Here is a 266,271-nt window from a genome sequence, read left to right on the forward strand (position 1 = left end):
TTGTAGCACCCACTGAGAGGTTGACGGGAGGATCACGGGAGATTAGTGGAAGTGGAGCACAGTCCGGCACCCAAGCGGTGGCTGCCGTTACGAATCCCGTCCACCCACTCACCAGATGGGAGAACTGAGCCTCGTGCAAGGTCACACGGCAAGCCACCGAGGACACCAGCTTCCCTGACTTGCAGGCCGTCAGTGTGGCAGGAGAAACGCTTTGGAGTCTGGTAGATGAGGCTGAGATCCGTTACGTGGCTTCCCGCGTCCGTCAGGAGGGAAAGGAGTCCACCTCCTGGGGCCGGGGTGGGGATTTATTCCATGGGATCATGCGTGTCTAAGAGATGGGCCCGGCGCCAGATTCACTGGAGAGGCCTGAAAATGGAGCCTCTGGTGACTCTTTCATACCAGCCATTTGGTGCCTAAGGCCAACTTTCCATGTGCTTCCGGGCCTCTCTGTGCCCTGGTTTTCTGTTTGGAGAGCCGGCACCGTGGACAGGGCACTAGTCTGACATTCGGGGACTGGGTGACATTCAGGGACTGGGTCCCTTTGCCTCCTTGGGCCAGGCCTGCCCTATCATTCCACGGTTGGGTCCAGCCCTGGCAAAAACATTTCTGGCCTAGACAAGCGGGGGAGCTGGGTCCTGTCTCCCGGCTTGCCTCATGGAGCGGTCCAGGCCGCCGGGAGGAAACGGAGCTGAAGGGGCTCGGAAAACACAAAAGGAGGCACAAACGTGAGGGATTATTATTATTCAAACAGATGCCAGGGGCCAGAGGAGGGACTGGGGCCTCCAGTTCGGGGAGGCGGGGAAAGAGTTTCGTAGGAAGGGAGAGGAGGGTTTCGGTTGGGATTTTCTCACAACCTCTTAAGCCCCCAGGCTTGGGTCTCTCTCAGGTGTGAGCTGGGTGGGAGCTGCATTAGGGCTGAGTTGGCTGAGGGGGAGGTATGTCAGGCATGCGCCCGCCCGGGGGCCTGGCCCCCCACAGCCGAGGAAAGAAGGGGATCTGCTCAGGCACCGCACCCCACCCCTACCTGTGCAGGTCAGGACCACTTCCGAGGGAAATGTCCCAGAGAACAGCGGCCAGTCTGGAGTGGGGTCTGGCCCTGGCGCCCCACGGAGGAGTCGGTCAGGCAGACAGTCGTCAGGCGAGCTTGGCAGGGAGTGCCCAGCTGAGACTCACCCCAGACTGCCGTCAGAGTCGGGCGGAGGCTTTGGGTTGAGACCCCAGCCGTCCCACTCCCCATGACAGGCCACTGCGTGCCAGGCCCACTAGGTGCTCCGTGCACCCCCTGTGTCCCCTGGGGAAAGCTGGCACGCCGCCCTGGGCACAAGTCTGTCCATCTGTAAAAGAGGTGGTGACAGGTGCCTTCCAGGGGCGCCGTTTCCCAGGCTCGATATGCAGGGCGGTTGTGGGACGGCAGGGCTGGCCGCCGGCGCAGGCTGTTTATCCAGCTCCCCTGTGTGTCCCCAGGTGTTCATCGGCGTCAACTGCCTCAGCACAGACTTCTCCTCGCAGAAGGGGGTGAAGGGCGTCCCCCTGAACCTGCAGATCGACACCTACGACTGTGGCTCGGGTGCTGAGCGCCTGGTGCACCGCGCCGTCTGCCAGATCAAGATCTTCTGTGACAAGGTGGCTGGGGTGGACGGGCCCTCTGCTGGGCCCCGGCAGGGCGGAGGGCCAGCCCCCACCCTCGCGTCCTCCCCAGCCGCGCGGGGTGTGTCGGTCTGTCTCTGCTTCTTGCTCTCCAAACACCTCTCTCCTCTGTGTGCTCGTCACTGTCTGCCTTGGCCCCTGTGTGCATTTTCCCCGGTCTCTCTGCGCTTCTGTCTCTCATCTCTGTCTCTTTCTGAAGATCTCTTTCTAGACCTCAGCATCTCTCCGTGTCTCTTTCTGTGTCTGTCTCTCTCATGTTTCTCTTTCTTCTTCGCATCCCTCTCTGACTCCACTTCCCTCTTCTCTGTTTCTCTCTCTGTTCCTCTCTCTCCACATCTGTTTCTCTCTTGTGGCCCATACTGGCCTCAGACAAGGCTGGGCTGGGCCGCATAGGCTGGGAGCTGGTGCTTTCCCATCTCCCGGTCTCACTTTGGAAAGAAAGCAGCACTGGATGGCTGGTCCAGATTTAAAATGCAAAGCAGCCAGCCCCTCCCAAGGCCCTGGGTGACCCCCTTTGCCCTCTTCCCGGCAGGGAGCAGAAAGGAAAATGCGGGATGATGAACGAAAGCAGTTCCGGAGGAAGGTCAAGTGCCCCGACTCCAGCAACAGTGGTCAGTGGGGATGAGTCAGGGGCTGGGCTGGCCTGGGGTGAAGGGGAGAAGGAGACTGGAGGGCAGAGGCTTGGGACGTGAACAGAGGGGCCTCGGACGCAGTGCCTTCCTTTTCCCAGCAGGTATGAAGGGCTGCCTGCTGTCTGGCTTCAGGGGCAATGAGACCACCTACTTGCGGCCTGAGGCTGACCTGGAGACCCCACCGGTGCTGTTCATCCCTAATGTGCACTTCTCCAGCCTGCAGCGTCCCGGAGGGGTGAGGGTCTTGGGCCAGAGAGGGTCTCGCCCCCTGGGTGGGGTCTGATCAGCACAGACCAGTGAGGAGAAACCTACCACTCAGCCACTACAGACCAATTTAGATCTTTATAGGCCCCAATGTATATATATTTTTAAGTTAATGAATTTATTTTGAGAGAGAAAGTGAGTGGGGGAGGGGCAGACAGAGAGGGAAAGAGAGAGAGTCCCAAGCTGATGCAGGGCTTGAACTCTCGAACCGTGAGATCGTGACCTGAGCCGAGATCGAGAATCAGACTCTTAACCGACTGAAGCACCCAGGCGTGTTCCGCCCCCCCCCCACCCCGCCTTTTTTTTTTAACATCAAGATGCAAATACTTGTATCGAATCCCAGGGGATTAAAAACATGGACATACATCCATATGTAACATTAGTGAAACTTTTCTACTGGGGAGAAGAAGGTTAACGGAGAAATGGATTTCATAACCACCAAAGCGTTCACACCTGGGGCACACACAGAGGTTCCGAATTTCTGAGCCCCAAATTAGATTGCAGCTGACTCAAAGCTGTGTGGATCACGATGGTCGCGGCAATGCCCGCGAGCGCTCACTGTGCACCAGGTGCCGCTGTCGGCACGGTCCACGTGCCGGCTGCGTTAACCTTCACTACCTCCCCGGGAGGTCGATACCACGACTCTCCCTGCACTTGTGGGCTGGACGTTGAGGCGGAGACCAAAACCACACGGTACGTGGCAGAGCCAGAGTGTGGACGCAGGCACCTCGGCTTTAGAAGCCACGCCCGGGAATTCTAGCTGTACCACCTCTCAGGCCAGTGAGCCATCCTTTGAGGGAGACACTGCTGTCCTCTCCACTTTCCAGATAAGGCCACACCATAGCTCAGTGGCAGAATCGAGACTCCAGAGCCTATCTAGTAGTTTGCTTCCATATTAAACAGTCTGACTATTTCCTGCCATTGAGGTCCCTCCGTGGAGGTGGGACTGTTTGCAGAAACAACCCTTGCCCTCCAAGATGCGTTCAGTGCCTTGACCTCGAACAATAGGAGATTCTGGAACTGAAAGAGCAGGCAGTTCTTTTTTTCTTTTTCAAGTTGATTTACTTATTTTGAGAGAGAGAGAGAATAGGAATAGGGGTCAGAGAGAGAGAGAGGGAGAGAGAGAGAATTCCCCACATGGAACTCGACACGGGGCTCGAAGCCACGAACTGGGAGATCGTGACCTGAGCCGAAACCAACAGCCAGCTGCTTAACCGACTAAGCCACCCAGGTGCCCCGAGAGCAGCTAGTTCGGATGCGGCCCGTGGTCCACACTTAAAGGCCTCCTGCGTCCACCATCCTCCCTTCACTGCCCCGCCCCGGAAGCAGCTCTGTGGCCCCACAGTCAGGTGGCCGCATCACCCTAGTGTCTCTCCCCAGCCAGAGGCCCCGAGTTGGGAGATGACCGCTCTCGGGATTGAAGGCCCTGTGGCCAGGCTGACGGCTGCTCTGTGGGGAAGAGGGAGGCACCCTCGCACCTATGAGCCTGGGGACCCGCCCAGTCCCGACTCTGCCTTCTGCTGGGTGCGTTCCTTCCGGAGGCACTCACCAGGCCTGGGTGCCTCTCCTCACGGAACCGGTGATGACTGCCGCAGACAGTCTCTGGAACCCTCCGGAGAGTGCCCTTCCCCCCACCCCCCTTTCCCCTGTGCCTCAGCTTCCACTGCCCTGCATGATGGTGTGCAGTCCCGACCCTTCTGGGCGAGCTGGGGCTCAGGTGGGGCTCATGGAGTTGGCCGCGTCCCTTTAGCACCTCCAGGCTCAGTCCCCGACCCTTCCACTTGGGCTGGATGTTCCCTTTCCGCTCAAGATCTCAGCTCACCTAGGAGGACTAACTCTGAGCAGAATGGGCTGGAAAGCCATCACAACCGCATTCCCCACCTCACCCCCTCAAAGATTGTGCCCCCTCCCCCCGGAAGGCCACCAGCAGCAGAAGGCCCCTCTCATCTTCCCGCCTGCATGTGATGGAGAATGTCTTCTCTCTTCATTGCAGGCAGTGCCCTCGGCAGGTCAGAGCAGCTCCAACAGGTAAGGGCCTCACCACCCCCCCCCCCCCCCCGGCCCCCTGCTGCTTGTGCTGCCCCCCAAGCCAGGGCCTGGGCACAGAGGAAGCAGCCATGGGACTCTGCTCCCAACCCCCAAGCTACATTCACGCTCCTTTCTCACTGAAACTGCCTGCGTTTTTATGGGTTTGTTTTATGTGAAAAGCTGGCGAATCTCTGGCGAGACACCTGCTTGTAAAAAGGGAAAGAAAAGGCCTCTGAGATGGTAGCACAGATTTGGAGAGTTAGGAGGGGCCACAGTGCTGGAGGACCAACTGAGGGGTCCACACACACACCCCCTCCCTGACTTGAGGAGGGAGGGAGGCGCCCCGAAGGGCCCCATCCTCCCCTGTGTCGGCCTAGAGATCTGTCCGAGGGAAAAAATGGAAAAATGGCCTCGTGGGCTTGAGGCAGGGATGGGGGGCCATGTGAGAGGAAAAGAGCACATAAGAAAGCACCTTAGTGTCGATATCAGTCTCTTCCCCCATAGACAAGGGGTACTTTTCCTCTGGTGCTTTCACACCGAACCACAGTGCCAGCCAGCCAGGCGAGCAGGGGTTATTGCCCGGCTTTATGGATGAGGAAATGGAGACTCAGAGAAGTGAAGTGACGTGGCCAGGCTCACACAGCTCTTAAGTAGCAGAGGTGGGCTGGAACCTAAGCCTGTCTTCCTCCAAATCCCACAACGCTTCCCCCTCTCCCCGCCTCACATCCGAGTGGATTCTCCCGAAAAAAGAACAACACGCTGATGATGAAACAAGAGTCCGTATTTACTGAGACCCAACTGTGTGTCACACGCTGTTCTGAAAGCAGTTTGCATGACGTCCTTCAGCCTCACAACTTTATGAAGTATTCTTGTCCTTACCTAATTGTCACCCCATTTGATAGAAGGGGACACTGAGGGACTAAGAGACTCATCCCGAGTCACCCAGCTAGTGAGTGGGATTCGAACCCAGGCAGTCCCACCTCCAGAACCTGCTGCTTTCGCCGCCATCCTCCTGCGCTGTGCCTGCCCTCATGGGGTTTTCTGCACATCTGGGGCCCCTTCCAACTCTGGGATCCCCCAGATTCCTCACGAGCCCCTCCCTGTCACCCCCCAGGCTGCCTCTGAAGCGCTCCTGCTCACCCTTCGCTGAGGAGTTTGAGTCTCTGCCCTCCAAAAAGGCCAAGGAAGACGATCTTCAGAGAGGTACCCTCACTCCCGGCCCATCTGTTCTCTGAGCCCACCGCGTGGCCCCCAGCCCCCTACGGGGCCTTCCCCAAAGCCTCGAATGCCAATCCTGGCCCGGCAGCCGGGGCGGCACCCACCCAGCAGAGAGGGCGCAAGGAGCTCTTTGGAGCTGGATTTGGGCCATGACTTGAGGGTGGAGTGGGGATAAGGGTGACACGCAGGGTGCTTGGAGAGTTGACCGTGGAGCCGGAGGTCTTCTGCCTCCGCTGGCCTCGTGGGCATGTCCCTTGTTGGGCATCCCACAGCAGCTGGGCCGAGGCAACAGGTCCATTATGTTGGGCAACACCCCCCTTCTCTTCTGGGGTGGGAACAGCATTGGGTTTCCATACCTGGCTTTCTGGCTCTGACAGCCTAAATCTGTAACTTCCTGGGAGAGGGGGATGTGCCCACACCTCGGGGGGCTATAGCTGATCATCAGGAAGAAACCAGCCAGCAGCCAAGATCAAAAGCTCCTGGCAACCTTGCATGGAGCCTCGTACCGCACTTGGTGTTTAAAATGTCATGTCATTAATTCCCCAACACCCCTGTGAAATAGGGGGTGGAGCCACCTCCATTTCCCATTTGGATAAAGTGAGGCTCAGTGATGTAACAATATCTTCTTCAAGGTTACCTGGCTGGCAGGTGATAGAGCAGGGATTCCAACCTGCCCAGATCAGCACAGTCTGAGGGGGGCCTGCAGAGCCCGTGGGATTTCCCATCTGGGTACAGACCCTCAGCGAGGATTTGCCTTTCCTGCAGAATTCAATCGAATGCCCGAAATGATACTTTTGAAGATTCCCCCATTCCATGAGGTATTCCCCGGCTCATTGACCCTCACCTCACCACTAAAGCCACCCTTTTGCCTCTCAGTTCTGTTGTATGTGCGGAGGGAGACGGAGGAGGTGTTTGATGCCCTCATGTTGAAGACGCCAGACCTGAAGGGGCTGAGGAATGCGGTAAGAGGCCCTGTGACCCCGCCCAGCCTGGGCCAGACCCCACTCTGAGTTCCTGTCCCCACTCTTCACCACACAGTTCTGATTTCCCACAGGAAGCCTCTGAGAAGGAATATGCTGGAACCCTGGCTTTCTGATGGTCCACCTGTCCCACCCCATTTCAGGGGGGCCTGCGGGCCTGGCTGGTGGGGGCGTGCCTCTGTGATGTTATCTCGAAGCCAGAACCCTGGCCCCACCCTGGGAGGCACACACACCATAAATCCTCCCTAATCTGATGGCTGCTGTCTGACAGGCCAGAGCTTTTTGTTGGCTTTGCAAACCTGTTTCTGTTTTAATGGGAATGAAACCCAAAAAGGCCAGGCCCCAGAGACTCTCTTTTTTCTTTTCCAGGGGGCCTCATTCCTCTCGCCTGTGGTTGGCTGGGGGGCACTGGCGGGGGCAGCCAAAGGTGGTGTCTGGGCAAGGAGACCTTCCCCAACCCCCCAGATTGCCAGAGCGGGCAAAAGAGCTTTGAACAAAACCCACAGCAGCTTTGTGCCTCAGCTTAAAACCGAGCAAACACAAGCCTCCACCAGGGCCGGCTGTGCTTAAAGGTCCAACCGCAGAGTAAAGCCAGACAGGTCCAAGATGCCAGGCGGGGGGGCGGTAGGGGTGGGGGAATGAATCTAATAATAGCACCAGCTTCCTTTTACTGAAGACCCACTATGTGCCAGGCATCGTGTCAAGCGAGCTGCATTTGCTAGCTCACCATATTCTCTTAACCCTGAAAAGTGGGTACCATCATTATCTATCTCTTCATTTCCCACAAGGAAACGGCCTTCCAGTGGTCGGGCGACTTGCCGAAGTGACAGAGCTACCATCCAGCCCAAGCTCTCTCCACTCGGCTATCCCCTCCTGGTCACTTCACATACCGTCCACCCTGCTTGGTCGGCACCAGCCCCAGAAGTTGGGCTCACAAAAGGCCACTAACGTCACTTGAATATTGACTCAGAATCTTTGGGCCGGACAGTACCTAAAAGGGTCCCCATCTGGTATCTGAGCTCTCTCCCCAGGCGGGTACCCGCTCTTGACTCGTGTCCTTCCAGGAATGGGGAGCTCACCGCCACACGGGGCAGCCTACGCCGTCTTTGTACAATTTATGGTTAGAAAATACCTAAGTCCTTTCGAGTGAATGGAGATCTTCCTCCTGGAAGCTTCTAGCCATATAGCCATTAAAACAAATAGCCTAAGAACTTTTCTGGACTGGAGGGATCTCCGGCAGGGCGGAGAATAACTGAGGAGCCAAACCTGACCCTCTTCCTAAAAGGCCCAGAGAGAACGTCCGTCTGAAGCCCTTGGTCTGAGGCTCGCTGCAGCCAGTAACGCCAGACTGCAGAGTAACCTCTGCCCGAGCCTCTCACCAGGGCACAGGCCCAGCGCTGGGCCCTTCGTGTAATCTTCTCGGTCCCTGCGCAGGACCACGCTGTGTGTTTACCCCGTTATTGTGCCCGTTTTGCAAACGAGGAAGCCGAGGCTGGTGACCGGCTCAGAGTCTGCCCTCCGGGTGGTGGAGCTGGGACCAGACCAGACCCATCTGGCCCGGAGGAAACTTCCGGTGGTCTGGGAGAAGCGGGCTGGCTCTCACGGCCACACTCACGGGCCTCGGAGCTGCAGGTTCTTCGTCTGCAGAAGGAGCACCCGTGATTTGGGTCGTGACGGTTGGGATGGGGCAGGAGGACCAGGGATCCAGCTGGGCCTTGGTTGAGCCCAGCATCCTCCCCCATCCAATGGGGTTAGTAATTCCTGCCTAGAAGGGGGCAATATTTCGATAATCCCCCTCGCGACAGGGTGGGAGCGTCCCCACCACTCCCCTTCTAAAAGGACAACAGTGGGCATTTATGGAGGCCTTCCACCGCCAGGAACCGACCCAGGTGTTTTACACGGGCCAGATCGGTCACGTGAGCACCCCTGTGAGGTAGGCGCTTCGACCGGCTTCCCCAGCTAGTTTGCCCAAAGTCGGCAGCTGGTGAGCGGAACCCGCTGGAACAGTGTGGTTCTGACTGCAGGCGAAGGTTGGGGACCTGGTGGCTGCTCTTTGGGGTATTTTACAGCCACTAAACATGCAGTTTTTCAGGAGCTTGTTGTGATGCGGGAAGGCTTATAACATACAGTGTTAACTAAAAACAGTTCTATAAAGCTGTGTGGAACATAAAAGATCTGTACACATGGCCAAAAGATGGGAAAGGGCACACCCAGATGTCAGTAGCGTTTATCTCCGAGAAACAGGATTAGGGACTATTGAAATTGTCCTCTCTGGATTTTTCCACAGTGTGGATGTATGTTACATTCATAATCAGGAAATAAAAAGTCCTAGTATAAGAGGCTGGAATGGATCCAGTCTGGGCAGCAGACAATACATCCCCTACTGTTTTCTTCCAGATCTCTGAGAAGTATGGGTTCCCTGAAGAGAACATTTACAAAGTCTACAAGAAATGTAAGCGGGGGTAAGTGCTCATAACGGCTCTCCCTCCCCTTTCCCCCTGTGCTGCCCCTTTCCCTCTATTTTATTTTTTTTATTCTAATTTTTAATATTTACTTATTTTTGAGAGAGAGAATTCACGTGAGCAGGGGAGGGGCAGACAGAAAGTGGGGAGAGAATCGCAAGCAGGCTCTGCACTATGAGCGCAGGCCCTGACTCGAGGCTCAAACCCACGAACTGTGAAATCATGACCTGAGCCGAAACCAAGAGTCAGATGCTCAACCGACTGAGCCACCCAGGCGCCCCTTCCCCTTTCCCTCTAAAAGTGTTGGCTCTGGGAGCTCCCAGCAGGTGTGCTCTGCCTGGCCCATGCCAAGCAGCATTTGTACTTGGCTTCGTGGAAAGGATGAGGGGTGTGGGGTTGGGTGGAAAGCCCCCAGTCAGGCAAGGCCGCCCGCAGAGACCGGACATTGAACACCACCAGGAAGGAAAGGAGTGGCAGGCTGATGGAAGGGTCTTTGTAGAGACCACAGGTGGAGGGGCAGCACAGGTTCAAAGATCAGAAGACCCAGGTCCAAGTTCCGAGGCCGCTGGATAGCCAAGTCATTTGATTATAACGATGATGATAGTGACCACCATTCACTCGACTGTGTGCCAGATACTGGGCTATGGGTAGCTCACTTGACTCTCACAGCCACACTATGAAGTAGACACCCATTACCCATGCTTCCCAGGTGGGGAAATTGAGGCTTGGAGGTGATAAGGAATATCCAGGAGTGGGAGCAGCAGAGTAACGGCGTGGAGGCAGAAGGGCCCAGCAATGTGGCCACAGGCTGAGTCAGGGGGGCCAAGAAGGGCAAAGCTGCTGATGAGTCTGGAAAGGGGGCAGTGATTGATGTGGTTTTGAGGGAGCCCCCCGGGGATGCTCCCCAGGCCTCCCGCTCAGGTCTGGATGAGGCAGCAGAGGATAAAGCTTTACCTTGCAGAGGGTCCAGCCGTGCGGGACCTTCCATATGTTCCTGGGGATTAGTGCTAAACACCACAGCACCCTTTGCTATCTGCCCGGGAGATCCCTTGGCAAGGGGAGACGGAGGGCCATGTGGTGACTGCCTTCCCAGGTTTGGGTCCCGTGGTCAGAGCCAGTGAGCCGGACCTTCACGGCCCTTGTGAACTGAGTCCCTGCACCTGCCCAGCCTGGGGCCTCGGGTTAGCGAGGAATTGCCAGCGCCATTCCCTGCCCAGAGGACCCACCCCCAGCCCTCTGCCCACAGCGCAGACCCCATCCTCTTGCTCCAGATGGTGTAGCTCCAGCTGCACTTACTAGCGGCCCCCGGAAGGTGCTTGGGCATCGCCCCGTGGCTACTGACTACGGGCTTTCCTTTTTAGAAGGCTTTGCAAAGCCAGGCAGGTTTCGTTCCCAGGCTGAGGCCCCGTCCAGTCAGGCCCGGGGGTTGGCCTCTAGCCCTCCCTCCTCTTTGGTTCCCAGCAGCCTCCCCCAGAAGGGCAGGGGGGGGGGGGGGGGTGTGCGGTCCTGTAGCCCCTGGAGAAGGATCCGTTGGGTTTTGGTTGTATGAGCGCCTAGGGTTTTTTGTGGGCTTTTTTCTTCCAAGTTTCGGTTTCAGATTGGGGCTCACATGTTCTCTGGGACGGAATCCACCTCATAGCAGAGGGCAGGCCCTGCTTTGCCCAGACAAGCCCAGCCCTACTTCCCCTTGGTGCCAGTGCCCACGCCCCCCAGCTGCAGCGGCACCTGGGCCACCAGCCTCCCTGACGGATGCCACTGCAGGCTGCGCTGAGGGGCTAGGAAACGTGTCGGTGTGATTTGGGGGTGGGGGTACGCACGCAAGGATGCCCCAGCCCCCTTGCGTGGATGTGGATGATAGCGTCCACGTGTGGAGCACGTCCTATGTGCCAGGTGCTGGGCTAAATGAGTCCCAGGCATAGTTCGGTGTGATTATCTGTAATTCTACAGATGAGGAAACTGAGGTTCAGAGTAGTTAGTAACCAGCAGAAGGAATGCCGGCCTGTCTCCAGCCTGTGCATGCACCCATTTTTTACCTCGCCTCCTGCTTGTTCCTCTAACTGCTAAGTGATGTGCAAACAAAGACCGTGGCCAGGTCTCGTATTTGCCTAACCCCGTAGCCCAGGGCATCACTCAGCGGCCCTTCAGAAGCACCCTACACCCCCCACACTCGCAATCATGAAAACTTCAGATCTAGCATCCTCTGAGATGCTTAAATGAGAAGAGTCCACAAAAACGCTTTGGGGAGAGGAGATGCCGGGCCCATTTGCCACCGCCCTCAGCGTCAGACTCACCTCCTCTGAGGAAGAGAGAAAATTCCAATCGATGGCCTAGTTTCTTTGCACAGAACCCTCCTGAGAGTCCCCTGGACAAAGGTAGATACAATCAGCTTTACAAGCACCACTGAGTGATTGAAAGATTAACAAATACATTGTTTTCCCGGCAGCTGGCCAAGCGTTTCAGGGGAACCAGGACAGAAGACAGCTAGTAGCTGGCAAGTGACAAGAGGCCCACATTCTGGGACAGTGGTTCCCAACAAGCCCTGCCCCTAGGGCCCGGTTGTCACTGACCTCTGAAGGGAAGGGGTCGGAGGGCTTGTCTGGGATCCCTTGTGTGTAGGTGTGCGCTCGGGGCCCGCGGGGAGCCCGGCAGGGGAGTGGGAGGGAGGCAGCCTTCAAGTTCATGCACGTAAGGCACACAGGGCCTGGCATCTAGAAGCCCCCAGTAAATACCACTATCCGAATCACACACCCGGCTGCCAGCAAAGCGCTCACCCCTCTGGCCCAGGCCCGGCCTCCTCCGGTCTGTTCCCAGCCCGCAGCCCCCGGACGAGGATCCCTCTGTGAAAGGAAGGAACGGCTGACAGGACCTAAGGAAGTGGGGCGCCGTAATGAGACACTGACAGTCAGCACCCCACCCTGGGCAGCCTGCGCCCAGACCTCCTTGCTGGAAGCAGCAGCGTCTGCAGAGACGGCCCGACACAGGCCATAGGCTTAGGCTCGCTGCTTCTGTAAGGTCTCCATCCTCCAGACCCGGGGACGATGGGGACAAGGCTACCGCCTCCCCGGAGCTTCCCCTGGAAAGCCAACAGCTACTTGCCGGAAGCAGGGAGCAGTAACGTGAGATCCTCGGCCCCCCGACTCCCGCCCCACTTGAAATAACCTTGCGGCCATCTAAACTCTTTCCCAGCCCTGGATTTTGCCTTCCTTGCATATGCCACTTCCTAACTTACATTCATAGGGTTTTTGTTTTTCTTTCTAAAAAACTGGTACAGCAGAAAGAAACCGAAGTCTGGATTCAAGTCCAGTTCTGCCATCTATTAGCTGTGTGACCCCTGTGCTTCTTTGAGCCTCAGCTTCCCCATCTACCCACTGGAGTAACAGGGTTACAAAGAGTCATTTTCTCGGGCCCTACTAGATTCTGAATTCCTGGAGGGCAGGCTCTAGGATCTCTGTGTGGCCCTTGTTCTTGCTGGGCGCAGGGCCCTGCACATGGAACGGCCTTGGCAAACGCTAGTGGGGTGGATGGATGAGTGGCTGCAGACACTCAACTCCGTTACAAAGGGAAGCTGGTGTGGTCAGGTCAGGTCACATCTTGCTGGGCTCTTCATCGGGGAGGCAGCAGCCAGAGGGGTGTCCTCTGGCTAACACCGTGGCCTTGACCCTCTGCGGAGGCCCACGGCGTGGAGGCTTGGTCCCGCTCAGGTTGGCCCAGGTCCCTGCCTGGAGGGTGTGGGGAGAGAGGACGGAGCCCCTCAAGTCTCTTGTACCATCTGTGAGATTGCAGCTTCGTGGGGGTGGAACTGAGAGGGCACTCGTGTGGCACCTGCCTCTGGCTCAGGCGGGCACATCTGAGTGACACAGTGCAGCCTCCCATTGAACCCAAACCACACTGGTCCACCCACCACACCTCTTGTGCTTGAACTCTCGCTTTGTGCCCGAGTCCTCGGTCCGGCCTGGTGACCAAGGAACACCGCATCTTCCACACATCTCACGTCAGCCGCTCGAAGTGTCCACACTCGTGTGTATTAGGAGAGGTGGTCTGGCGCAGCGGTGGCCGTGGTTGGAGGTGTGGCTCGGCCACTTGGGGATCGTGGCCTCTGCCGTAATGGGGGACAGTGAATACCCGTCTCTGTTGTCCTGACGGTCAGAGGGAAAGTCCAGGAGGTGCCCGAAATGTTGGCACCCAAGAGGTGGTAACCGTTACTGTCATCCTTGTCACCCAGCAGCCCTGAAACAAGGGGCCTGCCACATTCTAGACACATCTCTTCTCTTCCAGAATCTTGGTCAACATGGACAACAACATCATCCAGCACTACAGCAACCACGTCGCCTTCCTGCTGGACATGGGGGAGCTTGATGGCAAGATTCAGATCATCCTGAAGGAGCTGTGAGGCCCAAGCATCCACACCCTCAGACCCCGTGGGGTGGCTCCAGGCAAGGAGCCCCCTGGGGAGTGGCCCATGCCGCACACAACCTCTCCTCATGCCCCAGTGCTGTTACTTGAATGCCCTCCCTGAGAAAAACACATCACAGACCCACAGATGTCAAGGTCAGGAAGGGACCCAGGAGGTGTCCTGACCTGAACCCCATCTCATGCTTGAATCTACCCTGGACTTCCTGCCAGCCCCCGCCCAGCCAGAAAGAGTGTCGTCCTGCTTAACGTTCCCATAGCCTGTCTCCTTCTCGGAAGACCCTGCTTTCAGTCCATCGCCTGGTTGGCCGTTCAGATGGTGCCAGTGGACCCTCTGACTCCCAAAGCTGACTCGACTCCTGTCCGGCCTGCATTCTTGATTCTTCCATCAACTTCAGACTGAGGATCCCTTACCCTTTGGTCAATTAACTTGAAAACTCTTTTGATTTTCAATGCAAACAACTTTTAAATGTTACCATGGTGGAAACACTCTCTTTCTCCCGGATTTCCTTGATACAAGTTGTAAATAATAGAGCTGATTCATTGGAGTGGCTGCTGTATAAAATAACTTCCATGCCTGTTCACTGATGTACACATTTCTTATTTACAATTTTCATTTATGTTATATATATATATAAGTATATATTGTATATATATGCAACATTTTATATTTTTCATGGATGCATTTTTATCATTTCAAAAAATGTGTATTTCACATTCTTGGACTATTTTTTTTAGCTGTTATTCAATTATGCATTTTGTATACTCACGTGGTATTTAGTAATAAAATTCTACCTATGTATTACTTCAAACGCTACACTTGTTCCTTCTGTGGAAGTCTTCCCGGAAGAGAGGGCGAAAGCAGATTGGGCCCGCCTCCTCCTCTGTCCTGAGGGTGCTTTACCTGGGCTCGAAGGCTGGTGGTGAGAGCTGGGCACGGGCGAAGCAGAGGTGCCCCCGGGAAGGGAGTGGGATCGTGATGTCGAGATCTGTGTCTCACGCCGCCCCACAGGTTGAAGGTCAAGACCATAGGACCACTGACTGGAGATGAAGAAGTCCTGGGAAGGACCTCACCCCGGGCGGAGCCCCAGGCTGGGAGCCACGTGACCGGAGTTCTCTGCCAGCTCCGCCCCCACGCTCTGGGCCTCACCTTTCTCCCCGCAGCTGACTCAGCCGCTCACAGAAGCTGGTGCTCCCGTCTCTTCCCAGCTTCGCGGTCAGTGACATCATGCTGGGACGTTGCCCGGGGAGCATTTACACCACAGACATTGACAACGGCTACAAATCAAGGCCTTTATTCCCTTTAGGGAACAGACGACAAACCTGCCCTTCCTTCCTCCTTCGCCCGCTTCCTAGCGCGCGACCACCTCTGGGCCTCAGTTTCTTTGGCTCTGAAATGAGGGGCGTGTCATCTGTAACTATCATCTTTAGAGCCCCAGAGCTCACCGCTGGGTCTCAGAGGCCACCTCGAGGTGGGGGAGGGGAGAGCGGCAGCTTCTGAGGACCCTCCAGACTTCAGACCCGCTTTTCCCCTTTTACACGTAAGGGTTTCCCATAAACTTCTGTCTGAACAAAACTTTTTAAAAGGTTTGTAAACCGCAGATGCCTCCAACTCTCAGCTCTGACAGCCAGAGCCTGTGGTCCTAATTCCCACCGCCCTGCCTGGAGTCCGCACCAGGACTAGGGTCCCGCCAGTGAGCCAAAGAGCTCAGTAATCAAGAGAAATCAACACAGTGTGTTGCTTTTTTTTTTTTTTTTTTTAATAAAGGCAAAAAAAAAAAATCCATGATGAACAAGATACCAAAATTTTGAAGCCAGGATCAGCATCACTGATGTTTCCTTCGGCCTCAGCCACCAATATGGCCTGCACGGCACCGCTCAGGGGACCCGGAGATGCCGTGTCCACTCCCACCCTCGCCGCTGCTCTGACACCTCCCGAGAAGTGAGAGCAGGATGACGTGTGAGGATGGAAGGACAGAGTGTGTGCGGAGTGCCGGCACATCCGCGCGCCAGAGGTGCTCAGCATCTGTTCGTGTCCTTCCTTCAGAGCTTCCTGCCGGCTCCCCGCCCCCCTCCCAGAAGCAGGCTGGGAAGCAGGCAGGTGGTGCTTCTCGACCTTGGTTGGCACCCTGGAATCACCTGGGCGGCTTTTATCCCTCTCCCCACCGGCCAGACCCCACCCTGGAGCACTTAAATCAGAATTTCTGGGGGTGGGCCCAGACCTCAGAACTCGTTAAAGCACCACTCCACCCACCCCCGTGATTACAATGTGCAGTCAAGGTCCAGAACCACTGCTCTAGAGAGGCCATAATTATACAGGCCTTGAACTCGAAGCCTTTGTCATCCGGCAGTGTCTGGCCGAATTAGCACCCACAAGGAATCGGTACCCATGCATGGCCTGCTGCAACGTTCGGGAAGGGAGCCGGGCAGCTCCATACCCGCACGTGGCCAGCAGCCACCAGGGCTCAGTTCTCCTCAGCAAAGCCACCACGTGAGGAGACCAGGGCCGCTGGTGCCTAGAAAGGCCGTGGGGACCTCAAAGAGAGCCCTGCAGGGCTTGAGGAAATTCAGCCCTGCCCTCAGAGAAGTCAGGGGGCAAGGGCAGCCCCTGAGCCTGACAGCTGCCATTCTAGGACTGTCTCTTGCTCCAAAGAGTAAAAGGGGGAAAAGGAGTGAAGGAAAGTCCTTTGCAAACAGCAGTCACTTTGGAAAGGTGGCTGTCAGCGGTGGGGAGGGCATCCCCTGCCTGGTAGCTCTCCCCTAGATGGCAAGTTGCCAGTGATGGGGGGAAAGGGAATGAATGACTAAGTGACGGAATGAGAAGAAAGGAGGGAGGGAGGGCGCAGGGAGGGAGGAGGGAAAATAGGCAAACAGCGGACGGGCCAACAAATGGCCAGAGTTAAGCAATTAAGTGTATTTACGAGACCCTCGCTACCCTAAGTGTGGTCCACGGGCCAGCAACATCGGCATTGCCCGACAGCTTGTTAGAAATGTTTACACCTAAAACGAATACAGTGTGATAAGGTCAATTATATCGCAATTAAAAAAAAAAAGAAAATGAAATGCAGGCTCTCAGGCCCCACCGCAGACCTACAGAATCTGCCCTTTAACGAGATATCCAAATGATATGCGTGCCCACTAAAATTTGGAAAATACTTTATTCAGCTATCAGTGTATCCTAGCCCGAACTACACACATTATAATCACGCTGAGAACTTTAAGATTTTAATAATCCCTACACACAATGTGGGGCTCGAACATGCAACCCTGAGATCAAGAGTTGCATGCTCTACCGACTGAGCTGGCCAGGTGCCCCTACTAAGAACTTGAATAAAGATACCAATGCTCAGGGGGCGCCTGGGTGGCTCAGTCGGTTGAGCCTCTGACTTTGACTCAGGTCACGATCTTGCAGTCGATGAATTCGAGCCCCGCGTCGGGCTCTGTGCCGACAGCCTAGAGCCTGAAGCCTGCTTCAGATTCTGTGTCTCCCTCTCTCTCTGCCCCTCCCCTGCTTGTTCGCACACTCTCTCTCTCTCTCACTCTCTCTCAAAAATTATTAAACATTAAACATTAAAACAGAAAAAAAAGATACCAATGCCCAGGCCCAGACCCTACCTCAGATCAGTTAAATCAGAGCTCTGAGGGTTGGGGCCTGGGCAAGGCTATCTCTGTAACAGCTCCCAAGTGATCATAACAGCCAGGGTTTGAGAATCCCTGGGCTGGATGGAGCTGTGAGCAGCAAATGACACCTTTAGAGAGACTAGACATGGTCAGGACAGACCCTCTGAGCTCAGGGCCTCACTTCCAATTGTGTCTTCGACAGAACACAGATTGTTCAGTTCAGAACACTGGCCACGAGCAGCCCTGCCACTCTTTTTCCCAGAGTCCCCTCTTCCCTGACCCCACTTGGAGGGGTCTCCTCTGGAGAGGCAGTATTCACCTGCCGGTGCTCGGCCCAGCTGCCCAGAGGGAGGAGAGGCCTGTCTCGTTTTCCCATACATGTCCCCACGGAGACCCCCGGGGCCACAGAGACCAGACCCCAAGGCCGGCTGCCTCTAGCCCAACGGTCTGCTAAAAACCAAGGCGCGGGGATCTGGCCCCGTTGTCAAGAGTCTGGGGTCAAAGAAAGGTACGACTTTGAAAGGGTCTTCCAGAACTTCTAGCACCCAAGTGGGCAACTGACGGCCTGCAGAAGTCTCCTTTAGCCCCGGCAAGCAATTCGAAGTTGTCAGTGTGGTTGTCCGTGTCTCAAATCAGGAGATCTGGCATTTTAAATATTTCCCAGACTGTGTCGAAAGTGGGCCGATCTGGCACCAGTGACCTGGAGCCGTGTTGGACGCCCCTTCAGCCCAGCAGCCTCGGCTCCCACACCCCATCCCTGCCCCTCACTGTTTTGCCCCATGGGCCACTTGCCCGGCCCCCGCAAGTGTCGACCTTGAGCCCCGGAATTCGAACCTGACTCTTTACCTTCGAGAAGGAGCTCCGGACCTGACAGGATGGGAGCACGGGGCGTCCCGCCTCGAGGTCCAGGTGGCGTCGCTCTAAACGAGGTGCCCCAGGCCACCTCCCGCCCGTCCCGACGCAGCGGGCACTTGAGGGAATCTGGGGTTCACAAAAAGGCCAGCTTTGGCGAGACGCAAGAAGTCGGTTTAATTGGATATGGTATTCCATCCTTCTCCCTCCCTCTTCCTCACCCACCCCTCCCCACGGGGGGGGGGGAGCCAGTCAGCGGCCATTCTGACGGGAAGGCCACTCACCCTCTGGTCACAGAGCAAAGTCAGGGGAGGGGCCCCGGGAGTGAGGGGCCTGGACTCCGTGGGGAGCGGGGAGGGGGCTGCATCAGTGCCTTCCGCTTGCAGAAGTGAACGACAACATCAATATTTGGGAAAGGAGGGGATGTGTGGTTTCTTCTATTCCCCCTTGGTTCTTTGGGAATCTCTCCCTCTTGCCGGGGGAAACGGACGTGGCAGGCCAGAAAAGATTCATCAAAGGCTGTGTCAAACTTGAGCAGAAGGCCTGGGAGGAGACGGAGGCCAGGCCCGGGGATAGGAAAGTCCCAGTAAAAGAAAGAACCCGCAGGCACCAAGCGGTGCCTCCCTGCCCCCTTGCTCCCTCAGAATGCTGTTTCCAGGCCTCTGGCTCCAGCAGCGACCTGCCCACGTGTGCTGTTGAATGCCGGGCCACTCAACGGATGTGGTGGCCTTCTCCTGAAGGTGGGTACCGAGCACAAGTGACCACGGTGACTGGGGCCATGCTCTTCCTGAAGGTGAGGTGCGTAGGCTTAGCTGGGGGCCCGGGCCCAGGCAACCCCCTTGAGTCTGTCACAAGCACCTCTGGGCCTTCCCGGCTCCTGGAAGTCAAGGGTGAAGGATGGGAGTTGTGCCCGGGCCGCAGTCCTGTGCGGTCCACCCAGCAGGTACAGTCTGGACCTCGAGCCCTGGCCCAGCGTCAGGCTTCTAGATGGGGAATCTGCCAATGGCAGCCTTCTCCCTCGAGCCTGAGCTTCAGGAACCTCTTACATCTGCGGGGGGGGGCTGCACGTCCCAGCACGGGCAGGTGCATGGCAGGTAACCAAGGAGGGCTCTGTCCACCCCTCATTTCTGCTCAGGGAGCCACTGGAGTCAGTGGAGGCGGGTGTCCAATCTCCAGGAGGCAGTCCAAGACAAGGACAAACGCAGCCTCCCAGCTCCACGCCAGCCACGGGGGACGGGGGGCAGGGGCAGATCTGCCCTCCAAGTCGTCGTCTGTCACACACGAGATGGGCATTCTCTGAACGAACGTCCTGGGGAGCCTGGGTGAGGCAGCTGGTGGCCAGGGTTCTCCCCGAGCTTGTGTGGGGTCCCTACAACACTGGGATCCATTTGTTGTCCTCGTTGTAGAGAAAGGACTGTTTTCCAGGGAATTCTGGCTTGTACGTGGCTGTGAGGGGAGAGAGAGAAGAAGACGGTATTAAGAGGGAAGAGGTTGCCCAAGCCCCTGGCATTCTACATCAGAGCTGGCGATGTTGGGGCACCCCTGCCCTGGTCCCTGCAACTTACAAGTGGGGAGGCAGAGAGGGGAAGGGATTGGCCCAGCCGAGGCAGGACTTGAACCCCGGCTTCCAGCCTTTAACTCCCTAACAGGAGAACATTTACAAAAGAGTTTTCGATCAGATTTGATTAAAAAAAAAAAAAATGAGTAAAACAATACTCTTAAAGAAGCAAGGTATCAGCTTGATAGGGTTTTGTTTTTCTTTAGTCCAGAAATTTCCAGAAGGGCGCCTGGCTGGCTCAGTTGGTAGAGCATGTGACTCTTGGTCTCAGGGTTGTGAGTTCAAGCCCCACACTGGGTGTGGAGCCTAGTTTTAAAAAGGAAAGAAAAAGAAATTTCCAGAAAAGTGAAAGCCCTGACAACTGCAAGCACTTTCCGTAGGAGACCAGCTGCCAGGACCACACAGGGGTGACTGGAAACTCTCATACTGATGCCGATTGGGCCGACGAGGGTCCAGGCAGATCCGCACCCACGGGAGGCCAAGCAGGCATGTGGCTCACTCCCAGGCCAGTCCTCCGGGGAAACCCACCTAGATGCAGGTGGTCACAGCAGCAGGAAGTGGCCTGCACCTGTGTGCCAGGTGCCCCACACCATGTGCAGCAGACACTCAGAAAAAGCTCCTAGATGCCTGGACCAAACAGGGTCAGACAAGGCTCCTCACCGGTCCCCAGGCCTTCTGGAGCCCGCTGCTTGATTGGAGCGTGAGTACATTTGCCCCACCCTGCTGGGTCCTGCCTGGACTGACCAGGTGACCCCAAGGTCAAACCGCTGCAGTCTTCTTGACTTGGTTATCGTTCCATTTCCAAGGCTGAGCCATAAGGATGACTCTCCCTGTCCCGTCCACCTTACGATTTACTCACCGGTATGTTTGGAGGGGAAGGTGTCTCCCCTACCAGACTGACACCTCCGGGGGTAACACCAGGCTAAGTCACCGTTGTCCCCCAGGGGAGGAGCGTCATCAGCGCTCCCTGGACGACTGATTTGGACAGACCTAGCAGCCACCCCGGCTCTGCCTTCCTCCTCCCCCACCGCCTGCCCACCAGCACACGCTGTCCAGTCCCCAGCGCCACCAGCTCCGGCCAATGTCAGGGAGGGGCAAAGAGCTAAGGGGCTGTGAGAGAGCTACAAAGAGGTCAGGGAGTCTAGAGACCACACGCTGCAACAGGTCCCTCGGGCTATTAGCTCTCACGAAGGTCCCAGAGGCGACAGGGTCCCACGGCTTCAGCCATCTGCAAAGAGGGCTCGGAACCCGACAGCTCACGGGAGAAGCTCCAGTGAACAGTCCCCGGCTTGTTTCACGACAACAGGGCACAGAGGGGAAACGGCGTGGCGCTCTGCCCTGCCGCTCTCTCACTGTGGCTCAGTGCACAACGTGCTCTCCAGGTCTTCCCCAGCTACAAGGTGACTCTGCCAGATCAGGCCAGTGATTTAAGTACTTTCAAGAATGGTGAAATTGTTGACCCATCTGACAAAGTGCTATGGCCCCTTTCTCCAAAATAATAGTAATAATGACAATAACAATAATGTCTTCATGCTCCAAATCTGCAGGCAGTCTCAGGGTCACAGACCCCTCTGGGGGTCCGGATCCCATCTCCGAGCCTCTCGGACATTCACGGTCATTGGTTGTGAACCCCTGGACGGGATTAACTCCAAGAGTCCTTTCACCTTAAAGAAAATCCTTTCATACTCCAAAAGCGCAGGCCTAAAAGTCTTCCGGATCGACTCTAACCTCTGTAACCTTCTTGGCAAACATCCCATAAATCAGTGACATTTGATGGCCCAGGAATGACAAACACTTCCAGATTTGGTTTTTACAATCATTTAAAACAATCCTCTGACCTGGGCCGGGCAGGCCTGGCTGGGACGGGGCTGCTGTCCACCGGCTGGTGTTGGACGCAAACGATGCGCTGGAGGTGAAGTGTCTGGGGGGCCCCTCGTAGTCCACGATCTCGTACTGACCGGGGCCCGGAAGAGGCGGCTTCGGGGGCAGGGGCGAAGGCTGGGCAGAGAAGTTCAGGAGGGGGTTTCTCCTTCAAAAAGAGACAAAATGTGAAGACGGTGCTCAGGCAGTCTGCTGGGGAAACGGTTGTTTTTAGACGTGGCCAAGACCTGCCCAGCACCGAGTCGTCGGGGCGGCTGGGCAGGGCCGTGGCTCCACTGCCGGGGAGCCGGGGGCCCCCGGACCTCAGTGTTCTCTTCTGCACAGTGGCGGTTCTCACAGCACTTTCCTCATAGGCTTACCGCCAGGGTTCAATGGGATGAGGCATCTGTAACACAGAAGTCGGGGCAGCGCCCAGCACAGTGAGAGCGTGGCACGCGGTGTTGCAGATGATGTCGTTGAACTAACCAGAGAGGGCAGACACGTGCCAATTCTGATCACCTGGTGGCGCCCGGCTGGGGCTCCGTGTAGAGAACTCCGGCCTCGCGTGGGCTCTAAGGAAAGAGCATGGGTGATCCACTTGTGATATCTGCCATGGCCGGGAAGTGGGACGAGGCATCCTGAGTTCCAAGGATTTGCCATCCCAAGACTAGTAGATCTCAAGAGACCATTCCAGCACGGGCATGCCGAATCCTACTATCTTCCTGGCAAGGCAGGACGTGGGAGTGGAAATCAAGAGACCTCTGCACAACACTTACCTTTTGCTGACACCTTTGGAAGCAAGGGCATTTAAAAAAAAAAAAAAAAAAAAGGTTTTTTTTTTAATGTTTGTTCTTGAGAGAGAGACACACACACAGAGCGTGAGTGGGGGAGGGTCAGAGAGAGAGAAAGAGAGAGACGCAGAAATCAAAGCAGGCTCCAGGCTCTGAGCTGTCAGCACAGAGCCCGACTCGGAGCTCGAACTCACAAGTTGCGAGATCACGGCCTGAGCCGAAGCCGGACGCTTGACCGACTGAGCCACCCAGGCGCCCTGGAAGCAAGGGCATTTTAAAACTTGGAGAGTAGGGGCGCCTGGGTGGCTCAGTCGGTTAAGCGTCCGACTTCAGCTCAGGTCACGATCTCTTGGTCCGTGAGTTCGAGCCCCGCGTCGGGCTCTGGGCTGATGGCTCAGAGCCTGGAGCCTGCTTCCGATTCTGTGTCTCCCTCTCTCTCTGCCCCTCCCCCGTTCATGCTCTGTCTCTCTCTGTCTCAAAAATAAATTAAAAAAAAACGTTAAAAAAAATTAAAAAAAAAACAAACTTGGAGAGCTAGAGGGGACCTAGAGATGTCTTATCCACCCTCCTTATTGTGCTAAAGAAACTGGCACTCAGAGAGAGAAAGTATGTCACCCAAAGTCACCGAGCAAATGAGCGGTAACGACAACACCAGAACTTGAGTCTCTGGGGCCTAGCAATTTGGGGAAGGCATCGTGGCAGAGGGGACTCTTTGAGTTTTAGAGTCACGCAGACCTGCGTCTGAATTCCTGTCATCCCACTTACTGGCTGTGGGACCTCAGACAAGCCCCTGGACCTCTCTATGCCTGCAGGAGGGAGAAATCGCACCCTCTCTTTATAAGGGAGGTCAAGAATGGAGGAAAGGTATGGAAGGACCGAGCAGAGCCCACAGTAAGTGCTCAATAAAAGTGGCCACTGTTATCATGATGCTCCTGGAAGCCACTGCCTCCTGCTTGGTCTTAGAGGACGAACCAGCCTCAGGAAAGAGACACCAGGGTCCCCCCCCACCCCCACCCCCCACAGACTCACCTGAGGCAGGCCAGCCGGCCAGGGGAGGCCCCTGAAAGTCATGGTAAATCTGCCGGAGGCTCACATCTAATAATGGAGGAACAGCTGGCGTGGATACTTATATTTAGAACAAAGGTGCCCACAGAAAAAGGAGAGAAAACATTGCCTCTTTCTTCCCCTCCAGCTGACATGGGCGAACTGGTTATAGTGTGTGATCAACCACTTCTCCCCTCGGAGATAAAAGCTGGCTTCTCCTTGTTCTGGCTTCTGTCGCCCCTTCAAAGCACCCCCAGAAATTGGATGAGTGTGTCACTGGCATCCCTGAGAGACAGGCTGGATTCCTCACCGCCGCAGCTGGAACGAGCCAACCATTGCATGAGGTCACCCCATCGGTCTGGCTCACGCCCTCGCCCTGATCTTCGAGAAGGCCATGAGGTATGTACGTTCCTAACCAGGAACAGCCTGTAGGAGGCTGGGCCCGTGTCTCATCAGGATTCTTGGCCAGAGGGGTTAGAGCGGTCCCGTGCCCTCCACTCCGTCAGCGTGCCCAGGAGAGGCTCAGCTGTGACAGCTCAGCTGCCCGGACCTTTAAAGAGTGCCAGGGGCACCTGGGTGGCTCAGTCGGTTAAGTGTCCGACTCTTGGTTTCACCTCTGGTCATGATCTCACAGTTCGTGGGTTCGAGCCCCGCCTCGGGCTCTGTGCTGGCAGCATGGAGCCCACTTGGTTTTCTCTCTGTCTCCCTGTCTCTCTCTGCCCCTCCCATACTCTCTCTCTCTCTCCCTCTGTCTCAAAGTACATCAATAAACTTAAAAAATAAATAAAGAGTGCCAGCCACGTGTGCAGCTCTGTGCCAGGCACTCTGTGCTAAGACACAGACCCTGAATGCTCCCAAGGGATTGACAATTCACGGCTAGCGACAGTCGTGACTGGTGACAACTTAAGGAAGTACAGGCTTTGCACCCAAACTTGGGTTTGAATCTGCACTTCCCCACTCACCAGCTGTGTGTCCTTAGAGACGTCTCCTAGCCTCCCTGAGGCTCAGTTTCTTCATCTGTAAAGTGGGGGATAATAATACCTTCCATCCAGGATTGTTATGAAGTTTAACTGGTGCTTCCTTTACTTGTATTAGTATGTGGTTTTTTTTAAGCATGAAATGTTAGAATAGAGGTAAAAACACTGCACTGAGAGAGAGATTCCCACTAAGTGAACCCAGAAATCTACCCTAGAAGAGATAACCTTTGCCCTGAAAAGTAAGCAGGGAATTCTTCAGGTAGAAGAGGTGGGGGAGGGGGCATTTCTAGCAGAGGAAACAGGAGGGGCAAAGGCACGGACAAGGCACGAGCTGTGGCTGCACGTGGCAGGAATTGGGACAGGGAGGCAGAGGCCGAGCCTCCCAGACTGCCTTCAGCCCTCAACTCACCCAGGACTTCTAGGCTGTTCACCTGCTTCTGGCCATCCACCCTCAGAGACCCCGAGAGAAGCCGAAGGAAAAACTCCTAATCCAGCCTAATCCCTTAGGCCCCTTGCTCCCATTTGACCTTCCAGAAACACCCAACACAGATTCAGTCTTCAGCCACTCCACGCCTTGGCCCGTGCTATTCCTTCTGCCAGGAGCACCTACTGTCCCTGCAAACTCTGATCATTCTTCCCTTCTCATGTCCTTCTGGGAAACTTCTGTGGCCACTGCCCTCCCCCTCCCCCTCCCCCTCCCCCACCTCTCTTCCTGTGGCTCCACAGAGGAGCACGGGATCTGGAGGCAGCATGCCACTCCCTGCCCCACCAGCTTCATCTGTATTCTACGTGACAGTAGTTAGCGCCCTGCAGGGGCGCCGGGATGGCACTAAGGGACATCCGTCAATGCTCTTAGCTCGGTGTGGCTGAGCCCTCGCGATGTTCTAGCCATTCTTCTTTTCTCCGCACAGAACGTGCTGGGTTTCCTACGCTCCTTATGTGCCCAGCTCTTTATGGCAGGGGACTGCGTGTGACTCATCTCTGAGGCCCCCTCCCTACTCCCAGGACATTTGCTGAACTGTAGGGAAAACAGAGAGGTTGCACCAAGTAGAGGAGCCCAGACATCTGAGCCCCACCTGACAGTTTTATCATCGTCCAGGGCTGCTCCCTCCATGGCGAGGTGGGGCTGGGCAGATCACAAAGGTCCGGCTGGATCAAACCCAGGCCAGCCCTCAGTGCATTGTGACCGGAGCTTTTATGAGCCTCATTGCTCAGTTATAAAAGCCAACTGGGTCCTGCCCCATAGAAAGAAAACATCTATCAAAGGCTCTGAGTTGGCCACAACTGGATTAAGTATGTTTGCAGCTTCCAATGTGAGCTGTTTGCAAATCGCCCGAGAATAATGAATGTCGCAGAGGACTCAGCAGGTCACTGGGGGAAGGCATCCGAGACCCCTCGGGACACTCCCAGGCACCGGCACGATTCACTCTGCCTCGGGGATTCCCAGGGTCGGGGAGGGATAAAGGGGCAATTTTTTCTCATCATTAAAGGGCAGCTGGTTGCCTCTGGGGTGGAATGCACTCTCTGTTTAACAGGGTAGAGGGTGACAGATTACAGCCGCTTGGGAAGAAGCATCCCATACCTAATTGAAAATCCCAGGGGAACGTTAGGTGGGTCATCGTAATTACCCAGATTGGAGCGGGGCCAACAGGGTTTGATTCTTCAGCTCTGGCTGTGGCAGGACAGCGTGTCTGTGCAAAACCAGTGGCTTAAAAATTCCAGGAAGTAGATCAAGGGTTAGGAAGATGTCAGTGGGCGTTTCCCCTCGTTGCTGACGACAGCACCCGGGAGGGACCGTTTTGATCTCCAAAATAGCCCTTCTCCTGACTCACCCTGATTCACCGAGCCATCACTGTGACACTTCTCTTCTCTCCTAAAGACCCCCCCCCCCCCGGGAGCTGATAAATGCCCTTAGCTTTGAGTCGGCAAGGTGGCCACGGCAAAGAGACACCTGTGCCCTGTTCTTCAGCTAGGGAGCCCAGAAACGGTCATCCTAACACCCTGCCAGCCCTTAGCACAGCATCTGTCCTCCGAGGGCCACCCAAGAAGCACCAGGTGAGCGCAGAGGACCCGCTCACAGACCTCAATAAAAACGCAAGTTACATGTATGGAAAGCTTACCGTGTGCCAGACCCAGTGAGTTATGTGAGTTATTTTAGCCTTGCAAGCACATTATATTCATTTCACGATCTGCAGGGTTGAATTTGAATTCCTGGGAGTGAGGTGACCCCCTCCCCGCCCCCAGGCCCCCAGAGCTGGCAAGTCGGGAGGCTCGGCGCTGGCCTGACTTGGAGCCTGTGCTCTCCACCAGGCCACATTGCCTCCGCAGCCCATTCTCAGCTCTGCAGGCCGGGCCAGGGGAGTGGAGACAAGACAGGCCCATGCCTCGCCCCCTGCCGGGCTCCCGACCATTCCCAGGACATCACCCAACCCTCCCCTCCCTGGGCTTCGCTTTTGTTGGTGGGGAACACGGGACTAACAACTGTAGGGATAAGTAACATCTCCCGATTCTGCGTCCTCAAGAAAGCACAGCCGACCCTCCCCTCCAGATAGGGAGCCAAGTGTTCGCAATCGTAGACAAATAAGGACAGGCCTCACATCACGTCACATGGGTGTGACGCCTGTGTTTGCCCAAAAGAAACATGCGAGGTTTCTCAGATGCCCCACGCAGCCCCGGAGAGCTAAATGTGCTCAGGCTTAGCGCGGATAAAGTCCCAACGAAGTCACACAGAGATGGGGAGGAAGCAACGCAGACCTTCTCAGGGCCCTGAGGATCCCAGCAGGTGGGCCCCAGCTCCTGTCCCTCTCTTCCCTCCAGGGACACAGGAGAGGAAGCAGAACACCAGTTTGAGAGACAGGAGTCTGGATTCATACCACGACATCCAGCTGTATCTTTTCCTTATATTAACCCGTTTCTTCATTATTCAACACAAGCAGATGGATGTTTATTTAGGCTAACCCAAAGCACACTTGAGTTGTATCTTTTTTTTTTTTTTTTTTAACGTTTATTTATTTTTGAGACAGAGACAGAGCATGAATGGGGGAGGGTCAGAGAGAGAGGGAGACACAGAATCCGAAACAGGCTCCAGGCTCCGAGCTGTCAGCCCAGAGCCCGACGCGGGGCTCGAACTCACGGACCGCGAGATCGTGACCTGAGCTGAAGCCGGTGCTCAACCGACTGAGCCACCCAGGTGCCCCATCTTTTTGTTTTTTAAATACAATTACAGATTGTCAGCTTCATCCTTTCCATGTCAATTAAAAATTTATATATTTTGGGGGTGCCTGGGTGGCTCAGGTGGGTAAGCATCCAACTTCGGCTCAGGTCACGATCTCGTGGTTCATGAGTTCGAGTCCTGCCTCGTGCTCTGTGCTGACAGCTCAGAGCCTGGAGCCGCTTCGGATTCTGTGTCTCCCTCTCTACCTCTCTGCCCCACCCCCACTTGCACACACTCTCTCTCTCTCTCTCTCTCTGTCAAAAATAAACAAACATTAAAAAATTTCATTTTTTAATGTTTATATATTTTGGGCCTCCTTTGGGAGTCCAGGCTGGTTCTACGTTCACTGCCCCCAATATGCTCTCCTAAATGCCATGGTGAGCAAGCACAGGGTCATGGAGTGTTGGAAATGAAGAGACTTCCCCTCTTTTCCCGCATGATGAAACGAAGGCCGAGGGAGGTGCTGAGAGCCACCTAGACCATAGGGGCTGTTAACCAAATGTCCTGCCCAGGGCACCATCCACTCACCAGGGTGAACCCAAGTGGGGGGTCTATCTACTCACCAGGGTGAACCCAAGTTTAAGAGACACTGGGTTTAGTAGGGTTTTTGGGTTTTTTTTTTTGTTGTTGTTGTTGTTGTTTTACGTCGGGACATCTCAGAGCCTTTAATTAGGCCATGCACACAGTGATGCTCCCAGAGGTACAGGGTTCATATGCAGTGCTTCCTAGACTTATTAACCAAAGATCTGTCACTCGCAAAGCCCCACAGAGAGCCAGTGATCCCCAGACACCCCCAGACACACCAGCACCACCGCACTGCACCTGCTGGAAAGACTGCTCTCGGGATCTGTGTGGCCACACAACCTTGGGGCCATATGCTCCAGCATTCTGCTACCCCTCCTCTGCCTTGCTCTGGAGTTGTTCCCAGGTGAGCCTAGCTAAAGGCGTGTACAGTGCCCTGTTCACCCGAGCACCCCCACGGCCTCCGGCACAGACCCAGAAACCTACAGGGCCTGTTGACTAACAGACGCAAATGCCGTGAGATGGGAATTATCCCGAACCGCTCGTTCAAACTTCAGCAAAGGCCACGCGGCACTTCTCTGGGGCAAGCGGTTCAACGCTGAGTATTCTCCACTCTCCTTCTCACCATTTCCTCAAAGAAGCTTCCAGATTCGAGCTAGGAGCCTGAGCGGCTCGCGCCAAGCAACAGCCGTCCCCTGTACGCTCATATGCCTATAGGATACGGAACAGCAGCAGCTCTAACGATAACATTTCTCGTCTAACTCTCACAGAAGCCCTACGAGACGAGACTCTTATCCCCGCTTCATAACAGGGAGACAGGCTCGGAGAGAAGAAAGGGACAGAGCCGTGACTCACGCCCAGGTCTGCTGACTCCGAAGCCTGTCCTCTTACCCACTCTCTTCGTCGGGACAGTAAGGGAAGGTGTGCAGGGGTGCCCTGAGCCAGCCCGGAGGCGGTAAGTCCCTGGTGTTCAGAGAAAGCGTGTTCCTGGAGACTATCCTGCCCCGGTTTTGAGCCCTGGAGCCTGTGAAGGGTCAACCTGCAGAACCCAAGAACCGAAGGGCAGAAGGGACTTCTCTAGTGGATTCCATCTGAGGTCTGGATCCCTTCTCCAGATCCTAAGTCCGGCACGGAAGGTTCATCTCCTGCTCCTCTCCCCCCACCCCATCTCCTTGTCCTGGACTGATGATCAGAGTATATGCCCAATGTTGTCAGTCTCCCGGGTTGCCTGGACGTCTGACCCACTGTGGGTATGAGCCTGACCACCTGCCTGACCTCTTTGGAGGGGTCTTCTGCAGGTCAGCCCACCCAGTGGCCAATCCTGCCTGCATAGCACTATACCCGGGTGAGGCCTCAGATGGCGACAGGCAGACTGACCTGGCAGTTAGTTCCAGAAGTTCTAGAACCATCTGAGGAATAAGTAAGCCCTGTGAGCCTTTGAACCTGTTAGGTGAAAGTAATATTAAATGCACCGGATATTAAACATGTTAACACAAATCCTGGTCTTCACTTTTTAAATTTGTGTGAATATTGTCACCTTCTGCACCTGCTACATGCCAAACATATATTATAAAATCTGAAAGCGACACTATGAGGCATGGACTGTCCCCACTTTGCTTCACAGATGAGGCCTTGGAGGTTCAGAGGGCTTAGTACCATGGCCAAGGTCACGCAGCATGAAAACAGCATAGCTGAAGTTCAAATCCAGCAGGTCTGACCAACTCCAAAGTCCGGACTTTCAGCTTATCAGTGCAAAACTCGAACGGCCCCGTGCTGCTGTATATCCTGCTACCCCAGTAGAGATTTTATGTTATAAAAGTAGAATCATGTCGGGGCACCTGGGTGGCTCAGTTGGATGAGCGTCCAACTTTGGCTCAGGTCATGATCTCGTGGTTCGTGAGTTCGAGCCCCGCGTCAGGCTCTGTGCTGACAGCTCAGAGCCTGGATCCTACTTCCAATTCTGTGTATCCCCCTCTCTGTCTCTCTGCCCCTCTCCCGCTCATACTTTGTCTCTCTCTCTCTCAAAAATAAATAAGCATCAAAAATTTTTTTAAAAAAATATAGAATAATGTCAGCACCAGGATAAACACAACATCATGAGGAATGCGGAAAGATCCAGACAGTCCTGAGCCTGATTCCTAGCGGCATTTCAAGTTAGCTGTGTGGACTTGGGCAGCTCCTTAGCTGCCCTGAAGCCTAGCTATGAAGTAAGAATAATAATTCTTGTAACCGGGGTACTACGATGGTTGAATAGGATGCTAAGTTCCTGGTGCATAGTAGTTGCTCAATAAATATCATGCATTCAGCAAGTATTTCCTGAGCACCTACTATGTCACAAGGGCCCCTGGAGAGTGAGTGACCTGGCGCCATGTTCTGCCAAGCAGTGACACCCCTTCCTTTTCTGCTCCTGTTGGGTCCTTTCCCAGAACCGCCTTTCAAAAGAAAGATCAGAATAATCAGGACTCACGGGAAAGGAGCCTTTTTCAGAATTTTGATGTGGTCATTGGGGTTGTAATAAGCAGGTCCCGGGCCCGTTGATGTCAGTTTTAATCCACGTCCAGTTTTTGATTTAAAACAAGACGTCAATACCTTTGGTGACTGCTTCACGAGGGATTCGTTGATATTATAATGCCCTAAGAAGAAAGACATTTTAAAACAGAGTAAGGAACTCGTCCCACATAAATAAAAAGCAGTACGTTACACCTAAAAATACATTTAATGACTATAAGGTGGTATCACTCCAAGATGGTCAAATGGGAGGGCTGCCTGAAAAATAATACCCTTTATTTTTTATTTATTTTAAATGTTTTCATTTATTTTTGAGACAGAGAGAGACAGAGCTTGAGCGGGGGAGGGGCAGAGAGAGGAAGACACAGAATCTGAAGCAGGCTCCAGGCTCCGAGCTGTCAGCACAGAGCCTGATGCGGGGCTCGAACTCACGGAGCGTGAGATTGTGACCTGAGCTGAAGTCGGATGCTTAACATACTGAGCCACCCAGGCGCCCCAAAAAATAATACCCTTTGGAGAACATGGGCCATGTGCATCACATACTTAGCTCATTGAATCCTCACAGAAGCCCAGCTACATGGGTAATTGTCACCTCCATTCCAAAAAGGAGGAAATGAAGACTCAGAGATAGTGAATAATTTGCCCCCCACATTTCATCTAACTAGGAAGTAGGCCCAGTTTCCTCTGCTATAAGGTAAGAATAATTCTTCCAACAACAGTAATATTTTAGTTCCAGGAGTATAGTCGTTGTTTAGTAACTATTATGCAATCAACAAATATTTATTGAGCACCTACTACGTGGGCCCAGAGCCACCTGTCTCCAAAGTCCGTGCTTTCCCACTATGCCCTGCTTCAAGAGAGAATAAAATTAACTTGCTTCAAGGAGGAAGAGAATGACCCGGGCCAGGGGGAAGTAAAGGCAGTCTCCCCTAAATTGTCAGAAGCTCTGCCGGTGGGTGCAGGTGTTTTTCAAATGCAAAGCAGCGGTGCAGAACGAAAGCCTTGAGGACATCTGGACCCACTACTCAGAAATTAAGGGAATTATTCAACATGCAGGAAAAGCTCTAAGTGTAGAGACTCACGTAACAGCAGTAACTGCAGTGTGAGAAGAGCTAAGTGGCCTGAATGTCCAAGGCCAGGGGTACTGTCGTGGGAACAGCAGCCCGACCCGGTAGAATGTGAGCCTGGACATAACAAATAGGGAGACCAGAAGCCACACGGCAATGTTTTGGAAAAATAAAGGTGAGTGAAAAAAAGCAAAATAATGCCTAAAATTTCCCATACTATGATGATGTCTAGGTACAAATGGATACATCTGGATAAAAATAGGTGGGGGACACCTGGGTGGCTCAGTCAGTCGAGTGTCGTGTCGGAATTCAACTCAGGTCATGATCTCACGGTTCATGGGTTCGAGCCCTGCGTCGGGCTCGCTGCCGTAAGCAAGGAGCCTGCTTCAGGGATCCTCTCTCTCTGCCTCTGCTCTCTCTCTCTCTCAAAAATAAACCTTAAAAAAAAAACAGATGGGAACCCAGAAAAGTGGAAGCGATTACATTAGTGTAATTAGCAATTACAATTACACTATGGGCGGGAAAAATATTTCAAATTTTCTAAACATGGTGAAGTTGACTTTGTTTTCAATAAAAATGTACTTTTCCATTGCAAAAGTACTGAAAACAATATGGTACGTATTAGAAAGATTTTATTTAAATGATAATACCCAGTGGTGGCAAAGGTGAGGAAAAACAGTTACCTCACAGCAGCAGGAGGAAACTAATCCTTCTGCTGAAGAACAATTTGGCCACCAATGTATAAAAAAAAAAAAAAACCTTAACTATTCTACATGCTTCTGACTTAGCAATTCCACTTTAAGTAATTAATATAAGGAAATACTCTTGATTTTACACAAGCTGTGAGCTACAAGGATGTTTGCTGCCTCTCTACTTATATTGGTGATCGGTTTAAAACAACCGAAATTTCCAGTAAGAGGCCATTTGTTCCTTAACTTATGGTACGCCATGGGATGGAATACCAAACAGCCATTTCAAAAAATGATATTCTTAGAAGGTGTTTTTAATAGTGTGAAAAGATGTTCCCAATATATGCTAAAGTTTTAAAAAAGTTGCTTCAGATTCTGTCTCCCTCACTCTCTCTGGCCCTCCCCTGTTCTCTCTCTCTCTCTCTCTCTCTCTCTCTCTCTCTCTCAAAATAAACATTAGGGGCGCCTGGGTGGCTCAGTCAGTTGAGCGTCCGGCTTCGGCTCAGGTCATGATCTCACAGTTCATGAGTTCAAGCCCCGCGGTGGGCTCTGTGCTGACCGCTCAGAGCCTGGAGCCTGCTTCACATTCTGTGTCTCCTCTATCTGCCCTGCCCAACTTGAACTTGCTCTCTCTCTCTCTCTCAAAAAATAAACATTAAAAGTTGAACCATCAGGGCGCCTGAGTGGCTCAGTGGGTTGAGCGTCCAACTTCAACTCAGGTCATGATCTCACAGTTTGTGAGTTCAAGCCCCGCGTCGGGCTCTGTGCTGACAGCTCGGAGCCTGAAGCCTGTTTCAGATTCTGTGCGTGTCTCTCTCTGCCCCTGCCCCGCTAATGCTCTGTCTCTGTCTCTCTCTCAAGAATAAACAAACATTAAAAAAAATTTTTTTAAGTAAATGTCCAGTTTGCAGCCTTTATAATATTGGGATATATCTCTCGTATTAGGTTTATTTTTCTCTCATTCATGTGTAAATATGTATACATTTGTATATATGTTGTATAAAATATGTTTTCCCCTCCCACAGAAAGGTTAAAGCAACGCTTGATTATCAAATGCTGAAAAGCAGAAGCAAGAAAAAAACAGGCGCCCGTGATCTTACGGCCCAGAGAGAACCCAGTATAAGCTCTGGTGCATTTCCTTGTGGTCTTTTCCGGAGTGTGGTTGGAAAACCACGTGCTGCTGAGCCCACTGTGCAGATTCGATTCTGCAACCCCCGTTTTTCAAGTGACACTTTAACACAGGTGTTTCCCTTAACTGTAAGAAGCTTCTTCTATTTTGAGGAAAAAGAGAGAGGAGGACATTCCTGATGAGCTTGGCAGATGTAAACTTTAGAAAACCCAAGCAGCAAACGTGTGGAGGTGAGCATTTGGCTCAGAATTGAAGGCGGGCGGGTCCTGGCCCTCCGCCCCTGAGGTAGGGGCCCTCAGAGCTGCTGGGACAGGGGCCCGGCCGGGCCGGGCCGCCAGTCACAGCTCCGCATCTGTTTTCCCCCAGCGGGGGAAGAAGAAACAACCAGAGTTATTTCTGAGAGGTCAGGGCTGATTGTTTCTCCCAGGAGGGCAGCTCCCCCCAGCAGGTTTCTGAGGCAGCAGGTGTCAATCGGGATGGGCCTGGATTCAGATCACCGATGGGCCCCTGGGCCTGCTTTCGAGGTGTCGTTTTTTGTCTATAAAACGGGGGTCGATGATCGCAGTGGCTCACACCTTCTGAGCACGTGACGGCATGCTGGCCGAACACCCCGCGGCATCTGGACATCATCGGCTGAGAAATGGAGAACCTGTGGCACCCGGTAGGAGCTTCACAGACATTGGTGCCCACCTCTCCCTCTCCTGCTGGGTTGTGGGCTCATGCGGCTGCCTGAGAAGGTGCCCACCTGGGGGGGGGGGGCGCGATTCGCTGGCAGGGCCTCTGGCCAAACTCCAGGGCTGCCCGGCTTTGTTCTGTATAAACAAACAAGGTGGGGCTTTGCCTGTGATGATGCAAGGCCGGGAGCTTTAGCGGGGCTTAGCCTCCTAATTAGGGCTGGTTTTGTTATTCAGCTTCGGACTGATCTTCTCAGCTTTAATCTGGATTTGGTGAAATCTGAAGTGTGCTGCAACTTTATCCACACCCCCCTCCTCCCTGTTCCTCCCCTCAGCTCTGGGGCTCACGGCTCCCTCGGGGCGGGGCGGGGGGGGGGGGCGTCTTCAGGACCCAGCGGGCAGGTGACAAGGGCTCCCGGAATACCAGTGGCAGCATCACCAGACCTCTCTCTGGAAACCTCTGGCTGAGGCTGGAAGTGGGGAGCGGGTCTGAGCGAACAGACCTCTCCCAGCCCAGGGAGGAAGACGCCTGCAGGCCCCTTCTTGGGGCAGTTCCAGAAGTCACGAGGGGCTCACAGGGGCAGCAGCCTCCTCAGTCAGACACCTCTGGACTTAGGCCTGCCATGTGTTAGCTGCGTGACACCAAGCAGGTCACGTCCACTCTCGGAGCCCCCTCTCCTCACCTGAAATGCGGGCCCACGAGGAAGACAGGTGTGTGAGGGCTGCACAGAAAATACTTAGCACCGAGTAGGTGCTCAGTAAACGGAGCTACTGTCCATCGGTCAGTGACTAGTTGATGAAGTCAGCTCTGGGCTCAGGAGGAAAGGAAGGATCTGGACACTCAGTGCATTGAGGGCCCATTGGCCCGGGATGGCACCTGGGGGATGTGAGCGTGCACACTTCTGAGGCGAGAAGCCGCTTCCCCAGTTGGCTGCCCAGGGAAGCTGCGCCCGGTCCTGAAAGGGGAGGCCAGCGAAGCTGCTCTGGGGGTCATTTCCGGAGCAGCCCTTCTCCCCGGAAGGGGGAGACCCCGCCTTCTCCCCAGCCTGCTCCTTTTTGTTCAACACCTGCTCAACATCCCCTTTCCCCCAAAGCCTAACTCCTTCCGAAGAGACTCCCTCCGGAGCAGTGGTGCCCTGCGGAGCAGATCTGGTCCATTAACCCTTAGGTCAAGGCCAGTGCAAGGTGACTGCTTACCTGGGGCAGGTCCTGTGTCAGTGATAGTGAAAAATCCTCTCTGGGTTTTGGACATAAACCCGGCTCGGGCACAGACGTTGTTTCTTTGCTTGCAGCAAGAGACAGAGGCCTGGGGACAGGGGAGAAAACAAGCATGGTGTGCCCAATGCCTTCCCTTTCTTTCTCTTTGTCATCAAGCCCAGACAAGGGGCACACTGGGGTAAAAAAAAAAAAAAAAAAAAAAAGAAAGAAAAAGAAAAAAAAAAACTGATTTAAGCCTGTCCTCACAAAATGAACTGACGTGAATGGAAAAGGTCCCAGTGCCTTTTCCGTCGCCTCAGCTAGAGCGGTCCGCGAGTTTGTGACCACCCTCAGATGTCTGGTCACCCAACATGGTGCAGAGGACCGTGCCTGGAAGAGAACCCGAAGACCTGGCTGCCAGGCCCGCGTCTGCCCCACACGGGGCATGATTCTGCACGAGGTGTTCAATTTCTCTGAACTTGGGTTTTCTCACCTGTAAAGCAGCCCCGATAATCCCTGCTCTACTCGATGGAGTTTATGCTGGTGACAGACTTCGTCTATAGGACGGGGATTTTTCTGTAAGTCTGTGACACCACACATGCACGTTATTTTCATAATTTTTTCTGTGCCTTTCGTTCCTTTCAATACACTTAGTCCTACATATCTCCACCCTGATTCCGTACTGTTCAAACAGCCCTTCTATAAACGCAGGATTTGGGGCACACCAGGGCGTCATGTAATTTAAGATTACGATCAGATTTACAACGCTCCCTTGTCCTGACTTTTCTGGACCGACCAGAAATCAAGCATTTTGACTGACCCATGCAATATACAGTGTGCACAGCACTCTAAAAATAACGGGGGGGGGGGGGGGGAAGAACACTGAGATCATTCTTCTGTGATACGTGAATCATAAATATTTTAAATGCCAATTGGCAGTCAGTCCCCTGTATTCATTAGATAAAGGTGCAATAAAAATCGGATATGCCATGACCGGGCCTATTTACTGAACAAGTGAAACTATGTGCTGGGGCCCCGATGGTTTGATTTTCCGAGATACTCCTTTGCCAAAAAAATGTTTCACGAGAAATGCAGATGGCATTTTGATTTTGTGTTTACAAAGGCGGAGGAATTTAGCTTTTCCCGGGGTCCTAATGGCTAGAATGCATGCAGGGAGGACAAACAAAAACATCGGGTGGAGAGGCTAATTACTGGACAGAGGGCCAGGAGCCAGGCTGCCTGGAGAGGAAGTAATCACACGGTACCACGAAAAAGGAGCCGAATAGAGAGGTGGGGGTATCGTGGTAAGCAGAGGGGAAGAGAGGCCCCGACAGACCTCACTGCACCGTGTGGCTAACAGGATTAGCGCATTTCTGCCTCTAGCCAGTTGACTCAACCATTGTTCTCCGGGTCTGAAAAAAGCCTCCTGTAGACAAAACACGATCTCGGCCTTATTCCTCACCCAGACAGAAAAACAACTGAAAAAGGGAGCATTTTTGTCTACCCTGAGTGTGTGTCACTGGAAGATTTCACCATTAGACGAGGAAAACAGTCCACTCCACTAGCAGGTTGGGGGGAAAAGAAAAAATGAAACAGGTTTATTGTATTACCAGGGGGCAAAAAATCCAAGATACAGTGGAGTAGAAAATGCACGTGTACTGTGGATAACGTAATCCTAATGCTGGAAGTAGGGATGGGGGAGGAAGAGAATATGAACGAAACTGCACCTGTTTTGAATGGCGGTTTGCTTCAGAGAGCGGAATCACAAGAGACTTCTACTTTCCTAGCTCAAGCATTTCTATAATGCTCGAATATGTTTTATGAGGAGCATGGATGCTTTTCATAGTCACATTAAAACCATAATCAACAAAAAAACATGCACTTGAAATGGATCCATTGGCAGAAGGTCCGAGCTCTGTCTTGGGAAGCGGTCTTTTCTAGATGAGCAGCTCTACGCTACTGGGGGTAATTCCTTCAATGTCATAAACACTTATCGCCAAGTGCTTGGCATGCCAGGCCCTGCACGGGGCACCGGAGATGTGAAGTGAAGGAGCACCCAGTGGGCTGGGGAGGCAGGTGTGTGAAACACTAAGTACCTGTCTCAGGAATGGCAAAGGCATTTTGCGGTGGCCAAGAACCTTTATTACCACTTTCTTGGACCGGGCCTTGACCTCTCTCCTGTTAGTATAAGAGCCTTCTAACTGGTTTTTCAAAAGCCACTCCTCGCCCACACCATGGTCCCTTCTCCATATGACTGCTGGAGGGAGCTTTTTAAAAAAGTACATCAGATGATGTCATCTCACACCCCCTCACCGCCCCCCCTCCAAAGTCTTCCCACAGAGAATAAAATTAAAGATCCCTCCCAAGGTCTTTAGGGTCCTGAGTGAACTGGCCCCTGCCTATCTGTCTGGCTTCCCCTTCTACTCTAGCCACCTTCTTGTAGTTCCCAGAGCTAAGCTGCTTGCTGTCTCAGGACCTTTGCACATGCTGTTCCCTCAACTCTGCCTCTCCCTTCGGTCCTCGGGTCAGCCTCAGAGCCTTCTCTGACCACCCAATCTAACCCAATCTGAAGTACATGATACTGCCAACCCCTTATGTTCTCTACATATTCTCTCCCTCAGGCTCTGTTTGTCTTTCTCAAAGCTGGCCACAATGTGTAATTATTTTGCTTCCCTGTTTCCTAGTTTTGTCTCGAGTTCCCCCACCAGAATCTGAGCTGGATCACTGGTCTGGCACGGAGGAGCCACAGAACCCATGAAGGGAGACCCAGCAGGGCTGACTGATCACCCTCCAGCTGTATACCTCAGTCCTCTCCCTGTGCTCACTGATGTGCAAATGGTCCCTTCGAGTGGGGTGACTTTGGGCAAATCCCTTCCCCTCTCCGAGCACCAGCTTCCTCTTCTGTGAATTGAAGATAACCCACTTCATGGATTCTTGTGAATATTAAATAAGAATGAATCCATAATGCTTAGAATGGCACAGGGGCCTTGAAAAGGATTGCATCATCATCATCATCATCATCATCATCATTTTCAGGCTCTGATTAACCCAAGGGAAGACTGTCCAGAGCTATACCACCCAACTGGGTAGCCACTGGCTATCAGCACCAAAAACATGGCTGGTCTGGATTAAGATGTGCTGAAAATATAAAATACACACTGAATTATAAAGACTTAGATGGAAAGAATGTAAAACATTAATTATTTTTACTTATAATTATATGTAATTATAATAAAATTTATAATCAGGGATGCCTGGGTGGCTCGTCGGTTAAGCGTCCGACTTCAGCTCAGGTCATGATCTCGCGGTCCGTGAGTTCGAGCCCCGCGTCGGGCTCTGTGCTGACCGCTCAGAGCCTGGAGCCTGTTTCAGATTCTATGTCTCCCTCTCTCTCTGCCCCTCCCCAATTCATGCTCTGTCTCTCTCTGTCTCAAAAATAAATAAACATTAAAAAAATTTTTTTAATATTTATAAAAAATAAAAATAAAACTTAAAATCAATAATTTTATATTGATTTGATGTTGAAATAATGTTTTGAATATACTGAGTTAAATAGAATATGCTATTAAAATTTTTTCACCTATGCCTTTTTACTTTTCAATGCGGCTACTGGGAAAATTTAAATGATGTATGTGGCTCCCATTATATTTCTATTGAACAGTGCTGGCCTCACAGGCATATATTGCTTTGAGCACATTACAATTGATTTGACCACTCACAGAAGGTGGGCAGGGGCCTTGTAGTCAGAAAAACAAGTACTACTTGAAAGTGTCATAAAAGAAAAAGGAGGGGCGCCTGGGTGGCTCAGTCGGTTAAGCATCGGGCTCTCGATTTCCGCTGAGGTCATGATCTCACCATTTGTGAGACGGAGCCCCTTGGTCAGGCTCTGTGCTGACAGTGGAGAGGAATTCTCTCTCCCTCTCTTTCTGCCCCTCCCTTGCTCTCACTCTCTCTCTCTCTCTCTCTCAAAATAAATAAATATTTTAAAAAGGACATTAAAGATGAAGTATTCTAAGACCAAAACATTTTGCAGCATGGCATAGTGATATTAATACCTTATGTACAATTCACGTCTTATGTTCTCACACTTGATGTCTCATTTGCTTTTTATAATAACCCCGTAGGGCAAGTATAATTGATTCCATTTTACAGCTGAGGCTCAAGAAGTGACGTGACTTCCCCAGAGACAGTTCTGCTGATCTCCATGTATAGTGGAACCCTGTGCGCCCAGGGCTGTGCCAAGCACTCAGCATCCATGACCTAATTTAACATTTGCATTAATACTACGAAGTGGACATGTGTCCCCATTTTACAGATCAACAAACTGAGTCCCGAGAGCTGAAGGGACTTGCCCAGAGCCACACAGAAAGTGGCAGAGGGGACATTTGAACCTGGCTCCATCTCTGAACCATTAATCATACCGTTCTGCCTCCGTGACTACATAGTAGGGCATTACTGTTAAAAAAAAAAACAACAATTTCTGATATGGAAATATCAGGTGGAAAGTAAGGTGGTAAATACCTATTGTCACAGATGAGAAAACTGCCCCAGAAAGATTCTAGGGCAGGAGTGATGACCGTGTTTTCCAGGGACTGGTTGCTCACATCTTTCTCCAGGTTCTGCAAATTCTCTCTAAAGGCCTTGCCCAGCTTCATGTACCCACTGGGCAGTCAACAAATACTAACTGATTTACTAATTGCATTAAAATGATATTTCCCAAAGCGTCGTCCCCCGAAGCATCGTCCCCCCCCCTTCATTTATTTTAGTAAAGCATTCATTCGATACATATTTAACAAGCATACCCAACATCTTACATTGTAATGGTTTGGTGCAGGAGTTTCAGATTTGAGGGCTTTCGCAAAACTTGGCAACTGAAACATGCTGGAACAGGAATTACTGAAGTCTTTCTTCGAAACAAAATGTGATGGGATAGTGTACGCGTTAGCTGCAGGGTATTTAGAAATGATGGTGTCCAGTCGGGCACGCTGTAAGGGGAAAGCCAAAGGCATCAGCAGTCTTACATAATCTGGGGGCCCCAAAGGACAGACGTCAAGGGGACGATGCCCAGCATTACGTCTAAAAGCAGTTTGTAAAAGCTGAAACTCTAGCCGGTAACAACGATAAACTGACCTCAGGCTTTGAGGATTTGCTCTTGGAGGATGCGAGTTCTGGCCTGTTTTAACTTCTGTAAACTAACTCAAGTTATTCATCTTATATTTGGGACTTGGCAAAAATAATGTTGCCATAAATGCATTGCCACCCAATCCCATTTCAGGCCACTTATACTTGACTCATCAGCTGTTGGGTAATTTATATGATGGGAAGCTTTCGACTTTCTTCCTCCAGCCAAGGCTTTCCTTCTGAGTAAAACCCCACGTCTTACTTCTAAGATTAAGTAATCTGAATTGCTCAAATAACAAGTTTGCTTCTAATGTCTTAAAGGCACAAGGGTCCATGGGGCTTGCTGTCCACCTGTGCCTCCGATCCCTCACCTAATGGCTGATTTCAAAAAACCCTACAATATCTTTCTGTTTCAGTAGAACTGATCCTACTCCTTCCAGGAAGCCACAATAAACTATTCTCAGTTAAAAAAAAACAAACCACAAAAACAAACAGAATCAATGTTTGCCAAATGAAAAGGGGCAAAAGCCATAGAAACTAGGTGATAACATCACTTTACCCTAGGATGCTATGGCAAGTATTGGAGTCTGATAAAACAAACGAAAAAATTCTCATTATTTTATGGTTAAAAGCTTGAGAACACTGCTCTGGGTTTTCCTCAGCGGGATAGGGGTCACTACCTATACAAGCACAGCGAGTGGGTGAGGCTGTGGGAAGGCACGAACCCCCACCCCCACCAACTTCTCACCCTTGCTCGGTTGCAGTGGGTCCCAACATTCAGTCTATGGACCACCGATGGTACGTGGGTGGATGTGCTCCCAGGGGCAAGAATGTTCTTGTCCAGAGTCCCAGCTGTTCAGAGTCGAGCCTGGGTTCAAGTCCCAAGTCGGCCTCCCCCTGTATCCGGATTCACTGATGTTCCCAGAAGGAAGGTCACCCCAGCCCTGTATGCACTTTGCCTTTGAGTTTTGGGCAATAGTTAACTGAGTACTTTCCACGGGTTGTTGCATTTAATCCTCATGAAAAACCTGGGGAGTGGTTATTGTGATTATCCCGAATCTACAGATGAGGAGACTGGACTTTCTCCATCAGATGAGGAGTGGAACCAACATTATCACCCAGGCAGTCTGCCCCTACTATATGGTATGGATTAGATACCTCATTCTTTTTTTTTTTTTTAATGTTTATTTTTTTTATTTTTATTATTTTTTTTAATGTTTATTTTTGAGACAGAGAGACACAGAGCATGAACGGGGGAGGGGCAGAGAGAGAGGGAGACACAGAATCGGAAGCAGGCTCCAGGCTCCGAGCCATCAGCCCAGAGCCCGACGCGGGGCTCGAACCCACGGACCGCGAGATCGTGACCTGGCTGAAGTCGGACGCTTAACCGACTGAGCCACCCAGGCGCCCCAATGTTTATTTATTTTTGAGAAAGAGCAAGTGGGGGAGGGGCAGAGAGAGAGGGAGACAGAGGATCCAAAGTGGACTCTGCGCTGACAGCAAGTCCTACGTGGGGCTCGAGCTCACAAACCGTGAGGTCATGACCTGCACCAAAGTCGGACGCTCAACCGACAGAGCCACCCAGGTGCCCCTAGATGTCTCATTTTAAAGAGGAATGGGTCACAAGGAATAAAGCAATACACGTTTTCATTTACAAGCTGGCCAGCCGATAAATGACTGTGGAAGGTTCTAGTTCAAGAAGAATCGCTATGCTCTCTCTCCTCTGCCCACTAGGCTAGGCACATCTTTCCTCTTTCCTCTTCACTCCAAAGGAAGAGGGTGGGAAGGTGAAACCCTCCCTGGTGGTACTGTCTGTAGCATTTCCATCCTGTGTCACTCAACAGATTAGGCAAGAGCGTTTTTCTAAAGCACTGTTTCCCAAAGTGTTTCTTGGCACACGAGGTGCATAAGGTAAGTGAGTGTTGGCGGTCGCAGCAGCAGGGGGAGAGTCCCAGAGCCAAATAAACTTGAGAGGGTCTCACAGCATCTTCTCATTTTGAAGATTCATAATACCCGCCGCCATATTAAGTGCCCTGAGAAGTCCTACAATAAAGAAGCCTAACTATATTTAAGTAGGCCTTCCAGAACCACTCCTGCCACCATGCAAATACAGAAAGGCCATGGAAGTCTCCTCCCACCAGACTGACTGCTGTGTCATGAATAATTCTGGAACAAAGATTTAGAATATGCTAACGAAGCTCTTTAAATTACTTGGACTTAGAGAGAGCACAGGTCCCCTCCAAAGGTTGGGTGTAGTGGTTCCAACAACCATCAGGAAGTTTCTAGAATTTATAGATCCACAGAGTGTTTTGGTCAGCCTCACCTACAATCTCGCTCCTCCTGGCCAGACCGGGGTCAGTCAGGCAGATCTTTCTCTGACAAGGGCTGCTTTTAATTCCTTCAGAGTCTTCAGATCCGGAAAAGGAGGAGGTAACTAACAGATGTGAAAGTTACCAAGTGGGGGGCAGAGGCAGGAAATTCGTATCCGTGCAGAAAGCTAGGTGAGACGTGGGATCTCCTAATAGATCTCCCCCAGCCACTGCCGGCTGCTTCCAGGAACCCAAATGTCTATAAAAAGAAATTCCCATATCCATCAAATCGGGGAGGGGAAGCCGGCACCACTCAACAGCCTGCGTTCTTTTTGGGTTTGGTCTGAATGTTTTAAAGACCCGACAGGCGTGATTCGATTCTGTAACACTCCGACCTTCCCTTGGGCCTCTTCTCCTCCAGACGGCCCAGCCTCGTCGTTTGGAAAGTTACCGCACGCAAAGCCTAGTCAGGAGGAATTGACCGGCCACGAATGTCTCAGAGAAAACCTAGGTGTTGCAGGAGCTATTGTTTGTGACTCAGGTGGTAACACTCATGATATTTAGCATGTTTACAATGCTCCCAGTTTCAAAGAGTATTTTGCTCATTGCAATTTGCCCAGAGCCTCCAGGGAGTCTCCACTTTTATGAGGCAACTGGGACACAGAAGGGTGACGTGCTTGAGGCCACGTCGAGCATCCACAGCTGAGTCAGGATCAGGTCTTCAGTCTTGTCTCCGGTGCCAGAGCCTCGTGAGGTGGCATTTCTGTTGCAGATTACTTTCAGGTCTCTTTGTTTGCAGGGCGTGGTTCCTCTGTAAGCTCACTGGGGGCATGTGTGACTTCAAGGGCTTTGCTGATGGGGAGCTAGCTCCAAAGTCAACTCGCTCCTTGAGTACTCACCTCTGCCAAACTCAAATTCCAGTAAGTGGCTGCATTCAGTGTGTCTTAAATGGACCCTTTGTGTGGTGTTTTCTTTGTTTTTTTTTTTTTTAAATCCATTCCAGTGTCAGGCATTATAATACATCTTTTCAAGAGATAATTAAAAAAAAATTTTTTTTAATGTTTATTTTTGAGAGAGAGAGAGAGGGGGAGAGACAGAGCACAAGCAGGGGAGGGGCAGAGAGAGAGGGAGACATAGAATCCGAAGCAGGCTCCGGGCTCTGAGCTGTCAGCACAGAGCCCGACACGGGGCTCAAACCCTCGAACCACGAGATGGTGACCTGAGCTGAAGTCGGATGCTCAACCGACTGGGCCACCCAAGTGCTCCTTGAGGTATTTTAATATTTAAAGGGACAGATGGCATACATGTTTTGTTGATGCAAGTTTGGGTTTGCTTTCTTTTTCACTTTCCTACCTCAGCCGGTCTTACCCTAGTTTGGCCCTTTTCCCTTGCTATATCTATTCTTCTTGCCAATTTACAAAGATTCGAATAAAGAACAAGAGAATCCTGCCCAAGTCTGTTCAGGGACATTGGCCCTTCATAGAGTTCCTTGATTCTTAGAGCCATCCACCAACATAAAGACCCTCATTGCACAAAGAAGGGAAATAGGGAGGGGAGGACGATCGCTGCATTTCAGGCCTGCTGCCTGCTTTCTTTCTGCCCCCATCAGATTTCTCAATATCTTGAATAACCCAATGAGATCAAGCGGTGTAAAACCTCATATTAGAGTGAGATCTTTTCCCCGGAACCTAAAAATCTCAGGAAAACATCTGCTTAGTCCACTCCGTGATGACAGAATTGATGGTGGATGATCAGGTCCTGAATCTCCCTCTGGCCTCTCTTCCCACTCTGGCAACGTCTAGCAGGGGAGGGGAATTACTTAAAGACACAGGCTCTAATTTACTTGCGTGACACGTGAGGTGGCAGTTATGCTCCTAATTAGAACCACGGCATTTGGAGAGAAGGGACCAGATGACCAACACATGTTTATGCAAGGAGCAAAGGAAATTACTGATCCCACTAGTGGCCTCACTCAAGGAGGGGGTTCTCACCATAGAGGGAAAAGTGCACGTCCCTTTCTTAGACAGCGAGACACTGTTGAACACCGGAGATTGGTGAATGACATCATAGAAGCCAGGACCCGGGATATTATCCTGAAAGGGAGAGAACGTGGTGTCACTGGGATCCACTCATTTCCACTGTGCTCTTCTGCGAGCTTTACATCCATTACATCCACGCTAAGCCTCAGTGTAACCCTCCAGGATGGCACCACCACTTTCCCGGTGACGGCTCGGCTCTACCGTTTCCTAGCCTGCCCAGTCACTGTCTCAGTGACCAAGCGCTGGGGTTGGAATTCCAGCCCAGTTCTGGGACCCCCAAAGCCCCGACTCTCTCCCTCCACCATGCTGCCCTGCGTTCCAGAAGAAGGCTATTGTTTTGTCACGCCATTAGAGAAGTGAGCACAAGACGGGATGCTAAGTATGGCTGGTGCGTGAGTCAGCGTGTGCTGATTGGGTCCGCCAAACCCAAGGTGAGGGACTGATGACCGCTGTCACGTTAACCGCACCCACCTGACTCAGCTTCCTCCTCAGCCTTTCAGAGGAGAAAGCAGGGAGCGTTTCTGTTTACAGAGCAAAACGAAACAAAAACAACCTTCCTCCCAAACAAGTCCCTTTCTAATTCTCAAACAAAAGGAGGCAGGCTCACGAGGCTCAAATGCTAAACGACGGAGGTATGAGAGAGAGGAATAAACAAACGCTTGATTTCTAAGCTCATTTCTGCTTTTGCAGCTAATTGGACTTTCGGCTCATTTCCCAGGCAAGTTACCAGGGGGAAGTATATGCTGACGGAAGTTGGCCAAGCAAGTGGCATGAAATGAAAAGGATGTTCCGTTGTCTTGAGAGTTTACCGGGTGCCTACTCGATGCCACAAGCTTTTCAAAGGTTGCTTCATTTAATCCTCTGACAAGGAAGGGGCTACTGTCCCCATTTTACAGGTGGAGACACCGAGGCACGTGGGGATGCATTTATCCAACACCCCACTGCTACTAACGGCCGTACCTGAATTCAATGCTAAGGGCACGATGAACGCAAACCCTTTGCAGTGGGGGTGTTAGCAGGCCCATTTTAACGAAAGGAAGGCCCAGAGGCATTGGGTCCACATTTAGTAAATGGTGAAGCCCAGATTTAAATCCGGGCAGCCTGACTGCAGACTTGCTGTCCCCAACCTCTGTCACCCAGGCTCGTTGTCTCCACCATCCCTACCACTCTCCTCGGGGCAGAAAGAAAGCTTAAGGGGCCACCAGGGCTTTCCAGTCTGGCCTGAGAAGTGTGTGATTAAGGTTTAATATTTGGGATAGGGCCATCAGTCAGTGAGATTAATAGGTTCTTCTGTGCTGAATTTTAAACGCAGGGAATCCTTTGAGCCTCGCTTAAAGCAGGTGGGTGAAGGGGCACTGATTCCCACTTTGTAGGTGATGGTGATCTTGGGTGCAGAGTGGGGGCTGATCACCAGGGAGAATGGGGCAGGCCATGAGACGTGCAGCAGAATCAGGTGCACCAGCACCCTAGGCCGAGTCCTGCACATGGGAGAAGATTCGAGGAGCTACCGAAAACAAGGAAGAGATTTTTCTAGGGGGCTGTTTGTAGGGCTAGCATTTATTTATTGAGTGGCCACTCACTGTGTGCCAGGCACTGTTCTGAGCACTTTATTTATTTTTTTTAAGTGTATGAGAGAGAGTGAGAGAGAGAGAGAGAGAGAGCAAGTGGGGGGAGAGAGAGAATCCCAAGCAGGCTCTACACCATAGAGTCCAACAAGGGGATCAATCTCAAGACTGTGACATCATGACCTGAGCAGAAATCAAGAGTCAGACACTTAACCAACTGAGCCACCCAGGTGCCCCTGAGTACTTTATGATTTTTTTTAAGTAGGCTCCACCGAGCGTGGAGCCCAATGCAGGGTTTGAACTCACGACCCTGAGATCGAGACTCGGATGCTTAACCGCCTGAGTCACCCAGTTACCCGCAGTAACTCATTTAATCCCCATTTTATTTTTTTTTTTTTAATTTTTTTTTTTTCAACGTTTATTTATTTTTGGGACAGAGAGAGACAGAGCATGAACGGGGGAGGGGCAGAGAGAGAGGGAGACACAGAATCGGAAACAGGCTCCAGGCTCTGAGCCATCAGCCCAGAGCCCGACGCGGGGCTCGAACTCACGGACCGCGAGATCGTGACCTGGCTGAAGTCGGGCGCTTAACCGACTGCGCCACCCAGGCGCCCCTAATCCCCATTTTAAAGACAGAAGGACAGGACCAAAAGAGATAAGGCCCAAGGTCACATGGCTAGTAACTGTCAGAGCCCAAATTTTGAACCCAGGGGGTCTTAGTACAAAGTCAACTCTTTTTTTATAGATTGAGGGATAACTGACACATAACATTCTATTAGTTTCATGTATACGGTGTAATGATTCAATATTTTTATACATTGGACAGTGATCACCCGGTAAGTCCAATAAACAGCTGTCACCATACAGTTACAGGATTTTTTTCCTGTGATCAGAGCTTTTAAGATCTACTCTCTTAGCAACTTCCCAATATGCAATACAGTGTTATTAATGGTAGTTGCCATGCTGTATGATACATCCCCGTGACTTTTTTATTTTGTGATTGGAATTTTGTGCCTTTTCATTCCCTTCACCCATTTTTCCCATCTCCACCAAACATACAGAATCCACTACTCTTTTTTTTTTTAATTTTTTTTAACGTTTATTTATTTTTGAGACAGAGGGAGACAGAGTGCGAGTGGGGGAGGGGCAGAGAGAGAGGGAGACACAGAATCTGAAACAGGCTCCAGGCTCTGAGCCATCAGCACAGAGCCCGATGCAGGGCTCGAACCCACGGACCGCGAGATCGTGACCTGAGCTGAAGTCGGACACTCGACCAGGTGCCCCCAGAATCCACTACTCTTAAGCATTAAACCAAACTAATGTTCAAATGAGAAGGTCTAGGATAGAAGAAAAACAAAAATCCCCCTGAGTTTTGAATCTGCAAATTCCCGTCTCGGTGCTGCTACACGTACCAAGTGACTTTTAGCAAGTCGCCCCTCTGGGCCTCAGTTTCCTTATTTGCAAATCAGAGACATGGGCCACACGCCTTTCTTTGGGTGCCTCTTAGCTTGGAGAGTCCCTAAGTCCAGGGAAAGCTGAAGCAGGACATGTACTCGCGACTTTTCCAGGTTTAAACAGTGAACGAGGAAGACGCACCCCCCTCGCCCCTAGTTTACCGCTACGCTCGACGCCCGCCATCAGTTTCCCACCAATTTTCTGGGCACCTACGTGTCTGAGGAGCTAGAGTTGCCCAGTAAAAGCTACTCCGTCCCACCCTGCCCAGGTGAGTTTGAATTTCAGACAACTACAAACGATCTTAGTGTAAGTACGTCCCCCGCAGTTTGGGGGGACATAGTGATACTAAAATAGTTGTTCGCCATTGATCTGAAATTCTACATTAACTAGAAATCCTGCGTTTTTCTTTGCTCGACCTGGCAACCCCACTGGACGGACCTAGCTCATGCTTTCATTCTGCTGTGTTGCAAACTGGTTGGAGGCCAGGCCAAATATGAAGAGGGCTGTCACCTCTTAGCCTGGAGGGACAGAGTGCTGCCTGTTTGCTCTGAAGGAATGTCTGAGAAGAGCTGTCCAGGCAGCAGTCTGCTGGAGCTGGCCCGTGGCAGCTCCAGAGGGGGACTGTTAGAATGTCGGAGGTTTTGCTAGCGGCCCCGGGTGGGGGTATTTACACCACAGAAATTGGCAAATGCTATCAATCGGAACTTCCCCCCTTCGCGGAGGGGACAGCTGGTCTACCAGCCCACCGCTACCTTCACATGACTCCCAGCTAGGTTTCTAAGCTCCTCGGAGGGAAATGTCCAAATGCAGAGCCTTCAGGCCCTCTCCCGCAACTGCTAGAAGTGGTGAATGGCTCTCTGGGCGGGCAATAAAAAGTCAGACCTTTCACCTCTGGGATGACAGTTCACATGACTAACCTTTCGTGGCTTCGGTGAGTTGAGGCCTCTCAGAGCAGATCCCAGAAATAAGAATCCAGACTGCAACTGGGGTGAACTTAGCCGCCTTGGTTTCTTGGCCAAGACCACCCCCAGAGGGCAAAAATAAGCAAAGCAAAAATGGGTGTGGGGAGGGAGAAGGGAAGACAACTATCGATCTCAGCCCTACCAGCTGCCTATCGAGCACTGAGAGAACTATGTGGATGTCATACCTGTGGTCTCCCCGGCCTGCCCCAAAGTGTGAGGATTAAATGAGTCAATACACGCAGAGGGGTGAGAGCCGGTGCGTGGCCACCCTCGTCCTCGTTTCTACCTCTGCATTGCCCACGCCAGCCGCAATGGAGCCGAACCTTCCCGTGGAGGTTAAAGACCTGGAGAGTAGGATTAAGCAAGAGAGGACTGGCTCAGGTGCTCCCATCCCTCCACCCAACACACACCTGGGTGACGTTTGGCTGAAACGCACTTTGAGAGCCCTTCTGAAGGATTAAAGTCCCGGAAGGCAGCCTGTGCAGGTGCCAAGGGTGGGACAAAGATCTCCACTCGCTTGACCCTCGGATAGGGTAGGGAGGTCATGAGGAGCAGGGCACAGAGCTCCTCACCCCAGACATGTCCACGGGTTATAGGAAGCTTGGAGTCCCACAGCTTGCAGCCAGCTACGCAGCCTGAGCTTTCGAGTCCTGATTTCATAAATTCTGTCCGATTAATACTTTCAAATCAACGGTTCGTCAAACTGCTTCTTGGCCTACAAAACATAGTCTCTGTTGGATCATTGGCTAAAGGCCACACAAGAGGAATGAAAACTGCTGAGGGGTCTGCTGAGGGGCTTAAAAGGATCTAATGGGGAGGGGGGGGCGCCTGGGTGGCTCAGTCAGTTGAGCCTCCGACTCTTGGTTTCAGCTCAGGTCATGATCTCGCGGTTCGTGAGTTCGAGCCCTGCACCGAACTTGGGATTCTCTCTCTCCCTCTTTTTCTGTCCCTCCCTTGCTCGTGCTCTCTCTCTCAAAATAAATAAACTTAAAAAAAAAAAAAAAGTATCTAACAGGAGGAGGACGTGCCTGAGGTAGAACCAGAATCCTGTGCTGTGGTTAAGCCCCCGGCAAAATCACACAGAGATGTTAGGCTCCTGGGGAAACAATTTTTCCCCACAAATGCCTCTGGTCTTCAGATCTCAGGACAACGTGTCCAACGACCCTGCTGACTTCATCGAAGCGAGAAAGCTTTTAGTCGGGTTGAGGTGGCCAGAGTGAAGAGGACAGCACCGCCTGGACGGCGGGAGAGTCGGCCTCTGTCCCCAGGGCGCGGCACCGGCCCTCAGGCCCCTCATCTGTGGGGGCGTCAAGATCTGTGGTTTTCCGGCCACATGCCAGGCGTCCACAGGGAGCCAGGGAGGCTGGCAGCAGCTTGGAGGAGCAGTCTGCCCGTACCTGGCCCACCAGTGGGCTTCAGGACGAGACACTGTCACAGGAAGGGCTGTTCTGCTGAGCCCGGGGTTCAAGGTCACGGAAGCTCTTTCTGGTTCAAACTGTCTCTGACTCTGAGATTTGCCCCTTGGAAGACACCTTCCTCCTTTCTGCCCTCTGTCCCTCCCTCCCCCTCCCCCACCCCACACATATGTTTCTGTCTGGCACCAAAGTTTCCACACCTCTGATCACAGCTGCAAAGGGAGAGAGGCCGCGAGCGTACTTCATGCAAGAGAACACTGTTTTGTTCAGAATGGGGGAGGATGGCAGAATGAAGGGACCCTGGAAGCTCTGGGGGAGCAACCAGGAAAGGGGATGAGGTCTCTTGAGGAGATTGTTTATCTTTGCGGGGGGGGGGGGGGGGGTGGCAGGAGGGGCAGAGAGAGAATCCCAAGCAGGCTCCGTGCTCATTGTGGAGCCTGACACGGGGCTCGAACTCACTACTGTGAGATCACTACCTGAGCTGAAATCAAGAGTTGGATGTTGGGGCGCCTGGGTGGCTCAGTCAGTTAGGCGGCCGGCTTCGGCTCAGGTCATGATCTCGCAGTCTGTGGGTTTGAGTCCCGCGTCGGGCTCTGTGCTGACAGCTCAGAGCCTGGAGGCTGCTTCAGATTCTGTCTCTGACTCTCTCTCTCTCTCTCTCTGCCCCTTCCCCGCTTGCACTCTATTTCTGTCTCTCAAAAAATAAATAAACGTTAAAAAAATTAAAAGAAAAAATAAGAAAACTACTGTGGACCAGGGCTTGTGCTAAGGTGCAAGGAAGGATACAGCACGATCTGTTAGCAGTTCACACACTCTAGGAATGGGATGGAGGGGCCGCAGCAAAACAGTGCAAAATGGACAGGGGGTGTTCCGTGACTCAGTGAGGGATGCATAGACTGGAGTCGGGCTCATTCATTCCATGCACTTTTGAGGGGTGTTGGGGTCAGGAAAGGACAGCGATGACCCCAGGAGTTTCCGGACAGGTGAAGGTGAGACGGGCATACCCCCTACCATCAGGTGAAGCAGAAGGTGGACAGGGGCACAAGAGTGGCTGTCCAGAGCTCAGAGGAGGGTGTCCCTGCTTCCATCCTGGGGTGACATGGGAAGCAGCGTCTGGGAACCAGGAGCTGCCACCTGCATGCATCCTTGCCCCGCCTGACCCTGGCCGTGCAAGTTACTCAACCCCCTTTGTGTCTCAGGGTCATTATCTGAAAAGCAGAGACAACGATGAGACTCAGCTCAGAGGGTGATTATGGGAACTAAACGGGTAAATAAATGCAAAAGTCTTCGAGGGGTGCCTGGCATGCGGTCAGTGCCAGCCAAGCGTTTGTTATGTCCGGGAACATATACTGCAGACCCCGTGGGGAGGCGTGCCGCTGACCCTACTGTGGTTCAGACATGCAGCCGAGTGCACACTTGGGGTAATTATCCCCTTGAACACGGTGGCCCCTGCGAACTGAACTTCCTTTCGTTTCAATATCCCTGACATGTGGGGCGCCTGGGTGGCTCAGCCGGTTGAGCGTCTGACTCTTGATTTCGGCTCAGGTCACGATCCCGGGGTTGTGGGATCGAGCCCTGTGTGGGGCTCTGCACTGAGTGTGGAGCCTGGTTGACCTTCTCTTTCTCTCCCTTTGCCCCTCTCCCCAGGTTGCTCGCTCACTCTCTTTCTAATTGAATGAATGAATGAATGAATGAATAAATAAATAACTCGACATGTAAAACATCCCTGATCCAGTGCCTCATCAAGTTAATCAATGAAATGATATTAGCTTTCTACAATTTCACACAAATTAAATACAGGCCTGCTTTCCAACTGGGACGGAGGATTTACTGTCAGGCTCTCTATCAAATTAACATGTATGTTTAAATTGAGCCCTTCTAGAGGATACAGTATACGCATGCTACTGGCATTCATTGATTAGAGCCTGGAAGGGATAAGCTGGCTTTAGAATCATGGGCCTAGCAATTATAACGTCCTTGCTTTTTTTTTTTTTTTTTTAATTTTTTAACGTTTATTTATTTCTGACAGAGAGAGACAGCATGAGCGGGGGAGGGGCAGAGAGAGAGGGAGACACAGAATGCGAAGCAGGCTCCAGGCTCGGAGCTGTCAGCACAGAGCCCGACGCGGGGCTCGAACTCACGGACCGCGAGATCATGACCTGAGCCGAAGTCGGACGCTCCACCGACTGAGCCACCCAGGCGCCCCACATCCTTGCTTTTAAGATGATACAAAGATATTATTAGTGTTACACAGCCTGGAAGGCAGTGACCACCGTCCAGAGGGAAATTGAGACAGAAACAGGGAGGTGGAGGAAGAAAATGTCCATCAGCCTCCTGGGCTACGTTCTGCCCCAGATTAGGCATGTCTCTTCATGCACACGGAGTCACCAGCACATTTGTAAATAATCGTAAAAATGTGCAGGGAAGCAGACTTCATTTTTAGCAGCCTAAATTGCCAGTCCCGACACCAAGCTCCGTGAAGGATTGATTACAGGGCATATGAGCTGGGCAGTGTTTCCCCACAAAGTTAGACGGACAAGGTGAGTGCACATTTCACAAGGCACCGATTCTCTGTGTCAAAGACGTGCTAAATGGGTCACAGAACTAATGTGAGGATACAACCGAGTTATGAGATCAGGCTCAGGGTATGGATGATTCATGTCCTAAGAAGGGTGGTGAACATCAGAGTTTTAAAATCTGTTTTTAATTTGTATTGCCTCACGAAATTATTGGGTGATGTTACACAAGATCTTTCACTTCTCAATGTCCATTTCCCTCAAGAGAAGTGAGAATAATGAGCATGGAACAAGAAAAGTTTTTTTCCAGTTTTTATAGCTTGAAGAAGCTAAAAGATTATATAGTCCAAATTGTTTGTGTTTCAGATGAGGAAACCGAAGCCCAGAGAAGTCAAGTGACTTGTCTAAAGGCACACAGCCTCTTAACAGGGCAGAACACAGGGAACCTGATTTACGGATCCCGTCCGTGCTCTTGCCACAGAATTGCGTACTTTTTTACAGACGGCTTTCAAATACCTAGATGAAAGTTCCCACGTTGTCAAACCAACGTGACTACATCTGAAAAGTATGAATCAAATTTCTGAGCGATTTCTTTCCATATCTGATGCTGCTTACAGCTTTGGCTGGCTGCCCCCTTGGTTCCTTGAGCAGAAATGTTTCTGAAAAGTAGTAGTTTGAATGCTAACTCGAAATGCCGGCCTCTTCAGTTTCTGGAAGCGAGTCTGGAGAACCGGATCACATAGAAGGGCGCCTACACTCATTGCCTGACATCCTTCCCTACCTTGTGCTGGGGCTGTTCTGGCGAAGGCCTTTTCAGAAACATACCTGCTGACTTTCATAAATCAAATGCATGGCTCTGGAGGCCACAAAAGGTGTGGTAGTGTGTGGAAACAACATGAGGCTTTGGAGTGAGCTAGACCTGGGTTTGAGGTCTAATTCTTTCCAGGTTGATTCAGCAAATATTTATGTAGGGCCTCTTATGTGCCGAGCCCTGTGCTGAATGACCTTGGGTGGGTCATTTAACTCCCCTAAGCCTCGATTTCCTCTCCTGTTAAATTAAGACAATGAACCCTTCCTTTTAGCATTGTTCTGAGGATTAGGGACGTGGTCTAAAAATGATTTCACACCTAGAAGGGACCAGTAAAATGGTGGCTGCTACTATTTTTATTGGAGGCTGGACTGCAAGTATTCTAGAGATGGGCAACATATTATTACTGTCTTGACAAACAGGACCCCAAACAGAAGGTACAGAGACCGGTGGACAGTTAAAACACAGACACAGAAACTAGAGGGAGAAGAGAGAAAAGTCCTGAGCAAATATCTTCTTTATCATCTCTGAGGTAAACCTTCAAGTAATTAAAAATGTGCGTGTGGGTGTGCACGCATACGCGAGCCTATACACACACCCTATATTCTTTATTATTTGCTTTCTTAGAATCCTAAAATGTTAGAAGTGAAAGGAATTTAAACGTCTTCTCATTCAGCGTTCTTGTTTACAAAGGAGGAACAGGCTGAGGGGCAAAGGGGCCTGACGAGGCCCCCCACGTGGCCAAAGGTAACTGAGATGTTGACTCCTTCAAAAGAATGTTATTCTACAGATCTTGGTTAAATGAGGAAAGGAATGAAGATTTTAAAGACTAAGATCTGTGAGGTGCTTCGGCCCTCTGCTGGTGAGAGAGGAGACCGTCAGACCCTTGAACCTTTAGCCAATGCAATCCCAAGCTACTTGAGGACCCACGAGGAGCCCGGGGAGCCATGCAGAATCTTCCAGATCAACGAGGAAAAGAGACACAAATATGTGGAGAAACGGGGCGGGAGGGGATACAGCAACAGAAACAACACACTGTTAAAGGAAGTTTGAAAAAAGGGGGGGCCTTTATCACAAAGGTGGTTTTAAGTTTATTCGACCCTTTTATTTTTCCTTTTATGTTATTTGAAGAAAGGTTTGTTATTTCCTCTCCTGTCATAAAGAGTGAACGGGACCAGAGGGAGAGAAAAGGATTTTTACCTTTTACTTCATACACCTGGGATTCTTGAATTTTATACTTTTATAATAAATTTTAAAATACATTTCTTCTTGGGAACGCAAGCTGGTGCAGCCACTCTGGAAGAGAGTATGGAGGTTCCTCAAAAAACTCAAAATAGAACTACCCTACGACCCAGCAATTGCACTACTAGGCATTGATCCACGGGATACGGGTGTGCTGTTTCAGAGGGACACATGCACCCCCGTGTTTACAGCCGCACTATCAACAATAGCCAAAGTATGGAAAGAGCCCAAATGTCCATCGACGGATGAATGGATAAAGAAGATGTGGGATATATATACAATGGAGTATTACTCGGCAATCAAAAAGAATGAAATCTTGCCTTTGCAGCTATGTGGATGGAACTGGAGGGTATTATGCTAAGTGAAATTAGTCAGAGAAAGACAAAAATCATATGGCTTCACTCATATGAGGACTTTAAGAGACAAAACAGATGAACATAAGGGAAGGGAAACAAAAATAATGTAAAAACAGGGAGGGGGACAAAACAGAAGAGACTTTTAAATATAGAGAACAAACAGAAGATTGCTGGAGGGGTTGTGGGAGGGGGGATGGGCTAAATGGCTAAGGGGCACTAAGGAATCTACTCCTGAAATCATTGTTGCACTATGTGCTAACTAATTTGGATGTAAATAAAAATAAATAAATAAATGAAACAAGTTAAAAAAAATAAATAATGAAAATAAAATAAAATACATTTCTTCTTTAAAAAAACGTTCGGGGTACAATATGGCACCATGAGTCCAGACGCCATCGTTCTCCCTGAAGCTAATAACTTCCCAACTCATTCTTAACCTTCCCGCACGCTGGGAGAGAAGGCTATTGGCTCCTTGGGTGACACTGCCCTCTATTGGTCATAGGGACAACTGCACCAGCCTGGCTCACACACAACCGTCCCAAGGCTCAAACCCAGATTAAATGCAGAGTTTCTAAGACGATGTTATTACCTTTTTATAATAAAATCTTTTGGCTTGACTATTGAATCCCTTTTTTTCTGATTCTGGAATTGTTGAAGTCTGGTTCTTAAAAGGAATGGAGGAGGATTGTGCTGGATGTGCAGCAGCAAAACCTGAACAACAAAAGCGAAGTAAAAATTAGCACGAAGAATTGACAAAGGCAGAAAACGAAGAGCATTTTAAAGTGTTATTTTATTTTCAATATTTTCACTTTTATTTTTTGGGGGGGCTACAGAGAGAGAGCACGCGAGCAAGGGAGGGGGACAGAGGGAGGGAGAGGGTCTCAAGCGGGCTCCATGCTCAGCAAAGAGCCTGACGCTGGGCTCGATCCCATGACCCTGGGATCATGCATGACCTGAGCCTAAATCAAGAATGGGACGCTCAACTGACTGAGCCACCCAGGCACCCCGAGATTTTATTTTCTTTCTTTATTTTTTAAATGTTTATTTTTGAGAGAGAGCACAAGCAGGGGAGGGACGGGCGGGGTGTGGGGGGACAGAGGATGTGAAGTAGGCTCTGTGCCTACCAGCAGCAAGCCTGGTGCGGGGCTCGAACTCACGAACCGTGAGATCATGACCTGAGCTGAAGTTGGAGGCTCAACCCTCTGAGCCGTCCCGGTGCCCAACACCGCCCCCCCCCCACTCCAAGATTTTATTTTTAGGTAATCTCCACACTCAATGTGGGGCTCAGACTCACAACCCTGAGATCAACAGTCTCATCCTCCACCAACTGAGCCAGCCAGGCACTCCTTAAAGTTTTATTTTATTTTTAAATTTTTTTTTTAACATTTATTTATTTTTGAGACAGAGAGGGACAGAGCATGAACAGGGGAGGGTCAGAGAGAGAGGGAGACACAGAATCTGAAACAGGCTCCAGGCTCTGAGCGGTCAGCACAGAGCCCGACGTGGGGCCGAACCCACCGACCGCGAGATCATGACCTGAGCCGAAGTCGGACGCTTAACCGACTGAGCCACCCAGGCGCCCCCTTAAAGTTTTATCTTAAATGGAATAGGAGAGAAACTTGCCTTTTGATAGGAGGTAAACATGAAACTTTTTTTTTTTTTAATATTCTCTTTACTTTTTTTCCCTCTTGGTAATCTGGCATTTCCCCACCCCGGGGCAACTAAACTAGTGAGATTTGGTCACATTGCTGAAGCATCATTTATAGAAAATCAACTTGAAATTGTGGATGTCTGGGTTGTGACATACAAATGATATACAAATTCCCCACTCGCCTCCGCCCGGCCCCACATGTGGGAGAATGTCTCACATGAGAGACAACTGTTAAGGCTCCACGAGGGGCATCTCTCTGCACGGCAGACCAATTCCAAACTCCAACCTGTGAGGGTGATAGAATCTGACTCCGTTTTCAATGTGGGGCTGACTGCTCACAGCTTGTAAGCCTCAGCCCCCAGCTTCCCCTTCTGAGCCACATTGGGTAAACTGAGGAGAAGGTCTGGAGGCTCTCCCCTTTGGTGCCGGCCAGAAGTTCAAACCATACCAACACTTGCCCTCACTCCAGCCCTACCAACTAACCACAACAAAACCCCAAACGTGTCTCTCTCCTCTGGTTCTCTCGAGCCGTTTTGGGGCCAGATTAGGAAGCCGACCCTGCTCTCCCCAGAAAACCTCACGATATGAGGAATACTCCTCTTCGTGTCCCCTTGGTGCGGCATCACCAATCTTGACTTTCAAGCCAAATTTTGGATGGGGGTCCACCCTGACTCTGCAGGATGTGCACAACATATCTCAACATCCAAGTCCGAACCCTCGTAGAGGAAATGTGTGCCAGAGTCGGAAAAAGCCAGGAGACGAAGGGAGGAGGGATGCGTTAAGAGTGGGGGTGCGGTTGCACAGGAGCTGGCTTTAAGGCCCGTTTCTTAGTCTCCAAATTTTTGAAAACACAAAACTGCTTTTCAGACTCAGACACCCAATGCCAACAGGGACCCCTCAGGAGGTGCTGTGACAGATGAGGAAACTGAGGCTTAGACAGATGACGTCACTCGCCCTTAAGTGAAACACCCGGCTGGGGTTTGAACACAGTTGGTCTAATGAGCCGAGGCTCTTAAGGTCCAAGCTGCACCTCCTCGTTCTGAGTCTGGCCCATAGTCAGCTCCCCACACACCAGTGGGTGGAATAATGGGGGGCGATCTAGCCCAATGTGCTCGGCTTGAGGGTGAAGCAAATAAAAGAAGCAGAAGAAAGGTCTGGTTAGAAAACACTTGAGAGAAATCTACGATGTATTTATGATTTTCTTCCCTTCTCTCCCCACCCCCATTTAGCAGGTGGATGGCTATGTAATTTTCTTTTAGCGAACTAGACAGCAAATCAGAAAACAGCAGACGCAAGGCTTCCTAGCTTTTGTTTCTAAAAGTCCATGGAGCGATTTAAAGAGTTTGCAGAGAAGGCAGCAAAGAAAGGGGGATTCTTTTCTTTTCTTTCCTTTTCTTTTCTCCTTCCTTCCTTCCTCCCTCCCTCCCTCTCTCTCTCTCTCTCTCTCTTTCTTTCTTGGTAAAAGGAAGGACATTTCCCCCAGGGGAAGGAAAAAACCTTCCTGCCTAAAAAAAAGATCACTTTCAGGGTGCCCGGGTGGCTCAGTCGGTTAACTGTTGACTTTGGATTTGGGCTCGGGTCATGATCTCACGGTTCATGGGATCAAGCCCCACAGCGGGCTCTGTGCTGACAAGCATGGAACCTGCTTGGGATTCTCTCTCCCTCTCTCTGCCCCTCCCTGCCCCCTCAAAATAAATAAACAAACGTTAAAAAATAAAATAAAAAGATCACTTTCACTTCTGGCTGTGGTAGAACCTCCTGCATGAAAACAACCCTCTTGAGAAGAACCAGAAAAATGAGATTTTTATTTTTATTTATTTATTTTTGAGCGAGAGAGAGATGGAGGAAGAACAAATGGGGGAAGGGCAGAGAGAAAGGGGGGACAGAGGATTTGAAGCAGGTTCCATGGGGACAGCACAGAGCCTGAGGTGGGGCTCGAACCCACAAACCGCGAAATTGTGATTTGAGCCAAAGGCAGCTGCTTAACTGACTGAGCCGTCCAGGTGCCCCGAAAAATAAAGTTTTTAAAAAAACACTCTGGATAATTTGACCTTCCATTTCCAACCAAGATGGGGCTGGCTTTGCCCTCTGAGCTAGGGAAACAAAAGTTAAACATGGACAAAATATATCAAACGATGGTTTTCAAGACACTGGACACGAAGCAACAAAGGATGGGGCTGCCCCGAGAAATGGGAAGCAAATGAGAGAGCAGTGGGATTGCCCCCAGCTTACTGCCTGGAGAACTTTCCAGGCCACAGCACAGGATGGAGGAATCCAGGGAGAGCCTGGCTGCCTTCTTGAGTTGAGGAAATGAATCCGAAAGCCCAGAAAGACCAGGTGGCTAGAGCCGACAGAGCAGAGAATCCAAGAAGAGAGCTCCCCAGATAAAGAACTCTGGAGCCCAGCCCTGGGTTTCCCCTCAGGTACCTTTCTGAGTATTGCTCAGAATACACATGCGAGAAAACTACCCAAGGCTGGGGAAAGAATCAGCCGAAAGATGAATTCCTGAACAGCGGTACAGGAATAGCTTACACCAAACCAGGAAGACCCTCCCGTTCCCACGCATCAGAGGGAAAAGCTTTATAATACGGAGGACATAGAGTATGCAGAGTTTTGCCTCCGAAATAGAGCAAAATTACCCCTAGGCTTAAGGCCGCTCGGGTCCCAGCTAACACTCAACAGCAAGACTTGAAAAACTCCAACTGTTTCCAAGTAATTTAACTGTATCCCAGAACAAAGCATAAGAATTTATAGGACTGGAAAAGGATCCAGCACCCAACAGGTACAATGAAAAATATACAGTGTTCAGTTAAGAATTAATAGGCATGTAAAGAAAAAAAATATGCAATTCATCATGAGAAGATATACAATCAATTAAAACCAAAATTTAATTTATAAAAACAGGCAGCAGATCAGATTTGGCCAAGGGCCAAAGTTTGCCAACCTTGCTCTAAAGCAGCCATTAAGAAAACACAGTAGGGGCGCCTGGGTGGCTCGGTCGGTTAAGCGTCCAACTTCGGCTCAGGTCATGATCTCACGGTCCGTGAGTTCGAGCCCCACGTCGGGCTCTGTGCTGACTGCTCAGAGCCTGGAGCCTGTTTCAGATTCTGTGTCTCCCTCTCTCTCTGCCCCTCCCCTGTTCACGCTCTGTCTCAAAAATAAACGTTAAAAAAAAATTTTTTTTTTAAAAAAGAAAACACGGTAAAGAGTTATTCCTTTTTTTTTAAGATTTTATTTTTATTTAAAAAAAAATTTTTTTAATGTTTATTTATTTTTGAGAAAGAGAGAGACAGAGCATGAGCAGGGGAGGAGCAGAGAGAGGGAGACACAGAATCCGAAGCAGGCTCCAGGCTCTGAGCTGTCCGCACAGAGCCCGGTGTGGGGCTCGAACTCACAAACTGCGAGATCATGACCTGAACCAAAGCCAGAGGCTTAACTGACTGAGCCACCCAAGCGCCCCATAAGATTTTGTTTTTAAAAATTTTTTTTCAACGTTTTTATTTATTTTTGGGACAGAGAGAGACAGAGCATGAACGGGGGAGGGGCAGAGAGAGAGGGAGACACAGAATCGGAAACAGGCTCCAGGCTCTGAGCCATCAGCCCAGAGCCGGACGCGGGGCTCGAACTCCCGGACCGCGAGATCGTGACCTGGCTGAAGTCGGACGCTTAACCGACTGCGCCACCCAGGCGCCCCAAGATTTTGTTTTTAAAGTAATCTCTACTCCAATTCAGGGCTCAAACCCAAAACCCAGAGGTCAAGAGTCATATGCTCCACCAACTGAGCCAGCCAGGTGCCCCAAGAGTTATTCCAAATAAGCCAACAAAGGAGATAAAATAGAAACAAAAATATACTCAATGCAGAAGATGACAGAAAAAGTAAATAAGGCATAGATACGACAAATAGCAAGCAAATCACAAGATGGTAAACTTAAACCCACACACCAATGTTCACATTAAATTTCAATAGTCTAAATAGTCCAATCAAAAGACAGAGCTGGTCAACTTGGATAAGAAAGACCTAACTATATGCTGCCTGCAAGAAATATACTTTAAAGGTAATCCCAGAAATAGGTTAAAAATAAAAGAATGGGAAAAGATACACTATGCTAACATTAAAAACAATGCTAGATATTAGTATCAGACAAAGCAGATTTCAGAGAAAAAATATTCCCTGCAATAAAGAGGGTCATTTCATAACCATATAGAGGTCAATTCCTTAAGAGAACATTACAAGCCTAAATACCAATATATCTGATAACAAGAAACTCAAAATACACGAAGCAAAAGCTCATAGTACTGTAAGAAGAAATAGAATATTCCACAATTACAGTTAGATTTAAAAGTTCCTCCCTCTGTACCCCAATGTTTATAGCAGCACTTTCAACAATAGCCAAATTATGGAAAGAGCCTAAATGTCCATCAACTGATGAGTGGATAAAGAAGTTGTGGTTTATATACACAATGGAGTACTATGTGGCAATGAGAAAGAATGAAATATGGCCCTTTGTAGCAATGTGGATGGAACTGGAGAGTGTTATGCTAAGTGAAATAAGTCATAGAGAGAAAGACAGATACCATATGTTTTCACTCTTATGTGGATCCTGAGAAACTTAACAGAAGACCATGGGGGAGGGGAAGGGGGAAAAAAAAGTTAGAGAGGCAAACCATAAGAGATTCTTAAAAACTGAGAATAAACTGAAGGTTGATGGGGGGTGGGAGGGAAGGGAAAGTGGGGGATGGGCATTGAGGGCACGTGTTGGGATGAGCACTGGGTGTTGTATGGAAACCAATTTGACAATAAATTTCATACGTAAAAAAAAAAGTTCCTCCCTCACTAATTTAAACAAGTAGATAGAATATCAGTAAAGATATATAAGACTTGGGGGCGTCTGGCAGGGTCAGTTGGTAGAGCATGGGACTCTTGATCTTGGGGTTGTGAGTTCAAGCTGCATGTCGGATATAGATATTACTTAAAAATAAAATCTTAAATATATATACATATTATATATTATATTTATATATATTATATACTATATAAATATATTATATAGTATATATTTTATATTCTATATTATGTATATTTATATATCATATATTATATATTTATATATTATATATTTATATGGATTATATATTTATATAGATTATATACTTATATATAATAAATATATATTTATATATAAATATATATATTTATATAATATATGTTATATAAATATATAAGTAATATATAATATATATAAATATATATGACGTGAATAATACTATTACCTAACTTGACCTAACTAACATTTATAGAACACTGCACCTATCAATTCTATATAATCTATCCCAGAAAATTGAAGAGGAAAAGACATTTCCCAATCTATTCTAGGTGGTCAGCATCACCCTAATATCAAAATGAGACAGCGTCATGGTGGGGTGGGAGGGGAACCACTACAAATCAATAATCCTTATAAACCTACACACAGAAATTGTTAGAAAATTTGGGGGCCCCTGGGTGGCTCAGTTGATGAAGTGTCTGACTTCCGCTCAGGTCATGATCTCACAACTAGTGAGTTCAAGCTCCGTGTCAGGCCTGGAGCCTGCTTAGGATTCTGTGTCTCCCTCTCTCTGCCCCTCCCCCACTCATGCGCGCGCACGCGCGCGCGCTCTCTCTCTCTCTGTCAAAAATAAATAAACATTAAAAAAATTTTTTAATGAAAATTTTTAGTAAATTAAATCCAACAGTATATAAACAAAGACAATACATCATGACCAAGTGGAGTTTATCTCAGTAATGCAAAGACAGGTTAACATTTGAAAGTCAATGTCATTCACCATACTGACCAACTAAAGAGAAAAACCATATGATCATCTCAGTAGATGCGGAACAGAATCATAGAGTGTGTATTCTTTTTTGCCTGTCTTCGTTCATTTAGCATAATTATTTTGAGATTCATCCATGTTGTTGAAATATCAATGGTTCATTGATTTTATTGCTGAGTAGCATTTCATTATATAGAAATGTGACAATTATTAATACCTTGCAGATGGAAATTTGAGGTGCTGACAGTTTGGGAGTACTACACATAAACTCTTCTCTCCATTCCACTACAAGTCCTCATACAAATGAAAGAGTGGGCATACATTGTCATTTCTCTTGGGTAAATACTCAGGAGTGGAATGGCTGGATAAGATGTTGAACTTTCAAAGAAACTGCCAGGGGCACTTGGGTGGCCCAGTTGGTTGAGCCTCTGACCTCGGCTCAGGTTATGATCTCACGGTTTGGGAGTTCGAGCCCCATATCCAGCTCGCTGCTGTCAGTCCAGAGCCTCTGTCCCCCCCCCCCCACCCCTCCCCTGTTCACGCTCTCTCTCTCAAAAATAAATAAATATTAAAAATAATAAAAATAAACTGCCGAACTCGTTCCCAAAGTTGTGCTTTCGTAAGTCTCCACTATTAATGTATGAGAGTGATTGTGCCTTCACGTCCTCAACAACAATGGGCAATCTTTTTAATTTCTGCCATCCTGTGGGATGTGTAGTATCTCACTGTGGTCTTCATTTGCATATTTGTAATGACTAATGATGCTGAGCATCTCTTTATATGCTATTTGCCATCTGCGTATCTTTTTTTGGTGGTTATCTGTTGAGTACATAGAGAAAGCATTTCATAAAATCTAGCATCCTTTTAGGATAAAAAAAAAAAAAAAACAACCTAGCCAACTAGGCCTAGAAGCAAATTTCCTTAATCGGATAAAAGCTATCTATCACAAAAGCCTATAGTAAACGTGATACTGAATAATGAAATATTAAAAGCTTTCTCCTGAGACAATGAAGCCAGGTGACTGCTGTCATAGGTCTCTTCAACACTGTCCTGAAGGACTCTCATCAGCATAAGAGCCAAGAGAAATAAATAGATATGGATCAGAAAGGAAGAAATAAACATGTCATTATCTATAGATGACTAGATTATATGTGGGAAAATTTGAGAAGAATCTATAGATAACCTATAAGGGGTAATCACTGAATTTAGTAAGGTCACTAGAATCAAGGTCAATATACAAAAGTCAATTTGTTTTATTTCTACACAAGGATACAATTAGAAAATGAAATCAAAATATTACCATTTATAACAGTATAAATATCAAATGCCTAAGGGAAACCAAAGCAAAAATGAACTATTGGGATCTCATCAAAATAAAAAGCTGCACAGCGAAGGAAACAATCAGCAAAATTAAAAGGCAACCAATGGAATGAGAGAAGACATTTGCAAATGACATATCAGATAAAGGGTTACTATCCAAAATCTATAAAGAACTTACCAAACTCAACACCCAAAAAAACAAAATAATCCAGTGAAGAAATGGGCCAAAGACATGAATAGACACTTCTCCAAAGAAGACATCCAGATGGCCAACTGACACATGAAAAAATGCTCAACATCACTCATCATCAGGGGAATACAAATCAAAAACACAGTGAGATACCACCTCACACCTGTCAGAATGGCAAACATTAACAACTCAGGCAACAACAGATGTTGGCGAGGATGCAGAGAAAGAGGATGTCTTTCGCATTGTTGGTGGGAATGCAAACTGGTGCAGCCACTCTGGAAAACAGTATGGAGGTTCCTCAAAACACTAAAAATAGAACTACCCTACGACCCAGCAATTGCACTACTAGGCGTTTATCCACGGGATACAGGTATGATGTTTTGAAGGGGCGCATGCAACCCCATGTTTATAGCAGCACTATCAACAATAGCCAAAGTATGGAAAGAGCCCAAATGTTCATCCATGGATGAATGGATAAAGAAGATGTGGGATATATATACAATGGAGTACTACTCGGCAATCAAAAAGAATGAAATTTTGCCATTCACAACTACGTGGATGGAACTAGAGGGTATTATGCTAAGCAAAATTAGTCAGTCAGAGACAGACAAATATCATAGAACTTCACTCATATGAGGACTTTAAGACACAGAACAGACGAACATAGGGAAGGGAGGCAAAAATAATATAAACAGGGAGGGAGACAAAATATAAGAGACTCTTAAATATGGAGAACAAACAAAAGGTTACTGGAAGGGGTGTGGGAGGGGTGATGGGCTAAATGGGTAAGGGGCATTAAGGAATCTACTCCTGAAATCACTGTTGCACTATATGCTAACTTAGATGTAAATTATAAAATAAATTAAATAAAAATTTAAAAAAAAACATCAAATGCCTAGAAGGCATAAAGGAGATACACATGACCTCTACACAGAGAGCCGTGAAACGCTTTAAGATTTTATTTTTAAGTAATATCCGCACCCAATGTGGGGCTCAAACTCACAGCCCCACATTCAAGAGTCTCATGCTCTACCAGCTGAGCCAGCAAGGTGCCCCTCTGTAAAACATTTTTGAAAAAAATTTAAGAAGACCTAAAAGAAATGCACATGGATGGGAGAAATCAACATTATAGACATGTAAGTTATCCCTAAATTGATTGCTAGAATCAGTGCAATCCAAACCAAAATGGCACTAAGGATTTTTATTCTTAGGACATTAATGAGTTGATTCTAAAATTAATATGGAAATGCAATGGGGCCAAGAGTCACCAAGATAAAATACAAGGTTGAAAGATTTATACTACTACATTAAAGACTTATAGGGGCCCCTAGGTGGCTCAGTCGTCTAACCATCTGACTCTTGATTTTGGCTCAGGTCATGATCTCACGGTTTGTGGGAAGGAACCCCACGTGAGGCTCTGTGCATAGAGTCTGCTTGAGATCCAACCCCCCGCCCCTCTCCCACTCATGCTCCTTCTCTCTCTCTCTCTCTCTTAAAATAAACAAACATTTAGGAAAAAAGACTTGTGTGGGTGCCTGGGCGGCTCAGTCAGTTAAGCTCAGGTCATGATCTCGCAGTCTGTGAGTTCAAGCCCTGCATCGAACTCCGTGCTAAAAGCTCAGAGCCTGGAGCCTGCTTTGGAGTCTGTGTCTCCCTCTCTCTCTCTTCCCCTCCCCTGCTCATGCTTTCTCAAAAAATGAATAAATGTTAAAAAAAAATTTTAAGAATATATATATAAAAATGTTATAAAGTTACAATAATTAAGACTGTGTTGAATAATTGACCAGAATAAAGAATCTAGAAGTAGACCTGCATATACATGGACATCTGATTTATAGCAAAGATAGAGCAGCAGAGTAGTAGAAAAAGAATGGCCTTTCTTTTTTTTTTTAAGTGTATTTATTCATTTTTGAGAGAGAGAGAGAGAGCGTGCACCCGTGCGCAAGCAGGGAAGGAGCAGAGAAAAGAGGGAGAGAATCCCAAGCAGGCTCCGCAGTGCCGGCACAGAGCCAGAGATGGGACTCAAACTCATGAACCATGAGAACATAACCTGAGCCGAAATCAAGAGTCAGAGGCTCAACTGACTGAGCAACCCAGGTACCCCGAGAATGGCCTTTCAATAAATGGTCCTGGTTCACTTGGATATGGATATTGAAAACACCAAACTTGTACATCCACCTCATACCATACACAAAAACAATTCCACTGAATTGTAGGTCTAGACACGAAAAGTAAAATCATACAATTTCTAGAAGAAATTATTTGGCGCTAGGCAAAGATTTCCCAAGTAGGACAGATTATACACAGTAACTAAAAAGGAAAGGATTGATAAATTGGGCTATATTAAAATTAAGAGCGGAAAGGAAAATCACAGACGGAAAGATATTTACTCCACCTGTAGGTGACAAATCGACTCATTTCTAGAATGGTTTAAAGACCTCTTAAAAATAAGAAGAATCCAGGGGCTCCTGGGTGGCTCAGTCGGTTGAGCATCTGACCTTGGCTCATAGTTCATGGGTTTGAGCTCCGCATCAGGCTCTGTGTTGACAGCTTGGAGCCTGGAGCCTGCTTGGGATTCTGTGTTTCCCTCTCTCTCTGCCCCTCCCTCACTCCTGCTCTGTCTGTCGGTCTCTCTCCCAAAAATAAATAAACATTAAAAAAAAAATTTTTTTAAGAAGAAAACTCCAATAGAAAACAAATGGGCAAAAAACTTGAACACTCTTCCAAAAAGAATATTCTAAAGGTCAACCAACGTATGAAAAATTGCTCAATTTCATCAATCAAAGGGCAACGCAAATTAAAACCACTATGTGTGAAAGATGTTGGCGATGACGTAGAGCAACTGGAATTCTCATACGTTGCTTGTAAAGAAGTAAAACTGGCAAAACCGTTCTGGAAAAATGGCGATATTGACTAGGCTGATCATAAACACATCTTAGGACCCAGCAATTCTACTCCGAGGTAGAGACAACATATATACACATATGTCCCCAAAACATGTACAAGCATAGTTTAAGAATCTTATGTTCATAGTAGCCCCAAACTGGAAACGACCCAAATGTCCTTCAATGGTAGAATGGATAAATAAATTGTGGTGTATTCCAACCACGAAAAACTTTATAACAACGAAAATGAACTCATCACTGATACAGGAAACATGGAGTTAAATCCCTCAAACATGAGCGAGAAAAGCCTGAGAGCAAAAAGTTCACGTCGTATGATTCCAATTTATATAAAGTGCAAAAACAGGCTAAAGTAGTTAATGCCATTAGAAGTCAGGATAGCTGTAATGTTTACTTTTGCAGAGATGGGGGAAGAGACAAGATGGGACTTTTGGGTTACTTGTTGCGATTTCATGTCTTAGCCTGAAGAGCGATTCCATAGGCGGTGTTTTCATTATGAACATCCATTAAGCTGTATAACTATGACTGGTGTACTTTTTCTGAATATGTATTATGCTTCGATTTAAAGAAGTATTGAAGAAAGAGAGCACAAAGTCAAAGGATAGGAGGAAGAAAGAGAGGTCTGGCTGGGGTTGGAGAGCATCAGGGACTCTAGAAGCCCACCAGGGAGATGGAAATACCCCAAACAACCCAGCAGAAGGGGGGCTTGAATTAATTTTAGGAATATAGAAAGTAAGATCTCTTTATACATCTAAATGCGAGGACTGAGATTCTTACCAGATACATGGAAATAACAAGTGTGTTGAATAGACTTCCTCCTCCTTCCCCCCTCATCCTTTCTTTTCATAGTTTCTTCCCAGTCACCACATTAGAAAGCAGTGAGGAACCACCAACGCAATCTATCTGATGTCCCTTAAGCCTTGAGGGTATGACCCAGGATTTACTATATTCCTCTAGAATGTGTTCTTATGTGCCAAAAAGAACATATGTCAAGAGCTCTCTTGCCCCTCAAAGACATCTGTAATTAAATTCACAAGACCTTTCTGTACTTTGTTGGCCTTGCTGGAATGTTTTTTGACAGGGTGTTGGTCTTTGTGTGTTGAGTCATCCATCTTAGCAAAGTTCTGCGACATGTTCCATTTGTTTGATGAAAAACTCTACCACGTGTTCTTCTAAGCACCTGAAACAGCAAAATACAGCATGTGTAGGGATCATTTCACCTTCTTGTTAACCATGTTGATTGGGTTCTGGTCTATCTGCAGAAGACACTGGGGAATCTTGTGGGCAGAGGCTGAGATTTACCAAGTTCGAGGACCCTAACTCCCAAGCACATCGCACTGCCTATAACAGGAACTCCGAACGTGTTCACTGTTGACGTTGCTTACAGAGCTACCGATGGCTTGAACTTTATAAATTTATCCACGCTCAGGTAATTGACATGCAATCTAATTCATCAGTTCTAAGTGTACAGTTCAAAGTTTTGGCAAAGGTTTACAATTGTGTCAAATACATCACAACGAAGACATAAGTATACCCATCATCCCCAAATGTTTCCCGTGTTTCTTTGCCATCAGTTCCCTCCCAACCCTGCGTCCGGCAACCACTGCTCTGCTCTCTGTCACAAGAGTTGCCTTTTCTAGAATGTCATATATATGTAATCATGACTATCTTTTTTCACTAGTACAATGCTTTTAAGATTCTTCCATTTGTTGCCTGTACCAGTAAGTTGTTCCAATTGCTACACATTCTGACCATGGTCATCACGAATCAAATACTTGAGAAGAAACTTCTTCCTATTTCTTTTTTTCTTTAATTTTTTTTTAATGTTTATTTTGAGAGAGAGAGAGCACAAGCGGGTGAGGGACAGAGAGAGAGGGAGACACAGAATCTGAAGCAGGCCCCAGGCTCTGAACTGTCAGCACAGAGCCCGGCGTGGGGCTCGAACTCACCAACCGGGTGATATGACCTGAGCCGAAGTCGGACGCTCAACCGACAGAGCCACCCAGGCGCTCCCCTTCTTCCTGTTTCCGAACTTTACCTGTGCAGGTCCCCTCCTCTGTGGTATTCTACCCTATAAATTCCAGCCTCTCCGGTCTTCCTAAACTCTGATTTCTATCTCCCCAATCCAGAAAGCTGGGCTTTTTTGAGGGTACCCTCCTCCCCCCCACTAAACTGTGGCCCGGAAACTGCCCCCAGCACTAACCTTGGGCAATTGCAGGGCTCACCTTATTTCCCTTCTCTCAGGAATTGCCACACTAAGCTACCTCTTGTCTTACGTCTAAAACCAGTTGCCTCATGTCTGTCTTTATTTTAGTTGTTAACAGCAGAAGCATGACTCAATTTCCATTGCAGTTCATCTTTCGTGGACAGACTTCACTTCTATTTTGCTCATCTTTTTTTCCCCCAAAGAACTTAGACCATTTCCGAACAAATGGAGGACTGAATGAATGATGGCGTGCTCAACCAATCCTTTTCACCTTCAGTATTTGTTCCCCACTTGTCTCTTAGCAGCAATTCTCAATCTTTTTTGGTTGATAAGCTACACTGAAACTTTAATCTTTAATAGAGCTATTGGCAGTGCACTCCAAGAAATTAAGAGATTCAAAGCAACAGAAATCAATAATGCTCACAGCAAAACCACCTACTCCAGTATAAAAATGTCTTCTAGGATCTATACAAGCAGCCACCATTCACTCACCACCCCAGAGTGCTGTGTTGTCTTAGTCCTCCTACTGAGTACTTAGTACTTCTATCATATATTTCCCTAGCCACAAGAAAACTCTTATTTTTAAAATGCACTAATGGGAGGGGCGCCTGGATGACTCAGTCGGTTAAGTGTCCAACTTCAGCTCAGGTCATGATCTCGTAATTTGTGAGTTTGAGCCCTACACTGGGCTCTGTGCTGACAGCTGGGAGCCTGGAGCCTACTTTGGATTCTGTGTCTCCCTCTCTCTCTCTCTGCCCCTCCCCTGCTCGCGCTCTGTCCCTCTCTCCCAAAAATAAATATTTAAAAAAGATTTTTAAATAAAATAAAAATGCACTAATGGGGTGAGCACAGCATGATGGGATCCCTGGGGGATCCCTGTGTTGTACATCTGAAACTAATGAAACATTGTGTGTCAACTACACTCAAATATAAAGGTTAATTAAGAAATAAAGAAATGATAAAAAATAAAAATGCACTAATGTATAGAATTACAGGTGTTTAGAAAAAGAATTAAGCTTCCTATTATAATGGTGATATGGGCACCTTATCAAATTTTTGAAATATATAAAAAATTAAAGAGACTTTCTAAAACAATCCATAAAGTCACCTACAGTCAACACTGGCAATAATGCTTTCGAGCCTTGTCGCTGCATACCTGTGAAGCCAGGATGAGAGCAGGTGCAGCCCAGGTCTGAACGGAGCACTGTCCGGATGTACCTTACTGGTGCACGTCCTTGTATAACTGTTCATGACAGGATGTCATGGGCCTAGAATCTCAAAAAAGAGTAATGAAGATATACCACCTTCCTAATCGGTGGTACGTGTTTAAGCAAGTCCCAGGTGAGCGCCAGCACACTAATCGTGAGTATCCAGTCCTGGGTTCAAGGTTGTACTCTGCCGCTTACTAGTTCTGATTCTAGACAAGCCACTTAATCTTTTGAGCCCACTGCCCCCTCCGTAAACTGAGAATGATAATGGTACTTTCCTCTCAACGTGCTCGTGGATTAAATACAATGATCCACGTGATGAAAGAGATGATGCTGCCAGGCCTATGGCAGGCTTTTATTAATACTAGGTTTTGACCTATGCACAGGGATAATATATTAACAGCTTAAAATAAGAACTATCATTTATTGAGCCCTTACAGTCCTAAATACCTTGAATGGAATACTTCATGCTGTCCTTACAATAATCCAGTGAGGTATTATCCTCATTTTATAGATAAGAAAACAGCAGTTTAGAGAGAGGGGTTAGGTGACTTACTCAAGATCACACCACAGTAAGAGGTGGAATCAGGCTTTGAACCTAGAAAGTCTGACTTCTGCTAACTCTTAACCACTACAGCAACCTCTAAGGCAGAACCCACTGAATGTGAACCTGCTAAATTTTGACATTTAGCAGCCTTGAGTGGGTATGGTTGGATTTTTTAAAACGAGAATACTACAAATAGTTTTCAAAAGCAAACATCTGAGACCGTTGCCCTTTCGCAGAATGCTGGGCTCTCCCAGGACTCAGTTTGAGAATTCCCGAGGCAGTTCACTGTTAGGTAGTTCTAATTACTAGAAAGCTCCTCTGCCTTTGTCAAAGCTGATTCCTTTTTCTCCCCTTTCACTCATCCTCATTCCGCACCTTGGAATCAGCCTGGAATCAATCCCACTCTCTTTTCACGTCGGTGATTTTCAAAATGCAGGGCACAGCCTGCAGTTTTTCGTGAGCTTTTCGTTTGTCATGTGCATGTGTGAGTGCTGGATGGCAACATAAAATGCATTTCTAGCATGGATCACATTCCAAAAGTTTGAAAGCCACTGTTCTTTGGGACTATTCTTCAAGTATTTGAAGGCAGTTGTCATATCCCACTACCTAAAGGCATTGGACCTTTTCAGCCTCTGCAATACTTCCTTGTAGTATGGGGATTCCTCCCTTCCCTCTTCTGGGTATTGTCTTCCGGCCCGGTCACCAGATTCGTCTGGGTCTCTCCTCAAAGTTTCTTAAATTTTTTTTTCAACGTTTTTTATTTATTTTTGGGACAGAGAGAGACAGAGCATGAACGGGGGAGGGGCAGAGAGAGAGGGAGACACAGAATCGGAAACAGGCTCCAGGCTCCGAGCCATCAGCCCAGAGCCTGACGCGGGGCTCGAACTCACGGACCGCGAGATCGTGACCTGGCTGAAGTCGGACGCTTAACCGACTGCGCCACCCAGGCGCCCCTCTCCTCAAAGTTTCTTAGGGACGTCTTCCTTAATCACTCTCTCCTACAGAATACCACCCCTCTCTCTCCAGCCCGACACTGCCTTATGTTTCTCAATGCACTTTTCACCACCAAGCATCATATTTTATATGTATTTCTTTGTTTATGGTCTTCCCCAATAGAACGTTCATCACTGAATCCCCAGTGTGTTTCCTAGCACATAGTAGTTGCTCGATAATATTTGTGGGATGAATGGATACTAGGGGTAGACGTATTCTAGCCATAGTCCATATAGATGTATTCATAATACAACTCTTTCCTTTCGGAGCCACATTCTATAAGGTTTTAACTCACCTGACTATAAATACAGGCATATCTTCACTCAACTACATGTTAGAAAAAAAAACAAAAAACCTTTATCAGTTACGTTATAGTATTATCACATATTTTATACATCTATACATGCATATTAATGTGCGGCATGTATCAGTATATACTAAATCATATATACTGTTACTGTATGTGGAATACTGTATATACAGTAATACAGTATATACTGTATACTGTATAAATACTTTATAGTATTTGAGTGAGCAGTTTTGACTATATGAGATTTTTACCGATTCAGTCATATATAATGCTAAAGGCGCATCTTGAAAGTATTTTACACTTTTCAAAGCCCTCTCGGGGGAAATAATCCATTTAATATTTTTTCATGAACTGAGAAGGCATGTCAGAGAGCAGGCAGGAGCTTTAGCAGCCGGCTAGTGACTGCCAAATTCCAATCTCACCCTTTCACTTTACAGATGGATAAACTGAGGCCCAAAGGAAGGGAGACTTCGCTGAGGGACACCCAAGTTGCTGGGGAGGACCTGGGGTTAGAACTCAGCTCTTTGTCGTCCACCCACTGCCCAGCACGGAGCCCCCAACCGTTTGTACACTCCCAGAGGCAGAGGCAGGGGGCCAGAGGCCCACGCCCTTCATAGGACCTCCGTGGGGGAGGGTAGGCCGTGGTTATCATCACCGCTTTAGCTGGGGGCACACCATCAGGAGGGAGCACCTCCGACCTTGGCTTTTTCTCGCCCTGGGGCACCACCCAGCTCCGCAGAAGAATTCCGCACGCACCCAGAAGGCCGGGGATCTCAGTGGTGTCCCATGGGGTGCGCCAGGTCCTCCTCCCCACCACCCCGCGACCCGTTCCCGGACAAGAACTGCCTCCTACCTCGTCGGGTTCCCAGAGGCTGACTCTGGCCTGCGCAGCCTCCCCGTCGCTATGGCAACAAACCGCCTAACATTCTAGAGTCCTTCCTCAGCCCGCCTCCTGAGTAACTAGCCAATGGTTTCCTCTGTTTCTTTAAGGTGAAAAGTTGTTGGCCAATCGCCAGAGGCTTTTCAAAAAAAAAAAAAAAACCCCGCAGGGAGTTTGCCAGAATTTTAAGGGTTCAGGTTAATTAAGTCAGGAGGGGTTGGGAAATTTAATAGGGGATTATCTAAGTGATCCCTCAAATGTCTTGTGATAGACCAAGAGCCTTAGAATTTTACCTACCCAGAAATCTTAGTTAAAAGAATAAACCTAAGACAACATTCCTCCAAGCCCTATGTATAAAAGAAAAAAGATTGCTATGGACAACGATCCAATGGCAGACAGACATATAGTGTTCCTTGAGCCCCTCTTTACAAGCTTCAGAACAATCCCTGTGATCTTGTCACTCGCCAGCTCAGAACCCTCAATGGCCTCCCCTTAAATTTAGGATGAAATCCAAAGGTTTTATTAAGCCGTCCCTGGCCGGGTCCTCTGATTGCGGCTCCTACCGCCCACGCCCCAGAAAAATCTTGCACGCTTTCCTATGGGCAGTTCCTACGAAATGCCAACCTCGTTCTGCTCTCGGGTGTTCCCTCTGAGTCTCTCTGCCTCCAGATCTGAACCAAATCTGGCTACTTTCTCCTCCTTGGGGGTTTCTGCCCAAATGCCATTTCTTCATCTGTAAAATGGGCATGAGCTCCACGTCCCTCTCAGGGGGTTGTTGCGAGGATCTGAAATGAGATGCATGTATGAAGAAGTGTAAGCTCCATGCACGTGTTGATTACATTTATTGCCTACTGTACTTATGGTTGTACATTACAAGTGCTAGGCTCACTGGAGGACCTTAAGCATTGCGGAGCTGCGGACGCGCTGGGAGCGTTGGTATATAGCTCAGCCAACAGGTGTTAGGGGAGGGCCCGCAAAGGAAGATGTATATGGCCCCCAGTACTAAGGAAGGCTTTTGGGGTAGCCGGGTCTCGAGGGATGTGAAGGATTTGAATAGATGGTGAGAGCATAAAGTGCAGCAACAGCAGGAGCAAAGCCCAGGAGGCAGCGCTCCTGGCAGGCTGACCACCTGTCGGGCAGGGGGAGGTGAGCAGTCACCTGAGCTCTCCGGAGAGCGAGAGCGGGGTTTGTTCCAACGTTCTTGGTGCGGCCGCTAGAGGGGACCCCCTCCAGGTGAGCGCGAAGCTGGAGGAGGGCGCTGCCTCCCCAAGTCTCTCCCCCTACGCTTCAAGCAAGCTTTGAGGCACAGCCAATAGCCGGGGGCTGTCCCGCCCATCCCTTCCTCGCAGCCACTCGCCTGCACGAAGTCGCCGCCAGCCTCTGACTGGCAGGCGTCCTGGCAAATCACATCGCGGCCTTTGAAAGCAAAACACTGCAGCACCCTGGCCGCTCTTGAGTTGGGGAAGGAATTAAGGAGGCTGTGCCTCCGGGTTGCGCGAAGAGTCCAAGTCATTTCTCAGAAACCTCCGATAGGTGGTCCTTAGAGAAAACGCCGCCGGTGAGTAGTGATTAAGCCTGAGGGGGGGGGACTTGAAATCAGCCTTTGTTTTTTTCAGGAAAGGGAATGCATTTGGAATCATCTAACGCCCCCTAGTACAAATACCCTTCCTTCTTGCTGTCATCAGCCTTGCAGGTCTGGGTCTCGCTGCCTCGGAATGCTTTTTTCCCCCATTTTTGCAGGGGGCATGGGTTTGCCTTAATATAGATGATGGCAGGCTTTACCAAATCAGGAAGTGAAATGAGGTAACTTTGCCAAAATTATCCCTCTACACGCCGGCTCGGGCTTCCTGGCAGTAGCAGATGGTGGAGTTAGCAGGTGGAATGAGGGGAGGTATTCTTGATGTATACTGGCTGCTGGAAGTTGTAGTTTCCTGCTCAATGGGAGGGCAATGAAGAGTGTAACCCTTTAGTGAGCCAAAGCCCAGGAAAGGGAAAGGGCTTGGCGTAACTGGCACTCAACAAGCCGGAAGGCGAATCGTCAGGTGGTGGGAAAGAGCGTATTTTATTTATTTTTTTCAGATAAAGCCAAATCCTAATGCAAATTCTACTCTTAGCAGCCATGACCTATGGTCCTGTCATCTGTCTGACCTGCTCTGTGGGTTGGTGAAATAATTCATTGAGATAAGGGGGGGGGGGGGGGGGGGGAATGGAAGCAAGCACCTAGAATTATCTTTCCTTTCTTGAGTCAGTGACCCTGTGCTCACTGCTGGCTGTGACGGCCTCAAAATTAAGGGGTGGCTGGGAACACAGAGTTGGCCACTTGCCTCTTGGGCATATCATCCAGGCAAAGAATGTGCGCCTTACAAGGGAGGGCAACGGGCAAAGAGTTCCTCCAGAGCTTTTATTTTCTTTTTTGAATGTTTATTTATTTATGAGAGAGAGCATGTGAGCAGGGGAGGGGCAGAGAGAGAGGGAGACAGAATTCCAAGCAGGCTCCGCACTGTCCGTGCAGAGCCAGATTCAAGGCTGGAACCCTCGAACTGTGAGATCAAAACCTGAGCCAAAATCAAGTCAGATGCTGAGCCTATTGAGCTACTCAAGCAGCACCCCCCATCCGAGGCCTTTAGTCTAGACTCCTCCCGAGCTGAGGGAGAGTTTCCTGTCTTTGCAGGTGATGCCTCAGAGGCCTGAGCGTTTCTGAGGCAGAGAGAAGAGCTGCTTTTTAAAAGCGAATTAAACGACGGGTCACAACACCACCACAAACAAAAACAAACACAGAAACCCACCTGAACAAAGTAGCTCGTCCAAAGAAGGTTAGGAGGCCTAGGTTTCCATCACCCCATTGGCATGTCCCCGAGGCCTGTTTGCTTTCTCTGACATCCTGTGGGCGGGGCTGGAGTTGTATCTCTGGAGTTGTGGTTGTATCTCTGCAGCAGTTGTATCTCTGGAGTTGTGGTTGATGAGGCCTGAGTAAGCCATTCCATTCTTGATTGCAAACTGCATCAGGTGCTTAACAGGCCTGCCTTTAGCCAGTCAGGAGGTATAGATGGAGGTCACCATGCCAGGCCCTGGGCCGGATCTTGGCAAGGGATGAACAGGGGATTCAGCAAACGCCTTCCCAGAGTTTGTGCCCCAGTGCCTCTCCGGCTCCAGCTTGCAAGCCTCTAACGGTCTCTCGGAGGTCTGTCCCTGGGCCACTCTTCCTTCCTAAGGCTACTATATTCAAAACATTAAAATACATAAATTTAACCCAATAATGCTTTTCACCCACACATGAAAGTATCGTGAAGAATAATTATGCTTTTCACAAGATTGCAAATACTTTACAGTCAGGGAGGTTTGATTATGGGATGTGAGTTATAAAATTGATGAGTGTACCCTGTACGTATTGTATATATATGGCATGTATATCTATGTAATTAAGGTATTGACTATATACTGAATGTGTAACCTCATCTGGAGATAGCAACAAGATTTAATTTTGAGGCCCTTCAACAAAGTGAGACCTGGGCTAAATGGTCTTCGTGGCTGCCCCTGTGCCAAGCCCTGCGTCTCGTGTCTCCTAGATGCTGGACGCAGTGTTAGCCCTGTGACATATGACTCCTACCAGGAACTAGCATTCCTGGGGAGAGGGCTAGATAACAGAAGGAACTGGAAGTCACAGGACAAAGAGCAACTTTGTCCTCAAGCCTGAAGCCTTGAGGCATAGCAGAGGCTGTGTCTGTTTGGCATATAGTAAGCCCTCAATAAATGTAGCATGAATGCATGAAAGAAAGGAATATTTGTGGGTAAATTAAATAATTAAACTGATAAGAATAAAATTAATAACAGCTGCCATCCATTGGCCATTTGTTATGCATCGCATTTTACACGCATTATCTCATCAAATTCTCGCAACAGCCCTGTGGGGGTAGAAATGTTATTATCTGATTATCTGTATTTTCCAGCAGAGAAAACTGCCTGGAAAGTTAAATGCCTTGGCCAAGGCAAACAGGTAGCATATAACAGATCAAAAGCTATTTATAACATTTTTTAAATTGAAATGAGCATGTCGTATGCATACAAATTTGTATGGTTGATTTTTTTCTTTCTTTTCTACTATAAGAAGACTTCAAAGAACCCTTAGCGTTGTGGTAAGGTGTTTTTGGCCAGGCCTTCCAGAACCCTAGGAGCATACTTCATCTTTCTTCTCCATTTGGTAGAAAAGCTTGACACGCATTGAAAATATCAGTCCGATAAAGTCAACGGGAATGACTGTCATTGACGATCTTACTTGAAGCCACATTATTACCCCCACTTTACAGATGAGGCACCTGAGTCTCCCAGAGGTGGTATGATCCGGTCACACAGGTCTTCTCCCAGGGTCCAGTGTTACCTCACCTGTGCTAGGCTGACTTTCAGGTAGCAGCCCAGTTCTCCCACCATTCGTGAAGATAGCTTTTCTTCTCGTTCTTTCATTCCGATATCGAACACAGGTGGTTCCTTTATTATGACAGCAGGATATTTTTTGGAGGCCTGGAGAGGCAGACAAGACAATCTTTTACTTCTTATGTAGGGGAGCCTATGGAAAAGGTAGGATTTCAGTTAGGAGATGACGGGAAGAAGGAAGCCGGGGGGGGGGGTGGGGAGCAAAAAGGCGATTAGAAACAAAATTTTTTTAACTGTTTAATTAATTTTTTTAATGTTTATTTATTTTTGAGAGGTTAAGAGAGAGCGAGCACAAGTGGGGTTGGGGCAGAGAAAGAGGGGGACAGAGTATCCAAAGTGGGTTGTGCACTGACAACAGAGAGCCCCATGTGGGGCTCAAGCTCTTAAACTGTGAGATCATGACCTGAGCCGAAGTCAGACGCATAACTCACTGAGCCACCCAGATGCCCCTAATTATTTTTGAGAGAGAGAGAGAATCCCAAGCAGGCTCCATGCTGTCAGTGCAGAGCCTAACGTGGGGCTCGATCCCATGAACCTTGAGATCACGACCTGAGCCGAAGTCAAGAGTCAAACACTTGGGGAGCCTGGGTGGCTCAGTTGGCAAAGCGCCTGACTTCGGCTCAGGTCGTGATCTCATGGTCAGTGAGTTCGAGCCCCACATCGGGATCTGGGCTGACAGCTCAGCGCCTGGGCCTCCTTTGGATTCTGTGTCTCCCTCTCTCTCTCTGGTCCTCCCCTACTCACACTCTGTCTCTCTCTCAAAAATAAACATTAAAAAAAATATATTCTAAAAGAGTCAGATGCTTAACCAACTGAGCCACCAGGTGCCCTGAGGAAAGGTAATTTTTAAGGGCCAGGGAAAAAGGTTTTGAGGTAGATGAGCCATGTCTTTATTATTATTTATTTATTTTTATTACTTTTTTAATGTTTATTTTTTTAATTTTTTGTCTACCTTTTATTTATATTTGAGAGAGAGAGAGAGAGAGAGAGACAGAGCACAAGTGGGGGAGGGGCAGAGAGAGGGAGACACAGAATCTGAAGCAGGCTCCAGGCTCCCAGCTGTCAGCACAGAGCCTGATGCGGGACTTGAACCCAGGAACCGTGAGATCATGACCTGAGCTGAAGTCGGACGCTCAATGGACTGAGCCACCCAGGCGCCCCTTTAATGTTTATTTTTGAGAGAGAGAGAGACAGAGTGTGAGCAGGGGAGGCACAGAGAGAGAGGGAGACACAGAATCTGAAACAGTCTCCAGGCTCCAAGCTGTCAGCACAGAGCCCGGCCAGGGGCTGGAACTCACAAACCGTGAGACCCTGACCTGAGCTGAAGTCAGCTCCTTAATCCGCTGAGCCACCCAGGCATCCTGAGCCATGTCTTTATTAGGGGAGGCCAAAGGCATGATATAATTTTGTAAATGACTTCACTTCTCATGACGGCTTGCGTTTTGTCCTCAAAGTATATCTCCCCTTGGGTGATCAAGCTGGGCTCACTGTACTTGCATTGTTCATGTTCCTCCCCACCACCCTAGGGCGCCGCCAGGATAAGGAATCGCACCCTCGCCTGCCTGCTTGGGAGAGACAGAACCTGGCACTTCTCGGGGTGAAGGTGAGGGAGAGGCTGTAAATCAGCCAGAAGAGCCTCGAAGTCCTCCAACGGCCCCGTGAAAGGAGGTGACCCCCGCCAGGAGAGATGGTCTCCGGGTTCGGCCCCGCCTAGCGGCAGCTCCAGCTTCCCAGAGAATGTTCCACTAGCGCCATGGACCGAGCCCGCGGTGCGGCCCTGCAGCTGCGCCCGCTCCCGCCCACAAGCAGCGCAGACCCCGGCGGCAGCGAGGCTTCCTTCTCCTACAAGGCAAGAGCTTTCTTTCTGGTTTTGAAATGCGGTGTTTTTCTAACCCGAGAGTAACACAGCATAGCCCTGGCTAACACGTATTTCCGGGGTCTGCGTGCCTGTTAGCGGCAGAAACAGGCACAAATGTAGGAGAACGGGTAATCCAGAAGAAAGAAACGCTCATTGAAGTACATAAAGACAGGGGGTTAGAGAAAAACATAAAAAGAGAAAGAGAAATATTTTTAAAAAATTTTTAAGGTTTACTTATTTTTGAGAGAGAGAGAGACAGAGCATCAGTGGGGGAGGGGCAGAGAGAGAGGAAGACACAGAATCCGAAGCAGGCTCCAGGCTCCGAGCTGTCAGCACAGAGCCAGACGCGGGGCTCGAACTCACAGACCGTGAGATCGTGACCTGAGCCAAAGTCAGGGACTGAGCCACCCAGGCGCCCCGAGAAATATTTTTAAAGGGAGGTATTCCCACTTAGAAGATTTGTTTGTTTGTTTTAAATCACCTACTCTATTACTCAGAGACAAGCCTTGTTCATATTTCTCCTTCCGGTCTTTTTTTGGTGTTACGCTTTTGGGATCAGACTACACAGAAAGTTTCGTGTCTCGGTTGTTTCACGTAGCCCTATTTGTGGGTTATTTCCCCGTGTCATTGAGTCCTGATTTAACGCATACTTTTTCAACGTTTATTTATTTTTGGGACAGAGAGAGACAGAGCATGAACAGGGGAGGGGCAGAGAGAGAGGGAGACACAGAATCGGAAACAGGCTCCAGGCTCTGAGCCATCAGCCCAGAGCCTGACGCGGGGCTCAAACTCACGGACCGCGAGATCGTGACCTGGCTGAAGTCGGACGCTTAACCGACTGCGCCACCCAGGCGCCCCATAACGCATACTTTTTGAACGGATTGCCCAGTAATCTGTTGAGCTGCTCTATCAAAACTTTTTGGACACATCCCCTACTGTTAGATGTTCAGGTTGTTTTTACCGCGGGGTGTGTGTAAACAGGGCTGCAGTGAGCATCCCAGAGTGCTGCTTGCGTCCCTGCTGTCTCTAAGAATTGGCTAGCCCTGGGAGAGGTGGTCTCTGCCGGGTGAGTGAGGCCACAAATGCCAGAGGATCAAGAACAGAGAACACAAGAAAATACAGTTAATGCAGTTGGCTGTGATGAATGTGTGCCAAACAAACAGATACAGAATCTAAGAAAACACAGAACACTCTCCCAGGTGAGATTTCTAGTAAGTTTCCATTTCAATTACAAATTATCTCTGTTACTTACTGTAGAAGTACCTTCCGGGTGCCGGAGCAAAGGTAAATCAATCATGGTGACTCTACCAACAAGCTTAGGAGTTGAGTTGAGGTGGGAGACACGGACATGCATAGTTATGAGCGAACTGAAGTTCCAGGGGGGATCAAGGGAAAGAAGACGCGTCCTCGAATCCCTATTCTGCTCCTTCCCAGCTAAGTGCCCTTGGACATATGGCTTAGCCCCTCAGAGCTTCTCTTATGGGTAGAATGGTGGTAGTGATCCCTCCCTCCATCCCTCCTCCCTCCAGCCATGTGGATCAATGAAAAAGCACCTAGCCCACGCAGGAGGCACGCGGGAGGTGCTTGACTCACGAGTGCCTGGGGTTTACAAAGAGGAACAGAGGCAGGTGCCCAAAGCGGAGGAGCGTGTAGTTAATTGTGCCTAGGGAGAGAGACAAAAGGGAAAACTATTATAATAAGACTACAAGGTAGCTCCTGCCACCAGAGATAAGAAGGGCAAGAAGGAGATTAGAACAAATTGGAACTCCTCCCCCGCCTTTGACAGAGGGAAGACCCGATTGGCCAGTTTGGGTCAGGTGTCTACCCTGGTCCAATCTGTGGTGGGCAGGTGGGTGGAGTCTCACACAGCAGACAGGTTTCTGGGGCTCCGTCCTTGTACGCGGCTCTCAGAGAAAAGTGGTTATGTGGGCTGGGCAGGCTGCCCCCAAATCATCTCTTATATTTGGGGCAAAGAAAACGTTAAGAGGGCCCAAGTGCAACTTTATCAATGAGATGAAGTTAGGAGCACGCCGTTTGAATTGCAGCGCTGCTCTCTGCCCTAGTTGTTGGGGCGGGGGGGGGGGGGGGTCTGTGAAAGGGAGCCCAAGAGGCCAGCTGCCCAGAAGGCAGCATCGCAAGGGGTTGCCGGCACTGGAGGCTTGGCCTCAGCCTGGAAGAGTCAGGCCTCAGTTTCTTGTGTTTAGCGAATAGGCATTTCAGCTGAGCACCTGCTCTCCCTGCCTGTGTGGGGTGGGCGGGGCTGTGTAAACCATTGAGCTCTCTCTTCCCTGAAGGAGTTTGCAGTCTGGGAGGGAGGTGGGGGAAGCTATTTTTATCAGTGCCTTAGCCTTCAGGACATTTTTGATACAAAAGTAGAGCTAGGAGGGGTGTTACCAGCATGGCCTTTAGACTCAGAGAGACCTGTCTTCAAGGCCCAGCTCTCTCACTGTCTGTCATTGTAACTTGGGGGAAAGGCATGCAACTTCTCTGCAGGTCAGTTTTAAATCCACCCTACATGGCGGTTGCGACCAAGACCTGAACTTACAGATGTAGGAAACTGAAGCTGCCTGCATCCTCCCCTGTCTCTACTGATAGAAATCCTACGTATTCTTCCAGCTCCAGCTCAGGTATCACCTTTGGCAGTTTTCCTGGCAGGAAAATATAGGTCCTTTATCACACTTCCATAGCCCGTTCCCAGTTCCTGTAGTAATCATCACGATCATAGCAGCAGCTAACTTGTGTTGACTGTTTACTATATGACAGGGACTGTGCTAATCCTTACAGGGCCCCTCAAGGTAGGTATTATTATTATCCCCTTTTACGTATTAGGAAACTGGCACAGAACGGTTAATTAACTTGCCCAAGGACACACAGTCAGTAGGTAGTAAAGCTGGGATTCAAATTGAGTGTGTGCATTGCCAAGGCCCTTGCTTTTATCCATGGCTCCCTGCTGCCTGCATTGGGCCCACCACTCTGCCAGGCCCCTTCTCTCCCTGACACTGGTTAGTAAGTATTGAAATGGCAATCCTGGGGAAGATAATGCCTCCCCTGCTGGAGAAGGTAAGCATCAGGGAGCTGGCCTGAAGCCAGGTTACAGAAGTAGCAGAGCCTGGAGAGCCAGGCAGCTGCCTCTCTTGTATTTGAATATGAGTAACCCTCAGAGCAAGCCAGAATGCAATTCATACTGAATTGTTGGCAGTTTTAAGCCCAAGGGATTGTGGGAGGTGAGTTTAAATAGCAAGTAATGACTGGTCTTGTCACCGTGATATTTAAATAGAGGCTCTTGTTGGCAGATGTAAAGCAGATGTTAGAACGGGAGATCTGAGCTGAGGTTTCACTCGGCAAGGTTTCCTACCTCTGGGACCTTTGGCTGCTTTTCTGGAAACCGTTCGCTTTTTTTCCAGAGTCGTAGCTGGCAACAAAAAGGTCCTTAGAGCTATTGCTAAGAATAGTGATAATAAAAAAAAAAAAGATGACAAAAAATAATGATAGTAACAAGCTAGAATTGTTTTAGTACTTTTTTATGTGCCAGGTGATGTTTCAACATGTATGTTATTTCCTGTAACATGACATTCCCAACATGTATGTTATTTCATGTAACATGACAATCCCATGAGGGTTTACAGTCCTCCATTTTTCAGAGGGGAAGCCAAAGCTCAGAGAGTTAAGGTAATTCCCCTGAAGTCATACAGCAGTAAGTGGCACAGGCAGGACCCCAGCCCAGGACTTCTGGTCTTCAAAATCCACACAGGGAAGCCGAAGCAGAGAGAGAAGTGACCTTGATTTTGCTGCCCCACCCTTGACATTGAGGTCTGTTGAAGCCACGCCAAGAAAGCAGCTGAGTTTGAAACCTTGCTGCCTGCTTGTAGTGTGGCCCTCACCCTCCTTCCCTCTCCAGCAGCCCTTCCCATTCAGAGGCTGCACTGTGAGTACAGGGACCAAAAGTCCTGGCTTGTGCCTCACAGCCACGTATATTAGTAGAGCCCCCTTTCGTTTTCAAAGTGTCCCAGTTGGGTCGACCTGTGTCCTCAATATAAGGTTCCTGATAGTTGGGAGGCCTCACTACTTCCTCACCTGTATATGTGGGACCAAAGTGCTGGGGACACCTGTTAAGGTCCGGCCCTGCCACTTGCTCACTCTGACTTTGGCCATGTCTTGGTCTTTCTCGGGCAGTTGAAATTCTCCACTGGCAGGAGCCCCCATGGAGGTATTTGCCTCCAAATGAGGCTGGCCCTTGCCTCTTTCCTCCCTTCTCTTCCACCTCAGTGGACTCTGCCCAATGAAGTCGAGAGCCAGTTGGGAGCCAATTAGGTGTTGCCTCAGCGGCATCGTCCCCATCTGACATCGTGTGCGGAGGAACTCAGGATCCAAAGATATGGCAGGTGAAGATGCTGGCCTGAGGCCACCACCAGGCAGTTCTCCCAACCTGCCCCTCAGTGGGGCAGGAATCTGTTTTAGTCTTGAGACAGAGTCATTGAGTCCAAGGTCAAATCCCTGTTCTGGGTTAGCCATCCACGTGGACTTGTTGAACACTTCCCCCTGTAAATAACTTCTGTGAACACACCTGGTGTGGTTCCTCTGCAAAAAGAGGAAGTCGGTGACGCCACCCAGGCCCCACCCCTCGTTCCCTCCCTACCAGCAGACCCAGACACCCCCATTTTGCAGTTTTCCAGCTCTGAGGTTTGGAGGCGGAGCTTAACATCAGGAGTTCTGCCGGTTGTCACCTCGACTCTGAATCGCCTCTCGCCACACACTTGAGGGCTGCTAATAGGTGTACGTTCAAACTGTGTAACCCCTGGGCCGGTGGCATCGCCTTTGCCTGACTTTCAATGCTCACAAAATTGAATCAAGCACCACTTCACAAGGGCTTGGGGCATAATTAACGTTGATGAAGCCCTTTGAAATGCCTGGATGAAAGGGCATTTAATTATATTGCGCTGTTACTAACCAGGTCTGTCTGTAGCCAGTTATTATGCGTGGAGATTGATATACTTGTGGAAATGGCTTTTAAAAGAAACCCCAGCTGCCTGTGTCACAAGTGGGAATGTAGCACTCCCGAGGCAGGGTTGTCTTTTTTTCCTAATTTACCTGGGCCGCCTTTGAAGGGCACCTCAGAGAACACAGTGGGAGACAGCCCGGAGGAATAGTGACCGTCGGGAGACTGGAAGTCAGACCTGGAGCGACGCAGAGCCTCCCGTCCCCACCTCTGCCAAGTTGTTACATTTCTTTGGGCCTTACTTTGTTCACGTGTAAAGTCCTTCCAACCCGTGTGCCGAACCTAGGACTCCTGACAGTACACACTTCGTAGGTGGGTTATGGCCCAAAGGCAACGCATGGAAAGGGTTTCACGCCACACCTAATGTGTATATATAAAAACACTCCGTAAATACCGTCCTTGATTATCATAGTAACCTTTTAACCTTGTTTTTCTGCTGCTTAGCCTGCTTATAATTTTTTTTTAAGTTTATTTATTTATTCTGAGAGAGAGAGAGGGAGAGGGAGACAGAATCCCAAGCAGGCTCCACACTCAGAGCCTGACATGGGGCTCAAACCCGCAAACCCACGACATCACGACCTGAGCCGAGATCAAGAGTCGGAGCCACCCAGGAGCCCCTACAGTTTTTATTTCTAGGTTTGGGCCCTCACCATCCTCCTCCCCGAAATAGTATTGACTTGTCTACATGGCCACAGGGGCTCATTTCCCTTCTTGATCTCTTTACTTCCACCTGGCGAGTTGTTAGCACATTCTCGGGCAGCCTTGTGGACCTCATCGGCATTGCGTCTGAGGACAGCTTAGTCTCTTGCAGTAAAAATAAAATAGCTACCAGTTGTAGGTTGAACCATATGAAACTACCATTTTGTATGGGTCCAAGTGGCAAAATAGTGGCAGTTTCCTCCAGCTCACCCTAGTTCTAAGTTACCGAGGTAAGTGCTTTCTCCCAACTATCTCAGGAAGTCCACGCACCAGCTCTGAGAGAGGGGCACTGCTGACCCAGCTAGCGAGGAGGTGAAGCAAATCCCCCAGCCCGCCCTTGAACCTGCAGCCGCGTGATCCCCACGTGCCCTCTGAAAAGCCCTCACTGTGGTCTCCGCTTTCTGCACAACTCCCAGAGCCTGGTTCCAGCTCCCCTTTGTCCCCCATAAAGGAAATAAGGCAGCTGTGAGGTGTTGTGGGAGCCAGAACCAGGGTCCTTCTGTCTCCTCTCTGCCCAAAGCAGTCGCTGTAGAATCACTGCCAGTTAACTCTTTGAACCATTAATCATTAGCGTAGATAAACTGACTTTCTGCGCCGAGTGCCTGCCTGGCCCCCAGATCTCTGCCTCCTTGAGGATGAGTTCCTTGCTCTGTAGCCTTAATGAGCTACACTTAATGAAGGGCTTCCTTTGGGGTCCTCAGACTTGACCCTCTAAAGAAACACCTTGTGTTTCCTCATTCATTCCTTTGGTTGACATCTAAGACATAAAACTTGTGTCACAAGTTTATATTTGCAAAGTATGTCGTTTCTAGCACATTTTAATGCGAGTATTTTTTTTATAGCCCCTGAGATATAAAGCCCATGTGATATCTACCATCAGCCTTCGGAACAAACTCTTCTTTTTATTTTATTTTTTTATTTTGAGAGAGAAAGAGAGAGAGTGCGTGCGCACATGAGTGGGGGGGGGGGGGGGGGGGGAGAGGGAGGGAGGGTGGGAATCTTAAGCAGGCTCCACGCTCAGTGTGGAGCCTAACAGACTCCATCCCCTGACTCTGGGATCGTGACCTGAGCCAAAACCAAGAGTCAGGCACTCAACCAACTGAGCCCCCCCAGGAGCCCCTGAAAAAGCTCTTCCTTAGCAGTCGGAAATTTTTACGTCATTCCTGTTTCTCCCTAACTTTGTATTTTCCCGACCTTTCCCCCACAGAATTTTGTCCCCAAACAGTATCTGTGTTTTAACACTTAAAAATTATATGGACGCATATCATACTTGTGTACAAGAAGGGATGTAAAATAGGCGATCGAATTTCACTTTGTTAATATTTCCTTTGGCATAAGGTTTGTGAAATAACAAAAATTCAACCAAGTAAATTTTGTAGATCTAATTGGCTTTTTTTTTTTTTAATTTTTTTTTCAACATTTATTTATTTTTGGGACAGAGAGAGACAGAGCATGAACGGGGGAGGGGCAGAGAGAGAGGGAGACACAGAATCGGAAACAGGCTCCAGGCTCTGAGCCATCAGCCCAGAGCCCGACGCGGGGCTCGAACTCCCGGACCGCGAGATCGTGACCTGGCTGAAGTCGGACGCTTAACCGACTGCGCCACCCAGACGCCCCAGGGAAGGGGTTTTAAAAGCAAGACAAGAAAGTTATAAACAGAAAAAAGGACTATTTCAGGTGAGATGACCTTTGGGGACAAACGGGTCTTATTAGGTGGATTGTGTCATCTTCCTTTGGGGGATAGAGAGAGTCCATGTGACAGAGTACTTTACTGGTGTTGACCAGAAGCTTCCTGACTGACCAGTTAAGACTACATTTCTGGGGGAGGTTAGAACTTCAGTTAGGGGAGGTATTAAGCCCCAGTTTGGTGAGTTGGCCTAAGTGAGGCCATTTTGGGCCTCTGGCTTTCTTTTTAACATGTTCAGAAATAACTGATTCAACCCAGAAGCTTTTTATTGATACAATTGAATAAAAGCAATTGATTAATGTAATATAAAGTTTTATAATAATTATCAAGCATAAAATAACATATGAAGAATGAATATCTGGGGGTACCTGGGTGGCTCAGTCAGTTAAGCGTCCGACTTCAGCTCAGGTCATAAATTCACAGACCATAAGTTTGAGCCCTGCATCAGGCTCTGTGCTGACAGCTCAGAGCCTGGAGCCTGCTTTAATTTCTGTGTTTCCCTCTCTCTCTGCCCCTCCTGCCCCTCACTTTCTCTCTCTCTTTTGCTCTTTCTCATAAATAAATAAACAATTCAAAAAAATTAAAAAAAAATTTTTTTGGGGGCGCCTGGGTGGCGCAGTCGGTTAAGCGTCCGACTTCAGCCAGGTCACGATCTCGCGGTCCGGGAGTTCAAGCCCCGCGTCGGGCTCTGGGCTGATGGCTCAGAGCCTGGAGCCTGTTTCCGATTCTGTGTCTCCCTCTCTCTCTGCCCCTCCCCCGTTCATGCTCTGTCTCTCTCTGTCCCAAAAATAAATAAACGTTGAAAAAAAAATTTTTTTAAAAAAAAAATTTTTTTTAATGAATATCTGAATGAGAATGGGACTTTGTTTTTAATATTCAAGACAAATATTACTGATGGCTAGAATGGGACAGATTTTAGCATCAGTTCTGTTGCAGGTTTGGGGTTTTATAGCTAGAGGTGCTGAGAACGTGTTCACAGAAGTACCTGGAATGGAAGGAATGTTGTTACGGCAGCATCCCTAAATTCTTTCAATTCCTCCTAAGTTTCGTGCTAAAAATCACATAGTGATAAACTATTTTTATTGACTTATCAGCTAACGATATGAGGAGAGCCTCTTTCAGCCTCATTCAAAACAAAGTACTATATACATTTCATTTACCACAGTATTTGTTTGGCTTTCACAGTGTAGGTTCCCTCTCCTTGTAGATTCTTTGGCTGGTCTAATAATTAAATTGACATAAGATAGATTCCACAAGAGAAAAATTTAATGTCATACATATGGAGGCCCCAAAGAAGTAACCAAAGCTGGTAACTTTCATACCTTTTAGACAATAAATTTGCGAAGAATTGATAAGACAAAAGGGGTTGGGCTTTGGGTAGTAAATTAGTGAAGTAGTAGCAAGTTTTGTTTATACAGGCTTCTTGGCCTTAAATTTCCTATCTCTGGTGATAAGAATGTCTCTCTTCCTTCTGGTACATACTGGAAAGGTACCTTTCACATGGAGACTTATTTCCCACTTTCAGGGGGACAAATGGGGCCTCAGAGTATCCTTCTTGTACTGGCTGTTTCTTAAGTAACTTTAATTCAAAATAATCAGTATGCCAAAGTGACATATTTTGGGGTGACCTATTTTGTTCCTCCTCAATAAGTTCTGTGACATTGACCAAAAAGGCATTATCAATTATGCTGATAAGTTTTCACTTAGAGGCACATTGGGTTAACCTGATGTATCCAGAAAGGGTTGGGGAAATTGAAATCTTGTTAATTTTACTACATCTTTGCCTATACTGTATTTCAATACATGTATTTTAATTATAGTATGTGATATAAATATTTACTATTTACTAAATACTAAATTTACTGTTATATGTACTATAATATTTGTACATATAATTGCAATTATAAATGCCTTATCACATGCTTGAATATGGCAATTATAATCCCTAACACAATCACTAAGAAGATAACTCAAAAATAGTCAAAGAAATTATAAGGGAATTAAAATGGTACACTAAGAAATATATCTCTTTAACACAAAAGAAGGCAGTAATGGAGAAACTGAGGAACAAAAAAAAAAAGAGACATGACATATAGAAAACAAAACAGTAGAAATCCTTCTTTATCGGTAATCACATTAAATGTAAATGAATTAAACTCTCCAATTAAAGGGGACAGATTGGCAGAATAGATTTTTAAAAAAACACAATCCAAGTATATGCTAGTTACAAGGTACTCACTTTAGATTCAAAGACAAAAAAAGATTGAAAATAAAAAAGTGGGAGAAGATAGTCCATGCAAACAATAACCAAAAGAGAGCTGAACTAGCTAAACTAACATCAGACAAAATAGACTTTAAGATGAAAATTATTACGAGTGACAAAGAACATTACATAATGGTAAAAGAGTCAATCTATCAAGAAGATATAACAATAATAAAATATATACACCAAAATACATGAAGCAAAAATTGACAGAATGGAAAGAAGAAACAGGTAGTCCAGCAGTTATCATTGGATACTTCAGGGCCTCACTAGCAGTACCTCACTGTCAAGAAAATGGAAGACTTGGGGGCGCCTGGGTGGCTCAGTCGGTTGAGCGAACGACTTCAGCTCAGGTCACGATCTCGCAGTCCATGAGTTCGAGCCCCGCGTCGGGCTCTGTGCTGACGGCTCAGAGCCTGGAGCCTGTTTCAGATTCTGTGTCTCCCTCTCTCTGACCCTCCCCCGTTCATGCTCTGTCTCTCTCTGTCTCAAAAATAAATAAACGTTAAAAAAAAATTTTTTTAATAATAAAAAATAATAATAAAATAAAATAAAAAAAGAAAATGGAAGACTTGAACAACAACCAACTAGACTCAACCAACATCTATAGAACATCTCACTCAGTTGTAACAAAATATCCATTATTCTCAAGTGCATATGGAACATATGGCATAGAGCATATATTCTCTGGGATAGAGCATATATTAAGCCATAGAACAAATGTCAATAAACGTAAAAGACTGAAATCATATAAAGTATGTTCTCTGATCACAATGGAATAAAGTGAGAAATCAATAGCAAAAGGAAATTCATAACAATAAAGTAGGAAGTTCACATATGTGGAATTTAAACAACACATTCCTAAGTAACCAGTGAGTTAGTGAAGACATTACAGGGGAAATTAGAAAATACCTTGAGGGGCCCCTGGGTGACTCAGTCGGTTAAGCATCCAGCTTCGATTCAAGTCATGATTTCACGGTTCATGAGTTCAAGCCTCGCATCAGGCTCTGTGCTGACAGCTCAGAGCTTGGAGCCTGCTTCAGAGTCTGTGTCTCCCTCTCCCTCTGCCCATCCCCTGCTCGTGCTCTGTCTCTCTCTCAAAAATAAATAAACATTTTTTTTAATTTTAAATAAAAAAATACCTTGAGGCAATCTCATCCTAAAGTTCATATGCAGACATGAGGAACCCCAACTAGCCAAAACAGTCTTGGAAAAAGAAGAACAAAGTTGGAGGATTTCAACTTCTTGATTTCAGAATTTACTGCAAAGCTACAGCAATCAAAACCATGTGATGGTGACCAAAGGATAGACTCACATATCGATACAGAGTCCAAATATAAACCGACACATCTATGGCCAACATACTTTCGACAAGGGTGCTAAGACTACTTCTGTGAGGAATGAATAGTGTTTTAAACAAATGAGACAGAGACAACTGGATATCCACATGTGAAAGAATGAAGTTGGATTCCTTCTTCCCATGATATACAAAAAATAACTCGAAATGGATCAAACACCTAAATGTAAGAGCTAGGACTATAAAACCCTTAGAAACATAGGTATAGGCACACATTGGAGACATTGAAAATTTGGTTCTAGACAACCTACACCAAAGTAAATATTGCAGTAAAGTGAGTCAAATGAATTTTTTGTTTCCTAGTGCATATAAAATTATGTTTACACTATACTTTAGTCTATTAAATGTGCAGTAGCGTTATGTCTAAAAAGCAATGTCGTGCCTTAATTTTAAAAGACTTTATTGCTTAAAAATGCTAATCATCATCTGAGCTTCAAGTCAGAATCTTTTTGCTGGTGGAGGCTCTTGCCTCCATATTGATGGCTGCTGACCGATCAGGGTGGTGGGTGTTGAAGGCTGGGGTGGCTGGGGCAATTTCTTAAAATAAGACAGTAGTGACATTTGCTGCTCTGATGGACTCTTTCTTTCACAGACAATTCCTCTATAGCCTGTGACGCTGTTTGATAGCATTTTACCCACAGTAGGACTTCTTTCAAAATTGGGGTCACTTCTCTCAAACCCTGCTGCTGCTTTATCAACTCAGTGTATGTAATATTGCAAATCCTTTGTTGTCATTTCAATAATCTTCACAGCATCTTCACCAGGAGTAGATTCTCCATCCACCATTCTCTTTCTTTGCTCGTCTATGGGAAACAACTCCTCATGCATTCAAGTGTATCATGAGATCGCAACAATTCCGGCACATCTTCAGGCTCCCCTCCTAGTTCTACTTCACTTGCTGTTGCCACCACATCCACAGTGACTTTGTCCACTGAAGTCTTGAACCCCTCACAGTCATCCATGATTGTGGGAATCAACTTCTTCCAAACTCCTGTTAATGTCGATATTCTGATCTCTTTGTATGAATCACAAATATTCTTAACAGCATCTAGAATGGTGAATCCTTTCTTGAAGGTTTTCAGTTTACTTTGCCCAGATCCATCAGAGAAATCACTCTCTGTGGCAGCTATAGCCTTAGGAAATGTATTTCTTGGGGGCGCCTGGGTGGCTTAGTTGGTTAAGCATCCAACTTCGGCTTGGATCGTGATCTCGTGGTTCACGAGTTCAAGCCCCGCATCAGGCTCTGTGCTGACAGCTTGGAGCCCGGATTGGATTCTGTGTCTCTCTTTCTTTCTGCCCCTTCCCTACTTGTTCATTCTCTCTCTCTCTCTCTCTCTCTCAAAAATAAACAAACGTCAAAAATTTTTTTTGAAAAAAAGAAATGTATTTCTTAGAAAATAAGACTTGAAAGTTGAAATTACTCTTTGATCCATGGGCTGAAGTCGGACTTGTCACCGACTGAACCACCCAGGCACCCCATCATCAACTTTTAAAAAAGAAAAATAACAAGTGTTGGCCAGGATGTGGAGAAATTGGAGTCCTCAGCCGGTGGGAATGTAAACAGGTGCAGCCACTATGGAAAACAGTTTGACCATTCGCCCAAAAGTTAAAATAGTCACCATAGATACCCAAGAGACTCGAAAATATACGTTGGTACAAAAACTTGTACAAGGATGTTAGTTATCTGTAATAGAAAGTGGCGATAACTCAGATGTGACTGGTGATTGGATAAACAAAACGTGTTATATCCACGTAATGGAATATTATTTGACCATAAAGGGGAATGAAGTATTGGTACGTGTTATAACCTACGAACCTTAAAACATTACGCTCGATGAAAGAAACCAGACACAAAAGACCACATACGATAGGATTCCATTTATATGAAATGTCCAGAATAGGACAGGTCCAGAAACAGGAAGTAGATTAGTGGTTGCCGGGGGCTGGGGTGACGGGGAACGGAGAGGGACTGCTGATGGGTTTGGGGTTTCTTTTGGGGGGAGATGGTGGAAATGCTTGGGATTTAGAGAGTCGCATGGTTGTACAACACTGATGAAAAGTGGACATTTCCAATATTGTGTTTCAACTGTAGAAATCAGATGTGCACCCCTCCCCCGTTTGCTGTCGTTGCTTGCTGTGGTTTGTCAGTGTTTGTTCGTTTTCGTGATTTTTCTAAATTCTTTTCATAAAGTGCATGTGACCGCTGTTGTATGCAGCCTGATGACGTCTGTTCCTGTTGGGTGGTCACCTTGTGTTTCGACAGTTTCGTTAACCACGTAGATCCAAAAAAGGGAAAAAAGAGGAAAAAAAAAAAAAACCCTCCCCCAATTCTCCCAGTCTAAGCACACTGGCTGTGTGTCGGGCCCTCCGATGCTTGGCCAGGCCATTTATACCCCCTGTGCCTCGGCCCTTGCTCCCTGCTTGCATCCAGCCTTCAGGCCAGCCAGAGGTGAAGGCTAGTGTCTAATCAGGCCTTTTTGGAGCATGCCTCCAGCCCTGGCTACATGCATGGCCCTTTTGATTCCCCGGTATACATGGAGACTTTAGAAAGCCCTTATCCTCTGTGTGTCTCCTTTCCCAGACTCTTCCTGCCAGGCTTTTCTTTCTGTCTGTTGCTCCTCCTGAGTGCTGTCCCTTGCCCCAAGCTGTTACACAGCCATCACTTGTACCTTTAAAGTCAGACAGAACAAAGACAAGCCCTGTGCCAACCCTTCAGGGATCACCAGACAGGTCAGAATCCACAACCACAGTTTTTAAAAAAAAAATAGGGTCCATGTGTCACTCTCTCTGTGTCTTCATGGCTGTCACAGATCTGGGGTGTAAGGGATGGGAGGCAGGCAGTTTAGAATGCCACAGTGCTCTCTTACCGTAAAGCAACAGCTTCTCTCTTCACCATGCCTTCCTCTGATCGTTACATGTTTTTGGCTAGACCCCAGGGTTGTATAAACAAAGTGATTCTGATAGGTTTTGTCAGCTCATTAGCTGTTTTTCTGGAGAGATGGGTCCCTGGAATTCTCTATTCCACCATTTTCAATGGTGTCACTCATAACATTGTGAATAGACCAAAAACCACTGTGTGGGGTACTTTTAAAAAGTCAAAATGGTGAATTTTATGATTTGTGAATTTTACCTCAATAAAAAAGGTAATGATGGGTTAAATAAAGATATGCTAGGTCTATAGAATGGCCTTAAAGAGCATCTCAAGTCAGGCCTTACAATGGGAAGACATTAGCTGGGCAAAGAAAGGGGGTGGGGAAATCAAGCAGGAGAATCATACACACTCAAGTCGGATGAAAGATGAAAGCTACCTGTTAGTGAATATCTGGGATAGAGTCAGATCTTGAGTCCCAGACAGAAACTGCTGGATCGTTCATCAGCCTTGGTTTACTAAGGAAGTGTATCAGTTAGCTACTACTGAGTAACAAACCACCTGGAAACCTAAATTTACAAACCACAACCATTTTACTGCTTGCAGTTCTACAGGTCAAGAATCTGAACAGGATCCAAAAGAGTTGAAGTCAGGATGTAAAAGAGATAATAGGACTTGAGTATTGATTGCAGTACTATTCACAATGGTCAAGGTGTGGAAATAACCTAAATGTCCATTGAAGATGAATGAAGAAAGAAAACGTGATGTATCCATACAATGGAATATTGTGAATATTATGCAGCCTTGAGAAAGAAAAACACCTTTCTGAAAAAGGAAAACAGTCTGTGTCAACAGAGATGAAACTTGAGGACAAAATGCGAAGTTAAATAAGTGCTACGGGCTACATGTTTGTCATCCTCCCACCCCCACCCCCCCCCGCCAAAATTTATATGTTAAAGCCCCAATCCCCAATGTGATGTTTTGGAGGTGAGACCTTTGGGAGATAATGAGGTCATGAATGTGGAGCCCTTATGAATGGGATTAGTGCCCCTGTAAGAAGAGACACAGAAGGATCATTTCTCTCTCTCTCTCTCTCTCTCTCTCTCTCTCTCTCTCTCTCTCTCTGACATGTGAGGATATAGCAAGAAGGTATCCATCTGCAAACCAGGAAGAGACCTCTAAGCAGGAACAGAATCAACCAAAATCTTGATCTTGGACTTGCTAGCCTTTAGAACTGTGAAAAATATTGTTGAAGCTACCCAGTCTGTGGTATTTGTTAGAGCTGTAGACATAGTCAAACTCACAGAATCAGAGAGTAGAATGGTGGTTGTGGGGTTGGCGGGGAGGGGAAATGGGAGTTGCTAATCAACAGGCATAGAGTCTCAATTATGGAAGATGAATAAATTCCAGAGATCTTTGTGCCTATATTTAACAGTACTGCATTATACACTTAAATTGTTCTTAAGAGGGCAAATTTGGGCTACAGTATCATCTGGAGTGCTGGACCGGGGCTGGAGAATCCAAAATGGCATCACTCGTGTCTGGAGCCTCAGCTGGGGTGGCTGACTCAGTTGGCAGTTGGCCAAGATGGCTGGGCCTTTCTCTTCTCTTGCTGTTGACTGGGCCCACTCGTATATCTATTTGGTCTTCCACATGACCCCTGTCTCTCCTTATGGATAGGCTGGACTTCTTTATAGGTGGTTGAATTCCCTCTGTACAAAAGTAGAAGGTATAAGGCCTGAGCCCAGAAGTCCCAGAGCCTCATTTCCACCTCATTCACAAGGCCTACCCAGATTCGAATGGTGGGGAGAAAAATTCCCACCTCTTGAGGGCATACAGAGATGAGAGAGATGTTTGGCAGGCATCATTCTCTTTTATTTACCAGAAATGGTAACCCCAACTCGGACAGTATAATTGTGAAAGTGTAATGGTAAAAGTCCTGCCTCTCCACTAGGCCTCCACTGACACCACCCAGTAGGAGAAGGGGACTTCACTGCTGCCAGCTGGGGTTAGAAGTCCACGCTCCCCATGTGGGCTCTTCTCACTCTGTGGGGTGGGGAGGTGCCTCATCACTGGACCCCAGATCTGTCCTGGGCCTTCTCTGATAATCCCAGCATGTGGGTTAAGGTGCCTTGTTATAACTGTGAAAGGTTGGAAATCTAGGCTCCCTCCTTGGCCTATACTGGTGTTGGGGATTGGGTCGGGGGGGGGAGCTATTTTTTTTTTTCCTGTGATATTTGGAATACAGCAGTTGTCTAAAAGTTTTCTGTCTTGGGGCGCCTGGGTGGCTCAGTTGGTTAGGCATCCGACTTCAGCTTGGGTCATGATCTCACAGTTAATGGGTTCAAGCCCCACATCGGGCTCTGTGTTGACGGCTCAGAGCCCGGAGCCTGCTTTGGATTCTGTGTCTCCCTCTCTCTCTCAGCCCTTCCCCCACTCACGCTCTGCCTCTCTCTCTCTCAAAAATAGATAAACATTAAAAAAAAAAATTTTTTTTTAATAAAAACAATAAAAGATTTCTGTCTTGCTTGACTGCTCATCTTCTGGTCTTTTGGCTAGAGAGCACGGGCTTTTCTTAGAGCTTTTTTGTCTATACCCATTATTATTCCCAGGTTGCCCGTTTCTTCAGCTTCGAGTCTGAGCGACGTGAGGTGAGGAGAAAACCCAGGGAACCCACTGCCGTGTCGTTCCTTGTGCCCCCAGCTCCCCAGCCTGTCTGCCTTCTCCTCTCCACCTTTCAGAGTTGTCTCATGTTTGCTTTGTATACAACATCCAGGGTTTCCTGTTGTACACAGCAGGAAGCATAGGAAAAAGTGAGTCTGCTCCATCTTGCTGGAAGCAGAAGTTCTGTCATTTGCTTTTTAAACTGGAAGGAATAACAGAATTTATTGTACGTAAATGGCATTGGAATATTTAAGACGTATGTTTGTTATATTCCTAAGTGCAGTTTATTAGACTTACAAGCATTTCTTAGTTCCTTGGTAAGATTTTATGTAAAAGAAACTAAATTTGTGAATCTGTTTTTTTATAGCAAATATAATTTTTTTAAGTTTATTTATCTTGAGAGAGAGAATGAGCACAGCAGGGGCAGAAAGAGAAGAGGACAGAGGACCTGAAGCAGGCTCTGTGCCGACAGCAGAGAGCCCAACACGGGGCTCAGACTCACGAACCAGGAGATCATGACTCAAGCCAAAGTCGGATATTTAACCAACTGAGCCACCCAGGCGTCCCTAGCAAATATAATTTGAAAAAAAAAAAAATCAATGTAATACAGATAGGCGCTTTTTTTTTTTTTTTTTTTTTTTTTTGGTCTGCAAAAGCCATCCTTCGAAGAAATGAACACTCAGGTTTACTAGGCATTGGACTCATTATAAACACGTACCCGAACTGCGTCCCATAAAGCATGGACTCAGGCTCTGTGGGGCAAACAATAGAAACCAACTCCAGCAAAAAAGACTGTGGGGCTGCTCCCAGAATGGAAGGAAGGGCTAGAGAAGGAGGTCTGGGGAAGTCCCAGGCACCAGGATGGCCCCTGGGGCCTGACTTGCCCAGGCCTGGCCTTGGGCAGCAGTGAGCCCAGCCTTCTTTCAGGCCTCCATGCCTCTCTGTTCAAGATTTATACCCCAGAGAGAGGTTCTGACCTGCCTGGTTGGCTCAAGCTTGAGTCTAGGCCCATCTTTGTCCAGGGAGGACAGAGCACTTGGAATAACAGTCCCAATGAGACTTTGCAAGGGGGAGAGGGGGCAAGAGGGAGCCTTCCACAGCAAAATCAGGGTGCTGTTACCAGACCAAAAGGAACGGGATTAAAATGGCAGGTGGGTGAGCATCACAGATGTCTGCAGACTACGAGTTCTAGAGCCAAGTAGGTTTGGGACACCTGGGATGGCCGAGGAGGAACTGCCCGTGAGACCCTCCGACCTGCCAGTGCACTGTGGCCTCCAAGCAGTGCACCCAGGATCCAGTGTTTCCCAAACTTACTTAACTATGTGGTGCTTTTTGCCTCAGAATCCCATTGACATCTCTAGGAGAAACCCTGGCCTGGTTGATCTCCAGTGACCCTGTTAGCACTGAGATCTTGTGATCCCACAGGAAGGACATGGTTTCTGCTTAAGTCTGTTTAAGAAGAGACAGACAGCAGGGGCACATGGGTGGCTCAGTCTGTTGAGCGTCCGACTTTGGCTCAGGTCATGATCTTGCAGTCCATGAGTTCTAGCCCCACGACGGGCTCTGTGCTGACAGCTCAGAGCCTGGAGCCTGCTTCGGATTCTGTGTCTCCCTCTCTCGCTGCCCCTCCCCCGCTCATGCTCTGTCTCTCTCTCTCTCTCTGTCAAAAATAAATAAACATTTAAAAAAAAAAGAGAGAGAGAGACAGCAAAAACACATCAACAGAGATGGAGAAGGACCAAGGAAGTGCAGCTCAAATGACCTTCTATTAAGGAGTTGTTTTCTAAAGTGAAATGGACGAAAGTCAGGTTCCTGTCTGGCCTGCTCATTCACTTGGTTTCTGTTGGCAGTCTGGCTTAGGTGACCAGAGGCTTAGGTGGGGGCTGGAAGGATCCTTAGAGGTTATCTGGGCTGGCGTTTACATTTTCCAGACGGGGACACACAAGCCTGATGAGGGGAAGGGACTCCCCCAAGGCCATGCAGTGACGAGGCAGCAGAGCTATAACCAGAACCCAGGTCTCCTGGCTCCCAGCTCAGCATCTTTCCTTTATTTTGCAATGCTGCACCTTGCTGGGGACAAAGTCAAGGACAGGCCATGGTGGTTTCTGTCAGTGAAAACACCCCCTCCCTCCTCCCATCCTCTTCCACAACCACCTTCTTAGCTGTCTAGGCCCTCAGCATTCCAGGAAAGAGGGGAGGAGAGAGGGACAGAGGCTTGACTTCCTGCCTTACCAAAACTTGCTAATTAGATCTTCCAGATGAATTGCAAGACCGTGTTTGTCTCCTTCACCACTGATTTCCTCGGGCCCGCCCATATTTCACAGGCGTATTTCACAGGGAGGTGGGCTGGGTGGGAGGAACCTCTTGAGCTTAGGGGGAGTTGGAAAAGGCCCATCCTGGGGAGGGAGGATGCATTTTTGGCTAAGATAGAACATTTCTTGGTGTTTAGTGGTGGAATAACCCCGGAGGGTGTGTTGGCAACATAGTATAGTGTGGTTTAAATGCTGAGGCAAGTACCCTTTGACCCAGCAGTCCCCCTTCTAAGAATTTATCCCAAGGAGGTAATCCTCATAAATGCACAAAAATGCATGTACTGGGATATTCAGTTAGAGCAGTGTTTTCAAAAAAGGAAACAGCCTCAATACCCAATAATGGAGAAGCAATGATAAAAAATACAGTACATCGAAATGACGAGTTATTTGATATTTATTAAAAATGATGAATTAAATATGCTTGACAGGGGAATGTGTTTATAATATCTTAAGTAAAAATGGGTTATAAAAAGATTATAGTCTTATTTTTATCAAATGAACTAACATTGTCATTCATATCTGAATTATGGACGGAAAAAAGTTTACAAGAACAAAATGTTTGCAGGAGTTGTCTCTGGGTTTTAGAATTACAGGTGGCTTTTCTATTATGTCATAATTGTTACTGTTCCTGTCATTTATTTGTATTTCCTGATTGTTCTACAATGAATATATATTTGGTAGTCATCTTTTAAGGTTAAAAGAAAATGCCACGCCAAGAAATCTGAACCTTATTCTTAAGGTGATAGAAATTAAATGTTTATAAATGAAATGATTAAAAATTAAGCACATTAGCCAGTTTAAAGAGTCTCACTGAGGGGCGCCTGGGTGGCTCAGTCGGTTAAGTGTTGGACTTCGACTTCGGCTCAGGCCTGATCTCATGGTTCGTGGGTTCGAGCCCCGTGTCGGGCTCTGTGCTGACAGCTCAGAGCCTGGACCCCACCTCAGATCCTGTGTCCCCCTCTCTCTCTGAACCTCCCCCACTCACACTCTTTGTGTCTCTCTCTCTGTCAAAAATAAATATTAAAAACTTAAGAAAAAAAGAGTCTCATTGAGACACCCCCCCCCCCCCGGCAACATGACGAATCCACTGATAAAATGGCAAATTGTATTCCTGCCTTTGTTTCGCTTGTAAATTCTGATTTCTGATGTTGCTTTCCTGCACAAGACTGCGGGGAGTCGACCCATTAAGGGAATAGCAGAGCAGATTCAGGCCTTACCAGGTCTTTATGACCGGTGGACAAAGGACGTTGCTTTCTGGAAGTATCCGGCTCAGGGCAATGTTTTGTAAACCAGCAAAGCAGCCGCGTTGACCATGAGTAGTAAAACTCCAATAGAAGGTCAGGGGTGTGGCTTTGTGGCAGATGTTTTCCTGGTTTTGTTTGGGGACAGCAAACAGTGGGACCTCAGATGTGCCCTGGGGCCCTTTAGCTTCGACCCAGCTCACATCTTCTCCTGTGAATTTTCCTTACAGGAAAACCTGATCGGCGCCCTTTTGGCAATTTTCGGGCACCTTGTGGTCAGCATCGCGCTTAACCTGCAGGTAAGTATCAGTCACCAGCACCGTCTACAGTGGAGACACAGCTCGGATCAGCCGGGGCGTCTGGTGCGGGCCCCGCTGCCTCCTCACCGTGGGACGCTGTCTACTCCATTCCTGGGCTGGGCCTACAATATCTTGTGGGCTGTTCCAGAATCTTCTTCGCCCCCATGTCATCCCCCCCATCACCCCTCCGCTCTGAGGACAGCACTCACCATTACTTAGAATCCCTGGGGGCCCTGGAGCAGCTGTTCTGGAAGCCGGCCCCCTTGGCCCATCCGAGCTGGCAAGCAGCTACCTGCTCCCAAGCCCTGCCTCGGAGGTTGCCTTGGGGACACCCGTGGACAGGATACGTCCCACAGCACACGGGCTGGCTCCGCTCTGCCAGTGCTTACTCAGCTTCTAGCTGCGGTGAACCCGGAGCAGGGACATGAACACACATGGGCACCGGGTGCATCTCGGCTCCCACGCACACGCGTGTGCGGGCGTGTTTCTGGGTGTTTTTGGTCTCGAAGCCACTTGTTTGGTTCAGGCTCTTCTTTCTACAGACCGGCATCCCTGCCTCCACATCTGCTTCTCTGGAGCCCGCCTCACGGTCCCTCCTGAGGAGCCCCGTGGTCCTCTAAGTCTGCCTGGCTGTCTTCAGTCACCACCCCACTTTCTCTGCCCCGAGTCTGCACTTCCAGAACAAAGGCTGTTGGCCATACTTGGGCCAAGTATCCACCCAAGGGCAGGCAGCGTCCACGGATACCCCCGGGGCTGCCCCAGTGCGTCTACAGAAGGGAGTGAGGGCCGAGCAGGCACCCCGAGGTGCCCATGAGGAGTCCTGGGCATTACAGTTAGAGGGAGACACTCAGGCCAAGGCCGGGCTAACATGGGGGTCCTAGACCACGGCTCCCACTCCAGACTGTGACGTGCATTAGAAACGCACCTTTCTTTGGGGCGCCTGGGTGGCTTGGTCGGTTGGGCGTCCGACTTCGGCTCAGGTCATGATCTCGCGGTCTGTGAGTTCGAGCCCCACGTCGGGCTCTGTGCTGGCAGCTCAGAGCCTGGAGCCTGTTTCGGATTCTGTGTCTCCCTCTCTCTCTGCTCCTCCCCTGTTCATGCTCTGTCCCTCTCTCTCTGTCTCAAAAATGAATAAATGTTAAAAAAAAATTAAAAAAAAAAAAAAAGAAATGCACCTTTCCAGGCCTCCCCACACCTCCCCTGAGGCCGAGATGTTTATATTTTCAGAACTTCCCCGGGAGTTTTTGAGGCTTTCCAGCCAGTTTGAGAACTTCTGTCTTAGAGTGACAGTCGGGTATTGAGAGCCCTACTGCTTGCCTCCCCTCTGAACAAGGACTCCAGCACCTGACAAACCTTCCTAAATGAAAAGGCGGGGCCGGGGGGGTTGGAGGGCGGGGGTAGACTTAGGATACATACATCGCAGCATCTTTCCCCAAACATCTGGGCAAGTCACATTCTTTCTCGGATTTCTAGAAGTACTGCCACATCCGCCTGGCAGGCTCCAAGGATCCCCGGGCCTACTTCAAGACCAAAACATGGTGGCTGGGCCTGTTCCTGATGCTGCTGGGCGAGCTGGGTGTGTTCGCCTCCTATGCCTTCGCTCCGCTGTCACTGATCGTGCCCCTCAGCGCCGTCTCCGTGATTGGTAAGCCCGGGCTCCCTGCACCACTCCCCTGGGACCCACCTGCCTGCGCCTGCACCGTCCTAGTGAAACAAAACACCGTTTTGCTTGGCCACATAGCTAACACTTACAAAGGGCTTCATACACACCGGTCCTGCATTTAGCACTTTACAGATACTAATCCTTCTAATCCTCCTCTTTGAGGTACTGTCATTATCCCCATTTTACAGAAACGGGGGCACTGAGCGGTGGAGTTCCTTCCTCCAAATCACAACAGCTAGTGAGTGGCGGGCCTGGGGTATAGATAGATGGGGGGCTGTCTGGCTCCCTAATCTGCTTAAAAATGATTCAGAAAGTGTATCAGAATTGCCTTTTATTTCCACTGAAGAAGGAAGGTAGAAACTTGGACCCTTTCATCAAGATAATCCAAGCTTTTATAGGGTGCAGGTGTCTCACACCTCTAAAAACTGCACATTCAACTTATTCTCTGATCTTTTTACATCAACTGATACCATCTTTAAAACATTGTTCACTTTCTCGGGGCGCCTGGGTGGCTCCGTCGGTTAAGCGTCCGACTCTTGATCTCGGCTCAGGTCATGATCTCCTGATGGTTCTCCTCCATGATCTCCTCATGGTTCATGAGTTTGAGGCCTGCGTCGGGCTCTGCTCTGACAACGTGGAGCCTGCTTGGGATTCTCTCTCTCCCTCTTTCTCTGCCCCTCTCCTGCTCGCATGCTCTCTCTCCCTCCCTCCCTCTCTCTTTCTCTCTCTCTCTCTCTCCCTCCCTCCCTTTCCCTCTTTCTCTCTCTCTCAAAATAAATAAATAAGCATTTAAAAAATAAAATATAATCTGAATGCCTTTAGTTGTGGCAGAGGTCACCCCAGTCCTTGCCTTTCCTTGTCGTCTAATCTGGCCCACTTTCTATGTTTATTTTATTACACAGCCCCTACGGGTATTGACGTTTGTCTTCTGCCCGTTGCTGATCTGAAAAGGACTTCAGAACCTTTACTCAGAATGAGACATAGGTGACCAAGTGCTTTAAATATTTGCCTTTGAATTTTAATAATTTAGTAATTCAATAATCAAATTCTTAACAATAAGAATCTGAATTGTAATGATGGGTTCTCAGGTATCAGCCACTAGAAAGTAAGGGGCTCTCAGAGCTTCTTAAGTCACCAAGTAAAAAATAATATTAAAAATAAATAAACATTAAAATAATAACTACAGTTTCTTGGGCACCTATTACTTAACAGTCACTATTCCAGGCACTTTAATAGTAATAATAGCTCAGTTATTGAGCATTTACTGTGTAACAAATTATCTACATGTATTATCTCATTTAATTGCCCTTATAACTCAGAGAAGTAGGTATTTTCATTGGTATGCTGATGAAGCAACATTCAGAGAGAGAAAATGAGAGAAGGAAAAGGAGGATGCGGAAGTGGGGGGAAGGAATTCCAATTTATATGGAGCAAACACCCCCACCATGGCTGATTTCACAGCCCACCATGGCTGAAACCACAGTGGTTTCCTGCATATTTAACAAGCAGCGAGCTGGTGTGAGCTGAATCCAGACTGAGACTCCCATGTAGTGACTTACCCACCGGTACACAGCCCAGAAGAGGCAGCGCTGAGAATGGCCACCCAGGTCTGTTCACGGTGAATGCCAGCCCCACCCTTCCGAGCAGTAACCTGCAAGTTGGAGAGGGAGAGAGAAGAACCAGGGGAAAGTGTCAGAGGTAGTCATGGCAGTGGAAGGAGCAGGAGCCCTGGCCTCCGACAGCCCTTCCCAGCTGCACGGTCCTGAGTGGGTCCTTCACCTCTCGTAGCCTCAGTGTCCCGTTTTTCAGATGGGAATAACAGCACCCACCTCGGAGGGTAGATGTGCCAGAAACGACTTGTGCAAATCACCTGTCACACTGCAGGTACTCAACACCGGCGCTCCTGGGCCTGTGGGAAATCCTCGGGAAGGCTCAGAGAGGAGCGTCCCTTTCCGAGATGGAATAACAGAGGAACCAGAAGGACTGAGTTTTGGGGAGGGGAGCATGAGAGAGAGGTACCAAGGGACTACCAAGTTCCAAGGCAAACGAGTCAACCCCAGGGCCTGGGCAAAGGGACTCCGTTGGGCTGATGGCAACCTCAATTTTCTTTTCCCTGTGCTTTTACTTATTTTTTTTTTTATAGCTAGCGCCATCATAGGAATCATATTCATCAAAGAAAAATGGAAACCTAAAGACTTCCTGAGTAAGTTCACTGATTTGAGTCCCCGTTCTTAATGTTACGCTTGTGCCGTTTGTTCATTATAAAGCCAGCTCACCCCAATTTAGAGATCATCTGTCTTCTGCTCCCTTCTCTGCTTCTGTATTCTACCCTCATCAGGCTCCTGAGAGCTGGGTTTTTTTAATCAGTGGTTCCCAAATCCGGCTGCACAACAAAATCATCTGCGAGACTTTTTAAAAAGGGCTTTCATTCATTCCACTCAATCTATATTTACTGAGCATCTATTGTTGGGATTTTAGGAGGCCTGATAAAAGGCACCCTCTTTCCCTAAATGAGTTCTAAAGCAATGGGAAACAAACATGGAGGTCAAAGACAAGAGGTCGCAAGTTATGCTTTATTGCTTCCACAAACTAGATTAGAGCGTGCAGCCAAATGAACTTGCTCACGTGGCCAAGTTTGGGAACAACTGTTCCGAATCGTTGGTGCCGGATAAGAGCAAGACAGGGCCAGAAGGCTTGAAAAAGAAAAGAATCTGACACGGCTCAGCAAACATACAATGCCCAAGAGTCTTTTGCTCAGACTGATCTGTGGTAGAGTCCCGATGACAGAGGAAGGGTGCAGGGGTAGCTGGACTGGTTCTGAGACCAGTGTAGAGTTTTATGTCCCTTCCAGGCTCACTCTAGGTGGTCCTGGTATAAGAGACACGCTAGTCCAGGCAGTGCCCTATGTAAATTGGAAAAAGATGGCCCCTCTGGACATCTGTAGGTCTATGGGTGCATGACCTGGTGCGCAGAGCATGGGCTAGATTTTAGCCCTCATCACCTCTTCAGCTAGGTGCTCTTAGGCAGTGAGCAACTTATACAACTGTACATGGCTGTCCTGCATAAAGTTCCATTAAATTCAGCAAACATTTGGGGCGCCTGGGTGGCGCAGTCGGTTGGGCGTCCGACTTCAGCCAGGTCACGATCTCGCGGTCCGTGAGTTCGAGCCCCGCGTCGGGCTCTGGGCTGATGGCTCAGAGCCTGGAGCCTGTTTCCGATTCTGTGTCTCCCTCTCTCTCTGCCCCTCCCCCGTTCATGCTCTGTCTCTCTGTGTCCCCAAAAAATAAATAAACGTTGGAAAAAAAAATTAAAAAAAAAAAAATACTTATAAAAAAAAAAAATTCAGCAAACATTCACCCAACGCTAGACCTGTGCTGTTCACCACAGGCATGGAGCTAAGTAAGACCTTTCCCTGCCTGAAGAAAACTTAAGACAACAGACTTGTATATCTTAGCACAGAACTCATTATTGAATTTAACCGTGGCTCATTCATTCATCGAACAAATGAACAACTGGTTTTTGAGCACCTTATGAGGCCTAGAATGAAAATTAAAGACATGTGATGTGGTATCACTTTTTTTGGGGAGACAATGGAATGAAATATATAGTTAGTTCCATCCCACAAAAATCCAGAGGCCTGTGGTAACCAGGCATAGGTCAGAACTCACAGCCCTTTTCAAAGCTTGCCTGGGTCTGGGCTGGACTTCCAGAGGTTTTTCACAAAATCCCCAGGGTGCAACTGGAGTGTGACAGGACCCAGGGGAAGAGACAGGAGACTCCCCACCCCTCTAACAACCTCTGACAGGTCTGTGGAATAGAATATTGACAGTATTTGGACCGATCTCTTGGGATTAGGTTAACCAGCCGACGGGAAAGGATAAGGTCATTTTCAAAAGGTACATGGTAGGCTCTGTAGGTTTGCTTGTGAGGTTTTGTTACGTTTGGTTTTTTATGTTGCCCATAAAGTGATCCGAGCTTTCAAATGTTCCCCCCTGTAACATGCACATTAAAACCACGGTGCATTATCAGAATGGCTACCAGGGAGGAAAAAAAAGAGGCAGTCTTACTCTAATACTCTCCCAGTGGGAGTGGCAATTGGTGCGACCAGTTTGGGAGACCGTTTGACAGTAACTACTGGGCTGACCGTCCGTGTATCCCCTGACCTGGGAATCGGCACTCCTCGTTTTACACCCAAGAAGAAATACGGACGATATGTTTTCCAAATGACACGCTCAAGGATGTTCCTAGCTGGTTATTTGTTATCACCCAACAACTGGAGAGCCCTCAAACACCCATCAGCCGCAGAATGGATACACCGTACAGCCCTACACCCCACACCAGGATACAGATGAATCTCACGAGCTCCCAAACCTTAATGTTGCACGAACCCAAACACAAGGAAACGTAGTGTGTGAGCCCGCGTAGATAGAGTACAAAACCAGGCAAACTGTCGGCACCTGTTAGAAGTCAAAGTTTTCTCCCGGGGCCGCGGTCTAGTGATTCAAAGGAGACACAAGGGAGGATGTTGGGGTCCTGCTAACGTTCCCTTTCTTGATCTGGGTGCTGGTTACGTGGGTGTGTTCACTTTGTGAGAATTCATCGAGCACTTTTTTGTATACATGCCCCACCTCACTAAAATGTTTTCAACATTACATGTTATTTTTTTTAATAACAATAAGGAAGGGGCGCCTGGGTGGCTCAGTCGGTTCAGTGTCCAACTTCAGCTCAGGTCATGATCTCGCGGTCCGTGAGTTCGAGCCCCGTGTCGGGCTCTGTGCGGACAGCTCAGAGCCCGGAGCCTGTTTCAGATTCTGTGTCTCCCTCTCTCTGACCCTCCCCCGTTCATGCTCTGTCTCTCTCTGTCTCAAAAATAAATTAACGTTAAAAAAAATTTTTTTTAAATAACAATAAGGAAGGTAAGAAAAACCAAAAACAACAGCAACGACAGCAGGTACCAGAAGCACATGCTGGCCTGAGGCCCAACCTGCAGCCAGCCCTGTGACAGCCTCCCTTTCTCTGCAGGGCGCTACGTCTTGTCCTTTGTTGGCTGCGGTTTGGCCATCGTGGGCACCTACTTGCTGGTGACATTCGCACCCAACAGTCACGAGAAGATGACAGGCGAGAACATCACCAGGCACCTCGTGAGCTGGCCTTTTCTCTTGTACATGGTAAGAGAAGCCATTGTGCCTTCCACCCAAGATGGCAGGAGGGAGCATCAAGTCCTAGACCCTGGGCACCTGAATATCCAGCAATAGGGGATTCAAGTGAATCATGACGTATTTCACAGCACCAAAGACCGTGCTTGTGGCAAGGATGTACTCCATGGGAAATGCCTTTTTCACTCATATCCTGGGTAATGTCTAAATCTGCACATATAATACGATCGTTTTAGTTTTTAGAGATAGTGTAGGTGTGTGTGTACAATGTATATGTGAAGGACTAGATGGAGAAACGGAAACTCTATCTATAATTGTCTCCGAGAGCTGGAATTATGATTGAGTGTTCACTTCACCTGTGTCTTTATGCGTCATCCAGAATTTCTCCAGTGATCATTTAAGACTTTTAAGGTAAGAAAAACACATAACATTTTAAACAGTCATAGAAATGTTACCTATTTATTTTTTCCCAGTATCACACAGCTGCTAGAAGCTGACAGAAACTCCAGAGACACTGGAAACTGTCTCTTAAACCCCTAGCCCCGATTACGTCCCACGTTAGGTCTACAAATAAACTGACTGAGGAAGCATGTAAGGTATTTAATAAGCTGCCGGTATATATTCCTGTTCTATGCCAGGCAGGCACTGAGCTAAACACTTTCTTGCGTATCATCTCAAATTCTCCCAGAACCCTATAAGGTTTTTCTCCCCATTTTATGGAGGAGAAAACTGAAGCGTCGGGAGGTTAGCTGACTGCTCAGAGTCCCACGAGGGCAGAGCTGGATTCGAAGTCGGGCCTGCCTGGCTTCACGGACCACCTTCCTTCGCCACGGCCCGCCGATGAAGGTGTTGACTGTTTTTCCTCTGACACGAGCAGCCTGGGACTGCTCTACAGGCCTGAAACGTCCTTTTTCCTTAGTTTGCTCCCAAGGCAGAGGATAGATGTCCCCCAGATTGGGACTGTCTCATCTCCCTACCGTCAGCCAGCCCCAGCGTGTAGCTGGTGGGCGTGGAGACTGCCACTTCTCCACACCCTGTCTCTGGCAGGACAGAGCCAAAGAACACCCCTCTTCAGGAAAAGCTTAACCCCAGAACACAGTTTTCTCTTAGGGAGTCCTGGGCTTGAATCTGTCATGCGCTGTGTGACCTTGGCCAGGTCACCTAACCGGAAGCTCTGCCTCCTTCTGTGTAAGCTTGGTGGGAGTCACTGGCCCGGGGCTGATGGTTGGGGGACGTGAGGTGGTGCGGCAATCACCCAGCCCTTGGCAGATGCCCAGTGACCTACTCTGTTTGTCTCCTTGTGTCTCCAAGCCATTGCCGCTGTAACCGAACTCAAGGGGTCGCTGCTTGGGGTGCATCCAATTGAACACAACCCGAGGAAGTGTTGAAAGCAAAGACCTTTTATTACTTGTCACAAGTAAGGAGACAGGGAGATAGCTCTCAAAGCACTGTCTCCCCGTGGGGTTTGGGCAGGAAGCTTTTATGCAGTGTGCTGGAGGGCAAGGGCAGGGAGCTGGGCACATTAAGGAACTGATGCATTTTCTGTTTCTTAGGCACTTTGGTTCAGCTGCACATGCTTATCAGCATGTCGACGTGCTAGTCCTTACATTGTATTCACAAAAAATGGCAGAAAACCCCACCCGTAGGAGATCTTAGCATTAGAATGAGTGAAAGGTAATGTTAGGGCAGCTCATAGGGCTTCTGTGCAGGCCCCGATCTCCAGCGTGGCTCGAACTGGCTCACTCAAGGGGTGTCTCTCTAGTGGGGTACCTGGCCTTGACCTCTCCTTGACGGGAGCTGTTTATTTCCCTGCCTTTGCCCCTGCCCCCTCTCCCTCCCGCTGATAGATTTCAGTCCCCTGACGTGAGTACGTCTCTGTTGTGACCTAACACTGCCAGCTAGAGAGATGTGGCCCGATTCGGTCAACATTCACGGAGTATCTGCTGTGTGCCAGACACGGTGCACGTGAGACTGACGGCAGGTGCACTTGTGAGCAGAGCATGATATACAGAGTTGATAGAGTTGTCCAGTCGCTGTGTGGTACGCCTGACACTAACGTGACATAGTGTGTCAACTATACTTCGGTAAAAAGAAAGGAAGAGAGGAGACATGCTCCCGGGACTCAAGGTCACGTACGCAGCAGCACCAAGCCTATGCCAGCACGCATTTAAGCCTCGTGAAGAATGGCTAGAAAACCGGGCCCCCTGAGAGCACGCACGATGGTTAGCAATGTTGATGAGCAACTGCATCTGCTTGATGGTGTATGTTGCGGCAATTAAAGATAATTATGACAACTTCAGAAAATACGAGAGTTGTTTTTGGTAACTAAAAACAGCCCAGGACAAAACTGCGCGGACTGTGATGACAAGTAGATAAAATATGTATTCACTGCAACAAAGGCAGGAAGAAACGGGAAAATGAAAACAGCTGGGGTTTTGTTTTTTTTTATGGTCTCCAATTATGAGGAATTTAAAAATTTTTCGAAATGCCCGTTAATGTTTCTGCATTGCTCTTTATGAGTGCCTTCTACACCCTAGGCCCTGGGCCTCTCGCATCCGGGCAGCGTAGCCTAGTGGGAAAGTGCACGGGCCCTGGAGCCAGACTGCCCAGGTTCGGATCCCGGCTCTGCTATTTCATTAGCTAGCACTGTGATAGTGCCTACTTCACAGAATTATTGTGCTGATTTAACGACCTTAGTCTAGACACAGTGTTTACAAGGTGCCTGGCGCCTTTATGAGTTCGTTACGCGTTAGCGATGATTATGGCCTTACAAAGTAAGAATCGTAATCCCTATTTCACAGATGAGGTAATCGAGGCTTAGAGATGTTAAGTGACTTGCCCACGGCCACACAACCATTTTAGAAGCAGATCCAATTTCAAACTTGGGCCTCGCTGACTCCAAATGTCCTTTCTTTCGACCCCACCAAGCCGCGCACATTGAAGGCTTGGTTAGGGGACAGGGGCACGTATACTTAAGCCAAAGGTTCTACTTCAACCAAAGAGCTCTTCTCCTCAGTGAACAGTGTCTCCCTCTTTTTTCTTTTTCATTAATTTTTTTAAATTTTTTTTATGTTTATTTATTTTTGAGAAAGAGAGTGCGAGACAGGGAGGGGCAGAGAGGGGGGAGGCACAGAATCTGAAGCAGGCTCTAGGCTCCGAGCTGTCAGCATAGAGCCTGATGCGGGGCTCGAACGTACAAACTGTGAGATCATGACCTGAGTCGAAGTCGGTTGCTTAACCAACTGAGCCACCCAGGCGTCCCTAGTGTCTCCCTCTTTGACCCACCTTCAGTTTTAATGGGGTTACCCACGGAGCAGTGAGGTGGGGAGAAACCTCAGCCTGATGAATCCCGGCCATGTAAGACAGGGCGTGTGTGAGGCCAGCGCACCCCCCTCAAAACCCTGAGCGAACTCCTCATCAGTGTTACCCAGAGGGTAGAGATTCACTCAGAGTTTACTCAGAGCCCCTCCCGTTTCCACGGGAGAGTTTGGGAAATGCTGGGTGCTTCAATTCCCTGTCAACTCTGAGGGACTTGAGTCCTTCCATGACTTTCAACTCTGTGACTTTAGTGACACCAGCAGCATCAACTCCAGCCCAGCCCAGCAGAGCCTCCCAGGCTTGCCCACACCCACGGCCACCACTAACCTCCCTGCCTGCTGACTTCCACAGCTTGTCGAGATCATTCTGTTCTGCTTGCTGCTGTACTTCTACAAGGAGAAGAACGCCAACAACATCGTCGTGATTCTTCTCCTCGTGGCCTTACTCGGTGAGTGGGGGTCTGGGTGGTTGAGTTTTGCCACCATCGGGCAGCACCACAAGGTCCCTGCCGAGTGGAGGTGGCTTCCGTCAGTTCTGTCACTCTGCTGACTGCGTTCAGTGTCCTTGCTCCAATACCAAGAGTCCCCTAAGCGCCAGGAACGGTGCCGGAGAGGGAGCCACAGAGGTGGACCAGACAGACAAACCCCTGCCCTAGGGAGGCCTCCATTCCAAAGGGAGGAAGTGTTAATAAACAAGCAGACAAATGCATAGATCCTGGAGAAGTTTGGGCCGTGGTGATTACAGTGAAGAAGAAGGCAGCAGGGTAAGGGCGAGGGGGGTAAGAGTTTATTTCAGAGAAGTCAGCGGTGGGGCAGGCTCCAACAACTGCCTCCTTAAGGCTTCATGGAAGCCTGTTGGGCTGGGAAGGAGTGCTGGATTCAAAAGCAGGAATCGATTTTGCTCTGTCACCTGCTTTTTCTTTCCTTTGGGAGGGACGGGCGCAATGTGGGAAATGGCCCCCGAATCAGACTGGGGCAAGGCCTGACCCCACATAGAGTGTGATATACTAATCGGGCTGTGAGATGTGCCCGGACTTCCGGGGGGGGGGGGGGGCCTCTGTAGCCTGGGGCAGGTGACTCCCTCCTGTTGAAGCCGCGCTGTCCTCTAAAAATAGGCCTGGGAGAACACCCAAATCTCAGGGGGGGTGAGCAGGGGTAAATGAGACCGGCACAAGTGCCCAAGGCGTGTTGCCGCCCTTCTGTCCTTCCCACACCGAGCCTCCACACCAGTCACAGGCCATCAGCCACACAGATAGGGGCCACAGGGGCCAAGGTTGCAGCATTTTGATTTTTTAAAAACAGCTTTATTGAGATAATAATTTACCCACCATAACATTCACCTGTTTGAAGTATACAATATAAACGGAATCCTCTAATAATGGGGCTTTTTGTGACTGGCGTCTTTCACTGAGCATATTTTAGAGTTTTGTCCGTGCAGTAACTTAATAGTGGCGGTCCCTTCCTTGGTGATCTTGTTTGCAAAGCAGTTTGGAAGGTTAGGGTCCCTCTGATGAGCAGGAAGGCCAGAAGGCCCTAAGGCACATTGGCTGCTCTCCCTGTGTCCCCTTCTCACCAGCAAGGACACCCTCACAAAAGTGCCTGTCTTCACTGGCTGCTGCTGTTTGACAACCGTCATCCAGGTAGCCGAGGGGCCCAGAAGCCACTGTGTGTGGTGGGTTGTTAGCAAGAGGGAAAAGGAGCAGAAGCCAAGAAAAATGGGAAAGGAGAGCACCTCAGCCAGCATAAAGGGCTTCATTTGTACCCATACTTGGCAGTGGTTTCTTTTCACTCCTCCTCCGGCAGGGGGATCGGACAGTTTAGGCTTAGCAGTCATTTCTGCACCACTGGATAAAGCAGTGGTCTCCACAGTGAGGTGAGCAATGATCTCTCCTGCAGCTGTTATATAATGTAAATACCATAGAAGCACAGTGGTACATGGGTATCACTTTAAAATACACAAACATGTATTATCGGAAAAGTATGTGCAGGCACATAGGGGTAGGATTCCAAAACATCCAGGGACCTCTAACAAAATGTTTTTTTTTTTTTTTTTAATACAAGTGAATAAGCATTAAAAAAAAAAAAAATAGAGCTCCTTGCACACCATGTTTCTTTTCCCTGTGATTGCCATGAGAATGATACTCAAAAGAAGTTCATTTATCCATTCAAAGGTCGTCTTGACCTCCTACCGCGTTCCAGGCACAACGCTGCCACTCGCGTTCAGACTTAGACTCAATGCCCTTTCTTGCTGGAGTCTGGAAATGACATTTGGAGACGTCTGTTGGTATTTTGCTTTCTTCTCTTCTTGGACGTAGCAGCACAGATAGGGCAGCTCATGAAAGGGGCGTAAGAGAGCCGAGGCAAACGGCTTCTTCTCGCCACGTCGGTCACTGGGTTGGCTCTGCCAGTGCTCTGTATTTTTCATCAAGTCCTTTGGGGTCATAAACTGACTTTCAGGGGGCGACTCCCTGCATCCGTCCCTCCTGTTCACCTTCTGCAGGCTCAATGACGGTGGTGACGGTGAAGGCCGTGGCTGGCATGCTGGTCCTGTCCATCCAGGGGAACCTGCAGCTCGACTACCCCATCTTCTACGTGATGTTCGTGTGCATGGTGGCCACCGCTGTCTACCAAGCCGCGTGAGTCGCAGACCCTTTTCCTGCCGGGCCTCTGCACGCAGGTCTCTTCCGGGCGCTGGGCCCGATCTGCTTTGTTTCGGAAGCTGTAGGGAAGGCAGAACGATCGCACCACACAGCCTGCAGCCAAGGTTAGGCAGCCGCTGTGGGGGGAGAGGGGTCGCTGATTGGCCGAGCTGTCACGTGGTGGGGCGGGGCTCTGTGCCCCCGGAAAGACGAAGCCCGGAAGGGACATTGTTTTTCCCGCCGCCTCAAAATGGGAGAAGTGTGTGATCACCGGCAGCCTCGCCTCCCGTCTCCTCCCAGGCAGGCGTCTGCTTCGTGGACTCTTGAAGCTGTGCGGCCCCCAGGAGCCACCTGTTAGGTGGAAAACAGAAAGTTGCCATTTCTTGCCCCCAAGAAATCTTCCCCGTAGAGCGAGGTGATCGTTTCTCTCCCGGAAGCGGTGGTCCTAAGGGTAGGCCTGGGCCTTGTCCACGTCTGAGACTCGGTGCTCGGCAGAGGGCCCCCGACGGCCTGGGACCGGATTGAGTGTTGGGCTCTAGAGCCTCTCCCCTCCAGGCCTTTCCCTCAGCTTCCCTGGGGTCAGATTCCTTGTCCGCAAGTGAGAACAACAACGGCCCCTACCTAAGAGAATCGCATAAAGCGCTCAGTACCGTCCCCAGAGTAATGTCCACAACATCTCAGCCTCTTTTATGATTATGATGACTATTATTATGGCGATTATTTTTTAAATGTTTATTTATTTATTTTGAGAGAGAGGGAGAGAGTGAACGAGCAGGGGGGAGAGAGAGAGAGAATCCCAAGTAGGCTCCACGCCGTCAGCACGGAGCCCAAAGTGGGGCTCGAACCCAGGGCACTATGAGATCATGACCTGAGCGCAAACCAAGAGTCAGATGCTTAACCCGCTGAGCCACCCAGGCACCCCTATTATGTGGATTATTACTGGCTTTAGTCCTACTACAGAGATTCTGGTCATCACCCCTGAGCCGACCCAGCGCCAGGCTCTGTGCTGAGCACCCCACGGTTCCAGAGATGAATCCGATGCCCACTCCCCCTTCTCACTCACCCAGTCAGCACACATCCACCGAGGGCCCGCTGTGTGCCGGGCCGGTCTGCACACACAGGCCTGAGCAATAGTCGCTGTCCCCAGGACACTCACAGCCCTGGGGTAGGGGGAAGGGCAGCCACACTAACGGAAGAGAACAACTGAGTGGGATGTATGTCATGGTGTAGGCAACTAGGTAGTAATGACTAAATGCTATGCAGAGAATGGACAAAGAATATATTCCGAGATGAGGGAGTGTTCATCCTAGATGGAGAGATTAGGAATGATTCTAATTTCTCTCTCTCTCTTTCCCGTACTTACTGCAGCGAGCACATTATTTTTGCATTAAGAAGAAAATTTGGGGGCGCCTGGGTGGCTCAGTCGGTTAAGTGGCCGACTTCGGCCCAGGTCATGATCTCGCCGTCCGTGAGTTCGAGCCCCGCGTCGGGCTCTGTGCTGACAGCTCAGAGCCTGGAGCCTGTTTCAGATTCTGTGTCTCCCTCTCTCTGACCCTCCCCTGTTCATGCTTTGTCTCTCTCTGTCTCAAAAATAAATAAACGCTAAAAAAAAAAAAAAAAAAAAAAAAAATTTTTAAAAAAAGAAGAAAATTTGTTTTAAAAAAATAATTTACAGGAGCACCTGAGTAACTCCGTCAGTTGAGCGGCCGACTTTGGCTCAGGTCATGATCTCGTGGCTTATGGATTCGAGCCCCATGTGGGGCTCTGTGCTGACAGCTCAGAGCCTGGAACCTGCTGCTGATTCTGTCTCCCTCTCTCTCTGCCCCTCCCCCCACTTGTGCACTGTTCCCCCCCCCCAAATATAAACATTAAAAAAAATTTTTTTTTTAATTTTTTTTTTCAACTTTTTTTTTTTTTTTTTTTGGGACAGAGAGAGACAGAGCATGAACAGGGGAGGGGCGGAGAGAGAGGGAGACACAGAATCGGAAACAGGCTCCAGGCTCTGAGCCATCAGCCCAGAGCCCGACGCGGGGCTCGAACTCACGGACCGCGAGATCGTGACCTGGCTGAAGTCGGACGCTTAACCGACTGCGCCACCCAGGCGCCCCAAAAAAAAATTTTTTTTAATAATCACAGCAATAGGCAGAATGTGCTAAGTGCTGTAAGTTTCTTGGACTATATACAAGGACAGAAGTGGCTCTTTTTAGTGGGGTGGGGATGCTGGCGACAGTGACGGGAGGAGCGTGAGAAGGGCGTTTCGGGTGACGAGGACCCTGTGGCCAGAGAGGTATGAGACCGGGAAGGCATGGCCCACGTGGGGAACAGGATTGTCCAGGCGACAAATGGGAACAAAAGCGTGGACCCCGGACCGAGAGAGGCACGGGTGGCATCTTTGTAAACCCAAGGGATGTTCCTTCATGCGCCATCTTCATTTTTCAAACCGAGCCTGCTGTCATCAGCTCTCACCTCAGCCTTCCTGACATGCCCACTGACCACAGTGCTCTTGTGTTTAAGGTTTTTAAGTCAAGCCTCACGGATGTACGACTCCTCTTTGATTGCCAGCGTGGGCTACATTCTGTCCACTACCATTGCTATCACAGCAGGTAAGGGTGGCGATCGCTAGATTCCTGTCTCCCACCTGCGCAGCAGGGACATTAGCCCAGTGTGGAGGGACGGGGCTCTGCCTCTCTCAAAAGGCCAGTTCTGCGGACTTGTTCTACCTCTCAGAGTCGTGTATGACGTCATAGAGAAAGTGCGGGATTTCGGGCCAGAGGGACCCGGGTTTGCACCCAAGCACAGACACAGAGCCGTGTGACCCTAGGAAAATCACTTAACCTCTCTGAGCCCCAGTTCCACATTCATAAAATGGGAATAACACTCACGTCCTAGAGTTGAAACACACACAAGATGTACTTTGTACGACTGGCACAAAGTTTCTCCAGCGATTTTTGCCATCATCTGCTAGCTCCACTAAGCGATCACAGATTTCTTCTCTATAATTTTTAGAGATTATGTCCGGATGAAGCATCTGTAATGTAATAGGTGCTGAGTAAGCCGTCATCAGTTAGGGGAGAGAGAGAATCCCAAGTAGGCTCCACGCCGTCACCGTGAAGAAACCCCTTTCTTCTACTCCACCCCTACTTTTTCTTCTGAGGTGGCTTCGGAGGCTGCAAGCATATCAGAGTGTGTTTGTTTTTAAGGGTCAATGAAGATGAAAATCTCCGAGGTAATAAGGCCAATAAGAACAGTGTGCCTCCCTTTGAGGAAGGCCCGGCCGTAAAGCCAGATGTTTTGCACTGCCCTTTAGACAAGCGTGCCAAATCCTGCTCACAGAGGTGGGAACAAGGTGGGCACACGTCCTGCCAGAGCCTGTGCTGAGAGCAGGACCCGGGATCCCGGGAGGCGTTGACCCAGAGCAACCAGAAAGTGAGCCCGCTGTACAGACTTAAGTCATGATCCAGAACTTGGGTCCAGTCAGGGTTGAAAGGAAGAGCCAACGGCATGATCAGAAGCTGGGCAGGAATCAGGAGCTCAGGGACACAACATGAAGCCCCGGGAGGTAGAATGAGTCCAGACAGACGCAGACTGCAAGGCGGGTGAGGGTGCAGGAGCGGGCCTGCAGGCCTGCCATCTGCTGGCCACGCGAGGTTAGAGAGCTCTGACAGCTTAACACCAAGCCTTGCCTTTCCCTCTTAGGAAAGACGGGGGAAGGGAGTATATAAAAACTGGCAAAGAAAGTCTGTCGTTTCGTTTATAGTGTGTTTAATTGGGGGAGGCTGGGTGCAGGGTCCGTGAGAACTCTATAGAAAAACAAGATGGAGATAAGAGGAGTGTAGGAGAAAGAGAAGACAGTCTGTCTCCCCCCCCGCCCCGAAATGGCTTTTATTCCACTCTTCTGACATTTGCCCTGCTGGTCATGATGTTTCTGATCACTTTGGTTTCCTACAGGGAAGAGAGTTTAGCCAAATGCTAGACAGACTGGCAAGAAGGTGATTTGAAAACAGCTCACCCATATTTCCTATTTTCTGCTGTTCCAGGCGCAGTATTTTACCTGGACTTCATCGGGGAGGATGCGCTACACATCTGTATGTTTGCACTGGGGTGAGTTACGTCCTGCTGTCTGGCCTGGGGCATTGCCTGGGGCCAGAGAACTCCAGGCAGTTTGCCTCTCTGGCCCCACTATTGCTTCTGCCTCTCAGGCAATCCTTTAGATCCCAGGGAGCAGCCAGGATTTGGAGCTTTGTCCTCCAGAGGGTGAGGCTTTTCCTCCCAAAGGGCTTTATCTCCTTCCCCCTTCTTCTCTTGTGGGCTCTAATCTCCTTGTCATTTTGAAAAGATCCCATTTTGACACATGAAAAGACTCTCAGCCTCACCCCAGATCACAAAAATGCATTTTTTTTAAGTTTATTTTTTGAGAGGAGGGGGAGGGGAGGAAACAGGGGGAGGGGAGGAGAGAGAGGGAGAGAGAGAGAGAATCCCAAGCAGGCTCCACTCAGTGCAGAGCCTGACACTGAGCTCGATCCCACAACCATGAGATCGTGACTTGAGCCTCTATCGAAACTCAGATGCTTAACTGACTGAGCCACCCAGGTCCCCCCCAGAAATGCATTTTGAAGCCAAATGAGATGCCATCATTTTGCAAAAAGTAACAGGATTAATAAGCCATGTTGGCAAGAGGAGAGGACGAGGAGACCAGCTCTCTGCCACACCGAGAGGATGTTTAATGCCAGAGACATTTGGCATGTCAATAAAAATTGTAAGTGAGCGATGTTCGATGCAACATTCCATTTCTAATCACTTATCTTGGAAAAATCATTGAAATGGGATGCAAAGACACACGTATGAGGCTGTTTTTTAGTTAAAAAGTTAATTGTACAGCAAAAATTGGAAGTAGCCTAAATACCCAGCAATAGAATACAGGCTAAATAGATTGTGGTATGTCCATATAATAAAGTACCCATGCTGCCATTTTGAAAAATTGAGGTCAGTCTATAGGTACTGGACATAGAACCATGTCTAGGATATATTTAATGGAAAAAAATACATTTTTTAAAAATGTATAGTCTACCCTATGATCTAGCAACTCCACATCTAGATATATACCCAAAACAAATAAGTACACATTGACAAAATGACTTGTACCTGAATATTTATAGTAGCTTTATTCATCATATGTCCAAATGGATACAACCCAAATGTCTATACACAGGAGAGTAGAAAGCAAATGATATAGTATATTAAGACAGTGGATTCAATATAACAAAACCAATGAACTACTAATATATACAATAAGGTGAATGAACCTTAAAAACATTTATCAAGTAGGGGCACCTAGGTGGCTCAGTCAGTTGAGCATCTGACTCTTGATTTTGGCTCAGGTCATGATCCAAGGGTCGTGGGATCAAGTCTCACTTCGAATTCCATGCTGAGCGTGAAGTGAAACCTACTTAACATCCTCTCTCCCTCTCTCCCTCTCTCCCTCTCTCCCTCTCTCCCTCTCCCTCTCTCCCCCCCACCCCACACCACCCCACCCCCTGCCTCTGCCCTGCTCACACTCTCTCTCTCTAAAATTAATTTAAAAAGCAGGGCGCCCAGGTAGCTTAGTCAGTTGAGCATCTGACTTTGGCTCAGGTCATGATCTCACAGTTTCTGGGCTCTAGCCCTGCGTCAGGCTTTGTGCTGACAGCTCAGAGCCTGGAGCCTGCTTCGTACTCTGTGTTTCCCTCTCTCTCTGCCCCTCCCTCCGGTGCTCTGTCTCTCCTTCTCTCAAAAACAAACAAACAAACAATAAAGAAATAAGTAAATAATGAAAAGTTTATTAAGTGGAAGAAACTAGACAGAGTATATACATGCTGTATGATTTCACTTATAAGAAGTTCAAGAACAGGCAAATCAAGTTTTGGGTGATAGAGGAGGTCAGAACAGTGGCTTCCTCTGGGGCAGGGTTAGCATGGATTGGAAGGGGCATGAGGAAACTTTCTGGGGTGGAGGGGATGCAAATGTCTCCTCTGTGGACCTGTGTGGCGATCACACGAGTGTCCACATGGACCAAATTCATCGAGCGCTACATTTAGGGTTTGTGCATTTTAACACCGGCATGTAAATCACACCTCGGATTTTAGAAGCGTGTTTATTTATCTAAACTCTAGGGGAAAAGGAAAAGACTCTAGAAGAATGTACACCTGCGGGGGGAGGGGGGTGGGATTAGGGGGAGATCAGGGGCTTTTTCACTTTTTCTTTCTCTCCTATACTGATTGAATTTAGGCCATAAAGAATTTTTTTGATTTAAACAAAATATTTTGGGGGGCACCTGAGTGGCTCAGTCAGCTAAGCATCCGAACTTCAGCTCAGGTCATGATCTCTCAGTTCGTGGGTTTGAGCCCCGCATCGGGCTCTGTGCTGACAGTTCAGAGCCTGGAGCCTGCTTTGGATTCTATGTCTCCCTCTCTCTCTGCCTCTCCCCCATTCATTTCTCTCTCTCTCTCTCTCTCTCTCTGTCTCAAAAATAAATAAACATTAAAAAAATATTTTTTAAGGGGAGGTTCTGAAGACACAGGCCAAATGGAAGGGAAGACATTTTGCCCAGGAAGAGTCTAATTTATCCTGATTAACGCAGTGCCGAGCGGAAGGGTGTGTGAGGCCGTGAGGCCGTCGTTTATCTCCAGTCTGCTCCCCGCCCATCTCAGGCCCCTCAGCCTCCCCGGGGCTGTTCAGCAGCAAACCCCCTCCCTGTGGCCTATGACCCTCTTTTCCCCCTCACCTGGGCTTGAAAGTAGCCCTCCCAACCTCACTCTGGCCTTTTTTCTCTCCCTCCCTTGCCCCTGTTCTCAGGTGCCTCATTGCATTCTTGGGTGTCTTCTTAATCACCCGTAACAGGAAGAAGGCCATTCCATTTGAGCCCTATATTTCCATGGATGCCATGCCAGGTAACGTTAAAGCCCCATGTGTCCAGCTGCCAGCCCATCCATATAGAATGGCTGCTACTTCCTGTTTAAAAAGAGATGGCTCTCTGCTGGGTTTGGTACAGGGAAGGTGTGCTGTGCCGTTATGGTGTGACTGTCTCTCTCTCTCTCTCTCTCTCTCTCCCTCTCTCTTTTTTAAATCTCACTGTGCCAGATAGGAGGCAATGGTTGAGGCACCTCAGTTGGTTTTGAGCCCATCTCGCCAGTTCCCGTGTGTATTTTGGGATCTCTTAAAGACAATCCTGATTCACAATGGATAGAATTATGATCTGTCCATCAGGCTTCGTACCTGTGAAAGGAAAACTCCACTCATCCAGTTGGAATAGAACGACCAGAAAGGGGAAAGAATATAGGATGAATGAAATTCAAATACTATAACCTCACTCCTTAGATTCCACGAGGGAGTGGATTGTTCTGGAAAGCCTAGTTTCCCAGGGAGCTGGGGGTTCACACTGAGCAGCACAGGCTCAGATGTGTTTCGTCCTTGACAGTCACAAATGCGTGAATCAGCAGAGCACTGCACAGAAGGGAGCCGTGAGGGCTGTGGAGAACTGGGGCGTGCCCGCCCAGCCTCTCCAGGGACCCAGATGAGAAAAGTTAAGACACTGGGCCAGCCCCATCCGGGTTTGCCCACCTAAGTTCTGTGGGTTGCCGGTGACCACCTGCTTTCACTTTTTAGCTCAAAATTAATTTTTATTTTAGATATAACGGCAGAACTCTCTCCAGATCATAATCCCCACCCCGCGTTAAGACAGCCTAATGAAGGGGCACCTGAGTGGCTCAGTCGGTTAAGCGTCCGACTCTTGATCTTGGCTCAGGTCGTGATCTCACGGTTCATAGGATCAAGCCCCAAGTTGGGTTCTGTGCTGACAGCTCGGAGCCTGTGTGAGACTCTCTCTCTCCCCTGGCTCGCACGCTCTCTCTCTTTCTCTCTCAAAATAAATAAGCATTAAAAAAAAAAACAACTTCTTAAAAAGACAGCCTAATGAACAAACTATAACCACACTGAAGGCATCCGGTAGTCCTTAATAAAGGACCTGGATACAGCTGTGTTCTCAGGGCTGACTGAGGTGCCGCTGCTTTAAATGGCCCTAGGGTTTGTGTGTCTTCTTTTATATTATTTCCTCATCTTGCTCTCAAGCTGTCGTCTGTCATCCGTGCTGTTACCAGCCTGCCTGTGTACAGCAACTCCAGGTCCAACTTCTCATTTGACCCAACGTGCTCGAATTGTATATAAAATTAAGATAAACAAGCTCTGAGTTGGGGCCTTACGGTTTCTCCTAGGAGTTAAGTGCATGAGCTTTAGTGCATGGACTTCGAGAACATCTAATCTGGCTGCTCAGATGCCTTTTTTGCTTACTTCCTTGTTTCTCGGCTGTGTCCCGGATAGATGAGGGCGCTGGATAGCTGAATTCCAGATAGGTGAGGTGTCAACTCTGTGTGTGTGCAAGTATGTGTATGTATATGTGTGTTTGTGTGTTCACAAACTGTGTATGTGTATATATATCTATATGAGTACTTGTAGATGCATATATACAGATGTATTTTCCAGTGGAAAATAGAAGGTAACCTAAGGTAATCTTAGATATCAGCACTCTGTGGTCTGTTTGTGGATGTGGCTCTGGGCTTCCTCTTTGTACCTTGTGACGGGGGGGGAAGTCAGAGGTTGATGAAAGGAGACCCTGCCCTGTTGCCGTGGCGCGTCAGACACTTCCGAGCGGACGTGTCCCGTGCCACGTGGGCTTGGAGTTCGGGTGCCCTGGATTCCGATCCCAGCTCTATGTCCACCCGCCCTGTGACCTTGGGCATGTCCTTGGACAGGCCAAGGCCTCTGACCTTGTAAATTGGGATTCCTTCTCTCAGGGTAGTGGGATAATATGTGAAAGGCTCCCTTGCACAGTGTCTGCGACTTGGTAGATGCCTGGTTCAGTTTGGTTTCACTTCCCTTTTGCTTTAAAAAAAAAAAAAATCTTTGAAAATTTCAAACACGTGTTCAACCTGATGCCAGGTAGAACACGAAAATTAAAAAAAATTTAAAAAAAAAGGAGGGGGACGCTGGGTGGCTCAGTTCGTGGAGCACAGCATTCTTGATCTCGGGGTCATGAGTTCAAGCCCCACATGGGGTGTAAGAATTACTTAAATTTTAAAAACTTTAAAAATAAATTAGTTAATTCATTAAATTAAAAAAAATAATAAAACTGTTTAAACCCAGTGCCTTTCCTACTACCTGTATTCCCTGGTCAGCATTAGAACCTTGCATTTGGCCTACCTAGATTGACCTTCACAACCGACCAGTAGCTACAGTTCAAGAGGCATTCAGTTTCTAAAAAAAAAGGAAAAAGCAGGGGCACCCGGGTGGCTCCGTCGGTTAAGCACCCGACTTCAGCTTAGGTCATAATCTCACAGTTCGTGGGTTCCCCACATCAGGCTCCGTGCTGACAGCCTGGAGCCTGCCTCAGATTCTGTGTCTCCCTCTCTCTCTCTCTCTCTCTCTCTCTCTCTCTCTCTCCCCTTCCCTCTGTCTCTCAAAAATGAAAAAACGTTAAAAGAAAAAAAAAAATTCTTTTTTAAAGGAAAAAGCAGCCCGATAGCCGGGAGCTGCCTTGGCAGCCACTGCTGGACCTTAGCACTCCCCGCCTGAAAATAAACAATTTCACAGCACATCAGCATCAGACAAGGTCCCTCCAAATCGGTAGATCAAGATACAGACAGGACCACTCCACTGTCATGTATGAACACAGACAAAACACGCACATTGTCCCATCCACAGAGGACTGACCATCCACCTAACACAAGTGACTGCTGCCTCCTTACCAATCACAACATTAGTCTCAGTACAGTCTTCTCCCCATCCAGATAAGAATTATTCAGATCCCCAAGTACAGAATTAGTTCCACTTCCCAACAGTATCGAATCCAAAGCAAAGCCCTGCTTCCTGAAAACTCCTCCCCCAAATCACCTAACACAAATCCAAATCTTGGAAGTCTTTTCTAACACCCTCTGACTGAGAGGTCTCACAGTCCCCCCCACGGTGCACATCGCCCTCATTTTCCATAAATCAGTTAACCCATAATTGTTAGACTGTGGGTGTGGTCCTGCTGCTTAAGAACTTTGAAAACATCCAACAGCTAAGCCGTGCCCGGTAAGCGCTCCTTTTTCCCGAAGGAACAGGCACCCCCCTCAGCTTTTGTAACTTCACCCCTTGGAATCTGTGTCCTCATCCGGATAATGAGGCTCGGATTGGGGGGCGGGGGGGGGGTATTAAGTGGAAGTGGGCAGGGTGGCCACACGGCATTCCTGTTAAGAGTGTGGGCTTCAGCGCTCAGACCACCCGAGTTTAAACTCTAACGCTGCCGCTTGCCGGCTTTGGGACCTCAAGCAAGTTCTATAACCTCTAACCGCCTCGTTCTCCTCCTCATCAGTAGTTGTGAGGATCAGGTGAGATCAAGCTTTTCAGCTGTCTGCCAGGAGCTCAACACTCAGTACCCGTTAGCTGTCCTCATGCTCCCTGTGGTTACCATTGTGATGTAGAGTGCTTAGCCCAGAGCCCAGGCGCAGTCGGGAGTCTGGCACCTGCTGTCATTGCCATCAGAGTTTCCTGGAGGACACTTTGAGTTCAGTTTCCTACGACAGCCTAGCGGCAAGAGAATTTGAAGTCTCAATTCCCAGGCCAGGAAGAGAGTTGCCCTCCAAGGTCAGGTCCTGCCTGATGGGGAAAGTGTAGAACAAGGCTAACGGAATTCAGGAGTAAAGTCCCTGTTCTCAACTGTAAGAAGAAATCCAACATCAATATGTGCCCAGGAGCGGTAGGCAGATTGGCACCTGCCCTCTATGCGGATCAGGGATGTTAAATGTTAAAGGTCAAAACTCGCCTTCTGAGTGTCCTGATGCGTCTGGCACCGCCGCGTGTCCATGACACGAAAGTTACCCTCCCTCTTCTCCCAGGGGGATAATGAAATGTGCTGGATCCTGATTTAATTCCGCAGGAAAGTATTGGCATCTACCACGCTCGAAGCACGGTGCTGGTTCTGCTCCCCCTGGGGCCCAAACACGCGTTCCCACCTCGTGCTAGGCCAACCCATGGTCTCTCTTGACAATGGCTGGTCTGTGTGCATTATTTCCTGAAGATTCGTCCCCGGTTGCTTAGCAACCGTAATATTTCTAGCACATATTTCTGGATGTTCTTTTTTCGATCGAAAGCATTCAGGAAATTGGCAATGCACGTGATCAGCGCCCCCAGCACTATAATTAGCCTGCGATGGGGTGGAGGAAGACGCAGTCTCCTGTGCCCCACCCCCACCCCTTACCACGTAATGATGTGGAGAAAATGGATTTCATTTCAGGTATGCAAAACATGCATGACAAGGGAATGACGGTTCAGCCCGACCTCAAAGCTTCTTTTTCCTATGGGGCCCTGGAAAACAACGACAACATTTCTGAGATCTGCGCTCCTGCCACGCTTCCGGTCATGCAAGAAGAACACAGCTCCGGGGCTGCCCCCGGGGTTCCCTACCGAGTCCTGGAACACACCAAGAAGGAATGAGCCCACCTTGCTCCCTTTATAACTGCTCAAGCCCTGCCGATAGTGATTCAACCCTGAATTCTGAAGTTTGCCTTTCGAGTCTTTTTTTTTTTTTAACCGAGAACTCTCCGGAAGGGGATCTGGAAGAGCCTTTGTCTCTGGCAAAGAATATATTATCTTGGCTTGGAGATTCCGGATGACCAGCTTGGTGGTGGGGTGGGGGAGGATGAAAGCAGTATTCCGGGGTGGGTGGGGCGAGTGCGGGATTCAGATCCCGCCCAGTTCCGCCCCCCCACCCCCACCCCCGTCCCCCAGGTTGGGAGAGCCCCCATCATCCCCGAGGATGGTAACTGAACATCCCCCGTTGGTGACCGCAAGCTGCCACATTCCTCGCAGCTGAAACAAGACAGATCCTGCCCTCTCCTTTCCACATCGAGGGAGAGGCTGGGGACCCCTGAATCCAGTCTTCCCCTTGCCTGATCCTCCCCATCTCGCTCGCGATTCCATATTTTCACGTAACGTTTGCGTTGTCTTCACATGGCATAGCGGGCCAGCCCCGGGACCCTTCTGTCATTCACCTGCAGAAAACGCACGTGTGCCCCTTCCGGTTGTCTGTGCCTTTCTAGCGAAAACGTGCTTGATGTGTTCATATTCCACCCGCGCTTGAAAGCTAATTTGTTTTTGGTTCTGTGAACTGTATGATTGCCTTTTTTTTTTTTTAGCCCCCCCCCCCCAAAAGGAACGGAGAAGTTAAGAGAAGGAGGGAAATAACTTTCAGGAGCATCGGTAATGATACGTTAGCCTGAAAAGGAAGAAACATCCCTTCCCATCTTGCAAAAGGCGGTCGCATCACTTACAAAAGGATAGACAGAAAATCTGGCTCTTTTATTACGGGTGTTTTCCTGCACACCAATGCCCTCTGGGAGGCCTGGGGGCTCTTATTTCAGAGACAGCCTCCATCATTCCCCCTCCATCCTCTCCTTTATAGATCAACAAACCAGACTTGAATTATTAGTTAATTAACTTGGAGCTGATAGAGACGCTGGGTCCTCCTTTCATACGGTCCCACATATGTCTGGAAAAGCAGGCATTCTCGGTAAGGGTTGCTGCTTTCTTTCAGGCTACTCACGTGATTGTCTTCCCCTAGACTGACTATACTTTTGAGAATGGCAAGAGTTTGCAAATCTCAGCATAAGGATCCCCTAAGGAGTTTATTTAAAATGCAGATTCCTACACCCCAAGCGCGGATATTCTAAGTGGGAATGGCCCAGAAACGGAGTCTGCGTTCTTAATTGGCAGTACAGGTCATTCTGATGCATGTAATCCAAGAATCCCACACCTCAAAAGCCTAATAATTGCGAGAGACGGTCTGCTACAACCCCCGGGGGGCCGACACACTCCTGCCTGGAAAGTCGGAATTAGCATTCCTTGTTTCCCGTCTAGGGTTCACTTGGCAGGTCAAATAATTCCCATAGGATCTGTGGCATTCATCCATCCAGTGATAACTACTTAGAACTACACTTGACGTTTCCCTAGGCAGTCTTTAACTAATAGGCAAGATAACAGTGTTAATAGACCAGTGTTGATAGATCATTAACCTTTATGGATTGTGCTTAATACCGATTTAGTACCTTGACTTCAAAACCCGGCATCTGTCGCCTGTGATAACCACTTCTGTATTGTGTCTTAACCACTTCTGTATTGCGTCTTCCATGCCTAACAAGGCAGCAGACGGTGACCTTTTTTCTTTAGGATAGGTGTCCACTCAGTTCAACAATATTTGTGAGGCATTACCTGTGTGTTAATAAGCATTTGGATGGTGAAGGCTACAAAGAATGACCATGGTTCCTGCCTCCCCAGACCAGCAGAGGAAGACACATACCCAGGAAACCGTGGCAGGGCAGGCCTGGAGAGGTGCACCTTGCAACAGTGGGCCACGGAAAAGGACAGGCGCTGCCAAAGGTCAGACCCCAAGCCTAGAACAGGGTACTCAGAATTGAAGGTGATTTGGGGGTGCCGGGTTGGCTCAGTAGAGCACGCAACTCTTGATCTCAGGGTTGTGAGTTCGAGCCTCATGTGTGCTGTAGAGTGTACTTAGAATAAAAATTAAAATTTCTGCAACTATTCAGTTTCAATTCATTTTATTTATTTTTTTAAGTTTATATTTTACAGAGAGAGAGAGAGAGAGCATGAGTGGGGGAGGGGCAGAGAGAGAGGGAGACACAGAATCTGAAACAGGCTCCAGGCTCTGAGCTGTCAGTACAGAGCCTGACGTGGGGCTCGAACCCACAGACCGCAAGATCATGACCTGAGCCAAAGTCGGACGCTCAACCAACTGAGCCACCCAGGCGCCCCATCAATTAATTTTAAAAATAAAAAGAATTGGAGATGTTTGGGGCCTCACTCATTGATGGGGGCAAATCTTACTAAGGTTTGAGCAAAGCATAGAAGTTAGGGCTGACCAGCAACACCCCCCCCCACACACACACACACACACACCCAGGTAGAGGGGCCAGCATTTGCAAAGGCACAGTGATAGGGAGTGGGTGTTGACAAAGAAAGGAGAGGCAGAGAAGGTGGTGGGAGAGGAACCTGGAAAGGTAACCAGTGGAGGGGCGCCTGGGTGGCTCAGTCGGTTAAGCGGCCGACTTCAGCTCAGGTCATGATCTCGTGGTCCGTGAGTTCGAGCCCCGTGTCGGGCTCTGTGCTGACAGCTCAGAGCCTGGAGCCTGTTTCAGATTCTGTGTCTCCCTCTCTCTGACCCTCCCCCGTTCATGCTCTGTCTCTCTCTGTCTCAAAAATAAATAAAGGTTAAAAAAAAAAAAAAAGATAACCAGTGGAGGCCAAATCATGGAGGCCTTGAATACCTGACAGAAGAGACCAAGGTGCATCTTAGTGGGCATGGGAGCCATTGATGATCCATGAGGAAGAGAACGGCAGGATCAACGCTGATTGGAAAGGAGGCCTTATGCAGAGTGTAAGAGAAAGAATCTGAAGGGATAATAAAAGTCACTTTTCAAGGTCAAGCTGCAAAGCCTGCAAGAACAAAACACAAAAGGGAATTAAAATCTGGTTTTGCTGCTATTCAGATTTTCCAAGTGATTTTTCTGAGGTGGGCAGGGATGAGGTGGGAGGGCAGAGCAGATAAATGGAAGGTGAGCAGGGAAGCCATTTATTTTTTAAAAAAAAATTTTTTTTTAACGTTTATTTATTTTTGAGACAGAGAGAGACAGAGCATGAACCGGGGGAGGGTCAGAGAGAGAGGGAGACACAGAATCCGAAGCAGGCTCCAGGCTCTGAGCCGTCAGCCCAGAGCCTGACGCGGGGCTCGAACTCACAGACCGCAAGATGGTGACCTGAGCTGAAGTCGGACGCCCAACCCACTGAGCCACCCAGGCGCCCCGCAGGGAAGCCATTTAAATGTGTCAAACCCAGGTGATCATTTTGGTGTGTTATGTGCTCCCAACCTTACTCTGCCCCTTCCCTGTTTGGGTTATGGGCCTTTTAGTCCCAATCCAGGCAAGAATGAGATGAGTGGGTAAAAGTGCATTATAGTTTCCGGTCAGCTGACGGTCATGGTTTCGGTGCCACTCAGGCATTGCCCCTGGGGCCTGGGCCTCCCCTGCCTTCAGGTTGGGGGTGATGGCATAGCTGAGCTCCAGGAAGGCTGAGCAGAGAGTGCGTGGCAGCTTCCTGAGGGGAAGCCAGGGGCAGGTAGGTACCTGGGTATTCTGGAAGAACAGCTGATGTGGGTCCAGAGTTCTGAATCTGCCTTGGACTATCGTCTCCCAGCCTTTCTCCCCAAGTGTCAACTGTTAGCTGGTGACACTTGCTGTTCCGGGACAGGGGTGGAGGGCAAGCAGACATCAACTTTCCGCTCACATATTCCCGATTCTTTATTTTTTTCTCTCGGCTCTGACATCCCCCAAGCCCTCTTGAATGCTCCAAGCAACGTTAAGTCTCCCACCTCTCTCTCCTTCTTAGCGGCCAGTGCCTACACCAGGGTCACCAGATCTGGGTTTAAACTGTCCGTTGTTCTCTGGTCTTCCCCTCTCCACTCCACTCTGCCCCCCTCTTCTCAAGGCTGGGACTCTGGGTTCTCTAACCAGACAGCTCAAACCCAGGTGCCTGTGGGCTTTGTCGAGAGCTCAGCCCCTCCCCGCACCCCTCCCTTGAAGCGATGATGCCGGGTCACCGGGGTTCCTGCACCGTGGAGCCGATTGCTGGGTAGGAAGGGAGGACTGATATGTCCATTGGCTTCCTGATGGAAACCAGCCACCTCGATGGTACTGTGCACACAAGACAGCCATCAGGATAGTTTGTGTTGGAGCAACTCCACCCTGCACGCGTATGAACTCCAAATCTGGTCCAGCAGTGGCCGGTAGGCAAAAAAATACACTGCGTGCTTCTCTGAGAAGCTGTGTAAGTGAAGTCGCCTTAGAATATATTCTGCGTGGATGCTTATATTTTGTGAACTTCATGACTGATACGACATGTCGTATGTCTCAAAAAAATAGGTGTGTTAGCTGCAAATAACATTACGAAGTGGTGTTTCGTTAAAAAAAAAAACACCACGTGATACCTGTTGAGTTTGAGTCTTATGTTTGGCTAGTACTTTCTAAAGTTATCTAGAACGGTGCTGCGCCATAGAACTTTCTGCGAGGGTGGGATTGTTCTATGTCTGTGCCGCGAGGTACAGCAGCCACTAACCAGATGTGGCTATTGAGCCCTTTAAATGTGGCAAGTGCAACCTAGGAACTAGGTTTTTAATTTTATTTAAACTTAATTAAAGTTAAATACCCACATATAGCTAGAGTATGGCTGCTGTAGTAACAGTGCAGTTCTAGAAAGGCCCGTGATGGCAGTTAAGGCTGAATTAAGCACCCCCCTGCCTTTTTTTTTTTTTTTTTTTTCCTGCAGTGGTTAAGAGTATAGACTCTGTGGCCAACTGCTTAGGTTTGATTCCTAGCTCCCCACTTAGTAGCTGTGTGACATCGACAAGTTACTTAAACTCTCTGAGCCCCATCTGTGAAACAGGCACAGTAACAGTGTCCACCTGAAGATTCTTATGAGGATCGGATAAGCTCATAGTTACAAAGTCTGGCAACTATGTCCAGCATTCCATCAGGATGTTATATTATATTGAAGCAATGGGGAAGCCCTGAGCGCAGAAGCTTCTGTCCCCAAGGAGTTCGGGCCCATGAACCTCCCTTTACGGATGTGTTTGCCCACTTCCCCTGTATCCTTGGGATTTTATGGAGGCTACCTGCGTAGGCCTGAGCAATGAGTAACTCTGTTTCCAACCCCTCTCTCCTCTCCAGGGGAGGGAGGGTAGGGCTGAGAATTCCCATCTTCCATTCAGGCTGACCAGCCCCCATCCAGGACCCCCCCCCGCCAGTGTCGCCTCGTTAGCATAGAAGATGCTCCTGGGGCCCCTGGGTGGGCAGTCCATTAGGGTCCGTCCTTGGCTCACGTCATGATCTCACAGTTTGCGGATTCGAGCCCGTGTCGGGCTCTGTGCTGACAGCCTGGAACCTGCTTCAGATCCTCTTTCTCGCTCTCTGCCCCTCCCCTGCTCGTGCTGTCTCTCTGTCTCTCAAAAATAAATAAACATTAAAAAAAGAAGAAGAATAAAAGAAGCTCCTAGTACTCTTTTTTTTTTTTAACGTTTATTTATTTTTGAGACAGAGAGAGACAGAGCATGAACGGGGGAGGGGCAGAGAGAGAGGGAGACACAGAATCGGAAGCAGGCTCCAGGCTCTGAGCCATCAGCCCAGAGCCCGACGCGGGGCTCGAACTCACGGACCGCGAGATCGTGACCTGAGCTGAAGTCAGGCGCTTAATCGACTGCGCCACCCAGGCGCCCCTCCTATAGTACTCTTATCACTCACAAATTTACAAGGTTTAGGAGCCCTGAGTCAGAGACAAGGTCAAAGACAAATATTAGAGCCAGAGATATTCTCGATGTTCTTACCACTGAGGAGACTACAAGGGTTTTAGGAGCTCTGTGCCAGGGACAAGGTGCAGAGACCAATATATATATTTTCTTTGATCTCATAGTGCCCTCGTTAAACAAGCTCCCTCGCCCCTTCTGCTCAAGTGAGGACACAGCGAGAAAGACTATATCTGCTGGCACCTTGGTCTTGGAAGTCCCGGCCTCCAGCACTTCAAGAAATAAATGCTTGTTTGTTTAAGCCACCCAGTCCACGGATGTTTTAGTTACAGGAGCCCGGATGCGCTAAGAGACCAGTGCGACGAGAGAAGATTCTCGCGGCAGGGCAAACGGTGCCTGCTGCCTTCTCACCTTGACACCGGAATGTGAATCTTCACCTTTGCTCCCTAGAAACGTTCGTGCACTTATTCGTCAGGATTGTTTTGTAAGTTAAAGAACAGCAACAGCAACAATCCACAAAGCCCACCTTTGACTCTCCAAAAGCCTGTTTGTCATGAAAACAACAGCCCCAGAAATACATCTTTGCAGATGTCAGTCACACTCTGATCCTTGTAAGCATCCCAGACGGATTCAGGAAATTAGATAGCTGTCGTATAATGTCTTCTACTTTTCCCAAAATGTCATCTTCTACCAAAACGTTCAAGTCACAGACATTTATTCCTCTTCACATGAATGACGCGGAGTATCTTAGCACGCGTTTATACGCATTTGTGTATCCTTGTCTGCCAACTGTCCAGTCTTTGCCCACATTCTCTGGCCTTATTGGTCTCATTGATTTGAACGTGCTATTTGTATTTTGCATCAATTAACCCTTTCTCTGTGATGTGAATTTCAAGTATTCCCCAGTGTATTTGCTTTTTGATTAGCTTATGTGGCTTTTTTTTTTTTTGCTATGAAAAAATCTTTTTGTTTTGTGTGTTTTGTTTTACATATAATCCAATTATTTCTATCAAATATATTTTTATACGTAAGTGTTTTATAAACATAATGGAATTGAGATGACATTTCTATAATACGCTAACTTTCTAAATTTTCTGGACTCTCTGCTCTCCCCCACTGATATGTCTGCCTATTCATTCACCATTAACATACTGTTTAAATTATCTTTATTTTTTTATTTTTTTAAAAAAATTTTAATGTTAATTCATTTTTGAAAGACAGAGAGAGACAGAGCACAAGCAGGGGTGGGGTGGAGAGAGAGGGGGACACAGAATCTGAAACAGACTCCAGGCTCCAAGCTGTCAGCACAGAGCCCGACACGGGGCTCAAACTCACAGACTGTGAGATCATGACCTGAGCTGAAGTCGGACACTTAACAGACTGAGCCACCCAGGCGCCCCTATACTATCATTTCAATAAACAGGACACTAATATCCAAATACTAAACAGGCAAAATCTCACCATAAAGGCTAGTCCTTTAAGCTGAATAATTTAGTGTTATGAAAAATGTAGGACAGTGTTATTATTTGCCTCATCTTGCCACAGACCCATAAGAAGACACCGGCATTCGGGAACCAAACTTGGCTTGATGTGACTCAAACATGGTGTTTCACATGTCAGGAGAGGGGGGCCCCGCAGAGGGGTCCATTGGCTAGTTACCTGCAGACCCAGGACTAGAACCCAGGTCTTGGGGTCTCCAGTCTTTTCCTCCCCCACTGCGCCAAGTCCTGCCACAGCCTATGTTCCACATCCACCACTAGCTTCTGAGCTCTTCTTCCTACTGTGTCATTTCCCTCCCTTCTCACAACAGCTCTGCAAGGAGGCTGCTCTGTCCTCGTTTTATAAGCACAGAAACTGAGGCTCAAAGAAGTTCAGTAATTTACTCAGGGCCACTTGGTGTGTAAGTTACAGAGCCTGGATTCAAACCCAGATATAACTGACTCCAAAGTTTCTCTCTCTCTCTCTCTATGTATGTACACATATACATGTGTGTATAGATATATGTATATACACATACATATGTGTATATACATATACATATGTGTATATACATATACATATGTATATGTGTATATATGTACATATATGTACGTATGTGTATATATATGTACATATATAACTTTTAAAGTTTATTTTTTAGTAATCTCTACACCCAACAAACTCACAACCCTGAGATCAAGAGTCACATGCCCCTCTGACTAAACCAGCCAGGTGCCCCCTCTATATATTTTAAATCCAGTCTTTTTTTTTTTTTTAACCTTTATTTATTTTTGAGACAGAGAGAGACAGAGCATGAATGGGGGAGGGGCAGAGAGAGAAGGAGACACAGAATCGGAAGCAGGCTCCAGGCTCCGAGCCATCAGCCCAGAGCCCGACGCGGGGACCTCGAGATCGTGACCTGAGCCGAAGTCGGACGCTTAACCGACTGCGCCACCCAGGCGCCCCTAAAAGTAAAAGAATTCTTGTCTACTGACATATCAAAGACTGGATTTAATGGGGCCCCTGGGTGGCGCAGTCGGTTAAGCGTCCGACTTCGGCTCAGGTCACGATCTCGAGGTCCGTGAGTTCGAGCCCCGCGTCGGGCTCTGGGCTGATGGCTCGGAGCCTGGAGCCTGCTTCCGATTCTGTGTCTCCTTCTCTCTCTGCCCCTCCCCCATTCATGCTCTGTCTCTCTCTGTCTCAAAAATAAATAAAGGTTAAAAAAAAAAAGAATTCTTTTACTTTTAAATTCTTTATTCATTTTTTTAGCACAGAATGTAACTTTCTCTGAGTCTGGAGTAGCCTAAGCGCGTAAGGTTTTTGTTTTTTTTTTTAAGTTTTTATTTATTTATTTATTTAGAAAGAGAGAGAGAGAGAGAGAGAACAAGCATGAGTGGAGGAGGGGCAGAGAGAATCCCAAGCAGGCTCTGCGCGGTCGGTCGGGGAGGAGCCGGAAAGCGGGGCTCGAACTCACGGTTTCATGAGATCATGACCTGAGCCGAAATCAAGAATCAGACGCTTAGGCGACTGAGCCGCCCAGGCGCCCTACTTAGAACATAATTTCTTAGGCAGCTATTGAGTCAATCAGGGTCCCGTCAGGAGACAGAAACCATACCAGTTACTGGAACAGAAAATGTAATATAAGGAATTGGTAACTAGGTAGAAAGCTGTTTACTGGGCAACTGAAAGGGTAGGAGACAATGCTGAAGTCTCATCGAGACAGCGGCGGTAAGAAGCAGCCCCCACCCGAGGGCTGGGGGAAGACAGGGAAGAAGCTGGATGTGGGGGGAAAGCTTAGGAATTCCCTGAGCCTGCACTGATGGGTTAACAAGGCAGACAGAATTAGAAAGACTTAGGAGGCTCACACCCCAGTCTGGCTAAACAAGATTAGGTAAATAGGTATAGAGAGAGAGAGAGGCAAAGGCCCCAGTCCAGATAGTTATGGGCAAAGCCCCAATATAAAACAAAGGCAGAAGAGGTAAACAAGATCAGGTATTCAGGGTGGAAACACCCCCAATTTAGTACAATAGGAACAACAGGAAGGAAGAACCAAATTAGGTAAACAGGGCTGCAAGGTGAAGTTGCCCAAAGCAGAGCGAATTAGCAAAAGGAAGGTTGTTTGAGCCTTGTGGACCCGGAGGTAGCACGCTCTTTCTTGTCCCCTAGACCAGTTCAGGTTAACAGAGGTGGTGCCTGAAGTCCTCTGTAAACAACCTTCCGCCTGGGTGTCAGGATTTTGTTTTGTATTAACCCAAACCCCTGAGCCCGCGTATTTTCAAAATGCCCTTTCCCTCACACCCGTGAGTTAATGTTCACAGCTTCACTGTCTCTTTGTGCACGTCCATGACCATGTTTGTAAGCCTTCTGATCCTAATAAACACGGAGCAAGGACCCTTAATCGGGGCTCTTGAGCTCTCCCGGACATTAGCCATCTCTAGCATTTTATTTTTTTTTTTTAATTTTTTTTTCAACGTTTTATTTTCTTTTTGGGACAGAGAGAGACAGAGCATGAACGGGGGAGGGGCAGAGAGAGAGGGAGACACAGAATCGGAAACAGGCTCCAGGCTCTGAGCCATCAGCCCAGAGCCTGATGCGGGGCTCGAACTCACGGACCGCGAGATCGTGACCTGGCTGAAGTTAGACGCTTAACCGACTGCGCCACCCAGGCGCCCCTCTAGCATTTTAATCCTGTGTCCTGCTTTCTTGCTGGACGAGAAATAACTCCAGACCCGGAGTCTACGACAGGTGGAATTATTAAAACTTGGATATTATGCCTAAAGGAGGGGCCCTGGGGAGCTGAAACTCAGAGATGCTACAGCTAAAGCTGGTGCTGTGTCTCTGAGTTGGAGGAGAGGCCTCACGGGATTGGGACCCAACCTATGAGGGTCTGTATGAGCCCTGGAGCCCACTGAGGAAGAAGACAGACTCCCTGAGCTTCAGTGGGAGAGGAAGAGTTCCTGGGTGGCTCAGTCTGTTAAGCGTCTGCCTCTTGGTTTCAGCTCAGGTCATGATCTCATGGTTCATGGGTTCGAGCCCCGTTTCAGCACGGGGCTGACAGCACGGAGCCTGCTGGGGATTCTCTCTCTCCCTCTCTCTCTCTTAAAATAAATGAATAATGTAAAAAAAAAAACAGGTGAAAGAGGGGAAAAAAGGTATTTCATCATGCCAAGAAGATACGTTAAAAGTTCCTGTCCAACATGGAGCCTAAGCGGCCACACTCACCTCCAATATGGAGCCTAAGCGGCCACACTCCCCTCTTCTCAGTGCCAGGGCTTAGTCAGTAGGTACCAAGAACAAGGGTGCTCTGGGCAGCAAAAGGACAGATTCACTGGAAAACCATAATAGACTCTACAGACGCAGGGCAGCATTTGCCCCAGATGGAGCCCTAACATTGGAGTATCTGGCGGTGGGGGCCCAATGGGAAGGATGCTGGGGCAGGGAGGGGGACAGGACGGAGCTGAAGAAACATGGCCCTCCACGAGGACAGGGAGGCAGGATGGGGAAAGGCATCTCAGCCCCTGGTGTGAAGTCCTGCTTGCTTTTGCCTACAGCACAAGGCGGCCTGCGGGCCCCTCACTTCCACACCTGAAGGGGAAGCCACAGACAGCCCAGCTCACCTCCTCAGGGACAAAAATCACCCCTCACACTCGGGGGACAGGAAGCCTTTGGGGAAACAGACTCACACAAGTGCAAAGGAAAATCCGTGCTTGCTCAAAGAGCAGGGAAAAGTATCATTAAGGGGACAATTTTTTGCCATTTTTCTTTCGTGCAATACCCATCTTAAATGCAAATAGAAGAGCCCTTCGCTTGTATGGGAACCACGGGTATTATACAATTTGTATTCCGCAGCTTGTACACAGATATGTACTTTGTTCTATCAAGGCGCTGGAAACCCTGCACAAAACTAACTCAACTGTTTGTATTTCACTGATTGATACACACACGTGCTCTGTGCCTTCGTGAATGGGATCAGTGTCCTTACAAGAGGTCAGAGAGCCGGCTCGCTCTCTCCCCACCATGTGAGGGGACAGAAGGAGGTGGCCATAACCAGAAAGAGGGCCTTCATCAGAACCCACCATGCCGGCTTCATGATCTGGGGCGTCTGGCCCCCAGAACTAAGAAATCAATGTCTGTTGTCGATAAGCCACACGGTTTATGCTCTTTTATTATAGCAACCAGAACAGATGAAGACAGCAAGTCATGAAGCTATTTTTCTGTCCGCTCCAAACCTGCCCTTCTAGGGGATGGCCGTGGGAGGCTGCAAACCACCTCTCTGCTGGGCTAGCTGCTTCCTGGGAGCAGGGGGTCGTGCTCAGGAAGGGGGTCGTGAGGCTGCAGGAGGAAGGGGCTCGCCCCTTCCTGTCTACTTCCTGTTCCTGTGCCCATCTTCTGGAGACACTTCCTCCCCTCAGTGAAGCATCAGTTGGGTCTAGTTTGCAGCTCTTTCCAACTCTCACGCGATCAGCTCCATGGCCCCCACCCCTCAGCGATATCTGCACACCCTCCTGGAGGCCTGGGGGTGTGGTTTATCCACGGGACCCCTCCTCCTACCTTTTTTTTAAACAGCCTTACTGACATAAATCACATACCATACAATGCACTCTCTAAAGTGTATGATTCGGGGTGCCTGGGCAGCTCAGTCAAACTTCTGACTCATGGTTTCGGCTCAGGTCACTATCTCAGGGTTCGTGAGTTCGAGTCCCCGCATCGGGCTCCGCGCTGACAGCACGGAGCCTGCTTGGGATTCTCCCTCTCCCTCTCCCTCTCTCTCTCTCCCTGTTCTTCCCCCTCTCGCTCTCCTTCCCTCACTCAAAATAAATAAGTAAACTTAAATGAAATAACTTACGTAATGCAACAGTTTTTAGTCTATCTACAAATATGTGTAACCGTCACCACAGTCCACTCTAGAACATTTTCACCCCCTCAAAAAGAAACACCGAAAAGAAGATAGCAAGCGTTGGCGAGGGCGTGGAGACCTTGGAACCTTGGTGCACTGGCAGTGGGGATGTAAAATGGCACAGCCACGCTGGCAAACGGTATGGTGATTTCTCAAAAGATTCAAAATAGATTACCCTGTGTTCCAGAAATGCCACTTCTGGCCACAGACACAAAAGAACTGAAAGCAGGGCCTCAGATATTTATACACCCGTGTTCAGAGCAGCGTTCTTCGTGATGGCCAAAAGATGGGAGCAACCCAAGCGCCTGTCAACTGATGCACACGAGGATTCGTCAGCCTTAAAGGGAAGGAAATATTGACACATGCTAGGACACGGCTGAACCTGAGGTCAGTATGCTAAGTGCATAGGCCAGACACAAGAGGACAAATACTGTGTGATTCCATTTATATAAGGAGTCGCCAACCCACTCTCTGTTTCTATAGATTTCCCGATTCTGGACTTCCACATGAACGGAATCGTGTAATATGTGGGCTTACATGCCTGGCTTCTTCCAGCCAGCATGTTTTCACGGTTCATTCCAAGTTCTAGCCCATGTCGGCATTTCTTTTCTTTTTATGGCTGAATAACCTCTTATCTTGTTAAGTTTTCATCATTACGACCTCTTACCTTGGTCCCCTTCACCCTCGGAATGGTCACCGCTTTCCGCAGTTGTTAACGCCATGATCCCTTAAAGTTCTTTCTGCCTGTTGGGTTTGAGAGCCCCTAGTTTGATAACCTCATGTCAGTAACAATTCTTTCCATTAAACTCTTTCGGTTCAAATCACCGTTGTGATTTCTGTTCCCCGATCAAACCCTGACTGATATTCAAGAAAAATTAAAATAATTTGAATCCCTGGTCCATGCAGGCAGCTGTTTTCCATGTTCCATTTTTCTCTTTATGTGCGTGCACACCCCCCCCCATACTTCCTTCCCTAATTATGGTCATCTAGCTGGTATCCTCCTCAACCCATCTGCAGCTCAAGTGAATCAGGAAATAATGTCTCCGCCTAACAAAGTCAAGGATCAAAACGCTTAGAGAGCCGCTCCTTCCTGTGTGGAGTGACATCTCGGCTCCTGAAGGCTCTTGAACCGATCTGCAGTTAATTCAGGAGCCTCTGGGTCTGCAGGCAAATGGAACTGATTCTTTGCAATTCAAAGCAACAGGGCAAGATGGAACCTTGTGAGGCATCCAGACTTCAGAGCGCACTGAGAGACGAATTTCCATACCCAAACCTCAAAACCATCCACATGTTCTTTTGTTTGTTTATTTTAAGTAGGCTCCACACGGAGCACGGTGCTTGAACTCACCACCCTGCTGAGATCAAGAGTCCCGGATGCAGCCAGGCACCCCGCACGTTTGTTTGTTTGTTTGTTTGTTTAAGACATGTTTCTCTTGGGGCGCCTGGGTGGCGCAGTCGGTTAAGCGTCCGACTTCAGCCAGGTCACGATCTCGCGGTCCGTGAGTTCGAGCCCTGCGTCGGGCTCTGGGCTGATGGCTCGGAGCCTGGAGCCTGTTTCCGATTCTGTGTCTCCCTCTCTCTTTGCCCCTCCCCCGTTCATGCTCTGTCTCTCTCTGTCCCAAAAATAAATAAACGTTGAAAAAAAAAAAAAAAAGACATGTTTCTCTTTACAAAAATGTAATCATTATCAATTGCCTCCATTTCTGTTAGGATTTTATAGTTCCCCAGCTTTCAATAAACCGTTCGTTTTGAACTCAAAACCATCTTAGGAGGGAGGTACCACTGTAATTTTCATTTAGCTGAAGAGGAACCAGGCTTAAAGCATGTGAGATGTTCTCAAGGTTCAACAACTGGTCAGTAGCACAACCAGGATGGGAGCCTACAGTTTTCTGAAGACTTTTTTTTTTTTTAAGTTTATTTGTTTATTTTTGAGAGAGAAAGAGTGAGCAGGAGAGAGGCAGAGAGAGAGAGAGAGAGAGGGAGAGAGAGAATCCCAAGCAGGCTCCACACTGTCAGTGCAGAGCCTGACGTGGGGCTCCATCTCACGAACCAAGAGATCATGACCTGAGCCGAAATTAAGAGTCGGATGCTTAACCGACGGAGCCACCCAGGTACCCCATTTTTTTGAAGACTTTTAAGTAAAGTGCCTGTAGCCCTGAGAATGTCTCTCTCATACACTGCTGAAGTTTGAGGGTAGGAAGGGGGAGACAGGAAGGAGGCATTATAAATTAATAAAACTTTTCTGGAAAATATTTGAAAATATGTGTACCCTGACTTTGCCTTCCAGATAATAAAACTACAATGATCAAAATAGTTTCTATTAACAGCTAGATCAATAAAACAGAAGAAATAACCAGAAATATATATCTACTGTGTTTTTATATATGCCAAATTGTATGTATACAAAACAGTGGGTTAAATGGATTCTTTAATAATTAACATTAGAACCACTGGAAAAAGAATTTAAGGGGTGCCCGGCTGGTTCATTAGGTAGAGCATGTGACTCTTGATCTTGGGGGTGTGAGTTCAAGCCCCACATTGGGTATAGAGATTACTTAAATTAAAAAAAAAAAAAAATCAAGATGCCTGAGTGGCTTCGTAAGTTGAGTGGCTGACTCTTGATTTTGGCTTAGGTTATGATCGCATGGTTTGTGAGATCGAGCCCCGGGTTGAGCTCTGCACTGGCAGCACAGAGCCTGCTTGGAATTCTCTCTCCCTCTCTCTCTGCTCCCCCCTTGCTTGCGGGCACACATATTCTCTCTCTCAAAATAAATGAACATGAAAAAAAAGGAAAAAAAATATAAAAATCTATCTAAAAAAAGAATTTAAGTTAGAGTCTTACCTATATTTTTAAATTTTTTTTTAACTTTTATTTATTTTTGAGACAGAGAGAGACAGAGCATGAACAGGGGAGGATCAGAGAGAGAGGGAGACACAGAATCTGAAACAGGCTCCAGGCTCTAAGCGGTCAGCACAGAGCCCGACGCGGGGCTCGAACTCACGGACCGCGAGATCGTGACCTGAGCCGAAGTCAGACGTTTAACTGACTGAGCCACCCAGGCGCCCCGTATATTTTTATACTAAAATAAATTTCATTCGAACTCAAGTGATAAATATAAAAAATACAAAATAAAAAAAAAAAAATGAGGGTCACTATTAACCAGGGGAAAGCAAACGAAGAAATTATGAAGCAAACTATAGATACATTTACCTTAAAATTTTTTTTAATGTTTTATTTATTTTTGACAGAGCACAAGCTGGGAGAGGAGCAGAGAGAGAGGGACAGGGGATCTGAAACAAGCTCTGTGTCGACAGCAGCAGGCCTGACATGAGGTTCAAACTCACAAACCATGAGATCATGACCTGAGCCCAAGTCAGATGCTCAACTGACTGAGCCATCCAGGTGCCTCTACCTTTAAACAAAAATTTTAGGGGTGCCTGGGTGGCTCAGACAGTTGAGAATCTGACTCTTGGTTTCAGCTCAGGTCGTGATCTCACGGTTTGTGGTTTGAGCCCCACGTCAAACTTGGGATTCTCTCTCTCCCTCTCCTTCTATCCCCTCCCCTCGTGCTCTCTCTCTCAAAAGAAATAAACTAGTTTTAAAAATTTTTAAACATCTGTCTATTAAAAAAAGAAAAAATTCAAAAGGGAAAACAAACTAAGGAAATTTTCAAAAAGTATAGTAATCACAGGGTTACTATCCACAGTATATAATGTGTTCTTACAATCAGTCAGACAATGTTGATAGCTCATAAATACACGTGAAAAAATGTTCATCCTCTCCGGTAATCGAGATGTCATGGGGTTGTTTCTGCCTACGAAACAGGAAAGGCTTTTAAAATAAATACAATACCCAATATTATTAAGGATGTGGTAAGGTGTACATTGAGGATGTGGGATTGTATGATGTGTACAACTGTTCTGAAATTCATTTTGTCAACTTCCAAGAAGAGTTTTAAAAACGTGTAAAGGTACCTGTTGTTTAGTTAATTATAGAAGACAAAATTCTAAAGAAACCTTGATTCTAACAATGGATGATTAGATGAATAACAGAATACAAACAATGCAATATTATGTAGCCATCAAAAAATATATTTTTATAAATAGTATTTTAAAACACAAAGAGTGGGGCGCCGGGGTGGCTCAGTAGGTTCAATGTCTGAATCTTGATTTTGGCTCAGGTCATAATCCCAGGGTCATGGGATCGAGCCCCAAGTTGGGCTCCCCACTGAGCATGGAGCCTGCTTAAGATTCTCTCTCTCTCTCTCTCTCTCTCTCTCTCTCTCTTTCTCTCTCCCTCTGCACCTCTCCCCTGCTTGCATGCTCTCTCTCTCTCTCTAAAATAAAAATAATAATAATAATAATAATAATAATTTAACAACACAAGGAAACACTTGCAATATAACGTGAAGCTAAATAAATGGGAGATCTGAATTGAATGAGTCCAGTAATATACTTAATCTTACCAAAAAGCCTGGAAAGAAATATACCAAATAGACCAATTCAAATATTGAATTGTGGCTATCTCTAGACCATGAGGTTGTAAATGATTTGAATTTTCTTATTTATCCTTTGTTTTCAAATGATCTGTACAGGGAAAGACTAATTTTTATAATGAGAACATGAAAAACATCAACAATGCACATCACTACATCTCCCAACCAACGCTGAATGTGATGCCGGTAAGAAGCTTCGCTCCTCCAACGTTGCAACTCTCCTGTTGGGGGAATGACTGATGTTCCAGGACAAATGAGGATGTCACCAGGGAGGCAGGTGAAATTAAAGGCTCTTCAGTCAAAGGCACCTGCGAGACAAATCCCACAGGAGATCTGGAGTGTGCGGCAGATTAGGAATTTAAATATCTAGTAAACCCAAATGCACATTAATAAGCCTGAGGGGTAGGAGGGAAGGTGGGGGGGAAGAGCGATTGAGGGAGAGGGAGAGAGAGACCAACTGAATTGGCAATCAGGCTTCTATCTTCGGCCTTCTTCCTTTCACATTATATGCTCTCCCGTGAGGTGACCTCTCTCACAATCAGAAACAGCTCTGTTTCCTCCCTCCCTTTCTCTTTTCCACATGTATTGAGCACTGTGTATCAGAACCGATATCGTTATAGGAGCTGAGGATTCATCGGTGAACAGTTTAGACTGTGGGAGGATTTGCTAGGCATATCAGTGGGGATTAGGTTTGGCTGCAACAGACACCTAACAATGTAAAATAATAATATTTGTCTCTCAAGTAAAGGCAGGCTAGATACAGGCAACCCAGGGCGGGCAGCTCCAGTCTCACAAGGGATTCAGGCCCCTCATCCTTTTGATCCGTCATTCCAGCGTTCAATCTTCAGGGTTACCTCCTGGTCCATAATGGCTGCTGGAGCTCCAGCCATCACATTCACACCTCGGGCTAGAAGAAAGAGAAACTGTAGAAGGGCAAAAGGGTACTTCTCCCAGCTGAGGAAGCTTCTTTTTGCTCATATCTCATTGGGCAAAATTAAGTCATACGTGGCTGCAAGGGAGGCAAAATATTGCTGCCTTGAATAAAGTTTACTTGTAAACCAGCTACTGTGTACTGAACATCTGTAACGTGTCTGGCACTTTATAAAACAACCCTACAAAGCGGGTGTCATTGATGCCATTTAACACATGAGAAAAGTAAGGTTCAGTAGGTTTAAAGAGTTTGCTCAACAGTCACACAGTGGTGGCTAATGGTGGAGCTGACCTCCTAAATCCCATGCTCTTTCCACTGTATTTTGTTACCTTCCCATCAGCAAATAAAGAATAAAATGAGAAGAAAGTTCCTCAGTCTTGTCATTACCTGTATTTAAAGACAGGTCACTGGGGCACCTGGGTGGCTCCATCGGTTAAGCGTCCGACTTCGGCTCAGGTCATGATCTCGTGGTCTGTGAGTTCAAGCCCCGTGTCAGGCTCTGTGCTGACAGCTCAGAGCCTGGCGCCTGTTTCAGATTCTGTGTCTCCCTCTCTCTCTCACCCTCCCCCGTTCATGCTCTGTCTCTCTCTGTCTCAAAAATAATGTCTCTCTCTGTCTCAAAAATAAATTAATGTTAAAAAAAAAAAAAAGGACAGGCCACTTTTTTTTTTTTTTTTCTATTTAAAAGGCATTGGAGATGACTTGGTGGCTCAGTTGGTTAAGCATCTGACTTCAGCTCAGGTCATGATCTCACAGCTCGTGGGTTCGAGCCCCATGTCAGGCTCCATGCTGACAGCTCAGAGCCTGGAGCTTGCTTTGGATTCTGCGTCTCCTTCTCTCTCTGCCCCTCCACCACTTATACTCTGTCTCTCTCTTAAAAATAAATAAACATTAAAAAGGTAAAAAATAATAATAATAATAAAATGCATTGATGCTATCTATGCAGCCAATGGAAAGAGCTGAAGTAGATCTGTATAAAAGCAGGGACTTGGTCTGTTTTGTTCACTGCTATTTTCCCAATATCTAGAACGGTGCTTGGCAAATAGCAGACATCCAAAAATATGTGTTGAATGTATAATGTGAAAAGAACATTCCCATGAACCCTTAATGTGCTCCTATACCCCTTTCTACTCAATCCTACCCCTCAGAAGCAGTCACTATTCTGATGTGAATCACCATAGATTAGTTTTGACTTCTCTTGGACTTCATATGAATGGGATAATGTCTACAACTCTTCAGTGTCTGGTTTCTTTAACTCCACATTTTTTGTTTTTGGAGATTTATTCTATTATGTGCATCATTAGTTCATTCCTTTTTATGACTGTGCACTATTCCATTGACCGAATATACCGTAGTTTGTTTATCCATTCTTCTGTTGACAGATATTTGGAATATTTCCATTTTGAGGACATTATGGGTAAAGATACTAAGAGCAGCATGTATGTACACATTTGCTTACATTTCTCTTGAGTGTGTAACTAGGGGAGCAATTTCTGGGTCTTGGGTAGGTATACATTTAGCTTGACTTAACTGGCCGTGTCCAAAAAATGGTTGTACCCTTTTTTCCGCCAGCAATGCATGAGTGTAAGAAAGAGATCTTTTACTACGTCTAACACTTCTGCAACGACTTTTTATTTTTTTTTTCCAACGTTTATTTATTTATTTTTTTTATTTAAAAAAAATTTTTTTTTCAACGTTTATTTATTTTTGGGACAGAGAGAGACAGAGCATGAACGGGGGAGGCGCAGAGAGAGAGGGAGATACAGAATCGGAAGCAGGCTCCAGGCTCTGAGCCATCAGCCCAGAGCCCGACGCGGGACTCGAACTCACGGACCGCGAGATCGTGACCTGGCTGAAGTCGGACGCTTAACCGACTGCGCCACCCAGGCGCCCCTCGTTTATTTATTTTTATGGGGACAGAGAGAGACCGAGCATGAACGGGGGAGGGGCAGAGAGAGAGGGAGACACAGAATCGGAAACAGGCTCCAGGCTCCGAGCCATCAGCCCAGAGCCTGACGCGGGGCTCGAACTCACGGACCGCGAGATGGTGACCTGGCTGAAGTCGGACGCTCAACCGACTGCGCCACCCAGGCGCCCCTGCAACGACTTTTTAAAGTATTGACTTTTCGATCTGATCAAATAAGAATAACAAAATCTGCAATGAAATCGCCTGTCTGGAAATTCTCCCGAAAGGCAGGCGATGAGCCGCTGAGGCTTTCTAGCATCATCTGACAGGTTCTACTTGAGTTTTCCAGGACAGCAAAATGCTTATCAGCCTTGGCACAGCTTTCAGTGGATTGAGCCACAAGAGATCGATTTCTCTTTCCCTTGTTTTTCTCTGCCTGTAACTCAAACCTCAGGAGGAGGGAGTGTTAGAAACGTGAAACCGTATAAAATTCATTCATAAGAAGCACTTATTATCCGTGTGTGCCCAACACCTTGCTGGGCGCAACGGTAAAGAAGAAAGATGGGCAGATTCCCTTCTTGTTCTCAAGCTGCTCGCAACCTAGCCTGATGGACACAAGATGGCAACCCTTCCCCTGCCCACTGTGTAAAAGACTGACGTTGTTCTGGATTCTGTCCTCTACTTTTCGTGCTCTATTTCACTTGCTCTCCCTGGCTCATCTCATCCGCACCCATGATTTCAACTACCCATCACACCTCCCTCCCAAATCACCACACCAGAGCTATTTCTTCCAACTGCTTTCCTCTCGAATGTTCATGCTTCCGTGTAACTCATCAGCAAATTTTGTTAGCTTTGCCTCTCGGATACAGGCAGGATCATACCGTTTTTCACCACATCCTTCCCTACGACCCTTGTTGAAGGCACTATCGTCCCTGGTCTGCATTACTGCAATAGGCCTAGCAAACCAGGCTCACTATCTGATTACCTTTGCCTGCTCCGTATTCATTTCCCTTTCTTTTGGTAATAGAAACTTGAGTTACCCTCGGTGAATGTGACCATCGGGGTTCCAGGAAAATGTTCATCTGAGATGCATTTGGCAACGGTTAATCACAAAGGTACGGGCAGGGTTGAGGGAGTCAAGAAGGAATGGAGGTATGGTACCCTGAGGAGAGCCATTACCACCCCGAGGCCAAGAGAAGAAAGATTTCAACATAACTAGAGCAGAGATCTGTATGAGACTGGACACAAGCCTCAGTAGATGTATATGCAGCCACGACGCAGCAACTTGGGAGGGAAGGGGCCTCTGGATTAATACCCTCACTTCATCTCCTTCCAAACCCTCTGATCTCCTACTCATGTCTTCTACTGGAAAAATTCACATGGAAGCCGGAGGATAAGGGACCCACTGAAGCACTCCATGCAGGTCGGCCTCCTGAGATCCAAATCAGGAAGAAAGGAGGCGAGACGTACATCATCTGAAGGCACCAACAGAAAATACCTCACACACGAAGCTACGTCTCCTCAATTCTCAGTCTGTGAGACTTGAGAGCCGCCCACCTCGCTGCAGCTCCAGAAGGGAGCATGTGACCCAGGCCTGTGACCCCAGGCCCCTTCTCAAGAGAGCGGTTTACTGGGGCGCCTGGGTGGCGCAGTCGGTTAAGCGTCCGACTTCAGCCAGGTCACGATCTCGCGGTCCGGGAGTTCGAGCCCCGCGTCGGGCTCTGGGCTGACGGCTCGGAGCCTGGAGCCTGTTTCCGATTCTGTGTCTCCCTCTCTCTCTGCCCCTCCCCCGTTCATGCTCTGTCTCTCTGTCCCAAAAATAAATAAACGTTGAAAAAAAAAAAAAAATTTAAAAAAAGAGAGCGGTTTACTGAGTTGCCAATAACCCGAGTGAGAACGACAAGAGGCAGTCCCAGAACTTTCGTGGACAGCCGCGAGGAAAAGAGACTCGTTCTGTTGGTGAGGGTGCGATTTGAAGTTGTCAGCAGCCAGCCATTCTGCCGTCTCATGGAGAAAGGCAGCCTGAGAATGAAAAGTCAACACAAAGGACAACAGTCAGGAAGTGGTCAATAGAAACTAAATCTGGGAGTGTCTGGCGGGCCCATTCAGTGGAACACGTGACTCTTGATCTTGGGGGTGTGAGTTCGAGCCTCCTGTTGGGTGTAGAGATTATCTAAAAAAAAAAAAAAAAAAAAAAAAGACTAAATCCTGATGTTATCATTTTAAGCCCCTGGATCCAGTCTGACTGGAGCCCATACTATTTCTGTTACATGAAACAATGAATTTCATTTGTTGCTTAGCCCAGTTTGATAGACTGCATGCAAAAAAAAAAAAAAAAAAAAAAAAAAAATTGAATACGGGGCACCTGCGTGGCTCAGTCAGTTAAGCTTCCAACTTCGGCTCAGGTCACGATCTCACGGTCTGTGAGTTCAAGCCCCGCGTCGGGCTCTGGGCTGACAGCTCAGAACCTGGAGCCTGCTTCGGATTCTGTGTCTCCCTCTCTCTCTGCCCCTCCCCCACTTGTGCCGTCTCTGTGTCTCAAAAATACATAAATGTAAAAACATTTTTTTAATTGAATAATATTTAATCCCAACCCCCAAAGACCAACACATACTCACATGTCTATAAATATGCTGTTGTTACTACGAGATGCCCTTTCCCATATTCTCCACCTAGAAAACTCCTAATCAAATACCGTCTTACCTGCGAATCTTTCCCTCCTTTTTCTCAGCAGAATTGCTCACTTCGGTCTGTTTTGTCAGCGCTTTGCAAATGCTCTATTAGCACATGTGTAAAATTGTATCACAATTAGTCCTTCACTTATCTGTCTCCTTAGCAGCCCCTTGCCTAGCCTGATACCTCACGGGGAACTCTGGGATAAACGAGGCTAAATGGGTCTTTTTACCTTAGGACCTCCCAGAAACATTTCTGTGTTAACATGCAGGTAGCTGTAGAGAATGCCGTAGTTCCCGAGCCCATTTGACCTAAAAACTCAATTTTTGGCCAAGCGGCTGGGTTGGTGGCATCTAGAGAAGAAAAATTACCGCGGGCGGTTCTTAGGGTGACTTTCATGAGAGAAGTGGCTCTCCATAAATATTTGTGAAATGAAGAAAAGGGAAAAACTCGGTTAGGTCAAGGCGGGGAGCAGGGGCAGCAGGGTTGTAAGCAGGAGAAACAACAGACGCAGTGAGCAGGAAGCAAGAGAGGTGATCTCTCTGACGGTGCAGGGTCAACTGTTGGGGTGATCGGACCATAATCCAACCCCATTTCCTTAGCGTAAATCTAACAGCCATTAGATGTATCCCAGGCACCTTAATCCTTTTTCTTCCCCCCATGCCCAGGGGGCTGAGTGTCTACAACACTGCCTGCAGGATTTTGACCTTCAGTTTGGTTTACCTTGCCTCTGAGGCAAAGGGGTGGGTGATCAGAACTGATTTTCTTCCAACGGCACACCCTTAAGACAAATTCCTTCCCTGTTCTATGGCTGTTTCCCTCTCCAGGAAGTAAGGGAATAGACACGAGCTCACTTCCAAGCTCGGCTCAGATGACTTATAAAAAAATAAATAAAAATAAAAAAATAAAAAATAAATAAATAAAATAAAATAAATAATAATAATAATAATATCTGCCAAAGAAAGCCCCAGGCCTGCCGTTATAACCGTGGACAACTCATTGAACAGCTTAGGTACTTGCTCTATTTGTAAACTAAGCGTAATTATGTCCCACTGTCTCCCTGGGCTTCTGAGTGCATCAAGCAAGACCGTGCGTGAGAAAAGTATTCTGTAAACGGGAAGTAAAGCACTAAAAATGTAAATGTTATTAACATTGTACATAAGGGAGGGAGGGGGAGGAGGCGGGAGGCGGGAGGCGGCAGGTGGCAGCGGAAGCCCGCCGCGGTTATAGCCCAGGATACGCAGGAGCCGCACACCCGGGGCTACCTAGAGTTCGGCTACCTACTAGCCGCCTCTCCTCGGGCAATTAAGCACGTGGAAGCCCTCTTCGTCTATAAGAGCTAATAATATCCGGTTCGTGAGGTTAAACGAGGTAAAGCTGGCCAAGCACGGGGCGCAGTGTACATAGTAACTGGCGCTCAGTAAACGTCCCCAATACTCCCACTGACTCCTCTTGTGACTGACACGTGCCGCTAGCGGGAGAGAAACTATTCCTGGCCACCGTGGGAGACGAGAAGGGCGCCAAAGGTCCTGCCATCGGGGTACCTAAAGCCCGCGGCCCCAGCGCAGCGGCCCCAGCGCTCCCGCGCCCCCTCCCAGCCTGGGAACGAGCAAACACCGCGAAGCCAGACCCCCACCCCGCCCCGCCCCCACGGCCGCGCGCGAGGGGCGGGGCCGCTTCCGGCGGGCTTCCGGACCCGGCGCGCCCCAGCCGGCCGCCGCCTTCGGGCGCCTGCGCCGCGCGCGCTCCGCCGTGGGAGGGGGCGGGGCGGGGACGCGCGGGCCAGCGCGCGCGCGCGCGCGACGCCGGCAGCCCGCCTGGGCCCTGACGCCGCTCGCGCCCCCGCCGAGGCCGCGGTTCCCGCGAGCATCAAGGGCGTGGCGGCGAGGCTGCGGGCGGCCCGAGCCGCGCCGACTGTGCCCCGGCTGCCGACCGCGGCGTCTCCCCAGGCCCGGCTCCTCGCGGCGGCCCGGCTCCCGCGTGGCCCGTCGGGCCGCTCCGGCCTCGCGCCTGCCCGCCTGCCTTCCTCCCTGCAGTGGCCAAGCGCGCAGGTGAGTCCCCCTCGCCGGGTGGGGCCGGCACCCGGCCTCTCCCAGCAGGTTGCAACCAGCCCCGGGGAGGATGGAGGGCGCGGGGTGCGGAAAGTTAAAGAAAGAAAGAGTCCGCAGATGCCCGATACAGGTGGCCGTTCCAGTGCCCGAGACCCCAGAGATGCTGCGCGTCCTGGGTCCAGCCCCTCGCGCCCCGAGCGTCTTCTCTGGCAGCTCCGGGCTGGTGTCTTGGAAAACAAAACCAAAAAAAAAAAAAAAAAAATTCTTTTGTTTTTTTGTTCTCTCCTGTCCACCAGGAATTTTTTCCCAGCACTTTGACTTTTTGAATAGCTGACAGGCCCATCCTGCTCCTGAAGGCCGGAAAGGTGCACTCGGGCACACAGGTACGGCGAGGAGTTCAGAGCCCCTCGCCTCCACCCCCCCTTGATGCACGAATAGCCGTCGTTTTACTTACTCGCTAACTTCTCGAAACTTGACTGTCTGCCTCCATCTGCTGTCTGGAGCGGTGGAGGGACAGTGGTCTGTTTCCAGGTTGCTTCCAGATTCCGTGCAAAATCCGATCCTCTCTTTCAGGGATTAGGAGTCCAGTGTAGGGAGCCGTTTTCAGATCCGTGTTTCAGTTACAAGCTACGATTCTTTTAAAGTGATGTTTTCGTGTGGCGCCCAAAGCCGGAAATATTCTCTCCCCGTGTTGAAAGTTCCCTAGCACACCACGTTTATCTGAACTTTGCGGAGAATTCTCTGCATTTTATGGAAGTCTCTGATGTACTATTTGGTAAGGGAAGCAACGGGTTTATTTGTAGCTGATATTGCATATGGTTTACAATAATTCAAGACTATTTCATTAGCTCTTTCAATTTATTAAATTATAAAAACACAACATTGAGATTCAGGGTATAGATTTTTGCACATCACGCAAATTTGTGCTTTTGGGCAGGGACTTGATGTTGGTATTGAAGACTTGTGATGGAGGAAGACAGTGAAAGGCTTGAAGACGACGCCCCTTCTTTAGCCATGCCATCAGCTTTCCATTTCACTGCTGTGACAAACCTTTTCCTTCCTAGCTTGGGAGGAGATTTCAGTACTTTTAGGGAAACCAAGATTTTTCCCATTATTGAATTGTACGTTTGTAAAGCTTTTAAACATGTGGATGTCAAGGGTTACAAATGAGAACACATTTTGTATGGTGCCCGGGGGATTTGTTGGTTGAAAGAGTTAAGCAGAACATCATGGAAAAAAAAAAAAAATACTGTGCTTTGGAAATCCATTAGGCTGAAGCCTGTGAAATAATGGAAGCTCTAAAGTTGAATGCCATTTGTTGTTTAGACCCCCCAAAACCCACAGAATGTGCAGGGCAGACAGTGGATCTGTCTGGAATGTAGAGGTTATATAGTGAGGGAAAATGCATTATATTCAGCAAAACAAATAGCATCCGTCTTTTATATCCCTACTTCAATAAGTCTTTAAAACCGATTATTTTCATATGTTCTGACTGTTGATATTTGTTGTTTATTTCTCTTCTCTCTCACACTAAGAAATCCCTCTATGCCTGGTGGAGCACTGAACCTCAATAATTGTAATAGGACTAACTCTAAATCTGTGAAGAGAGGGTATATAGGTCATTGAAACATAAAAAAATACAAAAATCTAATTTTCACCTACTTAATTTACTTCCCCAATTTTTTTTCTTCTGCCACAACTATTAAAGAGCAGTAAAAGTCTGCCTCTAAGTGGTAAATGAGCAGGAAATAGACGTTGGAGGCTTACATGATAGTTATTCAGAACCCCCATATCGACAATTCTGAGGGTTTGTTTTTTTTTTAAGAAATCTAGTCTGAATTCTAATTTCGAAGTTTTTAAAAAGGAATTTAGTAGTTCAGCAACATCTGTGAGTATTTTCCTTATTTTATGTATGAGACAACAAATAAAAAGCCAAGTGACTTCCTCCAAGGTTATTGAGCAGGGCATATGTAAAGCCGGAGAGGGAATAACTTGTTTGCTTCCAGTATTGTTTGGTAGCATTTTGAGTACATCAAAAAAATAATAAAAGCGAACCTGGCTAAGCTATTTTAAAGGTTCAACAAGTCGAGAAGCATACTGTTTTGAGAAATTGTTTTTTCAAAAAATCCTGGAAGAGGCTGGATTTGCCTTTTCCCAATCAAAACTTAAAATGCCAAGTCAAATGCACATGCCTGCCGTTTTGCCGTGATGGATTACTTTTGTCACAAGGCTGGTAGGAGAACAGATGGTCATGCTACTTGGAGTTTTCCACTCATTTGATGTTTCCATGAAGAAACAATTCGCCAGGAGCCAGCCACAGCTACAGTGGCGCTGAGATGATGCTAAACCCTGATTAGCGCAGACCTTTGCTTACAGAAGCGGGAGGATATTGGTTCAGCCCTGTTAAACCAGTCAGTGTTTCCCTGGTTTAGTAAACTTAGGGACAGCTTAATCGTGTAATAGTTGGAGTGGGCCAGAGTTAGCAACTGCTCCAGTAATAACAGCATAGAAACAATGTACTTTTGTAATTATTTTCTTTGTCTTAATGAAATCAAACTGCTCGTTGAGCTGAGATTACAGATGGTTTTACAGATGTGCGAAGATTGTCATTTCCACTATTTGATTTTGATCATCTCTTTCTGATCAAATCTAACTGCATTTTATGATATCAGAAAATTATGAAATGGTCGATGATGTTGACTTAAGCTATATGCGAAAAAAGCTCGTGGCTTGCCTTCAGCAAGAGAGGCATCATCTGAAAGATAGTATCTCTAATACCGTGTGCATTGAATTACAACATAAAATTCCATGAAGCTCTTAATAAAAGCACGATGGCCTTTTTTCTGGCCAACTGTTTTTAAATCTTTAATGGTTTTCTTCCTGGAGCCATAGTACTCCTTCCAGTGGTTGCTCTGAGCTGGTTTTACTGCTAGATCAGCCACTGAACAGTTTTCTTGAAATGATACAAAGTGTTTATTTCCTTTTTGTAGCCTTTTTATTGCTTGGAATTAGATTATTTGGACATGTATTTTTCTCATTTTATTGCTTGAATATCTGTTCCGTTGATGGTTCTGACATTATTGGCATCCTCAATCCAGCAATTCATTGATGTGGATTGTGCCTATGTAAAAATCATTGAGCACTAACTATATGCAAAGCATTGTTCTGAGCACTTAGCATTTAATCCTTCTGACATCCTTTTGGGTAAGGGTTATTATTTTATAATTCTATTTTACAGTTGAGGAAATGGAAAGGGAGGCAAAGTGATTTGCCTAATATAGAGTACTGGGGAGCCAGAGTTTAAATCTAGAAAATTGATTATGGAGACTGAATCTTCTTGGGATATACTTAAAGACTGTTCAAGCTTGTTTGCAGTACTGTGATATTTCCCCAGTCCATCCTTTTAAAGTGTATCAAATACCCAGTAATGTATAAGTGAAGAAAATGTAGCAGCACTATAAAGACTATTGAGATATCTTGGGACAAAAGGCAAATTATTTAACAATAACCTAAAACATTTGAAGAGAAAATAATCATAAGGACATTACTAGGAATACTGACAAAATTTGAAGGTAGACACTGATTTAGATAACAGTATTATGTCAATGTTAAATGTCCTGGTTTTGGGGCGCCTGGGTGGCGCAGTCGGTTAAGCGTCCGACTTCAGCCAGGTCACGATCTCGCGGTCCGTGAGTTCGAGCCCCGCGTCGGGCTCTGGGCTGATGGCTCAGAGCCTAGAGCCTGTTTCCGACTCTGTGTCTCCCTCTCTCTCTGCCCCTCCCCCATTCATGCTCTGTCTCTCTCTGTCCCAAAAATAAATAAACGTTGAAAAAAAAAATTTAAAAAAATAAAAAAATAAAAAAAAAATAAATGTCCTGGTTTTGGTCACTGTACTGTGGCTTATGTAGGAAACTGATCTTGTTCTTACACACTGAAGTATTTGGGAGTAAAGACAGCACACTTGTCTTACTCTCAGTGGTTCAGGGGGAAAAGTATGTGTGTGTGTATATATATATATATATATATATATATATATATATATAGAAACAATGATTTTAAAAATGGGCAAAAATGTAATTAATTGGTAACTCTGGGTAAAAAGTATTTAGGACTTCCTTCTAGTCTTACTTTTCTGTTTGAAATTACGGCACAAGAAAAAGTTACCCTAAAGTGAAGGAAGAAAACAGGAAATGAAGGTATAACCTTCTAAGAATTTTTTTTTTTAAGTCAAGTGAGGGATTGTTCCTGTGCTCTGATTTTTCTTTCTCCCTCCCCCTCCCCTTTCCTTTCCTTTCCTTTTTAGGGGTTGGAGGAAGGAACTTGAAACAAAAAATCTTATCAAAAATGGCTTGATTTTTCTCATATTTCAAAATCTGGTCATTCAGAGCTCCCCAACCTTCCATTCTCTAAAAAACCACGCACAGTATTTTCCTCACCTCTTTGTAATGGGTTGGGAGTCGGGTGAGATTAAAAACATTAGCTCCTCTAAGAGATAAGATATAAAGACAATCTACTTTTAGTGATATTGAAAGTTAAATTGGGTTAATATATCATTTCCCTGCCTAAAAAACCTTCAATGGCATGCTGATATTGACTCTGTTTTGTATCAGGACGCTGTAACCCACTTTTAAGGCAGCTTGGAGACCCATGCCTGCCTTTCTAACTTTGTCTCCTGCCACCCCACCAAAGACAGTACGTTCTGGCCTCATCAGATCTTTGTTCACGATGATCTGTCCTCCCTTTGTCCTTGAACTGTTCAGGCTTTGCCTGGAACGCACCCCCTCATTTTTCTGCTGAAATTGTTTATCTTTAAGTCTCTCCATAACATCCTTGGGGAAGCTGTCTCTAATCTCACATAGAATTAAATTTTCCTCTGTCTGTGCTGCCGTATTAGTGGGGTAAACACAGTGCTATCTGCTTTCATTCAGCAATCCTTATTAAGCCTATACTGTCAGCCAGAAACTGTGCCAGGGACAAGGGGTTCAAAGGCACTCACGGTCTGGTAACCGTGATTTGTAAACAAATAGTCATCAGGTAAGTATGTAACAGAGAAATAAACAAAGTGTTGTGAGAATTATGAACTCTGACAGCTTAGTCTTGAAGAAAAGGATTACAAAGAAAGCCTTAGCGAGATACCATTCCCCCGCCCCCCCCCCCAACCTGGCCCCTTTCCAGATTGGAGACTTACAGCACAATAATCTAATTAAAGGTATGAAGTTTAAAATAATTGTAGTACCTGTGGGCCACACAGGTAGATATGTGTAATAGGAAGCTAAAAATACAAGTCTGGAGCTCAGGACAGAGGTTGAGTCTGGGTGCATGAATCATACAGATTAGTGATTTTCAGGGTGTATAGGCAGGAAAGACCTAGAGACAGATTAGAACCTCTTGGGATCGTGTACTTTTTCCACCCAACCCACCCCCCCCCCCCCCCCCCCCCCATTGCCCAAGATTCTGCTCTTACTCTGGTGACATCCTTCCCAGCTTACAATTCGTTGCGGAAAATGAGAGGCAGTATTGATAGCCCCATGTTGTGTGTGTGAGCCACAGGGTGAGCAGGAAACAGAGCTGAGAAGCACTGGCAGTTCAGTGGTTAAAGGCTTGATGGATGAAACCACTCAAGAAGAAGAAGAGGAGGAGGAGGAGGGAAACCTCAAAGAGATGAACTTGTAGAGGGTGAGTGACGACAGAGGAGCCAGTGACAGACAGTTGGTTTAGGAAGGAGAGCCAGGAAGGACCGAAACCCTACCTGGAAGGCAGAGGCACACTGAATGACGAGTGACGGGTGGGCGGCAGTGTCTGGTGCTGCAGAGACAGGCACGTGAGGACGGTTTCAGCCGAAGGTAGTGGCAGAAGGCCAGTGGCACCGAGTTCTCGAGCACGTGCTGTTGGGGAACAGAACACAGCAGGACAGCTTACTTTTTGCAGGGAATTGGTAGGAGAGGCGAAGAAGCAGCGGAGAGGTAGCTGGAGGGGAAGACAGAACTCCAAAGGAAGATTTCTTTTTCTAAGATTGGGTGGGTGGGGGTGGGGAATCCCGAGTAGGTGTGTTTGCTGAAGAAAAGGGACCGATGGAGAAGCAGAAATTGAAAGCATAGGAACTCTTAGAACAAGATCCTTCAGGATTGGTTAGCATTGTTGAGAAGAAATTCTTGCTCTGGCGGGAGCTCCTTGAGGACAGGAACTGTTTCTTACCCGTCTAATATGCCTAATAAAACCTGGCATGTGATGGGCATTCAGAAGATGTTTATAAAAATGAGTAAGGACTTTACTTTTGGGAATTAGTCTTTCCTGATTGGTGTAGTAGAATAATGGAGGGGAAAAAACCCTCTACTGTTTTTAGCCTGTAATTGACATCTGTCATGTACTCTGTATGAGCAATATATTTGCAGCATTGTGTTCTTTGAAATAAAATGTAAAATCACAAATGAAGTCATAGTAAGCTAGTAACAGTCGTGATCGCATGATTTTTCTGTGCCTGACTGGTATTTTTAAAATTCCATTTTAGCATCTTGAAATTTGTTAGGGTCCAGGCAGTGTGCTCGGAGGGTGTGGGTACAGCTCATCAGAGGAGACCGACATGCAGAAAGTCCATAGAAGACAGACGCTCTTCCGTTATTTAACAGAGGGCCGCTATCGGCTCCAGGCCTTCAGGATTAAAATTATTAATTTATAAATGTTCAGAAAAAAGGTCATCTCTTCAGTTGTCGTCTGTGTCAGATTTTGCCTTTCATCCGTATTTCTGGTATTGACAATGACCTGCCTCATAGAGAACTTTCGGGTCTGTGCAACTGGATTCTTTGAGAGTATATTCAAAAAGAACAAATTGGTTAAGACAGGTGAAGTCATCTCGCAGCAGACCGTGTTTCACGGTGCAGATGGTGAATGAATCCGTGTGGGTTGTATTCAGCTGCTCCAGTTTCACTGTTGTAGACCTAAAACCCAAAACAAATATGTGAAGGCAGCTCCGGTTCACATTTTCCTTCCTACTGCTTGTAAACTAGCATACATATTGATACTGTCTCATTTCGCACTGCCCATTTTTCCCCCCGATGTCACTAGAAAACTTTTTGCCCTTTTTTTTTTTTGTAATATGTCATTGCCAGTGAAATGTATTACATTAACTATGCTAAGCAAATCAAATTAGAATATATAGAACTTACTTGTGAGGACTGTAATGAATTGATTTAGACTCTGATTTATCTTCCCTGAATAAAATTGCTTCCATTGATAAATTGCTGTCTTGAGAATTGACTGGAACAGTGTTTGGCCTTCAAAGTCTTATCTTTATGCTGTTTTCTCTTTTTTAACACCAGATGCCTGGTAGACACCTTAGAACTTTAAAAACGGAAAAGACCTGCTTTTAGGGGATAATGCTGAGGGACACTATGAAATCTTGGAATGACAGCCAGTCAGATCTCTGTAGCAGTGACCAAGAAGAGGAAGAAGAGATGGTTTTTGGTGAAAATGAAGATGATTTGGAAGAGATGATGGATTTCAGCGATCTGCCTACCTCGCTCTTTGCTTGCAGTGTCCATGAAGCAGTGTTTGAGGTGCGAGAGCAGAAGGTAGGCACGTATCCTACCTTCCCCTGCATTTGGTAGTGGGTTCAGTGGATGTGGATGTGGAGAAGCAGCGGATGCTGCCTGTTTGCACAGTCTGTTACTGGCCCGTGACGAGTACAAGAAGCACGCCTCAACCTTTAGACGTTGCCGCAGCATTTAATTGTATTGTACGACAGTAACTAACAGTCCACAACACGTAAGAAGTATTTCCAAACCAGCTCTTTCCCACACATATTTTGTGAAGCAGTGGTTTATAGCGCATTCTCAATCAGGTCTTACTAAGTCCTGATTCATTCATTCATTCCTTCATTCTTGGAGCCTGTGATTAAGGAACAGCTAGTGATTTTCACCCTGGCTTCCTATTACTTGAGAGTCAATTCACACAGGTCAGAAGTATTTGAAGCTTTTTTTTTCTGAGGCTGATTACATTTATGATTCCGTTGTAACAGACTTGTCAACGTTTCTTGTATTACTTTCTACAGCTTGGGGAAAAATGATTGAGTTTATTTTTTAAAGGCCACTCTCCTTTAGTTCATGTATTATTTACCTGGAAAGAGAGGTTTTATGTGTGGCTTTTTCCTCCCGTCATGACCTCACAAAAGCCTGTAGGTCTTAGTCACACGAAAGTAAAATATTTCTGCTGTTGGTATAAATTTTGCATGTTCTGAGACTTTCTCAACACATTACTATCACCCATCCCTTAGTTTTCCATCTGTGTCCTCAAAGTATTTTCCCTCCAGTGACTTTCTTGGAGAGAACTTGATAGAGTTTGACTCCCTACATACTTGAGCGTCTCCAGTGTGTAAGGCGTTGTGCTGCTTGCTTCAGGGGATAGAGTAGGAATTTAAACAGCTTCTGCCTCAGACAGTTGATAGTCCCGCAGTGGAGATGGTAAGTAATTTGGCGCAAGACGGAATACTAGTTCCTTTAGAGGCACTTGAAAGTACATCGAGGGGTCAGAGGACAGAGGATGACAGCCAGGTCCAGTAAAAGGTCTTACGGGGAGATGGCATTGGAGGAGGGCAGCGTGAGCTGGGTAGGAGGTTCGCAGGGAAGGGAAAGGGAATTCTGGCCAGAGGAAACAGAGCGAGCCAACGAGCTGACTCAGGATGAGTGTGGACACTTCAGGAAGCAGTTGTGTGGCTGGTACATAGGTGAGGGGCGGCCACAGGGAAGAAAAGTCAAGCTGGAAAGGTCAGCTTGGGGCATCCTGCAAAGTTCAAGGGGGTTGCGTCTCTCTGGCCAATAGTCTTCTGAGCAAAGGGGTGACCATCAGAATTACATACTAGGCAGGTCAGTGGACAACATGTGAAGGGCGGAGTGGTGGAAGGAGAGCCAGAAGCAAGGGGCCAGTTAGGACGCTCCTGCAGCAGACCTGCCTGGAGATGCTGAAACCCCCGAGGGAGCAAGGGAGAGGGACCACAGCCGCCAGTTTTGTATCTTTCAGGCTGGTTTTCATTCACAAGTGTTGTCTTCTTTCTCAAGTTCAGCCACGACATAGACATTCTGAAATCATTCTTCCTAGGTTTCTCAACTTTTTAAGAGCTCTGCGTTTTCATGTAACAATTACATTAACTCTGTTGTTTATTTGCGATACACGAAAATCACATGTGTTCCTAGTTTATCTTAAAATTCATAAGGATTGTTTCAAGAAACCTCACAATCTCTCTTCCAATTTTTTTTTTTTTTTTTTACGTGTAGCCTAGGAAGTTTTTTTTAACTTGCCAAAGTGGTGAGTTCTTGTTGGTTTTCATTTTAAAAAACCGTCTCGGGGGGGCGCCTGGGTGGCTCCATCGGTTAAGTGTGTGACTCTTGATTTCGGCTCAGGTCGTGATCTCACGGTCGTGACATTGAGCCCCGCATCGGGCTCTGCGTGGACAGCCGGAACCTGCTTGGAATTCTCTCTCGCACGTGCGCACTCTCTCTCTCAAAATAAATACATACATACATACATGCCATTTGGGATTATATCTAACCTAAATTAAGTTGGGAATCTTATCAGCAGAAATTCTAGTAGCAGTTCAGTAGACCTTGTGTTATATGCAATTCTCAGTCATGGTAAACTTTACATAAAAGCCTTAATGGTAATATCTGAGGCTGCAAAATACTTATTTTATATTGGAAGTTTGTACCTTTTGGCCACATTCTCCCATTTTGTCACCCCATTCCCCCTGCCTCTGGCAACCACCAATCTGTTCTCTGTGAGTTCATTTTGTTTGTTTTGTTTTGTTTTTTAAAATTCCCCATATGAGAGAGATTATATGGTTAATTGCCTTTTTCTGTCTGACTTACTGCACTTAACATAATGCCCTCAAGGTCCATCTGTGTTGTCCTAAATGGCAAGATTTCATTTTTTTTTAATGGCTGAATAACGTTCCATTGTGTATATATGTGTATATGTACGTATGTATGTAAATGCACATACAACATACACCACAATGTCTTTATCCATTCATCCATTGATAGACCGTCTGTTTCCATATCTTTCTTATTGTAAATAATGCTGCAATAAACATGGGATGCAGATATCTTTTCAAGTTAGTGTTTTTGTTTTCTTGGGATAAATACCCAGAAGGGGTATTGTTGGATCATATGGTACTTCTGTTTTTAATTTTTTTTCCTTTTTTTTAATATTGCAAGTTTTTATTTAAATTCTAATTAGTTAACATATATAGTGTAATATCAGTTTCAGGAGTAGAGCTTAGTGATTCATCACCTACATATAACACCCAGTGCTCATCACAAGTGCCCTCCTTAGTGCCCATCACCCATCTGGTCCATCCCCCACTCTCCTCCCCTCCATCAACCCTCTGTGTGTTCTCTATAGTTAAGAGTCTCTTAATGGTTTGCCCCCTTCTATTTTTTTTCTTTCTGGTTTTAATTTTTTGAGGACGCTCCACACTGTTTTCCATAGTGACTATACCAGTTACATTCCCACCAACAATGCACAAATGTTCCTTTTCTCCATACCTCACCAATACTGGTGTCTTCTCTTTCTGACAACAGCCATTCTAACAGGTCTGAGGGTGATAGCTTATTGTGGTTTCATCTGTATTTCCATGATGATTAACAATGTTGAACATCTTTTTGTGTACCTGTTGGCCATTTGTATGTCTTCTTTGGAGAAATGTCTGTTCAGATCATATGCCCATTTTTAAAATCAGATTGTGTGGGTTTTTTCTGTTGGGTTTATGAGTTCTTTATATATTTTGATATTAGCTCCTTACCAGATAAATGATTTGCAACTATTTTCTCCTGTTCAGTAGGTTGCCTCCCCCCGCGCCCCGCCCCCCCCCCCGACTTTGTTGATGGTTTCCTCTGCTGTGCAAAACTTTCTAGTTTGATGTAGTCGCACTGCTTTTTGCATTTCTTCCTTTTGGTTTTGGTGTCAGATTCAAAAAATCATTGCCAAGGGGTGCCTGGGTGGCACAGTAGGTTAAGCGTCTGACTTTGACTCAGGTCATGATCTCATGGTTTGTGATTTAGACCCCACATCGGGCTCTGTGCCAACAGCTCAGAGCCTAGAGCCTGCTTCGGATTCTGTGTCTCCCTCTCTCTCTCTCTGCCCCACCCCGACTTGTACTCTGTCTCTCAAAAATGACTATAAACATTAAAAAAATTTTTTTAATAAAAAAAATTCATTGCCAAGACCTATGCCAAAGGGCTTATCACCTATTTTTTTCTTCTAGGATTTTTTTATGGTTTCAAGTCTTACATTCAAGTCTTTAATCTATTTTGAATTAATTTTTGTGTATGGTGTAAGGTAATGATTGAGTTTCATTCTTTATTTGTAGCTGTCCAGCACCATTTATTGAAGAGACTGTCCTTTTCCCATTGTATATTCTTGGCTCCTTTATCGGAAATTGACCATGTATGTGTGGGTTTATCTCCCAGCTCTCTATTCTGTTTTCATTGATCTGTGCGTCTGGTCTTAGGCCAGTACCATAGTATTTTAATTACTGTGGCTTTGTGGGTTTTTGTCTTTTGTTTTTTAATGTTTATATTGTTGGGAGAGAGAAAGAGGGAGAGAATGAGCGGGGGAGGGCAGAGAGAGAGGTGGGGGGACAGAGGGTCTGAAGTGGGCTCTGTGCTGACAGCAGAGAGCCCGATGAGGGGCTCAAACTCACAAACTGTGAAGTTGTGACCTGAGCCAAAGTTGGACGCTTAACGGACTTAGCCACCCAGTCACCCCTAAATACTGTAGCTTTTGTAATATGGTTTGGAATCAGGGAGCATGATCCTCCAGCTTTGTTCTTTCTCAAGATTGCTTTGGCTACTCAGGGAGTTTTGTAGTTCTGTACAAGTTTTAGAATTCTTTGTTCTATTTCTTTGAAGTATGCCATTGGAATTCTAATGCAGATTGCATTGAATTTATAGATTGTTTTAGGTAGGATGGACATTTTAACAATAATGATTTTTCCAGTCCATGAGCTTGAAATATCTTTCCATTTATTTACTAATTCTTTATTTCTTTCATTAATGTCTTGTAATTTTTAGTATACAGGTCTTTTACTTGTTTGGTTAAATTTATTCCTAGGTATTTTATGCTTTTGATGCAATATAGATGGGATTGCCTTTCTTTCTTTCTTTCTTTCTTCTTTTCTTTCTTCTTTTCTTTCTTTCCTTCCTTCCTTCCTTCCTTCCTTCCTTCCTTCCTTCCTTCCTTCCTTCCTTCTTTCTTTTTTGATGGGATTGTTTCCTTAATTTCTTTTTCTGATAGTTATAAATGTAAGAGATGCAACATATTTTTGTGTATCAATTTTATATCCTACAACTGAATTTGTTTACTTATTTGTTTACTGAATTTGTTTATTAGTTTTAACAGGGTTTTTTTTTGTTGTTTTTTGGAGTCTTTAAGTTTTCTATGTATATCATGTCATCTGCAAATAGTGACAGTTTTACTTCTTTTCTAGTTTGGATGCCTTTCATTTATTTTTCTTGCCTAATTGCTCTGGCTAGGACTTCCAATACTTTGTTGAATAAAAGTAGGAAGAGTGGGCGTTTTTGTCTTGTTTTTGATATTAGAAGAAAGGCTTTCAGCTTCTCATCGTGGTGTATATAGGACAAGCTGTGGGCTTATCATATATGGCCTTTATTATGTTAAGATATGTTGCCTTGGGGCACCTGGGTGGCTCAGTCAGTTTAGTGTCGAACTTTGGCTCAGGTCATGATCTCACGACTCATGAGTTTGAGCCCCGCGTCGGGTTCTGTGCTGACAGTTCAGAGCCTGGAACCTGCTTCAGATTCTGTGTGTGTGTCTCTCTCTCCCTGCCCCTCCCCTGCTTGTGCCCTGTCTCTCTTTCTCTCAAAAAAAAAAAAATAAATAAATAAATAAATAACCATTAAGGAAAAAAAAAAGATACGTTCCCTTAATACAGAGCTACAGTAATAAAAATAGTGTGGTACTTACATGTCAACTATATCTCAATAAAATTTTTTTAAAAACCGGTGTGGTTCTGGCATACAGACAGACATTAACCAACATTAATGGAATAGAGAGCCCAGAAATGAACCCTTATATGTATGGTCAAATGATTTTCAACAAGGGTGCCAAGACCATTCAATGGGGAAAGGACAGTCTTTTCATCAAATGGTGCTGGGAAAAGTGGATATTCACAAGTAGAAGAATGAAGTTGGACCCTTATCATATACCTTATACAAAAATTAATTCAAAATGGATCAATGACCTAAATGTCAGAATTAAAACTATAAAACTCTTAGAAGAAAATAGAGGGAAATCTTCTTGACATTGGATTTGGCAATAATTTCTTGGATGTAACACCAAAAGCACAGGTAACAATAGAAAAAATATATAAGTTGGATTTTATCAAAATGTAAAATGTGTACATTAAGAAACACCCATCAATGAAAAGGCAACCTACAGAATGGCAGGAAATATTTTCAAATCATATTATCTGATAAACGATTAATATCTAGAATATGTAAAGAAATCCTGAAACCCAACCATAAAACTCAAAAACAAGCAACCCATTTGAAAAATAAGCAAAGGACTTGAATAGACGTCTCTCCAAGGAAGATATATAAACGGCCAACAAGCACATGAAAAGATGCTCAACATCATTAATATTAGGGAAATACAAATAACAATCACAACGAGCTAGGACTTCACACCCATTAGGATGGCTCCTGTCCTAAAAACAGAGAGCAAGTGACAAGGATGTGGAGAACTTGGCACCTTTGTGCACTGCTGGTGGGAGTGTGAAATGGTGCCACTGCTGTGGAAAACTGTGTGGTAGCTCCTCAAAAACTTATGCACAGAATTACCATATGATCCAACAATTCTGCTTCTGGATAGATACACAAAGAATTGAAAGCAGGGACTCGAACAGGTATTTGTACAACAGTGTTAATAGTGGCATTATGCACAATAGTCAAAAGGTAGAAACAACCCAAGTGTCCATCTACGGATAAATGAATAAATAAAATGCAGTGTAAGGGCACCTGGATGCCTCAGTCGGTTGAGCGTCTGACTCTTGGTTTCAGCTCAGGTCATGATTTCACTTGTGAGTTGGAGCCCCACTTTGGGCTCCATGCTGACAATGCAGAGCCTGCTTGGGATTCTCTCTCTCTCCCTCTCTCTCTGACCCTTCCCCTGCTCATGCTCTTTCTCTCTCTCAAAATAAATAAACTAAAAAAAAAATGCAGCGGAGGGGCGCCTGGGTGGCTCAGTTAAGCATCCGACTTCAGCTCAGGTCATGATCTGACAGTTCGTGGGTTTGAGCCCCGTGTCAGGCTCTGTGCTGACAGCTCAGAGCCTGGATCCCGCTTCGGATTCTGTTATCTCCCTGTCTCTCTGCCCCTTCCCTGTTCATGCCCTGTCTCTCTCTGTCTCTCAAGGATAAATAAATGTTAAAAAAATTTTTTTAAATGCAGTATATACTGACAATAGAATATTCTACAGCCTTAAAAGTAAATGAAATTCAGGGGCGCCTGGGTGGCGCAGTCGGTTAAGCGCCCGACTTCAACCAGGTCACGATCTCGCGGTCCGGGAGTTCGAGCCCCGCGTCAGGCTCTGGGCTGATGGCTCAGAGCCTGGAGCCTGTTTCCGATTCTGTGTCTCCCTCTCTCTCTGCCCCTCTCCCGTTCATGCTCTGTCTCTCTCTGTCCCAAAAATAAATAAACGTTGAAAAAAAAAAAAATTAAAAAAAAAAAAAAAAAAGTAAATGAAATTCTGATACTTGGTATAACTTGCACGACCCTTAAAAGACATACTGAGATAAGAGGCACAAGAGGACACATACTGTATGACTTCCTTACGTGAGCTAGCGAGCGTGGTCTGGCTCCCAGAGAGAGTAGAATAGCAGTTGCCAGGGCTGGAGGGATGGCGGTTGGGAGTTCTAGTTTAATGCATACATAGTTTTAATTTGAGCTCATGGGGAGTTCTGGAGATGGAGAATGGTGTTTCCCAACAGTATAAATATACTTAATGCCACTGAATTGTACACATTTTAAAAAATGGTTAAAATGGTAAATTCTGTGTTTTGTATATTTTACCACAATAAAAATGCGTTAAAAAAAAGTTAAAAAATAACCCATTGTTCTTGAGTTTAACATTCTTTGTAATATGCTTGTGCGTGTGTGTGTGTATATGTATATGTATGTATATATATATATACATATATACACACACACACGCACAAGCATATATATGTATCTACACACATAGATACGTGTGTGTAGTATGTATGCATATATGTACGGGACACCTCTTTTGTCCTACTTCACATCGTCTTGGCCCCCCGCTTTTCACTCCAGCTCTTGCTAGAGCACCTAGCTGTGCACAGGTGTAACCTCACTATAACACCGTAGGTACCTTGCATTCTGTCGCAGTGTTTCTCTGCTGCCTGTGTGAAGTTGCTCAGCAGTACCGATGCCTGGGCAGAAATGGAAGCGTGAGGGAGTTAACATCCCACAGGACAGCCCTTGACCAGGGGGAGACTAAAGCCAGTGAATAAGTCCCCCTTCCTCTGACGCTGAGAGGGTCTTCTCACTGCCCTCCCAGAGGGCTCCTGGCCACATCATACCCTGCTTGGCCACACAGGTGACCGGCTTGACGACACAGCCTGGACAGAAGGGAGACTGGCTTTCCGTGCTTCCCTGTTTCACTGTTCCCCCTCTGTCCTGTGCAGTCACTTCCCAAAACAGACTCTCTGTGTGCCCTTACCTTGGCCTCTGCTCTCCCGAGGAGTCCAGGTAAGACACAGGTGAATAACTTTCAGGTTTGGTTATTTATCTTGTGTGAAGGCACTAGCCCAAGCTCTTAAACAAAGGGTGATTTTTAGGCTTTACAAAGAGGATAAAGACTAACAGAAAGAAAATCTATGTGCCCACCCAATTTAGCTAATAAAATTTGATTAATATAATTGAACTCCTCGTGTCTCCTCCCACAGATAACCATTATCCTAAACTCAGTGTTTATGATTTCCCATGTAATTTCAACTGTTTATTAAGCCTAACCATATGAAATTGCTGTATTTGTAGGTCACGTGATCAAATATTGCTATTTCCTGTGGTTCAAAATACTGTGTATGTATGTATACTATGATTTACCCTTAAACGATGCTAGAGTTAAGAGCCCTGATCTTCCACGGAGTTAAAAATCATGTATAACTTCGGACTCCCCCAGAATTTAACTATAAGCCTTGCCAATAACAGAGTCAATTAACACATACATTGTATGTTATGTATTATATATTATAATAATGCAAGCTAGAAAAAAGAAATATGAAAATCATAAGAGAGAATACATATACTCTGTTATAGTATATCAACAAAAATATATATAAGTGGATCTATACATTCAAACCTGGGTTCTGTATTTTTAAATTGTACTGTTTGCAATTGACATGATTGTCCATTTAGAAAGGAATCACCTAGAAACCATTAGAACTAATAAGTGAGTTTAGGAAGATTGGAGGACACAGGGTCAATATATAAAATCAACTGTACGTCTATATGCTAGTCATAAACATTTGGAAACTGAAATTTAAAAAACATTACCATTAAAAAAATAAAAGAATAAAATAAAAAACTTTACCATTTACAGTAGTACCATGAAATATTGAAGTATAAATCTAAGGAAGTACGTGCAGGATCTGTGTGCTAAAAAACTGTAAAACACTAGTGAAATACATAGTATTTTACATTATTTTTAATTTTATATAAATAGCATATTGTAAAAGTTCTTTTTTCCCCCTCAACATTATATCTGGAGGATTAATCCACGTTGAAATATGTATTGTTTCACTTGCTATATAGTGTCCCGTTTTAGAAAATTACCACAACTTTTTTACCCCTTCTTATGTTGGACCTTTCGGTTATTTTTGATAGGTTGCCGTTGCAACAGCGGTGCTGAATGTTCTGTGTATGTGGGGGGTGCAGGGTGGGTTCCCCAGGGTGTCTAGCTGGGACTGATGTTGCTGGCTTGTAGGGTTGCGTTTCTTCAATCCTAGCAGATCCTGTCATGTCTCGAAAGTGCAGTACCTGTTTTCATTCCTGCCAGCCATGTAAAAGAGTTCCCGTGGCACCATAGCATTACCAATGCATTCTGTTTTCAGAATTTAACATTTTTGCCAGGCTGGTCATTAACATTTTTGTTACTTTTTAACGAATTTCTGGATAAGCTATAAATGAACGCTTCTCAAATTGATTGCTTAGTGGGGGACCAGGCTTTTCCTCCAAACTATCACAGACCTTCTTACTAGAAGGTCACAGCAATGTAAACTTGCTGAAGTGTTTCTAGACACTCCCTGGACTGGTAGCAAACTTCTTGGACTCACACTGGGTCCTCGGACCACACACCACAGTACGTTGTAACATTTCGGGATTTTCAAATGTGGTAGGAGCTTTTGAGATGAAAGAGCTGTCTCCAGTTACCTTTAAGTATATTTGTTGTTTCTACTGTGAATACATTGTCTCAAAACCAAGAGTTAAAAAGGATTTTGAGTCCCTTCATTAGGTCATTAGGTATCCTAACTATCGGCAATATTAAGATACCAGGGAGTAATGAGGTGGTTCTCATGAGGCTGTCATGTTCTTAGAGATCATTGGTTTACAGGTTCCACGTTCTCTGTTGCTTCACGTGTGCAGTAAGCATTGAGCATTGTGCCAGCCACAGTTACAGTTACAGGGTCTAGGGAGACCACAGTGAACAAGATGACGTGCCAGCCCTTGAGGAGCATAGGGAGAGAAAGATACTAACACGCAAACAAGTGAATAAGAAATTCGGGTAATAACAAGTACTATGAACAGAATAAAAAGTAGATAGGGAGTTGTTGGTGGTTGTTTTTAACTAGAGTGGTCAGGGAAGACCTATCTGAAGAAGTGACATTTGAGCTGAGACCTGAATAATGAGGAAGAACAGTGTGATAATGAGTCCGCCTTGGCTTCCTATAATTTAGTTGAAATCTCTCCTAACAATTTAACTAACTTCTCTCTAATGTGTACGTATAGACAGAGTGCCATATAGTTTACCTTTATCAAAAAAAAAAATTTTTTTAACGTTTATTTATTTTTAAGACAGAGACAGAGCATGAACGGGGGAGGGTCAGAGAGAGGGAGACACAGAATCGGAAACAGGCTCCAGGCTCTGAGCGGTCAGCACAGAGCCCGACACGGGGCTTGAACTCACGGACCACGAGATCATGACCTGAGCTGAAGTCGGCCGCTTAACCGACTGAGCCACCCAGGCGCCCCAGTTTACCCTTATCAAAATACACTGGCACCTATCCTGCATCAGAGGTTCCCCCCCCCCCCCCCCAATAATCTCATTTCAGTTGGGAAAGGTCTGCCATTCCCTAAGTCAAGGCAGGACTCAAGGCTGTTAGGTCCGAAGAAACAGCTGGGTTACCCATGTGAGTGTGTTCCCGATCTGTCTGAAGCAGGGCTCCCAGGGGTCGGGATGACTCAGGAATGAGCCTTGGGGAGGGTCACACGTGTCATCTCCACACTGCCTGGCACGGAGCCCAGCTTTCGAGCCTTACTGTCCATCAAATATGAGCTGAGTGAGCCTGGGAGGGTCACCTACAGGGTCAGGATACCAACACTCGCCAACATTTATGTCGAAGCCTCATAAATTGATTTTAAGAACCATGTCCTTTCTGTTTCTTTTATTTCCTCCTCTGATTTACATTCCATTTTTACAAATTTTATAGGTGATACAAGGGCAGCAGGACATGCCCGTAACATATGTGTGTATGTGTGCGTATAAATAAGCGGGTAAACAAGTTCAGCGTGTTTGAAGTGCGTAGCAAAGTATTTTTCCTGGTTTGGGAGTACAAAGAACTCTTTTTCTTCCTGAACTGTTTTGAGAGTAAGTTGCCAACAGTGATGCCCATCACCCCAGGACTAAGATACGTGCTTCCTGCAAGCAAGGGCCTTCTCATAGGAGAAAATACAACATTCAGGAAATTAACGTTGGTTTATTATACCCTTCTCATCCTCAGACTCCATTCACAATTCTCTGGCTGTTCCAATAATGTCCTTTACGTCAAAAACTTCAGCTCCTTTTGTCGCATTGCACTTACCGGTCTGGCCCCTTTAGTTTCCTTGAGTCTGGAAGAATTTCTAGTCTCTTCTGGTCTTTGTTGGTGTTCGCACTCAAAGATTCCAGGCTGGTTATTTTGTCTCATTTCGGTTCCTGAGATGTTTCTTTGGGATTAGATCCAGGTCGTGCATCTTCGGCCAGAATACCATGGAAGTGATGCTCTGTTCTCACTGCGTCCTGTCCGGGGGAGAGATTTCCATTTGTCCCATTACCGACAAAATTCACTTTGAGCCCTTGATTAAGGTCATCTCCCAGGTGTGTCCACTGTCAAGTAATTCTCTTTCTCCTTATAATTATTTTGTGGGACGTATTTGTAAGTGTTCTGTTTCCCTATCAGTGTTTTAAGATATTCATTTATTCATATCAGTACAATTCATAGTTTCCTATCTTTTTGTTGTTGTTGTTACATTTTTATTTATTTTTGAGAGGCAGAGAGAGACAGAGCGTGAGTGTTGGGGGTACAGAGAGAGACACACACACAATCCGAAGCAGGCCCCAGGCTCTGAGCTGTCAGCACAGAGCCCGACGCGGGGCTTGAACTCACAAACTGAGATCATGACCTGAGCCGAAGTCGGACGCTTAGCCGACCGAGTCACCCAGGCGCCCCATGCTTTCCTATCTTCTTCCTTGGTCTAATCTGTCAACTGCCATTACTTTGACTTGTCCCAAGTTTGGGCAGTGGTTGCCCCTTCAAGATGGCCTCTGTGTCTTTTTGACATGTGCCCACCATTCTTTGAGTACGTGCTTAAACTCTCTAGCACAAGATATTCCAAAATTATCTCATTGTACTTTGCCTGCCCCAGCCCTAGAATCCGCCATTTCTCCAAGGAGCCCTGACTCCTTCCAGTGGAGAACAGTGTTTAGAAACGAGGATATGTGAGTTAGCTGTCGCTGTTCCTGGGCTGCTTGCTGGACAGAGCTAGGAAATCCCTAGATGCATGCATATGTGTGTTTACAGTTCTACTTCCAACCCCAGTCCAGCACTAAAGAATTTGTTTCTAGTTTTCTCCCATTCCAAATTTGTAACTCTTCTTTGACAGAGAGAAAATTAGCTTCTGTTATCTTATTTTTACCTACTCAGTCACTCCCTCTGTACTTAACTGCCAGCGTCCACCCTCTTCCCCATGTGGACGCCCTCCTTACCCCCACTGTCCTAAAACACCTTGCACCCAGACCCACCATGTGAAAGTGCTCTTCACCCCATCCAGGTTCTGATGGTCCCACTACTCAGGATCCAGTATGCTGTGCTGGGCCACCTTCCCACACAGACACATCCTCACCGCACTTGGGCTCCGTGACCTTGCGCTGGAATACCTCCCTGCACAGACCTCCCTCCTCACCCTTCTCTCCCCGTTCTCCCCCCACTTGGGCTTTGACACCCTGTCAGTCTGCCCCTGTGCTGCGATAACTTTCCTCCTCCCCTGCTCTGGGCAGTCTTCCTGCGTGGATACCCTCCTCGGCCCCCTGAGCTTCCACACCCTGTGCTGGGCTGCCCCTCATGGGCATTCTTTCCGAACCCTGTTGAGTTCTGGCCCCCCATGCCAGGCTTGCCTCCCGGGTGACCACCTTCTTCACCCCACTGGAACTCTGACACCCTGCTCAGGGCTACTGTGGCTCCCGGCTTCCCATCAGCATGAACACACCAACTATACTTGGCTTTGCCTAAAAGCTTCTTGTCTAAATGTTCAGGTAGAAAGCTACATTTCTCTTTTTAAAGGACAAATAATACGTGTAAGTTTCTTCCCACTGTTGTTTGTGACATTCTTTCAAGCTCACATGTCTTTGGAAAGATGGGTCTCTAGCCTTAAAGATTCACCCTCTAATGTCCTTGAAGAAAACACCATGAGAAAACAAGCTTGTATCCTTGAATAAATCACACAATCAGTATGTGGTCCTTGTAGCCTCAGCACCTAGGGTAGGACTGGCCTTACTGAATGAGTGAGTGTGGATGAACAGTGAGGAAGATTTCAACACAGACAGACACACACACACACACACACCCCTAGATGGAGTCCACAGAAATAGATCCCGAAGTCACTGCCAACCACTGGGCACATGGGCTAGTTCATACTGTGTCACTGCTTGTGCGTTCACCTCCTTCTTGGGGAATCCGCGTCGTACAGAAGAGCAGCTGTTTTTTTGCGACCACAGAATAGCAAGTGGAATATTGTCAAAGCCCTACCCTGTTTGTGTTAATAACAGTAACAGTACTCTATTCTCGTTAGAGTACTTGTTAGAGAACTATTCCTGTTCTAAGAGCTTTAAGTATTCACTCTGTCCTCCATAATACCCCAGTGAAGTGAGTACTTTTATTATCCTCAATTAACAGGTAAGGAAAGTAGGCACAGCAAAGGTAAGCAAACTGCCTGTCAAATCCAGACAGTCTAGCTCTAGAGCTCTGTTACTTGAGGAGATAAATGCCTGGTAGAAGCCATCAGACCTTCCTGAAGTTGTCCCTCCAGGTTAGGGATTCCTCCTGAGGTCTTCCTTTTGTGGTCTCGTGTTTGGAGAAGTGACCAGTCTCTGTTAACCGGATGAAGAAGGAATATTTTATCCATGATAAAGGCCAGTGAGCAGAGAGCTTCAGTTCCTCAGGAATGGATATAGAGGAGGGTTTGGTACGTTCATCAGAGCTAGTGCTCCATCACCAAAGTCATAGGGAAGAGACCACAGTGTTGACTTCGATAGAAGCCTGAGACGAGATATGAAGTTCAAGCTGAACCTGGGCTTCCCTCATCTTTCCTACTTCATCAATGGGGAGAAGAGAAAAGAGGAAGTAGAGATTCAGCTGGACACCCTGGAGGGCAGAATCATGGATTTCCTTGTGCGTGAATATACGATACTGACCTTGCCAGCTGAAGCCTGGGTGCTTGGAACGGCAGTCTGGGTGACTGACGCTGTTTCCCTTGTGCCTGAGGAAATTCACCCGGTTTTCAGGGAAAGAACTCACTTTTGTGGTCTTTCTCACCTCTAGTGTCGGATCAAAAACTGTGTTTGAGCCCAAGGGCCTGGATGAGCTTACAAACCACGGGCCACCTTGACTCCTCACGTTGGGTAATGCCCACCTGTAACCTGACTGCCTGTTCAAGATGCCCACCAGCAGCACAGTAATGGTCAGGGTAGAAGACAGGCTGAGCAAGACAGCATTTTCTGCTTTTCTCCTTGTGTCTGCTCACTCCCCAAGTTGGTTGCATCTGCCCTTTTCCTCCAGGAGGCCTCACAGTCTGCTCCTCTGTCTCCTCTGCTCTTTTCAGTAAACAACCAGGCTTCAGGCTGAAAAGAAAAGGCCCTTGCTGCTGCCCAGGGACTGTCAGGAGCTGGGATCTCGCTGGAAGTTCTCACAGTGAGGGCTTCAAAGATTGCGCCTTTCCGATAAACATTCCCCAGAAAAGCCAAATAAAAAGTGCTTTTGTTTCCTGATGGGCTACAGGTATCATGTGAGTAGCACTGATTGAGGGCAGCACCTCTGGAACTCCAAAACTGAGTGAACGAGAGCGTGGCTGGGTCGCACCTCCTGGTAGACGCCCTGACTGCCACTCATCAGTTTAACTGTTCGTGTTCCAGTTGGCTGTGGTGGTGTGGTTGTGGATCTCATTCCCCTCCTTCAGTGGCAAACCGTTTTCTAGGTGTTTTCAGGGTGGTGATTGGCCACCAAACTGCTGAAAAATGGCCTCTGCATTGGGCACACATCTTCTGTAAAGGCACAGTCACACATCTTTTTCAACGAGCTGTGGAAGACAAAAGGAGAAGTTTTTATAACTGCACTTACTAGTGACGACTCAGGGTGTGTTGTCCCACGTGAAATAGTAGCCTTGCTGTGCTCCTGGCTGGGCAGAAGGCCACCACCCGTGTGCGAGGCTCTGGGCCCGACAGGCTGTGCTCAGCAGTGGTGAGGGCTCAGGTCCACCTCCACAGCTGGCCACAGTCGCCACCTCATCCCATCCCTCCTCTTGTTTTCCCTCTTCCTTTTTTCTCTTTTTTGTTAATTTGGCAAGACTTGCCTACAGTAAAACGTAGAGGTCTTAAGTGTGCGATTTGGTGAGTTTTGGCAGTATTTACCCACGTGATGGACACTCTCATCAAGGATATTTCTATCCCGACCCTATTACCAGTTTGCAGTTTGTTACCATCAGAAATGATTTATCAGTTGGTTTGACTACTTTTCGTGTACGTGGTATAGGAGATATTATGGATTTGGGCGGGAATCATAGCCACCTAAGAACTTACGTTCCAATAAAGGCAGTGGATGTATTTGTAAACTTCGTATGAACCATTAAAACCTAAAAACCAATACTGAACAGATAGTATCCCGTATCTTCTTGAATTTTAATTCAGTTTCATGCCTCTTTCTGATCTGGAAAGGTGTTGAAGGCAACATGCATGCCATAGGCCAAAAGTTACAGAAGGTTTTTAAGTTTTCTGTGTGTTCTGCTCCCCTCTAGCACTTCTGAATTTAGGGCCCAGAAGTATTACAAGTGCTCAGATTATCAAAGTTTTAAATTCACCATACCCAGGAGCATGCATGCTGTTTTTTTCCTGGTCCGTGAATTCCATCCCTCTGCCTGTTTGAGTCAGCAGTGATACTGACGAGCACCAAAGGCACTTGCCTTTCCCCGGGTGGACACAGAGGCCTTACCTCTGACATCCATGAACCTGCTGGAGAGACGGGATTTGCTATCTCGGATTTATAGACAGACATAGAACATGAGAAATTTCCTGCCGTAGGACTCCAAAGATAATTCCACAGCTGAATGGATTGAGCATCGCTTCTTCTCAACAGTGAAATTGTTCCTTCTCCTTCGTATAGAAGTGGTGGGGTCCTCGGGTTCTTTTAGTCCAAGGCAAAGGGGTCCGGCAAAATCATTTTCACAATGTATTTCTCAGTGAAATTGATGAACCCCACATTCTCTGCTTTGGGATGGGGAACAGAGGACTGGGCAGTGGTATTTCCGGTAAAAGGTCAAGAAATACACGCTTAGCTGCCACCCTCATCTGTCACTCCCTGAAACCTACCTTCGCACGAGACCTTTTCTGCTCTTCTCTCTTAATGGGTTTTGTGTGGCTCCTGCCCAGCTGCAAAGTACTCTTCTTGAGTTCCCAAGAAAGCTGTCAGTGACATGTTGTCCTCACATATTTTAGGTGCAAGGTATTTGTAGCCATTAAAAAACAAATTTTTTTTTTAATGTTTTGTTTATTTTTGAGACAGAGACAGAGCATGAGCAGGGGAGAGAGGTAGACACAGAATCTGAAGCAGCCTCCAGGCTTTGAGCCGTCAGCACAGAGCCCAACACGGGGCTCGAACTCATGAACTGTGAGATCATGACCTGAGCCGAAGTTGGACACTTAACCGACTGAGCCACACAGGCGCCCCTGTTTGTAGCCATTTTTTACTGCTGACTCATTGTGCCAGTGATTTCAGCGTATGAAGGCAGCGTCTGTATTTTGTGGAAAACTGCTATAGCAGGAAAAGCCTCAGGGATCGATTTTTAGGCACAATTATTTGTGTTACTCCTACAGATGTGGTACTGCCCGAGGGGACACGAAGAGACCACTGGAAAAATAGAATGGTCAATGGCGATTTGGATTTTATGGGATCTTCATTTGCTTATCAGAAGTAAATGTGCAAGACCACCCTTTAACAGGATGGTGTTAATTTTATTTGAGAATTCAGAAGGGTACAAAAGTGAATTATTTCTAAAACAATTCTAAGGAGAAAAGTAATAATTTTGTTTCTGAATAAATTCTACTTGTCACAAGTTATTTTTAGGCCGTGCTGATTCCGACCTCCTGTCTGCAGTCTTCTAAACCCCTTTTGTGCTAATACTAGGTTGTCAGGAATCTGCCTATTGGTACCTGTGGATTCACACAAGGGCGGAGCTACCAGCCAGGGGTGGAGCTACCAGCCAAGGGCGGAGCTATCAGCTAAGGGCGGAGCTACCAGCCAAGGGCTCTCACGTTGTTCCTCAAAAGGAAACAGTAATAGTTTCGCCTCCTTTTTTGTGTTCCCTACCGCACCTCATAGCTGGAGATCACACGTTTTTTGTTGTTGTTTTTTTTTTTAATTTTTTTAGATGTTTATTTTTGAGAGAGAGACAGAGCACAAGTGGGAGAAGGGCACAGAGAGAGACAGAGACAGAATCTGAGGTAGGCTTCAGGCTCTGAGCTGTCAGCACAGAGGTGGGACTCAAACCCATAAACCGCAAGATCATGACCTGAACCTAAGTCAGACGCCCAACTGGCTGAGCCACCCAGGTGCCCGGAAATCACACATTTCTTAAACTGTATTATGCTCCATGAAAATGAGAGGGAAAGAGAAAGAACTAACAAAACTTAGAAAAAGCATACTGATCAGCTCTTGCTTGGCTTTGTTTTTGTATAATTCTGAATCCATTCGCAGATCTTTGAAAATAGGAGAGATCCATAGAACCCACTGCTACCTTCCTGTTATATTCAGTTACAGTATATTTCTGGAGTGAAAAAATGTTTTGAAAGGAAACAGGAGGATCAGGGAGTAGCTGTTTTGTTTGCAAGATAGTGTTACTATAACTACAAAAAATTCATTGTTGTGGGAATTAGTAATAAATATATGGTCCTCTTACCCTTGGCAAGGGAAACTGTTCAATGTATAGAATTACAAAATACTAATATTTCATAAATCATGCTTAATTCTTCCTTGCTTTTCATTTCCACTGCCTTCAGTGTTGATATTTCTTAACTGTCTCACGTGGGAATTTTAATACTTGCTTAGAATTCAAAATGTGAGCATCTGCCAAGTATTAAATAGAATGTAATTTCACAAAATCTCAATTCTAATTTTTTAAAAAAGTGACAAAGCCAACCATCTTTAAAATGGATGCTGAGGGGGGCGCTCAGTCAGTTGGGTGTCCGACTTCAGCTCAGGTCATGACCTCACAGTGTGTGAGTTCGAGCCCCGCTTCGGGCTCTGTGCTGACAGCTCAGAGCCTGGAGCCTGTTTCAGATTCTGTGTCTCCCTCTCTCTCTGCCCCTCCCCTGCTCATGCTCTGTCTCTCTGTCTCAAAAATAAATAAAAACATTTAAAAAAATAAATAAAATGGATACTGAGGAAACTATAAAACATGTCTGTGTTTATAATTATTAGTATTTCATATACTTACATGTTCATATTTATTTTTAAGAGCCGATGTGCTGTTTAAAAATCCTAACTATATCTCTAATAATTTAGTTGCCCATATTACTTTAATATGTAGGAATATAATAATTATTTAATATCTCGTAAATATTTAATATTAATATATAGTAAATAATATATAATTTATTATAATTATATACTATATTCTATAATATATATATACTTATATATAACCTATCATATAATATATAATTATCTATAATATAAAATCTTATATTTATATAATTCTATATAATTTCTCTCCTCTCTTCTCTCCTTCTCTTCTTCTCCTCCTCTTCCTCTTTCCTCTCTCGTCCCTCTTTCCTCTCTCGTCCTCTTCCTCTCCCTCTCTCACTCTTCTCCGCCTCGCCCATAGAACAGTCTTAAAGTTCACCTCCCTTGAAGCCGCCTGTGGTCCTTGGAAATCTAGCACTCAGTGTAAGGTCTGACATACAATTGGTTGCTTAATATATGTAGATTTTTAAAGTTTATATATTTTGAAAGAGAGACAGTGCAAGTGGGGAAGGGATAGAGGGGGGGAACAGAGAATCCCAAGCAGGCTCCGCACTGCCAGTGCAGAGCCCAATGTAGGGCTTGAACCCATGAAACCACGAGATCATGACCTAAGCCAAAACCCAGAGTGGGTCACTTAACCAATTGAGCCACCCAGGCACCCCTTTAATTTTTTTTAAGTTTATTTATTTTTGAGAGAGAGAAAGAGGGGCAGAGAGACACACACACACACACACACACACACACACACACACACACACACAGAATCCGGAGCAGGCTCCAGGCTCTGAGCTGTCAGCACAGAGCCCGACTGGGGGCTCAAGCTCACAAACTGTGAGATCATGACCTGAGCCGAAGTCAGATGCTCAACCAACTGAGCCACCCAGGTGCCCCTTAATATCTGTATTTTTTAGATGAATGAGCAAAAATAATGTAATTTTTAAGTAAATTATGTTTTCTAAATCACAAAGGATATTTGAACATTAGAAGAATAAATATTTGATCACAAATCATTTCACATTTTCACATTGGAAAAATATTGCGAAGTGGTAGGAAAATATTCAAACTGAGAGAAGTTAACAAATGATTTTTAATTCAGTATCAACAACTAATTGAAGGTTCTCCACATAAACCAAAAACAAAGGTATTTTTCAGGTTCCTTTATTATGTTAACTTTGGCAAGCCTAAGGAATATTTCTTAAAGTATTGAGAATTTTCTTAGGTCTGTTGTGTTACATTTCACTTATTAAATTGCATAAAAGGAAAGTTAATGTTGCTGTTCCAGTAATTGAAGTTGGGTTTTTTTCATTATTGCCATTTATTAACAAATGGGAGTAGAACCATTTTTTTTTTCTCAGCCTTATAGAATAACTCGCTCTTTATTACTCTATTTCGTCTCAGATATTTAGGATATATATATATATATATATATATATATATATAGTTATTTTTTACCAAACAATGCTAATTTTGTAGAATTACATATTCCCAAATGAACCTTGAGAAAAAGATTTTGTTGTTTTGCTTTTGTAAAAGAGGGACTATGGCTGTAGGATATTATGTGTCTTTAAAGAAGATGCTAAATGCACATTACTAGCATCATTCATAGAAATTCTATCCAGGGGGGTAAATAGAAAGTGAAAAAAAAATTGAAAAGAAAGCCAAAGAGGAGAGAATATGAACATAGAAAATATGAGGAAAGTAGATAAAATAAGATGGTAGGCATCCAAAAATATCAGTAATCACAACAGTGGACTAATCCGTCCAATTAAAAGCTAATGACATCAAAAAGGTACATTCATAGGGGCGCCTGGGTGGCTCAGTCGATTGAGCTTCCGACTTTGCCTCAGGCCATGATCTCATAGTTCATGAGTTCAAGCCCCAGGTTGGGCTCTCTGCTGTCAGCAGAGCCTGCTTGGGATCTTCTGTCCTCCTCGCTCTCTGCCCTTCCCCCACTGCCTGCCCCCCCCAAATAAACTTAAAAGGTACATTTATATAAAATGTTCCCCTGAAGCTAGATCTCAGGGAATTCTGCCATTCCAGATACAACTGGGAAGTACCCTTCCCCTAAAAAAGTACATTTATATAAAACTCTAGAAAATACAATCTAATCTAGAGTGATAGAAAAATGATAGTCATTGCTGGTGGGGTGGGGCACCTCATACATAAAAGACATTTGTGCTGAGAAAAGACTTAAATTTCAAAGGTAAAACCATAATACTTTGAGAAATGATCTAGGAGAACATCAATCTGAATATAGAAGGATTCCTCTTTCTTTCTTTCTTTCTTTCTTTCTTTCTTTCTTTCTTTCTTTCTTTCTTTCGAGAGAGCATAAGCAGGGGAGGGGCAAAGAGAGAGAGGGAGAGAGAATTCCAAGCAGGTTCTGTGCTTGTAGCACAGAGCCTGATGTAGGGTTCAAACCCACGAACTGAGATCATGACCTGAGCTGAAGTCAAAAGCTGGACACTCAACTGACTGAGCCACCTAGGCACCCCTAGAAGGATTTCTTAAGACACAGAAAGCACAGAAGGAAGAAACTGATAAATTCAGTAATGTGCAGGTCTAAAACTTCTGTTTCTCAAACACACACACACACACACACACACACACACACACACACACACCAAAAAGAGCTGGGAAAAAAATATTTATGGCCCATTTAATTGACAAAGAATTAGTATTTGTGTGGAATTTCCATGACTCAATAAAAAAAGACAACCCAGGAGAAAAATGGGCAAAAGATATAAACAGGCATATGACATTAACAGGAGTCCCAAATAACCAATAAACAGGAAAAGAGGCTCAACCGCAATCTTCAGAGAAATGTGAATGATAACCAACATCAGAGCCCATTTGCAAGCCCCTACCTCCCATTAATAAAAAGTCCATATTAAGCAAAGATGCCTGCAAAGATGTGTTGACAAAGACATAACTATAGCACATGTCTGCTCTTAGAGAGTAAACTGGTACGAACACTTTGGGAAACTATTTGGCGGTCTCTACTGAAGTTAAAGATGTGCCAAGTGTAAGGCCCACGAATTCCACTTATAGGTGGGTCCACCAGGGAAACTCCTGCATTTAGGTACCAAGAGATGTGTGCAAGAATGTTCATGGCACCACTGTAGCAGACAATATGGGGCAGTCCAGATTCCACCAGCATTGGAGAAATCACCGTGTGGCTCTTGGGTGGAATACTCCGTAGCAGCAGAAAAAAAAATGACTTACAGCTACAAGGAAGACTCTTAGGAGCACAATGTAAGGGAAGAAGCTCACAAAAAGTTACAGAAGTGTACATGCAATGTGGTTATGTCTTTCAGGACACAAATAAATGTAAAACTATCAAGAAAAGCATGGGAATAATAAGCACAAAACCCAGAAATGGTTACTTTGAAGGAGGAAACAGATGAGCTGGAAAAAGCCAGTCTGGCTCAGTGGGGGCTTCAAACCAGTACAGTGTTCTTGTTCTGTGATTGCGTGTATTTAGATCTTTGTTTATACTTGACATTTGTTTATTTTATAATTCGAACCTATACAATATTTAATAAAGTTAATTACTTTTAAAATAGGTGCAAATTGCTGAATTTAGCCCATGGCAATGGGATACCTATGTACACCTGCAATAAAAGTACACGTTTTTGGAAAAATGGTAAATCATGAGTTCCATCCCATTACTTATGTTTAATTAAATTTCCTTTTGCTAAAGGTTTTCTTTCTTCTCCCCCCTCCCCATTTCCCCTGCCCTTCTGCTCCCCGATTTTTAGGAAAGATTTGAAGCACTTTTCACTGTCTATGATGACCAAGTGACATTTCAGTTGTTCAAAAGCTTTAGAAGAGTCAGAATAAATTTCAGCAAACCAGAAGCAGCAGCAAGAGCACGAATAGAACTCAACGAAACAGACTTCAACGGGAAGAAGCTGAAGCTGTATTTTGCACAGGTACAGGTGGACAGGGAGGGCACTGTTCTCTCAACCTCCTTTCCTCCCAAAGTACCGTCAGTTCTCCATTTTCTTGCTTATTGCATCAGAGGTCTTTGAATCCCAAGCAGCAAGTAATGTAAAAGTATTTTTCCTTTATTTTACAGATATATAAATATTTATTAAGCATATTTTCCCTCCTAACTCTGTTTTGCTTATACTGATAGTCAAAGGAATTCATTTTTCTGGGCACCATTTCTCAACTGGTGAAGCCCTGACACCCTAAGATCAGTGAATTAACTTTCCTCCCGTGCACTTGTGATGGTACTTGTGATGTGACATCCTTGGGAGAATTGAGAAAATCGTCTCTGAAACCGTTTCTATGTTGTGTGATTCATATGAGACCCCTCACTGAAAATAGCTGCCAGCCTAGGGATGACCAGGGGGGTGGCGAGGACCGTGCAAAAAAGGCTGTTTCTGGGAGCCTGTGGGTTACCAAGAACCATAAGTGCTTACTGTTCTAATCCCTACTGGTGGAATTCTCTGAAACTAATTTCTCCTCAGAAGAATTGATGACATAAAGGCTTTGACCTCTATTCATGTATTAAGTGGGCTGTTTTACTTTCAACTGATGCTTTTCCCCCTTGGTCTTAACTTTCAAATTAAAAAAAAAAGGAGCGGTGGGGGGGGAGGAAGTACCTGACTGGCTCAGTCGGTTAAGCGTCCGAGTCTTGATTTCAGTCCAGGTCATATCTCTGGGTTCGTGAGTTTGAGTCCCGCTTCAGGTGCCACGCTGACAATGTAGAGCCTGCTTGGGATTCTCTCTCTTCCTCTCTACCCCCCTCCCACTCGCTCGCTCTCTCTCTCTCTCTCTCTCTCAAAAATAATAAATAAACTTTAAAAAAGCAGAAGCTTGTTGTCTCACACTCCAAACGAAAACCTAGATGACAGTTGTCAGGATATTTCAGTGGAGCTGCTTGAGACGCAGCCGATGTGACCTAATCTCTTCTACAATCAGCATGTAGGTTTCCTACCATTCATTGTTCCTTCATCTGTTTGTCAGTTGCTTCTTCCAGGCAGGTGTCGAACACCTGGTGTGCGTGGGCTCTGTGCTGTGCACCGTGTGTGCCCCAGGGTAAACTAAACGGACCGGCTGCCGCTGGGAGGTGCGGGCTGTGGATGGGGGGCTTGGCTTTCGTGGTCTGCGAAGAGGTGTCACAGCCTGAAGAGGAAAAGGAAGAAACAGCCCCGTTGCAACCTGGTCTTGAGAACCTCCGTCCTTCCCCACAGGTACAGATGTCCAGTGAAACACGAGACAAGTCGTATTTACTGCCACCCCAGCCAGTCAAACAGTTCCTCATCTCCCCTCCCGCGTCGCCTCCGGTGGGGTGGAAGCAGGGGGAAGACGCGACACCTGTTATAAATTATGACTTACTCTGTGCAGTTTCCAAACTGGGACCAGGTAACAAACTTTCATCTTTCCTTTTTTTTTTTTTTTCCCCCAAGAAACTTTTTTGTTTTTGAGAGAGAGCAGAAGGGGAGGAGCAGAGGGGTGGGGAGGGGGACAGAGAGGGAATATCTCAGGCAGGTTCCACACTCAGCCCAGAGCCCGATATGGGTCTGGATCCCATGACCCTGGGATCATGACCTGAGCCAAAATCAAGAGTCTGATGCTCAACTAACTGAGCCCCGCAGACATGAGAAACCTGAGAAACTTTTGTGTTAAAGGCCCTATTCAGCGATTTGGGTTCTAGCCAACTGGTAGCAACACGATCAGAGTGGAGGATAAAGTCAAATAAACCCGGGTTCAAACTCTAGCGTTTGCTAACTTTGTGATTTTTTTTTTAAGATTTTAAAAAAATGTTTATTGATTTTTGAGGGGGAGAGAGGGGGACAGAAGATCTGAAGTGGGCTCTGTGCTGACAGCAGAGAGCCAGCTATGGAGCTTGAACTCAGGAACTGTGAGATCATGACCTGAGCCAAAGGCAGACGCTTAACCGACTGAGCCACCCAGCTGCCCCTTTAAGGTTTTATTTTTTAAATAATCTCCACACCCAATGTGAAGCTTGAACTCACAACCCCGAGACCAAAAGTCACATGCCGGTTGCCCTGCGAACTGTGATCTTCAGCAAGTTACTTAGCTCCAATTTCTGAACCTGTTTTCTCATCTAAAGTAGCGGTCGTGGGGCGCCTGGGTGGCGCAGTCGGTTAAGCGTCCGACTTCAGCCAGGTCACCATCTCGCGGTCCGTGAGTTCGAGCCCCGCGTCAGGCTCTGGGCTGATGGCTCAGAGCCTGGAGCCTGTTTCCGATTCTGTGTCTCCCTCTCTCTCTGCCCCTCCCCCGTTCATGCTCTGTCTCTCTCTGTCCCAAAAATAAATAAACGTTGAAAAAAAAAAAAATTAAAAAAAAAATAAATAAATAAAGTAGCGGTCGTAATAGCTCCCGTTCAGTGTGGACTCAGTATAAGGATTAAATGTTATATACATAATACTCATAAATGTAACCACAGTTTTAACTGCTGCAGATTCTACTAGTAATAACAGGCCATTAGTGAATGTTGGTTACCTTCTCTACACTGAAGACTTACTTCAAGGAATTGGTGGCAATACCAAACCATTCCTTCTAAATTCTTCTACTTATTTTCATTTCTTTTTCTTTGATTTCTCTCATCTCTTTAAAATAATATAAGAAATCAATGCCATTGCTGGGTGTCCACCTACAATAATATTATGCCTCTTATAAAGGGAAACAGGCTTTTTAGGGAGGTGGCTTACTGTTGTTTTTAGACATGATAGGCTATATCTTCGATGTATGAGGTCCTATAATAAAGGGCTTGCTTGGGGCATCTGGGTGGCTCGGTGGGTCAAGTGTCCGACTTCAACTCAGGTCATGATCTCACAGCTTAGGAGTTTGAGCCCCACGTCAGGCTCTGTGCTGACAGCTCATCCTGGAGCTTGCTTCGGATTCTGTGTCTCCCTCTCTCTCTGCCCCTCCTCCGCTCATGCTTGCTCGCTCTCTCTCTCCCTCCCTCCCTCCCTCCCTCCCTCAAAAAACATAAATAAACATTTAAGAATTAAAAAAAATAATAAAGGGCTTGCTGATGCTGCCTGGCACCTTACAAGTCTCTCCTGCAGGAAAACCAAAATCATTCTAAAGTTAAGCAGTTCACTCATACTGTTCATACAACAGTAATTAGCATTTCCATTTTAACTCCCAAGACCTCAGTACCCCTCACCAGCTAATTTCTTAAAAGGGCAAAACTGTCTAAGAACCTTCAAGTATCCTATCTCTCGTGCCAAAACTGAGTGGAACAAGAAGTTTTAAGACACAGACACCTGTTCTTGCTGTTTACCCCCACAGGAGAGAAATACGAGCTCCATGCAGGAACTGAGTCGACACCCAGCGTGGTGGTTCATGTCTGTGACAGTGAAACTGAAGAGGCAGAAGAAACAAAAAACCCCAAACAGAAAATTACCCAGACGAGGCGCCCCGAACCTCCAGCCGCAGCACTGGGTGAGCCCCAGACCTTCGATGGGGCGCTGTGAGGCCACTGGTTGTGGTGCCAGGCAGGTGCCCTTGTGGGCTCAGCACCGGAGCCCCGTGCCCCTCTGCAGCATTGCCGGTCATTGGCGCTGATCCTGTGTGTGGGGGAGGCTGGGAGTGAATGGGGCGCGGTGTGTTTTGCCACCACGCCTGTGCTGCAGACATCGCCCTATCAGGTCGCGGCGGATTTTACCTGGTCGCGATTTTAACAGATCTTCCGAACAGCACATGAAATGAAAGGATTGGCCCCCAACGTGTCGCAACTCTTGACCATTTTTTAAGTGGTAGCAAATTAGGAAATTTGGCTGATTTCTGGCTCCTTCCAGCAATGGTAACTTCCCTGATTCCATATCGCATGGGGTACCAAAAAACTAAAGCGGTAGTCACCGAGCTCAGTACCATTTTTATGAATTTAAAAATAGTCTTAAAATTTCAGTAATCTGCTGTGGGTGCTTTTGTAATGGTATAATAGCTTCCAGCTACTCTGTTGATCAAAGGTCAATTGTTCCTTCATATACGTGAAATTTTTTGCACAGAAAGAAATCTGAAATGTAGAGTAATTGATAGAGAATCATTTTTCTCAAGTAGTTTTTTCTTTAGCTTTGGGGAGGAAATGCCAAATTCACTTTGACTATGGGAATCACATAGTACAAATCCGTGTGGGTGTTACTCTCTTCCCTGTTACTGTTAAACTTCAAGAGGACGGTGACGCACAGACCACTGTTCCCAATGCACCGTCCCTCCCAGAGAAAGAACTGCTACTTTGGAAGTAGGACATACCACCAGAGAGTTTGACTGACGAGGACCTCAGGTGGCTCATGCGATCTGCCATGTGGGACCATGTGCTAGCCTGTAGCATACCCAACTGTCTTTAGCCACCTGTTGAGTTTTTCAATGGTAAACATATTGTGTGTGTCATTCATTGACTTTAAAGTTTTTTTTTTAATGTTTATTTTTGACAGACAGAGCATGAGTGGGGAGGGGCAGAGAGAGAGGGAGACACAGAATCCGAAGCAGGCTCCAGGCTCTGAGCTGTCAGCGCAGAGCCCGACGCGGGGCTCGAATTCACAGACCGTGAGATCATGACCTGAGCCGAAGTCGGACGCTCCACCGACTGAGCCACCCAGGCGCCCCTTCATTGACTTTAAATTAGAAAAGGTACCGATAAGGTTTTCCGAAGACCAATGTTTAATGGCCTATTTAAACATCTTCCAGTTTCCTTTGGAAGAAAAGACACACATATTCTTTTCTGCTGAGTTAGGGAAAGATGGGGGAAATCGAGATCATTCAGATAGTCAGACTTCTGTTCCTGGTGCAGTCTTTTATACCCTGGCTTACACTTGGCATTTTTCCCTAAAACAGAATCGTTTCTGACTTGTGTTTCAGGAGTGGATAGTGGAAGCCCCTAAAGCAGAAGCAAGCATCTTTTTAACTTTCTGTGGTCTGTTCAGACTTTGTAATCCTTTTATAGAAAAGTCTCATAACTAAGAAAACCTGGCTTTGGTCAGGTGGCTCTGCTGAGCTCTGTTCACTGTGCTGTTTCCTCCATGTGTCAGATGCCTGGAGCCCCCTGGCATGTGTGTGAGGGGCCGCACATGGGAGTTTGGACCAATAAACCAAGGAGGCTGTGCCCACACGGAGAGAAGAACACAAATTCATGCCAGGATGTCCGTACATTTTTGGTAGCATGTTTTTGTGGGTTAGAGGTTCTTATTATGGAGAGATTTATCTCTGAGGACTTAAACTGTATTGCCAAAAAAAAAAAAGTTTTCTATATTTTCCTTGCCCTCAAATTCTCTAAGATGATACACTCTCCTCTTTATAGATGTTCGCTGCTACTAAGCTTCAACATAAATTCAGTTGAAATTTGTGATCTCATAAGCAGTTTATTAAATTCAGATAATTGTTTGGCAGTTTAACTGACAGTCACTTGATACATTTGCTTTGCATTCTAAATTTCCCATTTTGCCAGTTTTCAATCTTACCTGGCTACACTAATCATTGCAGATTGGACCCCGTCAGGAAATGTGTGTATTTTCAACAGGTGGGAATTAAAATTTTTCCTTTTAGGTAATGTTTATTAGCTATAATTTTCTAAGTAATCAGAATCCATGATGTTTTATTATTTGGCATGGCTTTCATGGTCTTCCTTCCAATTAAAGAATAGTCTATCCCTAACTTACATAACCTGGTTTTAAAGTCAGGCAGTGCAAATTACCTGAATATTTTCTTTTTCTCTGTTCTTATTTTTTTGAGAGTATTGAATAAATTGAAAAGCTTAAATCAAAATAAATATATATTAAATATAAAATACTTAATATATATTAAACTTTTCTGAATGGAAAACATTAATATTTTCATTGCCTCTAATGTAGTTCCATAAGGTGAATGCTAAAAGAAAAACTACTAAATGCCCATAAACTTTTAATTATTGTGAAATTAACCAGTTTCTCAACAAGTATGATGGGCTCTGTCCTTTTTTTGGCCATTTTTATATCCAGCTCATGTAACCATCTTATAAGAGATGAGGCTCGTGTTCTTTTAAGTTCCTTTTAATACGTTTAGCTACATTTTTCTTCTCTGAAGTTGAGTTATTACTTAGATTGAACTGATAGTAGAGTAGCTATATGCTCTTTGGAAATCATAACTTCTTGGGAATCAAATTACTTAGAGCATTGTGAGGAAAGAAAATGATGCTTTGTGTTAGGAAAAAAACAGTCTGTGAGGGATAAGAAAATCATAGCACTTAATGAGAATAGTCAACAGAACCTGCAGTGCGTTGGCTCTTCCGTTCTAGGTTCTTGCAGCATACCCACCTGATAAAACCAGAAATCAGCCCATTTAAGAAGTGTGCTGGTGTGAGGATCGACTAGTTGAAGGTTCTAAGAGGCAGAAAGGGTATGAACAGTTCCCTTGCCCTTGGGAGCAGAGAGCAGGAGAGCAGACTAATCTTCTTACTGTCTGCTTCTTGAGACTTTATACACTAAACCTGTCCACATAACTGAGAGCTCAGTAAACGCTACCAGGAACTTTTAAGCTCAACAAAATGGTTCAAATAGAACATGGTGTGTTTGAATCAGAGCTGCCAGGAGATGGGGCAGGAACAGCACTGTCGTTCTTTTAGAAAATGGTCATTTTGTTTCCCACTCCCAGCGATTTCATCTCAAAAACTGTTGTGATCGAAAGTGAAGACTAGATTCTCTCAGAATCTGAGCCACTGTGCTGAAGGAGGCTTTGGAAAATGACGTACTCTACTCCTCCTGTGACACAGACGAGAAAACTGAGGTGATGCGACTTGTTTCAAAGCTCGCAGGGACTAGCTTGCCAATCCCAGCTCCCATGTTTGGGCCTTTTCTACTTTTTTCTTGCATAGGCCTCTTTAGAGGCCCTCAGAAGCAGTGAATCTCTGTCATAAGAACACAGACAAACAAAAAAAAGGGAAAAGAATTCTATCTCCCCCTGAAGGGATACAGTGAACAAGAAACATCAGATGAAGGTAGTGACTTAGTAATTTCATGAGTGAAGTTATGTTCCGTGTTTGTGTTTCTGTTGTCATCGTGCTGTTGGGATTGGAATCCCATTAAATAATGGCATTTTGGTAGCCAGCAATTATGTTGACATTTTGTGTGGGCTTTCCTAGATTTTAGTCGTAACGAGGTTAAAATATAAACAGTCATACTTGAGATGTGACTCTCAGGAAGCAGCGTGAGATCTCGTCGGATTTGGAAACAGTTTGCAGTGGAATGACACCATTACCCAGTGCTTGTAAAAGGTTGAAGACTGACCTGTGCTTCATGTTTTTAGATAGACTCTTTTACAGACCATAGCTTTATTTTTAAAAGGGAAGATCTCAAACATAATTAAGCAGTGGAAAATGTATGATTTTCTTTGGTGCATCAGAGTTCCTGTCTGCTGGTATCTGCCTTTTCTCTGAAGATGTGTACTTTAATACCTGTCACCCAGGTGAACGTGGTCAACCTTCCTTCCCCCCCCCCCCACTGTGCTCCTGTTTTCCACCTACATTTGCATCGTCCTGTATGAAAGGAAACAAATTACTTTATCGTGTGACAATATAAAGGAACAAAAGGTGAGGGGATTCATTCCTCCCAGCTGGAAGGTAAGTCCATTGTAATAGAAGCTCACTTTTTAACAAGTTAAATACATTTGAAGAAAAAGGTTTATGAACCTTGTTCAACAATATGACAAGTACTGGTTTGCTTTATAAACTCCCCTTGGGGTCCGGGCCAGCCAGATCATTTTCATTGGAACGCCATCGTTGTGTTTAACCATGAATCGGGAAAATGCCAATACCTTGAAGAGGGTTGTTTTTATTACCAAATACACAAGCCACAAAGCAACAGGAAGTTGCTACAACTGCTAGGTTTTACCGACCAAAAAGATCATAAAAACGGTCACGTTCAAAATAGAAGTTTCCAGCCAAGCTTAAGAAAAACGAACATTGAGCTGAGTCCAAGTGTCTCCATCCATTGAAACAGAAGTGTAAAGACCTTTTACTACATTAGACACGTGGTCTCTCTTGTAAACTGTGTTTCCTTTTGAAGCAAAATCAATTATGGGCTGCAGACCCTTGGAGTTTCCTGCACCGCTTCGACTGAATGTTCATTCTGTCATAACGGAAGATCTCTATGCAGATAATACGTGCTTTCCTGTATTGTTTCCTATTTAGTGCCCAGGTTGCCTCCCCCAGACTGGGGACTGCGGAGAGAGAAAGGTGGCTACTCATGTGGCTGCGCTATCCTCTTCCCACTGCTTGTCACCCCGAGGTGGGGGCCCCAGACAGGAGGGATCCACGTTTCTGCTGCCAGCGCACATGTCCTCCAACTTTATCTTCATCGAACCCAGGAGTTGGATTGCCATTTTATCTGAACATGTTTGTGATCTTGTGTTATCTTCATGGGCACGTTACTTTTCTGGTACTATAAATTATAGTGAATATTCATTGTACTTCCGAAAACTGGTCAGTAATTTATATACATGTATTCCGTATTTTAGTGTGCTTGAAGTGACAGTCCGTAATTTGTAGTAGTTCGTTACTTGTCAACTTTGGCTATCCTGTATTTTTAGGACATGTAAACGTTCCTTGTCCTATCAAAGTGACAAAAGCAGAATGTAATTTTTTTGGAATCCTTGTGATTACTTGTAACAAGTTTTGTTTTTAAAGCTAATAAAAATAAAATTAGGGTTGTTTTTTTTTAATCCATCTGTTGGATTGAGTTCTTGTACTATTTTTAATAACTGTCATTTACACTGGGACACCTGGCTGGCTCAGTTGGTAGAACAGGCAACTCTCGATCTCTCGGGGTTGTTAAGTTTGAGCCCCATGTCGGGTGTGGAACCTACTCTAACTAGTAGATTCCGGTTGAACATTAGTACTGTGCTGTGCCAGAGTTAAAGGTGTTAACTCACTGCAGACTCTGGAAATAACCACGATGGTTTGAGTTCTTTACCAAGAAAAGTTTTCCTACCTGGGTTTATCCTCAGTTAAAAATGATTCATTCCAGGTAAAGGCTTATTTTCTGTCTTGGTTTAAAAAACCAAAAACCCTCCAAATCCAAATGCTGAAGCTAAAAATGACTGTAAAGCTTATCTAGTGCAGTGATTGTTTCAATATATACTTAATTCTTCAGCCATAGAACTCTATTCTTTGTTCCAATGAAATCTTACATAAGTCTAATGTAAAACTGATTACCAAACAAAGGTGAACAGCTGCTCCCTTTGAAGGGATTGAGGGAGAAGTGAGGACCAGAAGGGTATCTAGCCCCTGGGAGAGCTCAGCAGAACAGTCCCAAACACCAGTCTGTCCAGCGGCTGCCACATCCCCACGCATGCATCTTTATGAGTAAATGCCCAAGAAGAATTGCCAAATTCATACATCTGGATGGTAGCCAACCTGGGTCTAGAACCATAGTTTCCTGCCTCCGTTCCAGGTGGACCATGCTCCACTACTCTGTTAAACTGAAATCTTTCGTTTTTGTTTTTTTTTTTTTGAAGAATTAGGATTCAAAGGCTCTTAAAATTGTTAAGTGTTTTGTTTGTTTCAGTAAAACTAAAAGCGGATTAGTCCCCAACGGTTCTCCTTTAAACAGATGTTCTTCCAAGCTGTGTTCCTCAGGGCTGCCTCCAGGGGGAGCCAGGCTCCCAAGTCAGTGGGACCTTGCACCCTGCTTCAGACCCACCTGCATTCCTTGTGCAGAATGGCGTTAGCATGAGATTGCACTTGAGCTAAGGATTCCTGGGCTGAAACAACAACTTGTAGAACCACTGCAAATAACCTGAGGATAAAATGATTATTTTAATGCAGAATAGAAAATAGAAGAATAAAGATTTAAGTAATTTACCTCATGAAAATAGACTTGACTTGGGGCACCTGGGTGGCTCAGTCCGGTAAGCATCCAACTTCAGCTCAGGTCATGATCTCATGGCTTGTGGGTTCAAGCTCCACATCAGGCTCTGTGCTGACAGCTCAGAGCCTGGAGCCTGCTTCGGATTCTGTGTCTCCCTTTCTCTCTGCCCCTCCCCTGCTCATGCTCTGTCTCTCTCTGTCTCTCAAAAATAAAACATTTAGAAAACAAAAATTTTTTAATTTTTTTTATTTATTTTTGAGACAGAGCATGAGCAGGGGAAGGGCAGAGAGAAAGGGAGACACAGAATCCGAAGCAGGCTCTAGGCTCTGAGCTGTCAGCACAGAGCCCGACGCAGGGCTCGAACTCACAGACTGTGAGATCATGACCTGAGCCGAAGTCGGATGCTTAACCCACTGAGCCACCCAGACACCCCTAGAAAAAAAATTTTTTATTTAAAAAAAATACACTGACTTAAAAGTGAAATTCAACAGTGTATGAAATTCAACAGAGTCCAATTATCACCAAGACACGTGTTAAACTAGATAGCAGGAGTGGGCAGAAATTCCCGCTGCCTTTTCTGAACACATCACAATATGGTTCTAATCTAGAAGGAGAAAGGATTAAAATTCTTACACGCATGAGCAACATCTCAAATCTTGCTAAACATCTCCCAGTCTTCTGAGACATAGAAGGTATAACTATAAATTAGTTGTAGATTAAGTATTTAGATAGTAATGTTATTTGTGAAAAGCTTATGGTCAAAATGCCTGGGAAAGTTGACTAGTTTCTGTATTGCCATGCTTCTAGGAACTTTTTAATTTTAATTTAATTTGAGAGAGTGCAAATTAATTTGAACTAGGATATAACGTGTTTATCAAATCTAATTAGCGACAGAGCCCTTTTGCCCAGAAGTGTTCCATTGCATTGCTGTCCGGGGAACATTTAGAGAAACATTCTACTAAAATCTTGACATGGAGTCTGATTAAAGGATAGTTTTGTGAATTAAAATTTCTTTATTAATTTCTCTAAGGAGGACAGAAGGGCCTTCCTGATTGAATAAATGGGAAAACCAAGTTGATAAAACTATTAGAATCTACAAAAGTTCAGAGAATACAAGAATAACTTAGAAAAATCAGTAGCATTCCCTTACACCATCAATGACCAATATATAAGCAATAACACTCATAATTGCAACAAAACATCAGCATAAACAAACTTTCGAACTCTAATAAGGACATGATAATTTAAGTACATGCTTTTAAGCGGGATAACTTCATATTTTAGGAATGTCAAATTTTTTCCAAATTCTAAATGCAATGGAATCTTTGTCAAAGTTCCAGCTATATATTTTTTTACACTACACTCATTAAACTTATTCTAAAAGAATAAAAAAAAAATAGTTAAGACAACCTTAAAAAGAAAAAAGGTGCAGGAGTTTCCCTAACAATATTAAGACAACCTACAAAGTCACATGAGATTGATACAAGAAAAGCCAAAGTTTTAAAAGAAGAATAGACACAGACCAGTGTCTACGTAAGATGTAAAAAATTTTTAAGTTTATTTATATTGAGAGAGAGAGTGCAAGTGGTGGAGGGGCAGAGAGAGAGAGAAAATCCCAAGCAGGCTCTGCACCACCAGCACAGAGCCCAACGCGGGGCTCGAACCCACAAACCATAAGATCATGACCTGAGCCGAAGTCGGACGCTTAACCGACTGAGCCACCCAGGCGCCCCTGCAGAAGATTTTAATATACAATAGAGAGGCATCATAAATAATCAGAGAAAGGCTACACTGCCTAGTCGATGGTACTGGGGAAAAAGGTTTAGTATAGGTAGGTCAATAAAACTTGGTTCCCTGTCAAACACTACATACAGAGATGGACTCCAGATGGGTTAAAGACCAGAATATAGAATGTAAAACTATGGAGTTAATAGAATGGGTTGTAGGAGAATGCCACTGTGACCTAGAGGAAGGGAAAGACTTGATCAAACTTTAAAAGCATAAGCTATAAGGTTAAAATTATTTGATTACATCAGAACTAATGATTTAGAGTCTGTGAAGAATGCCATGGACAATGTCGACAGATAATAGGGAGAAGATATTTGCAATCCAAATATGGGATAAATAAATATATGAGGTACTTTGGCAAATCCAAAGGAAAAGCATCCCAGTAGGAAAATGGGGTAAAGGATATGAACAGCAATTGACAGAAAAGTAAAGGGGGCCTGCAAGAGACCCTCAAACCCAATAATCAGGTATGTGTAAAGTAAAGCAACAAGATGCCACTTTATACCTACTGGATTTTCAAAAACGTAGAAAGTAAATAATGCCAAGTCTAGCCAAAGGGTGCGGATACAGGAAACCCAATGTAACACAGGTGGGAGTGTTGACTGGTTTAGTTATTCTGAGGAACGATGTGGCAGTACTTAGTCATTTCAATAAGAACAAAATCTTTGACTCAGCAGCTCTGCTCCAGGAATATCTCAAAGGTATTATTCTCAGATGGGTCCGGAAGGAGACACAATGAGAATGTTTATTGCACCATCATTTATGGAAGCAAGTTGGTGTCCCCTTCTGGGAAATCGACCCCACGGAGAAGCATATAACAACAGAGTAGCCATCTACCCAGCTGCATGGATGCTAGACCGTGTGACAAAAGTCATCAGTGAGATGTGTGTAACACTTGAGTTACGTAAATTAAAATACGAAGACAGTACTGTGTTGTGCAAGAATATATACAAATAAAAAGGTCTACGTTAACCACATACATACGTACTAATACAGAAGAGGCATCTTCTATGCATCAGTGATGATGATGTGCTGTGAACTAAGAAGTCTGATTTATTACTAGACTTTATATAACCTTTACATAGTCATTAAAAGACTATTAATACCTCTCTTTTTCCTCCTTTGATTCTACATCAGGGTTAGTTTAAATTTGTGTGCTATTTCTATTATTGCTCTAGAAGAAACTATTTTGCTGTGATTTGTTTAGGTAAAATGCAGCTTTCATTGGAGATGTTTATGCCTTTTAGGATAAATATTTCAGAAAAATATCAGGTACCACCTATTCTGTTGCTAGATGTGTACATGTAAATGCTTACTCCAACTAAGTTACGTAGATTCCTTATTAGATCTACTCCCAGGTGGTGGGAAAAAATACACCTATCATTCACTGTTTTCTGAGTTACAAATGAATAAGCGTTGCATGTGGTTTGACTCTAGATTCACCATTTCCTTTTGCTTCAAAGAAGTAATCAAGGTAATTCTTGGTCTGGTGCTATCCTCCTTCAATGTGTTTTGAATAATTGAGGTGTTTTGTTTTTTTTTTTACTTTAAAAAAGTATTTCAATGTTTTCTTTTTTTTCCACCTTTTAAAAATTTTCATTCATTCATTCATTCATTCATTCTCAAGTTAGTTAACATACAGTGTAGTCTTGGCTTCAGGAGTAGAACCCAGTGATTCATCTCTTACGTATGACACTCAGTTCTCCTCCAAAAAGTGCCCTCCTTAATGCTTGTCACCCATTTAACCTACCCCGACACCCCCCACCCCAGTCAACCCTCAGTTCATTCTCTGTATTCAAGAGTCTCTTATGGTTTGCCTCCGTTGCTGCTTTTATCTTCTTTTTCCTTTTATCTTCTTTTTCCTTCCCCTATGTTCATCTGTTAAGGGTTTCAAATTCCACATGAGTGAAATCATGTAATATCTGTCTTTCTCTGACTGACTTATTTCGCTTGAATAATGAACATCTTTAATGGAAAATTTTACAATCTTCTGTCCTAGGAGATTTTACGAAGCCTCTTGGCCCCAAAGGAAGTAATCAGACCAAAAATGATTTCTCGGAAGTTGCCTGAGTGAATCCTTTGAATGAAAGGTATTTTAGAGGCCAAATTTATGCGTCTTCTATTACTCATTTCCTTGATAACTTTGGTCATTTTCCCAGATTATTCATTAGAAGTTTCTAGCAACTGTTGGAAAGTCTGGAACAGAGATTTGTTCTCCTTTGCAAATGAGAAGCAGCCCCTGGGCACCGATTTCCCAGTGCCACCTGTTCCCAGTGTCAAAGACTTGGCTGCTTCTTGTTCTGGGATTTACTTATCAGGCACCCAGAAGATTAGGTGGAAATGATCCGGTCATCTAGGGTGCTGAAGGTCACAGAATTGTGATTGGGGCTTGCTCCCAGAACTGGCACGTTAGAGGATTGTGTGGGTGAGCATCTTATCCCCTCTCTATCCCTCTCTACAAGGTGAACTGAATTAGTCACAGAGCAGAAGGAACCATGTCAGCCTACATGGTTTTCTCTGCTACTGTGGCATTGTAGAGCCCACAGGGCTCATTCACTCCATTATGGTGAAAGGCCCGTGCTCAGGGGCTCAGGCCAAGCTTGGGCATCTTGACACTGACCAGTCATGCTTGCTAAATGTTTCCTCTCTTCTTGTGTCATTTTTTTAAAATGTTTTTTCCCTTGTTTTATTGAGAATCATTGCATGTGTCATTTTTTCTTAATAGTTGACTGACCTGTGAGGGAGGTCCAGTCCTAAACTGGTCACAGGAAAACCACATTTTTTTAAATGTTTGTTTGTTTGTTTATGAATGACAGAGAGAGAGAGAGAGAGAGAGAGAGAGAGCACAAGTTAGGAGGGGCAGAGAGAGAGAGAGACAGAGAATCCCAAGCAGGCTCCATGCTGTCAGCACAGGGCCCGACGTGGGGCTCAAACTCACAAACCGTGAGATCATGACCTGAGCCGAAACCAAGAGTCAGACGCTTAACCGAATGAACCACCCAGACGCCCCAGGAGAACCACAGCTTTAAAGAGTGAGCCTCCAGTGAAAATTCTTTCAGTTAGACTGGTTAGAATTTTACTCCTTGACTACATTTTTTTATAGCCAAAATACAACCAGAAAATATGCAATGATTAAATATCTCTTTTTTTTTTTTAAGTTTATTGATTTTTGAGACAGAGGGAGACAGAGCACGAGTGGGGGAGGGGCAGAGAGAGAGGGAGGCACAGAATCTGAAACAGGCTCCAGGCTCTGAGCTGTCAGCACAGAGCCCGACGCGGGGCTCGAACTCACGGACCGTGAGATCATGACCTGAGCCGAAGTCGGATGCTTAACCGACTGAGCCACCCAGGCACCCTGCAATGATTAAATATCTTGCTTCCCCTGGAGCAAGACTCAGATTGGTGAGATTGTCTTTCATCCTGTTCTGATTCCATAAATCCCTGCATTTTCCCTGGTCACTCCAGAGAGTCAGGCAGGTGGGAAATGCCCCCAGACAGAGTCAGGCTGACACTGAAGGTGAAAAGAATCAGTGGGGTGTCAGTGTTTAGAAGACATTCTTATCCAGGAAAAAAGACGTTTGTATTTTGGTCCTGGTTATGGGTAACTTAAGATAATCTTGTTTGTTTACAGCTCAGGCCCTTCTGCAGGATGGCAAACCTTTTAAAGAAAGTTTTTAAAGAGATTGGGATTCCAATAATAAAAACATGAAAAGTGCAACAAAACTAGCTTTAAATTATAAAATGTGTAGGACAGGATTTCATTTTTATAAAATAGACAACCCATATTTGCACACAGAAAAGATTGGAAGGCTATACATTGAAATTTTTTTTTAATTTTTATTTATTTTTGAGAGAGAGGCACAGAGCATAAGCTGGGAGGGGCAGAGAGAGAGGGAGACACAGAATCTGAAGCAGGCTCCAGGCTCTGAGCTGTCGGCACAGAGCCTGATGCAGGGCTTGAACTCACAAACTATGAGATTGTGACCTGAGCTGAAGTTGGACACTTAACTGACTGAGCCACCCAGGCACCCCTTTTTAAAATTTTTTTAATCTTTATTTATTTGAGAGAGAGAGAGAGAGAGAGAGAGAGAGAGAATGAGTGGGGGAGGGGCAGAGAGAGAGGAGGAAACAGAATCCCAAGCAGGCTCCAGGCTCTGAGCTGTCAGCATAGAGCCCTATGTGGGGCTCGAACCCACGAACTGTGAGATCACGACCTCAGCTGAAGTCAGAAGCTTAATCAACCGAGCCACCAGGCGCCCCAAGAGAAGGCGCCCCAATCTTCAGCAGACTCCAGGCTCAGCACAGAGCCCAAGGCAGGGCTCGATCACCACCACAAGATCATGACCTAAGCTGAAATCCAGAGTTGGACACTTAACCAACTGAGCCACCCAGGTGTCCCGTGCCCCTCAATTTTTATTATTTGCCCTTATCTGATGACCCAAGAAACCACGGCCAAAGGCTGTATTTCATCAATTCCTTCATGACTGTTTCCTGGGCATCGATTAAGCTCAGAGAACTATGCTTGATGCTGTGTAATGATCACCAGCCTAGTCGTCATTGAGAAGAAGAGTCACACTGTTCTGTCACAGTGAGGTAGGAGAGACACCAGGGGTCCGGGAGGAGGGGCCCGGATGCCAATGACAGCCCTGAGGGGGCCCCCCGCACTGAAGGGAATGAGGTGCTGACTGGCAGCGGGGAAGTGGCGCCTGGAAGAGGAAGCAGGTCAGGCCTAGAGGCCAACTGGTGGGCAAGTCGCTCTCTCTGTGGCCTCAGGCCCCTCCTCTGAAATGGGAGGCTCTCAACCCTGGTCACACATTGACCACCTAGGCAGCTGGGGGCCAAAAGTGAATATCTGGCCCCGCCCCCAGAACTCTCGTTCAATGGGGCATTGGTGACACCAGCAGAAGCTTTTCAAAACACCCAGGGGATTCTAAGGGGGCAGCCCCCCCCCCACCCCCGCCCCAGGCTGGAGAATGTTCACGTTCCCTTCAGCCCCCAGCCGTGATTCACGCCCAGACATGGGTTCTGGATCCCGGATCACCACATTCTCTGGCCCTTAGGATCTCTGTCGACGCTTTCATTTAGCAAAATGTCTATTTTACAATATTATATTGCAATTGCAATTTAACTACTCTTTGCAATAGTATAATTTTTATTTTTTAATGTTCATTAAAAAAAATTTTTTTAATGTTTATTTTTGAGAGATAGAGTGTGAGTGGAAGAGGGGCAGAGAGAGAAGGGGACACAGAATCTGAAGCAGGCTCCAGGCTCTGAGCTGTCAGCACAGAGCCTGATGTGGGGCTCGAACCCACAGACCGTGAGATCATGACCTGAGCTGAAGTCAAACGCTCAACTGACTGAGCCACCCAGGCGCCCCTGTAATTACTCTTTAAATTCGCATAGCGCATTACTGTCCAATGAAGGAATTGTACTGACACGAACTCATTCAGTCCTCATCACAATCTGTGGGTGGGCAGTGGGCAGATATCACTATTCCCTCCCCCCTTTATTTCTCCCCAGAGCACTCACCGCCCTCCAACATGCCTAGCATTGGCTATTTTTGTTTTCCCCACATGAGAACATAACCTTCATCAGGGCAGGGATTACTGTCTCTTCTGTTCGCTGCTGGCATATAGCAGGCACTCGGTAAATATTGGTTGAATGAATTAATGAATCATAGAAGAGTAGTCAGAGAAAGACAAATATATGACTTCACTCATGTGGAATTGAAGAGATGGAAGAGATGAACATAAGGGAAGGGAAGCAAAAATAATATAAAAACAGGGAGGGGGCAAAACATAAGAGACTCTTCGATATAGAGAACAAACAGGGTGGCTGGAGGGTTGTGGGTGGGGGGATGGGCTAAATGGTCAAGGGGCATTGAGGAAGACATTTGTGGGGTGTTATACGTAGCACTGGGTGTTATACGTAGGGGATGAATCACTGGATTCTACTCTTGAAATCATGATCGCACTATATGCTAACTAACTTGGATGTAAATTTAAAAATAATAATAAATAATAAAAAAAAAATTGAACTGAAAAAAAAACTGAACCATGGAAGAATAAACTAAAGCCCAGAGAGGTTAGAAGACTGCCTGAGGTCACACAGCAAGTACACGGAGTAGCTGTTGAACTGCATCTTGTCTCTGTGTGTTCTTATGGCTCTGTCTACGCTTGTTCAGGTTTCCCAGGGTGACTGTGGTATTCGAGTGGACCCAGGTACCAGGGGAGGGGGAATTTGGCAGTTGAGAAAGCTGAAGATGAGTTAACTGCCACCAGAAAGAGCTCCCAGAACCCTCAAGATAAAAATGCAGGCTCCTTGCCAAGGGGAGGGAGAGCACCTTCTGCTGATGGCCAAAGGCTTAATTTCATTTACAGCCTCTCCTTTTCATCCTGGGAACAGTCTTCCCTTGTAATCACCTGCAAGTGATTTGTGCTAATGCACTGAGTCATGGGCTTCCTAAAAAACATAGCATCAAAATGAGGAAACTGCCTGGTGATTACCTGAGCCGGCTGTCTAAAAAGGCAGTCAAGACAGGGGCATCTGGGTGGCTCAGTGGGTTAAGCATCCAACTTCGGCTCAGGTCATGATCTCTCGGCTCATGAGTTCGAGCCCCGCGTCAGGCTCTGTGCTGACAGCTCAGAACCTGGAGCCTGCTTCCAATTCTGTGTCTCCCTCTCTCTCTGCTCCTCCCCTGCTCACACTCTGTCTCTCTCTTGCTCTCAAAAATACATAAACATTAAACAAAACGGCTGTTAAGGTAATCAAACTTACCATGGATCTGGAAGAGCCCTCAGAGACCAAACAGTCCAACCTGCCATTTTACAGATGAAAAAGAGGCCCAGGGAGATCAGGTGGCTTGCTGGGGGTTACAGACGCCTGGCTTGTCCCCATAACTCTCTTCTTTCCTCACTCTCCATCACCCCGATGCTCCCAGAGGTAAAATGGGAATTAACCCAAATGCAGGACAACAGTTCATGGAAAGGGATGCCTACCTCCACTGGATCTTGTTAACCTTATAGATAAAACTGTCAGTTCTTTTACCAGCAAAATAGGCTTATTCAGGAAGAGCAGAGGAATTGCAATTCAGGACATATAAACTATGGCAAAGTCATAGGCAAGTCGGGAGAACAGAGAAGAACCCTCATTTATAGAGGGTGTTAAGAGGGGCTGTTATAAACACAAAGCCCACTGGAGAAAACTGGGAGTTCAAAGTGTAGTGGCTTTTCATTGGCCGAGTTGGAACAGTCTCTCATTGGCTGGGCTGTTGCCAGGCAAGGAGAAAATCTTCCTCCTGCTGGGGTGGTAAAGTGCAGGCTTCTTCCTGTTGGGAGTGCAAAGTAGGTCTCTTCCTGTTGGTTCTGCAACTGAGGCCTCTGGTAGGAGGTGAGAACTGTCCCTTCTGGCCTCCCGACTCCATTTCATTGGAAGTTCTCTTTATTCCGTTTCACAATTGCATCCCTGGGTACTACACGGTCCACATTTATCTGGGGAAACAGTCACATGAAAATCATGCTATGCCCTGTAGGTAATTAATTAAGAACTACAACTTCTGAGTCTTTTGGACTTTGCTACTCTCTCCACCTCTTGATTGAGAGACAAGAAATTGATTTTTTTAAATGTTTGTTTATTTTTGAGAGAGAGAGAGAGAGAGAGAGTGTGTGTGTGTGTGTGTGTGTGTGTGTGTGTGTGAGCAGGGGAGGGGCAGAGAGAAAGGAGGGCAGAGGATCTGAAGCAGGCTCCACGCTGATATCAGAGAGCCCAGTGCAGGGCATGAACCCCTGAATCGTGAGATCATGACCTGAGCTGAATTTGGACGCTCAGCTGAACCACACAGGCACTCTGAGACAAGGAATTGATTTCAAAACCAGTTGGTCTAGGTATGTTTGCTTCCTCTTTTTTTGTTTTTGTTTTTGTTTTTTTGGACTGAACTAATTAGTGTGGATCTGGATTTGTCTGGATTCATGATTCTCTGTGCTTTGTCTTGCCCCTGAAATTGCATTCTAATCCTACATGACATTTGTCTGGTTTCCCCAGCAACCATCTCAAAAACCATAAACAGCAGATTAAGGCTTTGAAGGGAGAAGTGAGAGCTGCACAGTCTTGGCTGGGAGGTAAGATCTCAGGTGTTCAGGGGCCGCTGGGTGGCTCAGTCAGTTAAGCATCCCACTCTTGGTTTCAGCTCAGGTCACGATCTTACGGTTCATGGGATTGAGCCCCAGTTTGGGTTCTGTGCTGACAGTGCAGAACCTGCTTGGGATTCTCTCTCTCTCTCTCTCTCTCTCTGCTCCTCCTCCACTCTCATACACTTGCGTGCTCTCTCTCTCTCTCTCAATCTCTCAAAATAAATAAATAAATTTTAGGGGCACCTGGGTGGCTCAGTCAGTTAAGCATATGGCTTCAGTTCAGGTCATGATCTCCCAGTTTGTGAGTTCGAGCCCCATGTCGGGCTCTGTGCTGACAGCTCAGAGCTTGGAACCTGCTTCAGATTCTGTGTCTCCCTCTCTCTCTCTGCCCCTCCCTGGCTGGAGCTCTGTCTCTCCATCTCTCTCTCTCTCTCTCAAAAGAAATAGATAGACATTTTAAAAAAGGTTTTAAAAAGCCTATTTAAAAAATAAACTTAAAAAAATACAAAATAAAAAAAAATCTCAGGTGCTCAGGAGGCTAGTTTGTGGCAAAATACCCTCTGCTGACAAAGAAAGGATGAGTTGGAGCATTTGAGTATTTTCCATGTGGAAAGAGCAGGGTTTTTTTGTTATTTTTAAATCTCCAAGCAGCTAAGAATCCATATGGTACATCTGAAACAGGGGTGGTTTGTTGGGTAATTTTGTAAGCAATTTTCATTGACTTATGAAACTGTTTTATATCAACATTATCATCTTTACAGGGAAAAGAACATGGAAGATGGCCACATTTATATCCCACCAAATTCCCTTTAAGTGGTTTTTTTTTTTTTTAAGTAATCTCTACTCTGTACCCCATGTGGAGCTTGAACTCAGGACCCTAGGATCAAGAGTTGTATGCTCCACTGACTGAGCCAGACAGATGCCCCTCCCTTCACATCTTAATCAGCATATGGACTTATATTTTATATCGTCAGAGTTTGTGTGTGCCATTTTCATTCTCTACCTCTATACTCTAATGGATAAACACACTCTTGTGTCTCCTCTACTCTCAAGAAATTGCTTTACTTCTGACACTTCTGGTTACCGTATGTGTGCTGGGGGGAGGTGGGGTCCCCACATCAAGCAATTCTGCCACACCCACTAGGTGTCCTCTAATGTCACTCAATTCTCACACTATCTACCAGGAGTTAGCATCAAATCCCCCAGGTTAAGGACTCAGTCCCCCAAAACTATTTCCTTCTCCCCACCTTCAGTTGCGAATCATAGGTCCAGATTGTTACCTCTGCTTCCAACTGGTATAAATCAGAGGTTCCCATGGTCCCCTCCTCGGGCTCAATTAATTTGCTAAAGCAGCACACAGAACTCGAGCAAACAGTTTACTTACTGGATTTACCTGTTTATTACAAAGGATATTAAAGGATACAAATGAACAGCCAGATGAAGAAATATATAGGGTGAGGTCTAGAAGGGTCCTGAGCACAGATGCTTCTGTCCCCATGGAATGTGGGGTGTGACACTTCCTGGAACAGGGACATATTTGTGTTCACCAAATCGGAAGTTCTCCAAACTCTATCCTTTTGGATTATTATTTTTTTAATTTTTAGATGTTTATTTATTTTTGAAAGAGACAGAGCATGTGTGCGGGAGGGGCAGAGAAAGAGGGAGACAGAAGATCCCAAGCGCGCCCTAGACTAACAGCAGAGAGCCTGATGTGGGACTCGAACTCACAAACCATGAACCTTCATGACCTGAGCTGAAGTCAGAGGCCAACTGACTGAGCCACCCACGTGCCCCATATTCTTTTGGATGTTAATGGAGGCTTCATTACACAGGCATGGTTGATTAAACCATTGGCCATTGGTGATTGATTCAACCTCCAGGCCTCTTCCCCCCCTTGGATGGGGAAGGACAATAAAATGCCAACTCTGTAATCACTTGGCTGGTTCTGGCAACCAGTTTCCACCCTTGGGTGAACTAGAGACTTTCCAAAAATAATTTCATGAAAATAAACTCAGGTGTGGTTGGAAAGGGCTTGTTATGAATAACGGAAGACGCCCATTTCACCCCTATTATTCTGAAGCGATTTCAGGAATGAGGGCAAAAGCCAACTATTATAACGAAAGATGTCACTATTGCTCTCATCGGGAAATTATAAGGGTCTGGGGAGCTGTGAGCCAGGAACCATGGACAAAAACCAAAATATATATTTACTATAGATCACAACATCACATCCACACATCTCCACAAATTGCAAATAGTATTTGTATGCCTGGTGCCTCTGTTATGAAGCACAGTTGGCTTGGCCGTTCTCCATCACTTGGAATTGTAGTCATTTCTAGTTTTTACAAGGTGTGGAATATCACTTGGTAATTTTGTTCCTGTTGCCTGATGTAGCACCTTAGATGCCCTGTTCCTGGTGTTAACCTTACACATAAAACTGCCAGTTATTTCACCAGCAAAATAGGCTTATTCAGGAATAGCAGAGAATTACAATTCAGGACATGCAAGTTATGGCAAAGCCATAAGCAACTCCAGTGAACAGAGAAGAACTTCCTTTTATAGAGGGAAGGGGGTAGTTGGGCGGGGCTGTTTTTTTTTTTTTAATTTTTTTTTTCAACGTTTATTTATTTTTTGGGACAGAGAGAGACAGAGCATGAACGGGGGAGGGGCAGAGAGAGAGGGAGACACAGAATCGGAAACAGGCTCCAGGCTCCGAGCCATCAGCCCTGAGCCCGACGCGGGGCTCGAACTCACGGACCGCGAGATCGTGACCTGGCTGAAGTCGGACGCTTAACCGACTGCGCCACCCAGGCGCCCCAAGGGCGGGGCTGTTATAGACAAAAATTTCATTGGAGGAAATTAGGAGTTCAAATGTAGTGGTTTTTCATTGGCTGAGTTGTGCCAGTCTCTCATTGGCTGGGCTGTTGCCAGGCAAGGAGAATATCTTCCTTCCTAATGCTGGGGTACTAAAGTGCAGGCTTCTTTCTGTTGGGAATATAAGGTATTGCCTTTCTCTTGATTCTGCAGTCGATAAGGAGTGGTAGAGGGTAAGAGCTGCCCCTTCCGGCCTTCTGACTCCATTTCAAATGAGGTTTCCTTTATTCCAGTTCACCACTGATTTGCCCAACAAGTAAATGAAAGCCCGTGGTCAGGCCAGCTCTGTACTGGGAGCCACCCAGGACAGGGGCATGTTTCCTTGCCCCGCTGGGCTCAGGCTCTATGCGTGTAAAACCCCAGGGAGACTGGAAGGTGTCTGAGTTGTGTCCAGCTCAGTCAAAAGGAGGGTCAGTGATTCTGGTTGTGGAAGCCTCCACTGCTCAGGACATGAACTGACTCATCAGCAACCATCCCATGGCCTTCTCTGCATCTTCCTCCCCGTTAGCAATTCCAGTCTGCCCGTCTTCCAGAATATCTCCCAAATCTGACCACCTCACGAGATCTGATCTCTGCCTTCCTCTGACCTTATCCTTATCCTGTCTACTCTGCCTTCAACCCCTACTCTGGTCAACCACATTGGCCTTCTGGACTTTCCCTCCTTCCGGAATGCTCTCCTGCTCTGGTGTTCCCTGTACTTTCTTGCTTGTCCTAGTTAAAAAAAAAAAAAAAAAAAATCAACACAGTAAATTTGAAGATCTAACTGGCTTTCTTAAGGGATTCACGAGTCAGACAGCATCCCTCCTAGTAAGTAGAGGGGAGCTCTGAGGAGTCACACTAAACAGAAGGTTTCAATAGGAAGGAGGGTGGGGAAAGGAAGTTATTAGCAAAAAAGAAAAGGTATTGTTTCAGGCAAGGTCATTTTCCCTGTAGGGGAAGGGAAGAACAGGGCATTTTATCATGCAGATTACCTCATCTTTCTTTGGGGAACAGAGAGGGCCCTTGTGACAGATTACCTCACTGGTGCTGACCAGAAAATTCCTGACTGATCCTTGAAGGCTACATTTCTGGGGGAGGTTGAAACTGCAATTAGATTAGGTTTAATCCTGAGTTTTGTGACTTGGCCTAGCATAAGTGACTCCATCTTGGGCTTGTGGTTTTCTTCTTAACATCCTTCAGGCTCAGCTCACCTGTCTTCTCCTGGTAGGTGGTCCTTACCCTTCCTCCCCTGAAGGGACCCCTGCCTCCTACTTATAGCGATCAACGACAGCATGTTATTATTTCTTTCAAAGGACTTTTCACAGATTGTCTTTCTCTCTCACGTTGCCATCTTTTTGTGCTTGAGTATCAGATGTTTCCCCCACCTCCGCTGGAAAGTGAGGTCTACAGGGTGGGGCAGGACCTCTGCTGACTCTTCTCCACCTTGCAGAGTGCCTGGCCTGTAGTGAACATTCAGGAGGACTTAATGAATGCATCCCCAGAAAGATGGTTACCTAGAGCCTTTCCATGCTTCTGCCTCTCTGGGCTTGGCTCAGGTGTCTGACCCTGGTCAACTCTTTATGGAGGAGGCTGGTGAAGGGAGGGGTTCCATTCCTAAATCTAGGAACAGAAGTATGTGCAAAGTCATTCTGATATAGCAGGTGTCCTATGACTTGGTTGGTCTGGGTTAAGGGAGAAAGCGGAAGGCGGGGGCGGGGGGGGTGGGCGTCAAGCCATGGATGGCAGATGGCTGAAGACCACCAAATCCCATGCAGGGGGTACCTACCCTGAGATGTCAAGGTCCCCTTTGTGTTAGCACATCCCCGTCCCCAGCCCCTATCGCTTAGCATAGTAATTCTCCCATTTATCCAGCATTTTATAAATATTATCTCACTTTTTATTTTATTTTAATTGTTTTTAATGTTTATTTTTGAGAGAGAGAGAGACAGAGACAGAGCACAAATAGGGGAGGGGCAGAGAGACGGAGGTAGACGCAGAATCCGAAGCAGGCTCCAGACTCTGAGCTGTCAGCACAGAGCCTGACTCAGGGCCTGAACTCACGAACCACGAGATCATCATCTGAGTGTAAGTCGGGCGCTCAACTGACTGAGCCACCCAGGTGCCCCAACATCATCTCAGTTTTAATCCCCATCAGAACTATACTGGGGTAAGGATATTATCTTCATCGAACCAAAAGAAACTGAGTCTCAGAAAGGTTTAAAAAAACATCCTATCGTGGCACCTGCGTGGCTTAGTTCAGCGTCTCTTGGACCTGTCTCTGGGCTAGGTCATGAGTAAGTTAGGATCAGAACCTGAGACCACTGACTTTCGAGCCCTTAACCCCATGCACATCCCAGCAAGAGCTGCTGGTAGCATCTGGAAGTGGCCGTAGAGATCTCAGGTCCCAAGGCCTGAGCAGACTGTCACTGGGTGCCCCTCCCTTCTTCGTGGCCCCTGCTTTGTGGACAGGTCCCCCTCTCCCGCCACAGTGAAGTTCTTTGAAGTCAAGGGTTGTGTCTCAGGTCTTTGGTGAAGCAGAATCTCAGAATTATACTTCTTTAAAAAAATTTTTTTTTTTAACATTTATTTATTTTTGAGTGAGAGAGAGACAGAGAGAGAAACAGAGCACAAGCACGGGAGGGGCAGAGAGAGAGGGAGACACAGAATCCGAAGCAGGCTCCAGGCTCTGAGCTGTCAGCACAGAGCCCACGCGGGGCTCGAACTCAACAAGCGTAAGATCCTGACCTGAGCCGAAGTCCGATGCTCAACTGGCAGAGCCACCCAGGTGCCCCTCAGAATGTGCACTTCTCAATCTTTGTTAATAAATACTACCTGGAGTTTCCTGTGAAAACACGGTGGACTCAGTTCTGCCAACCTGGGAGGAAGTGGGCAAGGCTTGGACGGCATTTCACCGGCGGCCCGTGGCAAAGCCAGTAGGCCCATAACCCAACACTCTGTAAATACTCCTGGTTCGGTCACTAACCTTCGATGTGACTTTGGGCCACTCGCCTCTGCTTCCCAGGCCTCAGTTTCCCTGTTTAGAAAAGGAGAGGGCTTGGGATTCTCCTAAGACCTCTTCCCTCTTTCTGTACATATTGGTTGAAGGCCTGTAGTGTGCCAGGGTTAGAGTGCCGGGGGTACGGCAGCGAGCCGGTCTGATCGAGGAAATGGGGCAGGTTCCCCAGGGCAGAGTTTTTGACCCTTGCTAGTTATCAAACCTGCTGTAACACCTGGCGGCTGTCTAAACCCCAACCTGCCCCCAAACCTTCCAATCAGATGAACACAGTCCCACTTTAAAGATACCTCCATCCGGCCTGCGGTATCTGTCAGGTGCCTTCTCCCCGCTTTCGCCCTTGGAGAAAACGGACCTGGAAGAGGCGGCCAGCTGGGCTGCGCGCCCCGGACGAGGAGCCAGAACCGGAATCCCAAAAAGGACCCAGGCCCGGGAGAGGCGCGAGGACACCACGGGGAGGCGCCGCCACTCCAGCGTCCCTACCCTGGCGCCCCCGGGGCGGTCCCCAAGGCGGTGGGACCGAGGGGCGAGCTCGGCCCCTCCCCAGGATCACCTGCGCCGGGCGGGGCGGGGCCGGGGGCGGGATCCCCGGCGGGAAGAGACCGGGCGGCCGCGGCGGCGCCGGCGGGAGGGCGAGCGGGCGGCGGCGGCGCGGGGCGGGCGGCTCGTCGGGCAGGTAAGGGGCACCGGGGCGCACCCGGGTCTGCGGGGGGCACACGGGCGGCCGGGCTCCGGCGCGGCGGCCCGCGGTCCACCTGCCGGCCGCCCTGGGCGAAGGAGAGCCCGGAGGGGGTGGGGGGAGTGAGGGGTTCCGGGTGTCGCCCCACTTTCGTTAGAGGGAGGGCCAGGAGTGTGTGCGCGGGGGCAGCGGTCAGGGCTGGCGGGAGGAAAGTTGATCATCTCCCGTGGGGCTTGGAGATGGGGATGGGGCAGGCGTAAAGGTGCCCGGAGTGCCAGACAAGCTCAACTGAGAGCAGAGAAGCGTCCTTGGACTGCGTTTGGGGGGTTGACACTTCGGCATGGAGGAAGCAAGTCGGTCCTTTGTCCCGCCCCCCAGCACGCCTCTGCGGAGAGCCTGAGACTCCCCGGAAGAAAGGGGAGCTGACCTGGCCAGCCGGGAGGTGGAAGGGGCTTTGAACCGCTCAGGACCAGTGTTTGCTTCATCTGTGAAATGGGCGTCTTAGTGGGTGGGTCCTATGCGGAGGCCCCCACCCCTCCGGGAGGAGGATCTGCGATTCTAGGAGATGAAAAGCCACGTTAGGGTTCGGATCAGCAAGTTCAGTAGACACGTTGCAGCAGCTGCTTGGTGGCTCGCTGGACAAGCTGCTCCAGAGGAAAGAGGCAGGCAGGGCTGCTGTTCAACGCCTGGGGACCTGGGTGGGAGGAGGAGATGGGTGTGTCACAAATACTAGGGCTGGTTTAGGGGGACCAAGGAAGGCCTCTAGTCTGGGAGGAGGATCTAGAAGGCTTCCCGGAGGAGATGGGATTGAAAGCACTGTGCTTGGGGGCCGGTGCTTTGGAATCAGTCAACCTGGGTGTCGGAATCCCTGCAGCGCCCCTTAGCCCGAGGCTAACTTAGCCTTGGGCCAAAGCCTTCATTCCTCTGTGGTTCAGTTTGATGTACTCGTTAAAAGAAGCTGTCTCTCCGAAAGATTAAGTACTATAATCCGTATAAAGTACTCAGTACAGAGTCTGTATATAGTAGGCGCTCCACAAACATAAGCTATAATTTCCACTAGACTGAAGCTCCTGGGGGACAGGGACAATGTCACAATGTCCGTTCGGTTTGCCATTATATCGGCATAGAGTAGGTCTCACTACATCTTTTTTTGAATGAACGAATGATGAATGGGTATGTAGTAACTGTTTGACACGTGGTGAGTAGTCAGCCAATAGTAGTGAATTTAGAAATGGCCAGATCCCAACAGGAGGGTATGGATATAGAAGACAGTGGTTTAAGCGGACGGAATAGTGTAAACCAAAGCCCAAAATAACAGATCCGGGATCCCTGCTTCCTATGGGGAGGAGGGGTAACATGATTAGCATATCCAGAGCATAGAGGTAGGGAAGGGCACCCAAAATCCTGGAATCCCAAATCCCACACGGATTTGGTGAAGGAGCCACATGGTCATAGGTGAAGGAGCTGGAAGTCTGGGTAGGTCAAATACCTTTCTCATGTCCTCTCAGTGACCATCTCAAAGTTATGGGGGGAAAGGAAGGAAGGGGGCCAAGAGACAGCAAAGGACCATGGGGACCTGATGGGAGCAGAAGATGAAAAGGGAAAGGAGCCCCCGGGACCCCTCCGTGGGGGGGGGCGTTCCTCACCTTGACCCTGCTGGTGTCTGTGCGGCCGATGGTGAGGTGGTCAGAGGGGGCAGTGTGGTGCCAAGCAGGCCAACCGCTGGGTGTGTGTGTGACGAGCCAGGCACGCACTGAGCTGGGTTAGAGGAATGTGCTGTGACTTTAGGGGAATCTGCTGTAGTAGTTTTATATCAACGGCTAATCCTAGAGGCCGGTTCCTGTGCTCCCTGTCGCTCTATGGACTGTGACCAATCCAGCCTCAGGCCGGGAGGAGCTGTGTCTTCGGGATAGAACTACTCGAAGTGAAGTGAAGAGCCTTTCTCTTTTCTGAAGTCCCGGAAGGCAGATGTTGGGTTTCCACCTCCCCCTGGGTGACCAGGAAGATGTAAGAAGCAAAGGTCGGAGGTGGAGGGGAGAGTTTGGGGGGGGAATACATCCACAGGAGATCAGAGGCACTGTACCCCCCCTCGAAAGAGCCGGGTTCATAACTTCTCCTCATAGCGCTTTCCATAATTTCCATAATCATTTGTTCAGTTTGCAATTTGCCCTGGACAAATCAGTGCCCCAGAGACCCACGGGGGTCCGAAGAGAAGGAAAACAACACCCACACTGATCCCCTCCCCACTGCTCCTGGGACACAGGGTCACAGTGTGTGAGGGCTACGGGGACCCTTGGCAGTAAGAGAGGGCACCCTCCATTTAAATTTGTTTTTTTTAATGTTTACTTATTTTTGAGAGAGAGAGAGAGAGGGGGAGACACACACTCCGAAGCAGGCTCCAGACTCCCAGCTGTCAGCACAGAGCCCGATGCGGGGCTCGAATTCATGGAACTGTGAGATCAGACCTGAGCCGAAGTCAGACGCTCAACCGACCGAGCCACCCAGGCGCCCCGAGAGGGCACCCTGCATTTAAAGGTGTGGAAGCAGAGGCCACCCAGGCAACCCCCTAGGCTGAACTCTTGCTGTCAGATGGACCTGGGCAGATGCACACTTTGCAGGCTGCCATCGAAGGGCCCCTGAAGGCGGCCTCGAAGCCGCAGCCTGTTTATTTCTCCTGGACAATGTCCAAGCCCTGTGCGTGCTGCCCCATCACCTGCCCCACCTCCATCCAGCCTGCTGATGCAGTCATTGGCATCTTGGCCTCTGGCATCCCACTCTTGGCTTTGGGATCTGGCAGGATGGCTCCCTCTTTGTTTTCCCTCAAACAAATTCCTTATGGGAACCAGAGATCCTAGGCAGGCAGGAGGAGGTAGGTAGGAAGAAGGGGGACTGAGCCAAGGCAGAGAGCGGCTGTGGATTCCTGAGCAGGGCTGGGGTGTAGGTAAGGCTGAGGGAGGTGTGGCAGGGGAGGCGGGAACCTCGCCTGTGGTTTGAACTCCCGGGAGTGGTGGCTGCAGGCTGGCCTGAGGAAGGAAAAGAGGGTGTGCCAGTCTCTCAGACAGAGAGGCCTGTAATTCGGCCAGCTTCAGGGCCTGCTGTGAGCGGCCTCCTGCCTGGGCCGCCACTCCTGAGCCGCTGGGGCCCTTGGTGGGACTGCCACATCCTATGGTGGCTGCTGGGGGCCTTGAGGAAGCGGGGCAGGTGGTGCAGACCCCGGAGAGCCGGTGCGCCCTGCTCCAGGCCAGCCTTGGGCAGAAGTCAGCAGCAGGCCTGGGCGAGGAGCAAGGGTTTGGACCTCTGCTTTGGAGTTGTGGGGTCTTGTTTAAGCCATGACACCTCTCTGAGCCTCGGTTCCCTAATTTATTAGAGAGAAAACTATCCACAGCAGTCACTCAATAGATATTAGCTTCCCTTCCCCTTTATTTATTTATCTAAAATATTTATTTTGGGGAGGGGGGCGGGGAGGGGCAGAGAGAGAGAGAGGATCTGAAGCAGGCTCTGTGCTGACAGCAGAGAGCCGGATGTGGGGCTCGAACTCACAGACCCTGAGATCATGACCTGAGCCGGAAATCAGACGCCTGACCCTCGGAGCCACCCAGGAGCCCCTTTCTTCCCCTTTTAAGAGACTTGTGTCTTGGGAACTGTGGAGCCAACCTGGAGGGCAAAGAGCCTCTGAATTTTTGAATTCCTCCACAGTTTACACACCATTCACTCATCCCACTTCTCCAGGGCTACCAACGCCCCCGGCCTGCACTGGGGATTCAGACACACCCCCAGTTTCTTGCAGAACCCCCAGCACAGCACCCTGGCTTTGCTCGGAAGCTTCTGTATATTCCTGCACCTGGGGTATCTCCTCAGTCTCTTTCTTGTGCCGTCAAAAGCAATTGTGTAACTAGTTCCCCCACTGCTGTACCTCATCCCATCATCCCCCTCCCCCAGATTCTCTAAGGTTTCAGCCTGCAGGTCACAGAGGGAAACAAAGGCGTGCCCACCCGGTGCTAAATGCTCCCCGCATGCCTCCCTTCCTGTAACACCCACAGTATCCCAGGAAGCGAGTTAGGAGGATTCCCTAGTTCCGTACCAAGGTTCGGAGACATGTGCAACCTTCTGGTTGTCACAGAGGTAACTAGTGATGCATCCTGACTTTCCTAGGCAGTTGTGCCTTCAAGGTCCCCTTCCTCCATAAAAATATCAAAAGTTTTATTTACGACTGCATTGAATAATTAATTAATAATTAATTAAATAATTAATATTTCATTTTTAAATTCAAACTTTTAATTTTTAAATTTAATATATTTAATATTTAATTGAATCTATATTTAAGTAATATATATATTTAATATATAGTTTTGAAGTTTATTTATGTTGAGAGAGACAGGAACAGTGTGAGTGGGAGAGGGGTGGAGAGAGGGAGAGACAGAATCCCAAGCAGGCTCTGCACAGTGAGGAGCCTGACCCGGGGTTCAAACCCACGAAGGTGCGAGACCATGACTTGAGCCAAAACCAAGATGACACTTAACCGACTGAGCCACCTGTTGGTTAGTGGGGAGCCCACTGTCTCCCCATGTCTCCCCAATGCCCCACTGCATCGGTATATTAAAACATTTTCTTCAACCTAGAAGTTCCTCTTTTCTTCTGTTTTGAAAGAAATGGAAACATTTTTGTGGGCCCCAGGGCTTTGTCTCCTGTGCCCAGTGGCAACATTGGCCCCAGAGCTAATAGGCCTGGAAATCCAGCCGACACCCGTGGGGTCGCTGTGAAGTTCTAACTCCTCCCTGCGCTGCTCTTTAGCAGTTAAAAAAAAAAAAAATGAACAAAGAACTGGGGGAAAGGACTGGTTATCTGAAACCGTACCACCTGGAGTGGTATTAATAGTTCTCTCTGGAAAAGGAAACTTGATTTGTATATCCCACCCCCCCACCCCCCACCCTTCAACCCCCTCCCTGCCTTGCTGGTTTTGGACCAAAACTTTAAAAACATTTTTAAAAATATTTGTTTGTTTGTTTGTTTGTTTGTTTATTTGTTTTTGAGAGACAGAGCACTAGTGGGAGAGGAGCAGAGAGAGAGAGAGAGAGAGAGAGAGAGGGAGACACAGAATCCGAAGCAGGCTCCAGGCCCTGAGCTGTCAGAACAGAGCCCTCCATGGGGCTCGAACCCACAAACTGTGAGATCATGACCTGAGCCGAAGTTGGATGCTAAACCGACTGAGTCACCTGGGTGCCCCTTGACCAAAACTTTTTAAAGGTCAAGCCCACTGAATCCTCTTTCTCAAAAACTCCAGATGCCCTACCTGGAGCTTTTCTCCAGTCACAGACCTTAAGGAGAACTGGTTTGCCCAGAGGACAAAGGGGATTCATTTATTTTTTAGAAATAGCTCCAAGTTCCTGCCTAAGCCCCGAAATCAATATCGTTGGTCATAATAATAACAACAACAATAATTAACACATTTGCACGCTCTCCGAGTGCGGGGTGCTGTGCCAATCCCTGGGTGCGCATTGTTTCCTAAAAGCCTCGGTAACCCTATGGATAGATACTGTGATTATCTCCATTTTGCAGATGAAGAAACTGAAATTTAGGGAGACTGAGTGGCCCAAGTGGCAGGGGGTCTGCTGGTTGATTGTCAAAGCATAACCTCCCCGAGGGCAGGGACTGTTTCCCACTGTCTCCCCATCACCCGGCACGATGTCTTGGTACCCACGAGCCTTCAATACAGAATGAATGTTTGACCCCAGAGCCTGACCTCCTAACCTCTCCTCTGTCCTGCTCTTTAGGGAAGCTTACCTGCTTCTGGTCCTGCCCTTACGGGGCAAAAATTGGTAGCTACAGCCCAGGGGTGGTCTGGGACGGGTCAAAGCTGGGGGCAGACTTGAACAGAACAGGCAAAGGCGGAGGCATTCACTGCCCCATCAACACCCCTCCTACCCCCCCCCCACCCCCAGCCTATGGAATCCCACTGGGAGAGTCTACCCCTCGCCCAGGCCGCTGCCCAGCTAGGAACTCAAAGGTGCAGCCTGACAGTCATGCAGGCAGAGTGCGGCAGGAAGGGGATGGCCAAGGGTGTCTGTGTGGCTCTCCACCCTGGGGCCCATCTTTTTTCCTCTCCTGTTAGGCCTTTGGCCCTTCCCCAGGGTTCATGTACAGCCAGATAGCTGGTACCCCCAGGGGAACTTGAACTCACCTGACAAAGTAATTACACACCTAAGAAATACAGCTACTATAAAAGAAGGACAATAAACCAAGCTACACGTTCCATCTGAAGCAGAATTATTGAAGCAGAGGGACCAAGATTTGAAAAAAAAAATTTTTATGTTTATTATTTTGAGAGAGAGAAAGAGCGCAAGCAGGGGAGGGGCAGAGAGAGAGGGAGACGCAGAATCTGAAGCAGGCTCCAGGCTCCAAGCTGTCAACACAGAGCCCGATGTGGGCTCAGACTCATGAATCATGAAATCATGGCCTGAGCCGAAGTCGGATGCTTAGCCGACTGAGCCACCCAGGTGCCCTGGGACCAAGATTTTAAAGTAAAACCTGATCATAATACTTAAGGAGATAAGAGCAGACATTTGTAAAACGATGCAAGAATAAGAAGTCATAGGTGAGAACCAAGTGGAAACATGAGCTATTTAAAATAAAGGACCGAATAGGCCGGTGTAAATATCAGGATGGATCCCATTGAAGAATTCACTAGTCAAGAGCCAATTCGGATTGAGAATTATCCCCCCAAAGCAGGAAAAGATAATGAGGTAACAAATAAAAAAGAAAAGCAGAGAGAGATGGAAAGTAGGAGCAGGAGTCCCCAAAGGAGAGGAAAACAGAAATGGAGAGGAGAAATAAGGAATCAGATGAGGGAGAGTAAACATTCCAGAATTAAAGAAACATGGATGAACTCAGATTAAAAGGGTTCCTAGAGGAGCCAACGGTAGAAATAAGGGAAAATCCACACTGATGGGGGTGAAATTGAGACTATGAAAGACAAAGAGAAAGAGCAGAGAGAGAGAGAGAGAGATGATGACCCTCACGAAGGAACCAAGAATCTCTGATGGCCGTTCTATTCCTCACTATGGGCTCTTGATAAAGGAAGTCACAAAGTTATTAACAACTGAAAGAGAAGGACTCTTTCCATCCAGCGTTTTAAAGCCAGCCAAACTGTCACTTGCACATGAGGTCATAAGAAAAATATTCCTAGGTAAATAAGACTGCCGAAGGGGAAGTACACAGACCCACACTGAAAATCTTCTTAGAGGAAGTACTTCAATAACGAAAGAAGCAAATCCGGGAGAATCCCTGCAACAACTGAGGCAAGTCGGTGCTTCAGGCCAGGCTGAGTGCAAGCGGCAGGGGTGGTGGTGCTCAGCATTTTAGGTGGGAAGAGGGTCTTTAAACATATTGGAAAGACTGGAGAGTGCCACGACACGACGGACTGGCCAGACCAGGGAGCTATATACAGTGCCTGCTCTAATCGGGAAAGTGAGAGAATCCCAAAGCCGCCCCTAACTGTTGAAGTTAAGGACACAGCGGCCAGAGCTGTGCGATCCAGGGTCTGGAAGCTGCTCTGCTGTAACTGCCCGGATCCTGGAACTCAGAGTCCGGCTCCAGTGTTACCGACAAAACTTGCTCATCTTTTCAACAAAGAGAGGGTCAGCCCCGGGCTCAGACACTGGGAGGTAACTGTCCAGCTAGAAAGCTGGAACTTAACGACATTGATCTGCTTCATCTAATTTATTTTGTTACCTTCTGTTGATGGCAATGGACATTTTTTTTTTTTTTCTGTTTTCAGAAGTGATGGGAAATTTCTGTTTCAAATAAACTGGTAACATATTTCAAAGGAAAAGTAGGTCCTGGAATCTCAATACAAAGTCATCGTGATTAGTGTAAACACTTATTTAAAGAGGTCAGAGGTGGCAAAGGTGACCTGGGGAGGAGGGGGCGGTTAGGTCTCATGATTGAAGCAGGTTTAGCGGGCCGGAGTTGGGAAGACGTGTTCCTGGGGAGCCAACTGCTCCAAAACTTAGTGGCTTAAATCAACAATTTATTATTTTTTGTCTCCTGGCGCTGTAGGTTGACCAGGTTCAGCTGGGAGGTTCTCGCTCAGGATGTCTCACCAGGTTTCGGTTAGATATTCAGGCGATTGGTCTGGGTATCCGAGGTGGCTCATGTGCATGGCCACCTGTTGACCCTGGCTGCCAGTTGGGAACATAGTTGGGGCTGTCACCTCGAGCATCTACCTGTGGCCTCCCCGTGTACCTTGGGCTTCTCGCGGCATAGCAGCTGGGTTCCAAGAGGGAGGTTCCCAGGAGCAAACACTCAGGAAGCAAACGATGGCACCTAGGGGCTGTACCCAGAACTGCCAGTGTCACTCTCGCCATATTCCAGTGGTGCTAGCTGTCACAGGGCCCGCCTAGATTCCAGGGAGTGGACAAGTAGACTCTGCCTCTTGGTGGGACGAGTGGCCAGGAGACATTGCTGGAGACCTTGTGTGGGATGGAAAACTCTGCGCAGCCAGAATCCGGGAATCCCGGGAAACACCGGTGAGTTTGGGAGAACGGAAGTGGCTCATTCTGCCTGGGGCAGGAGGAAAGAAGGAGATGCGTGCTGGCGGATCAGACTGAGAAAAGTTCATGGAAGATGTCGGGTGCCAAGACTAAGTCAGAAGGGACCGATGGTATTGGGACGGCAGGGAGACCCCGTGCAGAAGACTAAGATCTTGGCCGTTCCACACTTTGAATTCCTTTTGCAACAAGTAGGTCCCCAGGGAAGAGGCTGGTGGCTTCTGTTCCTTCGCAGTGGCATATCCCAGCCCCATGACGGAGTGAAAAACACACTGCCCTCAATCCACTGGGCAGTTGTTGGATGGTTATCGTATGCTGGGTGCTTGGCCAGGCCAGGCCAGGTACTATGCAAGTAAGTCCGACTCATGAACCGCTGGCTATCCTGGAAATTCCACTATTTCTACCTTCATTCTGATGCTGGTGGGCTGGGTCTGGGGACCCAGAGGGGGTCCCACAGGACCAGCCTAGAGGGTCCTTCATAAACGATAGAAATTAAACTCGAGGGGCGCCTGGATGGCTCAGTTGGTTAGGTGTCTGACTCTTGATTTCAGCTCAGGTTATAATCTCACGGTTCATGGGATCGAGCCCTGCGTCGGGCTTTGTGCCGATAGCGTGGAGCCTGCTTGGGATTCTCTCTCACTCTCTCGCTGCCCCTCCCCTGCTCACGCTCTTCCTCTCTCTCAAAATAAGTAAACGTTTAAAAAGAAATTAAACGCGAGCCAACAGGAGGTGAAAACAGGTTATTGAAGATGTAGAGAGAGCAGATACAGACAGACTGGGAGACTCAGGAAAGAAGGGAGGGAGTCTCGTGTGTGTTCGGGGCCTGGGGATTTTTACTGAAGACAGTGGTCTAGTGTATGTGTCCTCTCAGGCATCCAGGAACCAGTCAGAACAAAGAAGAGGGTTCAGGTGTCGTTCCTGGGATCCAGGGGGTCTTGGCGTCCAGATGTCTATGCTGCCGTGGTCTAGAATACACGTGTAATAGCTTTCTGTGGTCATTCTCACCCGGTCCTTCCTTAGGTGTTATCTCTTCTAGAGAAGTCAAGGAAGACATATGCCCTTTGCATTACAAGGCTTGTGTAAAGTGGGGTGGGGGTGCAGTAGAGCTCAGGGAGCCCGAGTCTGGAGAGTTCAGTGCACGTTCGAAGCTGACCTTTCCTTGGCATCTGCCCGTCTCTTCCACGAAGTGTGCATTCATTCATTGATTCATTCAGGTGTCTTCTTAGATGGCAAACCCCACGCCGAAGGCTGGCAATACGGCTCTCAGGCAGGATCTGTCCCCCAGGGGGCTCCTAGGATAGAAGGGAAGACAGACCAGTCTACTAATTACGCTTTCATGTGCCGAGTGTTCTAGCCGGGGTCCCTATGAGATGCTGTGAAGATTCTCAGAGGAGACTGACCTCCTTGAGGTTGGTGGGGAGGCTCTGGGCAGGTCTTGGAGGAAAAGGAAACCAGCATTTCTGGTGCCCACTGTGCAGGCACTCTGCCGGGGGTTTGGCACTCGGGACTAAATGACTCTTGTAGGCAAAACCCTTACACATGCCCGGTTTATACAGCCAGGAGAAGTCATTGGCACTTGTTATGAACAACTATTATCTCATTTGACTGTTGCAACCAGGAATTAGATAGAAATCACAAAGCCCAGCTTGCATAGGAGGAAACAGGCTCCAAAGAGGTTCAGTCACAAGCCCAAGGTGACTCCATTCAGCCAGATTCCAAGCCCGGGGGAACTCTAAAACCCCTACGTCTGTCCTAACTCTAAAACCCATAAGTCTGCCCACTGTTAGCACACTGCCAGTTCATAGGGAGCAGAGTACCTGCCAAGAGAGGGGAAAAACCTTGTGGGAAGGAAAACTCGAGAGTCCCAAAGAGCCAAGCTGTGGGGTGTGTGGGTGCCAAGGTGGAATGGGAGAAGGGGCAGGAGAAGATGTGAAGGGCCTTGAATGCCAGGCCAGGGGAGGGGCGGGGCCTTTATTCTATCTGCGAAAGAGAACTGACCCGAGGGATTTGTGGCTCCCAGCCCATACTGGAGTCTCTCCTCCCAGGTCACTCTCCCATGAAAGCTAATGTCCACGTCCTCTGACACGGAGCCAGGCCCTGAACACGGGTCTCCTGACTCCCAGCCCAGAACTCACTCCACACCCAGTTTCCTCCCTGTCTCGGCCTCCCTTGCAGGCTGTGGTGTTTGCTCAGAACCTGAGCCCAGGGCAGAGAGCACAGAAATATTTATTTATGTCACGGCCAACCCTGCCTCCTGGAGGCCCCCAAGGGGTACCTCACAGAGAGGTTCAGTTATATAACCCCAAGTTGACACAGCAGGAAGAAGGAAATACATTATAATTACTCATTTTTCTCAACCCTGGACACATTTTGAAACTGACTAGCTTAACATTTTCCTCTCTTCTTCTCCCTCCCTCATCTTATTGACCTCGGATTTCCAGGATCTTGGTGGTTCTAGATCAGTTGTTGATTTTAGCCTCGATTCTGGTGAGACGGGGGGGTTTGGGGAGATCTTCCTACATGGGGCGGAGGGGAGAGAAGTGAATGTATTCAAGTTCTGCTTTGTGCCAAACCCTACCCCAGGGGCTCTGTAGTCATGATCTCATTTCCCCCCAAAACAGCAACCCCATCCAGAAGGTCCCATTCATTACCTTGATCTCACAGAAAGGAACGGAGGTACAGAGAGGTTAAGTAACTTCCCAAAGGGCACCCAGGAGAGCCAGGTCAATCTGGGGTTCAAACCTCTCACACGGATATGTAACAGGGATTCTTGAGAGAGCAGGGTGCTGGCTTCTCCCAATCCCAGTAAAAGGGGCGCCTGGGTGGCTTAATTGGTTAAGCATCTGACTCTTGTTTTAGCTCAGGTCATGATCTCACAGTTTGTAGGTTCGAGCCCCACGTCAGGCTCTGTGCTGACAGCAAGAAGCCTGCTTGTGATTCTCTCTCTCCCTCTCTCTGCCCCTGACCTACTTGCGTGCGTACTGCCTGTCTCTACCTCTCTCAATCAAAATAAACAAACATAAAAAAAAAAAAATCCAGTAGGGGCGACTGGGTGGCTCAGTCGGTCAAGCATCCAACTTTGGCTCAAGTCATGGCCCCACAGTTCATGGGTTCGAGCCCCACGTCAGACTCTGTGATGACAGATTCTGTCTCCTTTTCTGTCTGCCCCTCCCGCACTCGTGCTCTGTCTCTCTCAAAAATAAACATTAAAAAAAAAAATCCCAGTAAAATATAATAGCAATACCAATAATAATAAAACTTATAAAGTTTTTAGAAAACTGCTTGGCGCATACTAAGCGATCATTACATGCTTATTCTTAACATTGAACCCTCAAAATATGGAACAGACGCCAAGTCAGATTGCCTGGGTTCGTGCCCCATCTCAGTTGATGACCTTGGACAAGTTATTTAACCTCCTTGGGCTTTGGTGTCTTTCTTTCTTTCCTTTTTTTAAAGAACATACTTTAGCTTTTTTTCTTTTCAATGTTTATTTATTTATTTTGAGAGAGAGAAGGAGGGTGGGAGCAAAGGGAGAGAGAGAGAGAGAAAGAGAGAGAGAGAGAATCCTTAGCAAGCTCCACGCTCGGCGTGGAGGCCGACATGGGCCTTGATCCCACCACTGCAAGATCGTGACCTGAGCCAAAATCAAGGGTCGGATGCTCAACCTGGGCAACCGAGTCACGGAGTCACCCAGGCACCCTGGCCTCGGTTTCTTCATATACAAAATTTAGATGGTAATACGCTTTCCACTTCTGGTGGATGAGACAGTCAAAGAAACATAAAGTACTTAGTAGAGAGCCTAGCACTTAGAACCAATGTCAGCTACTATTACATTGCGGGGATTCAGACCCGGGTCACTCTGTACCCCCTGCCCCAACCCAAGAATTTAGTGACCACATAGTACCACTCAAACTCCACCCTCCCAAGCAGCCTGCCTTCCCCCCACCCCCACCCTCCTCAGTGCCCTTTCTCTGAGCTCCGCAGCACTCACAGCCTGTCTTGTGTCTTCGTGTCTCGTCTGCGTCACCGTGGCAGCCACATTGTGGCAGGAAAGCACAAGCCAGATGATCTGTGCTTGATCCTGGCTCGATAGAGCCATTCAGCCAGCAATTACTGAACACCCTCAGCCCCTTCACTAAGCCAGTGGTTTATTTCATTCAGCAACTACGTGTTCACACCTGCGGTGTGCCAAGCAGTTTTCAGGGCTCTAAGGATTCAAAAGGTAAAAATCAAAACCCAGACTCGGCCCCTGCACCAGTGGGGAGAGAGGGACGTGGCGTTGTGAGAGTGCGCAACACGGGGATTTGAAGTGATGCTTGGGGTAAAGTATCAGATGTGTCAGTAGGTGAGGAAAGAGTGCTCGGCACGTGCAAAGGCCCTGTGGCAGGGATGGGAGGGCCTAATAGAGAGGAGAGTAGAAAGGTCTACAGGATCCAGATACTGTACACAAGACTTGTTGACCACTGTAAGTTCTAGATTGGGGTAGCCTTGAGGTTTTTGGAGACGGCTGTGGCTGCATGATGAAGGGTTGCAGGGCAGAAGCAGGCGGGACCCGTTGGGAAGTCTGGTGCCAGAGCCTCTGTTGTAGCATCCTGCACCGCTGCCCATATGGCATCATCTTCATTTCCTCAGTGCTTCCTAGGGTGCCAAGAACTGTGCCAGGCACTGGGATGTCACCTCTGGGTGAAAAAGACAAGCTCCCCACTCTTGCAGAGCTTAGGGTCTGGAGAGATGGATGGGTCACAAACAAGACAGAGCTGGTGAAGGAAATTCACGGGGGTAAGTGAGATGATTTCTGGGGGCGGGGTAAAGGGAACATCTCAGACAGAAATGACATGGAAACTGACACAGTCATAAAATTGCATAACCACGTGGTAGTTCAGAACTCCAGCGGGGAAGAGGGGCGGGCGTAACAAACTCGTGAAGCAGCATTTTTTTTTCGGGGTGGGGGGAGCATGGGACATAAGTTTTTGAGGTATTTGAAGGTTTGGTTTTGAAGTGTAAGTAGGAGTTCACCAGGCAGACGGGGGTTAGGAGGTCACCCTAGAGAGAAGCACAAATACGAGAGAGACAAGTAACGTTATGAGGCGTGTACAGCACAAAGGCTTTGGCGTTTTTATTTTATTTTTTAATTTTTTTTAACGTTTATTTATTTTTGAGACAGAGAGAGACAGCATGAACGGGAGAGGGGCAGAGAGAGAGGGAGACACAGAATCGGAAGCAGGCTCCAGGCCCTGAGCGGTCAGCCCAGAGCCCGACGCGGGGCTTGAACTCACGGACCGCGAGATCGTGACCTGAGCTGAAGTCGGACGCTTAACTGACTGCGCCACCCAGGCGCCCTGGCTTTGGCATTTTTAAAGTGTGGTCCTTCAGCTCCATGTGGGCTCACATGCAGGGCCTGTATCGTTTCCTCTTCGTCTCCACTGTTGAGGGCCATCTCTAGCACATAGCACACGATTAGTGAGTGTTTACGGAGTGGATGTGTGCACGACCAAAGGAATGAGTGAGTGAGTGTCGGTAGGGGAGGCAGCAAAGAGAACGGGTTGTCCAGTGCAATGTTATGTGAAGCACTCATGTAGTTTTAAATTTGCTAGTAGCCACATTTAAAAAGTTAAAAAAATGAAAGGTAAAAAGAAACAGGTTAAGGGGCACCTGGGTGGCTCAGCCGGTTAAGCGTCTGACTCCAGCTCAGGTCGTGATCTTGCAGTTCACGGGTTCGAGCCCCTGCGTCGGGCTCTGTGCTGACAGCTTGGAGCCTGGAGCCTGTTTCTGATTCTGTGCCTTCCTCTCTCTCTGCCCTTCCTCCGCTTGCGTCTGTCTCTCAAAAATGAATAAACATTAAAAAGAGAAGAAGGGGCGCCTGGGTGGCTCGGTCGGTTGAGCGTCCAACTTCAGCTCAGGTCATGATCTCACAGTTTGTGAGTTCGAGCCCCGTGTCGGGCTCTGTGCTGACAGCTCAGAGCCTGGAGCCTGCTTCGGATTCTGTGTCTCCCTCTCTCTCTGCCTCTCTCTCTCTCTCTCTCTCTCTCAAAAATAAATAAACATTACTTAAAAAAAAAAAAAGAATGAAAAAAAAAGAAGAAAAAACAGGCCAAATACATTTTGAGAATATATTTTATTTAACTCAGTATATTCCAAATAGCATCAAACAGGTAATCAAAGTTTAAAAATTCCGACTGAGATATCTTCAATTCTTTTTACTTTGTACGAAGTCCTGGGGGGTCCCATGGGTATTTTACAGGCGCCACACATCTCGATTCAGACCAGCCACGTTTCCAGAAGTCAGTAGCCACATGTGGCTGCCATATTGGAAAGCACATGTCTAAATGCTGCCAGGCAGTAAGAAAAGCTGCTGAGGAGTTCGGACTTCACTCCCCTTAGCTGATGAGAGGCCGCTGAAGGTCTAGGCAGGGGAGAGCAGGGTCAGACCTGTTGCCTCGGGTGGCCGTGCAGCAGATGGTTTTGCGAGTGGACGGGCCCATTCTGTCCTCTCCGCTGTGGGAAGGAGGGTCACACTCAGGGCGTATCTCACTCCACCAGGCTGTGGTGTGACCGGGGAGGGGAAGATCGGGCACTCTCCCCAACTAGGAATCCCCCCTCCCTTGCTGAACTCCAGAGCCCAAGGCTCCCGCCCCCACAATCAGCCACTTCTGTGACTCAGTGACTCAGCCTGTCTCTCCCGAGGCCATCAGTGGTCCCTGAACAGGGCAGGCTTTGGCTGAGCACGGCATCTGTGTCATTTGTAGGTAAACAGATGTGGCTCTGGGCAGCTGGGCAAGGAAATAAAGCACCTATTAGCGTGTTTAGCAACAGCCCCACCTGGCCTAGCTCCCTCGGGGTCTCCTGGGGACACACTGGCCCACGGAGGCACATGCTCACATACTCGCCTCCCTGCCCCGTGCAGCTCAGTACCCCCAGGAGTGTTGCAGGTGCCCCTGTATACCCCTTACATCCTTCCCGCTCGTTTGTGTATTTCCCTGGACCCCAGACTCACGCTGCCTTGCCTCTTCTGCACGCCCTAAACGTCTCTTCCACGTTCCCTCCAACTTCATGGAGGGCAGAGCGGGTGCTGGGAGGTGTCTGGTTTGGGAAGCAGAAGACCAGACCCCAACCCTTCCCTGGTAGCTCTGCGACTCCGGGTGGGTTACGGCCTCTCTGAGCCTCAGTTTCCTTGGGTGAAAAGCAGAATGGTGCCATACAGATTAGATGAGACTGTGAGCGTGAAGGCCTAAGTACAGAGCTGGGCACAGGGGAGGGGCCCAACAGAAGCACTCATGACTGCCTGCTAAGTGGCCACCATCCGCCACCCCCCTCCTGGGGACCCAGGCCCCCCGCACACACCCAAGGCCCTGGATTCTTCCAGCCTGCACGCCTGTGGTCTTCCCAGGTTGTCAGCCTCAGGACAGGGCTCACCCGTCATTGAAGCTAGGGGGTCCTGCAAAGACGGGGGTCCCTGTGCTCAGCTCTGTGGGTGTGAGGTATGAGGTGTTGGTATTCCAGGACTCTGAGTTCCACGGGCGGCTCTTCAGAGAGGACACCGGGGCCCTCAGGCCTTAGAGACAGCACCGGGGACAGGTCAGCACCGAGAGAACCCTGAAACAATATCGGGCTGGCTTACCCACTGGGCACGACAGACACAAGGCTCATGAAACTTGTAAGGACTCCCAAAATATTTTAACTTCTTTTAAAATCGGGGTGGGGGCGCCTGGGTGGCGCAGTCGGTTAAGCGTCTGACTTCAGCCAGGTCACGATCTCGCACTCCGTGAGTTCGAGCCCCGCGTCAGGCTCTGGGCTGATGGCTCGGAGCCTGTTTCTGATTCTGTGTCTCCCTCTCTCTCTCTGCCCCTCCCCCGTTCATGCTCTGTCTCTCTCTGTCCCAAAAATAAATAAACGTTGAAAAAAAAAAAATTTTAAAATCGGGGTGGGGGCTGCCTCAGATGAGGCAAATGAGACGCACAAAGGGTCACTGAGTTGCCGGGGACAGGGAGCTTAGAGGTGACAGCGGTGGGATGTGGGCTTGGGTCCATCTGAGTCCACACGCTTTTACTTCGTGCCAACACACTATTTGCAAGTTCGTCATTTTACTTAATTTGGTCCCCACGGCAGAAGGGGGGGACAGTCCCTCCCATTTGAAAGCTGCGGAAACTGAGGCCTGGGAAGGAGAAGGAAGTGCCTTGCTCGCAGTCACTTGCCTTGTCGGTGAGGGAGTCGGGGACTAGCCCTCTCTTCCCGAACCCTGCCTACGGCCCCGTTGCCTCCACCCTCGCCCCCACTGTGCCACCCTCACCTCGGCCACCCGGCGTGCGCGTATGGCTCCCCTGCCCTCCTTCCCAACCTCCGTCTGCCCGTGTTCCCACCTACAGAGGGGACGCTCGGGTCTGTGCAGTGTCCACATCCCCCCTCCTAGCAAAGCTGGGGGCTGGAACTGCCACCCGAGAGGGTGGGGAGGAAAGAGAGGCCCTGGGCCAAAGGCCAGAGTGAAGGTTTGAACGAAACCATGGGTCCCCCGGACAAATGCCCCTCTGTATCTCAAGGCCTGTTGTGACAGGCCAGGGGCCAGCTCTCACCGCAGGCGGCTTAAACGGCCGGGGTGGTTTCCTCACCTCCTGTCCTCTGCAGGCCAGTGCCTGCCTGGCCCGAGCTTGGGCAGGAAAGGGCAGGGGTGTTCCCTCTGGAATGGAGGGTGTGGGAGGCAAACAAGAGTTGGAGAGGCCGAGGGGCCATGTCCTGAACCAAACTGGGAGACTGCGCGAGTCACAAGACGGAAGGCGAGTGAGAGGGAGGTCACTGAGTCCCCGCTCAGCGTCTTGCGGGAGAACAAGTCAAAGCCCAGACAGAACAAGCGACTTGCCCAAGGTCACGCAGCAAGTGCGTGACAGAGGAACTCGTGACTTCCAGCCCAGGGTCCCCACCCGCCGCAGCAGGCGTCCCTGTCAGAGAGGCGGCCGTGGCTTGTTAAATAGGTAAGGTGGTGAGCTCCACGGACCAGGCGAGAGTGTCACATGTTAAAATTACAAAGTACTGAGTTTCCTAGAATTCCGTGTGAACGTACAGATACTCCAGACGCAGTTTACATCCTACACTCATTAATTACAAACACTGTGAGGTTAGCCCAGCCCTTGGAAAAGGCAGAGGAAGAGGCAGAGAACCAAAAGCAAGACCACTGAGGGGCACCTGGGTGGCCCAGTCGGTTGAGCGTCCGACTTGTGCTTAGGTCGTGATCTCATGGTTCGCGAGATCAGTGAGAACTCATGCGCGTTCAAGCCCCACATCGGGCTCGCTGCTGTTAGCACAGAGCCTGCTTCGGATCCTCTGTCCCCCCTCTCTGCCCCTCCCCTGCTTGCACACTCTCAAAAAGAAACACTCTAAAAAGAAAAAAAAAAAAAAAAAAAGCAAGACCATTGAAAGGTTGGTATTAGGGACAAGTCCAGATTGTTCGAAAACATACCACATGAACTACCCACGGACTTTCCTGTCTCCGTGCCCCTGGTGCCTCACCCGCCCGCAGTTTCTTCATTTGTGGGGAGAGGGCCGCGGACCCAGTGGTATTCAGGCTGGCTTCCGTGGGGTCCTGCGACCTACCGCAAGGAGTTGCCCCTCCCCCCCAGGACCACCCCAGGGGTGTGGGGAGGGGTGAACGAGAAATAGAGGCGGGGGTTGGAAGGGAGGCGTTTGGTTCCCCAAGCCCTTTGGGGAAGCTTTTCTATCATAAATTCATTCCCCAAACTCTCCCAGAGAAGAGTGGATTTCCTTTCAGTCTGGACCCACACACCAGAAAAGCGGCCAGTTGCCCTTTCTCTGGCTGGCGGAACCCCCTACACCTCTGTCCTCCCCCGAGTAGGACAGGTGACCGCCAGGCTGCTGCAGGGCACCGCGCTGGGCTCCCCCGGGTCCCCAGATCCCGTGTCCTTCTCACACCTTGTTTGTTCCTCCCGGTCGGCGGGGCCTGTCCTCCAGGAGCTCCTGGGGAAAGGTGACTGGGGTGGGGTGGGTTTTTTTTGAAGCTTCGCACGGCAGAAAATGTCGTTCTTGGGGCGCCTGGGTGGCGCAGTCGGTTAAGCGTCCGACTTAGCCAGGTCACGATCTCGCGGTCCGTGAGTTCGAGCCCCGCGTCGGGCTCTGGGCTGATGGCTCAGAGCCTGGAGCCTGTTTCCGATTCTGTGTCTCCCTCTCTCTCTGCCCCTCCCCCGTTCATGCTCTGTCTCTCTCTGTCCCAAAAATAAATAAACGTTGAAAAAAAAAATTAAAAAAAAAAAAAAGAAAATGTCGTTCTTCTACCCTTCCACTCAATATTTAGTTTGGCTTGCTATACCCTTCCAGGCTGGAAATTATTTTCCCTCAGAACTTGGGAGCCTTGTCTCAGAGCTCCAGTATTGCTGCTGTCAGACTCTGATTTCGTCTGATTGTTGGGCCTTTTATTTGTATTCGACCTTATTATTATTGTTTTTTTAACCCACAGACATGTGTGAGATATTGTCTCTAGGCCCTGTGTTCTGAAAGGTCACAACGATGAGCCCTATGGTGGCGGGTCTGCTTTATTTACTCGTTGTTCTGGGGACTCAGAGGGGCCTCTCCTTCTGAAAACTCATGGCCTTCATTTCTGGGAGGCTTTCGGGTGTTCTTTGATAATTTCGTCTTCTCAATTTTCTTTTTTTTCAACATTTCTGGAATTCTTACCAACATGATGTTGGGCCTCCAGGAGCAATCTGTTCTCACCTATTTTCTTTACCTTTTTTGTTCCACCTTCTGAGAGATTTTTCCCCTCTTTCAACCCTTCTATTGAAGTTTTTGTTTTGTCATATTTTTATTTCTTGGCACCCTTTCTTGTTCTCAGAATATTCTTTTCTTATAGCACCCTGTTCTTGTTTTATAGATGCAGTGTCTTATCTCTCTGAAGACAAGGAAGTTTTCTTCTGCCCTTTGTATTGCCTGCTTGGTTGTTGTTTTTTTTTTTTTATGTTTATTTATTTTTGAGAGAGAGACAGAGCGTGAGCGGAGGAGGGGCAGAGGGAGAGAGGGAGACACAGAATCTGAAGCAGGCTCCAGGCTCTGAGCTGTCAGCACAGAGCCGGACGCAGGGCTCCAACTCAAAAACCGTAAGATCATGACCTGAGCCGAAGTCAGAGGCTTACCCGACTGAGCCACCCAGGCGCCCCTGTCTGCTTGTTTTAAATGCCTCCAGCTGTTCATTTGTTTTGTTTACTGTCTGTTCAATCACGTTTGAGGCTTTTCCCCCCAAAGGTCTATAGACCCTTGACTATTTGTTTTTGTTTAAGAAGAAAGCATTAGAAAGCTCATTTATTTTTTTGTAAGTTTATTTATTTTGCAGGGTGGGGGGAGAGAATCTCAAGCAGGCTCTGAGCTGGCAATCCAGAGCCCAAAGTGGGGCTCGATCCCACCAACGGTGAGATCATAACCTGAGCCGAAACCAAGTCTTGGATGCTTTACCAGCTGAGCCACCCAGGGGTCCCTAAAAAATTCATTAAAAAAAAAAAAAAATCATGAGAAGCTCTGGGTGTGGGGGTGGGCTTTTCAACTCATGACGCCATTGGCTGATTGGCAGGAACCTGGTCATTTCATTGGAGGATCCTGTAACTTGAGGCAGTATCTGTGTCTGTTCTCTTTGGCTGGTCAGGCTCCCCAGCCCCTCTCTAATTTCCTGCCTGGAGGTTAAGCCTGATTGTCCAGCGTTCTGGCCCAAGGAGCTAAGGGGACTGGGTGAGCCCCACGCTTCAGGATTTAGACTTTCCCCTAGCCCCCTTTTCAGCCAGGAATTGACCACCACCAGCCCTAGGTTTCTCTCCTCTGAGTCCCAAAGTCAGATGTGCATTGAATCACCTAGGGATCTTGTAAAAGGTGGTTTCACGTCCAGGTTCTTAGCCAGTATTCCTGACGTGGCCCGAGATTCTGCAGTCCTACCAAGGTCCTCAGAGTTGCCGATGCTGCTGACCCACCAGCCATGTTTTGGGAAGCCAGGGTCTAGGGCAGTGCTGCCCCATACAACTGTGTGCACCAGTGGACCCATCACCGACCAGTAGGGGGTCACAGTGCACATTCAGCACTTGAAATGTGGCTGGTGCGACCAAGGCACTGAACTGTGATTTTATTGAACTTTACTTGGTTTTCATTTAAATTTGGGTGTCCACAGGGGACTGTCACCTAGGGCAGTGCAGGTCTCACCATACTGTGCAGGACAGAGAGGCCAGTGGCAGGGAGCATGGGGGAGCGGGGCTGGAGCTGAGCCTCTTCGAAACTTTCACCTTCCTCTTTTGAGCCCCATTTGGCACCCTGCCTTTTGGTGGCACTCGTTGTCACCTGTTCGTGAGCTTTCCTGAGCTTCTTCAGCTTCTTTTGTCGGTTTCCCCCGATCTGCAGGTTTGGGCCACCTCGGCCTTTTCCAGCTGCAGAGTCATCAGCTCGTCCAGCTTTCAAACCTGGGTCGGCCTCTCCCCAATGTGGCTTCTTCTCGCCTTTCCCTTTGGCCGTGTGGATACACATTTGATTCCTTTACTGTCATCCATGGGGGTTTGGGGAGGACGCAGAGATGAATGTTTGTTCTCCCTCCATCTGCTATGTGTAACCAGAAGGCCCTCTGCAGTTTTGTTTTGTTTTCTAAGATTTTGTTTTTTTAAGTAATCTCTACACCCAACGTGGGGCTCAAACTCACAATCCTGAGATCAAGAGTCACGTGCTCTACCAACAGAACTAGCCAGGCACCCCCTCTCTGCAGTTTTTGAAAGATAAAAATAGATCCCAAACTTTGTTTCTCCCGGGATAATGCAAAGCTGAATTTGGCTGTTCCCTGTCGTTTCCTATGGGCCGAGAGATTTGTCACGCTCGGTAGCCTGGAGAAACCATCCCTAGGTCACTGCAGAGCCTGAGAGCTGCTGGACAAAGTCAAAGGCTCTGCCTGTCTGGGGCGAGAGAGCCTGGCTCACCCACTCAGGGTGGTTTCTCTATTCCGTGAAGGGACTGGGGAGCCCATGGAGGGACCAGACTGCTGAAGGCATCCTCACACATCAGAGCAGGGCAGGGAGTGGATTTACAAGACTGAAGGCTTTCTAAGCCCTTGGCAGGGGGGAGATTTGGAAAGGACAGATTGAGAATGGTTGCCAGTTGACTGGGCAAACAAATCATGCAGATGGGACCAAATCCTGGCTGGCAGGGGCTGGGCTGGGGTGGTCCTTCGGGACAGACGAACTACAGATGGATGTATTTGAAGCTTAGGTTGGAGGTAGGTGCTGAGGCTTATGGGAAATCAGCTTGCGTGGCGGGAGTTGCCCACCTGAGCCCACATCCGCACCCGTGTCCCCGCTGACCCAGGGTCCCCAGGACTCTCTCTGCTCCTCTCCAAAGCATTTCTCACATACTCCTTCCCGACTCGTGCTGGTGCCCACCAATCTCTGGCTATGTGACCCACCCCACATCCCCCACAGCGGCTAGGTACGTCTCTTCAGGCACAGGAGGGGAGGCAGGAGTGGATTGAGTACAAACCTTGGGGCCAGAGAGATGAGAGTCTAAGTTCTATGTATTGGGCTGAGTGATGGCCCCCCGTGGGATCCACATCCTACCCCCCAAAATGTGGGATCATGTTCCCTTACATGGCAAAGAGGAGTTTAAATTAACAGTTATGAGGGGTGCCGGGGTGGCTCAGCCGGTTAAGCATCGAACTTCTGCTCAGGTCATGATTCATGATTCATCTCATGCTTCAGATTCTGCGTTTCCCTCTCTCTCTGCCCCTCCCCTGCTCGCACTCTGTCTCTTCTGTCAAAAAAGAAAGAAAGAAACATTAAAAAAATTTTTTAGGGGCGCCTGGGTAGCTCAGTCGGTTGAGCGACCGACTTCGGCTCAGGTCACGATCTCACGGTTTGTGAGTTCGAGGTGAGTTCGAGCCCCGCGTCAGGCTCTGCGCTGACAGCTCGGAGCCTGGAGCCTACTTCTGATTCTGTGTCTCCCTCTCTCTCTGCCCCTCCCCCACTCATACTCTGTCTCTCTCTGTCTCAGAAATAAATAAACCTAAAAAAATTTTTTTTAATAAATAAAATAAAATAAATTTTAAATAAATTAATGGTTGTGAGGTGGGGAAATTATCCTGGATTGCCTGGGTGGGGCCGATATAATCAAAAGTCTTTAGAAGAGCAAGGCAGGAGAGCCAGAGAGAAGGAGGCAAGATGATGGAAGCAGAGGTCAGGGACAGAGAGACAGGGAGATGCTACACATTGAACTTGAGGGAACTCCCCCGAGGGTGGAGCTGGAGGGCCAAGGAATGCCAGTGACCTGCCTGAGCTGGAAAAGACTAGGAAACGAGATTCTCCTCTAGAGCCTCCAAAAGGACCACGGCCCTGCCCTCACCTTGTTTTTAGCCCAGTGTGACTGATCTAGACTGCTGACGTCTAGAACTGTCAGAAAATTAATCTGTGTTGTTTTGAGTCACTTCCTTTGTGGTAATTCTTTACAGCAGCCCTAGGAAACGAACACCTAGATCGGCCATATGTTAGCACTGAGACCATGGGCTGGCTGCCTAACTTCTCTGAGCCTCAGGTCCCTCGTCTGGAAGATAGAGGTAATATACATGAGGAAGTACATGGGAAGTCCTCGGCGTGGGAGTGGGTATACAGCAAGCCCTGGATGAACGGGCAGCTGTTGTGTTTGTGGTCATCGTCACCGTCGTCGTCACCACTGAGCGTCTGTCTGCAGACGTAAGTACAGACGGGACATTTCCCTTGTTGCCTGGACTTTCTCGGGTCGCAAGGACAGGGAACTGTCAAGACGTGGGCCGATCGCTCGACTCCAGTATTTCTCGACCTGGGGCGATCTGCCTCCCAGAAGATGCTTGGAAAGTCTAGAGACATTTTTTTTTTTTAATGTTTATTTATTTTTGACAGAGAGAGAAACAGAGCATGAGTGGGGGAGGGTCAGAGAGAGGGAGACAGAATCCGAAGCAGGCTCCAGGCTCTGAGCTGTCAGCACAGAGCCCAACGCGGGGCTCGAACTCACAAACCTCGAGATCATGACCTGAGCTGAAGTCGGACGCTCAACCGACTGAGCCACCCAGGTGCCCCTAGAGACATTTTTGGCTCTCACACCCCAGGGGTGCTGCTGGCATCTAGTGGGTAGAGGCCGGGGATGCCGGCCAAAGCCCCGGGTAGCCCCCGCAACAAAGAGTTGTCAAATGTAAACCGTGCCACGGTGGAGGAGCCCTGCCATCTGCTGAAGGTTCGTTGTGGCTCTTGGGCTCAACTATTAACGAGTAGAAAGAAGAGTGAGCACAGGGCAGGCCCCTCAGAGTGTCCCCAGGAATATTGCTTACCTCCTGTGACGCTTGGCGGCCACGGGCAGCCTCAAGGTGGAAGGTGTGGGTTTGAGACGCAGCTTCTCCACTCGCTGGCTGTAAGACTTTGGGCGAGTCGCTTCACGTCTCTGAGCCTCTGTTTCCTGTCAGCAAAGTGGAGACGAGAAGGCCTGCCTTGTACTGATCAGATGAGAAAACGTGTGGAAGCCCAGTGCCTCGCGCTTTGTCGGTGTCCCCTCAAATGGTCGTTCCCTTCCCTTCCTGACTAGAAGGTCAAGGGGGAATTAATTACTTCCCTCTGACATATTCACATGGGGGCATAAACTTTCTAACCTTTTAAACTTCTTCCCCCTTTGGGACAGTGGGACACACGGAGACTTACATGAGGGCTCGGATGTGGTTTGAGGACTTTTGGGAGCTGGCCCTTGGCTTGGGCCCCAAGACCGAGGGGCAAATGGAAGCCACGGGTCACATTCCAGCTCTAGGTCGGTCTCAACCACAACGCCCACAGGTCTCCCTCCTGCTGACTCCTGGCACGGCCCGTGCTGCCCTTCTGGCCCTAGGCAAAAATCCGCCTTGTGACCCCTTTCCTCTGGGATTTCTATTTATAACTTTTCATACATGGAACTTCCCAGGCTTGTAGGTCTTGGTTGGAAGCTCTTGGGACACCTTTCTTTCCAGCGTGGGCCACAAAAATCAAAAAGGAAGGGTGTTCGAGCCAGAATTTGGCAGGATGGGTAAAAAAGACTTAAAAGATATGGTGGGCTTGAAACCCAGACTTCCAGATCCAAAGGCTACTCACCGTTTTTCCCTTAGGACTTTCGTATGATATTGATCAGACACCCCAGTGATCAGTGCTGGGCGAGGCATGAGGGGGGTGATCCCCACTAAATACTGATTGGAGGAAAGATTCTTAAAGGAAACAATTCCATTCTCAAACTCTGTGTCTGAGCTCTGGAGACGTGATCCCCATGGTTTTTCTTTGAATCCTCTTAGCGCGAGGTACAAAGTGGGCCTGGTTGGATGAATGACAGGGAAAATGGACAGACGAACAGGTGGAAGGATGAACGTGTTTATAGTAGAGGGTGGGTGGCCGGGTATATGAGTGGATGGGTGGGTAAAAGAATGGATAAATACACGACATAAGAAATTTGCTTCCTCGTTTCAGGGAACCGACCAGAAGGATTCAGCATGTAATTGTGTATGACCCCAAATTCAGGAGAGCGTTAAGCCAATTCAGACCCCACCTTTGGGAGCTGTGACACACAATGGGACAGAGTCACGCAGATAGGGCAGGCAGGGTGGGGGAGACGATGCAAAACCTAACAGGAATGGAGAGTCTAGGTGGTGGCCATTTAGGGTTCAGCTAGACTTGGGTCAACAGAACGTTTGAAGGCTTATTCCTAAGCGTCCTGTATGCAATGCTGCTGACAAGTCAGAACGCCTGTGTTCTCCTCGGTTTGTTCCCAGTCTCAGCTGCCTTTGAGGAAGGATTCCTGCCTTCCAGCCTAAACTGCACGCACTCTCCTCTCTCTCCTAACATCTCCAGAGTCAATATCTGCAAAGAAGAATGGGCTTTTGGAAAACACTCGTTCTTAAGATAAGCTATGAATGGCTGCAGTGTAGTAAATAGAACCACAGATTTGAAAATCCCTTAGTGATCACTAAGGGGGGTCATTTTATAGACAGGAAAAGGACCCAATGATCACTGGGTCATTTTATAGACAGGAAAACCAAGGTCCAGAGAAGGGAGAGGACTTTCCAGAGTCACATGGCCAGTCAGTGGCAAGGGGAGCCCTGGTCTCCTGGTTCTCGCCCCAAGTTATGAATCTGTGGCACACGCTTCCCCACCCCATCCGGCAACCTCATGCTCTACCAGTCCCTTTAGGATTTTGCGTTCCTGGCAGAGGTTTTACTGTTCCTCAGTGGAAATGCAAGAGCAGATCAAACCCTCCGGAAGTCTAGTAAATCCCTCTTCCATTCCCCTCCCTGGGACACCATCTTCATGGTTTGATTCTCTGACCTCCCTGTTCATACTTCAGTTTGACCAAATGCAGCAAACACTTGACCAGGTGGAGGACTCGGGGCTCAAGGGCCAAGGAGAGCAGGGAGAGCACAGACTGATGTCAGAAGAAAAAAAAGAAGGGGGGCCAGGAACTGACATTTACGGCTCACTCACCATCCACCAGGCACCCTGCTGGGTAATTATATCTCACTGATTCTCACAACCTTATGGGATAAAGGGTGTCATCCCTGTCTTACAAATGGAAACACCAAGGCCCACAAAACTGCCTCGGCTTATAGAGCTGGTCAGCGATGAGGCCAAGATCAAAACCCAGGTCTACCTGACCCCAAAGCCCTCGCCGGGTCATGAGCTCCTAGACAACGTGCGCTGTTATGACAGAGCACCAAAAGTTCTCAAGAGCCACCCAGAAGGAGCTGAGGACCCACATCAACAAGATCAAGGTTACCAGGGGCCAATGCAAAGTCTTGTATTTGAGCTCAAAATGACATTTGCACAAGAGCGTCGTGGAGACCTGGTTATTGGGCAGCAGCGGATCATAATATTGTCCGCATCGCAACGCAGCTGCTCTTGCCTTCTATTTCCAAAGCACTTTGCAGTTTAGAAAGCCTTTCCACTTACCAACCTCAGGGCTTTGACTCACTGGAAACGAGCATAAGACTAAGTCCGAAAAAGGTTTGGGGTTGTATCAATGGGGGGGGGGGGGGGGGAGTGTGAACAGTATGCTGTGATTGCCGATAATGAGCTATTTGTTTGCATTAACCCAGGGTAATCTCAACAGACTTTGTGCACAGCCACTGTGCCAAATATATTACATGTTTTATCTCTGTTGATTCTCACAACGGACCCCGTGGAGCTTGCAACTCCTGTTTCACAGATCAGAAGACCAAGAGGTAAAGAAAGTCGACCAAGGCCACATAGCTAGAATTCAGGCTCAGGTCTGATAAGTATCAAGACAAATGTCATTCTGGACATTTCAGGCCCCCTCTGGAGTGATGTGTCCCGTTTGGGGTGCTTTGTCTAAGGGAGACATTGACACACAGCGAAATGAGGAAACCATGAAGGAAACTGTCATTATAAAGACTGTTTGAAGGAGCTTAGAATATTTATCCTGGAAAAAAATAAGCAGAGAACGTATCACTGCTGTGTCCAAGGGCAGAAAGCTCCTTTAAAAGCAGATTGGGTTCGCAGGACTTTTACCAACCGTTTTTGGGTGGGGTTAAACGGGGTATACTGTAGCCAACTGCTATCGCCACCTATTGGTGGGAGGTGAAATTGCTGTGCTGATACCAGCTGCTGTCATTGTTCTATCCTTGAAGTTTTGCGTTTCACCGTTCATACGTAGGGTGCTTTTATTATTTTTTTTATTTTTTAAATGTTTATTTATTTTTAAGAGAGAGATAGAGACAGACAGAGCGCGAGCCAAGGTGGGGGGAGAGAGAGAGGGAGACACAGAATCTGAAGCAGGCTCCGAGCCGTCAGCACAGAGCCTGACGTGGGGTTCAAACTCACAAACCGTGAGATCATGACCTGAGCTAAAGTTGGATGCTGAACTGACTGAGCCACCAGGAACCCCCATAGAAGTGCTTTTAAACCCATCAGGGTGTCATGTGTAAGAGGTAGCACATTTACCTTCGTGGGAAGAGAATTAGGACTGATGGGTGAAAATTACAAGGTGGGATATTTTGGTTTCAACATGAAGGTTAATTTTCTGAAAAAAACATCCCCCAAACTCAAGAGGCTACTTGGGAGTAGTGGGGCTCAAGTCTGTGGAAGAAACCAGGTCATGCCGAGTTTTCCATGGTTCAGGAGGTGGGGAGAAATCGATCCCAGTGTTTTGGTGGGTGTAGGACATTCATGGGTGACCTACTCTGAGTTACCATTGGCCAGTTGCATAGCGGTCTGCCAGTGTTGGTTGTGTCTTTGTCGTCTTATCCAGGAGGGAGCTTTTAGGCCAGGCCAGAGGGAAAGAGGGTACCGCTGAGGCAGAGGAGTAGGGGAAATATTTGGGACCGGTGGGATCTGGCAATGTTTATCTTCCAGATATGGCTCTAACACTTGACCAAGGGCTAGGGAGAGAGGAATGACTCAGAGAGTAAATGGTCCTGACCTTCCGTCACTTCCCAAACCAACCTCCCACACAGGACCGTTTGTAAACAACCCAAGGGAACAACAGTTCCTTGTAGATTCTGTAAATGTGATTAAGGTTCTGCTGAAGACAGAGGTTCAGAGTGTGCCCAAGGGCAGGGGCCAGGAGATAGGACCAGTCAGGGGTCTGGGGTCTGGGGTCTGGGGCAAGGGCTGAGCTGCAGCCTGTGTGAGTTTTCTCATCAAAGCGTTATGCTGATTTAGGCCCTGGGTATTGGGCCATTTGTGTCCTGTGCGTTCCCTCGGAGGCAGTCCAGTGCGGGTTTATGGAGAAGGGGCTGCAGAATAGGACAGCCCCTGGCTTGACTCTGAGCCTGGCTACATATTAGCCTTGTGGGTTTAGGTTAATTGCTTCTCTACTGTGAGTCTCAGTTTCTTCATCTGTAGAAAGGGCAGTGATTGTGCCCTCCTTACCTGATAGGTATGGGGACTGAATGAGACCTCCCTTCATAAGGCATTGAGCACCATGCCTGGCACACGATTTATTATTATTATTGTTATTATTATTAAATTAATCTCTGTCTGTGAAAACCATTCTCCCCCTCCCTGCACCCTCTTTGCTTTTCTATGGCCGTGAACCTGGTCACAGACACATTTGACATTGAAATCCCCCTGCTGGACCTCACTTGGTTAACAAGAATCACTGGGTCCCGCACATGAAAACACCCACATCCTTGGCCATCAGTGTTCCACCACCCTCCCTCCCACCTTCTCTGATGTGGCAGGAACAGAGATGTCATTGAGAGCCTTGGGTCCGGACATAAGGCAAGAAATGCCCTGAGATTACTCACTGTTCCCTCAGAAGGGAGAGTAGCCGGCCCATCCGTAAGGAGGTCTGCACCCAGCACTGGGCACCCCCGAGGTCACCTTGAAGGGCCTGCAGAGGAATCTGTGTCCTGGTGGCCTTAGGCAGCTGCACTACTGGTCAGTGTGTGTGTATGTGTGTGTGTGTGTGTGTGTGTGTGTGTGTCCATGTGCACGTGTGCATATTTCTATAGTTACCTGTCATGACCCCCTCTAGATGCCCAGGTGCCAAGAGCAGGTTGATGCCGTGGGAATTACACAGGCTTTAAAGTTTGCAGGGCCAGGTGCAAATGCCAGGTCTGTATCTTCCAGGCTGTATAAGCAGGGAGAGAGAGCTTGATATCCCCAAGCCTTGGGGCCCTCATTTGATCGAGGCAAGAGGAAAACCTGTTTTGCAATGCGTTTGCTAATTGAATCAGGCACGGATTAAAAAACAAACAAAAACCTGGCAAAAGGTCTTGGCACACAGCAGGCACTTGGATAGTGGCTTCTGTCATTTTTGTGCACGTTGTTTCAATGGCAGATGTGTCCACAGGCGGGGGTTAGCTTGTCCAGGGATTACGCCATGTCTCTGTCACTAAGCGATCCTTGATCTGTGGCCACCTATTTGCTTCTCTTTTCTGTTTTTAAAAGGAATTGGAAGAAAGGATTATTGGTGAATCTTCTCAGCTTGATATCGGTAGGGATAGAAGCAGAAGGTTTAGGTAAAGCATAATAAAACTCTTTCCGATGGGACGGGGAGTGGGGGAGGCGGGGGCAGGTGCCTCTCACTGGGAGTGGGAGTGGGGGGGCAGGGGGTGGGGGGAGACTTTCATCCCATGTTCCCCTACGGGTCCCTGTGTATTTTTGGAAAAAGAATTTTTTCTTGCTTTGACCTCCAGATCCACCTGTTTCTCATTGAGTTCGGCAAATGTTTGCTAATACCCACTACAACCCTGAGAGCTACCATTTATTGAGCACCGAAAGCACTTTCTGTACTTAACCTCGAACCCTCAGCTCCCTTGGGAAAAGCTACCTCGTTTTACAAATGTGCAGCAAACCAAGCTGGGAGAAGTCCAGTCACTCGCTCCAGAACTTCTAACTGGCAGCGGTGAGAAGAGCCAGGCGCTCTATCTGGGAGAGGTAGAAGGATATGAAAAAGACCCCGAGTAGCCTCTACCTTCAGGGCCCCGACAGTGAACACGGAAGGTTAACCAGCAGACACAGCGACTGAGACACGTGCCGTGGTGGCTTCTTGGCAGGGCGCTGCCGTGGGGGCAGAGGACAGATGGCTGATTCCGGCTGGGGGACGGGGAGTCCGCCTAGGGGTGGCTGGGCTCAATCTTGAAGGATGTGTTCATTTTGGAGGGGGAGCAGACAGGGGAACATGGCCCGCGGGCCTGTTTCAGACAGTCAGGAGACAGGAAGCCCGGCCAGGAAGAAAGGTTGGCCCTTGCGGGAAGGTCAGGCAGAGCCCTGCAGGGCTCCTTGGGAGAGCCCGAGTTGCGTGGGTCCTAAGGCCCTAGGGTCTTTGGTAGGAAGAGACAGACAAGAACTGGGGTTTTAGGCAGGGCCCCATGGCTTAAAGGAGGGCAGAGAAAGTGAAGGCAGAGGGGGTCTTTCTGAGTCTGAGGTCCCCACGGGGCGGGGCAAGCCAGACTCCAGAGCCCCAGCCTGGGTGCAGTGACTCCAAATGGAGGGACACTGACCCTTTTCCATCAGGAGCTGGGGGCCTGGGGAGCTGCTCTCAGGAGAGGCCCACGGGGGGGGACCTGGGGAGGCCAAAGCCTGGGGCAGCCAGTCCGCCGACCGCAAAGACCAGGAACGACGGGGGAGGCTGGAGTGGTCCGTTGTCACAGAGGTTGGGCAGAGCTTGGTGTGAGGAGGCTAGGAAGAGGGCATGGAAACAGCCAGGGAAGGGTTTGCCCTGCCAGATACGCAAGTGTGGGCGCTGAGAGACAATTGTGTTTGAGCCCAAGAATGCCGTGATCAGACCTACGGCCTCTCTCACTAGAATGTGAGCTTCTGGAGGCGGGGAGTCTGTCTCGTATCTCGTAGTGTTGTTCCCAGCGCCTAGCACAGCGTCGGTCACTGAGTAGGTGTTCGATTCCGGAGGGATCTGGCGGGAGGATCTGGACGCTTGTTTCTGGGGGGTGTGAGGTACTAGCCGCGTACCTCCTGGCACACTCCTCAAGTGTAAGACCACGGGGCTGTGAGTTTGGATTCCTGTCGCTTTCGGGGCAAGGGGATAAGACCGTGCACTCGGCGAGTATGTTTGAGTCCAAGCTCCACGTCTTCCTCGCTGTGGGACTTTCGTCGAGTCACTCAACCGCCCTGAGCCTCAGTTTGCTCAGCAGCAAAATGCGATGATGCTTGAGAAGATTAATGAGTGAGCTGATAGAGCATGTGAAGTGCCTGTGACAGAGCCTGGTGGTCGCTCAACACGCATTATCCGTCCTCCTGCCGAGGGCTTTGTGCCACCTGGCCTTCGTCCTCTCTCCTCTCTTCCCAAACCGGGCCCGTCCCTCAAGGCCCATTCCAATTTAGCTTTTCCTCGAAATCGTCGGTCACAACCCAATGATGGCTCATGTCACTGGCTGTTTAACAATAGTAGTCAAGGTTTCCCTCTGCTTATTTACTTGTTTATGTCCGCCTCCTTAGATTGGAAAACTTCTGAAAACAGGAACATCATTTTGAGCGTCGTAGGGGGTTTCTGACAGTCCCACCGGCATGGGAGGCGGGCGCCCTGGGTTACGTTCTAACTTGGGGCTCCATGAAGCTTTGGGGGCTTCACTTTCATCAGGAAGATGGCAATAATAGCCTCCCGCACAGAGTTTCTAGAAGACCAATTTAGACGTTCTGTGTGAAACCCAGGAGACATTTAATAAATATTGTTGAATTAATTTAAACTGCTTCGAAACATAAAGTTCTTCACAAATTTCAGGCATTAGTTTTAATTCTCCCTAGGAGATAGCGAAAGGCCTTTTATTTACTTGCTGTGAGGAGAAACCTCGTGCTTGAATATTCTCCCGTCATCCAGGTGAAGAACGAAAGAGGCGTTGTACAGGGATTATAAAGCTCACTCTGGTTTTAAACAGAATGTCATCTTTGTTCTTACCAGGATCGAGATGACCACGGCCACCCCGTTGGGGGGGACTACCTTCTTCTCACTGAACGTGACCACCAGAGAACAGGACTTTCTGTACAAGAGTAAGGTCAACTTGGCTTGGCGACCGGGGGAGGGAATGGCGGGAAGAGGACCAGGGGCAAGCTCATGGTGTAGAGGTCAAGAGCATGGGCTCTGGAGATGGACTGCCTGGGTCTCAGTCTCCGTTCGACCAGATGCCCGACATGACCACTGCGTGACCCTGAGCACATGACCTCACCGCTTTGTGTCTGATTTTTTTTTTGTCAGTAAGATGGGGATATCACGGAAGCTACCGCATGAGGTAGATGGGAAGACGAAACAATATAATCCATGTCAAGAGCTTAGAATAGTCTCGAGGCACACAAAGTACCTGATGAGTATTATTATTATCATTACTGCTATTACTGTTATTATCATCAGGGAGTTTGGGGGTCTAGAGGGCAATGGACATGTGACTCTCACGTGAGATGTCTTTAAATGAGTCACCTTAAAATGTAACTACTTTCATCCCACGTTTGTAAGGCGAAAACATCCCATCAATTCACAAAGGAGTAAATGAGTAAAGCTGGGAGTAGTCTGGGGAGACACCTGCCAGGAACGAGAGGTCCATAGAAAGAAAAACGTGATGACCGCTCTTCAGAAAACCACTGAATTGTATTAGGGGAAGTTGGGCCCATTTCTGTCATTTCTGTCGACGTCTCTGCACATGGAACAGGCCTCCCGACACCGAAGAGTTTCCCCGGTAAGAACAGCTCCAGACCATGTTAGTGGCAGGATGTGTCTCTTTCATGGAGACCCAGAAAACATCACTCTCGGGACACGGTCCCACATTAGCCTGCTTCCTGCCAGGTGGGGGGACCTTCAGAAACCTGCTGAAGTATTTCACCACAGTTCTCAAGGGAAATGTAGGGTAGCTAGAATTTTTGTCAGCAAGATGGGAATAATTCTGCTTTCATTGGACTAAAAGTGATGACTCTCAGCTAGGCAATTTTGCCCCCTAGATAAAATTGCCAGGTTTAGGAAATAAAATACAGGACACCCAGTTAAATTTGAATTTAAGATAACCAATATTTGTTGAGTATAAGGATGTGCCAAGCAATGTTTGAGACACGCCAAAAAAATAATTCATGATTTGTCAGAAATTCTCATTTTATTTTATTTTATTTTATTTTTTTAATTTTTTTTTTCAACGTTTATTTATTTTTTGGGACAGAGAGAGACAGAGCATGAACGGGGGAGGGGCAGAGAGAGAGGGAGACACAGAATCAGAAACAGGCTCTGAGCCATCAGCCCAGAGCCTGACGCGGGGCTCGAACTCACGGAGTGCGAGATCGTGACCTGGCTGAAGTCGGACGCTTTACCGACTGCGCCACCCAGGCGCCCCAGAAATTCTCATTTTAAATAGGTATTCCATACTTCATCTGGCCACTCGACTACCAGGGGACATTTGACGATGTTTGGACACTTGCCTGTCACAGCTGGTGGGGAGGGAGAAGTGTCATTGACATCTAGTGAGGGCAGAGATGGTGCTAAATATCCTACCATGCACAGGACAGTCCCCACAACAAAGGATTATCCAGACAAGGTTGAAAAACCATGAACTAAAAGTATTATCACTGGGCTCCACAGGAAGGAAAAAAAACCAAGTTATTCTATGATGGATTCCCCCACCCCACCCCCTCTTTCTTTCCTTCCAGTCTTACTTCCTGTCAATATTTGCACGTAGTTTTGTTTTTGTTTTTGTTTGGTAAACCTTTTATAAGAGCATTGCATACCTTCCAAAAAATGCATGAATCCTAAGTGCACAGCTGGATGAATTTTCACAAGGTGAACACGCTTGTGTAACCAGCCCCCAGATCAAGAAACGAACCACTACCGGTTTCCGAGAAGTCCCAGCACCCCTTGCCACACGATCCCCACCTGCTCAAGGGAATCTGCTGTTCTGACCTCTCACACCAGACCTTAGTTCTACCTGGTTTTGAGCTTTATGTAAATAGAAACATATCATACATAGGCTTGGGTCTGGCTTCTTTTACTCAACATTATGTTTGCATGCACATATTTTAATGGTTGCAACACAATGTGTATATGCGGGTGTGGACATAATCTCATATTCTATTTTTCACACATCATTCAAATTATAGTGTGATATTTCATGAGAGGCATGCCACACCTTAGTAAACCATTCCTATATCTGGAATATAAATAGTTATCGTAACTAACATCGTCATTCATATAGCTTTTTCTGTATTTAGGATTATCCCCTAAGATAAACTCCCCAGAATCAAATAGATTGGCTTAAAGTATGACTCCCCCTTTGTGGGTTTTTTTTTTTTTTTTTTTTGCATTTTCAGTATCAATTCTGACAAGCATGTTGATCTTGAACATGGACTTAGAGGTGGGCATTGGGAGTGGGCATTGATATTGAAATTAGAATCTGAGATATTAAGCTACAAGGACATTCACCATAGCCTTGTTTTTAATAGGGTAAAATTGAAAACAACATAAATATGCTTAATAGAGAATTGGTAAACGAGTCCAAACAATGGAGTGCTACATAACCATCAAAAGTCATGGAAAAAAATGCAACTGCAGGGAAAGATGATTAGGATAGTGTTGTAAAACTGTGTATGGAACATTGTTCCATTTTTATCAAGTGCACATTTTCCCACTTTTATGACTACTTCCTTGAGGTGGATTTTCAGACATAGGATTAATACCTTTATTCAAAAAAGACCGGTAGATAGGTATTTAATATGCATATATGCATATACATGATCACACTGGAGAACGTCCATATGTGTAGATGATCAACAGTTCCTGGGGCGAAGAGTTCTTTATCCTCCCCCACCTTTTTTTTGCTTGCATTTATATTTTCAAAATATAACTACAAAAATCACATATTTCTTTTGTGTCATCAAGAAGAGGGACAGGCGCTTTGCTTGCCTGTTGACACAGGAAGTTTGATGCTATGTTAGGACTGATAACAACAGGATGGCCTGAGACAGAATTTTGGCTGGTGATGTGCTGAGGACTCTGCCCTCAAGCCCCATTGGGGGTAGGGGTACTCTGCCACTGTAGATATGCATGTCTCTGTCCTGGGGTCAGCAGTCGGGGTCCCAGGACATCACATTCTCTGCCCCCCTTGATCCGATGAGGATGCAGGATGCCCTGTGTAAGCCCCCCTGCCAGTCTCTGAACACTTCTCTTTATTTTAGTTCACACGTTTGCCATTTCCACCCCTTTCCTCGTAGGTTCCGGAGCCATCGTTGCTGCCATTGTCGTGGTTGTCATTATCATCTTCACCGTGATTCTGATCCTGCTGAAGATGTACAACAGGTACGGGACGCCCTGGGCTCTAGATGGTCTTGTCCCGTCGGTGATGTCAGAATGAATGGGAACTGACACTGTGAGTGCCAGTCGCGTGCCCAGCGGTATCCCTAAGTCCGTCGTCAAGCGCTCTAACCCTTTGGGTGTCCTTTTTTGACATCTGTTCTGCTGTAGGAACCTCTGGTAATATTTTTGCATCTGGAGAAATATTTTTTACATATAATAATCATAGACAATGATAATGGCCTTGAGCACTGTGGGAAGCCCTTGTATGTAACTTACAGTAATAGAGGAATATTTCAATCCTTTTCTCTCAGGGAGCCTTCTGCTAGGTTGTGTTGAGCAGACTACGTAAGTAGTTGAGGTTTCAAATACTGGAATGCCTGTACCCCCAGCTCCACTTTCTGGGACCAAATAAGACAAAATATAATTTGATTTCATAAAGAATAAATGTTGGGGCTCCTGGGTGGCTCCGTCGGTTATGCATCCAACTTTAGCTCAGGTCACGATCTCACGGTTCATGGGTTCAAGCCCCGCGTCGGGCTCTGTGCTGACAGCTCGGAGCCTGGAGCCTGCTTCAGATTCTCTGTCTCCCTCTCTCTCTGCCCCTCCCCTGCTCAGGCTCTGTCATTCTCTCTCTTAAGAACAAACAAACATTAAAAAAAGGTTTTTAAATAAAGAATAAATGTTGTGTTATCACCTTATGTGCTAGCACCTCTAAGTCACAACTTTGCTAGAAGGTATTCTTTCCAGGCAAGAAATTAAAATAAAGAGACTATAAACACAACCACATCATAGCAGACTTGGAAGTCGTTAAAAAAAAAAAGATATTATAGAAGAGTTTTATTGATGAAGACAACCATTTACAGTATATCGTCGGTTTACAAAAATAATGTATACGTTATGACTATACATGTGGATTACACACACACACTCAAGAAACATTCAAACGATACACAGCAAAGTATTGACAACCAGTGTGTCTGCACAATGGGATTGCTATTTGGTTCGTTGGTTGGTTTTTGCAGAGGTGCATATATTTATTTATTTTCGAGGAGGTGTAAACATGCATTGTTTTTATTTATTTATTTTTAAATGTTTACTTATTTTTGAAGGAAAGAGAGAGCGTGAGCAGGGGAGGGGCAGAGAGAGAGGGAGACACAGAATCCGAAGCAGGCTTCAGGCTCTGAGCTATCAGCGCAGAGCCTGATGTGGGGCTTGAACCCACGAACTGCGAGATCATGACCTGAGCTGAAGTCATTCACTTAACCGACTGAGCCACCCAGGTGGCCGAAGATGCATTGTTTTTATAATAATGTTAATGTTATTTATAAAACATGTATTATATGTTTTATATTATATATTATGTATGTATTTTATATATATATATATATCTCATATATATTATATAACATATATTGATCTCTTAATATGTGCCAGGCATGATTCCAAGCTCCTTGTATGTATTAACTCATTTAAACCCCCACAACAACCCCACAAGGGGGTAATTTTATACCCCCCCAATTTTGTAGGTGTGAAACAGGCACCAGGAAATGAGCTAACTACTCAGCCCTCTGTGACAGAGTTGGGATTCAAAGCCAGTACATGTGGTTTCAAAGAAAATGCTCCCACCACTACATGTAATAATAATAACACTTAATAAGTTATTATTAATATGGGGGGGGGGTATTGCAATTTGAATCCATCCCAGACCAGGAAGTGGCATCAAACCACAATGTCTGCCCTTCATTCCTGTCCATCATTCCTGCGCTCTGAGTCTGTTTTCTGGAGTGTAATTTGGATGGAGACTCTACTCACCAGTTTACAGTGATGCCTGGGCTGAAATGGAGAGATCAGGGTTCAGTCTTTGGTCTCTTAAAGGCAGCCAAGGCATTTAACCTCTCTGTGCCTCAATTTTGTCATCTTTATTTTTTTTATTTTTATTTTTTTTTAATTTTTTTTTCAACGTTTATTTATTTTTGGGACAGAGAGAGACAGAGCATGAACGGGGGAGGGACAGAGAGAGAGGGAGACACAGAATCGGAAACAGGCTCCAGGCTCCAAGCCATCAGCCCAGAGCCCGACGCGGGGCTCGAACTCCCGGACCGCGAGATCGTGACCTGGCTGAAGTCGGACGCTTAACCGACTGCGCCACCCAGGCGCCCCTGTCATCTTTATTTTTTAAAGTTTATTTATTCTGAGAGAGAGTGGGGGGAAGAGAAAGAGAAAGAGAGAACGCACAAGCAGCAGGGGAGGGGAAGAAAGAGGGAGAGAAAGAGAATCCCAAGCAGGTTCCGTGCAGGGCTCCATCTCATGAACCGTGAGATCATGACCTGAGCCGAAATCAGGAGTCTGGTGCTTGTCCGACTGAGCCATCCAGGCGCCCTGATTATGTCATCTTTAAAGTGGAAGGCTCTCCAAGTGTGATAACTGAGTGATGGTTACATCGAGAATGCCATTGTTTTGAGGAATATTTAGGGGTGAAGTGGCATGACCTTTGCAACTAACTCAAATGGTTCATGATTTAAAAAAAAACAACTGTGTGCGTGCGTGTGTGTGTGTGTGTGTGTGTGTGTGTGTGTGTGAATGGAGAGAGGGGAGCAGGAGAGAGAGAAGGCAAATGTGGCAAACTGCCAGCCATCAGAAAATTGTTCCATGAAGGATATTCAGATACTAATTGTACTGTTTGTGCAACTTTTCTGAGCATTTGAAATTAAAAAAAAAAAAGAATTATGTTAGGTCAACAAGATGAAATTTCATGCAGACGTTAGAATTAATGATTGTTGCCAGTCACTGCATTTTCTGGCATCTAAAATGAAAGACTGGATATACGTTTTGAGTCCATTCTCTTTTCAACGACGTAAAAAGTTCTTAAATATTTCTAGCAATAAACTTAGGAAGCACAATGAAACTGCAAAATGTAACTCACACTACGACTTTGGACAGAAAAAAACCCATAACGTCTTCATTTCGTCTCTAATAATAGTCACCTATCTGACACCATTCGTTAACAGGGGAAAAAAAATACAATTAAATATCTAATCTAGGTTACCAAAAAATGGAAGGGTCAGACTAGCTGAAGTCCAAGGTCCCTCCCACTTGCAAAATTCTGTAGTTGGCCATCAAGCAATGTGATTTAATGATGATCCACGTCAATCCCATCAGAGCCAAAATCATTGAGTCTATGGGGCAGAAGACTCCAACATGCATGCGTATCTCGTTCCAGGAAAATGAGGACAAGGCGGGAACTGGAACCCAAGGGGCCCAGGCCATCCTCCCCTTCTGCCTTGGGCCCAAACAGCAACAGCGGCCAACACCCTGCAACTGTGACCTTCAGCCCTGTTGACGTCCACATGGAGACTCGGTGACCCCCACCCTGGTGCTGTCTTGGCCACCATCCAAAGAGCCTTCTCCCGTCAAGACCCAGAAGCACACTTCTCCTCTGGCAGCTTCATTATGAGTTCCTTCTGGTCGACAGGGGCGTCTCTTATTCAATTCCTGATGCTTCAGGCAACCCCTAACCCTGTCCCGCCCTGCACCACCCTGGCTATGTCCATATCCCTATTGCCCCCCCTTACAAAAAGCTATGGAACATTCTTTTGTGATCTGATGAGGTAGACCCAGGTTGGGAATCCACTGAAATGGATGTGGCTGTCTTCCCCAAACACAGTTGCTAGACAGACAGACAGACAGACAGACGGATAGCCCAGGAGTCTTCTGGTCAGGAGGCAGGGGTTAGGGCATGCCCCCGAGTGTACAACAGGGTCTGCCACTGGGGTCAGATCAGAATGAGTGCCATCTATATCCACGGCTTTGCAGAGCAAAGTATTCAGTCCCGTTAATCAGGCGCAGGGGAACTAACTTGGGCTAACTAACCAGAAAACCGGCTTGTTAATTTATAACTTGTTCCAGTACTGAATGACCGCTAGCTAGCTCATGACAACCGGTCAGCACGTTTCTCCCTCTTTGAGAAATGCTATGGGAGAAACTAAATTCTTCTTGAAAGGTTTCTACTTCATTTGTAAAGAGAGGGACTAGGGTGACCTTGAGGAATGATGGCCTCTAGGGCAAAAGTTTATTGCTGTGTCGCTGGGCCTTGAATGAGTCTGGGGCTAGTCAGAGCCCCTCTTCTCCCTTTGGGGCTGCGTTAAGCCTGACTCAGCCTCATTTCCTGGCTCTCCTCTATTTGGATTCCCAGCAATCCTCTCTGTCCGGGTAAACCTTCCTTCCAAGGACCAGTATTAGAGACTGATAAGATTACAGCCCCGTGTATGTTACCTGCGCCCTTCCCGGTCACCTTGCAGAGATTCAGGGCACGTTCTCAGCACCACATTTGCACACCATGTCTCTGCACAGAGCTGATCTTTTTTACTCTTTAGCCCGGAGAACAATCTGTTGAGAGGGGAAAGCATTTTTGAGATTAAGAAGACTTGTCTCCCAAGACCTGCCCCCTGGTCGTGTGGCCTTGGAAGAATGACTTGAGCGCTCCATAGTCGGTTTGCTAAACCCAAAGTGGGAATGATGACATCTGCCCCCTGCCCGGGGTTATGATAATCAGCCACGGATGTAGTGAAGCACCTGGGGTAGTGCATGGCACCCAACAGATGCTTAATAAATGACAGCCAGCATTGTTTATGGCAGTCAGAGTATGTCTTAAAATCGATGGGTCTGTTAATGTAGTTATACTTTTTCTCTCTCAAAAAGCTGGTTTTTAATCAGTTGTGCATCTTACCATTGAAGGCATCTTGGAAGCAAGGTAATAAATCCTTATCCCGTTCTAGAAAGTAACACACGCTGCCCTTTAACCTCACATTCTAGGAGTGTCTCCCTCTTGGAGTCAGAAATCTCCTTTGAGGGGAAATTGAGGGTCAGGAAGGTAAGAAGACTGACCCAGCGTCACAGAGTCCTGCCATCCCACGATAAAAATGCTCGCTTGAATATGTCTGGAAAAATGCTTGCAAATTCTTCCTCCCCAGACAACATTTGTCCCTACTGTGTTTAAATATCCACCAAGTACCAGGTCCTTGGCAAGATGCTTTCACATAAATTGTCCCATAGGATTTATTTTTCCTAATAATCCTGGGAGGTATTGTTTTTTTCTGTTTGCAGGTGAGAATTGCAAACTCAAGGAGAAAGGTACTTGCCCAAAGTCCCACAGCTAGTAAGTTGCAAAGACAAGACTCAAACTCACGTCTCTTCAACTCCAAAGTCCCTCTCTCTCTGTTGTACCAAGTTATTCCCTAACCTCCTGGCTCAAAACACAAGAGTATGAGCCAAACAAGAGAAGGACAGGGGTCCATGTGCCTGAGCGGAAGTCAGGAATCTAGCTTCCAAACTAATAGTGGGGACAAAGCCATTCTGGTAGCCTCCTTTGGGCTTCCATGATTGGAGCCAAAGGACCCCTTTCTAAGCCCATGGAAGCCCTAAAGATTCTCATCTCATTTCCCCTAACATTTTCCCCAAGGAGCAAGGGGTAGAATGGCATCCAACCAGGGCAAAGCCATTTCCTTAAGGGCTCAAACCCCAAATAGATACGTTTCCCAGAGATATTCTGCTTTTAAAAAAAAAAGACGTTGGGAATGTTCCAGCCCTAAAACCAAACTCTTCTGCCCATAATGAAGTCTAGTAATTCCGACCAGAGGAATTATCCTCTGGTCTATGTTCTGCTAAATGAAAGCTTGGAAGTGAAGGAGGGGGGAGAGGGAAAGAGGAAAGAGGAAGGCCAAGAAAAGGGTTTTAGTGTTTTGTTTTTAACTAATGGAGATAACTCAGAAATCCTTTATGGGCCCCTATGTGGAAGTTGAGGTGCCACTAAACACATTAAGTCATAGTCCCTGTTCTCAAAGAGTCTGCAGCCGGTCTCCCGAGACAGGGATCTTGCAACAACGCACAGTTATTTCATTTCTGACAGGTGCATTTCCTAACAGAGCAGATGCTGCCTTATTGGGCCACTGAGTCAATAAAAGATACTAAACATCTAAAGAAAAATGTCTAAAAATAAAGAGGTTCAAACCAAACATTCCTTGAGTTGACTTCAATTTCATTTAGAGTTAACAAATACCTTTCCTAGGAACTTCCTTTCCCTGACACTGTAAATAGGGTTCTGCAGGGAAACCCGAGCTGTTTTGAAACTGTGCCGTCGCTTCTAAAGGCCGATGGAAAGGGTGGGCTGCCAGGCCTTCCGTGAGTTAGGAAACTTGTTAATTTGATTAACTATTAGAAAAGGAATCTCATTTGAAAGCCTGCTGTTAAACACGAGACGAACTAAGATGTCAAAGTTTGGGGACTGCTGGGAGAGAAGTAGACATATTAGAATGCAACCCAAGTCCTATCTAATAATGATGTTTACCGTTAACTGAGCTCCTCCCTAATGTGTACCAAGTATATAAGTGTGTGTGTGTGTGTGTGTCTCTCTCTCTCTCTATATATATATAGGCATTTTATACCCACCAGCTCCTCTAAACACAACTCCCATGCGTAGGACCCATCATTATTTCTATTTTTTTGGATAAGGAAACGGGCTCAGGGAGGTAGCTTGTCATTGGGTGATGCCGTGGACGTGTGTCCCTCTTTTGGTGGCCATTCTTGCGTTTGGAGAGTCTGCTACTTTAAGAGGCAAGAACACCTCCTGCTAAAGCTGAAGAGGACAGACACTCATTTTCCTGGAGTCCCCCGCTGCTAGGGTGAGGGCACAGCGCCCAGGCCTTGCCAATCGGGGGCACTCCCGCCGTGGACTTTGAATCGAGAAGTTGGTGACATCCAGGGATACGCTTCGTGCGACATACGCTCTGGGCTGGTGTGTTGGCACGCGGCCTTGCGAGAGGCCGCCACATCAGGGGTTCTGGCGGCAACAGCAGCCTCATTCTTGAGTCCGGGCCAGTGTCCACGGAGTTGGCCACGTGAGCTTAGTTTGACCACAGCAGCCACGGTGTCTGTACCAAACTGGTTCTTTAGTATGACTTTAGGCACCATACCTGACATACCAATGAAGGTTCTAGCCTTCTGGAAATTCCAGCAACTTGCTCATTCCCTCCTCTGCTTACATCAGCACTCACTTCCTGCTGCTTGTACCTAAGTACTGTGTGGCTTGCTCGTGGCCACCCACCTCGGAAGTGGCTGACACGAAGACCCAGGTCTTCAGAGCTCTCGCTCTTTTCTTACACATGCTTCCGGCTGAGGCTAAGTGATCAAGGGGTCCACAGAGTGCTATGTAGAGAAGGTAGAGTTGCCTCCGATTACATGTATCTCGGAGACTTTGTGACTGTCAACGAGGAAGTATTTAAAAGGACCTGGAAGAATGGGTAGGATTTTTAAAAAAAAAATTTTAATGTTTATTTATTGTTGAGAGAGGGGGAGAGAGAGCTGGAGCCTGGGGAAAGGCAGAGAGACACAGAATCGGAAGCAGGCTCCAGGCTCTGGGCTGTCAGCCCAGAGCCCAACCCATGAGCCGTGAGATGGTGACCTGAGCCAAAGTTGGACGCTTACCTGCCTGAGCCACCCAGGTGCCCCCGTTACCATTTTTTAAATAACAGCTTTATTGAGATGTAATTTGCATGCCATCGGGCTTACCCTTTAAAAATATACAAGTGGGTGGTTGTGAGTGTATTCACGGAGCTGTGCCGCCATCACCACGAATCAAATTCCAGAACATTTTCATCACAAGCTCCATACCCATTAGCAAATATTTCCCGTTGTCCCCTCTCCCCAGACCCTGACAACCACTAAGCTACGTTTTGTCTCTATGGACTTTCCTATTCTGGACATTTCACATAAATGGAGTCACATCATATGTGCCCTTTTGTGACTGGCTTCTTTCCCTCAGCTTAATGTTTTCGAGGTTCATCCATGTTGTGGCATGAAACAGGACTCCATTCCTTGTGGTGGATGAATTTTATGCCATTATACGGCTATACCACAGTTGGTTTATCCATTCTCCAGTTGATGGACGTTTGGATTGTTTCTACTTTTTTTGCTATTGTGACTAATGCTGCTGTGAACATTCATTTACAAGGTTGGTGTAGACGTTTCATTTCTCTCGGGCATTTACCTTAGCGGTGGAATCGCTGCATTATGGGATAACTCTGTTTAATCTTTTTTTTTTTTAATTTTTTTTTTCAACGTTTATTTATTTTTGGGACCGAGAGAGACAGAGCATGAACGGGGGAGGGACAGAGAGAGAGGGGGACACAGGATCGGAAACAGGCTTCAGGCTCTGAGCCATCAGCCCAGAGCCTGACGCGGGGCTCGAACTCACGGACCGCGAGATCGTGACCTGGCTGAAGTCGGATGCTTAACCGACTGCGCCACCCAGGCGCTCCACTCTGTTTAATCTTTTAAGAGAATGCCAAACTTAGTTTCTGAAGTACGTTTCCACCAGCACTATGAGGGTTCCAACAGCTCCACATCCTTGCCAACATTTCATTGTCCATCTTTTTTTAATTTTACTACAGCCGTACTTGTGGTTGTGGAATGGTATCTCATTATGATTTCAACCTGAATTTCCCTAATGACTAATGATGTCTGAGTTTAGATTAATGGTGTCTTTTCATATGCACATTGGCCATTTTATATCACTTTTGAAGAAATGCCTATTCAAATCCTTTGCCCATTTTTAAATTGGGTTATTTGGGGTTTTTAAATGAATATTGTTGACCTTTAAGAAATCTTTATATATTCTGGTTACAAATCCCTTACCAGATATATGATCTGCGATCATTTTCTGCCATTTTGTGGGTTGCCCTTTCACTTTCTTTAACTTTCACCTTTGTAGCACAAAAGTTTTTCATTTTGATAAAACTCAATTTATCTTTTTTTCCTGTTGTCACTTGTGCTTTTGGTATCGTATTTAAGAAACCACTGCCTAATCCAAGGTCATGAATATTTACTCCTATGTTTTCTTAGAAGAGTTTTATGGTTTTAGTTCTTAAATTAATGATATGACCCAATTTGAATTAAGTTTTGTATATGGTGTGAGACAGGTATTCAATCTCATCTTTTGCACATGGATATACAATTGTTCCAACGCTATTTGTTGAAAAGACTATTTTAGCCCCATTTAATTGACTTGGTATCCTTGTCAAAAATTAATTGACCATAAATACAAGGGTTTATTTCTGGACTCTGAATTCTATTTCATTGATCTATATTTCCATTCTTCTGCCAGTACCACACTGTCTTGATATGTAGCAAGTTTTGGAATCTGGAAGGGTGAGTCCTCCAACTTTTTTTTTTCTTGCCCAAGATATTTTGGCTATTCTGGGTCCCTTATATGTCTACATGAATTTTAGTATTAGCTTGTCAATTTTCCAAAAATGGCAGCTGAGATTTTGATAGGGACTGCATTGAGCTTGTAGATCATTTTGGGGAGTATTGCCATCTTAATACTATTAAATCTTCTGATCCATAAATATGGGATGCTTTTCCATTTATTTTGGTCTTCTTTAAATTTTTTCAATGAAATTTGTAGTTTTCGTTGGGTAAGTCTTACACTCATTTTGTTAAATTTACCCTAGTGTTTTATTGTTTTTGATGCTATTATAAATGAAATTGTTTTCTTAATCTCCTTTTTGGGTTGTTAATTGCCAGTGTGTAGAAATCCAACTGATTTTTTGTGTGTTGATTTCATATCCTGCAGCTTTGCTGAATTTGTTTATTAGCTCTGATAGTGTTTTGTGTGACATCTTTAGGGTTTCTACATATAAGATCATGCCATTGTGAATAGAGATCATTTTACTTCTTCCTTTACAATTTGGACGCTTTTCATCTCTTGTTCTTGCCTAACTGCTCTGGTTAAAACTTCCAGTACTATTTTGAATGTAGGGATTGGGAGCAGACATCTTTGTCTTCTTCCTGGTCTCAGGGGGAAAACAGCCAGTCTTTCACCATTAAGTATGATGTTAGCTGTGTTCATAGATGGCCGTCGTTACTTTGAGGAAATTTACTCGTATTCCTAGCTTAAGTATTTTTATCAGGAAAGGGAGTTGAACTTTGTCAAATGATTTTCTGTATCTGTAAGATGACTATATTGTTTTTGTCCTTTATTGATATGGCATATATACTACATTGATGGGTTTTCATATGTTAAACCAAACTCCCATTCCTGGAATAAATTTCAATCGTGGTGTAAGATCCTTTTTATATGTTGGTTGCTAGATCCTTTTTGCAGTATTTTGTTGAGAATTTTTGCATCTGTATTCTAAGAGATGTTGTCTATAATTTTCTTCTGGTGTCTTTGTCTGTTTTGGGACCAGAATAATACTGTACTCATAGAGTGAGTTGGCAGGTATTTCCTCTTCTGTTTTTTGAAAGGGTTGATGGTAATTATTTAGACATTTGGTAGAATTTACCAGTGAGGACATCTGATTATTTGGGTCTGGGCTTTTCTTTGTTGGAAGTTGTTGCTGTCGTTTTTTAATTACTATTACTAATTCAATCACTTTACTTGTAGATTTATTCAGATTTTCTATATCTTCTTCAGTTTGGTAATTCATGTCTTTTTAGGAATTTGTCCATTCCCTCCAGGTGAGCTAGTTTGTTGGCATACAGTTTTTTATAGTATTCTAATTCTTTTTCTTTCTGAAAGATCAATAGTGATGTTTCCTCTTTCATTTCTGATTTTAGTAATTTGAGCCTTTTTTTTTTTCTTAGTTCATCTAAAGGTTTGTCAGTTTTATTAATTGTTATAAAAAACTGACTTTTGGTTCTGTTGACTGTCTATTATTTCTCTATTGTGTCTGCCTTGCTAATTCCCTTACTGGTGTGTTTGAATGAAAATAAGTTTAAAAAAATTTTTTTAACGTTTATTATTGAGAGACAGAGGGACGCAGAGCATGAGCAGGGGAAGGGTAGAGAGACGGGGAGACACAGAACCTGAAGCAGGTTCCAGGCTCTGAGCTGTCAGCACAGAGCCCGACCCGGGGCTCGAACTCACAAACCGCGAGATCATGACCTGAGCCGAAGTCGGTTGCCTAAACATCTGTGCCACCCAGGCGCCCCTAATGAAAATAAGTTTTTAACGTGAATGATAATTTGCCAGTGTTTTCCTTTTTTGTATCCTGTTTAAGGACTTTTTGTATCCTGTTTCAGAAATCGTTGCCTACCTAAAGGTTTTGAAGATTTTTTTCCCCATACGTTTTCTTCCAAAAGTCCTAGTGCTTTACTTTTCCTATTTAAATATACAGTCCACCTGAAATTGATTTTGGTGTGTGTGCAAGGTAAAGTCAAGATTCATTTCTTCCATATAGACGTCCTATTGACCCAGAAATGTTTTTTGAGAACACCATTCTTCCCGTGCTTTACTGCAGCATGAACTTTCTCATGAATCAAGGGACTGAGTACATGTGGTTTGGGTAGGAATTTTATGGACAGGAATGGTCAAGTAGAGGAAAGAAAAACTTGGGAGTCAAGGAAGACTGTTCAGTTCACTTGCTCTTTCTTGATTGCTTACATTCATGAGTCCATAGCAGAGCCTGGAGTTCCAGCGGTAAGCAAGGTGGATATGGTCCCTGACCTCGCAGAACTTACCGTGTAGCAGGGAAGACAAACAAGCAAACGAATACAATTTGGAACCACCGGTTTTGCAACAGGAGGAATTTCAGGGTTTTATAGAAGCCTCTCGCTGGAGTACCTAGTTCAGCTCCGAGTTTGATAGGTAGGGGGCAGAGCTCCCCAGAAGAAATAACATGTAAACTAAGAGCGAAAGATTGAACTGGAGTGAGTCCACGGAAGAGTGGAAATTTAGAAAGAGAGAGCGAGAACCCTGCTGCACAGAAGCTTTAGCCTGGCACAGGTCCAAGCGAGCAGTGGGAGATGGGCGGGGAAGAGAAGAGAGGCTCCAGTATGAAGGATCTTCAATGCGTGGTTATTTTAAAGGCAGTGGGGAGCCACTGAAGGTGCTTGAGCATTGGAGTGACAAGATCAGATCTGTGCTTTCGGGAGACTAATCCTGCTATAGTGTGCAGAATGGGTTGGCGTGGGAGAGACTGGAGGCCGGGAGAACAATTTCCAGTCCATTGCAAGAAGTAACAGGCGCATCTGTGTATCTGTTAGTTTTTAAATGCTTTTTCTAAATAACCCTCTAATTGTAAAGCTTCGTGCTTTTCCCTTTTTTAAGTAGCTCTTCGTGGGTGTGCAGTAACCCAACAAAAATGTCTCCAGGAATTGCCTGGGGCCCACTGGATGGGAGCACACAGCAGGGGCATTGTGTCAGCTCTGTAGCCTTTTGTCCCAAGACACCCATTCCCTGCACAGAAAATTTCCTGGCAAAGAAGAAAACTGCTGTGGTTGAGCAGATAGTACTGTCCCGGACTCTGACAGTCAGCCCACGTTCGGGTGAAGCAGGTAGAAACATGACTGACCTTCAGATCTCTAGTGATATGAACCCCTCGGTCTGGGGACAGCCCAGGTACTGTCAGAGAGCGTTCCCTCCCTGCTCAAAATCTCCTCTTGAGTGAATTTTAGTGGGGCCCCTTCAAGAATGCTGTGATGCCTTAATGGATCTCCAAGAAATGTAATTACCAACTTATTCCTTCTTTGCAGCTTTCCAGTTCTTGCCTTGGTAGTCACTTGAAAGTAAAAGAGATTTACAAAAAATATTTTACACATTTATTTATTTCTGAGAGACAGAGAGAGACAGAGCACAAGCAGGGGAGGGGCAGAGAGAGAGAGGGAGACGCAGAATCCGAAGCAGGCTCCAGGCTCCGAGCTGTCGGCACAGAGCCTGAAGCCCACTTCAGATTCTGTGCCTCCCTCTTTATCTGCCCCTTCCCCGCCCGTGCTCTCTCAAAAATAAATAAACATTTTTAAAAAATTGTTTTAATAAAAACAGAAATTATCCTTGCCAGATCCACTCCTTGTTCATCTCCTCTACTCACAGCAGGATGAGGGATGGCCTATCACTCCTTCCTGCTGGAAATACTTTCTCACTTGGCCCCCAGGAACCTTCCCTCTCTTAGTTCTGCCCTCAGCGACCATTCCTTCCCCGTCTCCCGTGCTGGCTCCTCATAACCTTCTTTCCTTCTTCTTCTTCTTCTTCTTCTTCTGTTTATTTATTCTTGAGAGAGAGAGAGACACACACACACAGAGACAGCACAAGTGGGGGAGGGGCAGAGAGAGAGGGACACACAGAGTCCGAGCAGGCCCCAGGCTCTGAGCCATTAGCACAGAGCCCGATGCAGGGCTTGAACCCACAAACCGTGAGATCATGACCTGATCTGAAGTCAGGCGCCCAACGGACTGAGCCACCCAGGTGCCCCCACCTTCCTAACTTCTGAATGACGAGCGCCTCAGGGCTTGGTCTCAGATTTCTTTGCCGTCTGTCCTCACTCTCTTGGTGACTTCCTCTGATCCCGTGATGTAAGTACCATCTATATGCCGCAACTCTCAACTGAGCATCATCGGACCTCCCCCCAGATTCTAGACATAAATGGCCAACAAACCACGTAATAGCGCCACTTGGATATCTAACGCGTATCTCAAACAGCCCAAAGCAAACTCTTGCTTTTCCACCTAAAGCTACTTCTCCCCAGTCTTTCCCATCCTGTGAAGAGCAACTCGGTTCTCCCAGTTGTTCAGGCCCAAACCCTCAGCCACATCCCTGATTCTTTTCTTTCTCTCACACCCACCCATTAGTAAATCATCTGCTCTATTTTTAAATTGTGTATCTTTTCCCACTTTGCAACTTGTCTTTTTCCTCTTTGTGGTATCTTTTGATGAACAGACTGTAGTCATATTTATCAATGTCTTTTTTTTTTTTTTGGCTAGCACTTTTATTTATTTTTTTTTTAATTTTTTTTTCAACGTTTATTTATTTTTGGGACAGAGAGAGACAGAGCATGAACGGGGGAGGGGCAGAGAGAGAGGAGACACAGAATCCGAAGCAGGCTCCAGGCTCTGAGCCATCAGCCCAGAGCCCGACGCGGGGCTCGAACTCACGGACCGCGAGATCGTGACCTGGCTGAAGTCGGACGCTTAACCGACTGCGCCACCCAGGCGCCCCTATGGCTAGCACTTTTAAAACCATCTTGTTTCAAGAGGTATTCCCTATCCCTAGTCCTTAAAGATACTCTCCTGAAGCTTTTTTTTTCTTTTCTCTTCTTTTTTTTCTCTTTCTTTTCTTCTTTTTTTTCTTTTCTCTTCTCTTCTCTTCTTCTCTTTCTTTTCTTTTCTTCTCTTTTCTTTTCCTTTCACCTTTGACATCTTTTCCATAACCCTACTCTAAATCACCATCACCTCTGTCCTGGGTCACTGTAATAGCCTCCTCCCCGCTCTTCTGGCCTCTAGTCTTGCCTCTGCACAGTAACCACGATGATCTAAGGCTGGATCGCTTCAGTCCCCTGCTAAAAAGCCTCTAAGGGATTCTCATTTCATTCCAAGCAAAATCCCGGCCACCGTAACCTCTCTCACTTCCTATAGCTCCCTCTCTCACTCCACTCCAGCCACACACTGATCTCCTTAATGCTTCTAAAACATGTCAAACACACGCCCATCTCAGGACCTTTGCACCTACTGTTCTCTTTGCCTGGAATTCTCCTCCTCCACATAGCCACAGTGTGGCTCCTCCTCTCAAAGCAGACTCAAAGGTCACTTTATCAGAGAGGACTTTCACAGCCACCCTTTGTCAAAACAGTACATCTTGTTCATCAACAGTGTCCGTCTCGGGTACCTCATTAATTCTTCCTGATTATCTGTCTTCTTGCAATAGAAGCTCCACAAAAACCAGAATTTTGTTGTTTGCTGCTGTATTCCCAATGTCAAGGGTGGTGCCTCACATAATAAATAATGAAAAAATACTTAACGAATCCATAATTGAATGAATGAATGTGCCTTAAAAAAAATACAATGTTCTTTTTTTTTTTTTTAAGTTGTATGTATTTATTTTTTTAAGAGAGACAGAGAGAGGAGCAGGGGAAGGGCAGAGAGACAGGGGACAGAAGATCTGAAGCAGGTTCCAGGCTCTGAGCTGTCAGCACAGACTCTGACACAGGGCTCGAACTCACGGACTGTGAGATCGTGACCTAAGCCGAACTCACGGACGGCGAGATCATGACCTGAGCTGAAGTCGGACGCTTAACCCACTGAGCCACCCAGGCGCCCCTTCTCATCCATCATCTACACGGTTTGCCTCCAGATCCAATTACACACACAAAATAAAAGAAACATTCTCAAATATACACCCTTACTCATCTGTATGTGAGGTCTTTTTGGTATGGGGGTGGAGAAGGGGGAACATTTTTATGCCTTGGCGTAGAATTGCTGAGTCATAGAACACACATTATATTTAATCTGACTAAGTACAGCCGGAAGGCCTTCCTTTTAGAAAGGCACACAGTTTATACCTCCAGGTATAAACAGGGAAAAAGCACACACAGTTTCTACCTCCATCAGCAATTAGTGGAAAATACCCTGTTTCCTCCATATCCTTATGGGCCCTTTGAATTATCTTGGGTTTCAAATTTTTTGGCAATATTATGGTTATAAAATATTATCTAATTGCTGCTTTAGTTTGAATTTCTCTGATTACCAAGAAAGGACACTTAGAGTTTTAGTTCTAGAAGCTGTGATATTTTAGATTTGAGGGGGGGGGGGTGGGGAGGAGTTCAAGTTTTTAGACACTAATAAAATTGTTTAAGTCATTTATTCGCCTTTACCACCCCCCGCATATGTCATTGCTTTCTTCTGCATTCAGTTCTCTTCTTTAGGAGTGATTTCAAAGAAGGTTTTTATGTGGCAACATTTCTGAGGCCCTGAGTAAATATTTATTTTACTCGAGTATTTAAATGACAGTATAACTAGAGATAAAATTCTAGTTTCAGAGTTCTTTTCCTCCATTACTTTGGAATATTACTCCATTGTGTTTTCGCATAGCAGCTCTTAAGAAGTCCTTCTGTCAACAATCTAACCATATTGCCAGGAGTTTCCCCCACCCCCGCCATACTGTGTCATATTTGTAAAATACCAAATAAAATATGTAACATTAAAAAAAAAATGGCTCTGAACACACTCCACTCAACTCCAGAGTTGGAGCATTATCAATACTGTTTAATAATTTACTTCTGTGTTCTTTCCCTATCTCCTCCTCCATTCTGACCCCGGGGGGGAACCACTTTCCTGAACGTTCTTCACCTTAAAAATAATTTTGTCGTAAGGGCATGCTTCCCTAAAACAATAGGTTGTTGAGTTTTGCTAGCTTTTTCTTTTTTTTCTTTTTTTTTTTAATGTTTTTATTTATTTTTGCGACAGAGAGAGACAGAACAGGAGCAGGGGAGGGCCAGAGAGAGAGGGAGACACAGAATCGGAAGCAGGCTCCAGGTTCTGAGCTGTCAGCACAGAGCCCGATGCGGGGCTCGAACCCACAGACTGTGAGATCAGGACCTAAGCCGAAGTCGGACGCTTAACCGACGAGCCACCCAGGCGCCCCTTGCTAGCTTTTTCTTTTCATTTTTTGATAAATGAGCTCACACTGTGCATAGTCTTTTGCAACTTGTTTTGTTTTTTTCAGTCTCAATTTAATTTTTTTAATGTTTATTTATTTTTGAGAGAGAGAGAGAGAGAGAGAGAGAGAACAAGCAGGGGAGGAGCAGGGAGACAAGGGAACAGAGGATCTGAAGCCAGACACGGGCCTAGCGGAAGACGGACATGCGACCGACTGAGCCACCCAGGTGTCCCTTTCCAGTCAATTTTAAAGTTTTACCTATTTTGTGCCATGCACCTGTACTCCATTCCATTTCCTTTGAAATTCCATTTTAAAAACATACTGCCATCTATTTATATCCATGATCCTGGTGACAGACACTTATGTGATATCCGGTTTTTTGCCAGTAGGAAAAATACTGCTTTGCATATTTTTTTTTAAATTTTTTTTTCAACGTTTTTTATTTATTTTTGGGACAGAGAGAGACAGAGCATGAACGGGGGAGGGGCAGAGAGAGAGGGAGACACAGAATCGGAAACAGGCTCCAGGCTCCGAGCCATCAGCCCAGAGCCCGACGCGGGGCTCGAACTCACGGACCGCGAGATCGTGACCTGGCTGAAGTCGGACGCTTAACCGACTGCGCCACCCAGGCGCCCCACTGCTTTGCATATTTTGCACATGGCCCCGGTACACACATGCACTGTTTGGAGTGGAAATGCTGGGTCATGGGGTTTGCACATCTTTGATTTTATTCGATAATGCCAAATGACGGATAGTATTTCACAGTGTGGGCACCGATTTACTCTCCTGCCAGTAGAATATGAGAGTTCCAGTTAATCTGCATCTTTGGTAACACTTCGTATTACCAGACTTCTTAATGTGGAAGAGGTAGTCCAGTCCATATCAATTGGCATCGTGTGATCTTGATTTGCTTTTCCCAGATCGCTAAAGAGGTTGATAGACTCTTCTGTGGAACGCTGGCCGGTTCAAGACTTTGCCCATCTTTCCATTGGGTTGTCGGCTTTTTTCTTACTGGCGTGTGACCGTTTTGAAAGAGTGTATTCTACCTACGAACCTTTTTTCAGTTACAGTGACATTGTCACAAATGTCTTCTCCCGGTTTGCAACTTGTTTTTTTTACTCTGTGGTATCTTTGGACAAGCAAACATACTTTAAAGTCAATGGACATTTTAAGAATTTAAGAACAAAAAGTTGGCTTTTAATTTTTTTGTAAATGCTTGTTTATTTTTCAGAGAGAGAGAGAGAGAGAGAGAGGGAGAGGAGCAGAGAGAGAGAGGGAGACACAGAATCCAAAGCGGGCTCCAGGGTCTGGGCTGTCAGCGCAGAGCCCGATGCGGGGCTTGAACTCACGGGCCATGAGATCACGACCTGAGCCAAAGTCGGACGCTTAACTGAGTCAGCCACCCAGGCACCCCAAGTTGTTGCTCATTTTAAATGAAGTCAAGAATGATTTGAATCACTGATCGCTTAGGGCCACTACTGCCCTGATGGTCCAGGGCCCGACACAAAGAAAATTCACCCAAGCTCCTCTGGCTTTCCCTTTCTTTCACCCAGTTTGGGCGCAGACTGGGAGGCATTTGATGACCGGCTACATTCCCTCCTCCAGTTATTTGTTTAAACGCCTACAGATAAGCCATTAGTGATGTCGTGGTCCCAACTCTCAGCAGACAGACCAGACCCTAAAAGTGAGTTCTGTCGTATGCGGCTGTGTGACTTTAGGTAACGCACTTCTCCTTCCTGGGCCTCCTTCCGCTCATTTCTACAATTGGGATAGCGATGTATTAATTTTCAAGAGCTGCTGTAACAGATGACCACAGACTGGGCGATTTGAACCACAGAAATTTATTTTCTCACAATTCTGGAGGCTAGAAGTACAAGGTCAAGGTGTTAGCAGGGTTGGTTTATTCCGAAGACTGTCTCCTTGGCTTGTAGATGGCCGCGTTCTCCCTGCACCTTTGCATGGTGTTCCTGTCGTGTGTCTGTGTCCTGATTTCCTCATGTAAGGACCCAGTCGTATTGGATGAAGGCCCACCTAGTGACCTCACTTTAACTTAATTACCTCTCTAAAGACTCTATCTCCAAATACAGTCACATTATGATGTACCAAGGGGTGAGGACTTCAACATGTGAATGTGGGGTAGGGGGACACAATTCAGCCCGCAACAGCCTACGAGGTATTATTGTTAGGACTGAGTTAGCTAATGCGTTTAAAGCGCTAATGATGGGGTTTTTGGGGTGATGGTGGGGGTTCGGAGCTGACGGCCAAGAAAGTCTTTGGTGCAAAAGGGTGATTTTATTAAAGCACGGGGGATTGGGGCACCTGGGTGGCTCAGTCCGTTGAGCGTCCGACTTCGGCTCAGATCATGATTTCGCAGTCTTTGAGTTCGAGCCCCGCGTCGGGCCTTGTGCTGACAGCTCAGAGCCTGGAGCCTGCTTTGGATTCTATGTCTCCCTCTCTCTCTGCCTCTCCCCCGCTCATGCTTTGTCTCTCTCTCTCTCTGTCAAAAATAAACATTAAAAAAAAATTTTTTTTAAAAAGCACGGGGGACAGGACAGAAAGAGCTGCACCGAGGCTGAGAAGGGTGACTGATTACACACCTTCAGGTTGGGAGGCGGTTAGGGATAGCATAAGTCTCAAAGGAATTTTGGAAACAAGGTTTCCAGGACCTTGAGGGGGGTAGGTGTTGTTAGGAAAATGTCATTTATTACTATTTAGTGAAACCTCAGTCATGAGACCCTTCAGATGTATATCAGGGGCCATATGCCTGGAGTATAATTGCCAATATATACTTGGGGGCTAACGATAAAGGAAGTTTGCAAAGGAATTTTTATGTGTTTAGGGACACTCACGGGATCCTGGGGGCGTCAGGATAATGTTAAGCCAAGATTCCCTTTTGCCCCTAGCAAGGTGTCATCATCGAGGCAGCTGAGCTCCTAGAGGGAGGCCACTCTGCCTGTTTCAAGGACTCCTCGATGGGCTGTAGGCAGTAAGGGAACTTAATTTTTCATTTGCCTTTGTTTCTCCCATCACCGTGGCAAGCACCTAAACCCCCTTCCATCTTGATGAGGGTGATATGAGGCCTCCAGGAAACGGAGCCTACAGGTTTCTGGAGAAGAGGCTATGGATAAGATTGTCCTTTCCTTGCCGTTTACTAAGTTATCCGTAAACTGAAGGAGACTTCTGTCCTGCGTGACTGTGATCTCTGACGCGGGATCGTGGGGCAAGCTGAGGGCAAAGTACAGGCTAAGAGCATCTCCCCGCCAACACCACGTGGGATACATGTGATATTCCTCAGACACTCCTGGCTGCCCAAGGACAGGGGAAAGGAAAGAAAGTAAATGGTTGACTGACTCTTTTAAAAACATGCCAACACAGGGGCACTGGGTGGCTCAGTCCGACTTCGGCTCAGGTCATGACCTCACAGTTCATGAGTTCGGGCCCCGAGTCGGGCTCTGTGCTGACAGCTCGGAGCTTGGAGCCTGCTTCAGATTCTGTGTCTTCCTCTTTGACCCTCGCCCACTCATGTCTGTCTCTCTCTGTCTCTCTCAAAAATAAACATTAAAAATTTTTTTAAATAAAAAAATAAAAATAAAAATAAAAGTAAAAATTAAAATTAAAATTAAAATTAAAAAAATATGCGAACACAGGGGCACCTGGGTGGCTCAGTCGGTTAAGTGTCCGGCTTCGGCTCAGGTCATGATCTCACAGTTCGTGAGTTCGAGCCCCACCTCGGGCTCTGTGCTGACAGCTCCGAGCCTGGAGCCTGCTTCGGATTCTGTGTCTCCCTCTCTTTCTGCACCTCCCCCGCTCATTCTCTCCTTCTATCTCTCTCTCTCTCTCTCAAAAAATATATAAACATTAAACAATTTTTTTTTTTTAATATGCCAACACAGTGCCTGAATATAACATCTGTGGGGGAACTTTCTACGGGATGGAAAGCAAAGTAGGCAGTTACACTGTGGTTATTACATGTGCCTGTTGCTGTTATCTTTCTGGCTATATTATAAGCTCCCTGAGGACTATCTTAAAACTTCCCTTGTTGGGGCGCCTGGGTGGCGCAGTCGGTTAAGCGTCCGACTTCAGCCAGGTCACGATCTCGCGGTCCGTGAGTTCGAGCCCCGCGTCGGGCTCTGGGCTGATGGCTCAGAGCCTGGAGCCTGTTTCCGATTCTGTGTCTCCCTCTCTCTCTGCCCCTCGCCCGTTCATGCTCTGTCTCTCTCTGTCCCAAAAATAAATAAAAACGTTGAAAAAAAAATTTTTTTTTTAAAAATAAAAAAAAAAAACTTCCCTTGTTATACCCACGAACTACATGGTGAGCACATAGTCAGGGCTCAGTAAAAACCAACCAAACCACGGTTGTCTTTATGATAGTTTACTTCCTTCTGAGAGGATAGAACGCCATCTAGTGAATCTTGTATTAGACTCAGAAAGTGAGATTCAGAAAATCCCAGACTGTTGTTCCATGTCTTACATAGCTGATATTTATATATGCAAAAGCAACTAGAAATCTCTTATAGTTTGAGCTTGATATTTTTTCATTTATTAGTTTCCTAAAATTTACATCCAAATTAGTTAACATATAGTGCAATAATGATTTCAGGAATAGAATTTAGTGATTCATCACTCACATGTAACACCGAGTGCTCATCCCAACAAGTGTTGGAATGCCCCTTGGCCATTTAGCCCATCCCCCCCACCCACAACCCCTCCAGCAACCCTCAGTTTGTTCTCTGTATTTAAGAGTCTGTTATGGTTTGTCCCCCTCCCTGTTTTCATATTATTATTGACAGCTTGATATATTAATGACAAATTCAAGTAAGCTTTTATTTTCCTTTATTGCCAAGAGATTTCCGGCTTTCGTAGAGTTAACCTCATAGTGAATCTGATTATTTATAGAATGGAAATGCCATAAATAAAAGTGTCATGCAACTATGAATGACAATAAAATAAAACATGGAGACGGCCATGAGAAATTCAGCAATCATAAAGTGTCCATTTAGTATTAAAAATGTGCAGCATAGGGGCACCTGACTGGCTCAGTCAGTGGAGCATTCAACTCTTGTTCTCAGGTTCATGAGTTTGAGTCCCACATTGGGTGTAGAGTTGTTTTTTGTTTTTTTTTAATGTGCATTATAGTGAGTGCAGGAACACTATAGTGCCAAGAAGCTATTATTCCTGCCTGTACTATGATGCCAGACTTAATTTGACTACTAAAGACTTTAACAATAAAGTTGTAATTACAGCTGTTGTTAAAATTTTATACTTTCTTGATACAAGTTTATTCTGTATCCAAAAGTTTGCTCTATGATGGCAATCTTCAGCTTTAGCAGAATACTGTTTTTAATACTCAACTATTGTGCATATGGCCAAAGTGTGTATTTGATGCACATATACTTAGAACCTATTATTTGTCAAACTCTGTTTTGGGCACTGATGATAAAGAGAGGAGACATAGTTCCTACCTTCAAAGAGTTTTGTGTGGTGGTAGGGGGTCGATGGGGTAGGAGTAGAGATGAACACATACATGATTAGAATATAATGGAAAATATGCTAATAGGTAGAATATGAGGAATCTGTTTGGGAAGGTCTACCATTGGGGTTTTGGGGGCTCAGCAACCCCCTAAAAGATACTCAGATGGAAAAAAACAAAACAACTCAGATGGCAAGTACTAAGTCCCACTACCAGAAATGCTTCCTGGAAGAGATTACATCTAAATTAGAAGGGCGCCTGGGTGACTCAGACAGTTAAGCATCTGACTTTGGCTCAGGTCATGATCTCGTGGTTTGTGGGTTCAAGCTCCCTGCCAGGCTCTGTGCTGACAGCTCAGAGCCTGGAGCCTGCTTCAGATTCTGGGTCTCCCTCTCTCTCTCTGCCCCTCCCCCACTCATGCTGTCTCTCTCTCTCTCTCTCTCTCTCTCAAAAATAAACATTAAAATTAATTAATGAATTAAACCCTAGAGAAGAATTAGAGCTGGCTAGTTAAAAAGGATTAAAGGTAGAGGGACAAGGTGGGGAGGGCAAGGCAAAGCCTGGAAGGGAGGGAACAGTGGTTCTGGATCAAGGGAACAGAATACGTGCAAAGGTTTCTGAGGAGAGAGAAAGAATGCAATCCTTTCTAAATCTAGAAGTATACAAACTCTTGTACTTACATATTCTTTTTTATTTTATTTATTTAAGTAATCTTTACACCCAATGTGGGGCTCAAATTCATAACCCTGAGATCAAGAGTCTCATGCTCTTCTGACCGAGCCACCCAGGTGCCCCTACGTTTGCAACTTACAAATACTTATCCCAGTAGCCAGCCTCCAAGATGGCCCCCAATGATCCGCAGCTGCTAGTATCCACACTCTTGTGCTGTCCCCTCCAAAACCGATTACGAGTAACCTGTGTCACCAATAAGATAGTGTGGAAACTATGGTGTGTGTCTTCTGAAGTTAGGCATTAAAACACACCATGGCTTCTGTCTTGCTCTCTTTTGGATCATTTGCTCTGGGGAATGCTACCAGGTCATGAAGACACCCAAACAGCCTATGGAGAAGTCATTGTGGCAAGGAACTGGGGCCTCATGCCAATAGCCATGTGAGTGAACCTTCTTGGAAACACATTTTCCAGGCCCAGTTGACTGTAACTTAGGCCAATATCTTGACTACATTCTCTTGAAAGGCCTTGAGCCAGAACCATCCAAAGAAGCCACTCCGGATTCCTGATGCACAGAAATAGTGCATGATAGATAACAAATATTTAATGTTTCAAGTTGCTAAATGTGGGGAGTTATTCGGCAATAGATAACTAATACAGTCACTGATGTGCTCAAAGACCCCTTCCAGAGCAAAATGCATCAGCTTTTATCCACCAGGCATTTTCATTTCAGTTATGGGATTATTTTAGTCCGTGGCTTGTTTGCTAAATTTGCACTTGGTTTTTGAGATATTTTGTGAAGACCGTTCATCTGTTTTATCTAGGAAACACAAATGCAGAGCTGAAAGAAAGAAGCAAATGACAGAGACAGATGTAGAGACGAGAACAAAAGCTGAAAGGGGTGAGAAAATCACATAAGATGCACCTCCTGGAGGGATGGTTATCTTCAGGACCAGTGGCTTTAAAGGACAGAGGGAATAGGGACCAGGTGAAACACTTCTATCAGGAACAGCAATCAATGAACAATGAGGAAAAGTGGTTGATGAAATGAAGAAGTCTTGGACTCTGGGCCTAGAGGATCAACACTCAGGTTGGCTGCCCATTAGCTTTTAGAGGCTCAGAACATATTTGAGGACTTAAAGACCAGACCTAGCAAAGAACCACCAGAGGCTCACTGGGGATGGCTTCTTGGCTTTAAGACCCATTTTGATCTGCACAGCATCAAAGTGAGCAGGAGATAGTGTCTGCAAATACCTTCACTGCCAAGTACTTCTACACTGCACCTTCTGGGAGAAGGCTTATTTGCCTCAGCAGAGTTTTCAATGTGGACTCCCCTTATAGAATCAAAGGTTACTATTTCAAAGAACAGACTCACTCATTGATAGAAATGCCTGTCGTTACTGGTCCTGACTCTTACTCATGCATTTATTCACCAAATATTTACTGAGCTCTAAGAATGTGGCAGATACTCTTCTAGACACTAAGGCTTTGATGGTGAACAAGAAACTCATAGTTTCTTCTTCTTTTTTTTAATGGGGGCAAAACGGTAAGCATGTAAACAAAATAGATAACAATGTCAGATACTATTAATTGCTATGAAGAAAAAATAAAGCCAGGTATGATAGAGTGAGTGGGGAGAGGGTTCAGCTATTTTCAGAAGGCTGGTCAGAAAAGGCTCGTTTGAGGAAGTGATATGAGTCACCTCCTAGTAACTTTAGATTTACCAACATACAGACAAGAAACTGACTTTTGAAACCTAACCTGTTCGTAATTAGACCACATCTGTAGTTCAGTGTGGCTGCAGCTTAGAAGTGAAGGATGTGGCCAGGAAGAGGATTGGTCCATGTGATGAGTCTGAAGAAGGGAGCAATAAACAAATCATAAAGGGTTTTGTAGGCCACAGTAACTAGCTTGGGCTTTATCTAGAGGACAATAGGGAGCCACAGAAAGGTTTTCAAATTGAAGCGTGAAAGGATTAAGACTATTACCTTAGAAAATCACTCTCAATATAGGGTGGAGACATCAACTCTGAAGGGAGGGGAAATCTTAATAGGTTGTGGCTGCAATGGCCCAGACAGTAATCCAAATTAAAGAGGCAATGGGGCAAGAAGGAAAGCAACAGAAATGAAAAGGCAGGAGTCTGAAGAGTATGAATGATGACAGATAGAAAGGTAGGCTCATTCATTGAAAAGTGGGGGAACAAAAGGGTTGAGGCAAGTAAAAGAAGATGAAGACATTTTGGGACATGTTGAGTGTGAGGTACCTATAGGACGTCCCAAGTGAATGTCAACAAGAAGTTGCACATATGGGTCTGGGGCAGAAATTTGTCTCAAATATATAGGCTTGGAAGATGAAATGGTCATGGAACCAAGAGAAGACAGATAGGTCATCTTTGCTGAGTAAAAAGTAAAAAGGGTCAATGGCAGGACTGTAAGAAAGCAACATTTATGGGATTGGCAGCACAAGAGCAGAGATAGTAAAGATAAAACACAATGACTGATCAGAACCACAGATCACAGTGAGATTTCATAGTTCCAACTGGTCAACTGGCTTGTTCTGTGGAAACCAGTTAGCTCCCCATCTTTGATGCTTTGACAATGCTGTCATTCATTCAATAAATTTTATGCAGGGGTGCCTGGGTGGCTCAGTGGGTTAAACATCTGACTTTGGCTCAGGTCATGATTTAATGACTCATGGGTTCCAGCCCCCACATCCGGCTCTGTGCTGAGAGCTCAGAGCCTGCATCCGATTCTGTCTCTGTCTCTGTCTCTCTCTGCCCTATTCTGCTCATGGTCTGTCTCCTTCTCTCAAAAATAAATAAACATTAACAAAAAGTTTAAAAAGTAAATCTTATTGAGCCTCTACGACCTGCCAGACATTGTCCTAGGTGCTAGGGACGCATCAGTGAGCAAGAAAGACAAATGCCCTGACTTTAAGGAGTTTACGTTCTAGTGTGGGGAACACACAATAAACATTAAAGATAGGTAAATAAATATTACAGGATGGTAAAAGCTATGGGAAAAAGCAAAGTAGATTAGAGGCATCAGGGTTCTGGAGAGTGTGTAAGCAATTTCCAGGAGGATAGTCAAGGTAGACCTCATCGACTAGGTGATACTTGAGTAAAACCCTGAAATTTACCAAGTAGATATCTGATGGTAGAGCGTTCTAGGCAGAAGTTACAACCAGTGCAAATGTTGTGAGGCAATAGCAAGCTTTTAGAAAGTTCAAGCAGTGAGCAGTGTTAGGGCCCCAGGAAGAGGATCACAGAAATAGGGGAGCCATCAGGTAGGATTTTAACCTTTGTTCTGAGAAAAATGAGGGACTTTGGGGAGGTTTGGGGCTTAAGAGCGACATGACTAAGGGTTTCTAATAGGATCACTCTGACTGCTGCATTTAGAAAAGATGCTCAGTGACAAGGGTAGAAGAAGGGAGACCAGTTAGGAAGC

At 47.2% G+C, this 266,271-nt stretch overlaps 5 protein-coding genes across 9 annotated transcripts in view; 4 read left to right on the top strand and 1 right to left on the bottom strand.

Moving 5' to 3' along the window:
* Positions 1-14,449, top strand: part of GRHL3 (grainyhead like transcription factor 3) — a 44,276-nt gene extending 29,827 nt beyond the window's left edge. Inside the window, exons 5-12 of the mRNA XM_030328035.2 lie at positions 1,465-1,623; positions 2,180-2,258; positions 2,381-2,514; positions 4,537-4,571; positions 5,686-5,774; positions 6,666-6,751; positions 9,167-9,231; positions 13,507-14,449. Of these exons, the coding sequence (XP_030183895.1) occupies positions 1,465-1,623; positions 2,180-2,258; positions 2,381-2,514; positions 4,537-4,571; positions 5,686-5,774; positions 6,666-6,751; positions 9,167-9,231; positions 13,507-13,621 (762 nt within the window). The 3' untranslated portion in view covers positions 13,622-14,449. The remainder of the gene's footprint in view (positions 1-1,464; positions 1,624-2,179; positions 2,259-2,380; positions 2,515-4,536; positions 4,572-5,685; positions 5,775-6,665; positions 6,752-9,166; positions 9,232-13,506) is intronic.
* Positions 14,450-18,266: 3,817 nt separating this feature from the next.
* Positions 18,267-73,188, bottom strand: STPG1 (sperm tail PG-rich repeat containing 1). 2 transcript variants are annotated; one of them, XM_030324207.1, is made up of 11 exons: positions 73,122-73,188; positions 72,254-72,285; positions 70,367-70,478; positions 68,044-68,184; positions 55,722-55,843; positions 44,766-44,867; positions 40,159-40,329; positions 35,345-35,453; positions 30,548-30,713; positions 21,511-21,701; positions 18,267-19,560 (listed from the first exon to the last, which is right to left on the bottom strand). In XM_030324207.1, the coding sequence occupies exons 4-11, from the start codon at positions 68,135-68,137 to the stop codon at positions 19,484-19,486; spliced, it is 1,032 nt and encodes a 343-aa protein (XP_030180067.1). In that variant the 5' UTR covers positions 68,138-68,184; positions 70,367-70,478; positions 72,254-72,285; positions 73,122-73,188; the 3' UTR covers positions 18,267-19,483. The 2 variants fall into 2 exon arrangements, with proteins under 2 accessions (XP_030180067.1, XP_030180069.1); XM_030324209.1 differs by lacking the exons at positions 72,254-72,285; positions 73,122-73,188 and having other exon boundaries at positions 70,367-71,693.
* Positions 73,189-74,585: 1,397 nt separating this feature from the next.
* On the top strand, positions 74,586-125,826 carry NIPAL3 (NIPA like domain containing 3). Of its 3 annotated transcripts, none has more exons than XM_030324204.1 (12): positions 74,586-74,706; positions 79,103-79,425; positions 99,753-99,821; positions 101,295-101,466; positions 103,628-103,687; positions 106,507-106,652; positions 110,310-110,406; positions 112,458-112,593; positions 115,111-115,199; positions 116,634-116,697; positions 119,428-119,522; positions 123,902-125,826. In XM_030324204.1, the coding sequence occupies exons 2-12, from the start codon at positions 79,330-79,332 to the stop codon at positions 124,099-124,101; spliced, it is 1,224 nt and encodes a 407-aa protein (XP_030180064.1). In that variant the 5' UTR covers positions 74,586-74,706; positions 79,103-79,329; the 3' UTR covers positions 124,102-125,826. The 3 variants fall into 3 exon arrangements, with proteins under 3 accessions (XP_030180064.1, XP_030180065.1, XP_035920091.1); XM_030324205.2 differs by lacking the exon at positions 74,586-74,706 and adding an exon at positions 120,843-120,980 and having other exon boundaries at positions 79,177-79,425; positions 123,902-123,988; XM_036064198.1 differs by lacking the exons at positions 74,586-74,706; positions 119,428-119,522 and having other exon boundaries at positions 79,177-79,425; positions 123,902-124,018.
* Positions 125,827-148,214: 22,388 nt separating this feature from the next.
* Positions 148,215-187,374, top strand: RCAN3 (RCAN family member 3). Of its 2 annotated transcripts, XM_030325407.1 has the most exons (6): positions 148,215-148,406; positions 155,723-155,974; positions 178,461-178,634; positions 179,904-180,075; positions 181,975-182,127; positions 183,120-183,159. In XM_030325407.1, the coding sequence occupies exons 2-6, from the start codon at positions 155,780-155,782 to the stop codon at positions 183,128-183,130; spliced, it is 705 nt and encodes a 234-aa protein (XP_030181267.1). In that variant the 5' UTR covers positions 148,215-148,406; positions 155,723-155,779; the 3' UTR covers positions 183,131-183,159. The 2 variants fall into 2 exon arrangements, with proteins under 2 accessions (XP_030181267.1, XP_030181266.1); XM_030325406.2 differs by having other exon boundaries at positions 181,975-187,374.
* Positions 187,375-227,983: 40,609 nt separating this feature from the next.
* On the top strand, positions 227,984-246,245 carry LOC115521496 (non-compact myelin associated protein). Its single transcript, XM_030326771.1, has 4 exons — positions 227,984-228,093; positions 236,898-236,986; positions 240,179-240,263; positions 243,481-246,245. Exons 2-4 carry the CDS (start codon positions 236,905-236,907, stop codon positions 243,620-243,622), a joined length of 309 nt encoding a protein of 102 aa, XP_030182631.1. The 5' UTR covers positions 227,984-228,093; positions 236,898-236,904; the 3' UTR covers positions 243,623-246,245.
* The last annotated feature ends 20,026 nt before the right edge of the window (positions 246,246-266,271 follow it).

This window comes from Lynx canadensis, chromosome C1 (genome assembly GCF_007474595.2).
Source record: "Lynx canadensis isolate LIC74 chromosome C1, mLynCan4.pri.v2, whole genome shotgun sequence".
NCBI classification, from domain to species: Eukaryota; Metazoa; Chordata; class Mammalia; order Carnivora; family Felidae; genus Lynx; species Lynx canadensis.

Excerpts from the sequence above, each read along its gene's own strand:
- STPG1 (XM_030324207.1), bottom strand. The coding sequence starts at position 68,137 with ATGTCGCAGAACTTTGCTAAGATGGATGACTCAACACACAAAGACCAA. Across the intron at positions 55,844-68,043 it reads GGCCAACAAAGTACAGAAAG|GTTTTGCTGCTGCACATCCA; the intron begins GTCTTGTGAATT and ends TTTGTTGTTCAG. Across the intron at positions 19,561-21,510 it reads GCCAGGCCTGCCCGGCCCAG|CCACGTACAAGCCAGAATTC; the intron begins GTCAGAGGATTG and ends CTCCCCTCACAG.
- RCAN3 (XM_030325406.2), top strand. The coding sequence starts at position 155,780 with ATGCTGAGGGACACTATGAAATCTTGGAATGACAGCCAGTCAGATCTC. Across the intron at positions 178,635-179,903 it reads TGAAGCTGTATTTTGCACAG|GTACAGATGTCCAGTGAAAC; the intron begins GTACAGGTGGAC and ends CCTTCCCCACAG. Across the intron at positions 180,076-181,974 it reads AGTTTCCAAACTGGGACCAG|GAGAGAAATACGAGCTCCAT; the intron begins GTAACAAACTTT and ends TTACCCCCACAG.
- LOC115521496 (XM_030326771.1), top strand. The coding sequence starts at position 236,905 with ATGACCACGGCCACCCCGTTGGGGGGGACTACCTTCTTCTCACTGAAC. Across the intron at positions 236,987-240,178 it reads ACAGGACTTTCTGTACAAGA|GTTCCGGAGCCATCGTTGCT; the intron begins GTAAGGTCAACT and ends CTTTCCTCGTAG. Across the intron at positions 240,264-243,480 it reads CTGCTGAAGATGTACAACAG|GAAAATGAGGACAAGGCGGG; the intron begins GTACGGGACGCC and ends ATCTCGTTCCAG.
- NIPAL3 (XM_030324204.1), top strand. The coding sequence starts at position 79,330 with ATGGACCGAGCCCGCGGTGCGGCCCTGCAGCTGCGCCCGCTCCCGCCC. Across the intron at positions 101,467-103,627 it reads CAGCGCCGTCTCCGTGATTG|CTAGCGCCATCATAGGAATC; the intron begins GTAAGCCCGGGC and ends TTTTTTTTATAG. Across the intron at positions 115,200-116,633 it reads TACCATTGCTATCACAGCAG|GCGCAGTATTTTACCTGGAC; the intron begins GTAAGGGTGGCG and ends CTGCTGTTCCAG.